Source organism: Ictalurus furcatus, chromosome 28 (assembly GCF_023375685.1).
Source record: "Ictalurus furcatus strain D&B chromosome 28, Billie_1.0, whole genome shotgun sequence".
NCBI classification, from domain to species: domain Eukaryota; kingdom Metazoa; phylum Chordata; class Actinopteri; order Siluriformes; family Ictaluridae; genus Ictalurus; species Ictalurus furcatus.
The window spans coordinates 3,780,944-4,061,362 of record NC_071282.1 but is presented as its reverse complement, the minus strand read 5'-3'; the positions used below and the strand labels follow the sequence as shown (position 1 = coordinate 4,061,362).

General features: G+C 40.3%; 15 protein-coding genes and 1 non-coding gene across 25 annotated transcripts; 5 read left to right on the top strand and 11 right to left on the bottom strand.

The window, feature by feature from the left end:
• Nucleotides 1-15,079: 15,079 nt before the first annotated feature.
• Nucleotides 15,080-18,130, bottom strand: derl2 (derlin 2). The gene is made up of 7 exons (XM_053618349.1): nucleotides 17,994-18,130; nucleotides 17,062-17,127; nucleotides 16,903-16,976; nucleotides 16,698-16,791; nucleotides 16,261-16,456; nucleotides 16,002-16,092; nucleotides 15,080-15,597 (listed from the first exon to the last, which is right to left on the bottom strand). The coding sequence occupies exons 1-7, from the start codon at nucleotides 18,084-18,086 to the stop codon at nucleotides 15,492-15,494; spliced, it is 720 nt and encodes a 239-aa protein (XP_053474324.1). The 5' UTR covers nucleotides 18,087-18,130; the 3' UTR covers nucleotides 15,080-15,491.
• On the top strand, nucleotides 18,113-24,835 carry mis12 (MIS12 kinetochore complex component). Its single transcript, XM_053618350.1, has 3 exons — nucleotides 18,113-18,714; nucleotides 20,285-20,908; nucleotides 21,976-24,835. Exons 1-3 carry the CDS (start codon nucleotides 18,690-18,692, stop codon nucleotides 22,029-22,031), a joined length of 705 nt encoding a protein of 234 aa, XP_053474325.1. The 5' UTR covers nucleotides 18,113-18,689; the 3' UTR covers nucleotides 22,032-24,835.
• A 1,233-nt stretch (nucleotides 24,836-26,068) lies between these two features.
• Nucleotides 26,069-26,141, top strand: trnak-uuu (transfer RNA lysine (anticodon UUU)). The gene has a single exon. It is a non-coding gene; the product is annotated as a tRNA-Lys (tRNA).
• An 11,672-nt stretch (nucleotides 26,142-37,813) lies between these two features.
• Nucleotides 37,814-84,166, top strand: mcama (melanoma cell adhesion molecule a). 3 transcript variants are annotated; one of them, XM_053618027.1, is made up of 16 exons: nucleotides 37,815-37,998; nucleotides 71,341-71,465; nucleotides 71,573-71,798; nucleotides 72,086-72,156; nucleotides 72,238-72,325; nucleotides 72,948-73,127; nucleotides 73,708-73,835; nucleotides 74,892-75,042; nucleotides 75,469-75,584; nucleotides 75,863-76,004; nucleotides 77,186-77,316; nucleotides 77,441-77,582; nucleotides 79,031-79,066; nucleotides 81,134-81,263; nucleotides 81,415-81,538; nucleotides 82,191-84,166. In XM_053618027.1, exons 1-16 carry the CDS (start codon nucleotides 37,938-37,940, stop codon nucleotides 82,209-82,211), a joined length of 1,872 nt encoding a protein of 623 aa, XP_053474002.1. In that variant the 5' UTR covers nucleotides 37,815-37,937; the 3' UTR covers nucleotides 82,212-84,166. The 3 variants fall into 3 exon arrangements, with proteins under 3 accessions (XP_053474001.1, XP_053474002.1, XP_053474003.1); XM_053618028.1 differs by having other exon boundaries at nucleotides 82,186-84,166; XM_053618026.1 differs by lacking the exon at nucleotides 82,191-84,166 and having other exon boundaries at nucleotides 37,814-37,998; nucleotides 81,415-82,121.
• Nucleotides 84,167-87,408: 3,242 nt separating this feature from the next.
• On the top strand, nucleotides 87,409-89,500 carry tlcd5b (TLC domain containing 5b). The gene is made up of 2 exons (XM_053618510.1): nucleotides 87,409-87,907; nucleotides 88,896-89,500. The coding sequence occupies exons 1-2, from the start codon at nucleotides 87,712-87,714 to the stop codon at nucleotides 89,426-89,428; spliced, it is 729 nt and encodes a 242-aa protein (XP_053474485.1). The 5' UTR covers nucleotides 87,409-87,711; the 3' UTR covers nucleotides 89,429-89,500.
• A 1,551-nt stretch (nucleotides 89,501-91,051) lies between these two features.
• arhgef12b (Rho guanine nucleotide exchange factor (GEF) 12b) lies at nucleotides 91,052-148,279 on the top strand. 3 transcript variants are annotated; one of them, XM_053617664.1, is made up of 41 exons: nucleotides 91,052-92,897; nucleotides 123,513-123,533; nucleotides 125,900-125,994; nucleotides 127,599-127,640; nucleotides 129,782-129,880; nucleotides 130,866-130,915; nucleotides 131,263-131,320; nucleotides 131,439-131,635; nucleotides 132,147-132,224; nucleotides 132,578-132,697; nucleotides 132,794-132,919; nucleotides 133,226-133,351; nucleotides 133,428-133,526; nucleotides 133,676-133,786; nucleotides 134,771-134,869; nucleotides 134,971-135,013; nucleotides 135,583-135,688; nucleotides 136,044-136,181; nucleotides 137,614-137,646; nucleotides 138,297-138,411; nucleotides 138,515-138,623; nucleotides 138,847-139,065; nucleotides 139,174-139,318; nucleotides 140,121-140,156; nucleotides 140,268-140,425; nucleotides 140,582-140,728; nucleotides 140,823-140,908; nucleotides 141,006-141,131; nucleotides 141,536-141,650; nucleotides 141,744-141,844; nucleotides 141,936-142,013; nucleotides 142,137-142,212; nucleotides 142,699-142,866; nucleotides 142,950-143,037; nucleotides 143,639-143,695; nucleotides 143,796-143,890; nucleotides 144,624-144,923; nucleotides 145,234-145,485; nucleotides 145,661-145,878; nucleotides 146,828-146,903; nucleotides 147,022-148,279. In XM_053617664.1, exons 1-41 carry the CDS (start codon nucleotides 92,866-92,868, stop codon nucleotides 147,030-147,032), a joined length of 4,449 nt encoding a protein of 1,482 aa, XP_053473639.1. In that variant the 5' UTR covers nucleotides 91,052-92,865; the 3' UTR covers nucleotides 147,033-148,279. The 3 variants fall into 3 exon arrangements, with proteins under 3 accessions (XP_053473639.1, XP_053473640.1, XP_053473641.1); XM_053617665.1 differs by lacking the exon at nucleotides 127,599-127,640; XM_053617666.1 differs by lacking the exons at nucleotides 91,052-92,897; nucleotides 123,513-123,533 and adding an exon at nucleotides 123,734-123,772.
• Nucleotides 148,280-149,016: 737 nt separating this feature from the next.
• Nucleotides 149,017-154,249, bottom strand: cenatac (centrosomal AT-AC splicing factor). Its single transcript, XM_053617667.1, has 11 exons — nucleotides 154,002-154,249; nucleotides 152,788-152,954; nucleotides 152,581-152,679; nucleotides 152,432-152,498; nucleotides 152,276-152,338; nucleotides 151,580-151,641; nucleotides 150,473-150,602; nucleotides 150,351-150,381; nucleotides 150,180-150,275; nucleotides 149,884-150,016; nucleotides 149,017-149,795 (listed from the first exon to the last, which is right to left on the bottom strand). Exons 1-11 carry the CDS (start codon nucleotides 154,116-154,118, stop codon nucleotides 149,690-149,692), a joined length of 1,071 nt encoding a protein of 356 aa, XP_053473642.1. The 5' UTR covers nucleotides 154,119-154,249; the 3' UTR covers nucleotides 149,017-149,689.
• Nucleotides 154,250-154,574: 325 nt separating this feature from the next.
• On the bottom strand, nucleotides 154,575-159,474 carry foxr1 (forkhead box R1). Of its 2 annotated transcripts, XM_053618197.1 has the most exons (6): nucleotides 158,208-159,474; nucleotides 157,991-158,095; nucleotides 156,991-157,220; nucleotides 156,284-156,549; nucleotides 155,237-155,469; nucleotides 154,575-155,146 (listed from the first exon to the last, which is right to left on the bottom strand). In XM_053618197.1, the coding sequence occupies exons 1-6, from the start codon at nucleotides 158,410-158,412 to the stop codon at nucleotides 155,118-155,120; spliced, it is 1,068 nt and encodes a 355-aa protein (XP_053474172.1). In that variant the 5' UTR covers nucleotides 158,413-159,474; the 3' UTR covers nucleotides 154,575-155,117. The 2 variants fall into 2 exon arrangements, with proteins under 2 accessions (XP_053474172.1, XP_053474171.1); XM_053618196.1 differs by having other exon boundaries at nucleotides 154,575-155,469.
• Nucleotides 159,475-159,945: 471 nt separating this feature from the next.
• zgc:194948 (uncharacterized protein LOC796981 homolog) lies at nucleotides 159,946-162,531 on the bottom strand. Its single transcript, XM_053618199.1, has 5 exons — nucleotides 161,684-162,531; nucleotides 161,363-161,506; nucleotides 160,804-160,927; nucleotides 160,650-160,708; nucleotides 159,946-160,558 (listed from the first exon to the last, which is right to left on the bottom strand). The coding sequence occupies exons 1-5, from the start codon at nucleotides 161,736-161,738 to the stop codon at nucleotides 160,416-160,418; spliced, it is 525 nt and encodes a 174-aa protein (XP_053474174.1). The 5' UTR covers nucleotides 161,739-162,531; the 3' UTR covers nucleotides 159,946-160,415.
• Nucleotides 162,532-164,339: 1,808 nt separating this feature from the next.
• Nucleotides 164,340-174,877, bottom strand: pou2f3 (POU class 2 homeobox 3). Of its 2 annotated transcripts, XM_053618194.1 has the most exons (13): nucleotides 174,441-174,877; nucleotides 174,012-174,068; nucleotides 170,168-170,202; nucleotides 169,436-169,537; nucleotides 169,213-169,318; nucleotides 167,936-168,024; nucleotides 167,452-167,628; nucleotides 167,126-167,267; nucleotides 166,853-166,986; nucleotides 166,540-166,704; nucleotides 166,296-166,338; nucleotides 166,083-166,197; nucleotides 164,340-165,401 (listed from the first exon to the last, which is right to left on the bottom strand). In XM_053618194.1, exons 2-13 carry the CDS (start codon nucleotides 174,058-174,060, stop codon nucleotides 165,362-165,364), a joined length of 1,197 nt encoding a protein of 398 aa, XP_053474169.1. In that variant the 5' UTR covers nucleotides 174,061-174,068; nucleotides 174,441-174,877; the 3' UTR covers nucleotides 164,340-165,361. The 2 variants fall into 2 exon arrangements, with proteins under 2 accessions (XP_053474169.1, XP_053474170.1); XM_053618195.1 differs by lacking the exon at nucleotides 174,441-174,877 and having other exon boundaries at nucleotides 174,012-174,344.
• Nucleotides 174,878-181,806: 6,929 nt separating this feature from the next.
• On the bottom strand, nucleotides 181,807-187,708 carry oafb (OAF homolog b (Drosophila)). The gene is made up of 4 exons (XM_053618198.1): nucleotides 187,107-187,708; nucleotides 183,167-183,301; nucleotides 182,780-182,960; nucleotides 181,807-182,205 (listed from the first exon to the last, which is right to left on the bottom strand). Exons 1-4 carry the CDS (start codon nucleotides 187,329-187,331, stop codon nucleotides 181,943-181,945), a joined length of 804 nt encoding a protein of 267 aa, XP_053474173.1. The 5' UTR covers nucleotides 187,332-187,708; the 3' UTR covers nucleotides 181,807-181,942.
• Nucleotides 187,709-195,249: 7,541 nt separating this feature from the next.
• Nucleotides 195,250-206,060, bottom strand: pde9ab (phosphodiesterase 9ab). The gene is made up of 20 exons (XM_053618157.1): nucleotides 205,735-206,060; nucleotides 205,399-205,526; nucleotides 204,382-204,452; nucleotides 204,205-204,282; nucleotides 204,084-204,124; nucleotides 203,453-203,507; nucleotides 202,895-202,965; nucleotides 202,722-202,809; nucleotides 202,215-202,296; nucleotides 202,018-202,092; nucleotides 201,757-201,843; nucleotides 201,557-201,661; nucleotides 201,372-201,454; nucleotides 200,390-200,546; nucleotides 200,175-200,288; nucleotides 199,883-199,987; nucleotides 199,436-199,564; nucleotides 198,645-198,740; nucleotides 198,417-198,492; nucleotides 195,250-197,840 (listed from the first exon to the last, which is right to left on the bottom strand). Exons 2-19 carry the CDS (start codon nucleotides 205,465-205,467, stop codon nucleotides 198,442-198,444), a joined length of 1,557 nt encoding a protein of 518 aa, XP_053474132.1. The 5' UTR covers nucleotides 205,468-205,526; nucleotides 205,735-206,060; the 3' UTR covers nucleotides 195,250-197,840; nucleotides 198,417-198,441.
• A 1,756-nt stretch (nucleotides 206,061-207,816) lies between these two features.
• slc37a2 (solute carrier family 37 member 2) lies at nucleotides 207,817-221,519 on the bottom strand. Its single transcript, XM_053618158.1, has 18 exons — nucleotides 220,684-221,519; nucleotides 218,201-218,282; nucleotides 217,960-218,050; nucleotides 216,910-216,988; nucleotides 216,683-216,818; nucleotides 215,959-216,035; nucleotides 215,123-215,289; nucleotides 214,933-214,970; nucleotides 214,709-214,846; nucleotides 213,525-213,615; nucleotides 213,360-213,422; nucleotides 213,132-213,217; nucleotides 211,282-211,330; nucleotides 211,036-211,109; nucleotides 210,450-210,528; nucleotides 210,107-210,204; nucleotides 209,906-209,970; nucleotides 207,817-208,239 (listed from the first exon to the last, which is right to left on the bottom strand). The coding sequence occupies exons 1-18, from the start codon at nucleotides 220,740-220,742 to the stop codon at nucleotides 208,224-208,226; spliced, it is 1,488 nt and encodes a 495-aa protein (XP_053474133.1). The 5' UTR covers nucleotides 220,743-221,519; the 3' UTR covers nucleotides 207,817-208,223.
• A 2,601-nt stretch (nucleotides 221,520-224,120) lies between these two features.
• Nucleotides 224,121-232,280, bottom strand: ccdc15 (coiled-coil domain containing 15). Of its 4 annotated transcripts, none has more exons than XM_053618608.1 (10): nucleotides 231,935-232,280; nucleotides 230,580-230,729; nucleotides 230,210-230,395; nucleotides 229,900-230,013; nucleotides 229,668-229,811; nucleotides 228,178-228,279; nucleotides 226,447-226,550; nucleotides 225,595-225,786; nucleotides 224,912-225,060; nucleotides 224,121-224,426 (listed from the first exon to the last, which is right to left on the bottom strand). In XM_053618608.1, the coding sequence occupies exons 1-10, from the start codon at nucleotides 232,127-232,129 to the stop codon at nucleotides 224,314-224,316; spliced, it is 1,449 nt and encodes a 482-aa protein (XP_053474583.1). In that variant the 5' UTR covers nucleotides 232,130-232,280; the 3' UTR covers nucleotides 224,121-224,313. The 4 variants fall into 4 exon arrangements, with proteins under 4 accessions (XP_053474583.1, XP_053474584.1, XP_053474585.1 ...); XM_053618609.1 differs by having other exon boundaries at nucleotides 229,689-229,811; XM_053618610.1 differs by lacking the exon at nucleotides 229,668-229,811.
• A 2,700-nt stretch (nucleotides 232,281-234,980) lies between these two features.
• hepacamb (hepatic and glial cell adhesion molecule b) lies at nucleotides 234,981-243,035 on the bottom strand. The gene is made up of 7 exons (XM_053618579.1): nucleotides 242,482-243,035; nucleotides 240,285-240,626; nucleotides 237,737-238,018; nucleotides 237,551-237,644; nucleotides 237,388-237,470; nucleotides 236,810-236,880; nucleotides 234,981-235,588 (listed from the first exon to the last, which is right to left on the bottom strand). Exons 1-7 carry the CDS (start codon nucleotides 242,549-242,551, stop codon nucleotides 235,229-235,231), a joined length of 1,302 nt encoding a protein of 433 aa, XP_053474554.1. The 5' UTR covers nucleotides 242,552-243,035; the 3' UTR covers nucleotides 234,981-235,228.
• A 7,307-nt stretch (nucleotides 243,036-250,342) lies between these two features.
• On the bottom strand, nucleotides 250,343-258,226 carry nrgna (neurogranin (protein kinase C substrate, RC3) a). The gene is made up of 3 exons (XM_053618580.1): nucleotides 258,101-258,226; nucleotides 255,241-255,387; nucleotides 250,343-250,964 (listed from the first exon to the last, which is right to left on the bottom strand). Exons 1-3 carry the CDS (start codon nucleotides 258,113-258,115, stop codon nucleotides 250,944-250,946), a joined length of 183 nt encoding a protein of 60 aa, XP_053474555.1. The 5' UTR covers nucleotides 258,116-258,226; the 3' UTR covers nucleotides 250,343-250,943.
• Between the last annotated feature and the right edge of the window lie 22,193 nt (nucleotides 258,227-280,419).

Here is a 280,419-nt window from a genome sequence, read left to right as displayed (position 1 = left end):
GAAGAAGGTGATTGGAATACATCAGTCTGGGAAGGGTTACAATGCTATTTCAAAGGCTCTGGGACTCCGAAGAACCACAGCGAGAGCCGTGATCTCCAAATGGAAAAACTCGGCACAGTAGTGAACCTTCCCAGAAGTGGCCGATCTTCCAAAATTCCTCCAAGAGCACAGCAATGATTCATCCAGCAAGTCACAAAAGACCCAAGGACAACATCGAAGGACCTACAGGACTTTCTTACATCAACAAAGGTCACTGTTCATGACTCCACTATCAGAAAGACACTGGGCAAAAATGGCATCCGTGGAAGAGTGGAGAGGTGAAAACCACTGCTTACACAGAAGAACATTAAGGCTTGTCTGTATTTTTCCAAAAAACACCTTGATGATCCTCAAACCTTTTGGGAGAATGTCCTGTGGATTGATGAGTCAAAAGTGGAACTGTTTGGAAGACGGGGGTCCCGTTACATCTGGCGCAAACCGAACACTGAATTCCACAAAAAGAACATCATACTTACAGTCAAGCATGGTGGTGGAAGTGTGATGCTGTGGGGATGCTTTGCTGCTTTAGGACCTGGGCAACTTGCAATAATTGAGGGAAACGTGAATTCTGCTCTCTACCAGAAAATCCTAAAGGAGAATGTCCGGTCTTCGGTCCGTAAACTCAAGTGCAATTGGATTATGCAACAAGACAATGATCCAATAAGTCCTAGTCCTAGAAGTAAGTTAAAGACTGATCTCCAGTTATCAGAAGTGTTTGGTTACAGTTAGGATAATGCTTCTAAAGCTGGCACATTAGTTTTCCAAATTGGTGATAGGCGTTGGATAATTATTTTTTCTGCTTAAAAAAAAGAATAAATAAAAACTGTATTGTGTGTTTACTCAGGTTGCCTTTGTTTTATATCGTATTTCGTTTGAAGATATAAAACTATTCAGCATGAGATATACACAAAAAAAAAACAGAAGGCAAATACAAGGGCAAATACTTTTTCACAGCACTGAAGTTACATTCAATGTTGTTTAATACTTGCAAAGGCAAGTTAGTTCCTGTTATCACTTATAACATTACCAGCCTCCTTTTTTTCCTCTCTCTCTCTCTCGAAGTTACCAAGACAAAGAAAAACAAACAAACAAAAAAAGTGCAAACTCCTTCCTCCTTTATCAAGACTGAAAATTACAGACCATTACAAAGAGCTGACACTGGAGACTCCTTCCATAAATGTTAAATAAACATCTCCAGAAAAAGTCGCCATATTTACAAAAACTAACTACATAAATAAATAAATAAATAAATAATTAAAGGTTGTTTTTTTTTTTTTTTATTACACAACATATTTTTAATCTGTTTATTATTAGTTTTAGGTAATGGATTGTTCTCTATACAAGTCCCGTGTGTAAGTTCTTAGAAACAAGAATGTATCACAACGAGTACATTAAATATAAACTTGTGATTTCGATTTCTATTCTCAAACCCGGTTAGAGAAGGCTAATTAAATCTGACCAATCAGACTTCAACAATGCTGTGGTATATATAAAAAAAAAAGATCTGGCTAACAGCAAGCCTGAGGTCAGACACAGACATAAGCTACAGACACATACTGTGCATCATAAAGATAATAGTCCACACTACTGTACGTGAAATAGTCAGCGTGTATATACTGCACCATTTTCAATTTTCCTGATTATAAAAATCAAAAATCAGTTGCAGGTAGGCATCTAATCAGTTTTAGTAGTAAGGGATTTTATATATTATTGTATATTAAGTACTAATATTACGCCTTGCAATAGAACATCTAATGACTCTTTCATTCTCATTATTATTATCATTATTTATTTATTTATTTATTTATTTATTTGATTTCATAGACACACACTTCACTTTGCAATCCTACTACTGAAATATCTTCCAAGTAACACACCAGTCAGCTCTTGTGGGAGGGATGATGGGTGTTCGGGAAGATCAACAGGAAGCTTCTTTTTTTTTTTTTTTTGAGAACTTAAGTCACTGTTGTCACACACTCTTCAATCAGCCGCTCTATCTCAGTCGTTTAAATGGTCATGGAGATTTATGATCCAAGAAGATAAAGGTAACTGATGTAAAATATATTCCTTAAAATAGTACTTTTGCTAAACACACAGGCCTAGTTTTTTATTGTTGTTGTTTTGTTGTTTTTTTTCTTTTTTCTGGTGTAGTTTTATACACTCATGACACACTTAGTAAAAAGAAGAAGGGCTTGTGCGTTAGTTAACGGTTCTTAGCTTCCCAAAAGTGTTCTACTGGGAAGGTAAAGGGTTAAACCTTGCAAATATTCTTCAGAGGGACAGCTGAAGAACCCTTAAAGTTTGTTTGTAATAGTGTAGCCATGTACAATGCAGTAGATTGCAGTGAACTGTATTCTAATGTCGCAATTAAAATGGAAACCTGAACGAGTTATAGATTTATATTCAATACTAGGTCTTTAAAAAGAGCATAAAACGTTCTAATCAAAAGTTACCATCTTCTTTTTTTTTTTTTTTGTTTAAATCGTCTTAAATGTAATCTTGAAACCGCGCAATGACGTGAAATAAGAGCATGTGCATTTCTTTGTGAACGTGGATTTGTTTTTATTATTTACTTCATCCACTCTCAGGTTCTGCAGAGCAACCTTTTTTAGTTCAATCTATTTCTGTTAAGAAGGACTGTTTCAAATAAGTTCATTCAAATAATCATACGATGAAAATAACTTCTTTTCCCTGCTGTGTCGGACAGGATGTTGTGTGTTATGGATAAAGTATGACACGGCGTTTTTGGGGGGCTTAGAAGCAAAGATCAAGTGGCGAGATTTAAGCCTCTCCACGTCTACTGGAGCTGTATGAAACGCTTCAACTTTAAAGACAGAGAAGCTATTTAGAAAAGACGAGTGTGATGGTTTTCCTCTCAGGAAACATCAGCTCGGTTGAGCCTCAGCAAAGCATGTGCTTTTGTGGTCAGCCGCAGAAAGAGGAACTAATACAAACTGATATGACAGCATTAACAGGCATACGTACTATATATACACACCACATAATAGCTGACTGCATTTGAAAGATTGCAGTAATGATAGTCATTGTGTGTTGCACTGTTTGAGCCTAAACACCATCGAAGATACATTATCGATTTTTGTGTGTGTGTGTCTGTGTGTGTTTTTTTTTTTATCACCAGGATGGAATTTCAGAAATTTCTCTTGCTAATAATAGGAGGTGTCTTTGCATCAAGCTTGGTGATAGTCATTCTATTCATCATCATCAACATGTGCATAGGAAGGAAAGGTAAATGCGAGAGTGTTGTTATTTAACAAAAAAAAGCAAAGTATAATCTGTGATATAGAGATGTAAATAGAGATATGTTTTAACATTTATGGAAGGAGTTTCCTCGGGCATGGTGGCTTAGTTGTTAGCACGTTTTCCGCCACCCCCATGTCTACACAGAGTTCGCATGTTCTCATCGTGCTTTGGGGGTTTCCTCCGAGTACTCTGGTTTTTCCCCCCAGTCCAAAGACATGCACTTTAGGCTGACTGGCATTTCCAAATTGTCTGAATGGGCATGTGTATATGTGTACGATTATGCCCTGCGATGGGTTGGCACCCTGTCCAGGGTGTCCCCCAACTGGGATGGGCTACAGGTTGCCCCGCAACCCTGTGTAGGATACGCGGTAGAGAAAATGGATCAGTAAGTTTGGGTTGTTTTTCAAATGAATAAAATAAATGAATAATTGTCCATTTGCCGCGGTGTAAGAGGAAAATGCTTGCTGTTATAGGAAAATAATCACACCTCAACATCATTTATTTTTCTAATGTTTTTCTATAACAGCATTTAGAATTGCTTTGTACAATCTCTAAATTAATGAAAATTGTATGTTCTGCTTAAAAGATAAAACACATTTCAGTCTGGAGAATTAATTGATCAAATGTGACTTATTAAATTAATAATAATTCTTTTCATGGATATTAAACAATTGCAAACAAAACACAGGTTTATCAAATTTTTTTAGCTTTGTTAAATATAGGTGTGCAACAATTATTGGCACCCTTTTAGTGAATACTTTGTGCTGCCTCCCTTTGCCAAGATAACAGCTCTGAGTCTTCTCCTATAACGCCTGATGAGGTTGGAGAATACATGGTGAGGGATCTGAGACCGTTCCTCCATACAGAATCTCTCCAGATCCTTCACATTTCAAGGTCCACGCTGGTGGACTCTCCTGTTCAGTTGACTCCACAGGTTTTCTATGGGGTTCAGGTCAGGAGACTGGGATGGTCATGGCAGAACCTTGATTTTGTGGTCAGTAAACCATTTTTGTGTTGATTTTGATGTATGTTTCGGATCATCATCCTGCTGGAAGATCCAACCACGGCCCATTTTAACCTTTCTGACAGAGGCAGTCAGGTTTTCATTTAATATCTGTTGATATTTGATAGAGTCCATGATGCCATGTATCCTAACAAAATGTCCAGGTCCTTCACAGTGTGTTGAGACGATATAGTCACACGTCCAATTCCAGGTTGATTCGTAACATTTCCAGTTGACTGGAACTTTTTAATTATTGCCCTGATGGTGGAAATGCTAATTTTCAACGCTTGTGCTATTTCCTTATATCCACTTCCCATTTTGTGAAGCTCAACAACCTTTTGCTGCACATCACAGCTACATTCCTTGGTCTTACCCATTGTTATGAATGACTAAAGGAATTTGGGAAGGTAGTGTTACCTCATATTTATACGCTTATGAAACAGGAAGTCATGGTTAAACAATTCTCTGTTCCTAGTCACCCAGGTGTGCTTAAAAAATAAATAAATAAATAAAAGTAAGATATCAATGGGGAATATACTTCAAATATATATTTTTCTCATATGAATTAATAGGGGTGCCAATAAAGTTGCACACCTAAATGTAACTTTTTTTTTTTTTAATAAACCTGTGTTGTGTTTGCAATGCTTTGATATCCATGAGAGCAGAGTATTTCTGTGAATTTTTTTTTTATAACGAAAGATCAAAAGGTTAAACAATAAAGACAATTTTTCACAGCCTTCCTTGCTCATATTTACCAAGGTTGTGTCACATTCTGTCACAACGGAGGCGGATGCAACTGTAGTTTAAGCCGTTTTAATATACGAAGTTCAGCAAACAAATCCAGTACGTAAGGCAAGTTCAGAGTCAAGGCAGGCCAAAGAGTCAGGCGGTCAGCAGACAGGATATCATAGAGAAACCACAATACAAAAACTAGAATAGAAAAACTTTGCAGGGATGCAGTGACAGAATGAGGCTATATATAGGTGCATAGTAATGAGCGTGAACTTGAGAACAGGTGCAGACAGTCATGTGACAGGGTCAGGTGAGATGCGGTGGCTAATATAGTGTGTAGATAAATATCTTTATAATCTACAAACCCCTGTTAAAATAAGATAAATCAGATCAGATCATTTCACACCTTTAATGTGAAATTGCAACATGTACAAATCAACTGAAAAACAATCAGAAATTTGTATAGGGAGAAAAAAAAAAGAAGAAAAAACGTACAATAACCGAGTTGCATAAGTGTGCACACCCCTAAACTAATACTTTGTTGGCGCACCTTTTGATTTTATTACACCACTCATCTTTATATCAGCGTGGCACGTCTTGACTTTTCCCATTCTTTCATCCAAAAACATTCTAGAGGCGTCAGATAGTGAAGGCATCTCCTGTGCACAGCCCGCTTCAGGTCACGCCACAGATTTGTAGTTGGATTCAGGTCTGGGTTCTGGCTAGGTCATTCAAAAAAAAAAGATCATCTTTTGGTTAAGCCGTTCCTTTGTTAATTTGGATGTATGCTTTGGGTCAAGTGGTCAGGGGATATTTCTTTTCATGTTCAGTTTTTTTTTTTTTTTGCACTAGGTTCTGCACTAAAATTGACTGGTATTTGTAGCTATTCATGATTCCCTCCACTTCGATAAAAGCTCCAGTTCTGGCTGAAGTAAAGCAGCCCTAAAGCATGATGCTGCCACCACCATGCTTCACCATGGGCATGGTGTTCTTTTGGTGATGTGCTTTTTTTTTTTTTCTTGCACCAAACATACCTTTTGGATTATTATGCCTGTTGGAATTGTTCTAATCAGACCATAACATATTTTGCCACATAGTTTGGGGTGATTTAGTTGGGCTTGGATGTTTTCTGTGAGAAATGGCTTCCACCCTACCCTATAGCCCAGACATGTGATGAATACAAGAGATTGTTGTCACATACAGAGAGTAATCAGTATTTTTTTTTTATCTTGTCCTTTTGTAAATTTTGGATGGACGTCCTGTTCCTGGTAATGTCCCTTAGTGTCACGTAGTGCTTCATTTTCTCCACTTGTTGATGATGGCCTTCACGGTGTTCCATGGTACATCTAATGTTTTGGAATTTCTTTTATACACCTCTCCTGATTGATTCCTTTAGACAGTGAGACCCTGTACAGGTTTTATCAGTTCTTTACACACCATGGCTGTGTGTCAAATGAAACCAAGAAGTTGTCAAGAAAATCCTACAGAAACAGCTGATCTTTATTTGGGGTTAATCAGAATAACTTCATCGATGAGAGCTGCGTGACAATTACTTTGGAACATGAGATTGAATGGGATCGGTTTATTCTGAACACAGCCACATCTCCAGTTATAAACGTGTTTGCACACATATACAACCAGGGTATTGTGACTTTTTTTTTTTCTTCTTTTTTCCTATTTGCACCTAAATAGTTTTTACCTGATTGTTCTTCACTTCATTTTTATACGTTGTAATTTCCACCTGATTTATCTTTTTCATCACAAAAAACAAAACAAAAACAAAACATTTTAACAGGGGTATGTAGACTTTTTATATCCACTTTATGTATCAGAGACCTGACACAACTTGATTGTTGTTTTCTTCTTTCAGTTGCAAAATATGCTGCAACATCTAAAAATGACGCTCAGTCAAGTTTTCAAATGTAAGTACAAATCTTTATGTTGTCAAGTATGCTGTAAACCTTACGAACTACCTCGATACTCTTAAAAAGTGATGAAGATACGTAAGATCTACGACATATTTCCATTGCAGGGCCAGCACTTTTAAGCATAATGGTCAGGAAGATGTGAGACCTCCACTGCCTCCAAGAAGCCAATTTGACACAGAGTCCAGTAAGGATTAGCATCTTGTTTATTTATTTATTTATTTATTTATTTTTGTTTATTTTATTTTGTTCAGTTAAGTTGCATTGAGGGCAAGAAATCTTTTACAGTAACAAAATACACAACATAGAAGACTGTGACTAAGAGACTAACGCTGCTTAGGGACTAACACATGCTTTAGCTAACCTTTAAACATGAAAAGTTATCATTTTATTATTATTAATTATTATGCAGTTCTTTTTTTTTTTTGCGAGAGAAAATGTCAAGTTGCCGAAGGAACTTCTGAGTTCCACAGTGGGCACAGGCTCACCGGAACTAGGCAGCTGAAGGGAAAACATCACCTGGTCTTTTTCCAATCTTCAGCTGTCCATTTTCTTTGAATCTGTGATAGCCTCACATTCCTGTTTTACCTGACAGAAGTGGAACCCGATGTGGTCTTCTGCTGTTGTAGCCCATCCTCCTCAATGTTCGACATGTGCATTCTGAGATGCTTTTCTGCTCACCGAGATTGTGAAGAGTGATTATTTGAGGATCCTGTTAACTCGAACCGGTGTAAACTCTAGCAACTGTTGTGTGTGAAAATCCCAGGTCGTCAGCAGTTTCTGAACTACTCAAAGCAGCCCATTTGGTACCAACATCCAAGTCACAGAGCTCACAATTTTTCTTCATTCTGATGTTTGATGTGACCATGGGAAGCTCTGGACCTGTATCTGCATGGTTGTATGCAATGGGCTGCTACCACGTACTAATTGGATAATTGCATGAATGATCATGGGTACTGGTATTCCTATTAAAGTGGTCAGCCTACCAAGACCAAGGTCCTACTCACCCTAAAAAAGGGAGGAGAAGGGGAAGAAAAACATAAGTAATAAATAAATATATATATGATGAGCAAATTTCACTTCATTATTTTTGCACTGGATCTCCAAAGCTTACACGTAATGGTAAGGTTTATGAGGAGGTTTATGACCGACATGTGAAGGATCTCGTTTTTTGGTTTAAAAAAAAAATCTAAAGGATTTTGTTGACTTAAAAGTTGATCAGTCACATGTAAAAAAAATACTAAAAAGATACTTCTGTATATTTGCATTTGAGTAAATCGAACATATGTTTCCGTCATTCCTGTCGCTAACAGATAGAGCTTTCTTTACTACCCTGTTTTAGTATCACTTCTTTTTTTTAATGTTCCTTTTTGTTCATTCTCTCATTCCTGTGTTCCTCATGCATGGTTCTTAGACTGCATTTGAAAACAAAACCAATCTATAAAGTAGAGATGAAATAATATTCGTTAGTATTCCGTATTCAGAAATAATAATGATGAAAAATTGTCCAATGCTGTGTTATTTGCCAGTGACCAACAGTTATGAGGAGGTGGCTGAAAACCCTATGGTAGAAGATGAAACTTCCTCTTTACAGAAACCTGTTATCAGCAATCCTCCTGAGACCCACATCAACTTTCAGGACAACAACAGTGTCTCAGAGAGTTACGATGATGTGGACAGACCTCAGAGTGGTGAGATTGAATGACATTTGCAAAATGATCTTTGGGTTGTTGTTGTTGTTTTTTTTTAATCCAACAAGTATCTTATGCTTAAATGGTGTTTTTCAAATGCAACCAGAAGTGTGCATCAATTATATCATGCCTGGCCACTTGCAGTACACGGGAAGGAGGGTCGCTGTGACGCTCTTGTCTTTGGTAGCAAGCGTAAAGGAATGCCCCAGTCTCTACCAATGCAGCATATCTGTGATTACTACAGCCAAGGATTTTGATATTTTTCCCTGTACTGAGAAAACCTAAACAGAAAACCTGTTTCCTCGAAACTCACTTTTAACATAATTCCAAGGGCAGTTGTTGAGCACTGCAATAAACATTTAAACAAATTCAACACCACAACCAATGCAATCTAACCACAGAGGACCTAGGATGAGACAGACCATATGAGAATCATTACCAAACATGGAGTTGTACAGTGTAATGTAGTTCCAGTTACTTAGACATTCCCAAAGGTTGTGTGGTATCCATGTGTGATCAGGCCCCACTGTTAATGCACAAGCACAAACTTTTGTGAATCTTCTAATAAATAATACAGATGTTGAGCTTCATTTATATCTTTGGCTGAAGAATTAATAAAAACCCCTGCTGAACAAAAAAAAACAAACAAATTCTAATGGTTTCCACTACAAATACCAGCACAGAAATTCTAATGGTTTCCACGACAAATACCATTACAAACCATCAGCTGTTAACCATTAAAATCATTACCATTACTGGTCCTTAATGGTGTCCACTAAACAAAACATGCCACCAATAGAAGGTAACAGATTACCAGTATAGACCCACAGGCACCATTACAGTTTCCATTAAAACCAATATAATTCCCATTATAACCATTAAAACTTCTATACAGGTTTCTATTGGAGGGTTTTTCAGCAGGGACTTTCTACAATAGCATGTGTTTTAAAAATGTGTTCAACCCCTGCCCTTCGACTTCGACTATTCTGAAGTTTTAAGCGGACAGGTTTTGTGTCAAAATTATTTTCTGTGATAAACCCACATATGCTAAAGTTTGGAGAGAAATTAGGCTTTAAAAAGCTGGAGTATTCCTTCAATATTCTTGTCTTTATATAATTAAAGAAACAAACTATAAAAGAACATGATTTTGCTGACCCCCAGTCCACTGATTGGATATTCAGGGAGTCCTTTACCTCCCCGAAGGAAATTTAAAAAGTCTGCAGCTTAGCTTGGTGAATCTGAGTTCCGCACTTTTTTTGGCCACACACACACACACACACACACCCACACACACACAAGGTTAAAACTTTCATTTTATGACATTTCCTCATACACTCAGTTCCCTTCCTGAAATTAATGATGGATTATTGATGGTTGAGGTTTTAGGTCTATACTGCCCCCTTCTGTCGATTTTAAAGTGTTCATTTTTAGAGTCGATCCACACTCAAGTAACAAGTAACTCAAGTAAAACCCTTCAAAAGAGTTATTTTTTGAAGAAAACAATCAGACAGATTATGCTGAAGGACAAAATGGCGGCGTCAAGTAAACGCACAAAACATTCTATTTAGTAATCGCAACTTGCAGCATAAAATTGCAGAATAAAACAGTCCCGAATCAAATAATCTTTAATATAGGATGTATGTTTTGATCTCGACTTCTTTTAACAACGCTTGGCTCGTTTATTCCGATTTTGTTTATGTGTGTAACTTTGCAAAATCATGCTAAGTAAGATACAGCAGCTAAATCAAAATGGCGGAAGTGCAGTGACCTTCCTTTATTGTATTTATTTATTTATTTATTTATTTATTTTTGAGCTTGGGCTACTTCGTTTGTTCATCATTAACTTGTTATATACTGGGTTCAGCTTTCCATTTTCCATTTTCAGTGTGAAAGGTATAGCATTCAGAAGGAGTAGAGAATTGTCATGATTACAAAGCTCAGCTCTACACTAAGCGACTCAGGTTTTCAGTTTATATCACCATAGGTAGCAGCATTCAGTGTTTTCTCCTGCTCAGAGCGCTCAAGGTGGACGCAGCATACCTCCTTAATACACTACATGGCCAAAAGCTTGTGGACACCTGACCATCACATCCATATGCAACCCTTCCCTTGCAAAGTTGCTACAAAGTTGGGAGCACACAATTGTATAGGATGTCTTGTTGCATTACACTTTGCCTTCGCCGCGACTAAGAGGCCCAACCCTTTTCCGGCATGAAGTCCTCGAGTGTCCTGCACAGAGCCCTGACCTCAACCCCACTGAACACCTCCGGGATGAATTGGAACTTCTCATCCAACGTCGCCTGACCTCAGTAATGCTCTTGTTGCTAATGAGCACAACTCCACACAGCCATGCTCCAAAATCAAGTAGAAAGCCTTCCCAGAAGAGTGGAAGTTATTATAACAGTGAAGGTGGACTAAATCTCGAACGGGATGTTCAAAAACACATACTGGTGTGATGGCCAGATATCCACAAACTTTTGCCTATATAGTGTACGTACGTAGAGTAGATGTTCTTTAGCATGACAAATGGAGGTTGAAAATTATGGAGAAGATTCAGTGCCATAGTGAAAAGCAAGCACAACGGTGAGAACATTTGTAATGCGATACACAAATGGCTATCCCTCCCGGAAAATACCACTTTCAGGCCCTTCTCCCGGAGTACGGTTTAGCTTGGGCAGTGATTGCATTTCAGTATGGCACGAATGCAACAGACTGATAAAAGTGAAACACAATGCAACACCTCTGACACAGATTCATTGTTTAATTATTAAAATGCAATCCCTTGCTGATTGTTTTTCATTAAAGAGATCAGACGACTTAAGAGAAATGGAATAAAGGTTTTGCTTTTCAGTATAGTATGTTTTTTTTCAGCATGTCACTAATGGAAAAGCAGTAGAGTTTTTCATTGGTGTGATTGCATTTTGTTCATACGTGGACTCTTCACCGTAGAAAATAGACTTCATCTGATAACGGGTGATCTGATCTGAGTTCGTGTTTATTCACACGCTTTTCTTTTTTTCGCAGAGCGATACAGCTACGAAGACATCCCATCGTTGCCAGATTACCTGGACCTGGATCCGCCTCCGCTCCGGGACGTGTCAGACACTGGGTCAGAAAACTACGACGATGTGGGTCAGCTCCACTCCGACAATGAGGACTATGATGATGTGGCATAAAAGACGAATCTTTCCACACGTTCATAAGGAAAAGACAACAGAGAATTCCAAGAAGTACAAAACTTCTTCCAGAGGTTCTGCACAGAACTTTGGACCTCCTTCGAACTTAGCACTTTGTTTCATGAGGATGTTGATGTCTCTTTTGCAAAGAGATATGTAGTGTAATTTTATATATTCTTTTTTTTTTTCTTCTTTTTTTTCTAGAACCTATTAGACTTTTGTAATTTTCCAAGTATTTCCCAGGGATGTGCTCAGGTTAATTATTTAAATATATATATTTTTTAAAAATCACTATTTTATGTTTTAAATACCACACACAGCACAGTAGCTGCTGTCTAGATAATGTGAATATAAACTAAACCAGTGCATTGGATAATATGAAGGAGCATCATGTGAATATCTCAGACTTTTTTTCTTTTGGAGAAATCCCTGATCAAAGATTCCGAATCATTTAACAATACTACTATTTCCTTCATGCAAACTGCAAATCCTAGCTGACAAAACTGTAATTGTTTAGAATTTTTTTTTTTTTTTAGGATAATTATATATAGAAGGTTGTAAACATCTAATCAGCTGCTTGTCACAGATGTCATATACAAATATCAGCCATAACATTAAAACCACTGACAGGTGAAGTGAACAACATCGATTATCTCGTTACAGTGGCTCTTGTGAACGGGTGGGGTATATTAGGCAGCTAGTGAACAGTCAGTTCTCAAAGTTGTTGTGTTGGAAGCAGGGAAAATGGGCAAGCGTAAGGATCTGAGTGACTTTGACAAGGGCCAGATTGTGATGGTTAGATGACTGGATCAGAGCATCTCCAAAATGGCAGGTCTTGTCGGGTGTTCCCAGTATGCAGTGGTTAGTACCTACCAAAAGTGGTCCAAGGAAGGATAACCGGTGAACCGATGACGGGGTCATGGGTGCCCTAAGCTCACTGATGCACGTGGGGTGTGAAGGCTAGACCGTCTGGTCGGATTCCAGTTTGACAGATTGCTGGTCAAGTTAATGCTGGCTATGATAGAACGGTGTCAGAACACACAGTGCATTGCAGCTTGCTACGTATGGGGCTGCGTAGCCATAGACCGGTCAGAGTGCCCATGCTGACGCCTGTCCACCGCTGAAAGCACCTACAATGGGCAGGTGGGCATCAGAACTGGACCATGGAGCAATAGAAGAAGGTGGCCTGGTCTGATGAATCACGTATGGTGCTCTGGGAAATGTTCTGCAGGGATACCTTGGGTCCTAGCATTCATGTGGATGTTGGAGACATCGTTGGAGCGTTGTTGGAGACCATGTACACCCCTTCATGGCAAAATTCCCTTCATATTCCCTAATGGCAGTGGCCTCTTTCAGCAAGATAACACAAGGGGGGCCTACACAATATTAGGCAGGTGGCTCTAATGTTATAGCTGATCAGTGCAATCTACTTCTTTTCTACACAGCTTGCATTTACTTTCCTGCACAACTCCCCCAGTGGCAACCAAGTCCAACACTCACTATCTGCCTGTAAGTTAATGCTGCGTTTGTTTCAATCATGTAACATGGAAACGTATTTAAAAGGCTTTTTTTTTTTTTAAAGAAAAATTTCTGAATTTTCTGGACTCACACGTCACATGGCTTTGGTGAGAATAAATTTAACCTGGCGTTCTCGTGTTCTTTGCTGTGTGAACAAGTTTGCGTCATGAAAAAATACACTCGTCATTGCAGTCAGTTCATAATTTTGTTTATTTGCTCCAAATACCATATGTTCATGTGCTGTTTAATTACAAGTGACCTAAAATGTTTTTGTACACCTAGTTAGCAGTATGTTGCCTAATGAACAGGACATTCAATGACGAGACAACATAATGAAACAAAGGCTCACATGAACCGCTTGCTATAATTAGTAACTTTTTGTTGTTGGTAAGTTAACCTATTCAAGTTATTTTTATGAATAAGAAAAGTTACGACAATAGCTAACTGTAAAGTTCTAGGAAATGTTAATCCGTTTTATAATATATATAATATTTAACTTGAGCATAGCCTGTAGCTTTCATGTTTAAGTGGAATAATGACATGATGTTAGCAAGCAGGTACAGTGCCTTACATACCACTATTAAATCCAAGATTTGAAAAATGTAGGACAAGTGAGGCCCCAAAAGTGGAGTAAGGAGGGCGTTAGTCAGAGAACCGGGCAAAAGGCCAAAGGGTGACTCTGAAGGAACTTGGGAGATCGACAGCTCAGATGGGAGAAGCTGTTCACAGGACTACCATAGGCTGGAGACTCCACAAATCTTGGACATTATAGTAGCGTGATGAGACTTATTAAATCCTGGTTGGAGTTTGCCAAAAGGCTTTTTTGGAGACTCAGCAAACATGTGGGAAAAGGTTCTCCGGTCTGATCAGACCAAACCAGAACCAAAATAAATAAAAAAATACATTGGCCTTAGCATAGAGAGTTAGGTTTGGTGGAAACCCAATACTGCTCATCACCCTGAGAAATACTATCTGCACAGTGGTGGTAGAATCACGTTGATCCTTCAACCTGTTCTTTGAATGAAAACTAGTTCTGAAATTCTGAAACTATAAAAACTTTTTTTTTTTTTTTTAATACCAGATATTATTAGCTCTACTTACAATGAGAAAATTAAGAGAGAAAAAAAAACCCAACATGCTCTAGTCCTCTATTTAAAATGATACAAAAATTAAGTCTTTCAAGTATGTATGAAAACCCTGTAAACGTATCAGTGACTCACACATGGAAAAAAAAACCCACTTTGAACCTTTCAACCATCATGATTCCATTTAAATTATTACAACCCTTCAATATTTTGTTAATATAAAAAATGTACAGCTGGATGCAAATACAGATGTTCACCCGTAGCACCGCTGAATTTGTTTTCTCAAGGTTATTTATGAAAAACGTGATTCTGTTGATAGTTTCAGCCGCATAATGTGATCTCTCGCTGCAGGCAGCCAATCAGAGCGAGCCAGCGTGATGATTACTCTGGTCTAGAAAAGAACTGAAACTGTAGTTTCACTGTATAATGAACCACCTGCTGCTATTTAAACAACCTTTTATTGATTTTATTCATATGTATGAGGCCAAATACATAACAATATGAATCTTGTTTGTAAACTAATCTTTCCTAATTATTATTATTATTATTAATTTTAATTATTTGCTTGCAGTATTGTTCACCCCTATTTTTTTTAAACAAAGATCAGAAGATTCTTGACATCCAGACAGAAAGAACATTCAGCCAACAGTTAAAGATAACTGCATGTGTCATATACATTTATTTTTGTAAAAAAAAAAAAAAAAGAAAGAAGTAAAATTACAATTGCTCTGGCTTCAGTCAATCCAGCGTTATTTTGTTTGCAGTAGCTCCACATTAGTGATCACTGTTGCACGACACGACGGGAAAAAAAAAAACAAAAGAAAACAAACAAACTGCAAGAGCAACAGCGCTGAAACTTCCAGTTCGGTCTCAAACCCACACACGCAGTCCGAGTGTCAGTCTGGGTCTTACAAGCAGCTTGGAGGGGGAACAAAAAGTACCCGCACGCACACTGCAGGCCTCGCTCAGGACGAGCGGACCGAGTCCCAGTCTTTTCTTACAGCACAAGAGAATATGAGAAGGAGTCCATGGATGTGTGCTCGGAGCGGTGGCGCTGAAGTTTAACCCCCTAGACGTTGGCCCTCGCCCCAGGGAAACCCTCCTGGGCGATCCTCTGGGAGGGGGTTGTAGTTGGGATCTTCCTCTGGTGTGTCAAACAGCATTTTACTGCGGAAAGAATAAGAGTCAGAGATGCATAACCCATATCCCATTATACGACAGAACTGATGCATTCTCGATTCTGATTGGTCAGAGGGTGTTTATTTCTTTATTTATTTTAATACTAGCAATGCTGACAGGAGTTCCAGCTGCAAGTCAGATCACAGGATTACATTAATGCACTGGTTCTAACGTGTTATCGTTTCTATGGCGACAACTTACATGGGGACTCCGCATAAACAGAATTCACATACATGCGCAATCGTTTATATTTTTGCGTAGAGCTGTACGCGAATGGAAGGAGTCTCCAGCGTCAGCATTTTTGTAACATTTTTTTTAAGAGGTATGACGCATCGTTCGTTCATATTTAAAAAACATGTCATATAAGAGGAATAAAACGCTCGTGAACCCACAGAAAAGAAGGGGTTCTTAGCCATCTGCTTCCACCGGGTTGGTTGGGAAATACATCCTCCAGGAAGAAATACACATGCCCGACCGCAATGCCTGCACAGAAGAAGAATAAAAAAAGGCATATCGGAAACAATCGCCAATTCCTACTCCTCATATCGAGGCATAACCAGAGGTGGATATTATTTGAGCGCTACCAGTACAAACAAGTCTACATTAACAACACTAATAAGCCTGAAGTAGTGGCCTAATCTGAATATGTACCTAAAAGGTCTACGATGATGGAGTTGCCCAGGAGCAGGGAGAATCCCATGAGGACCCACGGCAGGAAAGGGGCTTGGAAGTTGAGCAGGCCGAAGAAGTTCATTCGCACGTTGGGGTTCCGTCTGCTCCACACGTACACGAGCATGATAGTGAACGCCTGGCCCAGGAACACAAGACTCACAAACATGCCAAATATCTACATGCGTAATTAAGGGTGGGAAAAACGAATCCGGGGCAACCTAGAGCTTCGGAAATAATTCCGGCTTCGCTCTTTCATGGCACAGAAAAATACTTTTTCAGAATAAAACACTCCACGACATGCTGTTATAGGAAAAATTATCAATGATCAATCCAAAGCGGAGTTAATCTGAAGCTTTTCCTTTCTCTATAACAGCACGTCCCAAAGTGGAATTTGCCAAAACTAACGTTAAGGATACGGTCATGAGTAGACCGCCAAACAGGAACATGAAGACAAAGTCAGCAGTTCTGCCCCGGAACGAGCCCTCCTCCAGCATTCGACAGTAGCGGTATCTGTAGCGATCAGGTTAAGGCCTTTTTTTTTTTTTTGCGAATGAGAAACTGACAGCGTTCCTCCGGCGTACACGTTCCCAGTCGCAAACGTGATCGCGCCATGAAGGATACAAAAAGATCATGTTGAACAAGAAGTTGAAGCCGACGGGGCCGAAGAACAGAAAGTTGGTCACGAGCCGCCATACCTGCAAAGGACGGCGTGTCTCACGTTATTTAACGGTGACTTCTGAAAGCGTGAAACGGAGTACTGACGAAGCGCGACGCACTCACCTGGTATTGCTTTAATATCAAATCAGGGTTGAAGTACAGCTGGAAAGGTGTAATGAGCTCTAATTGCTGTGGGGAGGAAATGTGAGAGAGAGAGAGATGCATGTTAAACATAACCAACATACTGATTTAGATAACTAAACAGCAACGTGAGGAAATTCCGGCTCTTTGTATTCGGCAACTCAACATAACAACTAACTTGTGTCGTGATGTTCTACAATGTTTTATGTATCTGTAAATGGATAAAAAAAAAAAAAAAGTATTTTCTCCCTTGTGGATTAAAGAAAAGTCGTTCTTTAATTTATTAAAACGTTTGCTGGGGTACAAGAGCAATAAAACACTTCAGGGTGGAAACAGTAACACTATATCGCATCACACCACCCTGTCATTGATTATTTTTCTAGATCAGCGTGTCCTGAAGTGGGTTATTCCTTATTCATCACCTTGTGTGAAAGTGAAAGACAAGAGATTCTATATGCAGTCATCTGGAATAGATAAACCCTGCTGTCGTTAGTGAACTATTCATGTTAAGCAATTTTTCTTTTAAACATTAAAGAAACACCAGGATGATGCAGTAACATCTGTTCTGACATCTGTACTTTAACAGGAGTTACAGTGGATGATCGAGCTGACTTGTACTGAGAGGCAGGTGAACTTTTTCACTCTCGACCCTAATGTCATCAGGGCATCACGGCTCATAACGCGCTGGAAATCAATCGCTTTGTTACAAACTCACTTCCTTTCCATGGGTCTACAGCTGTCATATAACCAGCTCACACACGGCGCCATGTCTGTGATCAAGTTAAAACTCCCAGCTGTTAGCAAACCGCTAACTAGCTAGCTAGCAAACTAGCCAACTCTTCGAAAACGTCACTCACTACTGCCTAACCGTCCCTGAATCTTAAAATATGACATGATTTATGAATTTTACTTACAACAGCCGCTGTAGTGAGCACACAGGCCGTTGTGTACGTCCTTGTAACCACTGGAATCTGTAAATATTCCTGCTGGAATGTCTGGTAAGCCATTTTTATTATTTTTTTTTTTTGGCTTGACGACTGTTACACTTCCGGTATCTCTTGACACGTCGTTACATAGAGAAACAAATAAAGAGGGCGGAGTTTGAGATATACATCTCTTATTGGCTACTGAGAGATACCTCAGGGGCACGCGCAGCAATGTGATTGGTCGCTCAGCGGAGCTTCCGATTGCTCGGAAACGTTTTCGGCTATATCTCAAATAGCTCGCTAGTTTCTATATATGTTGCCTACAAAAAAAGGGGTGGAATAAGTCGTGATACACCCTATGTAGTGCCCTAAACAATCAAATTGGATGCATTTGGGATTCAATCAGTCTCCCGCTGCCTCGTGTTTAAACGTTTAAGTGTCACTTTCTGATTCGTCCTGGTTACTGAAGTGTGACATTTTCGTGGTGTTGGTGTTCTGATCTAGTGGAAATCGTTGGGGTTTTTTTTGTATTGTCATGGCGCATACATATATTTATAAATTGTTTCGAAACTAGTCGAGAAACAGGAAATGAATACATCCTGACCACTAGAGGGCAGAGCACTGACGTCATTGCGTCATCTTCAAAGCCGCGAAGAAAAACCGTTTGGCGCGCGGGCTTTGGAAATGGCGGAGGACCGTGAAACAAACAGTGAGAGACTTTAATATGTTTTTAATTTTTTCTCTTTTTTCCCCCCTTTCTTTCTTTCTTAATGTGTTTGTCCATTAGGAAGTTCTCAATCTTCTGTATAGTCACGTTTTAAAGCGCTTTTTGTGTGAATATATAGCGCGCGCGTGCTTGTTTGTGGTGTGATAGAAGTATTAAACAAACAAAACGGTATACAATGTGTTTTATATATATAATATATTTCAAATTTAATAACTTTTCAACTTTTCATTATTTCACCTTAAAGCCAAGCACCACAAAATAGGATGCTTATAATTTTCCTTTACACATTTCAAAATGCGATTTTTTTTAATCCATATAACAGTAATTTCCTGTAATCTAATTCAATATGCAAATAAAATATTAGAATATTAAATGCAATGATTTGCATATCACAAACCAATCTTTGAGTAAATGTGTTTCTAACGTTTTAGTTATATTGTGATAACACTCAGTGGTCAGATTTTCACAACGTATTTAAGAAATTTGTCTTGTACTATATTCATATGGTGTGTGTGTTTTTATTTATTTATTTTTATTTTTTTAAACACTAGAATGACGTGTGTATTTTTGTATAGTTTGATAGATTAAAAGTCATTTAAATGGAAATGGGTCATTGAGAGAAAAGACTGTTGCGTAAACAATTTGTCTTCTGGCTCGAAACATCGTCTAACAAGATGTCAGAATATGAACTATAATATAACGTTATGTGTCAGGAAATAGGTTTTCCAATAATTTGGTTTTGTGTTGAGAGATTTAAAAAATTCTGTTGGTCACCTTCCTGAAAAATAAAATAATGACTTTTATGCTAGCTGTAGCTAAAGGCAAAAACGTAAAAGTATATACCAATAAGTAACAGATTTCCAAAGAAAAATCAATGCCCTGAATTTGTTAAATCCCATATGATACGTTGACCAATTAAGCTGCAAGATTTGTGAAAACTAGCGTGTTTAAAAATCCTTGATGAGGATAGTTAAGTGAAACTAAGAAGTTTTATTTTCCTGTCCAGTTTCCAAACATATTTGTAACATTCGCAAAACAAGTTAGTTCTTGTTATCACTTAGATCGTAGCAGTCTTATGATTATGACAGTAGTTCCCCCACCAGCCAGTCTTATTTTTCCCTGTCTCTTGAAGTTAATTGGGTGTTTTTAAAAATGCAGTTCATCATGTTAGTGAGAGATTGGAAAGTCCTCCATCAGACATGTTGAATAAATGTTTCTTACAGAACATTTCACCGTATTATCCATTAGATGTTTTTCCTTTGTTAAACCGGTTTATTATAGCTTAAGGCATAGATTATGGAGCGTGTCCTCCGTATACTTCCTTTTGAATCAGCTGAATTAGCAATAAAATGTTGGTACAACCCAAACCTGTGATTGAGTTACAGTGTGCACTTAGGACTGATCAATTCCTGTCTCTTTCATGTCATGTGAAATTGCTAGAAATGTTCGTTTCTGTGTCTGTTGATTTTAAAAAAATATATATTTAAAAAAAAAAACAAATCATTGTTTACTGATGTAGATGTGATCTAACGAGTCGGCATATGTTTCGCAGTGGGATCCGTGTCCTCGGATTCCCTCAAGCTGTACGAGGCGCAGTTCTTCGGCTTCACCCCTCAGACCTGCATGATGAGGATGAACAGCGCCTTCCAGGACTGTCTGTACGAGATGCTCGTAGTCGTCGAGTCAGTGTTTGTCCGAAAACTGTCCCAGGGCAAAGATCCGCCCGAAGAGCTTCGCGTAAAGACTCGAGAGTGCACGCAGAAACTGCTGCAGTTCCTGCAGGAACGCTTCAGGAAGCTGTCGGCTCGCATGGAGGCTCTGCTGGTGAGCAGTGTCCTTTCGGTGCCCGAAAACGTCCTTCTGCCTGAAGACGAGTCTCACCGGAAAAACCCGGAGAGCAACGAAGAGCTTTTAAAGCTGGAGGCTTCGACCGCAGAGCTGCAAAAGTCTTACGAGGCAGAGATGTGTGCGAAACGAGCTCTCCTGGCCGAGCTCGCGGAGCAGAAGGAAACGCAGGAGCAGCTGGACGAGGTGCTGCAGTGGATCGACGAGCTGCGTTTATCCTGGAGGAAGGAGGGAATGGGAAATATCCGAGACAGCTTCCAGAATATGATTGAGACTGTGAACCAACTGCAGGGTGAGATGGAGACGATCCGGAAGAAGAGCAAATCCTTAGGTGAAGTGTGATACCTCTTTTTTCCTGTGCCTTCTTCAATGACTTTCAGTTGCATACTAGTGGTAATTGGCTGTGCAAAACGGTCCATCCACAAGGGGGCAGCAGCGCGCAGTCCGATTATGCCATCTTGTCGAAACGTCCAATGTGTTCTTCTCAGCGAAGGCGTCAGGCTTGTATGTCTGGCCTTCCTTCTTTGACAAATGAAATGCAGTCACCCAAAATCCCCACCTTTTTCAACCAAATCCACTGTCTATACTACTCTAAGGCCAGATTCATGTGGATTCTCTCCTTTTATCTTCAGTGCAATGAGATCAAACTGAATTTCCTATAATCCCAAACCTCTGTGCTTTCCTCCTTCTTCACAGCAGGAGGCCTGTAGACCCAAACAAGGGGCAGTTCCATGATGGTAGACACTGTTATTCAGTGATTTTTTTTTATTTTTTGTTTGTTAATAACTGGCACTTTAGCTCTGAGCAAAATCTAAATTTAATAAATAAATTCCCATGTTTGTCATGTTGTAAACACAATAAAAGTTCATGTTCATTTTTACTAGTGTGTTTGAATTGAAAAAATAAGCGATTTTATTCATTTATTTTAATTTGGCGTGATTCGTATATAAAACTCCTGACCAATTATGACATTGGAATTGGCTCAGCAAGATACAGATAAAGAGTCTCCTTATACGAAATTTATACAAACTCCGGCGTTCTCGTATAATATGAATGTTTTTCTGAAATAAATGTATTCTCTCGAATGCCACACTTCTTTTGTACATGTTCATACCAGCGATCTACAAGTAAATTTGCTCACACACCGTTTGATTAAATGAAGCTCGGGAAGTATAGATAAATACAAGAAGAAATTTAAAGCCAGTATGTTTTTACATCAAGGCCAGGAAAAAATCGAAATAAATAATACTCCTGACTGAAAGAGTACGACGGCTTTGTTGTAGGCAGAGCCGAGGGAAAGACGGGATGGGCGCAGTAAGGGGTCGTGTGGAGCGAACCACACAACCCCGAGTTAGCAGCCTGGATGAATTTTTTTCCTCTTTCATCTCTCTCATTAAGACCTAAGCCGGAACAGCAGGAGTCTGCTCGCTACCAGTTTAGCAGGATGGAGGTGAATCAGATCAGGAAGGCTGCCAAACCCACACACACTTATGGAGCGTGTCGCAAATGCTAACGTTTGCTATGGGTTCTTAAAAGGTAATTAATTGATGTTGGGGAAAAACTAAGAAATAAGAAAAGCGTTCTTGAGAATGACTTGGATGCCTTGTGTTCGTGCACGCGTACTTTTCAGTGCTTTATCGTGATCAGGGCCAAGGTTGGATTTGGAGCCTATCCTGGGAATACCGGTTGTGAGGTGAGAATACACCCTGGATGTGATGGCAGTCCATCGCAAGGCAGCATGCATGTACAAATTCACACGCTCATTCACACCTAGGGGCAATTGCTCATAGCCAGTCCAATGCTTTAGAAAATGGTAGTGCCAAAGCACCCCGTTTCAGTGGTGGCTCAATGGTTCAGGAATCGGGTTACTGATCAGAAGGGGTGGGGGTTAAAGCCCTCAGGCGTCCACCATTGGGGTCCTTAACCCCACCTGCTACCCACCAGCACCATATCATTCTGACCCTATGCTCTGACTCCAGCTTCCTAACAAGCTGGGAAATGTGAACAGGATAATTTCACTGTACTGCATTGTATTTGTGATGAACCAAGGCTGCTAATGGCATGTTTTTAGGAGGTGGAAGGAAACCTGAGGTATCCCAAGCAGATAAGTGGGGAAAATGCAAAACTTCATACAGATAGTAACCCGAGCTCAGGATCAGACCGGAGACCCTGGAGCTGTAAGATGCCAATGCAACCCACTGCATTCAGGATGATTCTTAAAAATGCCTAAAAAGCCATAATATAAAATACTAACTAGACATGAACTGTGGCCTTTACTGCAAAACTGTGAACTGGAAACACCTCACCTGAACACATTATTGGGTATGCTAATAAAGAGTCCTTATCTTCTACATCAACTACTAAATCTCACTAGCGGCTATGATGAAAGGGTTGCGTTGAGCTTAAAATGTGAGTTTAATTGGCGTCAGACGCATTACTGCGGTCTTGCGAGCATATGAAATTTCCCCTAGGCCGGAATGACCTTGGACAGCAAGCCATGAATGCAATATTAAAATAAAAAAGCACTAACATTATGCTGAGGTCATGTATTGAAGTGGTCTACATCTTGGAGGTTATGGCTACATGCCACTATTATGCATGAAATTCAGAGTATCGTAGAGGCGCCCAAGAGAAATAGATTCGTAGTGATGCTTCTGGAAATCATTTGCGTTAAGTATTTTCCCAAACCAAACGCTGGGGTTGATAAATAAAATATGATGTGACTTGAAATCCACACGCTCTGTCTGCGAAAGACCATCTGAGAGTGTAAGACATTAGTTCAAAGCCTTCAGGCATTTTTTATTCTCTGTGCTGGAGCCATAGCATTAGAGATTGGTATTCCACTCGTTTATCACTGAAAGTTGCAGTTTCCTTCTGTGAATCAAATATGGGAAGTTCAGAATGTCACACGGCATTCATAAATAGGACACGTATAATCAATACATCATTTTTAAAGCGTCGTGCTGCTAATCTATAGCAGCACCTTGTAGCCAGACTTGTCAATTATGCGTATTGATTTTTATTTATTTATTTTATTTGAAGTCAGGTCGGGATTAACTTGTTGATCGTAATGCAGATTTGTCCTGCTAAAACGTTCTGTTCAAATTACAAGTCTTCCAACTGAATTCCCTTTCCCTCCACTTTTTTATTTTTTTTCTTTCTCACAGACTTTACCTATTGGTGAACAGCTGTGCAGCCTTGAGAGCACAGAACAAGGATGCAAGTATATTTGTTTTATCTTTGTTTTTTTTGTTTTTTACGTTATCGATTTTGAGTAAGATGTCAACCTGTTCAATTGCCTGAGCTAAATTCACGTTTCCTTTTCACTAATCAGACCCCACATGGTGACTTGCTGGAGATCCTTTTTTTTTTTTTTTGGGTTTGCCAAGTCAGAGGCCTTTGTTCAATAGCACTTGTTCAAGCTGTGAGTTTTGATTGACCTGCAGGACCCCTTTTCTATCACATGCTGCAAGCTGTAACTGGGAAAGAAAGCAAGGTGGAGGAGCAAGAGCAAGGTGGATCTGAAAGAACCTTAAGGAACCATATGAGTCAGTGCTTACTTTATGATTTGATATGAATTACCATCTGAACCAAGTTATGTGTCAAAAGGTGTACCCATGCTACTCTAGGGTCCCCTGCCTGAGAAAAACAGAGTTTTGTATATTCTCCCTGTATCTGTTTGAGTTTCCTTTGGGTTCCCCGGTTTCCTTCCATGCTGGTATTGGAAACATGGATTGGCTATGCTAAACTGCCTCTAGGTGTGAACGAGTGTGGGACTGTGCATGGGTGGTAGCCTGCCATGGACTGGCATCCCATCAAGGATATATTCCTCTTGTGTCCTGTATTAAAGGGATAGGCTGTGGATGGACTGACGTCCCATCCAGGGTGTATTCCCGCCTTACATCCAGTGTTCCTTGGATAGGCTCTGGATACTCTTGACTAGGATGAAGTGTGTACTGAGGTTGAACGAATGAATGTTTGACCAATAGCTTTCCTTCAAGGCATTAATAATAATAATAATAATAATAATAATAATAAAGGGAAAGACAGCAATGTGAGACTGTTGGTTTGTCCATTAGTTTGGTAACATTTTAATTGCAGTTTTTTAAAAATCCATTTACTGTATAATTCACTTGTACATACCACACACACCGACAAATTCCTTGGGAAATTCCTTGAGTCCTTGAAATGTACTTTCCCCTTAAACAGCCTGACCATTTCCATCACCAAGTTGACAATTGTTATTCGGAAACATTCCAGGCACTCAAAGCAGTTTTATTAATGTAAATCACGGAATGCAGATGAGACGATATGAACATTCGTGCTATGTGCCCATCCCCTGGTCCTTTAAACCTAGGCAAGAAGAAATCTTTGGGGGAGGGGACATAAAGCTTGGCATGGCGTTGGTGGACAGCTGGTGACAGACTGTTTGTTCTTCTTTGGGAAAGAAGCCCAGCACAACCAGGAGGAGGTCACCTTCTCTTTAGCCAAAGCTTTTGGAGAACCTCTGATTTCTTTGTGTGCCGACGGCAGTGGGTTAGAAATAGAAGCCGCTTGGCATTGACATTTTACCATTTTTGGAAAAGCGTTATATTCATTTAGATCTAGGTTTGATTATATGTGTATACCATCAGAGTGTAGATCAAATAGCACTAGCATGCATGGGGAACAGCAGATAAAGAGGATATCTGATAAATATAATTACTATGAAAATATAATATTGCTGCTACTTGTCATCAGCATATTAATCTGATCTTAATTCAACGGAAATGCAAAAACATAGAAAACACCAAAGAATATCATCTCTAGTAAAAGCTAATAGAACTCATACCAGTTACAGTCATTTTTGCCAGAACAAAAGGCATAATTGGAGGTCACAAAATGGTGACCCTGCTATAACTCTGATATAATGATAGTTATGATGATGATACAGTAGAGATATGTGGTATATCTACTGTGAACTTTAGTAGTGTTTCAAAGAGTTGTATTGTCTGAAAATGAACCAAATAAAAAAATCCCAGACTGTGGAATCTATTCTTAAATGACTGAATCATTTAACGAATGAATCATGTTATGAATGCTTTTCAGCTGCCCATGGGCCTCTGTGCCATGTTGCCTGGTCAGGGAATTTTATACAATGGATGTCTGGGTTTTGGCCCAGTTTATAGGTTTGGGTGTCAGTTCATTTACTGCAAACTGATTTGATGTACTGTATGAAAAGCTGTTATCATCATAGGCAAGGTAAGCTCCATAGAAAGATCTTGTAAAAGGATACACAAAACAGTTGGCAGGTAATGTTGCCAAAGTGAGGCAGTATACAACCTAAGATGAACATTTAAGGAATTATAATGTTAAGGATTAAGGGTGTTCATCAAGTATTCACAGCACTGAGATTATACCTCATGACCTTTTTGATATATTCTTAAAGGAAAATAAGCTGTACTGTAGCACATGATGTAGTATGTTTATATTGAGATACATATATCGGGGTGCCTGGCTAGCTCAGTTGGTAGAGCATGAGAGCTTTAATCTCAGGATTGTGGGTTTGAGCCCCACGCTGGGCACCAAAACCCAGCCACTGGGATTACACAAACTAGTGCTCTCTCAGCGCCAGTCCCGAGCCTGGATAAAACGGAGGGTTGTGTCAGGAAGGGCATCCGGTGTAACAACTGTGCCAAATCAAATATGCAGGCTCATAAACCGGATTTCCATAATGGAGATGGATGATCCACTGATGACCCCTAACAGGAGCAGCCAAAAGAAGATGATCTTGAGGTATGTATATTGAGGTTTCTCTGTAATGTGACAAGCATTTTTTTTGTCTTATTATCTTCAAGAAAGAGATAGAAAAAACAGATAGACTGTTTATGTTTGCTATAGCATAAGTGATAGAAACTAACTTGTTTAGTAGATGTTCCACAACATTAAATGTAACTATAAATGGATAAAAGGTACAGTGCCATTCTTTAACCAATCAAAATTGTTATATGTAATTGCTGTGGTATATGAGGAATAAAATATGTCAGAATACAATGTTAAAGGAAAAGAATCAACTTTGGGGAGTCTGATCTTCACAACACATGTTTGTGGAAGTGTATCATGGCACGAGCAAAGGAGATTTCTGAGGACCTGTGAAAAAGAGTTGTTGGTGCTCATCAGGCTGGAAAAGGTTACAAAACCATCTCTAAAGAGTTTGGACTCCGCCAATCCACAAGCAGACAGATTGTTTACAAATGAAGGAAATTCAAGACCTTTGTTACCGTCCCCGGGAGTTTTTGACCAACAGAGATCACTCGCAAGAACAAGACGTGTAATAGTCTGTGAGGTCACAATGAAACACAGGGGAAATTCTAAGCAACTAAAGGCCTCTCTCACCTTGGTTAATGTTCATGAATCCACCACCAGGAGAACCCTGAACAACAATGGTGTGCATGGTAGGGTTGCAAGGAGAAAGTTACTGCTTTGCAAAAAGAACATTCTGCAGTTTGCTAACGATCACATGGATGAGTCAGAAGGTCAATGGAAAATGTTTTGTGGATGGATGAGAAGAAAATAGAACTTTTTAGTTTAAATGAGAAGGGTTATGTTTGGAGAAAGGAAAGCATTCCAGCATAAGAACCTTATCCCATCTTTGAAACATGCTGGTGGTAGTATCATGGTTTGGGCCTGTTTTGCTGCATCTGGGCCAGGACTGCCATCATTGATGGAACAATGAATTCTGAATGATACCAGCGAACTCTAAAGGAAAACGTCAGGACATCTGTCTGTGAACTGAATCTCAACAGAAAGTTTTAGAATGGCCGAGTCAAAGTCCTGACCTTAATCCAATAGAAATGTTGTGGAAGGACCTGACGCAAGCAGTTCATGTGAGGAAACCCACCAACATCCCAGAGTTGAAGCTGTTCTGTACCGATGAACGGGATAAAATTCCTCCAAGCCGATGTGCAGGACTGATAAACGGTTACCGGGAAACATTTGGTTGCACTTATTGCTGCACAAGGGGGTCACACCAGATACTGAAAGCAATACTTTTGCCACTCACAGATATGTAATATTGGATAATTTTCCTCAACAAATAAAATGACCAAGTACAATATTTTTATCTCATTTGATTATTTGGGTTCTCTTTATCTACTTTGAGAACGTGTGTGAAAATCTGATGACGTTTTAGGTCATATTTATGCAGAAATATAGACAATTCTAAAGAGTTCACAAACTTTCAAGCACCACTGTACATAATGGCCATAAATGTACATTGCTTTGAAAATCATTTCTAGAAAATATATATTTTTTAAAATCTTTTGGCTTCCACTTCTGTCGTTTTCATCCTCTATAAGCACACCTCTACCCTTCCTCAACAATAAAGCAGCTGTCACTAGCAGCAACCTCTTTCTCCACTCATCATTCACCGTGGATAGTCCAGACCCACGTCCCACTGCCCAAGTAGACCCCTACTTGTGAGGTAACAAAGGCCCTTTAGTGGCAGCACTGTTGGTGCTGTTCTGAATAAAAGGCTACATTAAACTACAAGGAGGAAGACAGGGCCCTTCACAAAATGTCTGCTCTAAAAGGTTTCTTACCTTTGTGTAAGCACTTAACTAGAATGAAAGAAATTAGTAATGAATGGTGGAAAGCAAGGGAGATTTTTAATGTCCAGGGGCTGTTTCTGATTTGAAATGGTCTCCTAACTATTACTGTTTAATTCTAGGTTAGTTTGTTTAAAAAAAAAAATTCAAACAAAATTTTGGTTATGCTACTCAGCTAAGGTAATTGTAAGTTAATTGAAATGCACACTAAGGAAAAATCCAAGAAGGCCTCAGGTGACACACTTTTTGTATAATTAACTTTTTTTTTTTTTAGATTTACTTTGCACTTTGGCAATTCCGGGTTTTCAACACTTCAAGGGATATGGTATTACATTTAATCACAGAGATCTGCTGACTTTAAAATGGAAAACTACATTAATTTATTCCAGAGACTTTTTTTTTTTTTTAATGTTTGGGTCTGGCTTATGACAAAGAAACCCATCTGAATTGTATAGATTGATGATCTTAATTAATTTGACATGGTACGCGTGGAAGAAGTATCCAAACACGACACTGTGTGAATACAAAATAAAATCTAATTATATATATATATATATATATATATATATATATATATATATATATATATATATATATATATATATATATATATTCCAGTCAGATACAAGAAGACAAGATTATAGAAATGACATAATTATCCTCATCAGTACCAGGAGGACATGTTGACAAATGAAACATAGATTCAATAGAGTGAATACGTACATAATAAATCGCCCCTGTCGTTTTTTCACCACAGTGGTTGTTAGAACCGATATTGCATAAATGTAATGGTCATGGTTCAAAACATACCCGTCATTTTGATTTATGCTAGTGAATCAAATCGAAAAAAAAGGGAGAACTGTCAGTGCTGCAATGCCTCAGGGGACGACGCCATCTGTGGTGCTGAACCGCTGAATTTTGGGTCTAATGATCCTATCCATTTCAAGAAATGTGCTACCAAGATGTGCTTCAGGCTTGTGGTAATTGTTGGATCTGCATCACACATAGACATGCACCCGAGTCGGACATATTTGATAAACAGCTGGTTAACTAATAGTTAATGGCGTAACATGACAGATATGATAACGTTTATATTCGTGCTAATGTTCGATGCATCATATAGCATTTATTGTCATTATTGTTTACATCCTTTTAAAGGGAAATTCCACCCTGGAACCAAGTAAATATGTTCCTACTGAAATGTTTCTGATGATTTTGGTGCTGGTTGATTGCCAGGAGGACATTTTTCATGCCAGCACTGATCCAATGGCATTTAATTGGAGAAAGAATTGCAACCATCGCAGACATCAAGGGTAATGGTCCGATTTCCTTGTTCGCTCCTAAAACAGCAAGAGCTTCTTTTCTCACTCACCGTTTTCCAGGCATAGTGCTACAGCAGGATTTAGCCGTCGCTTCATTCAGTGATACAGCAACACTTTAGACCTTTAGTCTGTCCAGCTCTCTCACCTCCTCGTCTGTAGACTAAATATATATATAGTCTATATCACTGATTGTTAATATAGCTGAGCCAGTTATTACTCGCTTCCTATATTTCCCCATAATTAAGAACCCACTTTTTGTCCAAAAATGGCACTAAAAGATACTTTCCTCTAGGAGCCAAATTTTTTTTGGCAGGTGAAAAACAGGGTAGTTGAATAACGATCGATACACGAATGCTCCAAGCTTGTTGACGGCATTCAAATGCAAATTGTTTCCCATTAGGAATACACCTAGAGGGGCCCAAAAAGAAATTGCCTTCCAGGAGGCCTGTTAATGCCCTTATTTCATCACCTGCCCAATTTAAATTCTCAAAATCGACTAGAAAGAAAAGTCAAGTCAAGTCAAAAGCTATGTGTATGCTATGTAAATATCAAAGAATCCTTATCTTTATATGTGTGAGGACCACAGCATGCTTTTTGCTAATGCATGTCTCGTATCGTGTTAATAATCTAAAAACCCTTCGACCGTAACACTGTTCATTTGTGATTTATCTCACTGCCGAGCTTTGCCGAAGGCACATCTAATGCCCGAAGCTACCTTTTATGTGATTATGTCCCCCCCTCTCACAAAATGTCATTTCTGACTTAGCCAAAGCGCTTATCAAATCAGCGCACAGGCCAAATGTGTAGTTGCCTGGCTGCGCCTTGATCACGTGATGTGCTTATATCCGTCTCCTGGTGGTAAGAATCATTGTGTCACCGTTACCCGTGGGTCACGTCTCTCTAAAGGCAAAGCCAAATTGTACTCGCTAGTTCTCAATTATACAAAATTGGTTATGCGTGTTATTGTTGAACGTTTTCATCTGATTGGTCAGAATACATTAGCGTTTCTATAGCAACAAATTACACAGGGACTTGAATGGTGGTCGGGCCACATAATCTAATCTAACACCAATAATAACCAGAATATATAAATATATATATATGTGTGTGTGTGTGTGTTATTTAAGAAAGAAGAAAGTATAATCATTGCTATGATGAAGTTCTCTGTAAGGAGACGTTTATGGAAGGAATCTGAAGATAGTCTTCAGGACTGAGGACTTACATTTTACAGCTGCTACAATGTAAGTGATAACAGAAACTAACTTGTTTCGCAAATGTTCCACAACATAAAACGGATAAAAGTGTGACCTTTCTTTCATTAATCGTTTAAAAACTGTAATCATTGGCAAATTGCTGTGGTATAAGACGAATAAAACACATTGGGAAGTGCTGTTATAGGAAAATAATTAATGTTGTGGTGGTAACAGTAACTCCGCTTCACAGCACCACATTAACAATAATGACTATTTATTACCTTTATTATAATAGTATATAATAATAATAATAATAATAATAATAATGATGATGATGATGATTATGAGATGAGATGATTGTCCTCTTCCACACACAATTAGCTTTTTAGATTTTGCCTGATTTATGGAAACCATTATTCTTCTTTCTCTCCTGGATCAGTCCTCTATTGACAGCTGCTCTCGCCCACTCTTTCTTTCTTTTGCTTCCCTGCTCTGTCCCATCCCCACCCTGGAGCAGCTGCTCCCCCTGCGCTCTGTCCGCCATGTGAAACTGGCATCAACTGTCTGCGAAGTCGGCCTGCTGTTTTCTGACAAAACAACGCCTGCCCGCTGCACACACTCGTCTCGGCACTTAATGTTCCACATGCCGCCCTTAACCCTCCCAGCAATGCCATTCTGTATCGCACTGTATGTTTAGCATTAAAACAAAAGCTTGGAAATAAAAATGGCGCTCGAATTGAAATCGGTGTTCAACCTGCATTGCATCGTTTTGTAACAGTGTAACATTCATTGTGAAAATTATATCACTTATGTTTGATTTTTTTTTTAACTAGTCATATAAAATATATAAGGAAATACATATAAAGACAACACAGATCTTTTTTTTCTTTCTTTCCATTTTTGTACTCTTTAAAGTCAGAGTAGGAATTTATTATGAATACCATTTTTGTGCCGAACAACTAGGCTATTTGATTGACTTTCATAACCAACTTCTGAATCTCCCACCAAGTCATCCATCTGCACTCTGCAGTCTTACTTTGGCCTACTAAAGACCTACTGTGCAGAATCGAATTGCCTTAGGGTCCATGTACAGCTTACTGTGAGCACAGCTGTAGCTCGCCATCTTAAATATCACCCTTTTTCGCTGGCTGATTTCGGGGTCTTGCACACAATTCATTCAATTTGAGCAAGGCACTGGGAGGTGGATGCAATTCTCCAGCATCCTGCAGCGTTTCTTTGACACGCCCTGTCCCCAAAACAGCTGAGCTATAATTGCTTTCTTCGCTCACTGCTCAGAAGGCACTCCAGGGATAATTCTGCTGAGTTGGACACTCTTGACTCATGAGAATGTTGGAAGCCACATGTCTGGGGCCATGAAGAAGCCCACAGTCTGACCCAGGAGTACTGGGCGATTTGTTTTATTCCCTAATGTGTTAAGGCAAGAGCACTACAGGGCACTGGAGAATAAGTATACGCAGTTGTGGATCTTTAACTACAATCTATGAATTGTTATAACCAACTATAACATATAAGTTGTTAAAGATGTTAAAGAAGATTTCCTTTCATTTCCTCTACAATTTTTGAAAAAAGGTTCAATCTAGACCACGTAAATCCAGGCTTACACTGTCACTGCGGACAAAAATTGGTCATCGTAAAAGAATTCATTGATTGTGAGTGGAGATCGAGTGGATCTTCGTCGTATAATCTGAAACGGAGGACATACGTCATCACACATTCTGCTATAGATTTTATTGGGCTCATCTTGTACAGTGTGACAAATAATAATCATAAAAAAAAACTGATTAAATCACCTGGTATAAAATTTGTTTGTCCCTCTGGGGGAACCGTTAAAGGTTCTATGTAGAAGCCTACCGCAAGTAAAACCCCTTTAGGAAGTCAAGAACTCCTAACTATCCATGTAGAATTAAAGAAGAGCAGTGTATGATAATAATTATGATGATTATGATTATTTATTTGTCTTCTTAACCTTTGAAAACGGTGTGCAAACGTTTAAACTCAATTGCATGGCTACTATAAGAATTTATCCAGGCACGTTTTTTTTTTGTCATTTACAATATACACCTCCTTTTGTTGTACAGCTGAACATAAAGACGTGGCATGGATCCCACCCAGATAGTTGTTTAACCATTTTCCACCTTAACATGTGACTATTATGAGATGTCAAGACCTCATTAAATGGTGAGTCTCATTTTATGGACGTGAATCTGCCCCTTGTTTGAATAATGATTAAAAACGTGCCATGATCTTGCCTGAATGCTTCATATTGCTGCCCAAGTGGCCACCTGGGTCCCTCAAAAAAACCCTTCAGCATTGCTAACAAATCCCTTCCTTCATCCAATCCATCCATCCAAACATCAGCACCAGTGGGATCTTTGCACCCATCCAATCAGATGTCAGTTTGGTGTTCTCAAGTGATTCATTAGCTAATTATTGGCACCCCAATGACTGAAGGTCACTTGAAATGTCTGAGTGCCCTAAGGGAAAGATGTCCACACCTCCTCAGAGACCACCCTTCTCCTAGCGCAAACAATTCCCATTCAGCCATTGTGGTGTCCCTGGCCAATCACTGTAGATAATGGCCCTTACGTTGTCAATGAGGAATCCAGAGGACAATGGACTGGAAAATGACACCCAAGAGAGAGCGAATTTCAGCCTTCGTGCTGGTCGTGGATGGAGAGAAGACATAACGATGTAACCAGCAGCAAAAAAACAAAAAAGAAAAGAAAAGAAAAGAAAAAAACAGATTCTGCTGTGATCGATGAAGTTTTATGAGGGTTTTTTGTGAGTGCTGGCGAACCAGCTACCATTTGTGTTTGGATGATGCCTTTGGTGAGGTTTTCTTTTGTGGAGAATTAGTTCACACACGTCAAGGCTGTTGTCCTGTCTTGTAGACGTTTACAAAGTAATTAAGTCATCATCCTGTGTTAGTAGGGGAAGCAAAATATGTAAGGCGTTCCTTGAATGACTGAGTGGATAAAGCTGTTTTTTTGTGTGAAAATGAACCTGACAATAAGTCAGATTTTCCCCCCACATGTTGTCTGTGTCCAAAGCATGTTGTGACAAGAGCCCTGAGAAATCAGTCTATTCATAAAACATCAAATTAATCATTACATCCGTACCAAAACCCTTTCAGCGTTGTTCTTTTTTTTTTGGTTGAACTCTCACATTTCAGCTTAACATTCGCTTTGGTAAGTCTGGTGAGTCTGACACCCCTGTTGTGACACACATTGCTCCTTGGTCTGTGAAACAAGAGCAGGCTGAAGGACTTTCTGACTTGCTGTGGGCTACAAGGAAGAAAATAACCGAAGTAATCACGTTACAGCTTCACAGTGGATTATAGAACATGTACTATCATTAGATAATCAAAGTAAATGTGCACTGCGCTAATAATATTATGGCCCTACCTTACCCTTTTTGATGATCGCAGGGTCGAAGCAAAATCTGGGTCTAATTTGTTCTACAGTAGTGATTTGGGGGATTTGTTTTTCTATGCTCAAGCTGGAGGGTGAGAATGTTCTCCTGAGTTGCTTTTTTTGTTCGAGGGTTCAGGTAGTGTTGCGTTTTTGGCAAGATGGATAACAGAGACAAGAACCAGCTAGAAACATGGGAACAACTGAGAGGGGAAAAAAAGAGCATATTTTTGACTTTGAGTCATGAGTGTAAGAATAGAAGTGAATATGGCTAGCCTACAGCAACGGTATAAGGTGACCAGACGCAGGTGGGATCTAAGGTGGCTTTGGGCAAGAAGACTGGCTTTGTGAGGAAAAAGAACACACACACACACACACACAAACACACATATACGCACTTACCGTACCAAAACCATGAGATCATATCATCGGGGGTCTTAGTCAACAACCATTGATGCTTTTCCAGCTGAGCCTGGCTGGGTTTAGATGTAAATGCTGATAACCAGATAGATCTGGCACAGAAAAGAAAGCAGTGTAGCTCAGATGCACCTTAGTTCACTCCTTTAGGATTTGTCTTTGTGTGTTTACCTTTTTTCGATGCGAGACATGCTCACAACTGGGAGATGGTAAAAGAGAAATAGATAACTGACAATGTGTAGAAATGAAATTAAATGCCCTATTTAATAAGTGTATATGATTTGTTTTAAATAGAAAATGCTGTAAAGCCCTAAGACTTTATTTAGCTTAGCTTGATGTTAGCAATTTTGAAACTTATGCTACCGTGATTATGCTAATGATGATCAGAACACATTTCACTGAGGTAACAGAACTCCTCTTCATGTTGGGCCATGTCACACCACAGTGTTAATAATTACTTTCCCCTATACCACAGGACTGTTGAGTTTTCAATTAATTTTCTATGACTGCATGGCTCAGAGAGTAGTTTAGGCTGTAATCCAAATGTAAGGAACTTGTTTTAATACATTCTCATTTGTACAGTCACACTCCATTCCCTTGTCTGGGGGAACACTCCATATAAACAGAGTTGGAATTGTTGATATAGTGTCGTTTTCTGTGAGAAGATTTTTAGCATCAGTTTTGGCACTAAACAGTCCGAATAAAGGTGTTCCTCTGTGGGAAAGGCTTCACGACAGAGGAAGTTTATGGAATTTTATGGTTTCTCACTGACATGAATTGTTTTGGCTTATTAACTTCAAGAGAGAAACATAGAAAGACTGGTGACTGAATGACTGTATAGCTGCTGTAATGTAAGTGATAACACGAACTAGTGGATGCTTGGATGTTCCACATTAATAAATGTAATTGTAGATAGATCAAAAGTACTTTCAGTAATACAAACATATAATTGCTGTCAAATTTCTATAAAGTGAATGGAATAAAATAAAATGGGATGTGCAGTTATTGGAAAATAATCAACCATGTAGTTGTTTATTATTTTTTTATAACATGCCATGTCATGTTCTGTCCTGGATATTAAATAATAAATACATGCTGTAATGTAAAATAAAGTGCTACCTGTGTGTATTTGGAATTGCCTCAGGTAAAGCCAGTTTACAAAACTCTTGTGTGTATGGACTATCGGCACCCTGACCTCTAGGGGGGCTATTGTTAGTTGTTAATAGTGTTTACTTTGTAAATCCTTATTGTTTTCACCTCCTATCAACCCTGTCTCCTGTGCTTGCCCTGACCAAACACCACAATGAGACACGCAGATGACCAAATAAGATACAGGAAGAGACAGAGGACAAGTATAAGTGGGTTTGCATAATGAGAAGACAGAGAGATGGGAAGACAGACACAGTGAAGATGTGAAAATGTAACAGGATTTAAAAAAATTGGAGTGGAAACAAGCAGGTTACTACAGAGGGTTTTGCTTCTCTTTTCATCAGAGCAGATGTACTCGGGGGTCTGAAGTCAACTTCAAAGCCTGGCTCCTTTTATATTCTCTCTGGAGATATACAGTTTCCCTCATCTGCCTCCCTATGCTTACCAACCTTAAGGGTTCACAAGAGGAGCCTTTCTCATTGTGACCTGACTTCAGAAGCGCTGTCAGTACCTTGCTCTAATTTCCTCATTGGTGTGTTAGTTAAGGGGCTGCGTTAACTGCAGGTGGACAAACGCAGCGGAAGTGCTGACAGATGGAGGGAACATCTTGGGTGCCTAATGCACTGTGTTCATCTGGTGCATTTTATGGTTGGCAAAGCGACTCAAAGGCTTAAAATATGCTTCAGAGTGAAATTGATTAAAAACACATTGCAAGTGTATAGTAGCAAGACGGCGGCGAAATTGAACGCTGTACTTTACCACCAAAAAAGTGGTTATTGGTTAGTCGTACTCTTAGGAATGCTGTGAAATGTATTGAAGCACACATTGTAAGTGAAAATAAACAAACAAACAAATATGTAATGAAGTAAACCAAGCTGTGAGTTTCCCTCCTTTTTGGCTGTAGGACAATGTGTCTCAGTGTTGGTTTAGGAACAGGGGAGTGATGTATGGTGTGAGGGCTGGCCGGACAGCTGGAGTGACCCCCCTCAACTCAACTCTCTCTCTCTCTCTTTCTCTCTCTCTCTCTCTCTCTTTCTCTCTCACAAACACACACACACACACACACATATCCACAGCCCCGCAGCTGTTTGCAAAGGTGACAGTGGAGTGGGGAAAAAACAGCAGGGGTTGCAAACAACCTGCGAGCTGAGGCAGTTGTTTGGACAATCTCCAGTTCTGTTTCATACTCAAGAACAACACGTTCTATGAAAACACACAACTTTCCAGTGTCTGCGCTCTCACTAATTTCCTATCAGCTGTGAGAAAATAATAAACACTTCAAGAGGTCTTGTAGTCATGTTATACAAGTGTAAATACATCAGTCTCTCCAAGACTGAGGACATTTAATAAGCCCCTCCACATAACTTAAATTGTAATGCATATTGGAAAATTTCACAATTTTTACGCAACAACTATTTGCAACAACAACCAAAAAACGTTGAATGTAAATGCATGATTTTCTCCATGTCTGTATAGGTTTCCTCCAGGTTCTCTGGTTTCCACCCACCTCCCAGAAACGTGCTGGTAGGTGAATGTGTGTGCATGGTGCTATCCCACCCAGATGGAGAAATTAGGGTCCACATACAGCAAACGGTTTCGGATCTACCGCCACCCTGACGAAGATAAAGCACTTACTTAAGTTGAACGAATTACTAAATAATATTCGTTTGCTGATTAGAAGCTGGAGACATATTGTTAGATGATAGAGTAAGATTTCCTTGAACAATTTTACAGAAAGACGAACGATCATAATACCGTAATATAATACACGCTTGAGAAAGAAAAGAGAGAGAAAGAAAGAGCTGGCTCATATAGTATTGGTGAGCAATTTATCTGATTGACTGGAAAGAATTAGTACTGGGGTGGCCATCAGGGTGGCAAGGTTTACCTCACCCTGTACCACCCTTATAACCACGCCCATGTTTTTTTGTTTTTTTTTTGGTCTGGAAATATTTTGAGCTGGAAAGACAAAAAAAAGAAAATACTCATTTTTCTTCTTACTTTTCACGCAAGTGGTGTATAATAAGCACAAAATTATAGCCAAGAGAGCATTTTTGTGCAACTGGAGCCCTCCCTCTCTCGGCTCTCTCTCTCTCTCTCTCTCTCTCTCTCTCTCTCTCTCTCACACACACACACACACACACACACTGCCTCACACACTCACAGCCCAGAGTACACTGCACAGTCGCGTGCTCAGATTGGAAAGCGTGCACACTTTGTTTTTTTCTTCTCTCCAAAGTGCTGGTTAACTGAAGGGAGAAAATGGTGCCAAAGAGCTCGGTTTTACTCCTCACCCTGTTTATATGTTACTTCACTCAGGAAGGTAAGTGTGGTTGTTTTGTTTTTGTGCTGTTTTTTCCCCCCTCTGTGTGTGTATGCGTGTTTATTTATTGTGAGGAAAACTTTGCCAGAACAGACCGCGCGCGTTTCAACAGGGATGCGCGAGAGCCTCCTGAGGGGAGTGACACTGCATCTCGTCGCGCGCGTGTGTTTTTTTTTTTTTCTTAATTTAGATTTTACCTGAGGTAAAAACAAAATGCTTAAACTTTTTAAAAACTCGTCGTTCTTAACCGCTCATTAAGTTTATCGGGGGTTATTTTTGTTGGTCTTTTTCGCTTCTGACTCTTAACTGGAACAAAACACGTTTCCAAGTTAATGTCATGATGTTGTCTTGCTTTTTAAACACAAAACAAAAACAACAACAAAAATAAGACAACATTAAAGCTGAATTTTGACAGAGATTGACTGGAGGGTTATCCAAACGAGACTAAAACGCTGTTTTTTATTAGCCCAGCATGTTACTGAGTTATTGGGTGCATTGATGTGGCAAATGTGTTGGCACAGTTTTTATTGTTTTTCAGCCTGGGCTGAAATTATATTGCAGTTTTGTGGTCTCAGATACCTCAGACTGCTTATACTTGAAAGATTTGGTCAAAATCTTCGTTATACATTTTAAATTAACTAATTATGTGTAGTATGCTATATTAGTACTGTACTGTAACTCATGGCAAAGCATTTTGTATTGGTATTAAAGCTCTATTCAGATGGGATTGGTTCTACATGGGGGAGTGGTATATCTCTGGGATTTTTGTCCTGTCCTGTGATTTATTTATTTATTTATTTATTTATTTATTTATTTAAAAAAAGGAAAAGATTTTTACAGAATGTGCATTCATACATACACCTGGGAAGATTCAAATATCCCATATGAATGCTGTTGGTTAGGAGAAGAGGTTTTGCACTTTTTCTCTAGAATAAAGAGTCTCCAGGAAGTGAAGCGGTCTCTTCTCTCGTCTCCTGCCCAACCCAAAATGAAACCAAGTTTCGTCTGAGTTTCAAATGTAGAACAATAAAACAAAAAGGACATTCCTCAGATAAGGAATGCGACGTCTCCAGACACTCTATTGTGTAGACGCTTCCATCTCTCTGATTAACACAGTCATCACTTATCAATATCATAATTACGGCAGACATCCGCTGACAACGTTATTTAACAGACATGTGCCTGGAAGGTTTGTATTTAATCCAACCTCAAATATAATTCACACTTTTAGGGCTGAGCAATATAACAGTGTATTAGTATCGTGATATATAAAAACCATGATACTGTATCATCAGGTGTCAGTCTTAGTAATATCTATCTATCTATCTATTCTACTTATATTTTTTCCATGACTTGGCCAGCCTTTGTTTTATTGTGTTAACTAAAAGTACAGTTGTGTATAGATTGTTTGGCATGTTTATATTGTACAGATTTACTCAGATACAGGGTTTCCACTGAAGTCATGGCTAATATGGGACTGTTTTACATAATTACTGTACATTGGACGAAGGATAAGTGCACATTACACTTTACGGTGCTCATCTATTCATTTGGCTGTTGGTTTTATCAAAAGCCACTTAGAATTGTTTATTAAAATTAAATTAGAATTAAAATTATTTCTGACTGTTAATTTTGCAACTCAACCAACACTGTCCTGAGGGCACAAGATTAGAGTACAGAGACAAAACAGGACTCCTAATCCAAGTTCCACTTCTCTTCACCCTCTATCTCACCATTTTACCCAGCGGACCCCTCCCAGAGTCTTGCCCTACCCACTTCTCTTTCTTTCTCTCTCTCTCTTTCTCTCTCTCACTCTCTCTCCCCCTTCTTACCCCTCTCACACCCCTCCTTTCCATACTGGATGTTCCCTAACACTGATCTCTCCGTAGGCATTTAACAAGTTCCTGTTATTCCCTTCTGGTCATCTTGGATTAATTAGACCCCCCCCCCCCTTCCCCTCCCTCCTTCAAGCTCAAACCCCTCATATACAGGACAGTCGTCTGTTTTGTGATTATTGAGTGGACCGTCATGAAGTCCAGCCCCCTAGGTAGGGGGTCTTTATGATGAAGAGGGTCACCTTGCACACTTTGCCAGCGAGGGCTGTTTTTCATTCACAAGTTGACAGAGACACTGTCATCCTTGTAAATGATATCAGACAGTGCATCATAACAGGGTTTCTTAATTGGGTTGAGACTGGAGACTGAATTATGTCTCTGGCAAGGGTTTTCATGAGGGACGGGGAAAAAAATGTGCAGAACCCAACGGTTGAATTAGTCTTCTTCTTCTTCTTTTTTTTTTAAATCAAAACCTGACACCTGTCCAATATAAATGTATCTGAGTTCAGTTCCATTTTAATTGTTGTAAGGGGTTGCAGTGAAAGCAGCAGGATGGAGTTAAATACTGACTGCCTTAACTGAGGACAGTGTGGGCAAAAGGGTCTCTCGGTCCATATCAGGGAGCAGCCATGGATGAAATTGGATAATTAATAGGTGTACATTAAAACGAATGGGGAAAAATACAGTCTTCAGCTAAAATAAGACTTTTTTTTTATTATCCCTGGTTTCTGACTCCACTCTTCTTGATAGTGCAATCCAGTATTTTATTTGACTTTGAGAATAAATCTGAAAATAAAAACGCACGGTTATTGCAAAAACGTGTACGCTTGACTGAAGTGAATGAATTTGCTGTCCCACACATGATCTGCATGCGTCTTTAGCAACAAAAGACATCATATTTGCCAGGCAGTCACTTATATTTGAAGCAGCAACACAAGTCTTCATCTCAAACATGGTGAAAAATTGCCAGACACAGAGCTTTTGCTGGTTTCACAGCTATTACTGGCAGTGGATGAGAAACATGTGGGTGCGGGAGAGGAGCCAGGAGTGCAATGTAAAATTGAAATGTGAATTCAGATCCGAGGACTCATTACAGTCATACATGGTGATATATCAGAAGTCTATCAGCACACTATGCCTTGAATAGGAGCATGGCCAGAGGATGATAGAGACTTATTCTTTGAATAAATGATGATGATAGAGAGGGTGTGTTCTAGGGTATTTTCACAATGCCTTTTTTTTTTCCCCATCTGGGAAATGTGCTTAAAAGTTGTGAAACCTTTGGTTGGCAACATATCAGTTCAGACTCCTGTTTCCTGTGCATGGAGATGCTCCACATTCAGACCTCCTGCTTTCTCATTTATACAGTATGTTTACATGGACAACAATGTTCCGATATTAACCCGATTAAGACGATACACTGATTAAGAAACTAGCACGTAAACAGCGATTATTGATTACCTTAATCCGACTAAAGTCATAATCCTAAATCGAATTAAGACATGTGGTGTATTCCTGTTTTAGTCGCATTATCGACGTGTATTACAGACATGTACACACCTTAATCACACTATTAACGTCACCTGGGAGTTTTCACCGCATTTTGCGACAGGACACGTACACACACAGCAGTGCTCAACCATTTGACGGCAAACAAGAGAGCACGGCTGCGTCCGAAACCACGTACTTACCTACTATATAGTAGGTGAAATACATGTATTTCGGTAAATATGCGGTTTGGGACGCAGCCCACGGCTTCAAGCAGTCATCTGTTTGCACGTATAGCACGACGAATAATTAACTGCACTTAAAGCTTTCGTAAAATGAAACACCCAAAACTATACATGGTACCATAACGAAGACGAACTGTATGTCGATACGTGAAATTCTGGAAGGAACATCGGACAGCGTGGCGTGCGGACGTAATGACGTGTGCCGTTAGTCCATCTACGTTCTATAACACGTAAAACGGGAGCATGAAAGGAATATTCTAAAAGCAACTCATGTAAACACCTTAATCAGAATATTGTCTTATTCTGATTAAGGTCAATAATTAGATTATGTCTGTCCATGTAAACGTAGTCATAGAGACACCAACCATGTGGCTGTATCCACAACCTTCTGTTCAGTTCCCGATGTGGTCCCGCAGTCTTGGTAAGGTTAAAAGGTCTTCTGTTCTTTATTGTATTATTGTTGGAGCACGTTTGAGAATTTTTGCCCGAACAGATAACGGAGCTAGAGGTGTCTGCAGAAGGAATGCCATTTTCAGACACTCTTGTTTACTCCCTATACTTTTGCCTTATAATTTGTTTATGTCATTTGTCAACTTCAGAATCGCATAACATAAGTATTAAAAAATTCCAGACCGATTACTGCATTAGCCACTTTTGCATCCAACATTGAAAAGAGACTTCTATAAGCATGTGTGTTTAGAGAGCTCTGGAATTCAGAGGATGACATAGAGCTGGATCAGATGACTCACTTATCTACAGTGATGTTGATCACAGTGTAGAGGAGAAGAATATGTTGCCATATGCCATCTGATTGGAGTCAGGACGACGCTGTAAAGACACAACACAAAGGTTTGTTGATGTTTTTTTCTCTCACATGGCATTTAGAAGTAGACAGGTTACATCCTCGGGTGTGTCCTGTTAAGTTATGAGTTCATTGGTGATTCAACTGGTACAGTATTCTAACTAAATATCATGTAAAGTGAGGGTCCACACTCTCTAAAAATGTTCCAAACTGTCCTTTTCATAGTTGTTCCGGTGGTATCATCAAGGGAATCAATCTTTTGTTCCTTTATTGTGTGTGCCTTTATTGTTAAGGTGCATGTGGTATACCTTTAAGGTCTAATTTTGCACCTTTAAAATGATTTTAAAAAGTAACAGATGTAAACTTGGTGGAACCACCCCAACAACAAAGACAAGTACAGTTTGGTACCTTTATTTTTGGGAGTATGTTCAGTATTATGTAAAGTATTGGTTTTATTATTGGTTTATCTGTGAATTCTATGATTTTTGTATAGTAAAAGTTACAGCTCCACTAAGTGTTACTTGTACAACTCAATTACAACTTAATTACAACTATTGACCAAATGGTTCATGAATGTGGGTCACAGTGGTTTAGTGGTTGGCACGTTTGCCTCACACCTCTGGGCTTGGGGGTTCGAATACCACCTCTGCCCTGTGTGCGTGGAACTTGCATGTTCTCCCTGTGCTTCAGGAGTTTCCTCCAGGTACTCCAATTTCCTCCCCCAGTCCAAAGACATGTGTTGTAGGCTGATTGGCATTAACAAATTGTCCATAGTGTGTGAATGGTGTTGCGATTATGCCCTGTGATGGCCCGTCCAGGGTGTCCCCAACCTTGGGCATCGAGTTCCCTGGGATAGGCTCCAGGCTCCCCCATGACCCTGTGTAGGATATGCGGTACAGAAAATGAATGAGTTCATAGATAAAAGCTGTAATAATTATGACAGTGTAAATATTCTGTGTAAAGAGTGGCCTCTTTATTGGATTCAGCAATGTTTTTATACTGCATTAAATGTTAACCTTGAAGTTAAATTGATGTTGTAGTCTTGAGTTTCAGTTCTTGGCTCCAGGTCCTGGACAGGCAGCTGTGCGGGGGGGGTTTCCTTGTGCCAGTGCAGACTTTGCAGCTGTGTCGCTTCGTCCACATCATATTTCTGCATTAAACTAAATGACAGCCATATTTAAGTAAAACCAGGTCTAATGGAGGCCATGTCTGTCATACACAAGACCTTTTGTTCACTTGAATCTGAGTTGTGTGCATTTCCATTATGGCATAACTTCAGAATTTCTCTGTTATATAGTATGACCAATTGACTTGTGCCAACTGGGCAGTACCTGACTTTCAAAATTTCAGAATCGCAGTTCTGTTTAGACTACTATTATGATCTGTTATAATCACTTGGGAGCTTTGTGGACAAACTACACGATCTTTCTGTTTCTGCACTAGCCTATTTTGTATGGAAAAAAGAGAAATAAAAGAAAATGTGGAGGAAAGATTGACAGGGAAGACATGGGCAGCAAGGATTGTATGTTCTGCAAAGAGCGCTGGAGGAATAATGCGAAGAAAGGTATGTATATATATATATATATATATATATATATATATATATATATATATATAAGAAAAGCATATATATATATATATACTGTGCACCACCAGGAATCACGTTCTGCATTTGGGTATGACATGCTAAATAATTTATTATAGAAGCAATACTATTGTGCTTCCATTTTGTCTGTTCCCACACAAATCAATGGATGATCGACTGGATTCAGAGATCTGCTGCGCATGACAGCAGATTTGATTTCATTTGAGTTGACAGATATTTGATTTCCTCTCGGAGTCTCATTGGCTCTTTCTCACCACTGCTCTTGATACTAGTTACAGAGGGACTCACACTACACAGACAATCAAACATGATTGGAGCCTTGGCAGCCACAGTGCACAACAAAAAACTGCACAACATTGGCCCATAATGTGCGGCCAGGTGTGAAAAGACCTACTATTGAATGAAATGTGAAGTACATATATTCAAATGTTACTGAATAATATGTTTATAATGACACTTTGTTGTTATTATTATTATTATTAGCCATTATTATATCCTTTGATCATAAATACCATTCAGAAGACAGTATGTGCTCTACTCAGGCCCAGTCAGCCATGCCAGCCCTCATTCAGCAGGCTGTTTGATCACGTCCCGAGCCCGAGGCTTGCTGTGCCCAGCCCTCTAAGCCTTGATGAGGCGAGACAGCGACTAGACGGCAGCCATGCTTCCCGTTCCTTCAAATCAACCGCTTCAGAGCGCAGCCAAGACAAAAGGACTGGGATTCCTGAGCCGAGCGCCACCATGGCTCTTTTGAAAGAGCATAATGAAGGGACGATGATGCTAGGAGCTCCTTTCTGAGGGACTGGTTTGGAAGGTTTGGAAGAGGGTTGAGATCTTTATCTGCACAAGCTCGGTCTTATCAGGCCTGCTTAATCGAACACTAAGGAAAAAAGTTCCTCGCTGTTGAGATCATTCCAGAGGCACAACAATCAGTTAGGATTTTCTCAGGAAGACAGGAAAGTACGATGTGAGTCAATCCTTGTCGGGACAGGATCTAGCTTAGCTTAGTAGAAAAGCTTGGATGCATTTCCTTTGGCTGTGGATTTGGTAGACAGGGTAATTTTCTGATTCAAATTATGGACTGGGATGCGTGTTGGAATTAGCGTTGGCTACGGATATGCAACGTGGGTTTCGTCTCTTTGAAAAGTCCTTGGATATGACCATTGTTGAGCAAAAACTCACCACAACAGTTGACGGAACCACAATTCCAGCTCATTTCGGGTTAAAGAGGACAACAGAGAGGTTTCAGCCAAATGTTGGATCAAGGTTCAGCGATTGCTTGTTTATTAAAGTCAGCCGTGGAGACTAACCGCGGTAATTGGGCATTAGAGCACAAGGGGGTGAAGAATTCGCCGTGGACGCACGCCAGTTCGCTCTTTCACTGTATAATTGAAACAGAACAGAGAAAACATGAGCTACATTCTCTCATAGCCTCCCCTTTGAACCTCTGAAAGGTGTGAAAGGGAAATGAAATTGGATTTATAACACCGGAACATCCTGTGTTTATTATTGCCTCGCTGGACGTCTCGGACTAATCCAATATTGGAAATTAGAATTCATAGTTGAGTAGTTATATTGCTATTCAAGGTGCAGTATGGACGACTTTATTTCCGCCATACAAAGATGTTAGGCGGCGAATTTGAATGAAAAGGAAAAGCCAAACATAGCGATAAAAGGCTTTAATTAGCAGGTTATGTCCCTAGTGATGCTTTTAGGTATATCTCGTTATTATTTGCCACGGTTCTAATCAGCTTAACTCTTTTTTTTTTTTGTTTTTGTTTTTTTAATATGCAGTATTAAATGGCCAATCAGTTTTTGAAGGCTCCATCTGGACCATGTTGTCATGTCTGTCTCTGGCAGGAGGCTGATCTGGGATCTGGCAGAAATCCCAGAGTTGTCTGGGGATTTTTTTTTTTTTTTTTTAATCACCCCCAGTGTAGTCTACTCCAGTACCCCCATCCCCCTATAAATCTTCAATACCATCTTTGCTGTTGCCCGTACTTTCTTTCTTCCTTCTTAACAGCTGCACACACCTGGTGTCTGAGCTGCTCCAGTCACATGTAGGTGGTTTTGATTCTGTGCAAGTGCGAGTGGGTGTAGGAGAACATCCCTCAGGTTACAGAAATCATACACGCCTACGTTTTCATCACCCGAGTCCCCATCCTCCAGAGTTTCACAGTTCTGGCTCACTCGCTTGTGCCCGAACCCCCCCCCACAGATTTCCACTCAGCACATGGCAGGGAGCTCGTCCTGCCACTCTGAGGGGGCACGAAGCTTTGAGCCCTTTGTGTAAATAAAAATGTAAAAATATATATATATATATATTATATATTTCTACTTCTCTTTATTGTAACCAGAGTATAGTGACTGCTGCTCAATAATTCATACAACTTTTATGCTAATCTTTGAGATTTGAGCAACTATTCCAGTTACACTAACCACAGAGCCCTCTGAAGTGTGTCGATGTGCACACATGCGACCGCGCACACGTCTCATTATGCCTTTGAAACGCATGGGATGGATTTCAGTGGTTTTTGAAATTCAATGCACAATGCATGACATACTCATGGAACCCTGTCTCCATTTTAAGTGGCCTTTTGCAACAAAGAATCTGTCAACATGTGACTTTTAGGTCCCTCTCTAGTCACCTCAGGCAACAATAGTGCAGAACATGACCTCTCATATGGTCCCTCTCCCTTTGTCCTCTCAGATGGTCTAATCCTGTGACCTGCTCCTTTCACCCTGTCTCGACTTACTTACCGCAGCTATGATTTCTTCCCCTGTGAAGACGTGTTCCAAAAACAGAACGTAAATATGCCTCTCAGTGGTGGACAAATCATAAATCTATTATCTAACTCTCAGGCCAAGTAAAAGCTCGAGTGGAAGTGCGTTACATTTGAACGTGCACACCAAATGAAAACATTGGTTTTGTGAACGTCAATATGAAGTAGGTTTTTTGTTTTTTTGTCTTGTTGAACCTACTTGTCCCACAGGCAACTACAAATAAAAAACGAATCCCTTGGACTTGAAATTTGCTTCTCCAGGGCACCCGGTCTACTGATTTGTCCAACCCTGCTTCTAAATCGATCTTTCTAAATCTTCAAAAACGCACAATCCATTTTCTCCAACACTTTGATTCTTTTACTCCAGAGACTTGAGAGAGAGTTTATACAGTCGAGTTAATATTGGACAGGCACTTGTTGCCTCTCTGCAAAACCAGCCTCTCAAATAAACACAGCATTTGCTTTCTCTAAAATGTCAAATTACTAAATGTCATCCCCAACCACATAAACAGGCTGCCCTTCTCTCTTTGGTGCTTATCATGTTTGAGGTTGGCCTTTAGAAGAGTGCGGCCTGAAAGCCAGAGCAAGCCTTCACAAGTTCAAAGTGTGTGGCTACTTAGTATGCATGTTGCCGCTCATCCTAAAAGAAAAAAAGAAAAAAAACATGGCATGGTTTCCTACCAACAGGGAAAGTCCTAATCTGATGTTGGACCAGAGTCCACTGCCATCATCATGGCAATCAATCATCTAAACATTTAAATGTGATTAGCTTCCATTGAATACAAGGTATGAACATTTGTAGCTGGACACGTTTGTCTGAAGTAACATACCGGTCATGCTGATCTCGTGAGATGAATTTGAATGTTCGGTTTCAGTCGATTGAGGACATACCCGGATAGACAAATTATAAAGTGATTAGCTAGCCCACTGGGCAATGGAAAATAAGCAAGTACTTGAATCCCTGCGTGTGACAACTTTATGCAGTCTTTATCCTCTCCTAGAAATGTCTCTGGTGATGAAGCACCTTGATCAAGAAGACTTTGGCTGATGTTTTCAATGAATGAACTTGAGAGATAGCAACGTAAGGTTCCCGAAATGTTCGGTTAACTTAAAACTATTAGCTGGGAAGGTTCTATGTTGAAGCCTATAACTGAGCGTTCCCCTTTCAGAGAGAGTTGTGAAGCAAAGAACCTTTGCGAGAACCTTTTTTTCTTGGAGTGTAACGTACATTTAAAGTGTTTTGGATATTCACAGCTAAAACCGTGATTTTATTCGTTATAAGTAACATTAGCATTTGGTCTTGGCATGGTGGGCGTTTTAGTTTTCCTTGTAAGAGAACCCACAACAAACCTCTAGCAGCCCTCATCGGCACTTCGGCACGGTGCCAACATCCTGCCACCACCATCCGTCTCTCCACTCCCTCACAGGCTCCCTGTAGATCTCATAATCAAGCACAATGAGCTTGTAATGGCGCATCCAGAACGTAAAGATGAGGTTACATATGCCCATGCATATTCATGTGTGTTCCCCCACACAGACCACCGACTGCTGTTGCAGGAATTCGCTTCCTTTGTTCTTTAGTTCAACCACTGACAACTGAATAATTACGTCTGGAACGATGGTTTGTTTAGCACAGCTTTCCAAGTCAACAACAAAAAAAAAATAAAGCATATTTGTTTTGCTAGGACTTTTTCTGCTATCATTATTTTTTTTTTTTAATTGTCATTTCAACCTTATACAGTTGGTACAGTACACAGTGAAATGTTCCTCTAGGACCATAAAACAGCACACTAACCACATGAGACGACACCGAACTAAATAAGATCTACGAACATTCTACACAAAGTGCACGTGCAGACGTGTGCTAAAAACACAGGACAGTACGGTAACTACTAAAACAGGACAATAGGAATGTGGACGTGTCTGATATAACAGGTAGTGCAGAAGATAGGTGCCAAGGAGTAATATCATTTAAAAATGGTATCAATCTACGTAGATACTACTAATGTGTAATGTCTGTAGGGATACCCAAACTAGCCAGTCTAAACCTTTGTGTAGGGACACGTACAGCCAGAGGAAAAACCCAGCTTTTCTTGCAGTCTTGGGTGTGTACAATCAGTAGCCAAGCCACGAATAGAAAAAAAAAAACAACAAGCCCAAACTGTGCTGCCTGGTGGCTAGTGCAGATATAAACATATACTTGTGTGTTACAAAGCATTCAATAATTATGGGAAAAAATTTCCAATCGTCAGCTGTCCAATTTTAGTTTGAGTCACAACTTGTGCTTGCTGTAGCCTCAGATTCCTGTTCTTGGCTGATAGGAGTGCAACCCAGTTATGGTCTTCTGCTGTTGTAGCCCATCCACCTCAAGGTTCGACATGTTCTGAGATACTTTTCTGCTCACCACGGTTGTACAGAGTAGTTAATTGAATTACCGTTGTATTTCCTGTGAGCTCGAACCAATCGCCTCTGGCCTCTCTTATCAACAAGGCGTTTCTACCTTGCTGCAGACTTGTCACTCACTGGTTGTTTTTGGTTTTTCACAGCGTCCTGTATTATAGAGACTGCCGTGCGTGACAATCCAGTCGTATTTTAGTCATTTTTACGGACAGTGCGTTCCCATGCCTGAAAGGTTATGCAATCTTTTGCGTATCACAAAATGAAAAGCAGATATAACAATAATCCAGATTATATATATATATATATATATATATATATATATATATATATATCTATATATATATATATATCTATCCTATCCAACACTTTTTTTATCAACACTACAGGATGCACTAGCTCTTTTCTTTCATCTCCCACCGAAACCAAACCGTGCAATTTACTGGTCGAAACTCAGGACGAATAAAACACAGCCAATGTTTAAAAGAGCTTGTTGGGGGTTTTAGGTAAGCTGTTATGCTCCTGGTTCAGTTACAGCCTACACACATGTTATGTCATGTTCCCTTTTATTGATCAAGTCCATCTTGCACAGCTACAAGCCCTATAACAAAAGCTTATAGCTTTTTTTAAAGCATCCTTTTATAGTACGTAAGTATTTAGTACACATGGGACTTTATGGTGCGGTGACCATGTGAAGACAGTCAGCTCATCATATCCTAGTTACTAGAGACGTTCTCCAGAAAACGCATCTTGTCTGAATAGTGCTGAACAAATTTGCATAATAATGATAATGAGTCTTTATTGATCACGTATACATGACAGCACAGTGAAATTATTTTCTTCGCATACCCCAGCATGTTAAAAAGCTGGGGTCAGAGCGCAGGGTCAGCCATGATACAGCGCCTCTGGAGCAGAGAGGGTTATGGGCCTTGCTCAAGGGCCCAACAGTGGCAGCTTGACCCCTGACCTGCCGATCAGTAACCCAGAGCCTTAACCGCCAAGCCACGACTGCCCCCATGATAAAACCCGAGACCAAAATGGGCCAAACCACACAACAGCTGCTACAAGTTTTGTTCACACCATTGGCAACATCAAGACCTTCACCATCAGTGCGACTGGTCACTTCTCAACATTTCTCAATAGAGTGTCTTCGTATGATTTCTATTTGGACCGTAAAATATTCATAGACTCTGTGTCCTATCACTGCCTTCTAAGCCAAGTAACCAAATACATTATAATCAGGACATTTTCCATTGCGTCGTACTGAAAATCATACCTCTACCAAAAACAATGCGATTGGGTTACTAGTCTTTTTATCGATCTGTTTTATTTAATATGTAATGGCTTATGCGATGTTTAACCCACGCTGTTGGATGCTGCCGGGTCGATAGATCTGCAGGGCATCGAAACGAAACGAACGCTAATGTGAGTTGGTGGTCCTGAATAATGATGCAGTAGCACCGTAGCAAAGTGCCTTTAGGCGTGATCGTTAACCCTCGATTGCTGTTTCTGATTCAGAGAGAATCCACAGAGAGCCAGTCCTCTAGGGACGTCTTACAAAAGCAACGTTGTTTGAAACAAATCTTCTTGTAAATCACAAGGCTGTTGAAATGAGCGATAAATGCAGCTCTATTTGTTTTAATAAAGGGAATGACTGACAAGTAGATATCGCACCTGCCCATGAAGGAGAGCGTTGTGGTATTTTCATTTCTAGGGCTGGAGAAGTGATGGAATTACTTCAGCTGTCTTTTCTAGAAGGAGTAGTTTGGTACTAATAAAGCTATTTAAAATGTTACAGACCTCACCCACTTTGGAAACACTACACATTTTGTATATTTTATTATATTTATGAAATGGAAAGCGTTCCATCCATTAAGTCTTTGTTTGAAAGTTAACAGTTCATTGTGCTCTTAAAAACACATAAATCTGCAATTCTTCTTTTATATGGTGTGCTTTCTTTACCCTTACATTTTCCGCACTGTAAAAACCAAGTAAAATCTAACGACCACGGCTCTCATTGGCTGGCACAAAGTGGGCGGGATTTATATTTGATTATATAGAGCGCAGCTCTTTTCGAAACCGTTCTGAGGAACACAGCTTAGAGGCAAATCTGGCTTGGTTTCAGTGATTAAAATAAAAAATTGTAGCCGTGTAGTTTTTATTTATTCGAAAGCTATTTTTGAAAACTGTTCGGACCTTTGTTAGTGTTCTAAGTGAAAGGGTGCACGTCTGAGAACAGTCAATCACTGGGAAGTTAAGAGCTCTTCACAGCGTGTGAAAATTCCAGGCTTTAGGCTGAAGAGAGATTTTAATGGGCCAGAAAGTTAGTTCAATCTCACTTTAGGGTGAATAAAAGAACCGTTTTAGCATATCCTGTGGCTCGCAAATTACACAGATACACAGACCCTCTTGTTTTATGGGACTGAGACTTTCTCGGTGGTTGTTTTATTTATACCTTTTATCTTCAGCGGTTAACCCCTGGCCCCGAAGGTGTTAACTTACCGAGACACCCTCACAGGGCTTCCAGCTGTCCCCGGCGGCCGAAATTTACAGCACGGTGCTTGAAAGTTGCCATAAGAGGATGGAATTTTGCTTGTCTCAGACAAACATGGGTTCATGGGTGTTAGGTCTGGGACTGGATGAATCCGACTCTCAAAATGTTATTGTTATGTAGTTTTATTTGGTTTTAGGGAGGAAAGGGTGTGTGAGGATGACAGCAAAATGTAAGCACAATAATATTTAAGAAATTATCGGCCATGTCATACCCCCCCCCCCCACCTTGCCAGGGCATGGTATAAAAGTAACTAGCCTACTTTTTTTACACTATACCTCCAGTTCTCTTTGCAGAACAGACAATATTTCCTCCAGCTTGTTGTTTTCATACAAAATAGCAGCAAAGTCACCTGATGGACAGCTCTCACTTTTACGAGCGGGCATCTAATTTTCTTGACGTGGAGATCAGGCTGACTTTATGGGGATCTGAACAGGTGAAAGATTGCGTAGTGTGTAGCCTCGTCTATGAGCGATTGTGCAGCATGCACACTGAAAGCCCGAGTAGAGTGCATTCTGTTTTAATCACCTAGCATTCGACTACAACCAACATTGCTAAACACCAATCTTCTTTAGCAGGCGTCCAGACACCAGTATCCATTATGGCTACCTTTTTTTTTTTTTTTTTTTGTTATGAGGACAGCTACAGCCTCATGGTCATTTCCGTGTGAATCGGCCCATTTGCATCTCCTATTCTTCCTCAGTCTATGAAGGCCCATCATTTTTCACAACACAATCTAAGAGGGTCATAACCTCTGTGGATGTCAGGCTGGATCTTCCCATTAAGCATGGCCATAAACTTCATTTATATGCAAATGTTCATTAAAATAAGGACTGGAGCGACAGAAAGTCTGAGTTCTACAGCGGTTACTAGATTTCACATGCTTGAATTCACTTCAGATATTTAAATGCTAATCATTGGTCATTGCTCATTCGTAAGAAGTTCTCATCGAGATGTTGTTGATTTTTTTTTTCTTTCCTGGATATATATCTGTGACTTTAACACGTGAGCCGTACTTCCTCTAAGTCAGTTACGGGAGCTGACTGCGTCTATATTTCTTCTTTCGCGGCTCCTTTGATGGTTTCCCAGAGCAACTTTACGCGTCCCGCAGAGCGCATAAACCGACCCATTCATGATAAAAATGTCAACACAGATGGCACGGACTTACAGACGGCGTACTGTGATAAAGTCCTCCCAGCTGCGTTTCTTGAGATTTAGCATTAAGTCATGCACATCCTGCTCAATCATTCATCAAAGCTACATTTGAGGCTTGGCGATAGAAGGCAATCGTTGTCCGAATCATCTTTTCTAGACCGAATGCTGTCTAGTCATTGTTTTATTAAAAAGGGTGCAGATTGAATCCTGGGTTTTTCCCCCCAAATGAATTAGATTGCGTCCTACATGACCTTTTTCGGATCTCCTTTTAATAACTTTAAAAGGGAATCATTCCCTCTGACTAACCTGTATTCACCAAAACCTGTGAGGTAAATCCTTTAGTCTGATATAAGGCTATCGCAGTCTTAGTCTTGCCTGAGAGCCATGGCATTCTCATAAAAAAGGTTTAACCTGATAATGCAGATGGAGTGCCTGAAAACCTTTATAAATAAATAACTCTAACAAGCTGTGAAAACTCCAGCTAATATCGGATTATGCCACATTATTGACATTATTGATCACTCTCCATGACAGACCAGATTATGAGCTGTGAATTATGTATGTTTCCAAAAGTGCCACAGTTAGATACCACTAATTCCTCTTCCTTCGGGGGGTCATCTGCAAGTACACACCCCATTCCGTTCATTTAGCTGAGGTACTAGCGTGCTAGTATATGTTGTCTTCTGTTCAGCCTATAAAGTCCATTTAGCATGTACCTTAACGTGCCATCTAGCACCCGAAAGTGTAGTGCTACTAAAGAGTTTCTTTTCCACAAAAGGTTCCTCAAAGAACCCATTTGGAAAGCTAGAATCATTAGGCATCCAAAGTTCTCGAGGAAACCCTTTTTTCATAGTTTACTTCACTTTAGATTCCAACAGTTCAGTAAGTTGTTTTCTGGAAGTTCAAAAGTTAAAACACACCACCGGGATCTGTTTTTATCCATCATTGTATCAAAAACAATGAATTTTTTACTGAATTGAAACTGGCATATAAAGTATACATGCTGTAAAACCGGGACGAATCCCTGATTTGTCATATCGACGCTGGAATTGCGGTCCAATTAAACTACTCATGACACCACGCGGGCTACAAACATGGCCACCAAGGACTCCGAATCCCATCACGCATGTTGCGACGCACCTGATTGCTAATCACAGACGCCTGGACTCACTCACACTCAGCAGTATTTAAGGACTCTCAGGCTGCGTCCGAATATCCCTACTACCCTACTATTCAGTAGGCGAAAAGCAGTACGCCAAAGGAGAAGTATGTCCTAATTCTCAGTATTCATCAAACAGTAGGCGAGAAATACCCGGATGACCTACGGCTTCCTCCGAGATTCTGCAGTATGGAAGCAATGGACATTGCACTGTCCCATAGAATCAAAAATGCCGTCGGTCACATGACGATGCCAACATTGTCCAAGTCCAAAACTCAAAAACTCTTCCATCAGGAACTGTGTTGTTTTGTGAAATATACTTTATTCCAATGCTAACACATATGCAGATTTCCTCAGGGTTCTTAACTTTCAAAAGATTCCTACTTTTGAGTCCTTTCTGGAAAGGCGACCCTTTGAGTGAACCTTTACGGGTTTCCCCAGAGGGACAATCTGAAAAATCCTTCTTCTTTTTTTTTTTTTTGTAAACGTGTACTGTAACTTGTTGCCATCTGTTAACATTGGATATTGAGTGAAGGAATGAAATATTATTGTAGTTTGTCACAATCATGTTCATTTTTGATGAATGATGAAATAAAACTGATTCTGGGACCTGCCGTAGCTGCTTCCTGTTAAAAAAAAAAGTCAACAGGCCCAGTGGGCGGGTGACTCAGCTACAGCACAGCGGGTCAGCTCCACCCCCAACTGACCAGCATCTGCTCATGCAGCTGACGGCGGGAACTGTGATTTCGACAGGAGATAATGCAACAAACCGCGTACATTAAAGATATCAGGTGGTTAATTAGGAAGAAAAGCAAGCACGAGGTCTTACGGTGAAGTCCGATCACTGCCGTAAGATGTCTACTAATGAGTCAAGATGACTGGACTTGTGATGTGGTCGCCATCGATGTAAGTGGCTTTATCAAGTCCCGTTGCTGTGATTTCCTCGAATAAAAGGGTTTAGCTGGACCTGAAGGGTCTGATTAGGAGTTCTGTCCAAATTAGAGAGGGTTCCATGTAGAACCCTTTTAGATAGGTAAGAATACTTAACTATCTAAAAAAAAAAAAAAACAATTCTTGAGGAGAAAATGCTGAAATGTAGTTTAAAACAAAATTCTTTAAAAAATTTTAACTTTTAAAAATATTTTGTCACGACATTGTGAAATAGGATTTTCTCCACTTTAGAGCAAAGGAGTTTGGGAAAGTTTGTGGGCCGATTTTCCAAAAAGATCTGGATAGAGATTTGAGAATTGGTTCCCAGTAGGAACTGTTCATTCATTTCATGTCAATTTTAATAGTCTTGTTTCATTCTTCTTCTTCTTCTTCTTCTTCTTTTTTTTTTACTATTATTTACTTCCTTAGCAATGAATCATTAAGTAGATCCACTGTAAGTTTTTTTCAAATATCCAGAGGCAACACATGTCAAGAGGAAGCGGAAATTCGCTTTAATTGCAGGCTTGATCAAAGAGCACGTATCTCCCTCTTTTTAATGCAGCATTGACATTAATGGTGTTGACAATAAATCAAACCTCATTGAACCAGAAGTAGGAGTATCTAATGACATTCAGATTGCTGAAGTTTTGCCCGAGGAGAGGAAACAAACAAAAAAAAGTTTTCAGTGGATCCCCAAACAAACAGAATTCTGGATTGGGGCCAGAATTCCCACAGCGGGGTGGTGGGAGCAGTGCATGGTGGGATTGATGGAGGATAAACAAACTGGCAAGACTTCACAGGGAGACTGTTTCAAGCGCCTACTAGATTTGACCTACCAGCCAAGAAAGACTGATGATCAGATCTGTCCATGGTGTCTTCCTACTGGCGTCTCTGTAAAACAGACATCACTTGACAGTAAAATTCACTGGAATCCAAAGCAGGAAAGGTAATTATGCGATCTAAACTACATGAACTGGATCTTAATTAGAGCTTAATCAAAAATCTGGACCCTAGGCCAGATGTCAACGAGATGATTAACCAAGAGGAACGAAACGTGGTGGAATGTAAACCATTGGCGTCCCACACGTCGATAATAACCGCTGATACCGATAGTGTACAAATTCTATTGTATGGCTTTCAGACTTACCCAAAGGGATTTGCTGTCAGTCCTCGATGAAGACTAATGAAATGTTTTCCTTTAGGGTTGCCTTGGCTGAAAGATCAAGGAGATCCTTGGTCTTTATCTTTGAACTCCATGTTTCAAAGAGATACTTAAAGATTAAGGGCCTCTCCTCACTCGCCGCATTATTAGACGCTGCTAAAAGATCACTTGTGCGTCAGAGCGTGTAGAGCAGAGCGTCCAGAATGACGGTAAATTGTAGTTATTGAGGGGAAAATTGATTTCAGTTTCATCAGTCGACGCAAAGAGAGACACTACACGTGATAACGTGATTAAAAAAAGAAATGTACATTAAGTCTTGCCGTCATTTCTCCTTTGCTGTTCTCGCTCTGTTTTTATTCCAGATTTATTCTCCGTAATGAAAACTTATTGTCTCAGAGTTTTACATCAAGCATTTTTCATACACTTAGCACCTTTTAAGTAATGTACACATGGTAAAAACATCAAATTAAGGAGGAAGTATGACCAGAATAACCATTCTGGGTATATCCAGAAACCGAAGTCAAACAAACCATGCTGCCTTGCAGTTTACGTAGCTTTAAACGCCTGCTGGAGCTTTCCCAGCATGCACCTCGTTCAGTCCTCATTCGGTTTCTCTCATACCAGTGCTGTGACAGAGGTCATAGAAAGGAAAGGAAACCTCAGATTTTGGTTTGAGCGAGATCAAACTACCAGGCAAGGGGTGAGGCTTGCGCTTGTCACTCATAGCGTGTGAGGTCCCCCCCAATAAACAAGGGCTTCCCATGACCTGTTGCTTTCTCAGCAGCCCAGGCTAACCTCACAAATCATTAGAGAAATTTCTCTAGGAACAGGTGTGAATGCGGGGGGGCGGGTAAGTCAGCTTCTCCATCTGCGTCTGTCCTTTATGCGGCAATCTGAGAGGCAGATAAGACTAGACCTTTAGTTCCTGACTTGTCAAGCTCTATCATCTTCAGCACATGGTGATCCATGAGAGATCTGTTGCAGTTTCCGCTGGGAAGAGTACGATCAGATCAGACCAGAAAAGTAGCTTCTGTCATTTTCTTAGCTTCTGCTTGGTGTCTTACAAGTCGAGTACCATTGCCGTCCAAGGGATATCCCATTGCCCAAGAAAGTAAACAGGACTTGATGGATAATCACAAGGTCCGTCGTCCATTGTAAAAGTGTGTTGTAATGAGGAACGCAGCTCGGATCACTCGGACATATAGGGAGCTTAAAGTGAGCAAAAGTTCACGTCAGGAGAGCTCGGTGCTTGGGAAGAATAGCACTGCCTTCTTTTTGTAGCACATGGAGTTCATTTGAACAGAAACCCCCCAAGAACCATGTGGTTTTTAGACTAACCAAGGATGGGGTGATAAAGGACAACAGTTGGATTCCAACTTGGTCCAGTTTCTTATATAGCAGCACTATGAAGCAAGAGCTAACGTCTTTCCTCAGTGTCCAAACTTCTACTCTCGGAGTCAGTAGAAGCCACTACGTCTCCCCCTGAGCTGCGGTTTACTCGCCTTGTGCTCCACCATGATCAAAACCACTTGACATGAAACGGCAAACACTCTAGAGTCACTCGCACTACTACCCAGGCTAACCTCATCCCATTAAAGTCTAATGGAAATAAAAGATTAGAGCTGAAAGCACTGGAGATCATCTCATTAGCCAAGTCAGAGGTTAGCAAAAGGGAGGAACGGAGCACATAGTACTACTATCCTCATTAGTGACCGCATGCACCTGTGATCACTTGGCTATGCTCTTTGAGGGTATTCAGGCCAACCCTGCAGGAGGGCAACCTCCTGCTGGAGCAGCAGCGTCTCCACCCTCATGACTCCCACACCCCTCTGATGAATGTGATAAAAGGCGTGATAGGACATGGAATCATGCCTTTGTTGCTCGCTCATTACAGCCTGTCAGACTGGTGTGCCAAGGAGTTGAGCAGAGTCCTCTACACACGCTTGGCATCATGGGATCTTCTGGGACATCCACTGAGGGTGATTTGCCAGACTTGGAATTGAAACTGAGCGTGGTGATTGGCTAGGATATTGCACGCTGTAAAGAAAAAGAAACCCCACCAGGCCCGGAGTGCTATGAATTTTCTTTTCATTATCCGTCGCGCGCTTCCTTAATTCGGCTCCAACGTGAAAGATCAGAGAGACGAAACTCGATGAAATATAGAGTAAAGCGTAAGCCGAACACTTTGTAACTCGCTGCGAGAACAGGGAGAACTCCATTATTTTCTGAGCCGCTGCCGCTGCCAGTGGAACGTTCCTCACACCCTCTTCCTCCCTCCCTCCAGCTAATCCATCATCCTCTAGCCACACTCCCTTCGAACAAGAGGCTCTTTTGTTTAAGCTAGGCTATCACGAGAGCTGACGTCGCTATACACACGAGATGTTATTCCTAGACCTGTAATAACAGAAAAGCAGAGAAGGGCTCATCTAGGTTTCATGTTAGATCTGGGTTGAAAGCTGACCTTTTCTGCTTAATGTCATAGCTCGGCTTATCCGTCTCGGTGTGATGCTGAAAGCGAGATAACACGCCCTCAGGTGAAGTGCCGCTATTGTGTAACTCTGGCTGACCCTCGGGTCAGGGATGCCTTTTTGAGAAGAGTGCGGTGCTGAAACTCAGACAGACTGAGACATTTAAAAACATTCAGCGACAGCTGGACGGACTGGTTCAGCGACAGGTGTTTTTTTTTTTTTTTTGCTGATTCAGCTCTTTACTTCATTATGTAAAGAACTGACTGAGCGTACAGTTTTAGGAAAATAATCAACAACGAAGTGAAACCGAGGGCCTGTTTCCAGCGTGAAGTTGATTATTTTCTTCAAAGAGCACATCCTGGAGACTTTTATTCCTGGAATACCGTAACAATTTCGAAATATCCATAGAAATTGATCAACACCTTCTGACCAATCAGATTTGAGAATGAAAGCACTTTAAGACACTCCCATAATTCATGTACAGAATGCGCTGTATAAATGTGCTCACGAATAACGTCTATCAGTGTTTCTAGATCATTCATTCGACCTGCCTCTTCTTGCGTAGTATATATATATATGTATATATATATATATATATATATATATATATATAATTTTATTTATTTATTTTTTTAATAAAACAGCCAGACCACTTCACATTTTCTAAGAGGATGCAAATGTAACAAGCTGAAACTCTCACTTGTGGTATTTCACCCCCATTGCCCCATTAGGCAAATAGCTTTTCCCGCCTTGGCTAATCAGAAGGCTGTTACGGACCTGTTATTATTTCATTTACTCATGGGCATTCTTGATTGCCTCACTTTGTAATGCTAATTTGGGGCTGATTAGCCTCTCGGGCTCCAGCTCCTGTTTGGCCTATAGTGGTGAAGTTCTGCTGATGTCCCAGTGGAGCCAGATGGTACTTCATGATACATACCGATAAACTCAACGCACACAGCGTGTATTCTACAGATTCCCCAACATCTACGGTTACATACTGAATTATAGATTAAAGGCACCTTCTGTGAGCGTAGTCCGCTGTTCCATATGGACAAGATTGGGCACGTTTTCATCGTAGCGCATTCTGTAAATAAATAAAACATTTGCTGGTTCCTCAAAGGAGAAGCGGCTAGCAAGGAAAAGCGCTGAAATATTAATGGAGAGGGGTTAGAGCATAATGAAGGAAATACCAGACTTGGCGCTATTTGACGGGGCTGGGCATGACAAAAAAGCAAATTAGCAAAACAAGCAAAGCCTGGCATGTAATGAGGCGAGTTTACAAAGTGGTTCTGATTTACCTGAAGATCCGAATGATCTTAAAGGAGAACTCGCATCTCAAATCTAGTGAAATAAGTCAAGACTTAGCTACCGGGCTAATGTAGCTAATAAGTATGGGATGTTTATAGCCACCAGGTTAGCGTTTAACCTCAACCTCCTTGCTTCAATTACTCTACAGCATATATTCTGCATTCAAATAGCAGAGAAAAAAAACAACCTGTTTAAAATAAAATTAGAGCTACAGTGCCCCCCCTTGAACTCCACATTTTGTAGTGTTACAGCCTGGAACTAAAATGGAGTTAACTGAGATTTTACCATATGTATCATGACAAAGACCTTTGTTGGTTATATAAGTATTCACGCCCCAGGTCAGTACTTCGTAGAACCACCTTTGGCTGCAATTACAGCTGCAAGTCTTCTTGGATATGTCACTGTCAGCTTTGCACATCTGGATCCTCGTAGCTTTTCCCAATCTTCACATCTGGATTCTCATAGATTTTCCCAATCTTCACATCTGGATCCTCATAGATTTTCCCAATCTTCTTGGCAAAATTGCTCAAGATTGGATGGAGACTGGATGGAGGATGGTGTAGTCCACAGATTCTCATTCGGATTGAGGCCTGGGTTTTGACTGGGCCATTCTGGCACGTTCAGGTTCTTGGTTTTGTACCAACACAGTGTAGCTTTGTCGGTACTCTTTCTCCCCCACCCCGAATTGTCCTGTATTTGGCCCCATCAACCCTAATCACTTTCCCAGTTAGCTGTTAAACTGTTAGTTACAAGTGTCCATTAGTTGTTGCTAATTAGCCATGTCGCTCTAGTGTTCAATTGAAGAAACAAAAATTTGAAATATTAATATTAACATCGTGTTCACTCATAAAAAAGGCTTTTATTTACTCATAAAAAAAGGCTTCGATACCAACGTCTGATCCCACACGATACTGAAGCGACGTAAGCCTAGTTCACGCCGTGCGCTCGTGAACAGACGACACAAAACAACAGCTATCTAGACGTAATTCACAATTAATGATGGTCATCAAAGTCAGAATCAAAGAAAAAAAAATATCAACAATATGGACTTCAGACTCTTCCTAGAATACAAGTCACCGTAAGCATTTAACCCACACACAGCAGCAAACACCGGCTAGGCGAGGAAAAAAACAACACGTCTACAGACAATACTACAGTAGGTGAGTGAAAATAACAGCTCTTACCCGGTATGTTACCGCTACCGGTCCTTGACACAATGAAAATAAATGGAATTGGAATTTATTTACAACTAATGTGCTTACATACAACAATTACAGCTTACTATACACTAGCTAAAGTTGTAAAGAACAAGGTTAAGTACTGTATGTGAACATGTATATGTGTGCTTTTTCATGGCCACTACGTTCAAACATGTGCTCAGTCTTAAACAAAAATGTATCGACGCATCCCCGGCTTTGTAACGCTCTGTAAACCGTGTGCTTATTATATACCGCTTTTGTCCTGGATGAATGCTCGAGTGTGTTATTGTGTGTGAGTGCTGTGAAGTATTCTCTCATCCTCCAGGTCTGCTACTGGGCACAGCGCGGGATTTACATGTTTGATGTTGACCCTCCGTGCTGGGGGTGCGTGTTTGGGAGGGGAATAAACGCAGCATGTGCTGCTGAATGACTGTCAGACTCAGGAAGCCCACATGTCCACATGAGGATTCGTGCCAGAATCCAGGATCAGACAAAGACGCTGGATGATGGAAGCCTCTTTAAAGCAGTAGTCTGGCGCTTTTAAAACCTAAACCTAAGCACCGTGTCCTGTTCGTTTTCAGAGACGCTTCCACTAGTCCCTTGTGTGTTGCACCTGTAACATACGTGTCATTTAAACGCTGAGAAAAGAGCAGAAAAAGTCCTGGCGAGACAGACACGATCGAACGTCTCACGGAATGATTATTTATGTCGTTTTGATCCAATGTGATTCAACGTTGGATTGACAGTAGTTCCAGAAGATGCTCCTGCTTCTGGTTGCTTATGCTTTCACTGAGGTTTAGTGGCATGCATGCGCCAAGATACTACACTGAACCCCAGATCAGTCCGTACAGGTCTGTTTGGGGTTTTTTTTTGTGGCAAAAATGTCTAAATTTGCGGCGTTTTTTTTTTTTGCGGAAAACGACTTGAATTGGTGAAATCGCAAATTGCACGAAATTGTCTTTGGCATGTGATGTCGGTTGGTAAGCGAGACCTTTTAGCCGTACTCATGTTCGACGTACGTGAATCGAAGGCCTGCCGGAAATGTCGAAAAAATTCCAAGCGCCTTCAAATACCTTCGAATACCGCGCCGTCTGAAATCCAGGCGGGAAGGACAAATTCCTCTCTTTGAAAAAGACGTCCCATCTCTGAAAGGACGAACTATACGTTTAGCTAGGGGTTAAGGATCGGACGACTTTGAATTAGCGCGCGGGTTTAAAAGGCAACGATTGGCATCATAAATCCTGGATTTATCGACCGCATTCGATTACGAATTGATTATGATCGATCATAATTGATCGTACGTTTTATCGCATCGCATCGTAGCACGTTCAGTGCAAGCACCAAATACTGAATTGTTGCCTTACGATAATGCCTCAGCGATGTTGTCCGTTATTTTATTCGTCGCTTTATGAATCAAAACGTTCGATTCAAACCGTGATATCGTATCGTAGCAGATCCAGCGGCGTGGTCGGGTACTGAATTGTTTTCTCATGAATTGAAATCATGTCATACCACATGAGGAAGCCTGAGGTTTCGAAAATCACACATATTCGACAGATATAATGGATAGAAATGAGGTTTTTATATATATATATATATATATATATATATATATATATATATATATATATGTATATATATATACATGCTCTTTTGAAATGTGTTGACCGTTTTAAATGTAAGCCTTGGGTACGTTTATGTTGTTTTCATGATGTTTTTGATTATGGTGTAAAGAGGGATAGAGAATAAAAGGCAGTGCTGTGACGGCGTGTGTGTGTGTGTTTTACTGGTTGGCTCTCTGCCCCCTTTGATCTCAGGTGTTCAATGCATGCCAGGTAAATCCCTCTCTGTCAGGAACTGTTACGCACTTTGCACACACACACACATTCTCAGCTTTCTCTCGAGCAGCTCACAGACATAAGGTCTAAAAAAAAAAAAAAAAAAAAAAAGGCTTCTGTAATAGCCGAATGTACAGATTAACCCGCATTCTCCTGCATCGACATACGATCAAAGCTATCAGGATTCAGGATCGGCGGACGTTTTATGGGGCAGGTGATCTACAGGAAAGCTTCACACTTACCACTCACTGGTCCGGGGTTTGAGGGCTACTTCAGGACGGATCAGTCTTCTTGGGAGGTCTGATTTAGCACATTAGAGCCAGAAAAGACTGAGGGAGGGCACCATATTGAGAAACTGCAGTGTTCCCTAACAAACCCCCCCCACCACCACCACCCCGGGGTGTACAAGTCTCATTAGTGTGTGTGTTTTGGAAGGTGTGTAATATTCACAGTGCCTCATGCTCAGAGATAGCTCACAGGTGTGTAAAAAAATGGCACTCGGCGAACGTATGCGTGTGCGCACTTTCCAAATTTTGAACCGCTGATGTTTAAAGCGTTTGGTATTCAAATGCGTGCAAGGCCATTATTTTGTACACCCCCTGACAGAAACGTTAGCAGGAGTGCTACTTGATACTTTTGCACTATCTACCTTGATTTCAGCATTAAACACATTACGCTTTCAATATTCCTATAAAAATCTTTGAAATTCATATTTCATTAGTTTTTTTTCTCTCTCTCTCTCTCTCTCTGCTGGTTTGTTGACGCTGTTAGAAAATCTGTATCATGATCGACTCATTATCTCCACTCGCAGGTGCTCGCTTAATGGAAAACATCTGTACTCGTTATCCCAATCAGCCAATTATATGGAAGCGTCATTGGAACAAAAACAAAAACATCGTCTGGTCTCTATGCAATCTTCAACCGTCTGGTTTCGGTGAGACTGTAGACACCACTGCAGCCTCAGATCCATGTTCTCGCCTGACGAGAATGGAACCCAGTGTGGTCTTCTGCTGTGGTCTTCTTGCGCTGGAGCCCATCCACATCAAGGTTCGATGTGTTCTGGGGTGCTTTTCTGCTCACCATGGTTGTAAAGAGTTCTTATTTGAACTCTGAAGTCTGAAGTCTGATTTTTACGCATTACGCTCCTGCTACGTGATTGGATATTTCCATCACCAGCAGATCATACTAACATTATGCAGTATGATCTGCCTACTGTATGAGGATCCCAGTGAGACAGTATAAATTATTAGCATTTTTTGTATTTCAGCGGCTGCCGAACGTCATGGCGGTTGAATGTGTTTGGATCTGAGAGTCACAGTGTGAACCGTCCTTTTATCAGTACCCAGAACGAGACGCAAACATGCCGAAGTTTCAGGCATCCACACTCGTTATTTCATCTTCTGTCAGCAGGTGCAAATATAAGACAGCCTCGGCCAGCTTCCCTCACCGTTTAACGACTCGGCTTAGCAGTGTGACGTGTGCAGGCCTCAGGTATGCTGTCGTTCCCGTCTGTGTGTGTCTCTCTCTCTCTATCTCTCTCTCGCTCGCTCTCTCTCTCTGTCTCGGATAAGAGAACGCGAGCATGCCACGACCTCAAATCCTCGCTTGACACGATATACCGTAACTCCACTAAGCCGATTAGCCAAGCGCTATCAAAACAAAACTTCAAAACATCCCCGCTAGGACCGTCACAAAAACATTTCAGAGGCAGGGATTAGAACGTCAACAACAAAGTTTCTCGGGCGCTTGGGGAACTTCTTATAAACGTTTTACCTTGCCTCAGATTAGGAAGAGAATCTCAAAACTCGACTTGATCATTTTAGCGAGAAATGAATATGCAGTATAGTACTTAAAACGGTGATAAATTCACGAATTAGCTGCTCATATAAATGAATAAAAGGATGATGCTAACTAATGGGCGTGGTTTATGCTTCATCAAAAAGTGCTTTCGAGAGCTCTGAATGTCAAAACACGTGACGTGTTAGGTTTCCAGGCAACCAAAGCAGGAGACTAGCTAGTTATCCATCCATCCATCTTCTATACCGCTTAATCCTTTTCAGGGTCACGGGGAAACCTGGACCTATCCCAGGGAGCATCGGGCACAAGGCGGGGTACACCCTGGACAGAGTGCCAATCCATTGCAGGGCACACAATCACATACACAACGGACACTTTGGACTCGCCAATCAGCCTACCATGCATGTCTTTGGACTGGGGGAGGAAACCAGAGTTCCCCCGGAGGAAACCCCCGCAGGACGACTCCACACACACAGGGCCATGGTGGGAATCAAACCCCCAACCCTGGAGGTATGAGGCGAACGTGCTAACCACTAAGCCACCGTGTGCCCAACTAGCTAGTTAGGTAAAACAAAATGCTATGATTTGTCCACCCCTGACAGAAGGAAATTTAAGTAATGCATAACTTCATATGCAATAAATATTTGCATACGTTCATAAAGCAATGTATGTTTATCTACGACGCTCTGCTATTTAATCGATGAAGTAGCGAAAGTTGCTGGATTTAAAACATTTTGTCCTTAATACTAGGAAAAGTGGTTAATAATAACGTTCTTGGACCAGTTTGTGATTTTTCCAAACCGTGCCACCGCCTTTAACCGTGGTCACCATTGAATATAATTGAAATTCTGGTGTAAACCGTATGCACTACGCGTTCCCAACTCAGGTTCTTCCAAACGTTTCTAATTTATATAAGTAAAGATGATGATAATGATGCACCCGCATTGTAATTCGAATATAAAACCGATGGCTCAGGTGCTTAAAGCTCTCAGCTCTACAGTAGAGAGAGAACTGTGAGAGTGTGTGGGCTCTCCAGGTGTCCAGACAATAGCTGAGGATCTGAGGTTATGGCCGGATGGACACAGCCTGAGGCCCCCAGCTCCTCCACCGTGGAGCTTTTTCGGGAACGAGTGAATATGGCCGGGGTCTCGGAGTGGAATGAGCCAGGCGTTTACTCAATGTAAGAGAAGAGGGAGGGAGTCGGAGACAGGGAACGGACACGACAATGGCAAGCGAATGATGAATGGGACCAGTGGGACGTGACAGTGTCTGACTGTGACTGAGTTTAATAAGGCTGTGGGTGTACGTGTGTGGCGAGGGCACGGACAGATTTTCCGAGGGATTGAGTAACACGTGTTTTTAAATGTCTTCGGTGGCACATTGTTTTACGGGTGCGTTTTTAATCAACTGAAAATAAAAAAGCCCCCAAAATTCCCATACATAGCGTGAAATGAACAGTTTAGCAAAAACGCCTTCTGAAATTTCTTCACACGTAGTTTATATTGTATATATATTTTTTCAGAAAGCTTTAGCAGAACGTATTGAAATCATTCTCAGTGGCGAGGTTGCGATGGGACTTTCACATGTGACAACATGGCAACTTTTGGGTCACCCTGTAGTTTGTTGTACGAACCGCGAATGAATTATGTTGATGAAAGAGCTGATAATGAACCACACATACGTTTTTATTTTAGATTCTAATGCTAATTCGTTTAATAATCAAAGCATGTGTCCTAAAAGTCATACGTTCCAATAGGTGCTTATCGAAGTGGCACTTTTCCTGTGAGCGAATCCCAAAATTTGTTTGATTGCGCACATGGCGAAGTAGGACACTATTATGTAGTGAGCACGTGCAGAGAGAAGGTCACAGGTCAGTAACCAGACCGGATCGAGCTGGCAGGAAATCTACAGTGACTCAAAACACCACTCTTTACAACCGCGTTGAACAGAAAAGCATCTCAGAACGCACAGCATGTCAAAAAACTACTACAGGAGGAAACAATATTGCCAGTCTTGACAGTAATGTAAAGCCAGTAGTAAACACAGCAGAAGTCAGTCTTACCAGTAATGTATTTTTAAACACTGTCCTCCTCTTATGAGGTACAATAACATGTCCGTCTCCATGGAAACAGTTCAGGAATTATCCACTTCAGGAACAGGTTCGAAACTGTACTTTTTTTTTTGTGGTCATCTCTATTCTTTTTCAGCACCAGTATCAAGAGTGTATGATCAGATTAAGAGGAGTGAGGAAGAGACAGACCACTGAACAGATAAAAAAATTCAAAAAACGAATGGAATGCAAAACACGATGTTCAGAGATATGATCGTTCTTGCAGAGAAATCTGTGTCCTATTTTTTTTTTTTTACTGTTTTATTAATAAAGTTATTATAATTCTGTAACTGCCTTCCGAGCACTGTATGTAAAACAATCCTGCTAGTGAACATACAAAAAAAAAAAATTCCAAAAAATTCAGTGTTCTATTATTTACACCGAAGCCCAGATGGTCGCCATTCACTATATATGCTCGGCACATACCAGGACCTACACTGAGGTTAAACAATAAAGACAATTTTTTTCCCAGCCACTTACCATTTACCAAGGGTGCCAATATTACTTGGCTGTGAAAAATTGTCTTCATTGTTTAACCTTTTGATCTTTTGTTACTCTGCACTCATGGAATTCAAAGAATTGCAAACACTAGATAAATAATAATATATAATAAACTAAAATATATTTGTTAAATGTGGGTGTGCAACGATTATCGGCACCCCTATGAATTCATATCAGAAAAATAGATTTGAAGTATATTCCCATTGATATTTGAAATTTTTTACTACACCTGGGTGACTAGGAAGAGGAAATTGTTCAACTATGACTTCCTGTTTCACAGGGGTATAAATATGAGGTAACACATAGGCCAAAGTCCCTTAGTCATTCATAACGATGGGTAAGACCGAGGAATATAGCTGTGATGTGCGGCAAAAGGTTGTTGAGCTTCACAAAATGGGAAGTGGCTATAAGAAAATAGCACAAGTATTGAAAACGCCCATTTCCTCCATCAGGGCGATAATTAAGAAGTTCCAGTCAACTGGAAATGTTATGAATCAACCTGGAATTGGACGTGTGTCTATATCTCAACGCACTGTGAAGAGGTTGGTCATGGCAGGGCACTGTAATTAAGAATACGGGTCTGTGTTACAATTAGGAGCAACAAGAGATACCAACATTTTGAGCTAAACACTTTGCCAATAGCATTCTTTTCTTTTTTTTCTTCAGTTAAACTGAATTCAAGAGGGTTCCTATTCACTGCATTAATACATGAATGCTCACTCAAAGGCTTTCGAAATGTATTACTAAGTAATCCAAATTTGTGTGCAGTTTCTGAACGCACTAATATACACACAGGACGGGTGGTGAAGACAAGCTGTTTGTTATGTTGTGCGGTAAGAGCGCTGCCGGATTTCCTCCCCCCGTTCAGCAGGAGGTCGCTACTGACCTTCACACCAAAGAGGAAGCGGTGACAAGGTCGTCGTGTAGCATCTTCACCCCTGAACCCTGGCCTACAGTGTCTCTCCAACTCCCATCCCTCACCAAGGATATGGAAATCCCATAATACCCCCGGCACCCCACTACCGCGGCGCCCCCGTTTCCCAGATGTTTCCAATTAAAAAGCGGGCCTTTCAGCGTGAGCCCATTCTCTCCATGCTGAGCGAGAGAGAGAAAGAGAGACAAGGGGCAGACAGAGTGAGAAAGGGGGAGAGACAAAGCTGTTAGACTGACTGATAGACGGGTGGGGGGTTGGGGGGGGGGGGATTGGCGTGGGTGGAAAAAAAACATGTTTTTTTTTTTTAGCACTGAAAGAGGGGCTTGGAGAAACAGGACGACCAAGGCACAAGTGGGTGGCTTTCAAAAAGTCGCTGCAGTTCAGCAGTCAAGAGTTGTTTTGGTTGTAGGCTAGTCATGAATGGGATTAGGAGTGTAATCAGTCAAGTCTCAGCCACAGAGCCATGGATTAAGATCAGAGCAGTAAGCATGCACGCAGCAAACAGGCATTGATTCCCTGTAACATGTGCAACGATAACATATGAAAGACCCGAATAATAAGTTTGTGCGCTGTATCAGATGGACTGCTTGTTCTCCATCTTTCGGAAACGTATTTCTTGGAATATGTTCATACCCAAAGAGAGATAGAGGGTTTTATAGCTCTTCTTTGCCCAGCCTACATCTTCTGTAATTCACTGGAAATATCATTAAGGCATTTTATCAATGCAGGACTGAGATATTGCCTCATTTTTAAGCCAATTGTTGAGGGCTAGTATCCGTCCAGAACCCATGGAGCCTCCGATATCCTGTGTACACCAGATAAAGTACATTTGAAAGGAGAACGAAACATTAGCAGACAACCCCACTGAAAATTGTGGTAGGAATATGGTTCTGGCTAACATGCGTGACGTCTCGTGACGGTTTTATTCCAACTGTTTTCAACCAATCGGTAAGTTGCACTATTTCCAGCTCCACCCATATGCCAGGTCAGTACTCTCGGTACTTGGTCAAGAAGGGTATCCAGGATAGTCGTAGTATGGTTCCCAGTCAGTATCACCGGACTGATGAAAGGATTCCTTCTACATCAGTGGTGAACAAACAGGGTTGGGGTTTTTTTGTGATCGCCATCATATGAACACTTCTTGTGAAGGCTACTGTGTTTTTTTTTTTTTGGTTTGTGGCCCCGTTTACCGACGAACATCTCACTTGAGAAACTAGGCAGTAACCAACATATTCTTTAGCCACCGCTCCACATATTTTTCGAACTGCTGCTGTTGCAACATCGTAGCACGGCCGAGTGTGCGTTTAAGAGCGCCAAACGCTTAAGAATATCCACATACGATTGTCTAACGGCGCTGTGGTTGACAGGAGAGAGGACGGCCCTTCCTCGCATTCAGAAAGGGTTGTATAAAAGTGTCAATTATGCTCTCTTGGGTTCCAGCCTCCGGATGGATATTGACTAGCTTGACAGCAGTTTTCCAAGATGCTAACCAGCAGATATTTAGGGTTGTCATCTAGCAGACCGCAATCCTTGGATTTCAGTGGATCAAACCGAGCACACGAAAAAATACTGTAGTGGAGCCAGTTAGCATATAGGGGAAAAAAAACTGGCTATAGTTCAGGGACTCCAATTTTTTTAAACAAAACAAAACAAAACAACTAATGTGTAGCTGTGAAATGTGAGGTTCATTCCCCATTAATATTCTACTATCATACGTTATTAATTGCCGTTCTCGATGAACGGCTTTGAAACGTTGTAATGTTTAATGGCGCATGAGCTTAGCACTAATTTACACATTTACTCGCTGTAATGTGTACCGAGTGGTTTCGTTTTTTGCCCCGTACGTCATGACATGTAGAAGAGAGATCCAAGCCAAACATCAAATAAAGGAAAGAAGTTGCTGACGAGTTCGAACTGAGAAGAAACCCAGCGACTGTCGAACTAATCAGAGTCAGTAACGGCTGTAAAAACACCACACTGGCGCAGACATTTTATTTTTCTTGGACTAGTCTTAAATGCACTAGTAAGAGTTCAAAAACTAAAGGATATGATGTAACCTTGTTTTTTTTTTTTTTAAATCAGCCTTTAATTCATGCTCGTAATTATCAGTACAGTGGTTAATCTTGAATGAATTGTACACTGAAAATGAGCGATCTCAAATGAATTCTATGCATGTTTGATTTGCTTTCATTATGGCTCTCTCAGTTTTCAGATTTCCCTAAGGTTCTCAAAAAGATAAGAGTTTGTGGTATTTGGATACCGCAAAAAAAGAAATACTTTATGCCCAAGCTTCACGTTTGCTTCAGTGGATAATCTTGCTTGGACAGTGTAGATTTGTTCCATAAAACTGCTGCTGTAATTCTAAAGATGAACATCCTTTTGTCACACTTACAGTTGTGGAAGAGTAACGAATGCTTACGTGATCATCCGGTGTAACCCAGCATCTTCTAGTTCTAGTTCATCCACTAGTTCTTCCTCATGTCATCTCAGGGAGTCTTTCTTTCTCGATGCTACCACTGGATAGATCTAAATCGACATCCAGGTTTCTTTGCTTTGTAGCGGTGGCTGTTGTTAAACGTGCTAGTTTCAAGATGAACATTTTGGCTTGATTAATATAGCTGCGCCTTTCGGCTTCCAAGTCAGCACTAACGTGGGATTTTGGTGCTGGAACATTCCTTGGATGAGATCTTCGACCCTGTGATGTTGTGCCAGGGCCCTCGAGCAGTCTACTGCTGCACTGTTAGGCCGCTTGCTAACGTGGGTCAGCAGGTCCAGGCTCTGGCCGACCCCGGATCAGTTCAGCAGGGGGAAAGTTTCAACCTCTGACAGTAGATGGCCATTCATGATTACATTGTGAATCAGAAATGCTGGGAATGTAGTGGCAAGAGAGTTCCAGTATTTCAGTCGTTGTCTGTGTCACATCTTGGGTTTTGGGAAACATTGAAATTCATTGTGTCTGTGAAAGGGGGCTTGTGGTTATTCAAGAAATATAAGTCTGGATGCCTTTATTCATTACTCGAAAGGGATAAATATGCCACATTCTTTGTTGAATGAAAGTATATTTTTGTTGGCAGCTGGCGCCCAAGTGTCCCTGGCTATGGAGGACGTTGTTGAAGTGTATACCGGTGATTCGGCCGTCATCCGCTGCCAGTACAGTTTTGCTCAAGATCCGAACATGGTCATGGTGCAATGGTTTGTGGTATGTACCCTCCCACAACATTTCCACTTTGCTTGCCAACTAATTGGTAGTCCTCTAGCCAAAACTACTGTTGCTTCAATTCTAAAGTATGTTTCCCTGAACCTCAGCGTGGTCCTGGAGGTAGAAGAGTGAGGATCTCTTACAGTGACCTCACCATGCAGAAGGTCGACGAGAACACGACCTACACGGACCGCATCAGCATCGCAGGGGACACCAGCGGCGAGAACCTGACCATCGTGGACGTCAGACTCTCGGACGAAAGGGAGTTTTTCTGCCAGGTCAACGGCCTTGCAGCGGGCAACGGAGAAGGCAGGACCCACTTAAAGGTTTTCAGTAAGTCCTCTTCCTTTCCACCACAGGTTTGGTTGCATAATTGTAAATCCCTCTAGAGCAGTAGTCACCAACCCTGTTCCTGGAGACTCTACCTTCCTGAAGACTTTAGTTCCAACCATAATCGTGGCCCACCTGACCGTCTAATCATTGCCTTAAGAAGTTCTCGATCAATTAAAACAGGTGTGTTAGAGTTTGGTTGGAGATGAAACCTGCAGGAAGGTAGATCTCAAGGAAGAGGTTTGGTGACCACTGGTCTAGAGTATTCATTTTGCTTCCTGTTTATTTAGACCCCCCAGAGCCTCCTATGATAGAAGCAGTTTACTCTGGAGTTTCAGTGACCAGTTCATTACCATCAAAGGTTGGTACCAGACTCAGACCATTCACGCAGGTCCGGTTGGTTCTGTTAATTTATTCCTAATCTGTTTCCGATTTCTATTAGATTGCATCTTGTGAAACCCAAGAAGGCTTCCCCAAGCCAAACATCACCTGGTATCGCAATCAGGAGCCACTGTATCCCAAAAATGGCCGTAAGTGAATGAGTTTTTGGCAATATTTTTTTTTATTGGTCAGAAGGTGTTGATTCATTTTCTGTCGCTGCAGCTATAGAAAAGGTTTATATTACTGCACTTGTTCTAGTAGGTGATTTACACTGGGACTTGTACGGAAGAAGCACCACATCATCTAAGGTTAATAAGAAACAAATGAAAAATGTGTTGTTTTTTTTTACACAAAGTAAAACGTATAATCGTTGATTTGGTGAAGTGTTCTGTAAGGAGACGTTTGTTTAATATTTATAGAATGAGTCTTCAGTGTCAGCACAGTGTAGCGAGCTGCTGGCTTCAAGAGGAATAAAAAAAAAACGCTTTGGGATGGTAACAATAGCGCTTCGTCGATTGTCAGGAGAGCTCGCGTTTTGTTTTTTCCCTCTTCCTTACGTAATGCACATAATAACCCTTCACCATTTATCAGTTCTTCCGTCCATCCAGGACTAATCAGGCCAATTGGTATGAATTGGTTTACAATGATAAGACTATTTAAAGCCTTTTAGATCTAATTTCTAATTAATCTTTACAAAGAGAGCTCATCCTTCTCTCTCCATCGGTCAATTAAAATGAATGTGTGTGTGTGTGTGTGTTTGTGTCTGCACAGAAGTGAACGTGGTTACCCTGGTGACCAGGAGGCCCAGCGGACTGTACACCGTTTTGAGCGAGCTCCAGTATAAAGTTGCGAGGGAAGACGTCGACTCTGTGTTCTCGTGCGAGGTCAGCTATTTCGTTCCCGGTGCCATCCGAACGGCCGAATCCAGAGGCGTCAACGTCACGGTGCACTGTGAGCCTCAGCGCCATCTTACCTTCTTTCTTTTTTTTTTTTAACCGCTGCAGAGTGTGTGCTGATGACTTCATGAGAAGCATGCACAAAAGAACTGGACATAATAATCGTAGCTCGATTTTTAACCTAATGTTACCTCGCTTGCTGCTGGTTTTATTTACACAGCAGATCATTTTAGCTAGTTTGGTACTGGTGTGCTTCTTGAGGTACCATTAACAGTGGGTAGCTACGTGCAAGCTGATACAGGTCTACATAGAAGATAGTTAAAAGTATAATGGACACAGTGGTTTAAAAATAAAATAATGGTATACATTAAGATGAAATAACAAACAAAATGACGAAAATGGCCCCAAGACCACTTGAAAGTTCAAAATTCTCTCATAACTTGAATTTTCCATTATCAAATACGAGTCCCCGACCATGACGTGACTTCAGAATGTTCCCTCTTTGTTGCTTTTGAATGATTCGTGTCGACGCCACACTGCCTTGGTAACGTGTTTCTGAATGGGCCGCCATTTCTGGTCTCGTTTTGTGTGTGTGTGTGTGTGTGTGTGTGTGTGTGTGTGTGTCTGTGTCTCAGACCCAACACTGAACGTGGAGATGTGGATGGAGTCGCCCAAGGGCCTGGTCAAAGAGGGGGACACGGTGGAGATCCGTTGCCAGGGTGATGGCAATCCCCCGCCGACCATCACTTTCAGCCGAGAACAAGTAATAATGACCCCCCCGCCCCCAACCCCACCCACTCCCATACTCCCTGTTCCTTAATCCCCCCCCCCCCCCCCGATTCTTCCAGCAGAGAGGGTGAGTTATCAGTGAGAAAAAGCTGGGAGCATGGCAGACAAATAGATACATATATCTCACTCAGCATGCTTCACACACAAGCTTAACATTGACTCCAAGAGTAATGTTTGCAGTAGCAGCTGTTTGGCTCCGTAATTTTGAATTTGTGCATAAAAAAAAAAAAAGGGAAAAATATCGTCTAATTGTGACCAGAAGTTTACAGTTTGTCTGAGATGGAAAAGTTCACACATCAATCCAGATTTTTAAAAAATGCTGTTATTTAAATAATTAATGAGTGTGTGCTTCCTGTCTCTCCGTGTCTGTAAGTGTTCGGTAGATGTCATGTGATAGTGGTGGGTCGGAATTGCCAAGTGATCCAGTTGGGGGAGAAAAGTGGGATGGGGAGCGGGGGGGTCGGGGGCGATGGGGATGATTATAAGTCAATAAACCGAACAAGTCATTAAAATCCAAAATTCTGATTTTTAGCACAAAATGACAGTTTTCTTCTTTTTTCACATGCCGAATTGTTTGAGAATTAATGTCATAAATTCTCCCCAAAGACCTGAAAAAAAAAAAAGAGGTTATAGCCTGATTCTTCACGTGCGGGATGCATGTACCCGTTAAACAGCATTAATCCGTAACGTCATGGTGTTTTGCATATTTTCTCACATTCCTTTTTTTTAATCAGTTTTAGTCTAAGTCCTAATTAAACGGTTCATTTGTGTCGCCAACCATGAAGAAGTGATTCACGAGCTGACACAGAAAGAGCCGTTACGGCTGCATTCGACTCTTAATAAAGCTTTTGGTCGTCGAACCTCGGCCTTTTATTGTCCGTTCTTCTTCTTGTACTCATACACGATAAATGAAATCCATACTGTGTTCTAGGTGTAAATGACGTAATCCGTCACGAGAAGGATCTTTATTTGTGAGAGTTATACCGAATTATAGAGCAGCGAGTGAGTCGTTCCTCTCGTCCATCTGTAGGAGCTAGATGTGGGTCTGGAGGCCGAAGGCAACCTGCTGGTCCTGAAGGATGTGATGCGTAGGGACAGTGGCGTGTACCGATGCCAGTCTCTGGACCTGGACTCGGAAGTAGACTCTGATGTAGGAGCGAACCTGCAGCTTAACGTGAACTGTAAGTAAACGGAGCTGCTCTCTCACACTGTAGCATAACATGTAACCTTTGTTCTAACTCTTCACCACAAAACCAGCACTTCCTGTTCTACGGAAGTGAGATTGAAGGTGATAACAGACAGCGTGGGATAAATGTATACTGTACACTGGTTTCGTTTTTGCAGTCTTGTGTTTTGTTTTTGGTTTGTTTCTATGACAGATTATTATCAACATTGGGCACAAATGGTGAGTATGAAATGAATCGTAGCCAGTAGGGAAGGTTTTTGTTTAGACTTTTTTGTCGAACATGAAGAGACGCAGCTGTATAGGACATGGCCTGTTTTGTGTTAACGCACACGTGCTAAATTCACTCAGAAAGGCAGACAGTAATAACTCAAGTCGGACAACGTTCTAAGCACAGGATGTGTGTGTGTGTGTGTGTGTGTAGATCTTGACCCAGCTGTGGTGGTTCCCAAAGACTCGGAGATCATGCTGAAAGGAGAAAGTCTGACAGCCACATGTAACGCTTTGTCCTCTCTAGAGACCTCCACTGTGTGGCTTAAGGTACTTAAGACTGTATATCACTCCCTCAGAAGTTATAGTGTTCATATATCTTATGCAACGTAGAGGTCATTTATTGGTTAATGGAATGGAATTATTATTACTGTATTACAATGGATAATGTACACTGTAAAACCAGATAAGTTCATTTAAATCAAAAAATGAGGAAACTAATTACCTCAAAATTTTTACGTTGATAAATCAATTTCTTTAAGCTAATAGTTTTTGAAGATTATATTACGATTATATATATGTGTGTGTGTGGGTGTGTGTGTGTTCAGGAGGGCGTAGAGATAAGACGAGGACATGTGCTGCAGCTGCAGGATGCTACGTTCGACACAGCCGGACACTACGAATGCGAGGTGACCGTTCCCGCCATACCAGGCCTGCATACCAGTGGATCAGTCCATATAATAGTGCAGGGTAAGCAGGCATCGTGAGCCGTCCCGTTGTCTCACTTCCGGCGTGTTCAGTGTGCACGGCAATCTCCTAACCCAGTGGTTTTCAGAGTGGGGGCCGCGGCCCCGTTAGGGTCCGCCAGGGGGCGCCCGGGGGGCCTCAACAATTTGGTGTGAAAAATAAAGTCTCACTCTCAGACAACCACACACACACACACACACACAATCAATTCCTAATGTAAAGATGTAAGATGTAATTATTAATAAAAGAGGGGGATATATTCAGAAGTCTGTATTTTTAATGTGTTTTAAAGACGTCTTGCAAAAGGGGGGCCTCGGTCAAATGTTAATGCCATTTGGGGGGCCTTGCCCCGGAAAAGTTTGTGAACCCCTGTCCTAACCTGTCGAAACATCAACACAGGGATCGAGTTAGCAAACCATATGCTAAAATATGCACTACCAGTGAATAGACATTTCGTTTATACTGTTATCCACTGCAGGATAAATGGTACTCAAATGAATATATAAATGAAATAACATTACAGTGAGACAAAACTTTGAGCTTCAACATATGAGGATGCTGTATAGATTTATTTTTTGTTCATCGAATGATGAATATTAGACGAGAGTTTAACATCGTTGAGACTCAGTGACATCCGCAAATTGTTGGTTTCTTCTTTTGTGATGTTTTTCCAGGTTTTTACCGCGGCTTCTTTTCAGTTGTTGTTTGTTTCGGGGGGTTTCTCCCTTCAGTCTCCTCTTCAGGAGGTGAAATTATGCTTAATTGGGTTAAGGTCTGGTGATTGACTTGTCCAGACAAAAACCTTCCACTTTCTCCCCCCCGATAAAGTCCTTTGTTGAGTTGGCAGTGTGTTTTGGATCATTGTCTTGATTAATTTGGATGCATTTCTCTGTAAATCTGCAGACAAAACGTTCTTGTAAATGTCTCGATTCATTCTGTTGCTACCATCATGAGTTACACCGTCAATAAAGATTAGTGAGAATGTTCTAGAAGCATCCATGCAAGCCCTAAGCCATGACACTACCGCCACCATGTTTCACAGATGAGCTCGTATGTTTTGGATCATGAGCAGATCCTTTCTTTCTGCACACTTTGGCCTTGTCATTCCAATAGTTTCGGAGGGGACTGTGTTTTTATAAAACTATGAACTCGGATTGAAGCTGGGATGCGATCTCGTCCGCCAGGCGCTCCTGAGTTGAGAGATGTGGAGAGGGAGGTGGCCATGATCGAGAGGGTGGGCAAGTGGCTGAACCTGACCTGCGAAGCGAGAGGTTTCCCCCGACCCGTTATTACTTGGAACGTAACCGGCAGCCCTGTAAGAAACCCGCGCACACACACACACACACACACACGTACACACCTCTTCAACACACTCATCTATAACTAGGTATATACTAGTCGATGATCTTTGGTGTGTTTCTGTATATGTGTGTTGTCAGAATTCACGTGAGGTTCTGAAGAGAGAGCTCGAGGATGTTGTTCAAAGCATCTTGACCCTGAAGGTGACCACGGACACGGTTGCTACGTGCAGCGCAACCAACACGATGGGTGCAGAGACCAGGAACTATACCATCATAAGCAGTACGAGTTTAATCGTCCTCTGAATACAGCATTACATTTTTATGGCGACTTTGTAAATGGACACTTGAGGGTTCATCATAGTTTGAGAAAAACGGCAACGACGATGTTGATCCATGTGTATTTGACCAAACCTTAAACGTATTAATGTGTAGCTGTGTCTTTACAGACTCGTACTATTTGTAGGCTATAGTGGACATGTCGGAAGTGAAATTTCTACATTCTCCTTGTGGTTGTCTGATGGAATCTCTTCAAGTTAGCGAATTAAATGATCTGATCTTAATGAAGGTAATAGTGGTGGATAAACATCTTCATGCCTAAGTTTTCCCTAGTGTGACGACTTTTTTGAAGTATGGAAAGGGGGTCCATTTGTCCATTGAATGGTCCTAAATTGTACTGTTCCTTGTCACTGGGGTCGGTCGTACAATCTTTTGAACCATTCAGTACGTTTACATGCAATTTTTAATGACCTTAATCCGATTAAAGTCATACTCGAAGTAAACACAAATGGAATTAAGACGTGTGGAGTATTCCTGTTTTAGTCGCATTATCGACGTGTATTACAGACATGTACACACCTTAATCACACTATTAACGTCGTGTGAGAGTTTTCACCGAATTGTGCGACAGGACACGATCACACACGGCAGCGCTCAACCGTTTGACGGCAAACAAGAGAGCACGGCTGCGTCCCAAACCGCGTACTTACCTCCTATATAGTAGGAGAAATACATGTGTTTCAGCTACTATATAGTAGGTAAGTACGCGGTTTGGGACGCAGCCCACGGCTTCAAACAGTCGTCTATTTGCACATACAGCACGACAAATAATTAACCGCACTTGAAGCTTTCGTAAAATTAAAAATAAAAACACCCAAAAAATTTTATACGGTCCCATAACGGAGACGAACAGTAGGTCGATACGTGAAATTCTGGAGGGACGTCGGACGGCGTGGCGCGGGGACGTAATGACGTGTGACGTTAATCGATCTATGTTCTATAACATGTAAAACGGGAACATGAACGGAATCTTCTAAAAGTAACTCATGTAAACACCTTAATCAGAATATTGTCTTATTCAGAATAAGGTCAATAATTAGATTATTGCTGTCCATGTACACGTAGTCATTGTTATGGATTTTCCTGCGAGTACATGCGTTGAACGTTTAGAGCTTTGCTCTAAAAGCTAAATAAAGGTGGTTCTTAGCCTTGCAACGTCAATAATCGAAAAATAAGGCCCATTATATTTACCTTTACAGGTGAAAGATACGTAGTAAGGACGCCAGCTCCATGACAAGGAAATATATATATTTTTTGTGACAGTATGCTGTAAAAGTTGGTTGTTCAACTCCCAGGGCTTCGCTGTGAAACGTCATAATTAATCAAGTTACACCGAGAGATATTAGATATTCCGTGAACTCCTAACTATATTCCCTGTGCGTCTCTTCACAGTTCCTATCGTAACCCCGACAGCGAGGAACACTGCAGGTAATCACTTCTCACAGCTTCCTCAGTCTGGACTTTCATTTCTGTCTTCCCAAATCCATCCGAAAATCAGCTGATGATTATGAATAATACATGGATTTTTTAAAAAAATTTTTATGGTAGAGGAAGCACTGCAAAAGTTAGATTGGCTCTCTTTAACAGCCCCTGGGCGTATTTAAAATTCTGTATGAAGAGGAAAAAAAAAAAAATCATACAGGAAAAAAGCGAGCGAAAATCAAGGCAGACGTTGGTTAGGAAAACACATCCCCACATCCGTGTGTTTTTCTCCAGATGAGTGTATAATTAGCTTTTTTTTTTTTTTCCAAAGCGAATGCCGAATAAAAAGCGCCACGCCAGGGTAGCGAAGCGTTTAATTATTGCGGTAAACGGTTGAGTCGGCGACACACTGTTTCATTGAGAAGATTTAGCTTATAAAATTCATTCCCAGACAATTGTTTGTCGTCTAACAGCGGGCTTATATTTAGTGTTTGCCTTGCAAAAAAAAAAAAGGGGCGACCTAAAGGCTTTTAACAGTCTCACAGGAGGAGTAAGAGTGCATAGGCATTCATCTTTTAGAGCTGTTGTGCATTAGCAAGTCAATTATCTAGTAGTCTTTCTTCAGGAATGAATACGAAGCGTCTCCGAAGGACAGATTCATGGTTTTTTTTTTTTTTTTGCAGAATTTGCATATGTTTATAAACTCGGAGACTAATCACGGGCTGAGAGGAACATTTTCTGTGATGACTTTGAGGCTAATATTATAGACATGGATTAGGCCTGGATGTGATCTAAACCACAAGTAATGCAGAATCTAAATGGGGGCAGTTTTCACGCAGGTGACTTTAAGGAACTCTTGGGGTTTTTTTTTTTTTTTTTCACTCTTCTAGACCATTTGCTTTTTTTTGTGGTCAGAAAGGCGTGGCACGAGAGAAGTTTCATACCAACTCAAAACACTTTCTACCATTATGCTGTTGTTGTTGTTTTTTTTGCCAAATCACACCATTAACACTTTTATCACACCATTAACACAATTCAACACAATTATTAATACTATATACTACTAATAATAAAAATAATAACGATATACTGCTTCTCTTTTTTTGGCCCCACCCTCTTCCTTGTCCTCTTCACTTTTCATGACACTCATGGTAGATTATCAAAACATTTTGACATAATTTATTTAATTCTAAAAATTTTAAAAAGTGGGGAAAATTTTATTTAATTTATTCATGATTAATCATTTATTATCATGTAATTGTATATATGAACGTATACATTTACAAATGACACTTTATAACGGTTATATTATTATTACAGTATTATTAAATAATGATTTCTTGTCCCAAAACCTGAGTACGACGTAAATATTTTTAAATGGAGAAACTGATAGTTGTACATTTTAATAAATTAGTTACTGGGTGTAACTTCGAGGTAGCAACCCTGTTGTAAATGGTTTTATTGATGCAGTAGGTGAGTAGTATTGTAAACTACTTTGTAAACATGGAGCGAGACTGACGTATATCCGATAGACAACAATATTTAAGTCCTGGTCCAACTAAAACAGAAGCATCCTGTTGGCGTTTAACATCCGGATCAACGTACACTCCTAAACTTAAAAGGGTTTCGGTGACGATGTGGAATTGTCCCCAGAAAGTACGCCAGAAACTCGCATCTCATAACCAGGTGGTCATTTCTCTCACAAACCAGCCCGGACACTGCCCAAGTTCCCATGAAATCCGCAGTCATTTTAATCCGCACCAGCGCTGAGAGAGCTGGAGATAAAATGAGGCGTAAATTTACAAAAACATCAAGAGCAATGCTGTTAATGAGGCTGCACTAAGTGATATTTCAGATGTTTCCTTTAACTGCTTCCGGAACAGTCCTGCCTTATTTCATATTTCCTGCGTTGAAAATTGTGATAGTGCGTTGTACTTCTACAACACAGTCAGTTGGTCATACTTTTCCATCTCTAAACAAAAAATCAGTGGCCTGAAGTTATTGTGACGTGTTGACATGGACGTACAATATTGGCAGCGTGTGCAGTCACGCTGTTGTTCTCTCTTCCTCTAGTCGATAACAGCGGGGTGATGATCGTGATCATAATCATCAGCCTTCTCCTCTTGGCCATCTTGGGCAGCGTGCTGTACTTCCTGTACAAGAAGGGCAAGCTGCCCTGTGGACGTTCTGGCAAACAGGAGATGTAAGTTGCTGTTCACGCAGCCTTGCACTTACTTTAAGAACATCACTGCCTGTACGTGTCTATTCAGAATTTCCCTGCAGATCTCGTTTTTTGCGTTTATTAAGGCGCTGTCCTTTGTCTAGTGCTTGTAAGTGTACGTTAATGTGTGCAGCACCAAAGAGACGACCAATAAGGATAACATCGTGGTGGAGATGAAGGCGGAGAAGACGGAGAAGACAGAGAAGTCGGTACTACTGAAGGGCGTCAATGGCAACAACAAACCTCCAAGTGACCAGGTAACTATAGAAACTGTTGACACAATGAATTTGATTTCATTTGATTACCACACTTTATCAGTCGTCCTCTCTATGGACCGGTGCTGGCTGGATATTTTTTTCTTGGCGGACTGTTTCCCAAAATCTCAACAATGCTGTTGTGCACCACAGACACACATACACACACACACACTACCCCTGAAATTTATAAAAGTCCAGCTACAGAAGATTCCTTGCTTATGACGGTTCTGATAAGCAGCTATCTTGGCTGAATGGAGACAACCTTTAAATGCTCATGAGAGATTCATCTATGTAGGTATGATGAGCCGGTTCATGCTTAGAAAACTAGAGTCGATAAACTGCGGCCAGTTTTTCTTCTTCTTCATACATTTATCTTCTCAGCTTGGAGTCATTTTTTAACTAGTTAGATCGGTCTGCTGAGATACAGTTCTGGGTCTGCAACTGGACCTCGATCTACCAGTTGATTCACCACCCAAATAGTCTGCACTCTGGGAAATGGTGCAAAGCAAGAAATGAGCTACAGTCAGTAATTGCACATCTACAAAGTTTGACCTGTATGGTAGGTTTACTTGATATAGGGGCAATTCTATGGGAACTATTAATATCTCACTTGCTTTTCTTTCTTTCTCATTGGGTTTCTCCTGGAGTAAAGTACACTGACCTGCACAAATGATGCGAAACCCAGGAGAGAAGATGCCAACTGAAGCCCATTCACTGTCCCTTTACCAACCCAACAATCGAGTTATACGGATACGAAATAACGTCTGCCGGAACAGCTGTCTTTCCTAAATAAAGAGGATATTCTTTGTTCATTTACAAGCTCTGGTACTCCCGATTGGCCATATTGAACCAGCGTGAGCTCGTTCAGCCATGCCGATTTTTTTTTTTATACTTCTTTTCTTCTTTTTTTTTCTTTCTTTTTTTTTTTTTGGCCAAACCAACCCCCCCCCCCCCCCCCCCCCAATGTTTTATTCTGTAATTCTCAACCACCTGAGGAATTCAATGTCACATTGTTTCAATGTATGACCTTTATAACGTGTGTGTATATAGTATATATAATATTGAGTGAGGTAAAGTTGAACCATATGGCAAATTGAAATCAAACCATACATTTTCTTCCCTGAACTACAGAATCTCGTAAGTGTTTACGTCAGTCAGCGAAAAAAAAAAAAAAACACTATCGGTAAATAGTGGAAAATGGTGGGATTTTCATATTAAAACAAAAATAAGCTATGTCGAACAGTATTTCTACTAACTGTACACCAGCACAATGGAGTAATTTGGACCAGTACAACACATGTACAAAAATAATCACATTCCTCAATGATTTTCTTTCCAGTAGGATGACATAGTTCTCATTTCAAGCTTGTTGCCAGATAGTAACTCAAAAACATCTGCTCGCGTACAGTCAAATTATGTTCGGTCCTTTTAGCTAACGAGCGGAGAAGCCGACCGTCGTACTCGGAGTACACCGAACTCCGAGTTTAGAGCCAGTCATCACGTTTGAGGTTTGTTTTCGTCGAAGAGACTACTGCTTTTTGTAAATATCGTCAGCAGACTAAACTGTAGCTAAACTGCGCCGAGGGGATTCACGGCTCCCTCTTTTTCTCTGCCTCACGTTCATCAGCTGCAGCGTCTGACTGTCCATGTTTGTTACACTGAGACTTCTTTGAAGGTCTGTTTTATGTTTTGGTGTGCTTGTTCATGTTTGCTCAAAAGGAAGGGTGATTTTGCAAGTTTGTTTTGTCTCCTCAAACCAATGTGGATGAGTCGTCGCGGGGTTTTAAAGCGGGGGTGTTTATTACGCATAGGTTTATTCGCTTCAAGCCAGGGTTTTTGTCCTCTTACAGTGGCCCAAAGTCTGAGGCTGAATTGAACAAGAAGCGATTCGTATTTGATTTTTGTGTTTGTTTAAATCCGAGATATGTCCTGCTGTTTTGCTAATCTGGTAGCTGGGAGCTTCTTTTACTTGTTAGCTACATTAGACAACAAAAAATATTTGAATCTGATTAAATACATTTTGGGTAAATGGAAAATTGTACATTCAATTTTCTTTGGCAAAAAGTAATAATTTAACTGCTGTATATTTGGAAGTCTTGTGGAAGTTTCTATGACTTCTTATGGACACCAGTGCAGACGTCCGATATAAAGTTAGTGCTTTGATCTTTTATAAAGATCGACATTATACATCCACAATCGTCGAGAAAGAAAAAAAAAAAGCACCTCTAGCCGTCTTATCATCCGTCCACCGTTGGATGATTTGCTCTTGTGATGGATCACATGCTTTATTTTGGCCTCACATCCTGATTGTCTAATATTATAGATCGGCTTGAATGAAAGCATATTTTATATTCTCCGGATTCTTTCAACCAATCGGACATCCTCGTAGACTACTAAATAACGTGACGCGACATCTCGCGTCTCATCCGCTTGGCTCGACAAGACAAACTGGATATAACGTGTGTATATAAACCTGTTCACCTGTGCGGTTCCTCGTTTTGTTTTTTGTAGCAATGTTACAGTTCTGCTTGTGTGTAAATTAAAGACATGTGATTTGATGCTTGTGTTTTTTATACACTGTAATTTTCTTTCTTTTTTTTTTTGCAAAAACAATGCCAAATAAAGATATGTTACACTCTAAATCAGTATGGTTCGTTTGATGAATAAGAGTCTTAAGTGAGTTGAGGCCAGGTCAAGATGGAAGTGAGACTGAGATCAAATCTATGCCTTAATTCGACTAATCTGCTTCATTTGTGCATTGCACTAATAACAGCTGTTTTCTAGATGAAGGAATTACTTCTTGTCAAACTTTGCACATGAGAAAAGAGAAAAACAGCTTGAGGATTATCCTTATAAACTCTCAGTTGAGACCAAAACCATATTTAATGAGCCCAGTGTCTGAGACAAGTCCACTTGAGTACAGAAAACGTCTTAAAGACCCTAGTCCTCTGTCCTGATGGAAAACCTGCAGCTATGCAGCACTGACACTGGGGCAAGTTTTTAGAAAGACGTTCTATTTATTATTAGTCTTAGATTATATCGTGCATGCCCCTGTGTAAGTTGTCACTATAGAAACGATAACCTATTAGAAAGAGCACATGAAAAGAAACCTGTGATTTGCCTTGCAGATGGAACTACTAAAGAGGTTCAGAATGCCTAAAGATACAGGATATAAGACAGGTTAGGAATATTAACATTCCCAACAAGGGATTTTTGTATTTATATCTGTTTAGTCAGGGTAGTTTACTTAAACATGGCAAACAGACTCCACTGTCCATATGGTCTGCCCCTATGAGGTCTGTAAGACAGTTCAGGCTTTATTTAAGCTCTGTTTTTCATGGGTGGAGTACAAAGTGTAATGTGTGTATTTTGTGAGTGATTCAGGTCATAACTGCAGTGTAATCATCCACCGCTTCCTCTGGGAAGAAGATGACGATTAGGAATAAAATCCGAATAAAACAAGCGTTTCTTTTATAAATGTCTGCTTAGTAGGCTGTGATGAAATTGATCATTTTCATAAGATAAGGAGTTTTGAATCAGTCATAATCACAATTCTCTTTATTTATGGATGTACTTCTTTTTATATGACAAAAAAAAGCCAAAATCGTCAAGATCAGAAACATCACTACAGTCTGTACAATTTTGTTGCCTTTTTTTTTTTTTAAGGATGTTACGTTAGTTTTATTCTAAAGGGTATGAGTGATGAAACATCTTACAAATATCATCATCATCATCATCAATATATCCTTAGTAAAGATCATATTCTTATTGTAAGACTTGTATCACTCACTCAGTCCAGTCTGTGGCAGAAGAGGAGAACGAGTGCCCCCTACAGGTTGGAAAAGACATTTTTCCCATTGGTGGGAAAATTATTTGCCAAGTGTCTACACAAAACCTGGACTCTACTGAACCTTTTTTCAATTTTTAAAAAAATGATTTAAACCAATGCGATGAGCGTATGTAGCCTTCACAGTCCTGCTGCACAATGACAAAATAATGAGTCATGAATTCGTTTTTAGGAAATTTAGGAACGTACTTTTTAGTTCACTTTCTAATTTGAGTTTATCATGTATAATTAACTGAGGAAGTAAAAATTATGTATTGAGCATTAATAATAATATGATTATAAGTTGTTATTGATGACATTTTTTCTTCCTTTTTAACCTTTTTGCCATTTTTATTTTTTTCCTTTTGTTTATTTTTACCGTTTGCCCACAATACTATAATGATGCACCGTACAACTCTAAATACAATTAGTTATTTCTGTTTCATTTTTCCACTTTGTATACCATTTACCAATAATATACAACTACCTATAGTAGTAAATACGTATATATATATATATATATATATATATATAGAAAAAATATATATACTGGTACGACTACCAGTACCATTTGGCCACCAATAATGTCCATCCATGCATTTTCCATACCGCTTATCCTACACAGGGTCGTTGGGAGCCTGCAGCCTATCCCGGGGGACTCTGGGCACAGGGCGTGGGATAAGATATATATTTTTTAAATCACTTTTGATGTCTTACTGACATAAAACAAAAGCTGAGAAACATGATTAAGGAATAAATTAATTACCCAAGCAAACAATCAAATAACTAAATAAATGAGTGAGACAGTACATGAATGAATGAATGATTTGCATGTACCTCTGGATCTACTGCGACAGGGGGCGCTGTTGCTCTTGAATGTGTACACCCTGCCCCTGTCCTTAACTTCTGCATGTACAGGTACATCTAAAAAAAAGATTCATATCGTGGAACTTTCATAAATTCTAGCTTCATTACACATAAAGTGAAATATTTCAAGCCTTTTTTGTTTTAATCTCGATGATTACGGCCTACAGCTCATGGAAATCAAAAATCCAGTATCTCAAAATATTAGAATAAATTTAGAAATGTTTTTTGAGATGCACCTGTATTGTTAAAAAAACAACAACAACAACAACAACACTAAAGCTCACTGCAGGTGGACGGACCAACAGGTGACGCCTATATAGGTACACTATATAGAGTATTAAATATGTTTGTTACACCCTCTGTAGTGCACTACATTAATAACAATAATAAATAGGCTAAACACTATCTTCTAATTAATCCATATAATGTAACGTAGGCTACAATGTTCTTGTAAGATTTTGACCAAAACAAACAAAACCAGCCTTTATTTAGGCTCCCAGTAGTCCAGTCCTTACTATATCCAGGGTCATAACCCTTCTGTGGATAAGATAGACATGAGTTAATTCTGCAGCTCAGAAACCTTCCCCCATCTAAGGATCACACACATTACAATAGTGTTTTTTTAATGGGAAAATCTAAACAATTTGTTTTCTGGAATATCTTCAAGAACTGATGATCTACCATATTAAAAATGAAAAAAATAATTGTAGATCACATTTTCATTTAAACTTCACCAACCAACTCTGGGTTCATCCATGAAGTCTTGTCTTACGATGGGATGTTTCGAACCGATCTCATACCAAACGTGTGGAAATTTTAAACAATCTGTTGGAAATGCAGTTACAAGCCCGAACTCTGTTCTTTACCCTAACCATAACCATTTCACACATCTTTGCTTGTGGGAATTCTTACAAATGCTGTATGCTTTCGCGTCACTTCAGACTCCATTCACTCTTCTCGCTCAGCGACATGGGGTGATCATATGTTGGAGGATATAAGACATCACGCTGGTTTCCTCCTCCGACCTCTGAGGCCATTGGGACGGTGGTTGAGTGGCTCCATCTTGTTTGGCGCTCGACTACTGTGATGCTAATCTTTTAAGAGGCTCAGGATACTTGTGCGCTTGGGGAGAAGCAACTGAGGAAATGAGGTTGTAGTTTGGAGCTGTCATGGAAAATATTAAGATGTAATAATAGTACTCTTGTCTGACGAGACAGGCCTCCAGCATAGAGCCAGTGAAGGTTATTGAGGACAGGAAGTGTCTGTTTGGAGGAGAGAGGCAATGCCTAAATGTCTGATGCAGCAGAAGGTGGGATTTTGTGAAGGCTGAGGTAAAACCTGTGGATTATGAGCTTTGAGGAGACGTCTTCAAACAAGTGTATAAGCTAATTGAAAAGAATAGACTTGCTTGTGGAACAGACAAGCTAATGGTATCGCATAAAAGTACGTTTTTTGTGTTTTTCATCTCTTTAGCTCAGCCATGATGTTATTTCTAGTCGAGACAAGCTGCAGCCTTATTGGCTGGCTTTTTCTGTATATTCTGCTGTGTCACGTGAACAGAAAGCGAAATGCCGAGTGGAACTGCAGACTCATCACCCTGATCCACGGGGTCCTCATAGTTTTGCTAACTGCTTACATCGGGTTTGTTGATGGGCCATGGCCATTCACGGATGTCGGTGAGTCATCAATAGAATAATTGAACTGGAATTCAGTGATCCTTATCTTTACACTGCTGCCAAATTGATGTGGTACGCATTTAGAAAAGAAGGTTGTTTGGTTGGTAAACAATTCTCGCTTTCTAAAGATGATTTACCCAAAACCATTTCTGAAACCCTTTAGCGTAATATTCTATATGGAATATTTAAGGGTTCACCCAGAGCAAACCACAGTTTCAACTGGACAACATGGTGGTGCAGTAGGTAGCACTGCCACCTCACAACTCCAGGGTACTTGGTTCCTGAGCTTGGGTTACTATCCATTTGATGTTTCTGACGTTCTCCCCATATCCCTATAGGTTTAGTCCAGGTTCTCCAGTGTCTTCCCACTTTCTGGGGGGTGGATTGGTTATGCTAAATTGTTCTCTACATCTGAATGGATGTGTGTGTGTGTGTGTGTGTGGTCCCTTGCAATGTTCTGGCATTCCATCCAAGGTACATTCTTGCCTAGTGACCAGTGTTCCCGGGATAGGTCCAGGATCTACCATGACACTAAACAAGATGAAAGAATGAATTAGTTTAAAACGTTTCAACTGTAGAACTGAATTCTTGATTTCTTTGAATCCCAGAATCAAACCTAGTTTCTTTTCTATTCGTCAGACCATGATACAATTTATTTTGTTTACTGTATGCCTTTCTACCACATGGGCTGTCACCTCCAACACTATTCCTTCTCCCCAAAAACCTGTCCAAGCTCATGAGCTAATTATGAATCCATAAGCTGAATCAGGTGTGTTGTTTGTGTTCCCAGGTAGGGTGTTGAGAAACATTGATCTAGTATGTAGAAATCTTGATCCATTCACATCGAATTCAGAAACCAATAGGGATTAGATTTTCATGGCAAACGTCCAACAATGTTTAGCACGGCAACTTCAAACTGTCTCCACTCAAGCGATCAAACTTCAGGATGTATCCTCAGGCTGTATTTTTTCCTTCCTCTCATCTCCAGGCTCAGAAAACACCCCACTTCAGATCCTAGCCCTGCTCCTCAGTCTGGGCTACTTCCTCTTTGACATGGCCTGGTGTGTGTACTTCCGTACAGAGGGTCCTATAATGCTGGCCCATCATACCCTAAGCATCCTGGGCATTGTGTGCGCTCTGGGAATGGGTGAATCAGGCATCGAGGCATGCGCGGTGCTCTTTGGCAGTGAAATCACCAATCCACTCCTGCAGGCCCGCTGGTTCCTCAAGCAGATGGGCCGCTATGACAGCCTGAGCGGTGACATCGTCGACTTCCTCTTCATCACACTCTTCGCCTGTGTGCGGATCGGCGTCGGTGGCCGCATGCTCTACTGTGAGCTGGCGTCTCCAAAACCCAAACTGGTCATGAAGGTGGGCGGGGTAGCCATCTACGCCCTCTCTTGCGTCTTCATGGTGGACATTGCCTGCTTTGCTTGTCGGAAAACCTGCAACAAGTACAGACGATGGCAGGAACAGAAGAAGCTTAATAATGCTAATGGTCATACTCGAGTACTGAAATAACAAGCTAAAGCAAGTGGACAATGGAGGGAACATTTGTATTTTGTTTATGACTTGAAATAAAGGCTGTTTATAGCAAAGTGCAACAACCTTCACTGTAGCATCACAGAACCTGAGTACTTCCTCCAAAATGCTTATGAAGATGTATAACTACAGATACTTATTAAGAACATAAGGTTGATAGCTGTCTAGAAGTAAACTATTACATATGCATTTTTCAACAAACAAATTTAGCCTACAGTTGTTGTGAAGCTGTTGGTGTTTTTGCATGTTGTGAAATAAACCAAGTTTTGCAAAACAAACAAACAACCAACTAAAAAAAAACGCTGTTCCCATTAGCCACGAGCGGATAGCCAAATACTGCGTCACTTCCGTTTTGGGTCTCTCTCTCTCTCTCTGTCTCTCTCACACACACACACACACACACACACACACGCACGCACACACACTATACAGGAACATGGTCGTTATGATGTGTATGCTACATAATGATGAATAAATATCATAAGTAAATATATGAGGAGAACATTGAACATAAATATCAATAGCAAACATGTATATTAAAAATATAGAGGACCACGAGCAGACTACATGTAACTTTATGTACTAGCTGACAATTCCATCAAACGTTTTTGCCAACTGACTTGAGTTAAAACCTCGAATGGAAACATTACACACACACACACACAGCTATACATGCTGATAATCATTTAATTTGTGAACGCCCCTATTTATGTTATAAGTGTAACACTACATTAAGGAAACCAGCAGGTGGCAGTAATCTCATGAAAATAAACTCTAGAAAAATATAATGAAATAAATAAAATAGTAAAATAAAATAAAAATAAAGCACAAATGTGATATCTTTGTCCAGTAATAATGTATTTCAGAAAAAAGAGTGTTGGTGTTATAGTTTATTTACTCTTAGATATAAAAAAAAAAGAAAAGAAAGAAAAAGGCCAGACAAGTTTCTTTGGTTGTGCTTCTTGGGGAGTTTTTATAAGTCCTGTGTAGAACCCTATAACATTGTCTTTATTTGAAAAACAACAAGAAAATGCAGTGTTATGGCTTGTATACTGGAAAACCAGATAATATCTAGAGCTCTTAATACTGCTTTAGTTAACCTTTTGGAGGAACCCTTGAAAGTTCTCTGTTAGAGATCTCTGGGTATTTGGATATTATATACACTTAGTATTGTATTGAAAAACAAATAAACTATAACCCTTAATAATGCTTTGATTGGCCCTCTTGATGAACCTTAGTGTTCTCCTATCAGGGGATAGGGGTTGCATGCTTTGCATGTATGAGGTCCAGGATTCAAACCCCGGCATCTTCAATGGATTCCTTCATATTTTGGGCAGTTGTGGTTCAATGGTTTAAGGCTTTTGATCACTGATCAGAAGGTTGGGGGTGCCATGCTTGTCACTGTTGGGTCCTTGAGCAAGGCCCTTAACCCTCCCTGCTCCAGATTGTCCTGTATCATGGCTGACCCCAGCTTCCTAACAACTTGGGATGTGTGAAGAAAAGAATTTCACAATGCTCTAATGCATGTGTGATGAATAACATCATCATCATCTTCTTCTTCTTCTTCTTCTCTCAGGCAAGGTTCCAACTAGGTATGACCATTTTAGGATGTTTAGGAACCCTTAAAAACTCTTTAGAGAGTTTTCTAAGAGCGTTACTGTGTTTCAGAAATCTTTCAGTCTATTTCTATTTGCTCATGCAAATACAGCTGTTATAAAAATGTAAATAACAATAAATATATATAAAGTCAACAAGGGGATTGACAAGAATGAGTAAAATAAAAACGATAGCTTCAACTCAATAAAATAGAATTACAAACAAACAGCCGAAAAGAGAAGCTGGAGCACATGAGAGTAAAGTTTTTGAATCTTGAATGAGCAGGGACTAACAGCACACATGTGCAGCTGCGGAAGGATTTCCACTCCAATACAACCCCCCCAAAAAAGAGAAAAAAAAAAGAAGAAGAAGAAGAAGCAAGAAAAAAGAGGGAGTGGTTCGTTTCTGTGACTGTATGGACTTTACAGATTAATTTGCGGGATTTTAATCGGACTATTTTTTTTTTTCTATGGAAATTTGATTTGCGTGACATCATATGCGGGAGCGCCTTCTTTGCGTTTCAAGTCGCTAGAATTCCCAAACAGTGCATTTTCGGCGAAAGAAAAGGAAGACGGGAAAAAAAAAACTACTGAATTTCCGAAAAAAACATGGAGACAAGGGGGAGAAGGAGCGGACTAAAATGACTAAAACCCAAGTTTAGAGCTTCGGAATACGGCGGAAACCCCCCCCAACCCCCCCCCCACTGAATTGTTTAGTGTGTTATTCGGTGGGAGATGTTTCGGTGTTTAAGTAACATTTTGTAACCGTGTCTCTTTTTTTTTCTTCCATCCCCCCACAAAGTCGTATTTTTAGGTGAATTTCTGAATTCTCGCGTCTCCAAAGTCGCCGCGTTTGACATTAAAGCCTTCAAAAGTTCATGGGAGAAAGAAAGGGGAAAAAAGGAAAGTGAAATGTCTGAATTTGTAGCTTCTTTAGACCGAGTTACAATGGAACCTTTGGCACGGCGGATGTTTTGAATCCGCAAATGATCCTCCAGAGCGACAAGGAATACAAACCAGACAGCGGAGAAAAAGTGCCATGCTGTTCAACTAAACCAAGCCGAGGCCTGAACCAGACCGAGGAAACAACTTTTATACAGGGGTTTATTTGATTTTTATTTATTTCCTAAAAGATAGTCCCCCCCCCCCCCCCCACCCCTGTGTTCATGCTGATGACACGACACTTTGTTTTCTTTTCCCACAACGTGAAGTGAGCCTGGAGGACGACATTACCGGGGGAAACAACACGCTGTCGGGGGCTACAGGGTAAACATATCAGACGGTTATTTGGACACTTTAAAAAAGAAAACAACAACACGGTTTAATGGATGAAAACAAACCAAATAGTAGCTTTTCCAAGCTTGGACTCGACCTTAAACAGGGACTCGTGTAATACTGAGGCTTTTGCTTGAAGGAGGAATCAGATTATGCTCCATTTGTTAAAAACATTCACAATTTTGTACTGTTTCCAACCAGTTAAAGCTTCTAGAGGACTTCTGGAGGTTTTCCGGCTGTTATTTTCTCACAAGTTTGCGATTTAAGTGCAAATGACACACTCCACGAGTCTACCACAGATCCTTGGTGGAGTCGCCTCATGTACATTTAAGTTAGCTTAGCATAATTTTTCCATTCGCCGTTCGTCACAGACTTTTTTTTTGCGCCCCCTCACACCCCCCCCCCCTTCTTTTTTTTTTTTGGATAATAAATACCCTTCAAAGTTCATCTTTTGGATCACACACGAGTGTTTTACCTTGGTAAAATGCTAGTTGGATAAAAGCTGAAGAGAGAGGAAAGGAAAAAAAAGCAAGAAACGGAAGCCCAATGAGTGGCTCACAGTCCACGATAGCTGACAGGTAAATGACATATCACCTGATGTATTTATATATATACTCACTCACTAATGGGGCTTGGTGTGTGTGTGTGTGTGTGTGTGTGTGTGTGTGTAGTATTGCAAGCACTGCACGTCCACTGATGGTGGAATCACGTTCACATTCAAACCAGTGCAACTTTTTTTTTTCTGGGCTATACATCAACACACACACACACACACACACACACTCAATGCATAAGGATAACTTATAACACCGGATTTAACTGAAATAAAAAACCCCACCTCTCTTTCTTTCTCTCTCTCTATGTATGTGTATATATCTCCATATATGATCGGTATTGCAAACTGTGGACGCAGTCGAATAGTGGAACAACTGTTTGTATCCGTGGTCATATAAAATGGCCATTAATGAATGTGAAGGCGTCTTCATCTGGATTTAGCGTTCACACTTCACTGTATGGATTCGGATTTCTGGATGTTTGAATGGTCAGACAGGATTACATTGACCCTATGTCAGTCAGTGGTCAGCAGTCATCTACCTTGAGATCTACCTTCCAACAGGTTTCGCCTGTTTTAGCTGATCAAGAACTGCTTAAGGTGCTGATTAGATGATCACGATTATGGTTGGTGCTAAAGATAGATCTCCAGGAACAGGGCTGGTGACCACTGCCTCACGTTCATGCTAGCAAGCAGCAAAGCAGCAGCTGGTCGTTAGTTTTCTACATACGCACACAACACGGGAAGATATCCGTGACATCGGCGAGTGACATTTTAATCGAGATATTCTCAATTCTACGTGAATTAGGCATACCTAATGGGCACGGGAAAACCCGCAGATTAGACGAGGTGCTATGGCGCTTGTGGTCTGACGTTTTTTTTATTTTTTATTTTATTTTTTTTTCAGTTCCCCTGCAGTTAGTTCCTAAATTTAAAACATATTTAAAACTTATAATCATGGTTTCATCATATCATGTCTTGTATGATCTCTCATTAAGTGTGTTTAGAGATATTATGTGGAAAAAATGAAGCTTGGAAAGGAAGAAGATCTCGTTGAAGCCTTTAGAGAGTGTCCATAGCTAGTGCAGTTAGCTTGTTTTGCTGATCCGCCATTGAAGCTCGTACGAAGTCTAGTATGCAAATTAACCAGGAGTGGTTACTATTTCTGTTCTTGTGGGTTTTTTGTTTGCCGCGCATGTTTTTTGGAACATACACGGATGAAAACCTGCATTAATTGGTCAGTTTTTTTTTGTGTGTGTGTCTGTTTCCTGTGTTCAGAACCATTAGTGGATGTTGACATAAAACATGGTGTTGGTAGCACTCTAATTGTCTAACTTCCACCTGAATAAAAGACTTCGGGGTATGATGTTATCTGCAGGTAACCACTTCGGGGTGGTAACCGTAACTCCTTTACTGTCAGGCTACATCGCACCAAGCTGTCATTGATTGATTTATTTATTTTTTTCCTATAACAGCATGCCCTGGAGTGTTTTACGCCTTATGTATTACACAGCTGACTTGATGCCGTCTTAAACTCTTGTTAGGTGACACCTAAAAACAGTGAGACGTCACGTGGAGGATGTATGATTGCGTGAAGGGCACTGTGCTGTAAAGGTGTGTCTCAGATTAAAGACAGGTTTAGTGCTGTGATGCACCGGTCTGATGCTGAAGCTCGCAGCACCTGTATTGGCCTGAGACGCTGGATTACTATCAGGTTGAATTTTCTGTTCTGATCTTTGTTTTCTAACATGTTGACGATATTCCCCATTGTCTTTATGGGACTTTGTAAGGGCTTTGTTTTTATATGTGGATTTTCCTTTTGGATAGGAATTCAGGCTTGTCTTATTTCCGTGAAAAGCAGATAGCTTTAAATCTGTGTAGCTAGCTTAAAAGGCGATAAGCACAGAGATTTGTTTTCGACTGTAAAGAATTTTCACGTAGACATTACGACTTCACATATGGATCATATTCAGACGGTAGAAATCCAGTAGAATTTATGTTTGAGAGCAGGACCCGAGAGCGTACGATGTTACTGCACGGAGTGATTCATCTCGCCGTTTCCCATGGAATGACCCACAACGGAGCAAAATGGCTTTTATTTCTATGTATGTATATTGTAACGTAGGTGTCCGTAATACCAGTAGACACGTGAAGGAAAATAATCAAACTGGGCATCTACACAGCACCACCTTTAAACCGTCAATTTCAATTTTTAAAATGATCAGTATCAGTTATTAGTTCCAGGTCGATGGAGCGGGTGTGACACGGCCGAGTGGTTTCCCCCACAGAGCCGCATTGCACTCCAGTGAGTCACCTGTTGATATGAAGGAGCAGAACCGGTGTCGCGTAGTGTTTTCGGTCGACCACATTGTGTGTCTGCGACTTGTTGAGCCACTATTACGTCGTCTCCTCTTTGGAAATGACGAGTACGTTATAGGTTACAAAGAAACAGTAGCTGCACCTTCAGGTTTGGTATGAAGTGTTCTTACGCCCTTGAGTTTGTCACCACAGCGTGCAAAGAACATGCTCTGCTCCGCTGCTCAGATCTATCGACAAAAGCGGTTACCCAGTGCGTCAACGTAAACATGCAGTAAAGCGTAAACCAGGACGTAAAATGTTGCAACTTAAGGCGGTGAAGGTTATGGCAGCCTTTTTTATTCATCTCCTCAAACAGTCAGTCCTGCCAGGGTTCGGCGAGTTCGCAGTCCGCGTCATGTGACGTCATCCCAACACGCCTTCAGCCAGGACCCCGTGCATCGAACGCGAATATAGCTAGAAGGTCTCATTTACCAACAGACGTCAATGTGAAAGTGTAAAACAGGTTCACGCAAGCACAATTCCGTCATTTCAAAACGAGTAGTTTCCCCATGGAAAACGGCGCGAATCAAAGCACCGCAAAATCAAGCATTTTTGGCGAAGCTCTGTATGGCCTGCACAGTCCTAGTCATGCCGGGACACTTGATGGATGCAGCAGACACCTCCTCATGTAGTTACTACACTGTAATAGTTAAATCACAGCGCTTATAGATATGCCGTTTCGTTCCGTGTACGCGGGTGTCTGGTGTTTTATCTCCCTAACCTCCGGACATGGATGACTCAGGGCTTTTTTTTTTTGCCAGCGAATAGGACTTGCCTGTCCTCACACACAGAAGCATGCGGTGTAAACCAGACAGTGTTGTCATCTTATCTGTTTGTAGACGTGCGTAATCTACATCGAGATAAGAACTGTGTCACAAACGCGTGCAGGCGTGTTTGACCTCTGTGTCTTCGTTCCTGCACCGAACACCAGCAGTTAAGCACACTGGTTATGATGATGATCCCTGAAGGTCTAATTCCATTAACTTCACGCCATGCATAATTTATATGAATCCAGTGCCTCAGGACTGAACCCTCTTCCTTAACACTACGTACAGCAGTGTGTGTCTCAGCCAGCCGAGCTAAAGGGAGTGCATCGGTTCATGCTGCTGAAAGCGCGTCCTTCTCCACAGAATCGGAGTGCCGGCGATTCCGCCCGTGACGTGATCCTACGTGACGGCTTGTCTGACTGCGAGAGCTCTTTCTATTACCACGTTTCCCTCTCAGGAAAAACCGCCGACTATCCACGATCACTCACTCACTCACTAGCTCGTATCAGTACCGCAAAAGCAAATACACAGCGTGACTGATGCGCGTGTTTACCTGCATTTGAAAAGGAAACGCGACCAACATCGCATTCAGGATTCCCTCCTCTGTCATCGTACCTCATACTTACGGTGCACATGATGTTTGCTCACCTGCAGTCGCTCACTTGTATTTCGAGTTGAGAAAGCCCTACATTTGTGTAGTCTTTTGTCTCCGCGGCTCATGAAGCACCGGTTATGTGTTTGCACACTTTTCTGGTTACAGGCTTTTGGATCGGCCCTAACTCGATGACGGATTTTTCGCGGGAAGAAACGTAACAGATCAGAAAACGTAGCTGTTGGTACGTGAGTAAAAATGAAGGTCGCCTCAAAATTCCTCAGAAAGGGGATCTTCTGAACTGTATTATCGTCCACAACTTCCAGATTTTTGGTATTCGTACTCGGTAAAGTTTCTGGAGGCGGAGCCTAGGGGTTGTGATGTCACAAGTGTAAACATGTGGAAAAAGTGCAACAGAAAAGCGTTCACCACTTTCGTCGAGAGATCGCGAGTTACAATTCCGACGTTGCTGCGGTCTTCCGTGGGCGGAGCAAAGGAGAAAAACTGGCTGGTTGTCTGCTGGCTCTCCGCTGTCAATCACAGAGACACTAGGCAATCATGGGCTTCTGTGAGCTCATGTATGGGGAAGAGGGTCGATAGTGTGTTTCCTCCATTATTTGTGAGCTCGTAGCTCCTGTGTAGAGTTTTTTCACCGTGCACATTTCTTTAAAGGGGACCTATTATTCCCTTTTAAAAAGATGTAATATAAGTCTCCGGTGTCCCCAGGATGTGTCTGTGAAGTTTCAGCTCAAAATACCCCACGGATCATTTATTATACCATGCTGTAAATGCCGCTTTTTGGGTGGAAGCATAAACACGCTGTTTTCACGTGTGTCTCTTTAAATGCAAACGAGCTGCTGCTCCCCGCCCCCTTCCCGGAAGACGGCTGTGCCTTCACAGCTCGTGCTTCTCATACTACGGCAACAGCAAATCAGGAGAACCGGTATGTCTGACACCGTAAATACCGGTGTTCAGCCCTACATGTATGAATTATACAGACAGTAAGCATCTGTGAATACAATAAGAGACGATGGAATTTTTAGCCGCATTAGCCGTGGAATTTGCTAACAACGCATTCGGTAAGGCGATTTGCAAACATTCACAAAATATAGAGTGCGATACTTGCGTCTTCTGGATATGAAGCCGGATCACGAACAGTTGGTAGAGATCCGTGCTTGAGAATAAACTTTTCAGCAAATCCTGCTTTGTATTGACCCTCGTTCACAGAGTCTGGTGTAAAATGATTCGAACAAACATACACGAATTTAGCTATTTTTTGGGGCACACTTCCTTCAGAAATAAAACTTCTCCACTGCGTCCTCAGTGGCTCTGATGCCGGGAGTGCATGAAGGCTCTTACGTTCATTCTTACAGCCAACAACAAAACTCTTACGAAGCTGAGACTGCTCCAGCGCGGAGAACATGGCGGACTGTGTGCAGCTCACTCAGGGGAGGAGCTATGCTAATGGGGCAGAGTCTGTCACCAGTCATGGGCGGGGCCTGTTCCAATGTGACGTCACGTTGGATAGAAAATGCGAACGACTCATTTTGAGACACACTTTAGGATTTATGGGGAGTATAAAAAAAAATAAAAGGAGTGGGTGGACCATTTTTACCATTGTAGAGTGCTCGTGTACACACACTACTGACACACATTTATGTTCAAACAGCATGTAAAAGTACATTTTGTATAACAGGTCCCCTTTAAAGAACAGTCTAATGTTTAACAGAAGCACTGTTAAGGTTATACAGCTGGAGTTGGTTCACATATTTATTAGCATTTTTGTCACTAGTCAAAAAAACCCAACAAAACTCGACCTTCTTTTTTGGAATTGTTTCCTTTCTACTAAATCTGGGCATGTCTTGACCTTCCTGTCTGCCCACATCGCTGAATAAATGCTGTGGTTTGCCCTTGTTTCTGCTGTTTGCGAACACCCCTATGCCTGAGGTTTCGCTCAGAACCTCAGTAGTGAATCTATCGCTGCTGCTAATTTGGTCCATTTGATGTCTTAATGGTGCGGGTTCTTCCGTTAAACCATCTGTGGCACAGCACTTTGTATAGTTTGGAGCTCGGAGGAATGTTGACGTGCTTGGAGAAGAATTCCTTCTTCTGCTTTAAAGCAGGAAAAGATGTTCTAGGTGCACTGACTTCCTGAAAACCCACTGAGCGTACACATTATTATGATTTTTTTTTTTCTCTCTTCTTCTAAATAACCATGGATTTGATTCTAGCGAGTAGCTGATGTGATTTATGTGTTTTTTTTCTTCTTTTCTTTCTGGAGCTCTTCTGTTCTTGATTGTTTTTTTAAGTCTCCCAAAGAGCTCTCAGGCCTGTAAAAACTAGCGCTGTGGAGTAATCTCCAGCGAGCAGGCCGCTCATGTCGGCCAAACACGAACCAAATGGCTCTTATTTATCTCAGGTTTTTCCAGCATATGTTCACTCATCAACAGACTTTTAACAGACTACTGTTTGATAGAGCAGTGGATGATGGAGGGAATCCAATCTGCCTGCCAAGCCGGTCAGATCTGTAAGAGGTTTTTTTTTTTTCCCCTCGTTGTTTTTTTGCAACTCATATGGAGAATAAATCCTGACAGCTTGGGAAATGATGATATTTAATACTCTGTTGTGTAATACTGAGATTGTAGTGCTGCGGCTGTTTGTCTTGGTTTTTGACCGTCTGACGTGTGTTCGATCACATTTACAAACGTTATAACCTTGCAATACGAAAAATCCATCCTTAAACAAGTATTTACCAGTGGCCGAATCAAGAGGTATATCCTTAACTGTAATTTCGTTCTAACGAAACGCAAGATTGACAGCAGCAGTCTAACCTGGCAACGCGAACGACTCCTCGACAGTGCCAATGCGAGGAAAGGCGTGCAGGAATGACGTAGATCTCGCACAGCACTTGAGTCAATGAGTCATGGACGTGACTCAAGTCAGTGAGTCATGAACGTCGTGAGGTGTGTCGGTGTATTTCGTACATCGGTCTAGCAGCATGGTCCTCGCAGAAAGCTGAGAAACGTGGTAAGGTTGCGGTTTACGTCACCCTTCCGGCTGGTTTAAAAAGCTACCCTGATCCACCGAGCATGGCGCTATAAAATTTAAAAGAAGCATTTGGTTTAATAATTATAGATTAAAAGGCACTTTCTTCCATTGTCCTCTTATTTGACTGACTACTGTCATGCACCAATGATCAGCTTTTAGCCGTTTAGGGTTGTACGTTGTTGCTGGTGAAGCCTGGCAAGATCAGATTAACGTTTGTTTTTGTACACAAATGCAAGTGTCTGTTTATATATATATATATATATATATATATATATATATATATATATATATATATATATATATATATATGTGTATGACTGTATTTCACTGAAAAAATAGTTCTACGTACAGCCCAGCTTTTCTAGAGGGATCTGAGAAACCGGACAGCACTGGGACGCCCCACGGAGTTGTTCTGCATCTCAGTGTTTCGTTCATCTGTTTAACTGCCCCCACCCCCCTGGCCTCTCGGGAGCTGATAAACAATGTCCGTCAGCCAGGCCAAGCCAACAGCCCGTCCCGTCCGAGCAAAGCATGGTGGGAAGAGGGGGAGCGTTTTCCTGCCCCTGATTTGCATTATGGCTCTGACGTTAGTAATGAAAGAGTGAAGCATGCAGCGCACAGCAGTATTATAAAGCGCGTACACGTTATCATTATTAGCACCGCACAGTGTGATTTAAATATAGCCCAGACTCTCCAGAGGATAACCGAAGATTTGTCATTTCCAAGTACAGTCATTAAGTAACGCTAGGGCGTCTTTCCATGTCTCAGAGCTGTAGGGGAAGAGATGGGCATGGAGACTCGCACAGTAATAACAGGCCCTTTATTGTGACATTCAAGTCTGAAATAAGCTTGCCTGGCAGGTCCGACGTGGTCTCGCATCACTCCAGCACTCTGAGGACGCGGAAGCAGGGTTGCCGAGTCTGCATGACGGAACCCAGCCCATTTCCAAAGCGAGTAATGTGTTTAAGGTTAACAGTTGGTTAACACCCTGCCACAGACACTATTAAACACGAAATCATGACTAGTGTTGACGGATATTTTAAGAAAGTAGCAGTAAATGATTAACGAAGCCGTATTGCAACCCCAGACAAGTAATTCTCTTTGTTTATCATTTAAATGGGCTTAATTTTTTTAAACTGGATACATTGTTGTAAATCGTTGGCAATGAAATGGCATGAAAATTCAGTTAGTTCGACCAGACGTTTACGTCTAAAGAGACTCGGTGATTTTAAACCTTGATTGATTGGTTTCAAATTGTATAACTAACAATGAGTCAGTGTGATTTTTTGTTAAAAAAAAAAAAAAAGATAATGTTTACTGTTGAGTTTAAATAGCTTTTTTTTTTTGAGTTTGTTTTTTTTTTTTTTTACAAATTTTGTGAAATTTGATATTAACGCCCGTGAAAGAAAGCAGTCCGGAACAAATATATTAATTGAAGACAATAAGACTAGTAACTCAGTTCGGACAAAAGAAGCAAAGCGAGCCGAAGTTAGTGTGTGTCTACGGTAGCTGATGCGCTGCGGTGCCCGAGCTGCATTATTGGAAGCTTCCATGCACTCTGCACTGAAGAGGCGGTCTTTCACCGCGTAGTCATCATCTGGTCGTTTTCGGCTCACCGTGAGCGTTTTTGCTGCGTCGCGATCTGGTGCATATTTTTGAATTCGTTTTGGCTGCTGAAAACATTTACAACTTTTACTGAAACAGACTCCTTGTCATGAATATGACTTCTGATGAGAATAAAGCATAAAAAAAGCACATTCGGATTCAGTCCGTCGTTTAATTTCATACGCATCCGCAACGTGCTACGATGTTATTTGTACAGATACACCATTTCACCTCCATTTTAATCGTGTATAATCATGTATAATAGACCGTCAAGTCCAAAATACAGCATCATGGGAAAGGACTGGGCGGATAAATGTCCTAATCTGACCCACCGAAGACGCCTCGAATCGGCGTTGTCGATTATAAACGTCGGACTGTAACCGAGGGCTGGTTTCCGTTGTTCCTCTAGGGATAGAAAATTTGAAGCTGTAACCCGGTCTCTTTTCGAAAAGAACTACTTTAGGGGTTTCACACCAATCTGGGTGAACACTTTATCACAACTTTGTACATTTTGTATTTTGTAAATAAATTTCGCAAACTATTTTGACCCCCACTCTTACTAAACTGAAACTCCAGCTCACTTGTCATTGACAGTGCATCGCTGACGACCACCTTAGTCAGCGTTTACTCACTGTTTCAGTGGCTGAAACTGAAGGGAGGGTATGAGGAGGGTTGTGTGTATGAGTGTGTGTGAAAGAGAGAGAGAGAGATTGAGAAAAGATGAGCGCGTGCCAAGTAGATTAAGATCACAGAACAACATTGAGATCATCTGATGCGCTGACATCACCTTATTTGTAATGATCGTAAATGTGCTAAATATAATAATAAATTGCTTTTGGCAGATTTGGCCACCGACAAAATGCGACCCCGAAGACGAGTTGATTCACGGCTGAGTTAATACACCGATCGTAATACCAAACCAGAGCCGTCGCAGTCTCGACGGCACAAAAGGGTTTTTTTTTTTCCTGTTTGTCAGAACTCGGACTGCTTAATAAAACTGGAGCGCGCTGTGCTTTTGGACATGCCTCGGCCTGTCGGGCTGACAGAAGCCTGTCCTAGTAGTGGACCACACCTCGGTGCGCAGGGCGATGGAAGAAGTGAGCTCATAAATACCTGCAAAACCTGACTGTTTAGCCCGGAACAGTTAGACCCAGGAGGTTTTTTTTCAAGGGACCATTTGGTTCCTCCAGACCTTTTGATGATGTCATACGCACGCTAGCATTAGCAGATACCCAGAGTCACCGATAATGACTTTCTTCAGTTTACTTTGTCAGCGTTACCTTTGATTCCCAACATGACCTCAGTCACCATCAGACAGAGGAAAAATCGTCACGTGCACTTGCAGCCCTAATTAGCGCTAATAGTTGCAGCCCTAATTGACGCAAAGTAATCTGATTTTAATGATGTAGAATGTTTGCTCGGCTCATTAAACACGTAGCAGGCTCTGATTGGAACACAAACCTTTGAACAGTAATAAAATCCCAAGCTGGCTGTGTAGTGGTTAGGATTCGGCGTGCTCACTGCCGCATAAAGGTTCGTGTCTTCTGAAATCTGATCGCGACACTGCAACAACAACAAGCATGGAGGAGATTCAAACTGTGCCGCTGTTGATTGTGATGTATCGCTTTGCTAAAGAGGTCATCGAGAACACGCTGGAAAAGAGTCGAGCAGCGGTAGTAAAGCGAATTCAGAATGCTCGTAATGCTAGACTTGAAGTAAGCAAACGGATTCTATCAGCTGTCGCGGAGACGAACGAGCGCGTACACGAGCTTCTCTCTGCGCTGTCGTGCTGTGTGAACACTTCATATTTTTAAGTATACTTTTTCATCGCGGGTCGCTGTTTCCAGTTCCCGCTCGATCTATTTATTCTATTATAATAAACAACTGTCAGCGTACGCACCGCAACAGACTCGGTGAAATGGTGGTTGAAATAAATAAATCAATCCTTCGTGCACTCAACGAATCAGCATGGTCAACGCCCAAGTCCCACCCCGCAAAGTTCCTGAACTTTGGGGGAAAAAGTACCACCTCGCAAGTACAGATTTTCTGAGGGGGAAATATTTTACCCGGAACTTTATTTATACCCTGGTCCCTGCGGTGGAAACACGCCGAATATCTCCAAAAGTCCCTAGTTCCTGGGGAAAGTTCCTGCGGTGGAAATGTGGCTTTTGTCACAGAATGGGGTTTTCCACTGATTATTTTTATTAAAAAAAAAAAAAAAAGAAAGAAAAGCATGAAAATTTTTTTAGGTTGGGAGACGAGACGAGATGGAAAAGTTCTATCAAGAGAGATGCGCCAAAGACCGCTGCCTATAACAACTTCCTGTTTAGTGCCAGCTTCGCCAGACAACCCTTTGGCACTAAACAGGAAGTTGTTGCAGGCAGCAGTAATTAAGGCGAGGTTACTCGGTTATTATTTGAGGGATAGACGGTGTGTGTTTTTGTTCTGAATTCTGAAAGCTGTTCGTGTGTTTTTATTCTTGAGATTAAAAAAAAAAAAAAATGAAACAACCCCCAGCTGATTTTGAACTTGTAGTTTAATTGTACTTGTTGTGATTTTTAAAGTTCCAATGAAATGTGATCTGATTCCACGTGTTGATGTATTTCCTTCCGAGACAGGTAGTCCGAGTGAAGTACTTAACACGCTTGCGCAACATCCAAATAGCGTCACACCACCAGCAAATCTAAACAAGGTTGTTATTTCCTGATTAAAGAGAATCCTCAATGGTTTCTAACGTCAAAATCGCTTTGTTACGGTCACGTAACTGTGACCGTGTGCAAATTCCACCCTCTTCCATGGAAGCTACAGCTACCAGTATGACACTTATGAAAATATCTTGATTGTTGGTTGTGTTTTCAGTTTTGTGCCGTTTTAATAAATGAAGTGCATTCACACGTGGTTGCCATGTTGCCGCAAATTCTCCTTTTCGATCTATTGCTGTTTTTATTTATTTATTTATTTATAATTACAAAATGAGCGGTGGTGTTAATTCATCAGTCCTGGTTTGATTGGCGTAAAGAAGTAGATGCTTGTTGCGTAATTAACTCCGCAGGACACTTGGGATTAAATCAGCACAGCAGTTATGTTCCTGATTTAATTCTTTTAGTCGAGCTGGAACGAGCAGATGTGCAAGCGCGGTACATCCTCACGCACATAAATGACCGTGAATGTGATGAGGTATTATTACAGTAGCCTTTATAATAAAATTGAAATCCATCGCTGTCCCAAACTACATGCATTCAGTCCTACGAGTCACACATCACTCACTGTTGTCCCTCTCAGCTAGTTTAGAGCTCTGCATGCTAGCAGACAGACTCGTTTTGAGGTGAGACCGAGCTTAGAGTTGAATATGGCAGAAAAACCTCCTAGACTCTGCTTTAGACCGAGCATCCTCCATCCAAAAAAAAAAAAGGCTGGTCATTGAGCTTTAAGTGCGGACATGAGTAGAGTTCACGGGAAGAATATGCACGACTGTTCTCAATTACAGCCTGAAACCACAAGTCCAGACGTTTTAATTGCGAATCAGTAGTTATTCATGCAGAGTTGATCAAGCTCGCAGTTCAAAGGGATTAGTCATCCACAGACTTTTAGACACTGCATCAGCGTTAACGTCTGTCTGAGTGTTAACGTCCGCTTAATAAGTAACCCCACGCTGTAACCCAGGGTTAATATCCTGGCTGTTAGACATACAGCTGTGCTCCGCTGCTTACACTTCCAACAGCAAGTGGTTGAACAGGATGGCACGACAGTCCCCTTTCAGAAGAAGGAGGAAATGGCTTTTGGAGGGAGCGGGTTGGCTTTTTGGATTTGGAGTTGGCGCTCAGCCCACTGACTCGTCCAGCTGCGTCACTATGGAAACTGCCAGTAAATCTGCAGAAGTATTCCCATTCTTGTCTTGGCAGCAAACCTTAGCTTGGCATGGCTTCTTGGTCTGACTGCGTCATGCCCGGACTAGCGGAAGGAGCTGATGAGCGCGCCACGGACCAGATGAAGTGCTGACCTCAGTTCAGATTTGTGGTGTTCGCGGTTGTCATTGTGTTTAGAAGTTGAATTGGCAGTGCTGTTTCTGGATCAGCACGAAAAGTTGACGAATTAAAGGGGGGGGAACAATGCAGGTCGCCAAAACAGCTTGGCAGATTCGACAAGTCTGTGGAATTGTACTGGAGAGATGAACTCCATTCTTCCACAAGTTGGTGATGGGGGTGGTGGTGGAGACGCCTCCTAAAATCTCCCATAACTGTTCACCTGGACTGAGATCTGGTGATTGTAAAGACATATATTTGACATGATTGATTGTCATCCTCATCAAGCCATTCAGTGAGTCTTGTGCCCTGTAGAAGGGGGAGGGGTCATCTTGGAACAGACCACGCCCATCAGGATAGTCTATGGCTTGTAAAATGTGTCAGCCCTTGCTTGTTCAATCGTGTGTATTTGAATAAGCGATTTCGGCTGCACCACGGGACAACGTTCACATTTAAAGGAAAGCGCTATCTGCGGCGTACATGAGCTCACAGACGCCTACGATTGGCTAGTGCGGCTGTGATTGGCAGGGGAGAGAGTTCCCCTGTTGGTTCCGTATAAATCCTACAAATTTTCAAGCTATAGCGCGAACAAGAATCTTGGACGGATGGATGGCTGGATGGACAACCTGATGATATTATTTTATCATTATGTCATTATATTATGTTATATTAACATTTTAACCAGCAGATGAACTGGTTTTAAGATTTTAAAATTGATCCGAACAGAGTTTTCCTTCAATAGCTTCCTTCACATTTGAAGTAGACTTTAAGGGCCGTTTCGGCACACAAATTAGTAACAAGAAGCACTAGACTTGTTGTTGGCGGAGGCATCCCCGTCAACGGCGTTGGCTTCGTGTTCGACTCGTTCACACAAGTAATGACAGAGCTAGCGTGTTTTCCGGTATCCCTATAGCGGGATTATTTGCATGGGGACATCTATTTGCTTTACTTGGTATTTTCCTCAGCCTGGAAATTTGCTTAAATTTTGCAAAACGTTTGGCGGGAAACACTACCAGAGAGAAATCTCTATTCCTTTTCAAAAAATTATTATTATTATTTTTTTTTTTTACCACAGCGATTCTCAATCCCAACTAGCCGGAAGGTGTTGATTTAATTTTCTATAACAGATGCCCTCACGATAGTTCTGGCCTTTTGGATGCTCCACATGATCTAACCTAAAGGAAAACGTTATAATCGTCGGCATGGAGACGTTTTCAGGAAGTGTTTTATTTTGTTTGTTAGCGAATCTATACATCATGACGCGTATCGGTGTATCTTTTAGAATTGCAAAAATGAAGGATGGCTTTTGTCCCACTACACAGTGACGTGACCACGGTGATATGTTATGTTCTCAGAGAAATTGGAACTACAACTCTTTAAACGAAATGAAAAGCTGATGTATTGGTAAACGAATCGTGTTGTGCTTGGTGGAAATGAGGCTTTTTTTTTTTTAAAAGCGTCCTGTTGTATAACGATCTGAGGATCTTCCTTGTCTTTACTGTCTTCAGATGCATTTCATAGAAACTATATTTGTACAAGGCTACAGTGACTCACAGTCTCCAGCATGCAAATGTCTATTAATCTGTGGGAATATGGCGAAAGTGGAAAATGTATTCCGGAAAATCGGTTTCAACTCGCTGCCGTTTGCATTGACCAGATGGCTTTTAGACCAGAGGTATTCTAAACATGGCAAGAAGAGGCGATCAGCGTATAGCCAACACATATTTAACTGATTTAATGACTAAGTTCATGCAGTGTGAGTACTCGATGTGAAAACCTCAGGTTTATTGGAAAGTGTTGGTAAAGCAGTTAGCCAAGCCTTTTTGAGCTCAGACGGTCTTTCTGTGGAAAACTTTGGGCGAACCCGATTGGTTCAGGTCGTCTTCGATAGCACGAGAGTAAGATGAGATCTGATTGATTGGGGATGATTAATCCGGTTTCCATGGATACAAAGCACTTTTTTTTTTTTTTGGTTTTTATTGTATTGTAGTATTAGATCAGTGAACTCATAGCTGCTGATCTGTTTCATAGCTGTCTCATGTATTTTTATTTATTTATGTATTTATTTATTTTTGCGTAGAAGCGCCCCAATTTAACATCAGCGTACGAGTTCTCACCTTGTTGAAAGTAGCAGTCTTTTTCGCTGCAATAAAATGGGAGATGAGTCAGTGGATATATTAATATGGAATGATTTGTGCGGGTGTATTTTTTGATCTCTCCGATATGAACCGACACCTTCCGGAAGCCCCATCCGTTTCCCCCTCGGTCAAGCTAAATTGAGACTATTCAATTGAGAGTTAAATTGGTAGTCTATCTAATAAAGATGGGATTCGTCCAACCCTGTCTATTTTGCCAGTTTTTTTCACATCCAAAAAACAAAAATAATTACGGTAGGTGGTGTTGGCTAACAAAAGCACATGAGCAAAAGTGGGAGGAGTCTAGTTTCCCAACCATCCCCCTGCCCCCCTGATAGGATTCGTCCACCCCTGTCTGTTTTGCCAGTTTTCTCACATCCAAAAACCAAAAATAATCACGGTAGGTGTTGTTGGCTAAAAAAAGCACATGAGCAAAAGTGGGAGGAGCCTAGTCATAACCCCCACCCCCCCCCCCCCCCAGATTTTCTTCATCCATCATCCCTGTCCAACTTGTTTGCTGGCTTGTATTTAGCGTATAGCTGTATATTTAGCCATCAACAATACATGCCATGCGTGTTAAACGTTTATGGTGTCTAGACTCGCATCTCGAGAGATGTTGAATATGCACCACAGTTCGCGTTTAGGCATAGGTGTGCCCCGAAACATGTCCTAGTATTGAGTATTTCCCTATAAACAGCATTGATTGGGGTGGTGGTGGAGCTTCTGGAATCAGATAGATCAGATAATACACATGGCTCTTGGGTGAAGTCACGATTTTCAGGTCCATTCCGCCAAAATGAGTAGATTCTGGGAACGGTGGCCAAAACCGTGTTGTAATTAGCTAAGAAATAGGACGCCTGATCAGACTTGTCCGTTCTCAGGTGGCGTGGTAAACCTGGTGTGTCTCGGCACTGCTGCTGTTGAGATTTGGTCCAAATATCTTTGGCTCTTCTCAACACAAATGTGTTAAACCCTGTATTAACTCGGTACCAAGTAAACTCTACATGTAATATTTTACTATTTTAAATATTGCACTTGAATAATTTAAACGTGTAAATATATAGCAAATGGTTCCATTGAGTTTAGTCTTTAAAAGGGAAATTACAGACTTTTTTGTTTTTTTTGTGCCGCCACAAACACACTTTTGCGTTCTGTATTGAATTTTTGGAAATTGCTAAATGTTAGAAGGTTTTCTGGATTCGGAGCGGTGCATCCAAAAACATTCATTCTATCATCGTGAGATTGCTAGTTAGAATCCTGAAAATGATACACCCATCTGTGGCCAGGAGACTAGGGAGCAAAATTAGTCATGCTCTCATTGTTAATCCCAGGGACACTAGCCAATCGTGCGTGTCTGTGAGGTGATGTATGCGGAAGAGGGCGGATAGCGCTGTCGTTAAGGTTTTGAAAAAGATTCGGCTGGCTGGCTTCACGAGTCTCAGACGAAGCACGTATTAGCCTCTTCGGTTCGATAGCTCTCATATGATGGAGGAGAGCTGGCTGGCTGGTGGGTAGCTTTTAGAAGCTTTAAATACTTCAGACATCTTGTAAAGAATTAAGAATGAATTTTTTTTATCGGAACAATCTAAATGACTTCTCCGTAAGCTAACTATGGGGAGAATACTATTCAGAAAAACAAAACATAACACAAATAGTAAAGTAAGTAAGCTTGCTTGTCGTAGGCAGTGGATAATTAATCAGTTTAAGTGACTTATTAGGTCAGTTTATGCAGCGGAGTACTTTTCTACACGTGTGTGTCGCCGGAGGAAATGCACCCGGACCCGAACCGCATGATTCCGGCATCCCATATCCTCTATTTTCTCCTTCGCTTTTTCCTTCCCTCCTCTTTCTATCCCTCTGAGTGTTTCTTCCCTCAGTTTCCATCTCTGTCCAGACCAGTGGAGCGAGTCTCAACATGAGGCGTGCCCCTGATGGCTATCGCCGCTGGGCACAGCTGGCTGCGTGTGCCCTGGCGAGGAAGATAAGACGCTCGCAGTCAGCCCCACCCTGCTCCACCTTCCGCACGACATCCTGCTGCGTTAGATCATTCGACCCGGCGCTTAGGCATGGTAGAGCGCCAGCGTCTAGCGTTTTTATAGACATAAGCATCACTGTATGCCAAATGCTGCAGTTACTGGGTGACCAATCACATTGCTGGATGCTCGAGATGATGATTAGAGATGTGTGGATAGTCAGTTCTATTTCATTCAGGAAGTTCCCTAGACAGGAACCAGTGTTACTTAGTCACTTGCTTGCTAGCTACTTCTATAACACCCGGGCCACACTCCAGCATGGGCTGCTCCCATCGTATGAAATAAAAATGGTTTGTAAACTGTTAATTTGCACACAGCGCTTGCTTGTTTTGATGCACCAGATACGTTTAACATTTCCATACAAGGAGACCTTGTAAACTAGCACACAATTCCTAAAGATCCACATTTCGTACCTGTCTTCTTGTAAAGACTAATGTATACGATGAAATCTGTTCCGCGTCTCCTATTTCTGATCGTATTAACATCGAGCATGCATAAAATGTGCATACTTCTTCCACCCGTTGTGGTTGACCGTGATCATCCGGTGCATAGCCGTACTCTGTAATGCCCTGTAATTAGTTCTGTAATTATGTGAATAATCTCGAGCATGCTGCTTGCTTCAGCTCAGAGAAAACGCCTGGGGCAGGAAAAAAAAAAAAGTATACCGTATAGTACATCAAGGTTGTGATCTTTTGGCGGGGGAAAAAAAAAAGTTGGTGAATGCGTACTGTCCTCGCTTTGCACTTAATATTTTTGGTTAGTGAGCCTGGGCAACTATGAATAAAAAAAAATCTGCAATGCGTAGTCTGCAGGCTCTGGGTGCTGGGGCAGCTGACATCAAAGATTACTTTGCTAGGGCTCCCGAGCGGTGCAACACAAACATGTTTGTCCCAAATCCCGACAATGGCACAGCCATCTTTGGGCAATCACAGTGACACTAGCCGTCGCTCGTCGGCGTCCGGCGAGCTCATGTATGCGGAACGGTTCGGATAGGTGCGAGTGCGCCTCCGAGGTTCCCACACGGTGACGCGCCATTGAGCAGCAGTCTGAAAAGATGCGGCAGGCTGGCTGGCTTCGCCCTTATAGCCTTCACCCTCCTGCGCCGGTGTGTAGGAATCGGCTAAGACTAAATTAGGGAGTAAATTGGGGATAAAACATTACTTGACAGTTAAAGATAGTGTACTGTACGTGTACACGATTCCAGTGCAGTGAAAGGAGCAAGAGACAGTTACAGCGTTTGTAGATCAAAGCTGTTAATTATTCAGGAGCCGTTATTATAATATGTTGGTGCAGCGATTATATATCAAGAGATGAAAAATATCCAGGTGTTACATGACCATTGAAGTTTGATGTATAAATATTAAACATGGCTGCCCAGGTTAGTTATAAAAACAAACAAAACCTGTTGTTCTTGCTGTCCAAAATGTAAATTTGTATGCTGACACTGATTTTCTAAACTACTTCTGTTATCATCCTGTGGATTTTCCCACACGGTGGATTCCCCCCCCCCCCCCCCCCCCACCCTTTTGCTTTATAGTTTTACCACAAACCCTGGCACTAAGAGCACAAGCAGTCCGTTCCCACACCTGAAAAAGCTTCGGCTGCACGAGGCCATTGAAACCGCACTGCGCTCTCTAAGTAACGGGCAACAAAAGCAACTGCTGAGCCCGGGCTTTTGTTTTTGTTTCCCCGAACAAAGTGCACAAGCCGACCTCCAGCGGAGAGGGAGGGCAACGTGGCCACTAATGGGATTGATGAACTCGAGCAGACAGGCAGGAGAGGAACCTGCGGCTCACTCCGAGACGGCCCGATAGCCGAGTCGTGCGCTAAGAGATCTAAAGCTCGTCTTCAGTTTCTGTGGCTAGTTTCTAGAGGAGTCTTCAAATGATTTCACTGTCCGTTTAGAAGCCGTTGAGGTAAACAAGCGAAATTTTACAGTGGAAGCACGTTATTTTGTCGACCGTAGGGTTTCCATTCAAAATATTTTTTATAAAATGGATTAAAGTAGAGGAAACAAAACATGCTTAGTCAGATTTCAGTATTTGACTCATTATTTCACTCCTACTCTGCTTCCGACTCTGACCTGACCCCGCTTCCGACTCTGACCTGATTCCGACTCTGACCTGACCCCGCTTCCGACTCTGACCTGATTCCGACTCTGACCTGACCCAGCCTCCGACTCTGACCTGATTCCGACTCTGACCTGACCCAGCCTCCGACTATGACCTGATTCCGACTCTGACCCGATTCCGACTCTGACCTGATTCCGACTCTGACCTGACCCCGCTTCCGACTCTGACCAGATTCCGACTCTGACCTGATTCCGACTCTGACCTGACCCCGCTTCCGACTCTGACCAGATTCCGACTCTGACCAGATTCCGACTCTGACCTGACCCCGCTTCCGACTCTGACCTGACCCCGCTTCCGACTCTGACCAGATTCCGACTCTGACCTGACCCCGTTTCCGACTCTGACCAGATTCCGACTCTGACCTGACCCCGTTTCCGACTCTGACCAGATTCCGACTCTGACCTGACCCCACTTCCGACTCTGACCAGATTCCGACTCTGACCTGACCCCGCTTCCGACTCTGACCTGATTCAGACTCTGACCTGACCCCGCTTCCGACTCTGACCTGATTCCGACGCTGACCTGACCCCGCTTCCGACTCTGACCTGATTCAGACTCTGACCTGACCCCGCTTCCGACTCTGACCTGATTCCGACGCTGACCTGACCCCGCTTCCGACTCTGACCCCGCTTCCGACTCTGACCTGATTCCGACTCTGACCTGATTCCGACTCTGACCTGACCCCGCTTCCGACCCTGACCTGATTCCGACTCTGACCTGACCCCGCTTCCGACACTGACCTGATTCCGACTCTGACCTGACCCCGCTTCCGACTCTGACCTGATTCCGACTCTGACCTGACCCCGCTTCCGACTCTGACCTGACTCTGATTCCGACTCTGACCTGACCCCGCTTCCGACTCTGACCTGATTCCGACTCTGACCTGACCCCGCTTCCGACTCTGACCTGACTCTGATTCCGACTCTGACCTGACCCCGATTCCGACTCTGACCTGACTCTGCTTCCGACACTGCTTCTGATTTACTCTGTTCTTGACTCTGCTTCTGACTTCAATTCTGACTCTACTTTCGACTTCACTTCTAACGTTGCCTCCGACTCCGTTCCTGCCTCCACTTCTGACTTCACCTCTGGATCTGCTTCCAACTCTGCTTCTGACTCTGTTCCTGCCTTCACTTCTGACTCTGCTTCCTGCTCTGCTTCTGACTTTGATTATGACTCTCCTTCTGACTCTCCTTCTGACTCTGCTTCCGACTCTGCTTCCGACTCAGCTCTTGACTTTGCTTCTGATTTTGCTTCCAACTCTGCTTCTGACTTCACTTCTGACTCTGCTTCCCGACTTCGTTCCTGCCTCCACTTCCGACTCTGCTTCCCGACTCCGTTCCTTCCTCCACTTCTGACTCTGCTTTCAATTTCGTTCCTTTCTTTGATTTCGGCTCTGCCCTCGCCTGCACTCCCGACTCTGCTCCATCCTCTACTTCTGACTCCGTTTCCCGCTCCGCTTCTGACTCCCTCCTTCAAATTAATGCACCACACATCTAGCCGTCCTACCTGATTGTATACACCATGGTTCACACAGACAATTTAGCCAAATTATATAGCGTATGATTTATTCATTAATTTATTTTCAGGAATTCATGTCTGGGGAAAACACAACCATCACACTACTTCTTATTTATTTTATTTAATAAAATATTCTGTAATTTGCTTTAAAAAAAGAAGTCCTATGTGGCATGTAAAATGATATTAAATCAATACATTTTAACTAAGGTCCTGTGATATTGGGAATCAGAATAAACATCTAGGCAGCTTGTCACGATCTGAAAATTTTATATTGCCACATGCCCTACTAAGCATAACTAAAGCGCTTCGTCAGTTAATAATTTATTTAACCCCTTAAACGTCCAAGACTCGCATTCCTCACTCTCACAAATGCCTTTCCTAGTAGTCATACGGAAGTTGCTGAATAGTAACCCTCAAGTTTAGGGGTTAACTAGAATCAGTGTAATCAGAAAACCCCCGTGAGGTGTTTTATATTTCACCCAGAATATTGTCTGATCGCTTTCATCAGCCTAGTAATGAGTTGTCTACCTTTTTTTAGTTTGTATCTTCCAGGTCATATCAATGCCTTATTTCTCCTCCTGGATCGGTGTGCACGCTCAGATAAATCTATCTCTTCAGTCCTCTGGAGCCTGGCTGTGAAAAAGCCTGCGCTCTGAACATCCCTCAGGAATTGGTCTGGTATTTTCGGCATCTGAGACATGAGAGCTTTGTTGTTGCGCCCATTTCTTTTTTTCCCCCTCTTTTTGTAATCAAACCGCTAAAAATAGTGCCGAGCTCTGGTCACTCCCTGAGATATCATTGTTTTTCTGGGGCTTTCTTGAGACCCTCAACCCCGCCATGCAGAACACATCACCGCAGCGCCGTTGAGTACTTGATTCTGATTGGTCAGAAGGCATTAATTAAATTTTCTCAAACGACACCTCTGACCGCTTGCATCTTATCAGCGCTGATGATTTAAGGCAGCCGTGGCATTCTAAAATGGAGAAAATTGCACTAGTGTTAAAACCGATTTATTATTGGCACGTCGGTCCATATACAACCTCTGGTGTGAAACACACTTCCTAGGAAACCGCGGACCGAAACATTATACTATAATGTAGGCTTTATTGTTCATAGCGTGTTTGTTTCCTTTCCACAAGTGCGTGCCGCTCAGGTTTCGGACAAGTCGCTTCCCGAGAAAACACGCCATGTTCATTTTCACTCCTCCAGACCACAGCCATCTGATGTTTTCATCTCCGGCTGCTGCCCTGAGCAGAGCGGATTATGTCCTTGCTGTGTTTACCATAAATCTGTAATGAGCTGACTTTAAGTGCTCTCCTCTGCAGGCCCTTGCTGAAAGAGTTTGCCAAAGCGCGGGGCTCAGATCCTCAAATCCTGTCAACGTCCTCCACGTCGCACCAGCTGCTTCCTAAAGCCACTGCGGCTCGAGGCTGCTCTATTCTTAATGAGAAGGGATTCAGTCAAAAAAATTAAGTCTATAAACATGTAAATCGAGTTATGTTTGAAAATATAGATTAAGAAAAAAAACTGCCTTTCCATACGTTTTCATGTTTATATATCAACATATTAGATATAAAAAAAAAAAGAAAAGATACTTTGTAATACTTTATAATACTTTGCAGTGGATCTCACAGTTGGAAGAACTTTGGTGATCAGTGCGTATTTAATACGTTAGTAGTTTTGCGAGATTTTTATGTTTTATACCGACATCTCGTTCTGGACGCATTTGGAAGTACTATATATTGCTACCGAGAAAGTTTGTGTGTGTGTGTGTATATAAATTTTTTGCTTTTCTTCTTTCTTTGGAACAAGTTTGTCTAATTTTTAATGCTTGATTGGATTTCTGATTGGATCATCATTTGATACTCGTTTGACCTTTTGGTCCTTCGCTGTTTAGTAATAAACTCTCTTTGTGGTCAGATGATAATTGGAGCAAAGCTATTGATCTACTCATTCAACTGCCAAAAACGAGTGACACTGACACCACCGACAAAAGGTCAATGTACACGAACACACACACACACACACACACTCTTGTGTATGGTGTGGTCATTAAGTTTCTCATCACATCCAAGCTGAGAGCAATGAACAGTTTAAACACCAGCAAATTGAACGAATGTATCTACAGGTCACGTTTACCTAGCTAGATAGACTGGCCGATAGATGGAAGGATAGATAGACGGACGGGTACGTGGATTCTAGGAGTGTTACGCAATGCCAGTATCTGTATTTGCTTAGCGCTTCAAATATTCGTATTTAAATCGTAACAACAGTTAGCAATTCGCAGAGGATAACTTTATTCAACTCCAGAACCAGACAACCTGTGGAACGTTCCGGCAAGTCTTCTGTCTCATGACTGAGCAAGCAAGCTAACTATGTTTCCAAACAACAAAGTTCTTTCCCAAATCAGCAAACTGTTGTTTATAGTAGACAACAGTAGCAGCCCGATAATATTTGATCAGATTTGCTTTAGTTTTTGGGTTTGTTACAATGCAGAAAAAAGAGATAAGAATAATGAAAAAACAATGAACAAGTTGATATTTAAAAATTGTTTTGATTGATTGATTGATTTTTTTTTTTGGAGACCCCAGCTAAGATCTGTTTCCCTTTACAAGCCATGTGCTCTGCATGGGATATAAAAGTCCAGTCGGCAAACCTTCTGTGCAACTTTCGAGTCTTTTTGTGTGGGTTTTTTGTTGTAGTCGGGGTCGGGGAATTTGGTCGCAACCTGGCAACCGACTGAGCTTTAGAGCATCGTTGATGCTCCTCAATAAAGTAAAAACCACGTGCCTGCTCAACTTAATGGTTTAGATCTGGCTACGTATGTATTAGTTGCCTAATTTAACCCACTACGACCCTGACCATGCAGTTAGTAAGGACCACCGCAGGGTTACGCTACAAATGTGATTTTTGTGTGTCCCGGGAAAGTTCATGCTCGATCATGCTTAAACCTGCACCAGATGAAAATAAAACCCTCCCACTCCACTTGTGAAATTTTGTTTTGTTGGATCTACTCTCAAATAGTCGCACCTCCTATTTATATTTGTATTCGTTTAGGACCGTGGTTCTCAAAGTGGGATCTGGGGACACCCAGGGTTCTGTGAAGCATAGCCAAGCGATCCATTATTATTATTATTATTATTATTATTATTTTGTTACAGTGATGGGAATCACAACTCATGTAATCAAAGTTATCACATTTAGGGGTCCAAGCACCAAAGTGAACCGAAATGGTGGAAAGTTCAGAAATACTAAGTCCCCCCCCCCCCCCCCCTCCAAAAAAAAATAATATTTGAAAAATTGTAATATGTAATAATGTTCATGAATAAATAAAACTGAAGGAGTCTGTCGAATTGCTTCTACAGTTAAAGCGGTCCTTTAACATTTTTTATTTATTTATTTTTTAAGGAGTTCAAGCACAAAACCCCCTAAACTATGAGGGATGGTAGTACTCCACCGGCCTACAACGGCGCAAAGTTGAATAAAACTGTAATAATGTTCATGAATAAATCAATTCCGAAGGAATTTATCCTACAGTTAAAGCGGTCCATTGGTTTAGGACATGTTATCAGTTCAATCTGAATAGTGAATTTCTACTCGGTTGCATCCTAAATCAATAATTTGATTGGATGTTTAGTCGCTTGGTTGAATTTTCTTCCCCGTCAACAGTTAAGTTTCTTATCAGGCTTTTAACACAAAGTATCACACAGTTATTACAGCGAGGACCATTTCAGGGATTAGATTGAATTTTTCAAGCTATTTTTTTTTCAAAGAATTGCCACGAATAACTGATAATTGAATTCATTTATTTACATGTTTGAAGGGTTCCTAAAATTTGAGGGATGGAAGTACTCCACCGGTCTACAATGGCGTTTATTCTACAGTTGAAGCGCTCCTTGGCTACAATAAATTTTGATAGCCACTAATTTAGGACATGTTGTCTGAATAATGGATTTGTATACGGTTACATCTCAAATAAATCATTTGATTGGTTGATTTTTTTTTTTCTCTGCTGATCGACTACTTATTCTCTCTACCTAGGATATACCTTGTACACCTAATAAGTGCGCTACACCTGGTGCTCACCATTTGAGATTCAGCCATTGGGGGGAAAAAAAACGGAGCCGACCGTCACAGTAAAACTACATGGGTCTCTTTACAGATACGAGTTCAATTTACAAGCGAACACTACGCTTACTATTTCATCACGTTTAAAATGTTTTAGACAGAACAGGACTGAGTGCTGGTAGAGATGTGGCTTGCTTTTCAGTATTAATTCTCCTCGTTGTCTTTTTGCTCCTCGCCATCCCGGATCCACAGTATAATGGCTACCTATAGCAATGTTTTTGCCTGTTGAAATGCTTTGATATTTAATATATTAAAGCATTGTAGCATGTTCTAGCCTCAGGTTAGTGTGTGTACCAGATTATTATTAGACTGAGGAATAATGTACCTCTGTATAGAGCCTGTGTTCGATTTAGACCAAGGAAAAAATGGCCGCATTTCTCAGTTTAGTGTTAAGTAGAGAAAGAGTGTGTGTGTGTGTGTGTGTGTGTGTGTGTGTGTGTGTGTGTGTGTGTGTGTGTGTTGCTTTGTCCTTGTCCGTTTAGTTTCTCTAGTTTTCTTTCAAGGTGTTTGTGGTTCTAGATCAGGGTTCAACTTTAAGGGAAATGTCTTTCAGGTACATCTGCTCAAAATACTTGCAAGATAAGATCTGAAATCCAAATTAAACCCAAAGAATAGTTCAAACTGAAATGTTTCTTTGAGCGTGTCGACGCTCTCGTTAGCCCACAGTGCTAGCTGCTAGACCGAGTTCAACCAACCATTTCAGCCATTTGCTCTGACTGCAGGCTTGGGCTCGCTTTCTTCGAAGCCCTTTCGAAGACCTTTGCTTGTCAGAGAAACTGAAAAATCGTATTTTGCAGTAAATTCCGACGTTCAGCCTTTAAGCAAGTTATCTCGTCGAAAAACTTTGAAATCCTCTTTTTGGACAAGCTTGAACGCAAGTTTCAGGTTCACTCACTTTTCTTTTTGTAAGGAAGTTGCCATGTCGTTTCCTCTCGCGGATTTTTTTTTGGAGCACAGAGGATGTGGAAAAGCCGAGGTGGTGTCGTCTGGGTTCATGGCCATGCATTCAGGCCTTTGTAACAACCGAATGAGAGCGAGGGAGTAAGAGTGAGCGAGAGAGAGGAGAGAGAGAGAGAAAGAGAGAGATTTTCTAGCCATCCATACACTTCTACAAATGTATAACCTAAAATTTCCCACAGCATGCAAGATTCTCACGGAGAGATGGAAAGATTGCACGGTGTTGCATCTCCTGGGCGGATTAACCACGGCAGCTGAAACGGATGTTCATTTTCCGTCTCTCTCTTTGTCTGTCTCTCTCTCTCTCTCTCTCTCTCTCTCTCTCTCTCTCTCTCTCTCTCTCTCTCTCTCTCTCTCTCTGACTAATGCTGAAACATAAGATGAGGCTGTTGTGGTGAAATTGAATCAGTACTGTTCTGTGGTTTAGGGTTATAGAGCTTGCTGTGTTAATGCAGCAGGCCGTATTTGTCCCACTAAAACGTAATAATGTATAGACAGCTATTTTAAACAAGAAAAAATATTGCCATCGTTAGTTTAAAATTTCTATTTATTTATTTTTAATCTGCTTTGTTGTTGTTTAGATCGTGTAGGGGAATAACCGTGAGTAACTTTGCACTATTTGGCAACCGCTAATATTGTTGATTTTTTTTTTTTTTATTACCGTGGAATCTTCCCATAATCCGACTAAAAAAGCGGCAGCCATTTTCGATCTGCAACCCCTCCCCCGCTCGCTATAATAATAATAAAACGTGAGCAGACAGCGTAGCGTGAAGAAATGTACGTCCTCTAGCCCCCGCGCTGCCTCGCCGGGTTTATTGGAGCAGAAGGAGCCACGGCTCTCCTCCCTTCAGGGCCTGGAGATGAAAGCTTAGCCTAAAGAGAGAGGGATAGAGCGAGCAAGCGACTGAAAGATGATGTGCTTGCCGTATAATGTATAAGACATGACCCTTTGAGGTCGGTCTTCCACAGTGCTGGGGTTTTATGGCCGTTTAGGAGCTGCTCGGTCGTTAGCGTATCGATATTGAACAAGGCCGCCAATATGCAAATGAGCCACCTTGCTAAATCAAAGCTTTAGCACTGATTTGTGTTTAGGTAGATTATAAATGGCAGCTTTACCCAGCACTGGGTTTGCACTGTACTACAGTTTCATGAAATGTTTTCAAAGAACAGCCACAAAGTAACTGATAATTATATTTATTTATTAAAATTTTTAGGCGTTCAAGCGTAAAGCCTCTAAACTCTGAGGGTTGGTACTACTCCACCGGTCTACAGCAGCTCAAGGTCTCGCCCCGACCGGCCACACGGTGGCGCAAGAGTGATGAAAACGGCCATAATCTTATTTCCGTCACGAAAATTTTTTCCGGCATTGTGAATTTCTTTTAAAAACCTACTTTTGCGAACTCCTGCTAGACCGTTTCTCGGAACGACACCCAATTTTTCTCAGATCGTCTTCGGATAACGAAGACCAAAACGTATTCAAAGATTTTTGACGGACCGAACCATTCGTGTCTAAACCCGGCAAGGAATATAGCGATGAGCACAGCCAGAATGAACGCGAGATTATATCTCCGCAGCACTTCGGCCATGACCTGATGGTAGCTGAGCAGTCTCGGAACAGCGCCACGATTGGTCACAAGATATAAAAAATTGTAATTTTTGATTATAGCTTCTGTATAAATCGTCCTAAAATCACGGAAGGTGGATGGTTTTTTTTTCTTTTTCTTTTTTAGATTCAGCGAGACATACCGAGATGAACAATACCCAGTTTTATTATGTAGGCCATTTTGGGCGTCGGCCATTTTTTAATTGCGTATCTTAATTAAAGGAGGCGCCATCACGTTCTGCATGTGTATAAATGATTGTATATCGTGTATTTTAAATAGTGATTTTTTTTACTGTATTGAAATTATTGCTTAAAAATCTTTTTTCAGTTGCGTTTTATTTGCCCAATCACTGACGAGTCCTTCAGTACTGACTTCAGGAACGCTGTTTATATAGACGTGGCCGCCCCAGCTCGTGCGTTTTCACTATTCTAATCAGCGCTAGTGCTCGTGTTTCAGTCGCTCTGCTCCAACACGCAGGCCATTTGCATTTGGTTGCCGTCCAGCGTAACGCTAACGAGCTTAAGTGATTAGAAAGGCAAAGGATTACGAATCAATCCAAATAACACCAAAAGCCGAAGCGCAGAGTCTGTAAACCATCGGCCGTGATTTACACACCACGATCGCGAAGTGTGCGCGTGTACGGCAGCTCGACGGTCCTTCGTTTTCGCCGGTCTGCTGATAGGAGATCGGTCCAGGGCCCGCCGAGACGAAATTCCCCATTTGTCGCTTTGGATAAAAGCGTCTGCTAAAATGAATAAATGAAAACGAAAGACCGTACCAGTATTCCGAAATCCTTCCCGTAACAGTCTCGTAGGTTGTGGTGAGAATTTATAAACCCCGTCGATCAGTAATAATCAGATTTGATTGGCAACCAAACACCTGGGTGGTGGCTAGCGTTGGCCGACATGGCGAAAACGCGTCACGTCGTACACATTTTAAAAGACGCTTCGCAGGTTTGCTGAGGAACTGTGTCCGTAGCGACGGAGGCGAGGTAACTGTGTGAACGAGGACGCGTCACGGTAGCGGAACGCACTCGGAGGAAAGCGCTGTCCGCACTCTTCTGCGTACACGAGCTCTCAGACTGGCTAGTGACCGACAGACGAGAAGGTGAAAGATATGCTATCGCTCGCACCCAGAGAGCACCGCCGATTTTTGCTCTCTCGACACTAATCCGAGCTCACCGTCGTGGAACGATAGGCTGAACGCTTTTCTTTAAAGTCCCCGTTAAATCCGAATCAGAGTTTTCTGGCTGTTTGCGTGAATATTTTAGCCTTAAGGTGAATGTATATTTTCAATGCAGACATCTTCTAAATGCGAAGATGTCTGCATTCAAAATATACAGTCTCTCTCTCTCTCTCTCTTTTTACCACCGATACGGATCAGCAATTTCGACAGCATCGCTCTGCACTTCGGCGTCTCATCAGATTTTCCGTCCAATCAAACGCTCTCTAGAATCTGAAGTGTCCCGCCCTCAACATTATTGAAAAAGATCGCCTTGCCGAAGTTGGCGTTGTTGAGCGGTTGGCTGTTTAAAAAGGGGGAGGAGCGACTCGATGTGTCCCGCCCTGACTTCCTGTTTGAGTGGAAATGACATCAGGATGTCGAATAACACCCGAGGCACTACACGGGGACTTTAATTATACTGTGATACTTGGGTAACGGATCGAACGATTTATTAACGAGCGTGATGCTCGTGTTTGCAGCGTCCCGCGGGAGTGACTGGGTTCGTTTAAGTAACGAGCGCGATTAACGACGGCGTCGCCTTGTTTCCACAGAGCAGGATTCTCCTCTCCTCTCCTCTCCTCTAGCAGGCTCCTTTGCGCTATAATCCTCTCTGCATCGCAGTATTAAGCTCTTCCTGTTTCCATAGCGCCCTCGGGGTGATTACCCAGTTTTCCCCTCGTATGTTGACTACAAAAGCATTGGAGTGGATCTACGCTTAGCCACTTCCCTCCTGTCTTTTTTTTTTTTTTTCCCCCTCCTCCTTCACCGAGTTTAAAATGCACCAAAACAAAACACTAGGACTATTTTAAGGTTTGCACTTAGGATATGTTTTATTGATGAGCGGTTATTTGTCAGGATTCTGGGGTGTTATTATTTTTTTTTCTGTGAAATCTGAAAGTGTGGGATTCACTAAAGAGAAAAAGGCCTGAGTTTTATTTTGGCCAAATCCTGCCCCCTGCCTTCACCCTTCACTGCAGCCCGTCCAACACACACACACACACACACACACACACACACACACACACCCCCCTCCTCATTCACACACATTCAGGAAGCCGGCGTCGCTGCCAGAAGCGCTCTCTGTTTCCGGGAATCGGACCCGCGGGCCCGCTGTGGAGTGGGCCGGCACTGACGCGAGAACCATTGTTCCCCATGTCGCGGAGGGGAAGGAAAAGCAACAAAAACAAAAACCACCCATGGAAGGAGCGGAGAGAGAGGGAGAGAGACGGAGAGAGAGAGAGAGAGGACAAGATGTCCGAGCTATTTCTGTTAGAAAGGCTCCTCCAGTCGTGTACACACACACACACACACACACACACACACACACACACACACACACACACACACACACACAGCATTCCTGCACTCTTGTGATTAGATAGCTGACCACTTTGACCTGCCTGATATATTGTCGCTAATTGCTGCATTAGCATCGGTGATGTGATATATCAGCAAAAAAAATGCAGTATAATGAATTCCGCTTAACGACTCGGTTGTAAAAGCGTCGACTTTTTCACGCCAAAAACGCTGAAATTATACGACAGCCCTGTTGAATTCAACGTTCTACATAGTCAGGAGGTGTTGATTCATTTATTTATTTATTTAATTATTATTATTATTTTTTAAAAATTATAATCGCAGCTCTGGATGTAGCAGGTTTATATTAATGCCCTTCTTCTAATACCTAATCTATAATTCTACAGCAGCGATCGACACCAACGCTTGACACGTCGACACGCGAGTTTGTAGCGAGTCACTTTGTGCTCCAGCTTTAAGTTGTGTTCTTTATCGTGTCTTCCCGCCTGAAATGCTCGTCCAGGGTATTTACTCATTAATGGTTGCAATACCGGTGTTCAATCACACAGGCCTACTGGATTAACTGCGCTGTCGTTCAGTACAGATGTGCTTCCCAGGTGTTTTGTCGATTTTTATGCAAATTTCTGCCAAGGAATGTATTAATAATTGCGCTTCCGCTGAGTTTTGAAGAAGCAGCCAAAAGATTACATAAACACTGCTAGCAAAACACACACACACACACACACACACACGTATCTAATGCGGACTCTAATACCGAATCACGGTTGTAATTCCCCGTCATATTTTATTCATAAGCTTGAGATCCTCATGTTGTAGTCATGGCAACGACGTGACGCCAACCTACACAACCTACGGTCAATTTGATTGACGTTTTCTGAGCTTTGCACAATTGATTACTATTTTGTCTTTTGTATTTTGTTAAGGTTTTTTTGTTTTTTTAAAGGTTACTATGTTTGTAGAATTATCTATCTGTAGATTTTCCAATCACTTTTTATTTAGTCTCCTCATGCCGTCTCGTTTTCCCCGCACATGCCCTGCGTAGGCTTTTTTTCTCTTTTCTTTTCTTTCAGGAATAGCGATGAAGCATGATGTTCTGTGTTGTGCATGAAGGTTCTGTACATTTAAAAAAAAAAAAAAAAAAAAAAAAAAAAAAAAAAACACACTACTACTTTTTTTTTTTTTTTTTTTGTCTTGCAGGTTTCCCAAAAAACCAACCAGGTGAGTCAAGAGCAGCTTCCTTCTGCAGTTCCTCCGGTGAACACTAGACACTATTTGAGGAGAAGAATATAGCGCATGCGCGCTGAACGGCTAATGCCTGTCGTGTCTGATGATGATGATGATGATAAGAACTGTCTGAGTCACAGGGTTGTGGGGCTTTAAGCACGTAGACACAACACCGATGTTGGAGATACCGCAGGCACAGGAACACTGCACAACAAAGCCTCGCTCGTGTGCAGGTGCATTGCCGGGGGCATTTATTGTTTACCGTAACGTGCTGGGAGTAACATTTAAGGAAAACGTGTTGGAAATCACGAGCCGCCAGAACAGCTTGGCAGAGATTCTGCTCTTCTCTGGAACTGTACTAACGAGATTCTTCCAAAAGATATTCCCACAGGCTACATTCACATTACAAGCTCCTTTGCATAAATTGGGGGTGTTTTATTTGCCCAGACTTGGATACACAAGTGCCCCACACGCGCACGTCGACTTCTGGGGCAATTGTGTCACTACAGTATTCGCTTTCAGCGGATTCCTCCCAGTTTTGATTGAATCCATTCCCAAAATATGACGGAGACAACAGCGATATGCTTGTTGGTGGTGGGAAAGCCACATAAATTCCGACCTGATCGTTGTCGTTCAGGTCACATGACCACATATCGGATACACATCCCAACAAGGACTGCATGCAAATGTGGCTTAGGATTGATTTCAAAAGATTTTCTTTGTCCACATAGGCTGGGGGGGGGGGGGGAAGAACCGCACCAGACTGAGGCACAAAATCCACATGTATACGGATATTTTTAAAAACTGCGTTTTTTTTTTTTGTTTTTTTTTTTTTTTTAAAACCTTTTTTAAAAAAATTCCTGTCCATCCAAACAGCGTTTTGGAAATATTGCTGTGTCCTGGCACGTTTTTAACATGGGTGGCACTGTGGCTTCAATGCACTCATGCACCAAGCATCTGGTAGAAAGTTGTGAAATTTGGCACACTGATTGGGGAGGGTCTAAGGAACATTTTGACCAAATTTGGGCCAAGTGCTGCCAACACTCTAGCGCCACCATCGGGTCGAGTTGGGGCCTAACTTTGAAGTATGTTTATGGCCATAACTTTTGACCCATGTGTCTAAAATTTAGACAGCCAGACGTCCCTGGATTCCCTTGGTCGAGACGAGTTCAATGCATCCTATGGCGTCAATTTCTGATTCATTCAATTTTCCACCATCTTGGATTTTGCCTTTGAACGTTTTTTTTCTCGCTGCTGCTCCTACAAATGTTGTAGAATCATCACCAAATTTGGCGCACTCCAAATGTATACTCCAAGCAGTTTGTCTGTAATGCGCCAGCGAAACTGCCAGACAGGAAGTTAGGCCGTATCTCAGCAACCTCTTTGTGCATTGACACAAAACTTGGTAGGCAGCTTCAGGACCATAAACTGAGACTATGCAAGAAATCTCGTCAATGCCACTTACTGGTCAATAGTCGCAATAACATGCTTAAAAAAAAAAAAAAGCTTATATCTATCTGCCATGTTTGCTAGTCCTCCTCCAAATCATCTTGATATTCCAAACAGTTGTCCTGTAAAGCACTGGTAAATGCAAAAAATAGCAGGATATGAGGGTGTATCTCAGCAGTTCATCTATGTATCATCACGAAACCACACCCTGAACGTACCCAAGAAGTTTCATGTCTGTGCCACCTTATGCTCAAGAACTGTAACTTCCAACCATTATCCTTATATCATTTGACGAATCTGTGCTAAATTCAGCTCTTTTTTCCTATAATTCAATGGAGTTTGCTGAAGTTAACGCACACCAAAATCGGAAATTTGATTGTACGTCCTGTCAACCATCTTGGATTTTGTCAAAAACTGTTTATTTGCTACTCCTCCTTCAAATTATGTCCAATCAAGACCAGATTTGGCCTATAACATTTACACCCGCCTCCCCCCCCCCCCCCCCCCGCCATTCCACATGGAAATGGTCAAAATGGACTTTTCTTGTGGGGTGGTTTCAAAAATTTCATTCTCAGTGGCCAAAAACAGCATGGAGGTATCCGTGTACATGTGGACAGGGCCTCGGTTGTTGTTGTTTTGATTTCAGAATGAGGTCAAAAGTTTTAGTCCAATATGGATTCAGACACAAGTCAGGATTAGACCAGGTACTTTTCAAATTGGAGGAAAAACAAAATGACAAGAACCAGTACTTTATGCACCTTTGGTTTAAAACTTAATATACAATTGCTTCACTTTTATTGTAGAAATTTTCTCTGAACTATTATAACTGAACTGATTATTATTATTATTATAATAATAATAATAATAATAATAATAATAATAATGACGGTGGTGATGATGTGTGTGCGCAGACCAGGAAGCATTCTCAACAAGGACCACCCCCCAGACAAGAAGCCCAAGAGTGAGAAGGTGTCAGTGCCTCCTACACATGACTTTGACCCCACAGGTAAGAGTCTGTTCTTGAACACATCAGACCGAGGGGAAATATTTAGTCCTGGTTTTACTGCAGAATGAGCTAAATTATCCAGTTAAGAGCCACACCGATCGTGATGGCAGTAGCGTTCGTTCATGTCACACAACTGCGTTGTTCTCTATGGCTTCCAGTTCAAATCTTGATTAGTTAAACCAAAAGGAAGGATGAGTCATAGATATGCGGTTTGCCAGAAACCATCGCACAGTGACACGCGATACGATGGCACAATATTTAGGAAGCTGGTTACTGGATTATACAAAAATCCTCTCTGTGCATCGTGCAGGATTTATCACTAGGTAATCCCACCCGGTTTCACATGTGCAGACAGAGTCGCTGAGTCACACATGAGCGTGAGCGTATCACCCGGGGGGGGGCGTTGGGGTTGGGGAGTAGAGAGAGGGGGCGACATGATTAGATTGAATAACTCCTTGAATTTCTAAAATCCGAGACTTTCAGTGTTTCCGTACAGTAACTAGTTCATTAAGCGTTAAGTTCAGATAACGACGTCACTAAACAGGCGCTCCAGCTATGAACCAATCACAGGCAACGTGCAAATTAGTCGACGCTGATGCTGATACCTGCTGTGCATCCATATTCACGGTTCCTTAAAAGGCCTGGGCAATAGGGCGATATTTTGTGACCGGAGCACAAGGGTTGTACACTGCGTATCACAGTGAATAGGTATCATTTCAGACACAGCGTCATATCATGTACTTGTAGCCAAGAATGCAGGAAGTGACACATTCTGGACAGGAATTTCAGCCTATTATGAACATGTTTAGGCCTAGGTGGTACATTCTTGAAATCAATTATGCGTTTTTTTGGGGGTTTTTATTTTTTATTTTTTAAACAACGTTTTCACTCTAAAAGGATTTTGTTTGTGTTTTCAGTTACATTCAGAGGAAATTTGTTTTGTTTTCCCTTTAACATTTTTTCTTTGCATGTTAAAAAAAAAGTTATTAATATATTTTTTTAAACCAGGGTAAAGGCATTTAGCTACTCCTAGGCCTTTTGTAATTATTTTATCGCTATTAAAAACCACAAATGTTTTCATTCGTTCGTTAATTTGATTAGTTTTAAAATTGGAATTGTACTGTTCTGCATAACACATGAAATATTACAGTCCATCCAGGATTTTGCGATCGCAGAAATGAACCAAAAATCTAGCAATTAAAAAAAAAAAAAAAAAAAAAAATTTGAAGCAGATTTGGGCACTTCGATTCACGTGCGTCGAAAGCGATTACGGCTAAAGGGTAACAAACGTCACTGCGAAAGACGAGTTCAAGGCAAGGCGATTTGGGCCGCGACCATTTTCATTGATTTTCACTTTGTTCATTTATTTAGCTTTTGTTCGTTCATGTTGTTCTTGCCTGTAACATGTTGAACGTCACATCACTTTAACCGGAACCGCTTCCTGCTGCTTCTCTGCTTCTCTACTTCCTAAAAATCATGCCATGTTTTCGCCCCCCCCCCAAAATTCATTTTGCTTCCATCGCCATCATCCTCATCTTCTCCACGTTTTGTTTTTGTTTGCGTGTGTGTCCGTGTGTGTGTCCTGCATGTATCCCTGCTGTCAGAGCTGCCCGTGCACAGTGTAGAGCGACGGCCCGAGTCGTGTGGTAAGACGTTCACTGAAGACCGCTGCCGTGGGTGTGCGAGTGTTGTGTCATTGCCGTGGTGTTCCTCTGTTCTCCATCTCCAGCCCTCTATTACTCACTCCCTCTCTCTCTCACTCAGTCTCTCACTCACTCGGTCATTGGTGCATTTTCCTGTTCCTCCGTACTCTGGGTTTGGAGCTTGGTCGTCTTTTGGAGCTGGAATTAGTCCTGGATCCGGGACTCGTATGTGACAGAAGTGTGTGTCTGATCCAAGTTCCAGCTCCTGTATATTTCACCCTGAAATGCTAACAAGAAATGAAAGCTAGCGGGACTGAGTAGCATAACGCGAGTCTTTGCGTCATGCTTAACGGAGCCGTGCTGGTTTTCATTCTTCTGCATTAGCATTTTAGGGAGAAGTGAACACCCCCCCCCTATAATTATGCTGACTGGTGGATTTAAAAGCACAAACTGGTTCTGGATCAGTGGTTTTTGCACCGAGTGGTAACTCAGAAACACATACGTCTCTGAGGTTTGTGGTTCTTTATGCATGAGTGGAGTGGCACCTCAGATACTTACTAACCCGCCTGGCTGTTCACGGTGTTGGATAAGGGAGAGGATAACTCTGGGGATGTACGTACAAACCCTATGTATTTAGACTGGGATTAAAGTATTGGCATCCTCATCTGTCTTTGGTTGACTTTGGTCGTTCATGTAATTATCCAGTCAGCCAATCATGTGGCAGCAGCGCAATGCAGAAAGTCGTGCAGAATACAGATCAAGAGCTTCAGTTAATGTATACATCACGGGGGAAAAACAATCGATCATCTTGTCTGTGGAACGGTTTTCGGTGCCAAACGGGCCGGTTTGAGCATTTCCGAAATTTTCTGGGATGTCTCTCAAGTTGAAAGAGAACGGTGCAAAAAAAAAAAAAAAAAAAAACCATCCTGCGAGCGGCGGTTCTTTGGGGAATCAACGCATTGTTGATGACGGGAAGGCTACGGCGACACGACTAACCGTTCATTACAACCGCGGTGAGCAGAAAAGCATCTCTGAGCTCACGATAGCCAGAGCATCGAGACGGATGAGCTCCATCAGCTAAGAACAGGAATCCGAGGTGACGAGTGGGCAGGAGCCTGGGATAGTTGAAGATTGGAAAAAGACCTGACGACGTTTTACTGTTTTGTGGACAGAAGTGAAGGCCGTCCTATAAAAGAAGGAATAGTGTGTGTGTGTGTGTGTGTGTGTGCGTGCCTGATGTGATTGGCGTTTATAAACGCGTAACGTAAGTATGAGGAAAATCGGTGTTACCCAAACTTGGTGTCCAATCTTATCCGGAAAGGGCCGGTGTGGGTGCAGGTTTTCATTTCAACCAATCAGGAGCCACACCTGATTCCACCCGATTAATCAGCTGATCTTTGCTTTCAATAGACTCAGGCGAGGCTTCTGATTGGATGGAATGAAAACCTGCGCCCACACCGGCCCTTTCCGGATAAGATTGGACACCCCTGCACTAGAGCAAAGCACCGTTTGGTTCAGAAGATAACTGATTTTTGTGAAACGGCTGTGATGTTCGAGTGAACTGTCCAGTTTGGGTGTTGGCCTTGACCCAGCTTTATTCTGTGCACTCAGTGCAACATGGGAGTGTGATTTAGGTCAAGTGAAGTGTTTGGGAGCACACACCCACCCCACACACACACACACACACACACACACACACACACACTAATGCTCAGTCTGTTGGGTCGTACAGTGGAAAGGGTGTGTGCTCCCAGTGGGGGAAGAAAAGATTCAGCCACTGCACACGAATGCTTTATGAGCAAGTGAACGCAGTCTTGTACACACACTGCAGCTGCATAAAGAAAGTGATTATTATTGTGTGTGTGTGTGTGTGTGTGTGTGCTTCATAGGTTATACAGTGTGAATGTGGATGTACGAAACAATGAAATGCAATCCCATGTAGATTTTAAGTGATGCAGTGTGATTCACTAAAAACAGTTTGCTTTTGGGAGTGTCAGGCCACGCCCACTTCACACGGCCTGACAGACATAAAGCTGGGGGGGGGGTGTTCATCGAGGTTTGGGTACAAGCTGTTATACTCATTTTTGATGAATGATCATAAGGGATACTTTTTAATATTTCTTTTCTCTCTCTCTCTCGCTCAGGGCTTGTTCAGCGGTGCGTGATCATCCAGAAAGACGAGAATGGCTTCGGGTTGACCGTGAGCGGAGATAACCCAGTATTTGTCCAGCTGGTTAAAGAAGGTGAGCCGCGGTGTTTGAGTAAGCGCTGAGGCGAGCCTGCAGAACATTCGCGCCTCTGTTTGTTCGGTTATTGACTTCGGGCTGCGTGAGAGCGCCTAAAGTAATTATCACGGATAATTAGCTCGACACTCTCTTCGTGAGGATTTATTAATAATTCAGCCAGTTTGGAAACAAGAGTTTTAATGCACTTTTTATTAGATCAGCTTTAATCTACAACAAACAGCCTTTTCTTTTCACCGTTTACATTATGAACTCGTATTCCTTTTACTGCAGCTTAGTACGGCTCGCCTCTGTCTGTCTGTCCTCTTTCTGTCTCTGTCCTCTTCTCTTTCCGTCTGTCTGTCCTCTTTCTGTCTCTGTCCTCTTTCTGACTGCCTCTGCTTTTTCTCGGTCTCTCCAATTTCCATTGATCTCTGCTCTATCTCTGTCCATGTCCCCTCTATATGTCTGTCTCTTCCCTTTCTGTCGATGGCCCCTCTGTCTGTCTGTTGGTCCTCTTTTTCTCCATGTCCCCTCTGTCTGTCCCTCCTATCTGTCTATCTCTACTTTACATTTTTCTCTCCTCCCTCTGTCTCTCTCCCCTGTGCTGTCTCTTCTTTGTGTCTCCCCTCTGCCTGTCTCTCCTATATGTCTCCCCTCTATCTGCCTCTCTTCTGATGTCTCCTCGGTGTGTCTCTCCCATCTGCCTGTCTCACATCTCTCTCTCTCTCTCTCTCATCTGACTGTCCCTCCTCCATCTCTCTCTCGCTCTCTCTCTCTCTTGTCTGACTGTCCCTCCTCCATCTCTCTCTCTCTCTCTTTTGTCTGACTGTCCCTCCTCCATCTCTCTCTCTCTCTCTTTTGTCTGACTGTCCCTCCTCCATCTCTCTCTCTCTCTTGTCTGACTGTCCCGCCTCCATCTCTCTCTCTCTCTCTCTCTCTCTCTCTCTTGTCTGACTGTCCCTCCTCCATCTCTCTCTCTCTCTCTCTCTGTCTCTTATGTTAGATGGAGCTGCTATGCGAGCTGGCGTTCAGACGGGTGATAGAATAATCAAGGTAAGCCTTTTCTCTATATATTTGATTAAATTATCGAATCGAATTCATCAAGAGACATCGTCTTCGTCGTTCTCCATTTGCAGACAGATTTAAGACATTCCTCAAGCTGTGTAATCCAATCGGATCGCATCAGCAGTTGTTTTTTTTTTTTTTTTGCGGTCTCCCCCCACCCCACCACCCCACATTAAACGTGTACATCCCGGCATACAGGCTCAGCTCATTACGCCCCCTTCTGGCAGGCTGCAGTATTACAAAAAAACATGATGTACAGTATGCTGACTGAGTGCGATGATGATTATAGGATCAGCTCCTCGGTATTAGTAAAATGATTCATCATTTTTGTGCAGGTCAACGGGACGTTAGTAACGCATTCCAATCATGTAGAAGTGGTGGAGTTAATAAAATGTAAGTATATCATGTATGCATTACCTAAGAACATGTCCCTGAAAATCTGAAGCTATATTTGTTATACGTGTGGTTTTTCTTTCTCACAATGTGTGTGTGTGTCTGTGTGTATTTACAGCGGGCTCATACGTGGCTCTGACGGTGTTGGGGAGACCCCCGGGTCTGCCGCAGATCCCCTTATCCGAGGGAGAGGGAGATGGAGACCCTCTCTCCTCCCTCAGCTCCCCTCACTCCCCCGGCCCCACTGTAGCCGAGCGCTCATCCTCTTCCTCCACCTCTCCCTCCGACCGCATCACCTCCCCACTGCCTGCATGGGTAAGAACGTGCGCACACACACACTCTCACACTCTCCCTCTCTCTCTCTCTCGCTCTCTCTCTCTCTCTCGCTCTCTCTCTCGCTTTCACTGTTACTCCTCTCTTATCTTGCGCTTCGTTTCTTAATCATTCTCTCTCTTCATTTTTCTTAGTAATGATATTACATTCTTTTCTGCAATTTCTTCAATTCTAAATTCTAGATTCTAGATTCTGACCGTAGTCAGAATCTTCAGTCTGTGTGTGTGTGTGTGTGTTTGTGTAAAAGTTCTCTCTCTGTTCTCCATACTATCAAATTATGACCTCATTTCCTCAAACCCGTACTGTCTCCAGCTCTCATTTCCTCTTTCGCACATTCGCCACTCAAATCAGTTTCTTTTATCATGTGCCGTAAGTAAGTGCGACGCCTGTACGCCTGTGCCGTCTCCTGCCTGTGGTCCGACCGTCACCCGTGTAGCCGCCGTCACTAAAGCCGAGTTCGGTTTGCGTCACTGTGTGTGTGTGTGTGTCGCAGGAGGACAGCGGCGCGGTGTTTAATCAGAAAGTCGACATCCTGCAGAAGATGCTGATGAAGGAGCAGCAAGACCTGCAGGTCAGTGTCGCACCGGAAGGCGCTACACCGCGTCCCGGGTCCTGTTTGTTGTTAACACGCGTAAAAATAGCGTACGTCTTTCCAAAAAAGGCACATGTTCATGGTAGCGGGTAATCTGGGGGCGTGGTGTTCTAGGAAAACAATCAGCGACAGGGTAGCATGATTCCTTTTCTGGTTCAGTCGAGAGTGTCACTTTAAGGAACACGATACATGCAGATGGTGTGATTTTCTTGCGCATTTTCACATCCTCTTCTGGGGGAACGGCGTAAAGACAGTCGACCACTCGCGGGTGTGTCGTCACAGACCGACGGAGCCCTCTTCACGCCGTCTGTTCCTCTGTATTTGAACCGTAGGCTATGAAGGAGGAGTACGGCAGAAACCCTACAGCGAGACTACTGAAGGACATCCAGGAAGCTCAGAAGCACATTCCTCTGCTTCAGGGCCAACTCAGTAAAGCCACCACGGCTGGACAGGTACATCTCCGTCTTCACACGCTCAGTCCTTTCTCGGTTACCATTTTGTCTAGCATTTTTAATATATTTACATTGTGTGTGTGTGTGCGTTTGAAGGATGGCCTGCTTTCTCGAAGACCGGGAGAAGGAGACTCCGAGGAAGGAGGAGGGTTAGGAGACGTGGACGCCTCTCCGTCCTGGCACTTTGACTCCGAGTCACCCATGAACAGCAACTCGACGCCGGTTAGCACCGCACGACACACTTGTTACTCCTTTATTTTCTGCTAACGTGACCTGAAGGTTGCGAAAAGTGCTCTGTTTATATTAGAGCTGTACTACGTAGCGGTACGACGTACTCTCTGGTAGTTAATTAGGGCCCGAGGGATGGATGGATGGATGGACGGAGGTTCTTAGTTAATAACAAAAAAATGATGGGAAAACGAATAAAACGCTTCCCCAAAATCAGTGTGCGACGTGATGATGTATGAAACTGTCGCGTTTTTATTAATGTTTACTATTACCATGTCCTCTGCAATCACACACCCACAGGTCACGCCCAGTATGATCCCAGAAAGCCCGTACCAAAGAGACACACCATGCCACAGCCCAAAGCCGACGCCGCGCTTCAGCCTCAACTCGTGCCCGTCTCCCGATGGCGAGGACGCGGTCGACCTGGTGAGCGCACACTTAACTGCCTCTCGAGTCTGAATTTGTCCTAACCTCGCTAACGTGTGGCTTATCACGTCAACAGGACTCGAGCTATCAGTGCAGCGCGGGGAGCCCGTTGTCCCGTCTGCCGCCTCCCATCATCGGAGCGGAGGACGATGACTTCGACACCGAGCAGGAGCAGGTCAGGACTCTCTTGTCTCTAGTTTCCTTCTGTGTTCTCAGGTAGAAGTTTTGATGAAGTAATTCAATGTGGATTTCTTTCTCTTTTTTTTTTTTTTTTTTTAATTATTTATTTACTTTTAATAAATCTTATCTGTTCATCTGTCGCAGGTGAACGGTCAGTGTAGCTGTTTTCAGACCATAGAGCTGTTGAAGTCTCGGCCTGCTCACCTCGCAGCCTTCCTGCATCACGTGGTCTCTCAGTTTGACCCTGCACCTCTGGTATGAACCAAAAACCTCAACATTTCTCTTCATACCTTCTAACGGAGATTCCTTAAAACAGCCGACAGCATTTTTGACAAATCTGTGCTTGAGCGCAAAAGGGACATGTGTGGGACATGTTTAAATGAACCTTTTACTTGATGGTGTTGCCATATAGCAACAATTAATTGGTCTCCAATTTTTTGATAGGCAATAATACAATACTACTCTTGTCCTATTTTTTTTAAAATGCCAATCACATGACATGCTGAAGGTCATCCTCAGAGCTCCCTCAAAATCTGCGTAATTATTCAATATTTAGACGAAACTACTTAAAGGTAAAAATAGAAACACTATCTGAGATACAGTTAACATTTATTTTTTCATCATTTAAATAAGTTTACAATTTTTGAGTATTCTGTTAGATGGTAAAATGTCATTGTTGTCACGGCAACGACACGCCATAATGGAACTGTGGTATGTGCGTTCATGAATTGAAACAGGCCTACAGAGCGAAAGAAGACACTAGGGCTTCTCTAATAGTATGTTTACATTTTTTTTTAACATTCAAGCCAAAAAAAACGGTTGCCATTTCAGACATTTTTCAACCTTATTTTCGAAATGTTTTCTTTCAAGTGAGAGAGTTAAGAATTCAAAAGATACTTCGCCCGAAACGTGTTTGTATCTCATTTTTATTGTTTTTTTACCACTGTAATTCCTTATACATGTATAGGGAGAAAAAAAAAAAAAGCTCTGCAGTTTATAGTCTGGAAAATGCATTAATATGGAATTACCATATGGCAACAATTTACCAACTACGCTCCCCCCACTGAACTAATGCAAGTAATGAAAAAAAATCCATGAAAACGTTTCTTTTTTTTTGTTGTTGTAAATGTAATCATTCATGCATTAGAGGGTTAAAAAGAAATTGTTTCTAAGTTCCGCTTGGTTTTCAAAGTGCCTGGAAAGGTATTTGTAAACGAAACTCGTCTTTTCCTGCCCTAGCTGTGCTACCTCTACGCCGAGCTGTACAAGCAGAGCAACCCCAAAGAGACGCGGCGGATATACGGGGAACTCCACTCCACGTTCATGGACCGATCGGCGGTGAGCCCTTACAAACGTATTCACTTTAGCACGCCTATACAGACGAAACAGAGGTGTAGGTGCCCATCGTGGTTAACGTTTTGTCTTTCGTTTCCACCCAGCAACTGAAAGTAGCGGTGCCGGACTCCATCTCGGCCGACATGGGTAAGCGCACGTCGTTATTTTTGCCTGACCCCAGTGGTTTGTTCTTGTTTTTGTTTAGATTAGACTACGTGACATCAGTCGCGTTGTGTTTGTCCGCCAGTATGAGTCACTAGTTGTTGTTATATCACGGGGCTTGTAGGGAGTTCTCGATTCTGGTTGGTCAGAAGGTGTTTACGGATTACGTCGCTATAACAGCAGCTCTGACAGTAGCTCCAGCTGTAAGACAAATCACAGGTTTCGTGATAACTGTTGATCTTCCGTAGATAAAACTTGTAATCGTTGGCAGATCGGAGTAGTAAAAGAGGAGTAACGCTTGAGAACAGGACATGCCGCTCTAGCAAAAAAAAACAAAGTGGTAGTGGTAACTCCCCCGGATCATCGTGCTGTTTCTCACGTGTTACATTTTGGTGATTCAGTCTCTGAACGGAAAACTGGTGGGATAAGTTTAGGCTTCTATTTAGTCTGTACATTTTGAATTCTCAGTGTACAGAAATTCTTATGTATTCTAAAACATCATAACAGGGTGTGTGTGTGTGTGTGTGTGTGTGTGTGTGTGTGTGTGTGTGTAGAACGATGGAAGCCAGACTTAATTCCAGAGGACGTCCAAAGACAGCATGTGCAGCATCTACAGGACACCCTCCTACCTGACATCCAGAAACATCTGGAAGACTTCAGGTAACAGCAACACCGAAACTCTTTATGAAACATCTGTATTTTCCTCTTATCTAATCTGTAAGATTAAAGTACTGGGACACTTGACCGTTTGGGTACAGGTGCTGACATTTTAACGAGAGTAAAATGAGAACTCGGGCTATACACATCATAATGTTTGGGGTTTTTTTTATTGTTGTTATTATTATTTTAAGATTTTAGTTTGAGTAGAATGTTGCTATTCAAAGCCCGCCATAGAACTAATCCGGTGCAGAGAAACTCCTCCTATTCTCACGACCGGGTTACAGGTGCGGAAACACGTATCGGTATGTTAGGGAGTGTGTTCATGTGCGTTTTGTGTTTTTCCTTCCTCCCTCAGACAGAAGCGCAGTATGGGCCTGACTCTGGCCGAAGCCGAGCTCAGCCGGCTCGACTCGGAGCGCGTGCGAGACCGCGTGGCCCTGGAGAGAGAGCGCTCGTGCTCGGAGCATATCATCTCCAAGATCAACGAAGTCTTGTAAGCGAACATGCTCACGCATATAATCTTCCTAAAAGGCTACGAACGCACAAGGCGTCATCTCCGATGCCGATTTAGAACATCGTGGAAAAGTTCATGTAATTTAATTCAAAAAGTGGAACTTTCATCTATTCATTCTAATCTATTTACACATATATGGGGCAGTCTGTAAAAATCCCATTAGATGTCAGTGTGGTTGAATTCTGTAGAAAAAGAAAATTGAGCCAAAATAGTTTTTTTTTTTTTTTTTTTCCTGCCAAGAACATACTTTCCAAGAAACCATAAATATATTTCACCATAATATAGAATTGAAATGTTTTTACTTACTTACTTTTTTAAAGTAAGTAAGTAAAAGGATTCCTGCAGAGGTCATGTTGTGTAAGGGAGCCAGTTTAGCAACAGTAGGTCTGCGCAAGGATGTCTCAAACCTCGCCGATTTCCTCACGCAGGCTCTGTCACGCTTTGATCAAGTCGTCGGATGGCTTTGCGCCGTAGTCAGACACCTACTCGATTCAGTTTGTAATCAGATACCTGCTCAGAATGTCTGACACTTTTTACGCTGCGTTTTTTTTTTTGTTTTGTTTTTTAAACCAAATCTTTAAACGCGGTTTTAACATGGGATTGAAATGCATGCAAACGAGAACCACACAGTTCTCAGAACTACACGAATTTAAAATAAATAATAATTATTTTAATATTTCCTCACGTGAAGTGTTTTTTCTCAGGGTTTTCTTTTGGAGGAGAGGTTTATTTATATGTATATATTTTTTTTTGTCGTTTTAAGTGCAGGAACTCTTGGCACGCTTGCTAATATAAAAACCGCAGGTGGTGCATTCAGAGATAAACCTTCCAACAATATCTCTCTTCACAACTCTCCATTCTTTTGAGGTTTTTTTTTTTTCTTTCCTTTTTCTTATTATAGTAAACGATAAATGCACACGCTCTTTCAGCAGACATACCGCCTCGGGGCCTACCCGGGGTCACGGTGCTCTTGCGTGCCGAGTGTTTAGGGAGCAAAACGTGTCGAACAGGAAAGCTTAAAGCGCGGATTAAGACGGGTCCGACGACTCCTCCTGAATTTACGTTTCTTTCATTGTCCTCTTGAGCGTGCGCGGACGAAACCGCTCAACACGAAGCACGTTTATAGTCTGTTACAAAACGACGGGGTTTGTTTTGACGAGTCACACTCGCCAGCTCCTGTCAGTCCGGTCCTGGAGTCGATCAAGATCGAGAAATAAAGGACACGTGAATAAAACAGTTACGTGCATTAAAAACGGAAAACTTTGAGGTACGCAGAGCGATGTAGGGGGCCCAGCGACCGGCAGACGTTCCGGAAACCCTTTTGATGTACGTCATGCTGAAACCATCCTTATTTTAGTGCAGAATCGAGAAGTAATACTTGGCATGTTTGTGTGTTTGCGCTCTCTCGCAGGTTGACGCCATCAGCCACAGAGGAGGAGAAGTGGTAAGGGGGAAATTTCTTGCTGCTTTTCACTTGACATCAGCCCCATGCGCTCAGCACTCGCACCGCATGACGTTTTACCGCACGAGTTTAGACGATTTTAGTGCCAGTGTAATATTTAACAAAGCACATAATCGATTATGAAGAATTTCTTTTTTCCTCTTCACGAGAGTAAGGACTAGTGTGCGGCGTTATGTGTAGTATGATCCGTCTTGTCCATGTGGTGAGCATGCTGGAGGTGTGTGTGTGTGTGTGTGTGGACAGATGGTAGAGAAGCGAGGAGGCTCGTGTTGCTCAGAGCAGAAGGTTGTGGGGAATGTTTGTGCTGTTACCCAGTGTGTGGCCGGGTGTTGCGTAATCGCCACCGCCTCCTTTGCCCCACGTGACTACATGAGAGAGCAGCTTTTAAAAATAAAAAAATCATTATTTTTAAAATGTATTTATTTTTTTTATAAACTTCCCCAGCAACCGTTGCCATCACTTTAGTTTTAACTTTCAACATTAGCTACCCCTGCTGGATAGAAATGTAATAGAAATGATGCAGGAAAGTGACATTGCGCACACACACACACATGCATTCCAGGGTTATTTTTTTTTTGTTTCCTATAAACCCCCCTACAGTTCTGATGATGAACAAGTTGTGTTTATTTCAGTACCGCCATGCAGTTCGTCATCCAGGCCTATATGAAGCACCTCGGGGTGAAGGTGAAGGAATCTCGAGGGTTTGAGCCCAAACCCAAGCTAATAAACCTTCTCCCTAAAATCAAGGTAAGACCCAACCCCCCCCACCCCCCTAAACATTTATTATTCCTTCCTTAAACAGCTCATTGTTTTTATTTTTTCTTCTATTTACTGTTTTCACCTTGAGCAGAAGACGATAAAACCAGAGAAGGATGGAGGTATGGAGGTGCTGAAAAAGTCCCGCTTCCAGATCATGCGCAGCCACAACAAGAGGCCCAGCCGAACCGACGTCTCCTCGAGTAAGCCATTTCAGACCGAGTACAGTATGTACGGTACGGTGTGTGTATATTGAATAACATTCGCAGGCCATGGTTACGCAACAAAAACTTTATTAGCTGATAGTAAAGGTGTACAGTCAGAAGAAGAGTGCTGGGTCTTAAAGGACTGATAGACTGGTTGAAGTAGCACTTGAGTATGGTTAACACCAAACTGTTTCTTTCTCTGTCTTGTGTGTATGCACAGTTACCAAGGCTCTGGAGCAGAATAAGCAGCGTACACAAAAGCAGCTGTCGCAGAACGCTCTAGCGCCGACCGAACAGCCTGAAGCACCTTCAGCCAGCCGAATACGGAGCAGTCAGTCCAGTGACGGGCCAGACGGCAGCCCAGGATCCATCAACTCGCCTACTTTCAGCGCTTCCCCTGTACAGAGCTCTGACAGCACAGCTAGAGAGTTAGAGCCAGGTGAGATGTTTAATCACTGTAACTGGTTTCCTCTCTTTCTCTCTCTCTCTTTGGCACAACCTTGGAATTCAACATGATGTTTTTTTCCCCCCACACATTGTTCATCAGGCACTACTCCCTTGTCAGCATTACCCAGACTCGGAGAAGTCGGTCCTCAGGCTGAAGGACAGGACTCGTCTTCCTCAGGCACGCACTTTGACTTCACCACCTATCCTCCGGACCATCTTCAAGAGGAGGAGCCAGAAACAGACAGGTGGGGCTGTACAATCTGCATCCAATGACTCTTTCAGTGCAGTACATAGAGCAGGAACAAAAGGCAGGTAGTGTTGTGCTTATTTTTGGTTTTCAGCATGGCAACCTTCCTAAACGAAAGGTTTATAGTTGAAACCTTGCTCTGCGGCCCCTGCGCTCTCTCTCTCTCTCTCTCTCTCTCTCTCTCTCTCTCTGCACACGCTGTATACATAGAGCAAAGTCAGTATACACCAGAGATGGAAACTCGAGTTGCAAAAAACAACAACAAAAAAAACCGACAACTGACTCGAGACATGACTTGGACTTGAAGACATTGGCTTATTTTGGTTTAGCATTCCCGATTACATTCTCTGTTCACCTCAGGGACTTATCCACTCTTTCTCCAAGACTCTGTCCTCCATTCCCAAACGGTGCTTGACCAAGCTCCAACTACTAGTGTTTGCAAAGTAGTCTTAAAGTCAACAAAAAAATGGCAGTAATGGTTGTAATGTATTACCACTGTTATTTATTTAGTGCTGGAACATATACAGTCCTGTAAACATCCTTCAGGTTGACTGTTGTTGAAAACACACTGCTGTAGACAGCAGACAGTCAGAGAATCCTTTCCTGTGCCACGATGGACAGCTTCGCAGCTATTTCTGTTCGCTCTCAGACTCCACACAACAAAGTGCCTTAAATGAGGACTTTGTTCTTCAGCTCTGACTGGGACAGTAAGACATGTTGAGAGAGCTGGAGAGGATGTACACGTGGAGGATTCGAATGTCATTGTGGTGATCTCATTCCGCTTGTCTTTATGTACGCAGGAATCCTGACGGAGGGACGCCGCGGCCAATCAGGAGGTGGGCACTGTTAGCTGCTGCTTATTATTATTATTATTATTACTACCATTAGTATTAGTAGCAGAAAATGATGATATTGGTTGTGATATTATTGGTTGTGCATCATTGCAGGATGGAGCCGTTGTGCGCAGGAGAGGTGCAGAGTGAGGACGATCAGGCGTTTGAGGTGGAGCCAGAGCAGGACCCTCCTCACTGGCAGACGCTGGTGAGCACAGAAGTCCTCGCACTGCTGTCGCCGCACGAGATCAAGAGACAGGAAGTGATCAATGGTGAGGAATCACACGAGGGTCCTCGGGAGACCCTGGGGGGGGCGGGCTACCAAGTACAAGTTCACGTAATCACTCGTCATACTCTTGTGTACGTTTCCTCTCTCTCTCTCTCTCTCTATGTTTCTCTGACTGCGTCACTCTTGCCTGGCTGTGCAGAGTTGTTCTACACGGAGCGCGCTCACCTGCGCATGCTGAAGGTGCTGGATAACGTGTTCTACCAGAGGATGACCCGCGAGACCATTCTGCCCCCCGCGGACATCAAAAACATCTTCACCAACCTGGAGGAGATCGTCCAGCTACACGGTACGTAATCAGAGCTGAGCCTTATGCTAATGTAGCTAGTTATGACGACGACATCGCGTTCGGTTTGGTCATTTAGAATATTTTTCTTCTTCAGTGTCTATAACCGAGCAAATGACGGCCATTCGGAAGAAGTACGAGACGGCGGTCGTGGACCTCATAGGAGACGATTTGCTGTCCTGGGTAAGAAAATGCACATTCCTCTTGAATTCTTCTACCTAAACCAACAAAGTTGATTTAAAAAGTAAATCTAGCTGAACTCGGTCGTGTTTGCTTGCAGTTCAGCGGAACAGAAGAGGAGAAGATCAAGCGGGCAGTGGGAACCTTCTGCAGTAACCAGCCTTTCGCTCTGGAGCTTATAAAGAGCAGGCAGAAGAAGGATCAGCGATTTGCTGCCTTTGTCCAGGTCAGACACAGACTCGGGCCTCGTACCGAATGTTAAAGAAATTCTGAAGAATTTAACCAGTTTATATATATATATATATATATTACACATAGACGTAGGTGGGTCAAATTTGTTAGATTGTTTTGAAACAAATTCTCTCTGCAAGTTTGCATAGAAATAATTTGGTTTGTGAGCTCAACAGTCTTTGGTCCTATACAAATTGTTAAAGGTTGTTTAAAGGATATGCAAATTATTAAAGGTTGTTTAAAGGATATACAAATTATTAAAGGTTGTTTAAAGGATATGCAAATTATCAAAGGTTGTTTTTAAAGGACTCCATATTCAACCATCGCCGAGTTTACAAGTACAAAGTTGAGATCATCTTGCAGTTTAAAATGGTAAAATTGTGTACCCGCGCGTCACAGGAGGCGGAGAGTAATCGTCAGTGTCGAAGGCTCCAGCTGAAGGACATGATTCCTGTGGAGATGCAGCGACTCACTAAATACCCACTCCTGCTCGAAAACATTGCGAAATACACTGGTATCAAAGCCTTTTCTTTTTTTTTTCCCCGTTATCCCTGACTTTTAACCCCTCGCCACACGCCCTAAATAATATGTGTCCGTTTCCTGTCAGACGACACCGAGGAGAAAAGCAAAGTGAAGCGAGCCTGCGAATGCTGCCGTCAGATCCTCAACCACGTCAACCAGGAAGTAAAAGAGGCTGAAAACAAACAGGTGAGCAGATCACGGCACTTTTAAGAAGCGCGCTTTTATATATGAAAAGCTGAGCTCCTACTCGACTATGTTGTTGTTGTTGTTGTTTTAGAGGTTAGAGGACTACCAAAGAAGACTGGATCTCTCGTCACTGAAGCAGAGCGAGTACCCCATGATTGCAGAGTTTAAGGTAAGATCACACGCTTCACTACTCTTACGCGCCGTCCTTACTTTCACATCGTCACTGGAAGTAATACGTAATACGATCTCATCTGATTGTATTTTTATTTTATATTTTTTGTGCCCTCTGTAGAACCTCAACTTGACCAAACGGAAAATGGTGCATGAGGGACCCCTGTCTTGGAAAGTGAATAAAGACAAGACTATTGGTAAGAGTTGGAGAAACCATTAAAGGTGCAATTTGAAAAATTTGAAAGTGTTTATAGAACTGTAGCAATAATACCATTTCAAAGATACTTTGGATAAACTCAGATTTGCGATAGTACCATGCAGTGGATGTTGGAAAAAAAATTTTTTTTGTCAGTTTACTGTTTATATTTTTCTGACCCGGAAATTGGGGTGGGGCTGGCAAAGACAAAAGTATCTATAATGACAAGCTGCCCCTTTAACATTTGGCATTTTTAAAGCTCAACTTAAGACTTACTTTTTAAACTTCCATTTGACTGCTGAAGTCTACTATTATTATTATTATTATTATTATTATTACTATTATTATTAACTTTCATAATTTTTTTCTGTGCACTGCTTATTTTATGTACAGTGCTTTGAGAAGCTGCTTTTAAAGGCACTCTATAAAATGAAGATTATTATTATTAACATACATTATGTATAAACTTTGTGTGTGTGTTGTTCAGAGCTCTACACACTCCTGCTAGAAGACATCTTGGTGCTGCTGCAGAGGCAGGATGAGAAGCTTATCCTGAAGTGCCACAGTAAGAATCTGGCAGGCACGGCCGAGACCAAACACATCTTCAGTCCAATCATCAAGCTCAGCACCGTGCTGGTGCGCTCTGTAGCAACAGGTGCGTCAGGCCAGGAAGTAGAATTGAATGTGTGAATGAAGGAAGAATCCGTACTAACTCGGTGTTCAACGTGCTGTTCACAGACAACAAATCGTTCTTCGTGGTGTCCATGTCCGATTACGGCGCGCAGATCTACGAGCTGATGGCGCAGACCGTGTCTGAGCAGAAAACGTAAGTATGCTCCTTCTGAGATGACCTGCAGTAGTTCGAGACCAAGAATCAAACTGCTGATCCCTCCTCCAGTAATGTACCGCTATTCATTTTTGGGAGGTTTGCAGCTTCCCTAAACCTGCAATAAGAACCACCCCGTGATTACACCAGTTTAGGAGCTGGAATTTCCTACAGCATTACATCATAACCAAGTGGGATTTTTACGAAGGGATACCTTTTGGCTCGAATCCAAAATTCCATGTCGCATGAGAGATGTTTGTTTTGAACGCATTTAACAGTTTGGAATACTTACAAGATGCTTCACTTTCAGATCATTTCATGTCTTTTGTACACTTTTCTGGCCACGAGATTCAGGATCACCGGTGTGTAGGTTTCTTATTGAAAAAGTTTTGAACACAACACCATTAATGAGTTTTACACAGATAGATCTAGTCACCGGGACAAAAATTCAGAGTCCTGCGTTTTATTTGAGTTTTATTTGAAGCAGTTCGTGGCGTTTGCAGACACAAGTAACATGGATCTGAAATTTTAAAACTCACATAGCTCCTTTAACTTGTTGTTGTTGTTGTTGTTGTTGTTGATTACCGTTTCTGTTGTCCAGGTGGCACGATCTCATCGGGCAAAGAGCAGACAGTATGAAGAGCCTGCCTCAGAACGAGTGAGTTCAGTTACCGTGACCAATATTTTTGTTGCCGCCTTTAATTTGGTTACGCAATGACCACCGTGAATCAGTTTGATAAAGTCTGTCCGCTTCGCAGTGGGGAGCGGGAAGCTGACGACGAGATGAACTCTGGCATGCCGAAAATGAGCAAAGATCCAGATCGCATCTCTACTGGAAGCGTCCAGTCTCCAGGTATCCGATTCATGGGTCTGTAATTAAGAGAGGCAGGGACCAGTCATTACTCCTGCCCTCCGTTGTGATTCGATGAATCTTGAGTAGGGCTGTACAATATACCATTTGTTAATTATTATAGCATTATATATTATAGTACAGCTTGAAGTATGCAAATGGGCGTTCAAATTTTTTTTTTTTTTAATTTAGGGGGCCAAGCACAAAGTGCTTTGAACACTCCTTCTTCTTCTCTAAATCTAGTCAAACTATAGGTAGTACAAGCGTGAACCTTGGTCCATAGGTAGTACTCACTTCGTCTACTTGGAATAGAGATCTGCTTGACGGTGGTGGTGTAGTGCAGTGGTTTACATTTTGGCCCATATCTTGAGATACAAAATCCTTCATTTTCCTCGGATTCCTTGGCTTTTTGGACCGTTTAGCACCACCCGCTCGTATTTAAGACCGTTTGCATAATATTCCAAGCCTACTTTTGCAAACTAGTCTTAGAATGTGTGCGTCAGTATTTATACCAAGTACTTGCCGAGGTCTGTAAACGGTATCGCCACAACACGCAAATCAGGCCAATCAGCTTTCAGAAACTTTTTAAGAAGCGGTCTCTTTAATGTTTTTGCGAAACTTGATTTGCCGAAGGCTGCTTGGATCCCGCAAATTGCTGTTTGTGGCTATTGTATTCTAAATGCTTTTTTGTATACAGGGTGGTGGTGATGAATTATTTTTTTTTCTTTTCCCTTAGAAAAAGATGCTACTTCCTCATCTGAGATCATGCAGATTCCTCCAGCAGGAAGCAACCCATTTGACACCAAGTCAGAGGATGAGGAGGAGGCAGAAGGTGAGCATTTGCCGCAAGTTCAGGATGAAGTTCAGGATGAAGCGGAGGAGGACGAGGAAGAGGAAGAGGCCTTCCTAGACCCCGAGCTCGCAGACAGACTTCCGTTCTTGAAGCAGCGCTCGAGGCACGCCATCGCTGTAGAGGAGAAGGACTTGGATACCTTTGACCTGCCTCCACTGATGGCAGACGAGGCGCTTCGAACCCGTGAGTGTTTTTTCTCAGCAGCTCGGACCTGGCTTAGGTTTGTTTCTCAATAGAAATCATTCGACTCGCGTTGTAACAAGCAGGAATGAAGAGGAATCGAGTAAAGCCTGGTTTCTACTGCTGCGTTGATGCACATGAACATATTTAAACATCGTTGTTCATCCTGTCCAGTACTTTACTTCTACTACACATTGTGCATTGCATTTAACCAATCGAGTGTGGACACTACTTCTAGTTCCACCCACACGACCCTGTTCCCTGGCGAACTCAGCGTGGCTCATGTTGTTATCGCCAATTGTGTCTCTTTCAGTGGCTGCTCTGAGGCAGCTCCTGATCAATCACATGGACGGTCAGGAGGATGTGGACAGGGACAGAGAGAGGGGGGAGGCTCGGCTGCGTGAGCTGAGGGCAGGGTCTCTGCAGGGCTCGGAGGAAAACGCTGCCCCTGGTGGAGCAGTGGAGAACGGTGCCGAGAGGACGGAGACCGCACACGTCAAGACAGAGAACCGTCTCGAGTTGCCCTCAGGAGATACAGGCTTCTTTGAAACCTCCGAGGACTTTGGTGAGGAGATTAGATAAGTGGGGCTTATATTCTTACCTTGCCAAATAACGATGATGTTCTTGGCTTGTTTATTGTGCTATAGTGATGTGAAGTTAAAGCCCAGTATAACATTTTAGTATGTATATATGTATATATATATATATATATATAATTTGTTCCCCCTATGTGGAAGCAGGCAGTTACATGGTGCTGGAGGGTTACGGCGGTTCGGGTGAGAGCAGCACTGATGACGACGGGCAGGTCTGCAGCACCGAGCCTGCAGCAGCAGGGGACTCGGGCATCGACCTGAAGAAGCTCCTGTCCTCCGTTTCCTCTCAGAGCAGAGGACCCAACTTCAGCAGACAGGTCATGACCCACTTGCGCCTGCTTCAGGCCAACCTGCAGCATCTGAAGGTAACACTAACCCGAGGCACACCTGAGTTTACCGTCCACTACAGCTCTGACTTTACACACTTGGATAGAAATTGTTTGACATAAATACCTAAACCTGCCTGTATAGTAAATTCAAGTCCATCAGCCAAGACATGTTTGTGATTTGTTTGGTTTTGCACTAGAGCTAATGACTAATAGAAATCCATCTCTATTTAAAATAACTTCATATTAATGCCCTAGATAAATATAATCGTGAATTTAGGCTCGTATTTCCTCTTACTGTGAACATCCACCCTGCAACGGGCATGCAATGTTCCGAGTTATTGTTTTTCTGTGGTGTTTTCTAATTTGCTGTTTTTTTTATATATATAAATATAAGTTTTTAACGCACTTGTGGGCGACCATAACCGTCACAGAGAGATGCCGTTTAACTGACACGGCAGATGATAGAGCAAAGACTTTTTCCTCTAGCACATCAACAATCGGGCAAACCTACCTCATTTACTCAGCACTAACTGATTTAAATGAAACTGTAATAACTTTTAAAGACGGGATTCTAGTCAATTTTTTGCTCGAAGTTCTTTGCATCGTGACATTCACAAAGCCATCACGCTGACCTGGCGCATGTGACCAGAAAAGTGCAGTAAAAACTTAGATATTCACGGGTGTCTCCCAGGAGGCAGAATTTTTAGGTAAAATCCAGACATTATGCACATTACAATGTAGTTTTGCTTGAACTTGGGACACATCTGTGCTGTTTTACAAAAAAATATAATGATTTATACATGATTATGGAGATTTTCATGACTTGTCGGTTACATTAGTGTAGTAGCCATAGTGCAAAGGATACCAAACCTCTCGGGGCTTTTTTTTTTCTTTCTTTGCAAGACTATTCTTGACTGAAAATATTGACTTCATCCTTCTAAGATTCATACTGAAGTTTGCTCACCATTTTTTTTTTTTTTAAAAGGATGTAGAATCAAAATATAACCAACTATGCCAAAGGCACTCAGAGCAAGCAGCTACTGAATCAGAAGAAAACAAAGGTACTGTTTCAGTCTTTAACTTGTTCACTCATTATATACACACACAGCTTAAAATATAAATCACTGACGCGTGTCTTCTTCCTTCTGCGTTTTTTCCCCCCCCTTTTCTTCTTCCCAGATAAAAGCTAGTGTTCCTGGAGCTGTGGTTTCCTGCTGGAAGTAGAAGAGATACGGCGTCGTCAGGAAGGTGTGCTGCGGTCCTGCTGCTCCCTGCTCAACTCTTGCGCATCTTCACTGCCTCTCGTTGGCGGCAACGAATGTCCGAGACCCCAAACCTCACATGCGCAGTACAGGAAAAAAACAAAACAAACAAACCCCAAGTTCTCTTGCTGACTTTCTGAGAAAAGGGCAGGGGCAATTTTTTTGATAAAGACATTTCATCATCCCTAGTTTGCTTCAACTATTTATTTGGAGTTAGGAAGATTTGGATTGAAGCAGCTCTCTACAAAATTCACAAAGGGGGGAAGAAAGAGGATGATGGCAGCATGGCAGCGAGGATAAACTAAATCCCGGACGGGAACTTCATCTCTTCTAGTTTTCACGCTGACATACAACTTGTATGTAAAATCGACAGTTACGTTTTTTTTTTTAAATGCTCTGCTCAGACTGGATGAAATTGGGTTTGATATCGTAACCGATGTGTAAAATGATGCCAGATGTAGTTTTACAGGCCTTAGACCTGGACTGCGATCGACTTACGAAATGTCCTTCATAAGGACTAATGCTACATGAAGCCTGACGGATCATTCCTATTGTGTTTGGATATGAATGTTGTTACTGCCGCGCACATCTGCATGAGGGCCTCGTGTGGCCTTTAACTACACATCTGACCACTAAACTACAGGAAGAATATTTAGTTACTCGTACTGAAGCTTTAACAAAACCCAGTCAGGTGCATCATCAGGATGTTGATTTTCATAAAACCCTGTTGTTCAGGTTTCTTTCAGAAATAGCTCAAATCTGAGCTTGTTTGGTTTTAAGGGTAGAATGCTGAATCCTTTTAATCGAACGTTGATGCGAAGAGGAACGCCGGAAGAGAAATCGCTCTTACTGCTGTTAATGCGCGAAGGGCGAAAGCGAGTCGCCTGAAAAGACCCGTATCCCATATCCTCACAACCAACCTGAAGCCTCTGTCTCATAACGATAAGCTCCTCCCCCCTTTCTGTCTGACGCTACTGAAGCTCTCTACGGTCCTGTCAAGAAGTGACCAAGAGAAAGCAGAACTTTATCACCACGAGGCACTATATTCTTCTATATACAAGCCAAACTCGATCAGAAGTCTTACTGAATGGTTTATAGCATGGATTTTTCCTTTTATCCGGGATGTGGGAATGAAGTTAAATGAAGATTTAAAAAAAAAAAAAATTATGATGAAAGTTAATGCAAGGACTTGTTATTAAAAAAAAAAAAACAGACCGCTAAAGGTCTATAAGTGTAAAATTGTACAAATATGACCAACACTGCATCTCTTACAGAGACCTAATTCCTTTTTTTTTTTCTCTTCTGCTTTCTACATTATATATGAGTCGTGTATTATTTTAACAGAACCTACTAAAAAAAAAAAAGGAAAAAAAAATTTAATAAATGACTGCAAGGTATCCTTAAATATTAATGTAATCTGTACTTTTTATTTTGGCTAATGTTTGAGGTATTATATTTTATTATATTATTATTATTGAGCACTATTACTGATCTTTTAGCCTTCTGTGGAAAAAGATACGAGTAGCTCGAATAGATTTTTATTGCGTAAAAATAAGACTGAACTGTTCAAAATGGAAAGAATTCTTGCACACTTGTCTCCATTTTTTTTTTTTTTTTTTTCCTTCTCCGCCAACCACTGTGGAAGAAAGCGGTGAGAGTTTCTGGGTTTATTACCGATATGACCGTATCAGAACCACTTCACTATGCTGCAGCTTTATTCAATAAACTGGAAACACGAATGGTGAATTTGATTTTTTATCCCAGTAGCTGCTTTAAAATTACAACAACAAAAAAAAATTAATAAAAACAGCAGCATTTAACCTACAATAAGTAAGAAATAAAACAGGATATGCTGTTATAAGAAAATACTCAATGACAAAGTAGTGTTTTTTTTTTTTCTTTAATTAATAAAAATTCTAATTTACAAATAATTAGAATTTTTATTGAATAAAGAATGTCGATTTATTTATCTGGTTATAGTTATACATTTAATATTGTGAAACATCCACCATCATTTACATTATAGCAGCTATAAACAGTAGTTCCCTCACCAGCCTTTCTTTTTCTTATGTTACGGAGAAAGCGGAAAAAGTAAAGCCTTCCCATCCTGAAGACGTTACCGTGGTGAAAACCTGAACGAGCAACTTTTAATTCTTGTTACGACGTGCTGACACTGGAGACTCCTTCCAGAAACGTAAAAGAAAACGCCACCAAATCAACGACGGTGCATTTTTTCTATTGTTGAATAACACGGCGTGAATCTGTTTGTGGAGCGTCCGTGCTGTTACTATAGAAGCGATAACGTAATCGGATTCGAGAACTCGACGGCGTTGTGGTATAATTACAATCCTATCACAAAGTCATTTAGAGCGATGTTTCTCAATGTGAGAACGGCAGTGGCAGTTACAAACTGTGTTAATGCGTTGCAGGAATATTTCTATGTGGAAAAAAAAAATAAAAAATTCAAACATGCATTGTTAACAGTCTGAAGTCCTGCAGACTTGCGATGGATTTAAAAGCCACCTGAATTTAGTTTCGTGCTGCTCCTGACCAGGCTGCAGTGTTCATATGAATACTTGGTGTAATCAGACGTCTCCGTTAGTGAGATGTTTCTGCTTCTTGGCTGCCTTTCCTCCACGCTCCCTCCTTCTCTTCTGCCCACTTTGAGCCTCCTCCTGCCTGAACTGATGCCTGAAAAAGAAACACCAAAGTGGTTTGGGATTGAACCACTATCGAGATCATACGACGATACGCGCGGTGTCTAATCCTCGGATCTCACCTGGACTGCCAGCGTCTGCCGCTGTTCCACACCCGGCCGAAAGACGGAAGCCAGTTGGCGTCGGTGTGTGAGCCGTGGTCGAAGTTGGCGCCCACGCGGTTGGCTGGGAGCTTCTTGAGCTTCTGCTGCTCTTCTGTGACAGAGATTGAGACGGGAGGTTAAAAACTGGCGTAATAGAAAAGGCCAACAGGAGCTTCATTGTTCAGTCGCCATGTAGCCAATTTTTGGGTCAGGTTATCCCTTTAAACACCTAGTGTAGAAATCCGAATCTTTCCAACCGAAAAAGAACTGCTTACTGTGCTTAAGAAAATCCTGCAGAGATGGACCGATGTCCTGCGAGTTACCCGCACTCTCGTCTTCGGGATCCTCCAGCAGCCATGGAGGCACCGCCCCTACGACACGACACAACATTCATATGCGCAATCGTTCAACGATCTCAATCGACACGGTTTTCGAGTTTAACTCACCCGTGTGAACGTTTCCACCGTCATAGCAGTCCTTCGAACGGAAACATCAAAGGTTAGACTTTCTCAAACGAGTGTGATGAAGAATCAAAAGCCAAGGACACGATGAATTCTCCGAAATTTACCTGATCGCCAATGAACGTGAGGCCTTGTCCCGACTCGTCCCACTGACTCTGCATGAAGGGATCGTTACGGCTTGGGCCCGCCTGCTCGTTCAGTTCACTGTGAGAACGTCCCGTCTGCTCTGAACCCGTGCTAGCGAGATACGAGAGTCGAATCCAGTGCGACTGAACTGTTACTATCATCCTACACCTTCTACAATATCAATATGATAACTTCTCAAACTACCAGTTCTTATATGGTCATGTATGGTGTAACTGATTACTAAAACTAAAAGGAATAGTTTGCCAAAACAACAACAAAAACCCCCACACAATTCCCACTTTCCTCAAATCAGCCATGACGTGTTCGGTGTCTTAAGTTAGCGTCTTCAGTTTTGCACTGGAACTAGCAGACTGATGTCACAAACAAGTAAAGCAACACTTGAATATTTGTCTATAAAGTCTTCAGATATTTGCTTCAAATGACACTGAACATATAAACTCATTAATAAAAAACGTATAACATTTTTACAAGTGGAATTATACGGCATCATCTGCCTCACATCCAGATCTCGAACAACTTCAAACTTTGTCGGGTGTGGCTTAACAAGATCGGTTGTAATATGTCACTAGTGGAAACTGTATCTGTTGTGAATTCGTACGCCGCCGCTCGTCGTCTTGCGTGGAATAATACCGAGATGACACCAAGATGGCCGCCCCATAAGGTTATTAAAGTGTTTAGGTACACAGTGAGGTTTTGTTCATAAGGAGGTGTGGTTATGGGAAAATAATCTGCGACGAGGTGGTGTGATGAGGCCGGACACAAAGCAGGCCAAACAAAGGTTTACGGGCAACTAACCGTCACACTCGTATGTGCTTTTTGAACGTCCCATTCCAGATTTATCCCCCTCACTTTGCTGTTATAATGAGCTCCACTCTTCTGGGAAGGCTTTCGATTAGATTTTGGAGCGTGGCTGTGGGGATTCGTTCTCAATTCGGCTGCAAGAGCATTAGAGTGGTCTGGCACTGATGTCTCCAGAGCAGGGATTTGTCAAGTACAGCTACTCTAGTCCCAGCACAAAAATGTCAGACACCAAACTTCTTGGCCGAACGTAGTTGTGGATCTCTTACCAGGTCATCTGCTGGATGTTCTGCTGCTCCGGTTCAGTGGACTGCTGCAGCTCGGGATCAGGCTGGGTTTGATTCAGGAAATGTCAACAGTAACAACCCACACTCATCATACATAACGCATCACATTTAAAAAATAAAAACATTTTAAACTAGAAAAGACACTTTTATTCAGTGTTTCCTTTTTTTTTTTTTTTTTTTTTAAAAAAAGGGCAAAGACCAGGAGGAGAAAATAAATATGAATATAAAATAAAAGGATAAAGGCAGCCAATCATCAGCTGCTAAGCCTCGTGTTATGAAACATGCAGCCAGTGATCATCATATACCCAACATCCTGTGCATTTCTGAACACATTTCATAATTTGTCTTATTAACTAGAAGAGGATGCATCTGATTCCAATCAAGCCCCGCCCCCAATGACATATCTCGCCCGCCTGCTCCTGTACACGTTTTCGTTTTTACCAGCGATACTTTCTGATCAACTTATTCGCGTCTTTTTCTCAAACCAAAACTGGGTTTCTGCAAAGCTGCTTTGTTGCGACGTCTAGTATTATCTGAAAGCTCTGTGAGCTGAATTAAACAGACGCGCTGACGGCGTCCACGAGCACGTTTCGTGGAAATCTTTCAAACACGTACGACACGACTGCCGGCTCGTCCACCGAGATATGGATACTGTTGCTTCACTGCTGGAACACAAACCTCTATTAGAGCCTGAAGAACCTCCAGCCTGTGTTGCTCCTGCGACCGGATTAAAGCAGCTTGCTGGCCGTAACAGAAGAAACCTCGACGTTAGAACTCGTAATCTGTAACAGTAAACGACAACGTGCGAGGAGATGTTTGGCGTGGAAAACGTACTTCTTTAATAAGCGTGTCCTCTTTCTCTTCGTACTGTCCGAGTGCTTTGACAACTTCCTCCTTGAATCTGAAGAAGAAAAAAAAATCTTCACACTTAATAACAATAATAATATTAATAATAAGACCAGGTAAATATTTATCTGCTCTACCTGTCAGTCTCCTGCTCGGTGATGATGAACTTCTCTTTGTGTTTAGGGTCTGCTTTGTTTCTCCACCAGAAGGCGTTCGTGTTTTTGCGGTGCTCTTGACTGAAACAGAACAGCAGTACACACACACACACACACACACACACAGAGTGAACCATTTTAACTTACTGTAATCATCCACTAGGCGGTTCGGTGTGTGTGAAGTCTTACGTGCTCATGTGCTCCAGCAGTCCTCCGTGAAGCACAGCGACTCTGCCGTCAGTCACGTGTTTCTGCACCTCCACTTCGCAGCAGTAACACCAAAACTTAGCTTCATGCTGCGAAGCGTCGAATTTCTCCACCTGTGGACATTTCAGGGTTCGCCGCGCTTCTCTAACCTGCGGCAGGTGAAATATAGAGGTCATACCACACGATGCAAACCACTCATCAGCAGTAAGAAACCCAGACTGGAATTCACAAAGAAATACAGAGATGAGCCACAAAAGTGCCGGAAAGGCCAAAGTATGGAGAAAGAAAGGATCTGCTCATGATCCAAAACATACGAGCTCATCTGTGAAACATGGTGGAGGTAGCGTTATGGCTTGGGCTTGAACGACTGATTCTGGAACAGTAATCTCACTAATCTTTATTGACCAATCTTCTTTCACCTGCGTCCAGTGATGGTGAAATACATGAAACGGGACATGTTTAGTTTTTCCCTCTGATAGGACTACATCGGTGTTGGGTTGTTTCAGCTGGAAACCGTATCAGATCGGATTTTCACACATCATCTGATCTGGTCGGTGTAGATCAGATACTGATGTTCACACAGTACAAAACTCATGTCAGGTTACAGGAGTCTCCCACTAGAGCCGGCCAATATCACGCGATAACACCACGATAAATTATTTGCAATTTCAGTGAGACATTGCGAATATGATATATTTTTAGTTATTATTTTAATAATTTACAAACAGATTTGAAGCAGTTTTGAATATATAAATATATGTATAAAACAAGATTCAGTACAAAATTAACAGCAAGTCAAAACTTGCTAAATTTAAATAATTTAAATGTATTTATATATAAATTTATTGTAGATTTTTTCAATAATTTAACAATCATTTTACACAAATCCAAAGCACCTGAATTTACCAGGAATTTTAATATATATATTCATTTATTTAATTAAAAAATATATTTAAACAGCCAATGATTAAGGAAGTTGTTTATTATTCACGTCCGAAAGTAACACTCAACGCAGCAATCCCAAATATCTCATTACTCCCTACACAAGTGCACTACATAAGTGCACTACATACTACATGTACATTAATGATACCACCCCCCTATCTAGTGCACTTATCCGTGCTATTTATAACGCAGCAGTTAGCCGAATAACTAGCGCATTAGCTTCTGCGTATTCTCTGCTAACCCAAGCTTACCTTATCCAGGAATTTCACCAGAACCACTTTCAGTCTACTCTGGTGGCTTTTCCCGTAGATGTGACCTTTTCCTGAAAAATCCGTTTGTCTGCATACGGCACAATAAAACGCCCCCATTTTAAGACCTCAGTGGTTTCTCGTGTTAGCAAACACGATCATTAGCGTCTGAGAAAAATATATATTCTGAGGAAGGTGCGTAACGGGAACATTACCGCCCTCTAGTGGCCCGGATGAGCGGGAAAACTTTAATCGCAGTTCATTACTGCCACCTGCTGGATTGTCACTGAACTGCACGATAATCTCTACTACTATAAAACCCCGAATTTTACACTACACCAATTGTGGAAGTTATAACGTGAGATTATTATATTATTCTTAAGTGTTTTATATCGTTTGTGTTTACATAAAAAAAGGTTGAATTCCTTTACAGTGTAATAGTTGTATATAATATCCACATGTTTATTGATTATTTTCCAATAACAGCTCGTCTGAATTGTTTTATTCCTTTTATACCACAGCAAATTTCTAACACTGATTTTTTTTTATTAGAAGAAGGTCAGGTTGTACTTTATTTATTATTAATCTGTTTAAGAGCTACATTTAATGTTGGAATGTCTGCTAAACAAGTTAGCTCCTGTTCCTCACTCTATAAAACAACTGCTCCCTCAACAGCCTCTCTTACCATATTGATACTCGACGAGAAGTGACGCATCCACTATACAATTTTCTCTGTGGGTACAGGTGTCACTTCTTAGCAACGTGTGCAGGGATCCAGCATAATAAATCTTCACCATTATTTGCCATAAGTTTATATCATTTTAAATCTCCATCATTAAATCTTCTGACCCTGCAGGCAGGTGGTGAGTAATAAACAATAACGTTCCGCTAAATGAATGCAGATAATAGTATATTTATTTCCAAAACGAAAAGAAAAAAACAAAAACCAAGAGACTTTATATAAAGCATAAATGTGACACAGCAAATCAGAAAAATTCACTCACACACACGCACACACTACGTAAATGTTCAAGAAAAGCTCTAGTGCATACAATGACCACAAGCAAAAATGTGCACAAGTTCATTCTTCTTTTCAACCCTCCAGGCTCCTGAGCCAGATTACAACTCAAACAGCGCTTGAATCATATCTGTAAAGTAGGAGAAAAACAAAACAAAGACACACCCAGAATGAAAGATTCAAAGCACTTGCCACCTCAATGCCAGTATGAGTATCTGACCTGGGTAGTTCATGCTCCTCTTCAGCATCCGGAACGAGTCTGCTGTGAGCGTGTGGATTTCGTTCCTCAGTCTTCTCCGACCATCCAGCGTCAGGTGCCACAGGCAGGACTTCCTCTTCCCGTCGCCGGTCACCTGCTGCGGTGTCTTTCTGAAGCTGGTGCTGAAACACAGGTTGTGGCGGATGGTGTTTTTCCAGCCTTCGGGTGCCGTTAGGAAGAAAGGGAAGTGCTCCCTGGAAAGAGGATTAACAGGATGTCCAAAAGATTCAGGGTTGAACAATGCCGGAAATAAGTTTTTTTTTTTTTTTTTTTTTAAATGTAAAAGTGCTACTGTACACAAAGATGCACTGATACTATAAACAATACCTGGATCATGAAATGTCCATGTTAAAATGTTTACTATGTGTACAGTGAGGCTGGTCTAGTTGGTTGGTTAATTTCAGTGAGAAGTTAGCAGTTGTATTACAAGACCATTTAACAGGAGGGAAAAAAATAAATAATTAAATGACCTCAAACAAAAGTGACAATTGTCAGGTTTTGCTGTTAGCCAGTTTAAAAAAAAAACCAAAACAAAACAAAACAAAAAAACCCAAGAGCACCATTAATAAGAAATCCAACATAGAAGTAGTGGAGAAGTTAAAGCAAGAGCTGGACTCAAAGTTCCACAACACCCTGCTGCTACACAATGCAGTAGATTTCAGTCAATTGGTTAGCATCAGGCATCAGTCTGATAATAGTATTATTTCAAAAATGAATACAGAAATGGGATTGCTTAGAACTCAATTATTTAGGCCACCAGCCCAAACGTTTCCTAAATTAATAGGAACGCCATTGAATAGCAGTTGTGTTGGATTTGATCATGATCGCCTCGAATTGATCAGAATGGACTTTTCTGATTAACAGTTTGCTTACAAGCTTCCAGACGTTACATGGCTCAGCTGTACGAGCGTGTCAAATAAGGAAGGAAGAAGAAAAACAAACAAAACAGATATAACCCACTTGCTAAAACGGTTTCTCAAGACACCCAATCTCAAATCCTTTGCTCACCTGGCAAAGTTGTAGATTTGCTGTACGTTCAGACTGCCAGAGCGACTGCTGCTCAGCGCCATGGCTATGAGGATGCAGTAGTTGACTGGCGGGCGAGGCCAGGCACCGCTCTTCAAGTTGTGGCTGTCCTGCAGGACTCTCTGCAGCCTCCTGCTTTGAGCCAGGCCTAGCCTGCGTGAAGACGGCCCCTTTGGGGCTCGACCCCTCCGGGTACCTTTCACCTTACGGCAGATTGCCACGTCCTCCGAGGATGCGTCATCTGTGAGCTTGAATGATAGAGGAGTGCTGCTTCTATAAAGCGCCATTTGGGAAGAAATGTCAAGGATGCAGAGCTCTTGTAACAGAGCCTACATTGTGGTTAAGAACAACATCGAGATGGTAAGATCTGTGATTATCCAGTTTCTTACTGAGGAAGAAAAAACTGGGATGTTTTCATTGTTTTTGTTACAACACACTAGCCTTTGACTGGTCACTTAAATTTAATTAGTTTCATCCAAACCTGAATAACTCATGTTGGCCTATAATAATAATAATAATAATAATAATAATAATAATAATAATAATAAACAGCTTGGACCTAATGTGTTTCATTAATAAAATAAATTTATTTTAAATCAAAGAAACTTTTGACAAAAGTTTGTGAACCACTGGTCTAAGGAAATGGAAAAACCTGCCAAGTGCACACTTTGATGCTGTTAAGGTCTCACCTGATATTCACTTGAGAGAGAAGTGTCACGCAGCGATTCATCCAGACAGGTTTCATCAGACAACGACAGCAGGTGCAGGTTTTGTCCAGGCACATCCAGGGCAGGACCTGACGCAGATCTGTCTATTGTTAGTTTTGGAAGCGATGGCATTTTGTCTCTAACAGGGTATTTGATGGGACAGGCCAAACAAGGGTTCACCATCAACCACAGATTTGGCTGCGTTACAGATTCTAGAAGACAAAAGGCATAAAAATGTAAAAAAAAAAAAAAAGTGGGTGTGTCTTCAGGGCACAACAGTATTATGGGGTTATTTCATCTTTATATTGCTGTCCAAGTGGACTGCAGAATAATCTGATGAGTCACATCCCTGTACACATCATTAGACGGAGGATATTTCTGCAGTCCTGTATGCCAGGAATTATCAGTACCATTGGAGAAGATAGATTTAAAAAAAAAAAAAAAAAAAGTGAGGGTTACATTCAGTTCTACTCTTCATACCTCGTTTATATCTCACTGAATACAGGAAGTCGTGGCGACTCCTTAAGAGTTTCTAAACACTCCGGTGAGGTTTATGTCCCATTTATGGAAGGAGTCTCCAGTGTGAGCACTTTCTTACAGTAAATCTTCTGCCACAGGGAAGTCTTCATGACAAAGCATGTTGAGCTTTTTCACTTTATTATTGCTGTCTAACCCTAACGTTTGTAAAAAAAAAAAAAAGAAATAATAATAAAAAAAAAAACACCAAACCAGAAAATAAAAGCAGAGGCTATGAGAGAACCCTGTTTATAAAGGCGATAATTTAAGTGATAACAGGAACTACCTTGTTATGATTATTTTCCTATAACAGCACACCCCGAACCTATTTGGAAAACATACTAAAATACCATTAACCAGTAAAATCCACAATAGTTTCCAAAGGATGTTCTCTAAGCGTGTTCGTGTGACCTAAGCAGCGCTGCTAATTAGAAACATTATGCTAATTTTGCTCATTTAACCACACCTTTGCAGTCAGTAGTGTTTGGTTGATGAAGCTCTTCTGGTAAAGTTCTTCTTGAGATTCTGGCGTAATGCCACTGCGCCAAATACTGCTCATTCCTCATCTCATCTGTGGAGAACGTTCATCAATTAAAAACAACAACAAAAAAACACACTCGAAGCATTTTTTTTTTTTAATTTTGACGTTAAATAAATAAATAAAAATATGGCGTATTTTATACCCTGATAAAACTGGTCTGTTGTCGTGGTCAAGTTAATCTCCTCGTTCATGTCCCAGTCGTGAAGACCGGTTCTCAAATGCAGGTCTAGAAACTTCTCGCTAGTTTGTAGCTGGAGAAACATCTTTCTTCCTTTCTTTTCTTTCTTGACTGCGTTAGCTTCGTCGGAGTTAAGAAACATCCTCCGTCGTAAATGAAAGCAGGACATGTTCTATGTGTTCACACCAGGTGTCTGCAATTAACCGCCATTTAATGAGAAACGAGGTGTTTCCACTGGGCTTGTGCTCGCGTGAGGAGAAAATGCTAGAATTCTTATCTATAATGTTATGGAGGTGTCAGGAACAGTGTCAGTCCGAATCACAATTTGTTTATTCATGAATGAAAAGGAATTTTCAGCTTGATAGAAGTTCACAAACCCTAAGCTTAATCCAGTGTTCCAAATTGCCCTGCTGAAAAACAAAACAAAACAAACAAAAACAACAACAACAATAGAAATCCTCATAGGATTTGTAATGGTTAATAATGGGAATTGCATTGGTTTTAGTGGAAACTGTAATGGTCCTTGTGGGCCTCTACTGGTAATTTGTTGTCTTCTGTTGGTGGAATGTTATTTCTAGTGTATACCATTAAGGACCGATAATGGTAATGGTTTTAATGGTTAGCTGATGGTTTGTAATGGTATTCGTAGTGAAAACCATTCGAATTTCTGCCATGGTTTCTATTGTTTTTTTTTTGTTGTTGTTGTTCAGAATGGCGGCTTTCCTAAAAGCGTTCAAGCTCTCAATTCATTCATTCAGTTTCCAGTTTTATTAGTTCCATCATTTTTGTAAAAACAAACAAACAAACCAAAAAAAAAACAACCTTTATCCTGGTTCCAAACTGGGCATGAGACAGGGATACACCACAGATAAGACACCAGTCCATTACAGGACACCATGCACATAGACATTCACAACGAGGTGAGAGTTAGAATAGTTATGTGACCCACTGTCCGAGTTCTGACAGAAAAACGTATTTCTGAGCCAATTATCCAATCACATGATTTGTTGAGGTAAAGACCTTTTGCGTATCGAGGAATTTATTTGGTGAATGTGTTGAAATCGTAGTTTATGACTTCTTATCGAATAAAAATTTTTAAACATTATTCTGCCTCAGTTGAGCGCATACGTTTTTTTTTATGTGCATTTAGGAAATTTTATTCGCATCTGGTGTTTTCATCCAGCATTTTTTTATGCTATATTACAAAATCCCCCCCCCCCCCCCCCCCAAAAAAAAAAAAAATTGATGTGGATGGTAACACAGCTATAGACACATGTAGAACATGTGAAATGCCAGGCAATCTGTAACCCAAGCTCAGGATTGAACCACTGACCTTGGAGCTGTGAGGCACCAACACTACCTGTTGCACCATCATGCAGTTCTCCAGCTGCAATTCATCTTAGAAAATGATTGGTAGAATACGCATTTTATCAAATTTGTGCACAGGTTTGATAACCTCCAAGATACAAATCTATTAAATATTCAAATTAGCTTTAAAAGTCAGCCTGGTATTTATTGTTGTGACCACTGTGTGTATGGTGCCCTGTGAGGTCCCATCACGTCCAGTGTTTTGGATCTACCGTTACCTTGACCAGGATAAAGCACTTACTGAATATGGATGAATGGATGAATGAATGAATGAACTGCGGCTGGATTTTTGAAAGCAGGCCTCGGTATCTAATAAGATTTAAGCACACATGGATATTTGAATCATATTAATATTTATTATTAAATCTGAATGCAGTTAGTCTACCAGTTATAACAGTATATTACAAGAAAACAACACATTACTGAGAAAGAATTGTTTGTATTGAAATGATCAACAAAACAATTGTCAGTGCGTTTGTCATGTTGTGATTAAAGTAGACGATAAATATGTTACAGCAAAAGAAAAAAGATCTTGTGAAATTACTTATTTGAAAAAAAAAGAGACAAATCACCTTTCTACAGCAGAATGATTGTGAAAGGCATAGACCTTATGAAAAGATTTAATCTACAAAATTCTTAGCTTGATAGCTAGTTTAAGTATTTATTTTATTATGTCTTAAGAAAGAAATGGAATAAAATAACCTATTCACTGTCAGTCAAAAGCCTTTGAACACCCCATGTGGCAGTGTATATTTGTGAAGTGTATAATGTGATAGACTTGATTTCTGAACCTGAAGCGTTGTTTTACTCATCACTAGGGGACACCAACGTACTGATGCTGATCCCAATTAGCAGGATAAACGCAGCCACAGACAGGATGACTGTGATCACCACCATTGCTGCGCTGCGTCCTGGAAAGCCAACTTCGATTTCTGTGTAGCTAGATACTGCAAAAAGCCATGTTCGAATGTCAACTATGAGTCACTTTATGTCATCCATGTTTCAGCTCACTTCACAGTTGACCACTTGCAGTGTTACCTGTTCTTGTAGTTGCCATCAGAGGGGTGCTTCTGTACATTCCAATTTTATAGCTAATCCTAAATATACACATAAAGTAAAATGAGTCCCACTTTTTTTATGTGAGGTTCATCAATTAATACAGAAGGTTTTCACACAGAAATTTCACACTCACCTGTACTGTGTGCCATTGGTGAGGTTCATCAGCTGGTATCCGATGTTTCTGCTGAATGCGGTTGGTCCTGTCAGGTCGCCGCTGCTGTTACAGTTTCGAACCGTGAAAATGTTGTACAGGGTGTCTGTTAAGACCAAAGTTCTCCAATGAAACTCACAATTACAACATGATAAAATCTTGATTAAGATCTAATTGTCGTTAGTAAGTAGTGTTCATATTAAACCAATTACAGTTAAATCATACAATGGAGACGCCTTTCATAAATGTTAAATACATGTTTGTTTACAGAAAACATATCAATGATGATAGGCTTCTTTGTCAAATAGCACAGCACAGTTTATTATTAGCCTTAGATTGTGCCATACAGTACCAGTGACTATAGTTACTACAGTACAGAAACAATAACATATTAGAACAAGAGCAGTAATATATACCTATGATTTTCCTTGCAACGGTCAGAGCTGCTGTTGTAGACGATAAACTGATCCGAATCAAAAATTCAACAGAGCTGTGGTGTGTTTTTCGTTTGTTTTGTTTTTTTACACTAAGTAATACATACAGCTTTTATTGGTGTAGCAATTCAGGTACTCCAGGTCCACACTCTGGCCAGCGTAGGTACAGGGAGGCAAACTCAGCAGGAGGGAGTTGATGAATCGGCCCGTGATTACTCTGTCTTCGAATGATAACATGCTGAGTGGAAAATCTGCACCGTACAGATTAACCAGTTAACAAAACACATTTTTGATCAGTTATAAGGAGCAACACAATGGTACTGACTATATCTTTGGAACCATAGTGTTATTCTATGTTATGCTACATCCATAGAATATATCTGTCCTCTACACCTTTCAGTGAATAACACCAGCTTGTCTTGTCTTACCATCAGCGTGGATTAGGGGAAGTAATCCCCCCATGATGAGGAGTACAACCAGCATCTTTGCCCTTGGGTGTAGTTTTGTGACTCCTTGATAAAACGGAATGTTGACAATTGACGACAGATGAGCCAGATCGAGCCGGTGGAAGGGCCAGACGTAATGGAGAGGAAAACAGGTTTCACAAGGTATATATGAAACTACAGCTCTTACAGGATACACACCCTGACGATGGACACTGCATGACAAAATCTACCTTAACTGACATGGTGGCACTGTTTACACTCAACTCTTAAAGGTCTTAAAGGTTTCATTTGCTGCTGACATCAAATCATTGCCTGGAGGAAGAAATTCTCTCGATGACTCATTTTGCACTGTCTATTTGTCTATCTAATAAATATATACACATTTATATATATAAAGTGAAATAGAAAGGTAGTAAAAATGCAGTGTACACCAAGCTCAAACATTTTGGCCCCTTGCAAAGTAACCTTTCAGTAGTATTGATGGCAATTTCTATTTGACTCAGCTCACCAATAAGAGTCGGCTCCAAATCTTTTAACTGGGGATTGTTCTTCTTGGCTTAACTATATTTGAAATTGTCTAATCTAACATCTAATAAACTAAAAAAAAAAAAAATACTACATTGCATTGCATTTCATAAAATGTCATTAAGAATTGTTTCGCCTAAATAAAGCACCTCAAATCTATATTGACAAAAGCAGGAAGCATCCCTGCATTAACGTTACTGAGCCCTACTTTGTCTGTGCTTTGTTACGAAGATTTATTTCCATTTAAACTCTCGTGTCTTACACGCCGCTGAGAATCAAGAGCACACCTCACCATTCATGCAGGCAAACAGCTCAGATGTTGAAAAGAGTTTTCCATGAAAGCATTTAAGTGGTTAGTGAAAATGAACGAATGAATAGATCGTGCTACAAAAAGAACACGAAAGAACGAAAGGATTCAACAGTGCTAGGGTATAATCATTTTTATACTATCATACTCCAGCACTGTTGAATTTTTGAATATGATTAGTTAGAAAGTGTTGATTAATTTCCCATAACAGCAGCTCTGACAGTAGGTTTATATTAATGCGCTCACTCTAATACATGATTATTTCCGTACTAGCTGCTCATTTACAATGAAAATAAAAGGATTCAAATTATTTGTTGTTATTTTACAACAACAACAAAAAAGTGTGTAATCATTGATTTGGTGAAGTTTTCTGTAAGGAGGTGTTTATTTAATGTGTGGAAGGAGTCTCCAGCGTCAGAGCTTTGTAACAGTCACTAAGTTTTCTGACACGGACAAGTCTTCAGGACAGAGAAGTTTGCCCTTTCCGGTTTCTTGGTAACATAACACGCTGCCTTTTGTTGTCTTGTTAACTTTAAAAGACAGAAAAAAGAGAGACTGGTGAAGGAACTGTATATTGCTGGTTGAACATAAGTAATAGCAGGAACTGACTTTATATTTAAACTGTTCAAACATATATATGACATATGATAATGCAGTATGTCCTTCAATAATAAATCAGAAAACTGTAATCACTGACCGATTACTGTGGTAAAAGAGGAATAAAACCCTTCAGGACATTTTGTTATAAGAAAACAAACAATTTCTAGGTGGTAACAGTCAGTAACAATTGTTTTACAGCAGGCTGCATCACATCAGCATGTCCTTGATTATTTTCCTATAAGAGCATGTTTTCCGCTGTTTTATTCCTCGCTAAATTTTTAAGCACATGAAATTCGAACGCAATTTTAAAACATATTTGACAGCAATAATATATATATATATATTTTTTTTTTTAAAAACGTAGACTTCCATCTTTCCTTGCATTATACCTGAATGCTCTCTAGTGGATGAGGATGTTAACACATTAGAATCCAAAAGAAAATCCAGTCAGTTTGCAACGTGTGATATCATCTGACTGTAGGAGGTAGTATCTGCTATGAAGTAAATCCCATCTGATCCCATTATTTCAGTGCTAAACAGGTTTGTACATACTTAACATTTTCTGAATGTTGCAAAATGCACACACTAGTCCCCATGTCAGTAGCTTTTTTTTTTTTTTTTTTGCAAAACTACAAGAGTATAAAAAATAATATATAAAAACTTTAGTTCTATAAATACACACTTTGACGTTTCAGAAGTTTCTTCTTTATGTCCTTTTAGTGGCATAAATATTCCCACCACATTTTAATACAACAAATTCACCTAAAAAAAACAAAATATATATAAAATAAATCTTCTTCTTTTTTTTTTTTTTTGGTCGGTCATCCTAAAAACTATCATGTTATGCAGGTTAACATTAATAACCTAATCAGAATTGTAATTATATTCCTATCTTTATATGGCATAGTATCGAATACTATCCGATACTCTATACTCTAGATACTCTAATATTAACTGCCTTAAAACTTTTTCCATCTCAAAACAACATAGAGTATAAATATCAATCGGGGTCAAGCTTAAAATAATGCTCAAAATAAAACGCAGAACGAGAATGAATACTTTTCTTTCTGTCTAATTCTTCACTTATTGAACTCGAAAGAGTTTCATAAGATTATTAATAAAACATTTTTAAAAAATTATTTGCCACAGTTGTAAATAATATACTCTTTAATAATAAGTGAGTAAAATGTGAAGCAAGGATCAGTGTAAAGTGATTAATCTGTTTAATAAGTGTTAAACAGTTACACATAGAGTCATGTCCAGCATTCAAATGTACACAACATTTCCATTACAAAAAAAATATATATTACGCATCACAGAAAAAACAACAACAAACAAAACAAAACAAAACACAAGCAAAAATAAACAACAGTGATACGTAACCACGTCAAAGGCAAAGTGTGAAAATTACAGCACTTCAAATGCTTCGGACCACTTCATAAGGAAAAGGCGGGGGGGGGGGGGGGGGGAACAATCAAACACCCTTTTCCACTACATATTACTTCCACTTCCAAATGCATGTTCATAACAGTTTAACTTACAAAAGCAGACATTTATAAAATAGGAAACTGAGTAAGATTTAATGAGCCTTCGAGTACCGACTGCAGTGATAAATGCTACCTAGTGAAGTCATTGAAGACCGCACACTTATAACTGAAAACAATCTGATGCTTGAAATATTTGCGTAATTTAAACTCTCAAGTCATCTAGTGTGATCTAAATATATTACGTTGAAATATGGGCTGAAGAGGAGAATAGATATGTAAACATCCATCCATCCATCTTCTATACCGCTTATCCTTCTCAGGGTCACGGGAAACCTGGAGCCCATCCCAGGGAGCATGGGCAGGAGGTGGGGTACACCCTGGACAGGGTGATATGTAAACATTGTCTTTGAAAAGTAATATCTCATTACGCTTTTCAGAACTGTGGCTTTACCACCACTATATATAAACTTGAAATGTTTTATAGACCTACTGTTTGATCTTGAAATGAACAGATGAGTGAAATTTCGTCATTATTGCTGAAAGGAACTAACGAGACAGGGATTGTTTTGGGGTTTATTTTCCAGTAACTGGAACCGTGAAACTTCAGTACTCAAGCAGTACGGAAATGTATAAATCAGAGCATTGTTTCCTTTCCTGTCCAAACAAACTGTAAACATTTGATGTTTTTGTGTGGGGGGAGGGGTGGGAGGTGGGGGGGTGATGGAGGGTTCTAGACACTTCTCAGTGGTGATACGCAGTACTGTTCCAACGATACCAGGATCTGGAAGAAAAGAGAGAGTAGTTCAAATCACATTCACTGTGACTGCTGTCTGCTGTAGTATATGAAGAACTTGTATTATAAGCATGCATACGCTCATATACACTCACTGTACACCTGCTCGTTCATGCAATTATTCAGTCGGAAACAGGCCAAGAGCTTCAGTTCATTTTCAAACATCAGAGTGCTGAGATGTTTTTCTGCACACTACGGTCATAAAGAGTGGTTATTTGAGTTGCCTTAGCCTTCCTGTCAGCATGAGCCGTTCTCTTCTGGCTGCTCTCATTAACAAGGCGTTTCTACCTGCAGAACTGTAGATGTTTTTTTGTTTTTTGCTCAATTCTGTGTAGACTGTAAAGACTGTTGTGCATGAAAATCCCAGGAGATCAGAAGTTTCTGAAATACTCCAACCAAACCAGCCTGACTGGCACCAACAACCATGCTACAGTCAGTGTCACTGAGAACTCATTTCCCCTCATGCTGATGTTTGATGTGAACATTACCTAAAGCTCTTGACTTGTATCTGCATGAGTTTATGCATATCGCTGCTGCCACATGATTGGCTGATTGGATAATTGCATGCATAAGCAGATTTTTTCTGAACAATCAAGAAATTGAGGTACAGATACATGCTGCATTAATATATCCGGTGGCATCATTGTGCTGTAAATCGATGAGGTTTACCCTGTGGGATTGAAGGATTGATTGACCCCTTGTGATGTCAGAGGACTGGAGGACGAAGACAGAGTGTTGGGAGAAGAGCCGCGAGTCGGGCTGTTAGGAGACGAGCTGCTCGACACTGTAGATGAAAAAGTACCACTTATTACTACACTGATCAACTAATATGAACTTTTAGATTTCTTCCTATAAATATGTACGTGCAAAAAAACATCTTACCGCCTCCTGAAGCAAGAGGACTGAATGGTCTGCCAGATGCAGGCTGAAATAAGAAGCAACTTGTGTTACAGTTTGTATAGATTGAACAACAACGTCCTTTTTTCAGGTACAATAACTCTTAATTATAAGTGGCTGTAATCATCTTTTGGTAATCCAGATACTGGATTTCATGGATGATGGAACTGATGAAGGTTGATGGAAAGAATAACATCAGATCTCTTGAAAAAAACAAACAACAACTCACCAGTCTGGGATTGTAGTTGTGCGATTTTATAGGCGAGGTGGCGACTGGACAATAGATCCTCTTCTCCTTCTGTCGTCGGTTGCAAAACCACACCCGCACCACTTCCTTTTCCATCGACAGCTGCTCCGAGATCATAGTGATCTCCTCAGAGTTCGGTTTGGGATTCTGAAAAAAGAAGGCGCGCTACTTATGTCGCAACTAAAATCAGTTACGACTTGCCACAGCCTGAGCCCACGTGTAGAAATCCTGACAATACCACTTAACTACAGGTTGGCATCTAAGCATTTTGGCTTGAGTCAATCAAAAAACTCACATCTATGAAGCGTTTCTCCAATGTGAGCTTGATGTTGGTCTCAATACTCGTCCTCTTTTTCCTCTTCCTCCCATATCCTTCCATAAGAGGTGGTAAAGTTGCAGGATTAGCCATCGAGTCAGAGGGTGAGTTTTCTGAGAATGGTCAAAGTATGGTAGATGGTTAAAACACTCAAAAACAAACAAACAAACAAACAAACAAAAAACTGGTAGCAAACATAAATCTTTGTTACTTCTGATATTATATTGGGTCACTCTATATGTATTTGTTTACCTGCATCACTGAGCCACTTCTCCAGCAATGGTTTGAGCTTGCACATGTTCTTGAAACTGAGATTGAGAGCCTCAAAGCGGGAAATTGTGGTTTGACTGAAATCATTTCCATAGAGCTTCCCCATAGCCAAACCCACATCTCCCTGAAAGTAGAACCATCAGATTAACATTTCATTTGATGTCTTTAAACCTTTGGTCCTCTGCCTACTTTTTCATCAAAAATTATTGAGGCTGCGAATAAAATAAAATGCACTCTGAAGCCAGTTCCCCTTCAAGGTAGTTATTGATATCTGTCTGAAAAGTTCTTTTGAATATATAGGTCATTGCCTGTGTGAAGCCCAGCTTGATGCGCCGTTGTTTGAAAGACTTGGCAAACTGCTCCAGTTCCTCCAGGTCACTTGGCTCGTCTTGCTGCGAAGCACCCACGTGCTTAGGCACTTGTAAGTGAGGCATGTCCAAGTGTGCATCCATGGAGGACCCAGCCAAGCCTGTTCGTCCCATTGCCTGTGCAGATAAAAACTATAGATCAGTTAAATAGATTTTAAGTTCTCAATTTAGTCCATGGGGATGCCCAGCCAGGCGGCATTGTTCTTGTGTTCCGGTTTCTGACACACCTAAGCCAGTTGATTATAAATCTAGGAAGCAAGAGCCTGGAGCTACTCTATTATCCTATTTTTGCCTTTTGTCTTAAAAGTAAGCATTTAATTCAGTTGACTTGTGATATTAGAACAGGCTGGAGATGGGGTTCCTGAGGACTGGATTGAGAAACTATAATAATTATAGCAGGGATGTGATGAACTGTTTCGTTTACCTGAGGCGTGAGGGCCAGTCCAGGCTGGTGCTGCAGGAGACTAGGCTGGGTCTGAGAGGGCAAGGACAGGAGATTTGGCTGCAGTAGTGCTACAAGACAAAATAAGGCACAATCAACATAATAAGGCAACCTGCCTTTATCATACTTTACAACAGGATCACTATTAGATGATCGATTCTGATTGATTCTATAACAGAACCTTCCGGCTGCAAGGTTTATATCAATGCACTAATTTGAATACGTTATCATTTCTATACTAATAGCTTACGCAAGGACTTCCATGGCAGACAATCCTCATAAACAAATTTTTAAAACGTGTGTAATTGTTGATATAGTGATGTTTTCTGTGGGGAGATATTGATATATTTTTTGCATTTTTAGGAGCTGTTAATGCTTTGTAACAGTCAGAGGTAAGTTTCTTTACGTTTTCTGACATGAGAAAATCTAGACCATCTCCAATCTTTGTCTTAGAAATAGAAAAATATTTCGATATAGAAAAAAAAGGAGAAGCTGGTGAGGAAATTAATGTGTATAGCGGCTGCACTGTAAGCGATAATAGGAACTAACTTGTATCAAGGATGTTCCACAACATTACAATACAAGGTTACAAATGGATAAAACGTATGACGTGCCATTTATTAATAAATACAATATTTTAATCAATGGAAAATTGCTATGGGGACTTTGAGGAATGCTATTATCACAAAATAATTAACTTTGGGGTGGTATCATTAACTAAGGGATGACTGGTTTAACCTTATAGGGAATTCTTATTATCTTTATCTTTATTATCTTTATTACTTATCTTTATCTTATTGGTCAGAAGGTGTTGATTGCAAGGCAAATCGGTTTTGTATTAACACGCTCGTTCTAATATGTTATCGTGTCTATAGTAACGAATCAATCACTAGGATTTGTATGCCGGACATAATCTAAGCCTAATTAACAAATGAATATAAAATGTATAATTGTTGATATGGTGAAGTGTTATGTGAGGAGACATTTATTTGACGTTTATGGAAGTAGTCTCCAGTATCAGCACTCTGTTTGTTTGTTTGTTTTATTAACTCCAAGAAGGAGAAAAAAAGAGAAAAGAACGAGAGGCTGGTGTGGGAACTGGCACGTTTTCACCTTGTGTTTGTTTGTTTTTTTGCATCCAGTGACATAGGACCAATGTGTGTTTATAGAAGTTGCTCATTTAAATTGATATAATAATGCGTATTGTTCAGGAAGTATAATGCTATAAATATCTCTAGCTATTGCTATAAATGACTGACCTTGGTGTCCAGTCTGAGCCTGGGAGAGGAGGAAAGGCGAAGATGAGGAAAGGTGTGAGCCAGACATGAGGACCAGCTGGGGAAGTGGGTGCAGCGATGGCAACTCCTGAAAACACAATACACAAAAGTGTTCATGATACACCTATCTGTCACCCATAAGCCTATCATAAGAAATAACATGTGATTCAGTGTATAATCCGTGGTAGGAATGTTCATGGCGTACCCCAGGCAGCTGCCCTGTTGGAGCTGGCGAACCCTGCGTGAGGTGACATGTCTTATGCGACGAGGCCGAGTGAGGGGAATCGTTCAGGTCCTCTGTCTTTATCTAGAAACCAGGAAATACCAAGTTACATTGTGCATCAAAACTGCATCCCAGTTATCCCTACACAAGTAGCAGTGCACTTGTAATTCTGACAGAAGAAACTAATAATTTAATTGGTCACATCCACTTGGTCTTGGGAGAATTTGATTAAACTATGTATTACTACTGTGTATTATGTTTGCGTGTAATAGATTGGATGAAAGTCACATGTACGCTGGTGTCCGTTTGTGTGCGCGTGCGTGTGTGTGTGTGTGTGTGTGTGTGTGTGTGTGTGTGTGTGTGTGTGTGTGTGTGTGTTCACACCAAGGCTGTTTGACTTGTTCAACAGGAGAGAGCTTTTGAAAAACATTCCTTCCCTGCCCTCAGGCTAGAGCATATGCAAATGGGAACCTGAGGCTAGTTCCTGTACATGGGATACAGTACAGTCCTCTGCATAGCATGACATGAGAAAAAGGGCCAACGTGACTTATACTAATTCAAAGTTAATTATGACTGACATGCATTACATTGCAGTAAAAAAAAAAAAAGATAATCAAAACATTTACAGAGTTGCCGTTAACATACGTAGGTAGTTTCTTTGACATCCAAACTGACTGATTTACTCTTTAATAAATTATTAACATGTGCATTTACCTGTCTTGTGAAATCAATGCCATTTTGTTCGATTTCTGCAGAAAGAAGGGAACATAATTATACTGAATGTATATAAATATATTTATATATGTATTCTCTCTATAAAACTAGCAATTAACTAGCTTCTCAATTATTGCTGTCTCAGTGGGTCTTTTGGGGCCTTTTGTGCTACGTTAACCATTATGGATGTAGAGTTTTGTCAAGGCCTCCACTGAGTTCAAAGGTTGTTTGGTCCAGGTAATCTGCCCTGATTTGAAATTCAAATAGGGCCGTGTGAGGCTGTGGTTAGCGCATCAGTGCTCGCTCGTCCTCCATTATGGAAATCGGCGCTCCTCCCCGAGCCAAACTTCCAGTATGGAAATGAAGCACCCATGCAAATGGGAATGTATCCATGGCAACCTTTCGCAAGCCCTCATATTTGAATGTTTACAAACCCCCAGGTGCATCGCTGGCTCGTTCTTTCTCTGTTAAAGTCTTTCTCTCTTTCTCTCACATAAACATCGCAGATACCATAGGGCTCAAATAGGGTTTTCTTTTAAAACCTACAATTTTGTACAATTTTGATTAATTAGACCTTCTCAAGAAGTCCAAAATTACTTACTGAATCCGTTATGAAACAAATTGCACTTAACAATAATTAAGTATAAGGGGTTCGTCCTTACTTATTATTATTTGAGATTACACTATTTAACAGCAGGACAAAACTTGTTTTAAGCCTGTTTGGGAAACTTTTGGAATGAATATGACTATCCTAAGACGGAATATCCTGTTTATGTATAAGTAGCATTTCCCCCCCCCTCAAAGTAGTTATTTTGTGTTATGTTGTATATTTTGTCATGTACTTTATATATTTGAACATGTTCTACTCTTGTAGGTAACAATAAAATTGCTCACCATTCAGGTACACGTAACTGCTCTATGTATTCGTTTACGGTGGCTTTTGCAGATCTCAATAGTTGACACATTGTAGACTGTTTTCCTGCATTAAATTAGCTCTCTGATGAAATACAGGTTTAGTCTCCTTCAAGGAGCAACAAAGAAATAATAGTGTATATGTTATGTTAGAATTGCAAGCTGGCTGTTCATTCTATTTTTGTGCTATATATCTGAGATATTTGCTAAGACTAGCCCAGGAGGTACTGCTGTAGCAACAACAACAGCCTGTTTAACCAAGTCTGATTCTGCATGTAATAGTTCTTACATATAAACATGTTTTCTGAATATTTAAAATGTGGAATAAGGCCTGTTCTCAGCTTATTCAGCTTATGATGGAACATACACGTCGGGTTAGGTTTCATTGAACCTTTGAAGTCCTTGATCGTTTGGTAAGAAACTTGAACCAAATATGTAATAATTTGTTCATTTTAGTAGGATTTTAAAAAAGCCTAAAACTATCTATGCTTATAACTATAGCTTTAGTTATAATCATAATTATGATTACAGTATTGCTTATTATCATCATAGTTATTGTTATTTTTTTTTTAAATATAAGTATTATCTTAATTTTATTTCCCATTGTATTTCCCATCATAGTTATAATTATAGTTATACCTTTAGTACAATTATTGTCATAGTCAAAGGTGTAGTTCTCATCATAGCTTTTGTTATATTAAATATAGCATAGTTATAGTTACTGTTATAAACACAGATATAGTTATAACTATAGTTCTTGTAACACATACCACATATCATTATGATTATGAATTGGTTATTATGATTATATAATTATATAAGTCTTGATGATGTAATTATATAATTATAGTTTAATGATAGTTGAATGTTTAATTATAGTTTTGTTATGGTTATAGGCCTATTTAAAGCCATATTTATTGTCAAAGTTATAGTAATACCTTTGTAGTTATTTTAGTCATTAGAATTCTAGTTATAGAATAGATCTAATTATAGTTATTGTTGTAACTATAATGTATTATAAAGTAGTACTTACCAAGATAATAATAATTATAGTTAAATTCTAGTTATAACTTTAGCGTGGTTAGTTATAAGATTATTTATAAGCATAGTTATTTTCATAGGTAGAATTATTGTTATGTAATTGGGAAAGTTATTGTCATAGCCAAAGTTATATTTATAGTAAAAGATATTTTCATAGTTATAATTTTGTAGTTATTTTCATAGTTATTTTCATATATTTTCATAGTAGTAGTTGGAATTATATTTCCACAGGTAATATTAACTATTATAGTTACAAGATAGTTCTACAAATATTCTTGTTACATAGTTATAATTGTATATTATCGCCTATAACATAGTTAACGTTTGACTACTAAAATTCCACTATAAACAATCTTATGGAGGAAACAGTATATAAAATGTCATAATAACTCTTTATTACCCTACAAAACAGTGTTATCCTGTTGCTAATGATACGAATATGTTTGCACCTGTGTACAGGTAAAGCCTGAAACTGATATTTAGTATTACAGGAAACGATGCTACACAAAACAGTCATTTACAATATTGTGCTCTCTCTGAATCCAAGTTCCTCATTTCATACCGTTGTGTTCCGTATGGAGGCAACTATCTCTGTGTCGGTATGGCCTAAGGGTATGACCGCTTCACTGCAAACAGTCTACCACCCCCATGCACATGCACACGCACATGCACACACACACACACACATATCCTGGTACACTGCTATGTCCTTGATGAACATCACGCCCCAGAGCTCTACGCATCTCTTTTTATCTCCTCACAGTTTAGGCACTACAAACCTGACTCCACACACCATAAACAGGTTCAGGTAGTCTTAACTTTACACATCTGCACAAATGAACGACTCAGCAGTTTTACTATAGAGGTGGTAGGACATATCTGATGCAGTAGTCACACTACACAACTACTCTTGATTTATTGGTGGTAAACTGATGAGCTGGTTGTTATACATCGTGGAAAACACATAACGTAAGTTTATGCAATGAACGACTGTGTTAATCTCACAACAGAAAGTGTGGTATCGATCATCGAATTAGTGACAGTATTAGGAATAAGAAGGGGGTGGGGGGGGGAGGGCACAAACAAACAAACACTTGGATTAATGTACGTCAGTCGAGAACGTCATTAAGGGTTTTGCACAGACCTGCCTGAGAAAAAGACCATGACAGCCTAGACAAAGAGCAGAACTCACTGGTCAAAACCACAAACGGCTCTGATGAGAGACACAAGGAAGCTCGTGCCTTTCTTGTGAAAACACCTCGACCGATGGGAGAGGCACATCAACAAATAAAGTTGAAACGGATTACAAATAAAGCACTAAAAACTCATTAATAAAGCATTAAAGCACTAAGTAAGCATTGATACGATAACAAACAAACAAACAATCTCATTTACATTTACTTTACATTCACTCCTGTCCATTTAATGATAATGAAATTCAGTAACTTTAGGGTTTCTTCAATTTCAAAAAGCACTTTGACCCAAAATAAGAAATTAACAATCACTATATAGCACCTGGAACATTCAGTGCTTTGATGCCAAACATGGAAACAGTTAGTTTAAGTTGCAATTGTGCTTCCTAAGCTAATCAAATGCATTGCGTTGTATGAAAATGTTATGTTTTGATATACTGACATCAACTCTGCAGCGCTTTATAATCCTATAAAAACTTAAACATGTAGCCCATTATAATATAAAACAAGTGAACAATTTCCTTCTGACTATTTTACTTTCTTCTATTGAACAGTTTCCCCGTTGTCAAGAGTGCAACATGTTGTAAAAGTGTGTCGACGGATTATATTTTTCCCCTCGCAAAATTTCACGGTGAAATTCCATCAAACTCAAAATAAAGGTCTAGCTCATTCCTCGTAACTGATGAATAGCTTCTTACCTGTGTGATCATGCTGAGGATTCCTCTGTTCGACAGCCTCTGTGCTCATCTTAATATCTGTAATGATAAATATAGCTGATTTTCCTACTTTATGCGCACACTGGGCCAATTCATGGCCCGGTCAGGAAAATGAACTTGAGGTTTTATTCTAATGGGTCCGACTTTGAAAAGGTCTCCTTTATGTAAAGGGCTTGTTGTAATATTCATAAGGGCTGAGGGGATCCCTGCTCAGCCTCCAACCTCCAGCCGCCAGTCGCTCAGGCCCTCCTCCATAATCTCTTCTAGTCAAAACCATTTAAGTGGGTCAATATGCTGTGCAAGCAAGAGACCACGCAAAGAGATATGATTCTGCAAAACGGTTACAGACGTGAACTACAGAGAAGAGACGCGAGAGTCTGTCTGCAAGGAATTTCAATTTAAAGTACTCACCTTCAAAAAAAAGAGGAGATTCTGACTTCTTCTACAATCCTGAGTCGGTCATGAATGAAAGAAGGAGCAAGATGCACACAGGAGGTTACGGAGAAACTTCAACATTTGGCACAAGTGGGTTCGGGGAGAAGTATTCACCTTTTTCACGATCCCACACAAGCTGATAGACAGGCGATTTGCATAAGGCCCACAGTGCGTCCTATCCAGACGCACTCTTTTTGCATAAAACAACACAGAGGGAGACGACAAACTGCAAAAGCTCAGGTGAGTGAGTGAGTCTGTGTGTGTGTGTGTGTGTGTGCGTGCGCGCGCACACGTGTGTCACTTCTCAAACCTGAAATGTGTCTGTTTCTTGCCTGCAGTGTTTATATTGACACAAAAGCATGCTTGTAAAGGTTTAAAGGGGTGATAAGGTAGCGATCTTGCGAATGACTGAAGTCCACTATGGCGTTCAGTATAAAATAGGAAAAAGTTCTCATCTTATTTAATGATTTGAACATGTTGTTGTGTTTTATTAAATTCCTAATAATGATTTAAAAAAAAAAAAACCACACACACACCCTAATAAACTGCTTTATCTGCTTAAATTGCTAGTTTTTCTTCCACCTCCTACTTTCACTCACTACACTTCAAAAGAAAGATCTTCATTTCTCTCTAATCATATATTTACAAAGTAATCATGTGACTTTTGAACCTTTTTAACAACTTTACTTGATGTGACACTAAGAATACGACCCAATACAATTCGTATTTACCACAGCAGTTTGTATCGTGGCAGCTAGCTATTAGCATTCAACTAATTTAACACAAATACCACAAAGCTAGCATGATGATAAAGAAATTCATCGAATCCTAATCGCCAGCTCTCACAATGCAAACTGCCTTGATAAATCCAAAGTGTAACTAGCAATAGCCTTATTCCTAATCTTAAACAAGTTAGCTAGCTGACTTTTAGCTAGCTCGATAGTATTAGCAGAAGTTATTATCTTGCTAGCTAACATTTGAGAGATGAGGAGTAAAGCTGTTCTTAATGTAGTAAAACTGTTTTTTCTCCAACCCACTAACGTAACACAAAACGTGCATTTTGATTGATTTGACAGGTTTGAAAAGGTGAAGACCTTTTAGCCACAAATGTATCATGTAACCAGCTAGCTTTCAAACTGGAACTTGCACTAATCTGTTAACAATGTTTGTCACATGACAGTTTATATGTGCCACAAATGATGAAAACTACAATTTTGACCAAACTTTGACCAGGTTTTTCTGCTTATAACATACTTTGACACCACTGCTTTAAGAAAAAAATGTATATATTATCTTATACACTGATCAGTCATAACATTAAAACCACCTGCCTATTTTGTGTAGGTCCTCCTTGTGCCGCCAAAACAGCTCTGATCCGTCGAGGCATGGACTCCACAAGACCTCTGAAGGTGTGCCGTGGTATCTGGAACCAAGACGTTAGAAGAAGATCCTTTAAGTCCTGTAAGTTGCGAGGTGGGGCCTCCATGGATCGGACTTGTTTGTCCGGCACTTCCCACAGACGCTCGATCGGATTGAGATCTGGGGAATTTGAAGCCGGGTCAAGACCTTGAACTCTTTGTAAAGTTCCTCAAATCGTTCCTGAACCATTTTTGCAGTGGTACAGTGCACATTATCCTGCTGAAAGAGGTCAATGTCATCAGGGAATAATGTTGCCATGAAGGGGTGTTCTTGATCTGCAACAATGTTCAGTTGACTCTGTCACTGGCTCACTGGTTGTCCTTACTTGGACCAATTTTGCTAGGTACAAACCACTGTATAGAAGACCTACCGTTTTGGAGATGCTCTGACCCAGTTGTCCAGCCATCACAATTTGGCCCTTGTCAAAGTCGCTCAGATCCCTACTCTTCTACATTTTAGTTCTCAACTTTGAGAACTGACTGTTCACTTGCTTGCCTAATATATCCCACCCTTTGACAGGTGCCGTTGTAACTACAGGAAATCAGTGTTATTCACTTCACCTGCCAGTGGTTTTAATGTAATGGCTGATCTGTGTATATTGAATTTCACAATTTGCCTAGGGTTTTTGAAAAGATTAGGTTTTAGCGCTTCACCCAGACAGAAAACCATTTTGTAGTCAATTTAAGACTGGCATTGTAATGGGCTCAACAGTACATTTCTAGAATTTCTGAGTTTTGAACACATGTCACTAGAACATAACCTTAACCACTGTATCATGCTTTGTTATAGAAGGATATTAGTGCATAAGAACTGTTGCTGTAATCATAAAGGCTGTCCTGTACTTATCACACTCAAACTGAATTTCCTTTCAACACACTTAGTACTGTTTGTTTTACTCTTCTACATCTTAATATTGTAATAATTTATACAACCCCAATTCCAAAAAAGTTGGGACAGTATGTAAAACGCTAATAAAAACAAAGAGGGGTGATTTGTAAACGTACTTTGACTTGTATTTAAGCAAAAAAACATATTTGATGTTTCACCCAATCAACTGCATAGTTTTTTGAAGATGCAAGTTGAAATAAGAAGGTGATGTGAAACAGGTGAAGTAATCATCTAATCATAGTATATAAGGAGTCTCGAAAAAAGGTCCTAGTCCTTCAAGAGCAAGCATGGGTCGAGACTTGCCAATCTGTCAACAGATGCATCAGTGAATAATCCAACACTTTGAGAACAACATTCCAACAAATCGGTAGGATTTTGGGCGTTTCACCTTCTACAGTGCACAATATAATTAAAAGATTCAAGGAATCCGGTCAAATCTCGGTGCGTAAAGGGCGAGGCCGAAAACCACTTCTGAATGCATGTGATCTCAGATCCTTCAGAGGTCAATCTCTTAAAAGCATGAGTTTGTAACGGATATCCTGACATGGGCTCGGGAATACTTTCGTAAAGCTTTGTTAGTCAACGCAATTCGCTGCTACATCCACAGATGCAAGTTAAGGCTTTACTAAGCAAAGCAGAAGCCATACATCAACACTGTGCAGAAGCACCGCCGACTCTGGTCTCTCTGGACTCGGTCTTATCTGAGATGGACAGTAGCACAGTGGAATCGTGTTTCAAATAGTTTTTGGATAAAACAGCCATCGTGTTCTCCGGGCCAAAGAGGGAAGGGACCATCCAAGCTTTTATCAGCGTCAGGTCCAAAAGCCAGCGTCTGTCATGGTATGTGGGTGTGTCAGTGCCCATGGCATCGGGGTAACTCACACATCTGTGAGGGCATCATTAATGCAGAAAGATATGTACACATTCTGAAGCAACATACGCTGCCATCCGGAGCAGGACAACACCAAATACCACATTCTGCCCGGATTACAAGCGCATGGTTGTGGAAGCAGAGAGTGCGGGTGCTAGCGTGACCTGCCTGCAGTCCTGACCTGTCTCTGTCTCCAACTGAGAACATGTGGTGCATTATGAAGCGCAAAATAAGGCAACAATGGCCCCATACAGTTGCGCAGCCAAAGAAATGCTTTCCACTTGCTAAAGTTAACCAAATGGTGTCTTCAGCGCCCAAACGCCTAATAAGTGTTGTTAAAAGAAAAGCTGATGTTGCACAGTGGTAAACAATCGACTGTCCCAACTTTTTTGGAGAGTGTTGCAGTCATCAGATTTGAAATGAGTGTATATTTTCAAAATTCAATTCAGTTCACAAAGTAAAACATCAAATAATGTTAATAATGTGTTTTCATTATAGTACAGGGTGAATTGAATTTTCAAACGACTCTTTTTGTTTGGTTTTTTTTTGCATTTTCCATACTGTCCCAACTTTTTCAGAATTGGAGTTGTATATCTACTATCGAGTCAGAAGATTACTGGTTACACGTTTGAGTTTGGCTCCTCTCAAGGTTTCCTCCTTGTGTCTTTCCTTGCCATTGTTACGTCTGGATTGATTCTGCCTACATCCAGATTTCTGCATCGTGTGTTGTTTTCTGTATTGTTAAAAGCGCTATACTTACACATTTGAATAAAAGAATTGAACAAAATAATGTAATCATTTCTTCATTTTTCCCCTCCTCTCAAATATATGGAACTGTACAAAGAAAAAAAAGATTGAGTTTTCTTTTTTTTTTTTTTTAAATTATTATTATTATTTTTATTTGTTTTAAATGCTCAGACAAGCAAGTATTTAAATAGCACTGAATAGATGTAAAGAGCAGGTGCAAAGCTCATAGGACACTTATCAAGTCACACAATGAACATCAGCTTCCATTGTAGCTTCTTTGTGACTTTTGTCCTGGTTATGATACTTTGTTTGAACAGGACATCCTGATAAGTGAGCTCACGCCTGAGGCTTACTCCCCCAATCTCTGTGTGCACTGTGTTACACAACTAACACTAGAGGGCAGAGTTCTAATGTAAAACATAACGGAGGAAAACAAACCTAATATGAAGGGAAATGTAGGCAAGAATTCAAGCATCCTGTCACACTGTATGATGTGGAATTTATTTAATCACTTAATCACTCAAAACTTAAAGTATGAAAGAATGAAAAAAACAAACAAACAAACAAACAAACAAACAAAAAAACCCCACAACAGAAGACATCTGAATCAAATCACACAGATTTGGGTTACTTATGGTAAATTAACACTCTCAACCAAGGAACCAAAGTGGGAAAACATTAGCTGCTGTAATGCTAACTCTCAAAACTTAGATATAATAATAATAATAATAATAATAATAATAATAATAATAATAATAATAACACATCTGAAGCTGTTGCTACATACTGTACAGTTTGTGTTTATTGAGGCAGTTTGTATTTCAACTCCTAGCTAATAGCAGCTAGTTATCATCCACAGCTTCATTTCTGCTAATCTAGCTGAATGTTAATAGCTAGCAAACTGCTGAGATAACTAGAAAGTGTAGGTAGCAGACAGAAAACAGGAAGGCATGTCAGATCTCGTTCTTGCTTTCAAGGAACTCTTTGAAATGAAATGCTTAAAAAAATAATAATAATAAAAAGGCACCTTATGATTAAAGAGAGCTGTTGTGACATTGGGAAATGTAGTGAGCAGAACTTAGTAGAATGTAGAACGGCACTTCCTTCGTTTGAAATGTAGCGAGTACAGCAATCAGCCATAACATTAAAACCACTGTCAGGGGAAGTGAATAACATTGATTCATTTGTTAGGAGGGATATATTAGGCAGCAACTTAGTTCTCAAAGTTGATGTGTTGGAAGCGGGAAAAATGGGCAAGTGTAAGTATCATGACAAAGAGTTCAAGGTGTTGACTCGGCCTCCAAACTCCTCAGATCTCAATCCGTTCGAGCGTCTGTTGGATGTGCCGGACAAACAAGTCCGATCCACAGTGGTGCCACCTCGCAACTTACAGGACTTAAAGGATCTACTGCTAACGTCTTGGTTCCAGATACCACAGCACACCTTCAGAGGTCTCGTGGAGTCCATGCCTCGAGCTGTTTTGGTGGCACACTTTACCTAGCAGTCAGAGCTACTGTTCCAACCAATCAGAATCAAGAATTAAACAGCACTGTGATAAGAACTATAATAACTATATGAAAGTTTGATAGTGGTTGATTGTAACATCATTAAAATATATATTTATTAAATAATTGTGTAATCCAGACCATGTTTTACAGAACAAAACCACAGACACAGATGATGTTAACATACTGAAATATAAAGTTTATTTTTTTTTATCTTTATTTACACTGGCATACGTAATTAGTTATACATGTTTAAATCATCCTCACATCTGGCTTGTTGTAAAAGAAAAGCCAAACCGGATGGAACATGCTTTAAAAGTCATATCCACAACACTGTAAGACTGTAAGTGTAAGTCATCATATCCAGCAAGGAAGAGAAACCTGAGCATATGCATTTTCAGATCACAAGCAACCAATCATTTTGTGCATAAAAACAAACAAACATGTAAACACATACCTTTCTATATATGAAAATATTGAACACAGTTCAAATTCTGGAACAGTGCCATACTGTGGTGCAATCTGTTAGGATAGATTCCTAAATAAAAAAAAAAAATAAAAAAGTCCCAAACATGATAACAATACTGCATTGTGTAAAAGTTTCATCTGCCCACCATAGCGTACGCGTTCATAGTAATGAGGTTATTGAAATGGAAATGAGATAATTAGTCAGGGTTATGGTGAGTGTGAGCAACACATTTGGCATCACTTGAATATAATTAGCAATAAATACACAACACACAAAAACGTGCCTTAGCTGCCAGCATGGCTCTTGTTTTGTTCGTAAGACTGAACATGTTTCACGGCTAAACCTTTGAACAGGGCTGCGAGTTTCTAGCAGTCACAGTTTAGCTTAGAGTTTGTGTGTAAATTACGACAAGAAATAGTTGTCAAAATGACAAAATGAGAACTCTTGTACCTTTAAAATGTAACAATGCTTCTGATCTACATGTAGATAAAGCAAAAAAAAAAATAAAATAAAAATATGGCACAACGTGTAACATAATGCAGATACAGGTCAAGAGCTTTTTTTTATTTTTTATTGCTGAGTCTGTACCAACTTTAGCCTCGGATTCCTGTTCTTGGCTGACAGGAGGGGAACCTGATGAGGTTTTCTGCTGTTGTAGCCCATCTGCCTCAAGGTTTGATGTGGTGTGTGGTCAGAGACGCTTTTCTGCTAACCTTGATTGTAAAGAATGGTTATTTGAGTTACTGTAGCCTGTAACCTTTGCGTCAGCTCGAACCAGTTTGGGCAATCTCCTCTGATCTCTCGCTCTCATCAACAAAGCCACCATTTTGTTGAAAGTGTAGAGGCTGTTGTGCTTGAAAGTCCCAGGAGTTTCTGAAACACTCAGACCAGCAGTCTCCTACCGGCAACCATGCCATAATCAATGTCACAGAGATCTCATTTCCCTTCATTCTGAACACGAACAGAAGCTCTTGACCTGGATCTGCACGAGAGTATGTATCGCGTAACCGTAAAAAATGTATGTTCCTAATACAGTGAGCCATGAGTGTTTAACACTAGTAATATACACAAAATAAAAAAGACTACCGTAGACCAATAATAAATTCTACTATACATGTTCTTCCCATTACAGACAAAGAAAGTTACTAATAAATGTTAACACAAAATAATGTGATGTTTACAATGTCAACAATGAATTCCTGCAGAATCCAAGCAAACGCCTCTTTCCCAGGCGAGAATGTAACCTACACGCCTAACCTATCGGTCATGTGACTTTCTGCCTCGAGGCTACTCTGTAGTGAGAGCGGAAATAAACGTAACGACCTGGCTTGATTGCTCAAGTCAAAATTTCCTCCTTTAAGGCAAACCTGAAGATACTGGAGTCTGGAGTTGTGATGATAATACGAATCCTCCTGAATAAAGAAAAGTTAAAGTAACACTTCAGAACCATTGTACTATTAAGTCCTATCTGAAGGCACCTCATTGCTACCCAGCTTAATTTTTTTCCAGACAAAGGTTGAACCTTTAGTGTAACACTCATATTCGGTACATTATTAGTGATCCGTATACAGTGGCACCGTTAGCTCTCTTCGTCCCACATGCACAGCTGCTTGCGTGACGTGTAGAAGTCGAAGCGGTAAGCCTTGCTGCAGCTCCTGATCCCGCACTTGTATGGGCTCGGGCCATGGCCACGGCAGTATTTCAGCATGCACGGGTACCACTCCAGCCTCAGGGTGTAGCTACACGAACACGGCTGCCACAGATCCGTGGTAGCGCTGCAACTCGGCAGGCCTGCACTCTCGACGTCCTGGGGGAAGACTTTGAATATGGAGGCGTCCACACCTGCACAGAGATTTTATAATATTCTCAAAAAAATGACAGCGAGTGAACTGTAGACGCGTTTTTGGAAGGAATCTCCAGTGCCAGTGGTAAAGCTGTAACTTTGTTTATGTTTTCCAACACAGGAAGTCCTTCAGGACAGAAGGTTTTGTGTTTCCCAACATGTAACAACCAATGGATTACGAAGTATGATGTGTTCGCTATGCTATAAGAGAGAAAAAATTGTGTTTATATCGAAAATATGATTTTAAAATGAGGTTACCCATTCAAGTATAAATCGTAGTAGTACACCAACTACCCAGTGGAACATCATTTGAGATTCAGCCGGTCAGAAATCACATACTGGCACCTTGAAGTGAAATCCAATCAAATCATGAGGCCCCTAGAGATCCACCTCAGTAAAACATTTCAGCATTTTCTTTCACGTTTTCCATTAGTTTTCATTCAGTGATAGCCACTGGTGTATGAAAAAGCATTATGCATTATTCATTATGGCACCATTATCAACACAATACACAATCCATTTATTAGTACAGGTTTTTAATAAGGGAGTGCCTTCCATATAGCAAACACAAACCCTTTTCTAGCCAGTATTTGACGTCCTGCTCCCGTGTGTAGATGAAGTCTTGGGCGTCGCGGCACATGCTGCGGATATGGGAGCTGAGGGGCCAGGATAGAGTCAGATTCACTGCCATGTTCATGCTCATCCGCTCAAGAGCACGCTTCTCCTCGGCAGTCCGCACCACATGAGGGTTTTTCTACAAGGTTCAATCAGTAACATAGCATTTTAGGGCATTTGTTTGGCCCTACCAAAATAGAATAGACTAACCAAAAATTAAAGTTAACATAAGAAAAAAAAAACACCTAATACCCACCAATTTGTTGTTAAGCTAATGGCTAATTATCCTTAATCATAATAGGTGGGATTGACTCTTTTAGTGTATCAGTTCGATCCATGTCTGACCTGTCTCAGTCTGACCATGGCCTCACTTGGGATGATCTCTCCATGTTCTAGCCTGCTGATGAAACACAGGCCCTGGTACTGTGTCTGGCCCCGCTCCGGTTCCCCCAGCACCAGCGCCCGCAGGATCTTCACATGCTGAGAAAATACACAATAACTGTCAAGAATCAACAAAGCAACATGGACTGATAGTTCAAATGTCCTCACGCTGGTCCATAAAAATGTCAATCAAGTCATGGCAATCTATAGCTGTAGGCCGTCGTTTACATGGTGTTGGGAGACTGAAAGCTGTTTGTAGACATTTGTGAAAAATTAACAGCAATAGATCTGACTGACATATTCCGCCTAGTGGGCTGTTCGTGGAGGAATCATTAGCTTGCCAAGAGTCCATCACAGCACTGTCATCTCAGTCGGATTTTAATTTAGGGAATGCAAATACAGTGGTTCAACTAATGATGTTTAAACTGGCACACGAACAATTCAAATAATGTGCAAAGAAGAGGGGCAGAAATCCTAAGCAGAATATAAAGCAGAAACTTTTCTCAGTCCACACTTGTCTCAGTGCTGGTTAGAGCGGTATCACACCTGTCGCCACGTCTAAAGCAGATGATACTTTTAGTCGAACAAGTAGTCTCCGACCGCTTATTTTGGTCGATTGCTATGCTCTCGCCTGTCCAAACGAACCACACTGAGGAGGCAACTACACCAGGTTTTTGATTCAAACAGATTTATCGGTGCATATGTGAAAGTTTTCCTGTCAGAAACTAGTGTACAGAAAATGCATACACGTAAGCCAATCAGATTACAGCCACCAAGATCCTGAAGCCTGTGGCTAGCTAAGTGTACAGTAAGTATCAGATTCTCTCTTGTATGTGGGCGGAGCTTTTGAGTCTAAAACTAACATGAACATGAAGTTGCAGACAATCGAGGGCTCAAAGATGAACAGCTGACTAGGAAACATGAAACTCAAACCTAACCTCCTTCTCTGACCCCAGGGCTCCAGCTGCCCTACAGACCCCACATTTTGTGGGGTGCAGACTAGCAAGCTCATTTATGTGGAATACCGAGTGCACTTTGAAGCTTTAAAAGTCTGCGCAAGTTGCTTTTTCATTAGTGACCAAAAGTGCTACCTTCTTCCTAAATCCAGCAAGCAGCCAGCTTTCAAGGCAAAGTAGCAGGAGCCAATAGGAGCAAGTGTAATTAAGAGAGGTGACATTCTTGAGAGCCTTAAGAAATAATATTGGACCTTTTAGCTTTTAGGAAAGGGGGCAGAGGTACTAAAAAGGGTAATGTTCAAGCTCAACCAATGTTGGAGGAGTTTAGTGTGAAGTCATGGTGTTGAAGCTCTCGCTAAGGAAACAGTCACGGAGAAGAATTTGACCCCTGGTGCCAGACTACTGGCTGCTGGGGTGAAGGATAGTAACTAATATTGCCTATTCAGAGCGTCACTGGTACACACTCAAATGGCAGCTCTGGTAGGAGCAGAAGCATTTAATAGTTAAGAGAAAGAACAAGAAGTAGAAAAACACTGTATGGTTAAAGAATACCACTAGGCACAATAAACAAGATAGGATAAAGCCAACAAGCGCAAAAGCAGGGAAATCAATCTGTTTTTGTTTCTGCGATTGTGTAAAAACAAAAGACTGTGATTAGATGAGCGGGTCTGGCACAAAATATGAGATAACAGCATGAGTAAAGCTTTTACCGACTGATCTGAGCACCCAACAGTTTTACTTTGAAAATGACACTAAACACTTCGAACTTTTGTTTGCTATTGGTTAGCAGTTTTTACGCATGGTTTTAAAGTGACACCAGGTTGCTTTTGTCAGATTTGGCAACCCTGCTACTGATGAAATGTGATCACAATGGTCAGTGGGTACACATTCAAAACAAATGAAAATACCAGGTGTGAACAGATATTGGTCTCAGATTGCCAGACATGGAAATTAATGCCAAGTCTTAAAAGGGCCTGAGGTGCATACTCCAAATTCTCGACTAATAAATAGTACACATATAAAGCACTGAAATGGCTGAAGAGTTTTTCCTATACCACAAGGCAAGGACCGTATGGCAGGCAATGAACTGTGCATATATAGAACTTCCATAAATGGCATGGATTACGTTTGATTAAATGATCGTTCCATGGATATTCAGAGTCCTTAATTATGTGGCATGAGCTCATCTCTGTATCTTATTGCAAATGGATGGCATGACGTTTTATCTCAACACAACCTCAAGTGGTAGAAAATGCCACTATTGTATCAGCCACCTGCTCGCACATGTGCCACACCAGCTTGAGTCACAAGTTCAACCTGACACCTGACCTAGGAAAAAACGTCAAATTTGAATTAGTGTGTGCAAAAAGCCTAAAGTAACACCTAGATGAGTAATGCATGTGGTAAATGGGTTTTTTTTACTAATTGACCCAACTAATTTGACTAAGCTTGACTGACACTTCACTACATACAGGCAGTTTAGCTAGTGGCATAGAACCTTGTGGATGTTTTCTGTTCTCTCAAGAATACAGGTATACCTTCACCACCATTTCTTGTTCTGAAATGACTTGGCTGCGGTGCTCTGCCATACCATAACTATTACGATTACTATTAATAATATAACTATTTTCCTGCAGTCGCTGAATGAACCAGATGAGAAGCACATGCATGGAGGTATTGGAGGCCAACTGAGTTGTTCGGCAGAGAAGAAAAGACACTCTGTTCCAGAACAGCTTGGGGATATATGATATCAGCTCCAGCTGATGTGCCAAAAAATGTACCAAAATGTACTGGCAGTATCAAAGACGCTCTGTAAGGTGGACGGTGGAGATGTGTCATCCTGGAGAGAAGTACCAGTGGACTCTGATTTGCAGATGGGGGGGGGGGGGGGGGGGACGACTCAACTGGTTGAAAATCACCAAATACAATGATTTGTTAGACATATCAGATGAAATGGGATTGTCGTAGTAAGTGTGAACGATCCTGAGCTTGAATTTTACTGCCAAAGGTATGCCGATAATGTCCCAGGTTTTGAGTGTCAAAGGTTAATATACATTACCAACCTCACTGTCCAAAAAAGGTATTGTACATGTACGGTGTAATAAAAAAATACTACTTTAACATAAATATATATCAGAGTATTATATATAATAATATATTAATACTATGTGATCATATACTTTTATGGTCACTTTATTGTTATTTTCAGTATCTCTACATTTTTATTTTCTACTTTCTTTTTTTGTTTGCAAGCTTTTCTGAGATGCATTTAATGTATGAACGGTGCTTTATAATACATACTAATATTGTATTATTATTATTAGTAGTAGTAGTAGAAGTAGTAGTAGTAGTACCCTGCTGAATAAAACAACAGAAACTCTCATAGAATTTGTACTGGTTTTAATGGAAACTGTAATGGTCCCTGTGGGTCTCTACTGGTATTTTATTGCCTTCCATTGGCGACATGTTATGTCTAGTGGATACCATTAAAGACCAATAATGGTAATGGTTTTAATGGTTATCTGATGGTTTGTAACAAAAACCATTAGAATTTCTGTGATGTTTCTATTTCGTTTTTTTTCCCAGCAGGGTAGTCTATTATTATTATTATTATTATTATTATTATTATCAATGTTGTAGATGATATAAATGATATAATGTGTGTTGTCTTGCTTTTTCTGCCTTCTACGCTTTATTTTGGACAGCATTTTTTGCACAATATCTATCCTGCGTTTATATGTCACAGGCTCAGAGGATCATCAGAGGTTAAAGCCCTCAGGTCCCTGGTGTAAAGAGTTACATGTAGCTACTCACAGCTGGTACACTGTGTCACTGGAGTATCACTAGGCGTGATTAATGTTTGTCTCCATGTGATTATTTACTCTCTTACCTGAAGTCTTATGTGTAGTGTTATTGATTTTTTTTTTGTTCTCAGTGTGTCCACTCACCCGCTTGAAATCTGCCAGGAAGGTGATGAGAGTGCCGTCTGTGTGCCTGAACTCTACACTGATGATGTCCCGCTCGCTGTCCGACTCTAAAGTCTCTGCAGTGACCTGACCATCGGGTAACCGCACCAGCACTTTCAGCTCTGAACACACACTCACCGACAACAACAGAGCCAAAACAACCAGACTGATCCGGAGTGAGGTCGGGGAAATACTACACGGGTACATTAGTACAAAGAGAGACACTGGGGAAAGTCGCTCCCAGGTCGTTTAACACAACAATAGTTCATCATGTCGCCTGAATAACTGAAACAGTCCCAGTGAAATGTAAACAATGATTTACACGCGCGTGCACAAAACCCTCCCACAAAAAAAAAAAAAGGTTTCTTCTTTCCCACACTTCAGTGTTTCATGATCTCTCCACCGCCGACACTGATTTTCTTTACACTCGACTGATTAGTAGTTTTTCTGCCCCTCACTCTGTTGGTCGTAGACTTGTAACTTTTCCCCAAACCCCCTTCCCCCCAAACCCCATAAACCCCCTTCCCCCTAAACCCCCTTCCCCCTAGTTCAGTTCTCACACTTTTGTTCGCCGTCACTTCCTCCGAACTTCAGTGGGCGCTCTTAAAGACACACACACACACACGCACACACACACACACACACACGCACACACACACACACACACGCACACACACACACACACACACACACACGCACGCACACAGTCACGCACACACACGCACGCACGCGCGCACACACACACGCACGCACGCACACACACACACACACACGCACGCACGCACACAAGCACGCACGCACACACACACACACAAAATTGTTTGATTCTATCTTCAGCTGATAAAATGCATAAAAAATAAATGCTGTTTATAATAAATGCTATCTATCTATCTGTCTGTCTGTCTATCTATCTATCTACCTGTCTGTCTATCTATCTACCTGTCTGTCTGTCTGTCTATCTATCTGTCTGTCTATCTATCTATCTATCTATCTGTCTATCTACCTGTCTGTCTATCTATCTATCTATCTATCTATCTATCTATCTATCTGTCTATCTACCTGTCTGTCTATCTATCTCTCTTTCTATCTATCTATCTATCTATCTATCTATCTATCTATCTGTCTGTCTATCTACCTGTCTGTCTATCTATCTATCTATCTATCTATCTATCTACCTGTCTGTCTATCTATCTACCGGTCTGTCTATCTATCCATCTATCTATCTACCTGTCTGTCTGTCTATCTATCTATCTATCTATCTATCCATCTATCTGTCTGTCTGTTTATCTACCTGTCTGTCTGTCTATCTATCTATCTATCTATCTACCTGTCTGTCTATCTATCTATCTACCTGTCTGTCTGTCTATCTATCTATCCATCTATCTATCCATCTATCTATCTATCTATCTATCTATCTATCTATCTATCTATCTGTCTGTCTGTCCATCTATCTATCTATCTATCTACCTGTCTGTCTGTCTGTCTGTTTGTCTATCTATCTATCTATCTATCTACCTGATTAGCGGTAATCTGTTTTTAAATTTATGGCATTTGGCAGATGTTCTTATCCAGAGCAACTTACACTGCTACAGCTGAGCAGCTGAGGGTTAAAGGCCTTACTCAAGGGAAGCTTGGCACTGCTGGGATTTGAAATCATGACTTTCTGATCAGTAGTCCAACATCTTATCCACTATATTCATTATAGATTCCCCCATATTAACTGTACATCTCGTACTGCAGAACTAACAGCTAATATTGGACCTTATAGCTTTTAGGAAAGGGGGCAGAGGTACTAAAAAGATTAAATGTTCAAGCTCAACCCATGTTGGAGGAGTTTAGTGTGAAGTCATGGTGTTGAAGCTCTCGCTAAGGAAACAGTCCTGGAGAAGAATTTGACCCCTGGTGCCAGACTACTCTCTGCTGGGGTGAAGTCTTGAAGGATAGTGCCTAATTCTGCCTATTCAGTGTCACTGGTACACACTCAACTGGCATTTCAATTTTTAATAATCTATCGACTTAAAAATCAGTGATCTAATCAAATGTATAAACAATAAACAAATGTATAAATGAATCTTTCAAATGACATAATGCTGGGTCGATTATCACGTAATCAGTATCTGATATAATTGATAAATTATGCATTCATTATTAAACTATTATAAAAGGAAACACTATTAAATAATTCATATTAAAATGTTGATCTTTTTCTCTTTTTTTAATCATGAACCATAGATTTAAGTGCATTAAGTTTGCTCATTCTGGCATACCAGCTTTGGCTCTGAGAAAATCCGGGCCTCTCTGCAAGTCTTTGTGCTAATAATTTACAGTGTTTAGGGTCAACAGGGGAACGAATGTGTAGTGAATGGAGTGTTGAGTCTGCAGTCTGGCCTGGTTCACAGTTCTCCTGCTGGAAAAAACGCAATGAGATATCAATAATGAACAAAATTAAGGTAATAATAATAATAATAATAATAATAATAATAATAAAGACAAATGTTTTCCAGCATACAACATATTTCTGCTTTCATGTTTAGGATTGAATCCTTTCAGCCATGGCTTTACCATAAGTACCAGCTTTGTCGTCCTTGCCACATATGTGATGTCCCGTCAAAGACAAGGAATGACTCGAGCACATAAATTTCGGTGGCATGTGAAGTTCTTTGGGATCCTTTTTCCTCTGGAGTGAGCTCGTGTAGTGTTTCAGACCATCTGGACACCTTTGAGGGGTCTTGAGCTGCTTAATGGGGGTGGGGGTGGGGTAGTTCGGGGGGTAATGTAATGAACTTTTACTGTAATAAATGTGCTTTGCCTCTGTTCTGTGTTGTTTGATGTACAAAGCAATGTAACACCAAATGGAGCCTCAAATTAAATGAAGATTAAAAAAAAAAAGTGACTTTAAAGCTTGCTTTGTTCAGACAGGGGAGTGTTGAACCAGCTATAAAGGCAAAACATGTGCATACAATATTATTAGAGAAGATTTCTCACACATTTAGAAAGGTACATGCAATCATTTATCATTATCAATACCAAGACTTATTGTTGTCTTATTGCTACAGCCCCCTCCAAAACTATTGGAATGGCAAGGCCAATTCATTTGTTTGTGCTCTACACCAAAGACATTTGGATTTGAGATCAGATTTTCAGCTTTTATTTCCTGGTACTTACATCTTACATGTGTTAAACAACATAAAACATAGAACCTTTTGTATCAGCCCACCCAATTTTTAGGCAAGCAAAAGTATAGGAACAGATAAGTCTTGAAGTAAATTAAAGTAGATAACACTTTGGTTACATATCTCTTGCTTGCAATAACTGCATCAAGCCTGAGACTCAGTGACATCAGCAAATTTTTGATTTCTTCTTTTGTGATGTTTTTCGAGGTTTTTACCGCAGATTCTTTCAGTCATTGTTTGTTTCGGGGGGTTTCTCCCTTCAGTCTCCTCCTCAGGAGGTGAAATGCTGCTTAATTGGGTTAAGGTCTGGTGACTTGGCCAGTCTAAAACCTTCCACTTTTTCTCCCCGGTAAAATCCTTTGTTGAGTTGGGTATTTGTTTTTGTCATCGTCTTGCTGCATGATTAATTTGGATGATTTTTGTCTGTCCATTGTGAGACACAATGTGACTGTAAACTTCTCAATTCATTCTGCTGCTATCATCATGAGTTCCATCATCAATAAAGATTAGTGAGAACATTCCAGAAGCAGACTTGCAAGCCCAAGCCATGACACTACCTCCACCATGTTTCACAGATGAGCTTGTATGTTTTAGATCATGAGCAGATCTTTTCTTTCTCCACACTTTGACCTTTCCATCACTTTGGTAGAGGTTCATCTTGGTTCCAGAACTTTTGAGTTCTGAACTCATCTCTGTATTACTTTGTGAATTTCAACCGGGCTTTCTGATTCTTACTGCTGCTGAGTGGTTTGCATCTTGTGATATGGCCCCTATAGTTCTGCTCTCAAAGTCTTCTTCGAATGGTGGATTGTGATACCTTCAGCTCTGCCCTGTGGAGGTTGTTGGTGATGACACTGACTGTTGTTATTGGGTTTTTCTTCACAATCACAATGTTTCTGTCATCAACTGTTGTTGTTTTCCTTGTCTGACCCGTTCCATATCTGGTTGTTAGTACACCAGCGGCTTCTTTCTTTTTCAGGACATTCCAAATTGTTGTATTGGCTATGCCCACTGTTTGTGCAATGGCACTTCTTTTCTCAGCTTGCTTTTCTCCCAGAGACAGCTCTCTTCAAGTTGGCTTATCCTTTTTAAACAACAAATGCATTCTTCACAGGTGAAGGCTAAAACAAAGAGTAGATGTTCAGAGCTATTTAATGTTTAAACAATCAATCTAACATGACACACCTGGGAAACAAGCAACACCTGTTCCAATATTTTTGCTCGGCTACAAATCGGGTGTGCTATGTTCCATGTCATTTAACACATCTACATATAAATACCAGGAAATAAACGCTGAACTTTTATACTCTCTTCTCATTAATCTTTTGATCTCAAACACAAATGTCTTCAGTCTACAGGGAAAACAATTGAATTGGAATTGCCGTTCCAATAGTTTGGAGGAGACTGTATAAATGACATTTCTTTGTCTCCTTTGTTGTGTCCTGAGGATATGCAAACTTTTGCACACAAAGGATTTGTATACAAAGGATTAAGGAGGTAGTACTTTACATAACATCAAGATTGGGGCTTAACATTAGTGCGTAGTACTGGTTTAATAAAAAAAATTTAGGATACTGAGTTTTCATACTGTGCAAATGCTTTGGCGGTTATCATTCATTTCAGAAAAATTATGTGGATGCAAATGGTAGATTTGTGTTATTTTGCAAATTGAGAGGAAAAGAATTTGGCTGAGATGCATTTGTGTAAATCAGCAGCGTCTGTAACAGGAGCAGGACGGAGTGACGGAGGATTTGGTTCTCCCTCACGTTGATTTGGCTTACTTGTCTGCACAACTTTGATTTTTTTTTTTTTATCTCTGCTATTGCTAATGGTATTATTTCATATTAATTTGCTTTTCTGATTTGTGGAACTACAACTCCGATTCCGAAAAAGTTTGGGACAGTATGGAAAATGCTAATAAAAACAAAGAGCAGTGATTTGCGAATGTACTTTGACTGGTATTTAAACAAAAAAACGTATAACAACAAGGTATTTGATGTTTTACCTAATCAACTGCATAGTTCTTTGAAGATAAACGTTTATTTTGAAAGTGATGCATGCAACACGTTCCAAAAAAGTCGGGACGGGGCAATTTAGGACTAGTAGCGATGTGACAAGTTGAAATAAGAAGGTGATGTGAAACAGGTGAGGTAATCATCTAATCATAGTATATAAGGAGCCTCTAAAAAAGGCCTAATCCTTCAAGAGCATGAATGGGTCGAGGCTCGCCAATCTGCCAACAGATGCGTCAGTGAATAATCCAATACTTTAAGAACAACATTCTCCAAAGGTAAATTGGTAGGATTTTGGGCATTTCACCTTCTACAGTGCACAATATAATTAAAAGATTCAAGGAATCCGGTCAAATCTCGGTGCGTAAAGGGCGAGGCCGAAAACCACTTCTGAATGCACGTGATCTCCGATCCCTCAGACATCAATGTCTTAAAAACCGTCATTAGTCGGTAATGCATGTACTGACATGGGCTCGGGAATACTTTGGTGAACCTTTGTCAGTCAACACCATTTGCTGCTACATCCACAGATGCAAGTTAAGGCTTTACTATGAAAAGCAGAAGCCGTACATCAACACTGTCCAGAAGCACGGTGACTTCTCTGGTCTTGGTCTCATCTGAGATGGACAGTAGCACAGTGTAATCGTGTTTTGTGGTCCGAAGAGTCAACATTTCAAATAGTTTTTGGACAAAAGAGACGTCGTGTTCTCTGAAAAGGACTGGCCAAGCTGTTATCAGCGTCAGGTCCAAATACCACATTCTGCCCGGATTACAAGCGCATGGTTGTGGAAGCAGAAAGTGTGGGTGTTAGCATGACCTGTCTGCAGTCCTGACCTGTCTCTGTCTCCAATTGAGAATATGTGGTGCATTATGAAGTGCAAAATAAGGCAACGAAAACCCCGTACAGTTGCGCAGCTCAAGAAATGCATAATGGATGAATGAGGGAAAATTCCACTTGCTAAACTTAACCAACTGGTGTCTTTCCTCCGCGTCCAAACGTTTAATAAGTATTATTAAACACTTAATAAGTGTTATTAAGCTGATGTTACACAACGTTTAACCGTCAACTGTCCCAACTTTTCTGGAGTGTGTTCCAGTCATCATATTTGAAAAGAGTGTATGTTTTCAAAAATAAATTAAACTCACCAAGTAAAACATCAAATAATGTGTTTTCAATACAGTACAGGGTGAGTTGAATTTTCAAATGACTCTTTTTGTTTGTTTGCTTGCATGTTCCATACTGTCCCAACTTTTTCGGAATTGGTGTTTTAAATGCACCACTCAGGTCTGAGGCTAGTGTGCTAAATCTTAATATAATACATTTTAAATACAATACGAGTCTAAGAGAGCTATTAGAGAGATCTTCAGGATTTTATACCATGCAGGTTAATGAGGAGGAGGAAAAAAAGACACGCACATATGCACACAATCAGGAAGTTGCCATAAATGGTTAGTTCGTTTCACACCAGTGGACAAGAACGTCCTGCCTGGAAACAAAAGGCCTTTGGTTTAACATGTCCAACATACTAGTGGAAAAAGTAAATCCTCTAAGTCTAATAACAAGACATTAATAAGAAGAAATATTGCCAACAGAACAGAAGTGACAGAATGAATAATTGTTGGGTGAAGCGATGATGACCAGGCTAGTGTTTAAACACTGTGGCTGACTTTTAACTCCGGTCAAAGTCAGACAGAGACTGATATGGATGATGCTGATTATCAAAGTGAGAACTCATGCGCTATTGTACACCTATAATTAGTTTCCATCAGTAGATAAGGTTATAAATGTAGAGGATGGCGAGCATCTTTCAGTGAAGTTGCAACAAAACCTTTAACCAGAATATGAAGTGTAAAAAAAACAATATACGTATAAAATAATTGACTTGTCCTTAAGGTACATACATTTTAATTCAGGAAAGCCAGTATTTTCAAAACTATGTGCAGTAGAAAATGTCACAGAAGGGTTTTCCCAAACCACCACACAAATGTTCCACATGTCTCAAAGTTTACTTGAGCTAGGATTTTTATTATTTTTTTTAAGTCACTTGAGTTAGAATCCAAACAAATGAAATGGCAGGGCAAGTTAATGAGCAGGTGTTAAAACTGTATTGAAATTCAGTTGGTGTCGCAAAAGATATGGGGGGGGGGGGGGGGCTCTTGTCATTAGGGATGCTCAGTGGAAAATGTCTCCCTCTGCTGGCCATAAAGAGAAATCTCTCTCTCTCTCTCTCTCTCTCTCTCTCACACACACACACACACACACGCACAGAAAGAGAGTCAAAAACAGGCTTTTTTCAGTCTATGTTTAAACGCCATTGGTTTTGAATGACTTCTTTTAAAAAGCACTGTAGACAATAATGGACATGTCAAACCCACCTGGGAGATAAGAGCCCACATAACAACAGGTTTAAAGTTTAAACATACGCTTCTGACACACTGCCATCTCTTTGTTTTGGACACAGAACCTGGCCCTCCTCTCTTCTTTGCTTATTACAGTCTTTGATATGTCAATGATTAACAACAACATTCATTTTGATGCATTCATATTTTTTATGCAGTGTCAGATTAAAATTTTTTTTTAAAACCGTACCACTCAGGTCCATAAAGAATAAAAATGTCCATGTCAAAAAACTGTGATAGAAATATTATATATTCATATTTTTTTTTTCCACTTTCACTGACTTCACTGACTATGTTCAGTTCTGATCCTAATTACCAAACATTCGATCATTTTCAGAATTTTAACCCTTTAAATGCCGGTTTCTTTACATAATGCAAAAATCTTCAAAGCTCAGGAACCTTCTTTGACTCGTACACATGTGGTGGGATTTGTGATTTCCAGGACGATATCATTTCTTTCTTTCAAACTGTTCACACACCTAAAATTTTCAGTACAAACATACAAACCACAACTCTGATATCCATACAAAAACCCACACACTCACCCACCCACACACACACACACACAATAATAGCTGCATCATTTATTCAGTTGGTCTGCGGCGCTCTATAATACAGCAGAATCAGACAAAAGGAAAAGGATGTATTTTCCCCAGAGGCTAAACCTGAGAAAATACTACACATTTCAGAAATGTTTAAAAAAAATTCAATGTTTTGAAACCTTGTCAACAAAATAAAAGCCTATTAACAGAGAATACATGATTTTATGCTTAAATGTCACAGGGATTAAATATTGCCGTTTGAACGGGTTACGATGGGGACATTTTTGTCCTTAAGATCCTGAGTGTAACTATTTTGTGTACCTTGTTTAAAATAAATTTACGAAAGCAAATGAGGGTGAAATATTAAAATTCCAATAAAAATACACACCTCTTGCAAAATTTATGTTGTTTGCATGAACACCGACAAAATGATTAAAAAACAAAACAAAAAAAAAAAAAACAAAATGAAAAAGACAAAATTGTCCATAAGGGCTGACAAGGGTTCATTCTAATTCTTGAAGTGTCTTATGGTCTAATCCTAGTCACGTTAAAATCTAATATAAACAGCGCAGCACGTTGTTGAAATGTGATCATTGCCCTGATTTTGTGAGTGTAGTTGAGGTTACAGTTTTACAGAAGACCAGATCTAAGAAGTCAAAGCTCTTCACATAGGTTAGTTGGCCTGGTTCACACCTGGTATTAACATCCACCTCAACTGACAGATCTGATGACAAGCAGACGTCACTAAGTGCAGGCATTAAGTGTGCCAAATGTGTCAGTCAGTATTAACAGGACCCGTAGGGTTTGTTCATTTCTAAACCGTCCTAACCGTACCACAACAAAAATTCAAATACAAAATAGTAATTAAAATCCAGTTCATATTGCTTCTACGCATGATCGTTTTGATAATATTAGGTTGTGATTCAGTAATAAATACTCAATATGAAAACACAAGATTTTTTTTTTTTTTATTGCTTAACTTGGCCAACATTTCAACTCAAACTTGCAGCACGTTTAATCAACACACGTTTACAGTAATACACGTGCTACGGTAAAATAATCGATCACTCTGATTTCCCACGTAAAACCCACAGACATTAGAAAATGCTGCTGATTACAACACAAAACATCAGGTAAGTTTTCAGTGTGTTGCCAAATAATGCCACATACCTGAGAACCAATTCAGATGATGAGCTTTCAGCTCCAACATATCTCAATTTGTGTCAAATAAATAAATAAATAAATAAATAAATAAATAAATAATAAATTCATTAATTAAAAACAATTTTGCAAGTGGTTTTATACTCTGCTGGGAAAAATATGTAAATATCATACAGCTTGCAATGCATTCACTGCATAATTAACCAGATCTGTATAACATGGTGTGAGCTTTGACATGTTGAGCTTTAAGTTAAGACTTATAACACGATTCAAATGAAAAATACTGGAAACATAAACATAATAGCAAAAAAAACAACAACAGCAAAGTAATATAGTACCTTGAGGATTCGACATTCTGGTTAAGTAAATAAATAAGTTTAAAAGCTTTTAAAAGCCCAACTCACGTAAATCAATTTGCTTCGGTCGTCATATTTAAAAAGAGATTAGTTCTTAAAACAGGTTGTATGTACGTACAAAACGAGGCACATCCGTAGAATTGTGTTTTCCAAGGTATCTTTGAACTAAATGTTAAATTTCCAACAAAAGGATCATTTCTTTGGCAGATCTTGTTATTAAGAAAGTAAACCTGGGTGTGAAACTCGAGCCACAATTTGCAGTTAAACTCTCATGCTCATTTTCCATATTGTCAATAATATTAGTTGTAGTAACACTACAAATGTATATGATGTAAATTACTGAGTTGTGTGCTCCACTGATTTGGAAACGCCTAAATACGCTCAGACACTGAAACGCCACGTTCAGCTTTCGTTCTCTCAAATCATGGGTGTTTGTAGATGTCTGAATGCACCGTGGCTTTACAAATCACATCCTACTTTTCTTGTTTTTTCTCACACAACAACTTTATCTTGAGGGTCAAAAACGTATATAAATATCTATAAAGGAATGTAAACCATTTGATTGTTTCCCTTTAATACCTTTCAAATGTATCAAACAACACTCCAAAAAAGGTGAACTTTTCCCTTTATAAATATCAGACAAATAAATATAAATGCCAGCTGGCTAATACTTCAACATTTGCTTTTTTTCTTCTTAATTTTTTATTTTACAAACTACTTAAAATTCTTCCTTTATCACAACACCACGAAATCACCGTTTCAGCTGTTACATCCTCAAACAAGTGAATGAATTTTTGCTCCCGCTATATGTTCTCTCAACCTTACCTTATAAAATGCGCTGTAAAATCTTGAAACGCTAACGATTCATTGTCCTCTTAAGGCTCCTCTCACATATGGTGTCTTACTATATCTATCTGATATGGAGAAATCTGTCCTCTCAGAACGGGCGTTCAAGGCTTGCAAGGCTTGGGCAGGAGAAGCCCACTCCATCTCAGAAAAAGGACACAAGGGGCACCAGAACAAATCCATGCTACGTCATCCGGCCATGAGACTCCGGTTTACGCTGAACTTCCTGTAAAACAGTGTAAGCGGTTATTGTTATTTCTATTAGTTTGGAAATCTGGGTATGGTTGAAAAGTCGTTCTTCATAATATTGGGAGATCATGAGATCGCGTTGGTCAGGAGAGAGGGCGCTATGCTCTCTCGATCACAGTGACAATAGACAATCATGGCCGCCTGTAAGCTTATGTATGTGGAAGAGGGTAGACAGCGCTTTCCTCCGAGTGTCCGGCTGCCCTGTGATACAGCAGCTCGAAAAGACGTGATGGAATCAATCATATATTCATAACGTTTTCCTTGTTGATTTCCTTTCTCAACTTAAACGAGTTGAAGCACATCCCTTACTTCCTGTAGAGACCTGATTAATAAAAAAAATTAATGAATAGAAAGGAAGCATGAACGCACATTCCTTTCCATTGCATGTAAATGAACAGGGCTTGTGACTTTCCAGCAGCATGCTATTTCCAACAAAGCTCTTTCTCAGCAAACACCACATCAAACACACATCGGTCGTTTTCCCTGGTGGTCATAACCATTCCCAGGTCATGCCCTCATTTCACAAAGATCTTCACTGAACACTGAAACTTACTCTTTTTGTGACAAAGAAGCAGGGTCTATTTCTTCTTTCCTCCTAATGACATGCTCTCCGTTTTCTTCTTCTGGGCCTGGAGATAAAGCGTATCATTTAGACTGACACTAGCTCGGGTCTCCCGAGCCGATTTAACAGCCCTGAACTTACAGCATATAGTACTATACATCTCAATATCTACTGTGATGTTGTGCAAGTGTTGAGATGTGTGCTATGCTTGGGATATACTTGTGACATGGCATCATCAATCTGTTTTAGTTCTTCGTAGTGGTCACGGGAGTCTCGCAACGGCTGCACCATGATCTCCTCGATCTGAGGGAAAAGCTGCAAACACAATAATAGAAAATCGTTTGAACATTAATCATTCAAAATAACATTTTTTGGGACATTAGTAAGCTTAGCCAATGCATGTCCGGAAGTGCTTTATTCCTTTTATACCAGAGGAATTTGCCAGAGATGACTACTTTTTATTTATTAAAGAATCACATTTTTTTATCCGTTTATAGTTACGTTTTAGTTCCTGTTATGTCTGACGTTATAGCAGTTCCTTCACCGGGGTTTTTATTTTAAGGTAGTAAAAGAAAAAAATGCAGCTTGTCATGTTACCAATAAACTGCAAATGTTTTACCCCTAAGTGTTACAAAGCACTAACACTGGAGACTCCTTCCATACTGCTCAATAAACATCTCCTCACAGGAAACTTCACCATCAATTAGTTTTTGTTTTTTTAAATCTGTTCACATGGGATGTTCGCCTTACAGGTCCCTGTGTATACTGTTACTGAAGCAATGATAATGTATTAGAATGAGTGCATTAATATAAACCTGTGGCTTTATATGCCTTTTTTATGCCTTGCTTCCAGAACTACTGTCGGAGCTGCTGTTATAGAAAATGAATCAACACCTTCTAACCAATCAGATTCAAGAATCCAACAGCGCTGTGGTATAAGCTATAACGTTAAATGTCTTTGTTACAAAATATTGACTGTTTAATGTAGTATTCAAGCGGCACGTGGATACCTTCATGACTGTCTCAAACATTGGGATGAGAACAAATTTGATGAAGCCAATTTGTGCCGTTGGCTTGGTCACTTTGTCCCGGTCCATAAAAGGAGCGACAGGAAGACCTTCCGACTTTTCTCTGTCACTCTGAAATCAATACAAAATAGCAAGACGAGATTAAATGACACATCAATTTCATGGGGAAAAAAATACTACATTCAAAAAATGCAGCGTGCTAATAATTCATGCAAACTAATCTCCACACGCTTTCATTTCTTCTTACATACTTAAACTATACAATAATTGGAGTCTTTCTCTTCGTTTTTGACCGGCGAACCGGATCAACAACGGCGCAACTCAAGCTAAGGTTTTATTCAAATTTCAAAGCGCTTTTAATACAAGTCAGCTCATTTAAAATTTTTTTTAAAGAACTGCAGTCCTGATTGCACAAAATGGCTGAGTTACCTGCATGAAGTACTCCTCCAGCAGGCAGTCCACCCATGGCTCGGCCACCTCGGTTGGTCTCACCTCGTTGGAGATGTCGCAACACTTGATCAAGACCATCTTCAGCTGCTCGGCCATTTGGAAAAAGATGTGTTGAGCACATACATTATAAAGAGACCGTTTAACCACAAATGTTAATACCATTAATAGCGCCATGCTAAGAGAACTGCGCAAATTTAATATAAACAGGCGGCTTGGGTTGCTGTCGAGCTTTTTAAGGGCACAGATTGAAATAAATGTGGAGAATACGCACACATTTGACATGCTCCTCGTTGGTGAAGTCAAAGTTGTCCACTTTCTGTCTGAAGGAATCTAGTATCTCGCCATGTCTGGCCATGTCAGTGGCTAGAATAAGAGTAATAATGGCCTGTAGCAGACATAAGCATCATACGTTATAAAAATGCCATACAACCGAATCAATCAAACTCCATCATAGGCAGATGTATAGCTATAGTAGGGTTGCAGTACCTGTCTTATCTGTTTGAAGGACTCGAGTTCGATGTTGGCGAAGATATTGCACTCGGGCATGGCGAGGATCTGGAAGGCCACTGCACAGTGGTGGTTCTCCAGGGGCGAGATATCGTTATAGCGCACAGCCAGCTCTGTCCGAGCGTTAATCTGATACCTGGTCACAGAGAAAAATATAAACAAAGTAAAAAAAAAAAAAAAAAAGACATCTAACGAGGATTACGACTGCTGTGGCACTGAATAATATAGGTGTGTATCAATCCATCCAAGATGACACCATGTGCATCTTGACGTGATGAAAAAAAAATCTACCGTGTAGAATCAGTAAGTAAACAACTCGAAACAAGTATTCACTTCTGAAAATGATAGGCCATGCCTTCTTCACCGTGTCTGACAGGCACAGATAGCATAAAGGGGAAAAGAAAAAAAGATAAAAGTATCAAACATGATAAAATATTAAGGAATAGACCACTTATAGGGAAAACAAATGAACATGTACCACAGTTACACTTCACAGTTGATTATTTTCTAATAAGACAACACGCTGTAGTGTTTTATTCCTCTTATACCAACGATTACATTTTTTAAATTGAATGACGAACAAAATGTCATACATTTTATCCATTTATGGTTACATTTAATGTCGCTGAATGTGTGCAAGTTAGTTCTTGTTATCACTTACGATATAGCAGCTACAAACATTCGTGTTCTCATCAGCCTTTCTCTATTCTTATATATGTATAAGTGTGTGTATGTATGTGTATACACACACACACACCTGATTTTTCCTAGAAACTGCAACCAACACTTTCTGACCAGGCAGACTGGAGAATTCATCAGAGCTGTGGTATAACAGTAATAATAGTAATCTAAAAAATTGTTTAAGTGTTATTGGACAAAGAGATCCCTGCTATGATTGCGATGTTGTTTTGAAGTTGTGCTAATTATACTGTGTTCGTGAGCATGACAGTTGGAGATGTACGTGTTATTGTATCCTGGATGGTCGAGATCATGGCACACTGCTGCCGTCATCAGAATGCACATGTCAGTCATAGTCAGCTTCTCCTGAGAACAACAATGGCGTGAGTATATTATAAAAGGTATACACATCCTAGATAAGCATCATAAGAAGAATTGTATTATTATGGGTCACAGAGATGTCCACACCTGGAGGTTGCACAAGTGGATCATTCCGTACATCATCTGGCTGACGCAGAAGCAGTGACGGAAGTTATGGAACGGGTTGTCACGGTAATTTTCCTGGATCGCCAGCTGTAATTGATCAGCATTTCTTCACGTCACTGTGCTACAGATCTTATTGGTCACAAGGTGCATGTTTAGTGCAAAAGAATGGACTTGAATCTTACCAGCCATCTCTTAAGGGTGATGGGGTTCATGTTAAACTCCTTCACGAGTCCGAGATCATGATACATGTACTCCAGACAGCTTAACATCTAAAGTCAATACCACGTCAAACAGAAAGTAAGGTTCAGAATGGAAGTTTGTAAATATAGAAACATGAGATTTCATCGCTCAACACCAATGGAAACCGATAATAAAACATAAACAAACACCCAAACAAATGCACTCTGTATATCTAATATACATCCATCCATATGCTGGCAAACCTCATTATGCTCCCAGTGCCATACATCAAAGGTGGGCTTCTTGAGAGTCTCTATAGTCTCCTGGGAAAGCGTGTACTGTGTAGACGAGAGGACGACATCAAGACCATTTACATCAAGTACATACGCCGTTTGTGTTTCAAGGATGAAAAATTTTAAAATGCCGACCCATCATGTTTAATTTTTTATTTTTTTTTTACCTTTGGATAACTTGGAACATCACGTCTGGGAGAAAGTTTCTTCCCGTCGTCTGTGAAATTGTACTTGCAGTTGCAGTTCACCCTGTTTAGGAAGCAAATAAATGTAAATAAAATAAATGTAAATACAACATTTTATATTGAGTGGAAATGAATAGTGCACGATTATCGATGGACCAGCTAAATGAGATTTATATTATACATATAAAAATGAGATACATATTATTACTAAAGTCAAACTTATTAAAAACCTTTTATTACTGCTTATATAGATGACTGCTGCAAACAGTGTTATACTACAGTATGAGTAAAAATATTTAGTAAAAAATATAGTAAATGTTAAGCAAAGTCCAGAAAGTTCCACGTTATTAGTGCTTCTGAGGCTGTAGGAGGTGAAATACTGATTATAGCAAATGTCAACTTGAACTTCATCTGGTTTTGAAACTGATATCTGAATATAGGACCGTTTTTAATTTGCTGGTGCAGAGTTGTTTTTTTTTAGAATTGTACCTTGCTCCGCCTCTAGAGGTCACCTCATCCCTTAGTTTCTTCAGATCGTTCTTACACTTCTCGATCTCTACCACTTTGAGGCCCTCTACTGCAAAAGGCAAGCTCACAATTTCATTTCTAAATTGATCTTATTTGATTTTTGAATTTCAAAGCCAAACAGGATCGAGGCTCACGTTCGACTCTCTTCTCCAGCATGGCCAGCCTGTTGGTCATCTCCGTCTTCAGCTCGTTTATTCTGAAAGCCCTAATGCAGAGAGATCCTACATTACCAAAGTGTCTCAGAATAAAATACGAAATTAAAATAATGCAGAAATAAGTTGTTTTTTTGGGGGGGGGGTGGGGCTTGGTGCCTTAGTGGATAGCACGCCTGCCTCACACCTCCAGGTTTGGGGGTTCGAATCCCGTCTCCGCTCCGCGGAGCCTGCGTGCTCTCCCCGTGCTCTGGGGGTTTCCTTCGGGTACTTCGGTTTCCTCCCCAGTCCAAATGGTGTGCATCTTAGGCTGATTGACATTTTCAAATTATCCATAGTGTGTGAATGGGTGTGTGAGTGTGTGCGTGTGTGTGCGATTGTGCCCTGCGACGGGCTGGCACTCCGTCCAGGGTGTCCCCTGCCTTGTGCCCCGAGTCCCCTGGGATAGGCTCCAGGTTTTCCGTAACCCTGCATAGGACAAGCGGTACAGAAAATGGATGGATGGACGTTTTTGGTGCTGCTTGTGCTAGAATGTATTACCGACTGAACTGCTCCGCCACTTGGGAGAGAACATTCTGGAACATGTCTTCTTTCTCTTTAGAAGAGAAAATTAGATGGTTAATGTTTCTTAGTACTTGGTAAAATCACTGATGTAGTGAAAAGAGTTTTTATATTAAGTAAAAATGTATATATAAATATATTAAGATACAATTGTATTATTTTTTAAATTAGTCATAGAGTCAAAAAGTTGTTTTAAATTGGATCAGCTGAAATTAGGCCTATTCAAATTTCAGTGTAACTGTTCATTTAGAAATACTGATCATTTTGATAGCGTAAAGACATCATTGGAAAAAAAAATGTTTTTTTAAATTTATTTTAACATTAAATACTTATTGACCTTTTTTTTTTTAAAAAAAAAAAAAAAATTGAATACACATTTTTTCAGACAATTAAAAGCAATATGTAAAAAAAACCCCTTCTATTTTGTACAATGTATTTGTACATTGTCCCTACACCGTCCTGTTACACCAAAATGTCAGTAAGTTCAGAACATTTTTTACGCTGATAGTTTAACAATTGATTTATCATCGCAATACAAACTATTTAAATACTAAAGATGTCTAGCATAATCATATCTCTACCACATTTAGTCGTAAAGAGTTGTGTTCACCTCCTCCTTGACTGGAATGGGGCATTACTTTATACAAGTTGCTGTAAAGAGAAAAAGAAATATGTGTGTAATTATATCAAATAATTTATAGTCGCTGTAATTAGATTAATAAAAGGATTACTTAGGCGAGTTTGTAGGCATGGTGGGGTCGATAGATATCAGTGCTCCCTCTGCGTCTACTAAAAGAATAGGCGTGTTTCTGCACAGGAAAAAATATATATACAGTATTACATAAGTTTTATCAGAACATTATGGGATAGATGAACCGAATAGGTGATGGCTGATAGAAAATACTGACCTGGTGATGTTGGACGACGTACAAAGCAACTCTCTGATGTCACACGGACTGCAGTGTCGACTGAAAATGACCTGAAGATGACCGGAAAGCAAATTCAGAATCATCACATCACATACTTTTATTATTTCTCATGCTCGCTTCTTTTAATTATAAACGCTTTATAATTACAAACGCACTGCATTCTTTCATGTTAATTTTTACATGAACTCTTCCATTTAAACCAAAACAATTGCCAAGAAAAATCTCCACTGGAGGTCTACGTGATCTTGTGAATAAACACTCATCAAGCTGCTCTCTGCAGATGGTACTGTATGGCAACTTGTGAATGCCACAGACACCTGTGACTCAGAACGAGTCTTTTTGTTAACGCCAGACAACATAAGTGCCCTACTGGGGGGGGGGGGGATATGTTGTACTAATCATCGCATTATTGAGGTCTGTAACTAATAACCGGATGAGTTTCTCTGGGAAATTTGGCTTGATTTCCCAAACGCAAACGATCCTGACGCACTGATTTTAAGTTTGTTGAGTTGGTTATTTGGTATATAACCAAACGTTTGGCTGTTTTATTGATTCATTTTTCCACCGGACACAAATTCTGATTCGAGGTGCTTGGATACTACCAACTAACAACAACAACATCAACAAACCCAAACAAACAAAAATGGATTGAGAGTTTTGGAATCAGCTCTTTAAATATTAAAATATTAAAGAACATTAGACAAAAATGTCTATTTATTGACCTTTTTTTTTTTTTTAACCCATAGAACATCGTAAAATTATCCAACAAGCTGCCATATAAACAGCACTTCTATTGTGCGGTTAGAGATATGGTGATATTACTGTATTTTTTCTTTTCCATCACGTACTACCACCTGATATACAATGGATATATACAATTATTTTCACATTTGAGGAGTTCCTCAGTCAGAGAACTGAACTCTGCAGATAAACATGTATTGGCAGATGGTCATAACACCAGAAGGTTCATCACGGAAAGCTCTTAAATGTTCTTACCCTCTGAACTTTTCCATCTACGTCCAGGTACACGGTTTTAGGAGCGTAGGACGAAGAGCTGGATCCCATTATGACACTTTATTGAGATTTTTTTTAATTTTTTTTTTTAGATATTGCTACCTTTCCTTCTGGAAAACCAAAAAAAAAAAAAAAAGCAATTGTTGAAAATTCATATATTGCCTATTAAATACCTTATGCAAAAAGAGAAGAAAAAAAAACATGAAGCAGTGAAGAAATACAACATGAGGTAACAGAAAACATCTGCTGTACTCTAAAGAAACTCGAAAATAATATTGAAAAATGAAAGTAAACAATACTGTTATGGTATCTACTAACCTCAAGAACTGTTAAAGCACAGGGAGAAGCTAGTGTAAGGGCCAGGTGACCCACCTGTGTGTGTGCCATCCACCTTCCCTCAGGCTTTAAACTCACAGATGCTGAGGAAGCTGAGAGGAAAGCGCGGGATTATTCATGGCGCGCGAGATGTGGGCGGGGCCGAAATACCCCGCCCACTTGCACGCGCGCTGCCCTGGAAACGCTCCAGCTGGAGGCTGGTCTTAAAATACGATTCTGTTCGATTGCAGAGTTTGGAGTCGACTCCTAATCCTGTGCACTTCAGGTGTTGAGGAATCGATTCCGCAGATTTTTGGAGTCGACTCCGATTCCGCAAATGAAATTTCTTTGTTCTCTGTGCAGTAAAAAGGTATTACATGACAACGTTTGATCGTATGGAATTAGGGCTTTGGAGTCGACTCTTCAAACATTCAAATATTAATCACATTAGACAAATGTGTACTATCATAATTACTGACTTTTTTATTTATTTCTTCTTCTTGCCCACAGAACCCAGAGGTTACAAAACAAACTGTTTCATATCAATTAAATTCATGCTGACATTATTTGTTTGTATTTGAGTTATTTAGCTTTAGATGATAGGTAAAAAAAAAAAAAATCTGATTATGCATTAGAGTTGCAATCAAAATTATTCAACCATTGCACATCAGGTTTATTGTGAAAATTGACAAGACTTTCAGCTGTTTGCAATGAACAAATCAAACAAAAGCAATCGGAATTGTTCAACACAAGGCATGCTTCAAGTGGTTTCCCCAAATTCAACTGAAAATACCGGAGAACCCAGAGGAAACCCACACGGACACGGGGGGACCACGTGAAACTCCATATATACAGTAACCCGAGCCTAGGTTCGAACTGCGGACCATGGAGCAGTGAGGCGGCAACGCTACCCACTGCATACCCACACTGCCCTCCCTGTTATATGCTCCTGCAAAACAAATCATGATCTAATTTATTACAGCAACAGTATAACGCCCTGAATATCACCATGTTAATACTTTAGTATAGTTCCAGGGTTTAATGGTTTCTCCTGTTGTTTGTGTTATACAATCATTTTAATGAAGGGTGCCAATACTTTTGAAGGGCACTCTACTTTTCAAGTGACAAGCAGATAATGTGCCAAAATGAAGTGAACTCTAGTGCACACAACATGAGAACATGTCACTAAAGAATGAAATACTTTAAACGTGTTACAATTCAATGTGTCTTAAAATGCAATGTGGCTCCTAAAAAAAAATCACTCCAGACAACAAACAGCACAACACTCTGTTTACTTCCAAGTGTTTCATTTTTGTCTTTGAAAGATATTTCAATTTGTTGCCATTGTAGCTGATTTCACTGTACTGTCACACAATGTGTACTAATAAATAATAAAGTCATGCCTAATATATATATATATATATATATATATATATATATATATATATATATATATATATATATATATATACACACACACACATTGCTATTAATCATGAGCTTTTAAATAAAGCATTGACGCTTACAAAGATTCTCATTAATACATGATCGACTTTGCAGTATATTCGAAGGGAATGTTAGTTTCATTTTAACTTCCACAGTGAAGTCGAAAAGTGCTTGTTGCAACCGAACGAAGTTATGAATACAGGGTCTGTGAAGATAATTCGGTTATATAAGGTTTGGGATTTAATAGTGTAATTATGTCGTAAAGCTTATCCAAACTCATTTCAGCATGTTTGCACAGCAAAATCGGGCTCATCTCAGCAGCCAACATGTCCCACAGGCTAAAGCACCAAAACAATACTGTAGCCCAATCTCTGAGAGAGAATGTCAGAGTAACACGAAAAATAGTGTTTTTTTTTTTTTTGCGTGTGTGTGTGTGTGTGTGTGTGTGTATAGCAAGCTGTAAATGTCATATAGTGCTGCTGCACGTGGGTGGCAGCCACTTTAGAGAGCATACTCATGTGCTTAAGAACCTGCACCTGAATTAATAAGGAACAGAGTAAACGTGTGTTTGTGTGTGTGAGACAGAAAGAGACAGTCGAGTCTGGTCCTGATTTTTAGAGTAACCATGGAGACATGGGATAAAAGCAAATATGCACTGCTGGCATATTTTAATGATTAAAATAATTTTTAAAAAATCAGGCACAGTTCTGTTAAAATCACCCAGGGTTCAAATCGAGGAGCTCTGATTCTCTCTTTCATTGTTTCTTATTCTTTTTTCGTTTCCCCTGTACATCAAAATGGGTCTCGCCCCCCCCCACCCCCAATCATTTCATTTCATCACACCACTGGGCTTATTGTTTCTTTTCTCTGTGTAAAAGGATAAAAGTGTCCTGTATTCAAATTAAAAATATATATTTAAAAAAAACAACAAAAAAAAACCAACAGCTTTGTGTGATGGATCAGGAAATTGGGTCTTGATTTCGTTGTTTTGTCGCCGCCGCCGCCTCCCCGCTGCAGGTGTGATATTCAGTCGTCCGGCAGGCACCTCAGATCTCTTTGAACCTGAAATGAAACAGGCAGATCAAGCCAGGGTACAAAAACTCAACGCTTCCCAATTATTCATTAGATTCTTCTGATTTAATAGGAACCATAAAACGACCGGAAATTATCAATATTACTAATTAGACATGCGGCTTGGTTGCGGGTCAGACGGTAGCACTGACTGAAAAGTACTAAAAAAAAAAATTTATTATTCTAATACAAAAGTGTAATTTTAAATGACCCTGATAATTACAATGACGTCACAACAGAAACCGGTTTTATTTTTTCCCCCGTACACATTCGCCTCTTTCATATTCTTACAGGAATAAACTTCGGTTTGCCTGAGGACATGGATTACATAAAAACACCCTGTGTGAGAATACGCAAGAACACAAAGAACCTGACTGAAGAGGTTGTTCCTTAAGGATAGCATGGTTATTATATAGATATAAAAAAAAATGTTTTCTGAAAACTTCTTTTCATTTATTCTGAATTGGGTTAATAGCTTTGTTTAAACCCTACAATTTCCGTTGTCGTCATTATCTATGCCAATGTGATTTCCTATACCGTGTTGTGTACCTGTTAGCACCCTCTAGTAGGTGTTCAGTGAAGTACAATTACACTACAAATGATTAAAAAAAACAACAACTGATAAAACAGTTTTTTTTTATGTCAGGCTTTAAAGAGTTGATGATTTTTTTGATGACAACTTTTTTTTTCATTAAAAAACTCCATCTACAACATGCAACTTTTTCTACACTGCATTAATAAAAAGCAATAAAAAAGGCAATAAAGAGGGAAGTCCAGACTTTGACACTGACTACGTTTACATGGACAGAAATAATCTAATTATTGACCTTATTCTGAGTAAGACAATATTGTGATTAAGGTGTTTATATGAGTTGCTTTTAGAAGATTCCTTTCATGTTCCTGTGTTACATGTTATAGAACATAGATCGATTAACGGCACGTCATTATGATGTTCCCTCCAGAATTTCACGTATCAACATACAGTTCGTCTTCGTTATGGTACCGTATACAGTTTTGGGTGTTTCATTTTTAATTTTACGAAAGCTTCAAGTGCGGTTAATTATTTGTCATGCTATACGTGCAAATAGACGACTGCTTGAAGCCGTGGGCTGCGTCTGAAAAAACATACTTACCTACTATATCGTATATAGAAATACATGTATTTCACCTACTATATAGTAGGTACGTACGCGGTTTGGGACGCAGCCGTGCTCTCTTATTTGCCGTCAAACGGTTGAGCGCTGCCGTGTGTGTACGTGTCCTGTCGCAAAATGCGGGTAAAACTCCCACACGACGTTAATAGTGTGATTAAGGTGTGTACATGTCTGTAATACACGTCAATAATGCGACTAAAACAGGAATACTCCACACGTCTTAATTCCATTTGTGTTTACTTCGAGTATGACTTTAGTCGGATTAAGGTCATCAAGAATCGCTGTTTACATGCTAGTTTCTTAATCAGAGTATCGTCTTAATATCAGATTATTGTTGTCCATGTAAACGTACTGACTGTGAATCTTTAAAAGCGGCCTATTCCGAAGGCTCTCGTGCTTCATTATTGCTGTTATATTAAAATACTTCTAATATATTTTAATCAGGATGATATAATTTTACGACCTTAACCTCAACTACATAAGTATTAGTCCATAATTCTCACCCTCTCGGTCTTGTAGAGTAGCCACACCATCCTCGGATCTCTTTAAACACCAGCCTGGACAGCAGCTACAGAAACAAGAAGGAAAAAACAAAACAAAACAGAAGAAGAATGCAAATGGGAGAATGTGAGATGTACTAAGCAGAATAATTTCTGTAAACCGTTATGGGTTTATACACTGTTTTTAGACTTTATAACGCTTACCAGACAGGCCAGTACATCAGCAGTGATGAGCATGTAGAAAACATTATTCCAGCCAGTGGGAGAGATCAAACCGGCCAGAAGAGGCCCAACAGCAGCACCTGGTGGACAGAAATCACAGCTGAGAAAATACACGTGGCTCGACCTGCCATGCATAACAAATCAGTTTACAGTAAACTGTGGAAGAATACAACTAGTCAACTTTCTGTTGCTGGCAACAAAATGTAACGATCAACAGGTGAAACAACAACAAAAAATGCTTATTTTTAAAAAACAAAACAAAAAAAAATCCCAAAACAACCCCAAGATACACAATCTTATTTAAAAGAAGACATTTGGTCCATACCTATTGATCCTGTGCCATCAATAATAGCTGTTACAGTGGACAGAGCCCTGGCATTTCCTCTGAGACACTCGTGGGTTCCCTGTGCAGAGAAGGGCAAAATCAGAGTATGAGGTTGAAGCTTAAGCCTATAACACTGCTGATATCCAACCGTGGCAACACTAACAAACGACAGACAATTCATTTTCTATGTACAAGTGTTGTATTCCTCTTGTACCACAACAATTTGCTATATTTTTTTTGCAATGAAAGAAAAACACGTCATAGTTTTTACTCATTTATAGTTACGTTAACGTTGTGGAATGTTAGTTCCCGTCACTTACGTTAATACAGCAATAAACAACGCTCAAATAACGTTACGAATAACATTACAGTCGTTCCCTCCCCTGCCTCCTGACGTTGTCATGTTACCGAGAAATCAGAAAAACGCATGACTGTCCATCATGAAAACTTTCCAATGGTGGAAAGTCACAGCTTTATTTCTGACTGTTACAAAGTGCTGACACTGGAGACTCCTTCCAAAAATGCTAAATAAACAGATAAGTACGAGGGGAACAAAAAAAAGTAAGAGAAAGAGGCTGAACGGTACCAGGTCAGCTGACACGGCCGTGGTGATGAGGGCGTAGGGTCCGTTCACAAGAGCACCACAAAGCAGCAGCATACCTGGAAGAAAAAAAGATTAGAGAGAGAGTGAGAGAGAAAAATAAAGAGGATTACGCTTTACTAAGGATTAAGTTTTACTGTGTCTTTTTAGTCTTTGGTACACTTTCTACAAATAAATAAATGATCACAGCATCTGCAGGAAACAGATGAGGCCGTGGGTGTGTCTGCTCACCGACTGTGGTTGGCACGCCGCGCTGTCCGATGAGGTTGTACAGAAACAGCTAGCGACAGAAAGAGGAAAGTAAAAAAAAAAAAGAAAGAAAGAATTAGGGAAAAGAAGTGAAAAGAAATCTGCTCAGTTGTTTTCACAGGTTTCACGGGTAAACTCACACACACCCTGCTGCGGTGTGGGCGTGAGATTTTGCCTGGGTGCTAAAATCTGTGAGCAAACTGCGGGGTGTGGGATGTGTGTGTTTTCATGTGGATGTGTGAAAAGAACAGCACTCGTACGAGTAGTCCATCTCATGCAGTACCAAGGAAGTGGTGTGTTCCTTCATGTACTTTCAGTCGTTTCCAGGGTCACTCAGACCTTCAGAGTGTACAGAAAATACAGCTCTGTTTTTTTTTGTTTTTTTAAACATTGTTAGAAAATATCAGTGTCCTAAAATAATCTAAATATTGCCGTTTCAAAAATACAGTACAAAAATTGTTCCTTTTACTTTTTCCACCCACAGAGAAATTAGACTTTAGCCTCTCTCAAGCAGCTTTGTATATGTACACCTCTATACTAGCTCTGTATTTTGTACAACTATATACTAGCTTTGTATTTTGTACAGCTCATGCTAGCTTTCTGTTTAGCATAGCTCCATGACAGCTTTGTATTCTGTACAGCTGTGTGCTAGCTTTGTGTTTAGTATAGCTCCATGCTAGCTTTGTATTTTGTGGAGCTCCATGCTAGCTTTGTGTTTAGTATAGCTCCATGCTAGCTTTGTATTCTGTGCAATATACTAGCTTTGTATTTTGTATAGCTCCACGCTAGCTTTGTGTTTTGTGGAGCGCCACGCTAGCTTTGTGTTTAGTATAGCTCCACGCTAGCTTTGTGTTTAGTATAGCTCCATGCTAGCTTTGTATTTTGTGGAGCTCCACGCTAGCTTTGTGTTTAGTATAACTCCACACTAGCTTTGTGTTTAGTATAACTCCATGCTAGCTTTGTGTTTAGTATAGCTCCATGCTAGCTTTGTGTTTAGTATAACTCCACGCTAGCTTTGTGTTTAGTATAACTCCATGCTAGCTTTGTGTTTAGTATAGCTCCATGCTAGCTTTGTGTTTAGTATAACTCCACGCTAGCTTTGTGTTTAGTATAACTCCATGCTAGCTTTGTGTTTAGTATAGCTCCACGCTAGCTTTGTATTTTGTGGAGCTCCATGCTAGCTTTGTGTTTAGTATAACACCATGCTAGCTTTGTGTTTAGTATAGCTCCATGCTAGCTTTGTGTTTAGTATAGCTCCATGCTAGCTTTGTGTTTGGTATAGCTCCATGCCAGCTTTGTGTTCTGTGCAGATATATACTAGCTTTGCATTTTGCAGGTTCCAGCGCTAGGGTAGCTTTGTATTGTCTAAATTCCAGCTCTATGCTATTCTCAGTGCTATTTGCTATTTTAGCATTTTGTAATTTACAGCTCATATGGACATTGTAGGGCAGAGTGCCATTTATTTAGGAATTAGTGTGCTCTTCCCCCTTTTTTATTAGGGTACATCTAAGAACAGAGGTTTAATGACTGACAGTTTGAAATCCCAGTGATATTTGATGTATTTTTTTGGCTTTACTCATCCCAAAGCCATTTCCCAGCACCAGTCCTTCCATCTAAATATCTTAATGTAAGAGCAAAAATCAGTTTTTTGTTTGTTTTGCATTTTTTTTTTTTTTTTACAACTCTTGGTTCACACTGATTTAGAAAGCCAGGCTTTGACTTATAGAAAGGGCTAAAGTTAGAGAACGCAAATGCAATCAATAAGAGAATCAATGATGAGCACATTGTGTAATTTCAGTAATTCTCACCCATGCTATCACTGACACACTCACCATAGGAGCAGCAACGATTAGCATGACACAGCAGGTGGACGCCCTCCCACCGGTGTAGTCTGAAACAAGCCCAGCTAGGATGCCACCTGGAATGAAGAACATTAACACACACACATTAAACACCTTCTGTATTTGGGGGAATGCATGCACGTTTATACATGCATCATTATAAATTTCCCAAAGCCTTGAGGCAACGTTACAACTAAGCAATACTACAACTCTGCTTACCCAGAATTCCCCCAACGTCAAAGAGTGTAGACATGTCCCCTGCTGCTTTAGGATCAAAATGGGCTGGAGAAAGGATTCATAACAAAAGGTGATGCAACGTACAACTAGATATAAAACGTGTTGTAGTGGTGCATGAGGAACGTTATTGAAAAGAGAGTCTCTTACCGACATTAGCAATGTATAGTGGTAACCAGTAGAGGAATGTGTAGCTAACCAGCTTAGCGAAAAGCAAACAGAGGGAGAACTCCACCACGCCCTGGAGAACAAGACAAACGAGTCTCTTGTTAAAACTGTAAGTCATCTGTAACTCTAGCTTTAGAAAAGACCTGAACACAGAATCAAAACAATATACCAACGCAGACAACTTGGACCATTCTGCAAATTGATGGCAAAAATCTACACCACAATTACTTATTCATTTGACAGATGCTTGTATCCAAGCTGCCTCGCAAATGAGGCAGAATTAAGCTCAAGGTTACTGCCCTAAAAGGCTTAAAAGTGCGGTATGTAACATTTAGAATTGTTTCTAGTGCTTCACCAATCTTAATTTCAAAACATACCTTAGGAAAAACTGTGACTGGTAATAATGCAATGCAATGGCTTTTGCCATTTTCTTCGTTATAACCCTTGGTTTACATTTTTCTGTCCCAGAAATAACCCCTGCTCACATTCCTACACTGAAACAGAGCTGCTTAGCTTCTTCTTCTTATAAAGTAAAAACTTATTAGCAGCAGTGGCAACCTTGTTAACAAGACAATCCTAGTGTACAGTAGGTTGACAGAGGAGATCACAGGGTAATTTTTTTTTCCAGCAATATGTAGCCGCTACGCAATATTAAGCAGCTCCTCCATGACCAGAGATAAAAGTCCTGCCCACTTGTTTTCTATTAGATCACAAAATGAAAAAGTTTAAAGTTCACTAAAGTTGGCATGAAAGCATGCACTACCAGATGCAAACGCATGTCTTTTATGTCTGGAGTCCTTTCCCCTTCAGTGAATCAGCTTTTTTGCCAGGTTCATATTCGCATTAGATTTGATGATTGCTTTAGCTGAGAAAGCATGAAAGCATAGTTTTCAGGCCATTCCCTTATGGCCATAGCAAGATTCTATGGTAAATCCATAGATGTTTAAAACCTCTCTATATATTTTCAGCAGAGAGGATGGAATCACTTAGGCATAGGGGAAAGGCTTTAAATTTTTTTTACCCTTGCAATCACTATTCTCGTCAGAGGAAGCAGAGAGCTATGAAAATTACTGACGGCTCCTTTAACGCTTCAACTGTGGGATTTGAGCATGCTAACACTGCTATACACGTCACTGACAGATATTATAGGGAAAAAGTATGCTCACCGGTATCCTGAGAGCTCCAACGAAACTGATGGCCTCTGCTTCCTCTTCACCAGCCTCCACCACTGCAGTCGTGTGATTATTGAAGATCTCCTCACTATTCAATGAGGTCCTTAGCAAAGGCTCTCGCTCTGAACTCTCCTACGCACACATATATACAGTTTAAACACGTAATGCTTACCATATATACAGAATATATCCTACACCGTGTGCGTGGCTGGCCTTACATGGTGCTGAGGTGGGCTGCAGCTCACGTCTTCTGGATCTGTACAGAGCAGGATGCACCAAATCATAGGTTATATATGTGTATATAACACACACACCATGCATACAGCCAAATGTGACCTTTCTTTATGCCTTATGTATTTCAGCTGAAACCGCTCAGTTTTCCTCATTACACAACAATGCTAAACGTACGCTCAACCAAGAAGAAGAAGCAGATGACCCCCGTAGTGGCGATGATGATGCCAGGCACGATGAAGGACATGCCCCAGGCGGTTGAGACGAACGCCCCAGCGATGAGCGAGCCCAGGATGTTCCCCACAGAGGTGTGCGAGTTCCACACTCCCATGATGAACCCTCGTCTACAGCAACAGACAATAAAAAGACGTTTACAAATCATTTGTATATGTAAATGAACTATAGCGCACAGTGAAATTGTTGTTTTTTTCTTAAATTTCTTATTTGGATGCACTAGAAAACCCATGATAGAGCCTGTCTGAAACTTGCAGAAACAACAGCAAGTAAGAGCCAATGTCTACAGAAGAAATGTGAGTTTCTTCAAAAAAAAAAAAATATCTAAAAAACAAAAACAAAAAAAACCTACCAGCCAATTTTCTTTAGAAATCTGCACCAGAGTGGGAAGTGAATTGATGCTATTTACCAGGCAAAGAGTGGTCACACCACCAAATATTTATTTGATTTAGTACTTTAAAAGTAAAATGTTAATGATATAGAATTTCTTCCGTAACTTTTACACAGCAACAGATATTTCATATTTAGCTAGCAGCGGTCAGTGGTTAACACAAAGTTTCTGAGCAACTGAGAGTTACGGAAGTGTTTTTGCAAAATAGGAATTATGAAGATTTGCGAGAAAGATCAATCTAACACTGAAAGAACTTGTACTGTTAGAGCGTTATCTCAACCGCTTGATTAGCTGTGAAAGAGCCAGGCAGATTTTCCAATACTCTAAGTTAGCTAATATAGCACATGCTGGTGCTGAGTCAGCGGCAAAGAACATGATCGGCACTCACTTCCCCTTTCCAAACCAGTTGCCGACACAAGCCACCACCGCCGGCCATCCCGTCGTCTGTACCAGCCCATTTAATACCTGAGAGAGAGAGAGATTTTATAGCGAAAGAGAAAGTAAATATGGTCACACAGCCTTAAAGGAAGAACGAGCTGTACTATAAACTATTTGATTCCAGTCACTTGGCATGTGACACACTTTTGTTAGATTAGCGCACTGTATGCTATTATTCCGCCGAACCTTAACACCATCTTTTGTTTAACAAACAGAGAGCTGATGCAAATGAGTTTCTGATTGAAAGTAAGAAACGTGCTCTTGCTCAGTTTTCAACAGTTAGAAAAAGGAAATACAATGGGTGACAAGTATCACTTCCATAATTTTTAAAATTGTCAGTCATATAAAGCTCTTGAGCAGCTGTGAAGTTGTTTACCGAAACAGCCTTGTAATTAAAGGTTCAATATGTAATGTTTAAGAAAAATGTGTTTCTAGGTTGAAAATAATCCTATAATTTTTTAAAGTCTTGTTGGAAAAACTATGATTGCATTATTCCCATGCAATGGGCTTGTTATTATTCCCTTACAAAGGCTTACTGCTTCATTTGAGGCTTCCGTTGAAATTTTCTCACCCAGATATTAGCTCTTTATTTCCATTAACAATAACTCACAAGACTTGCATAGTTCTGAGAAGAAGAGAAGAGATGGGAAAAACAATGCAGAGATTGGTTTCACCTGCACTAAACAGTAGTACCACAACGAGTGAATGTTCCAGTAGAAGCCCAAGCCAAAGAGTGCTGTGAAAAGGCCGCTGAGTAGCATGCCAGTGGTGAGGTAATAACGCAGGGGCAGCCGCTCGCCAAAAATGCCACTGTCGATGTGAACGTAAGATTAAGGTTTCTACATCGCTAAACAGAAGTTAAACAGAAGAAGCAGCACACTAGACTGGTCAGTTGTTATACCTGAAGAACATGCCGATGGCGTAGGCCACGAGAAAACAGTTGTCCAGCCATCCAAACAGGTTCTGGTAATTGTCTCGGTCTAGCGAGTGGGAAAGAAGACAGAGAGGGAACTGAATATTTTAAGCATTATTTCGAGAGATCTGCACGTTTTTGCTTCCGCAAAAAACTCCTTTCACTAATGAATGAAGGTTCTTCCCCTAGTCTCAAGCATATACACTTGCCATCCATGTTATTAGGAACACCTGTACACACATGATGCCAATCACGTGGCAGCAGCGTAATTAAAAAAACAAATCACGGAGATACGGGTCAAGAGCTACAGTTAATGTTCTCTTCATTTATCAGAATGAAGAAAAAGTGTGACCTCTGTGACTTGTGATATGGATGTTGGTGCCAGATGGGCTCGTTTGAGTATTTCAGAATCTCCTGGGATTTTCACACACAGCAGTCTCTAGAGTTTACACAGAATGGTGCGAAAACCAAAACAACATCCTGAAACACCTTGTTGATGAGAGAGGTCAGAGGAGAATGACCAGACTGGTTTGAGCTGACGGGAAGTCTATAGTAACTCAAAAATGCACTATATTTCAACCGTGGTGAGCAGAAAAGCATCTCAGAGCGCACAACACATCAAATTGAGATGGATGTGCTACAAGCAGTCCATTTGGAACCAAAATCCATGCCACAATCAAAGTCAAGAGATTTTTCTTTATTCTGATACATGATGAGAACATTAATTGAAGCTCTTGATGTACAGGCGTTCTTAATAAAGTGGCCGGTGAGTGTACATGTTAATAACTACGAAAGGGTTCATTCAAAACCGTGAACGATGCAACTAGAATCCCGTGCTTCATCATTTTTCACCAGTGTAAATTAAAAATGCTGACATTTTCACATTTCTTTCTTTCCATTTTATAATTGCTATTCATATCCCGTTATTAACATCTTATTACTATTAGTACTATTATTAAATGTTCTGAGAAATTTTTTTTTTATGCAAAGGAGCCTTTGATAATCTCTTTATGAAAATGTATATAGGTTAATACACACCAAAAGGAGCCCAGTCACACCAGGTGGAATTGTCCGTGACATTCAGGTCAGTAGGATGAATGACATAGGAGCAGTTTCTATGAAGCTGACTCTAAGAAAGTATTGCAAAAACAATTAAAAAAAATAAATAAAAGAGACATTAATATGACAAAGAATGCTGAATTCATGTCTGAAATGAGAGAAACACAACCGCACACACTCTTTATAATGCAAAAGAAACCTCTATCTAATCGCTCTGTACCTTGACAATACTGATAGGTTTGCGTGAGAGATGGTACGCTGTGTAGAACAGGAATGTGAGGAAGAGAATGAAGCCTCTGTACCTGAAGAGAAAACCACAAAACACATGCTTAGGGAGAAGCGTGGTGAAGAGAACCCTCTACAAACGGCAAAGTAAACTGTTTTGGTGTGAAGTTGAGGGGAAAGGAAATGAGTAACAGCAGTTGAATAAATGATATAACATTAGCAAACTTAGCAGCACGCTGGTATGCGGTTTCGAAAGTAGCTTTCAGTTGGATGGTAACCAACACAAGCTTTTTTTTTTTTTTTTTAAAGCATCTGTACTTTAGTTGAGGTTTTTCCTCAGAACTTCTACTTTTGACTTTCACTCAGTAAATTTCAAAAGAAAAACCTCTACTTTCTACTCAGTACATCTTCAAACGCTACACTTCTCTACATCATATTCGGAAAAAGCCACAAGGTGACATTTAAACATTTTTGCTTCAAGGAGTTGATTTTAATTCCTAACAAATCTCAAACGTCAGAAATATGAGAGCAAGAATGAGACCCAATACCCTTCACTGCAATCTATACTACACTTTGTATTCATCGAGTGACAGAAAGCTATTAGCATTCAGTAGAAAACAGAAATACAGCTCTTGTTAGCTAGCATGATAACTCTGATCATACAAACTACAGTAGTTGAATGCTAAAAGCTAGCTGCTACAATACAAACTGCCTTGATCAATACAAAATGTACACAACAACTCCTTGTTTCTGTTCTAGCATTCAGTTAGCTTGTATCCACAGAATGATCATCTTGCTAGACAACGTTTGAGAGATTAGGAATAAGGCTGTGGATTGTTAGCCTTTCCTAATGTTTTCCCTCACAGTTATTCCTTGGTGAAAGGGCACTAATTTACCATCAGTAACTAAAATCAGTGTGATGTGAGGGAGACGTCATTCTTTTCTGAATGTTCTGTTAGGGTTTTCAAGGGTTCCTTTGTATATTTAGGGGTTCTTAGCTTCTTAATAATGCTCTAGCTCGGAACTCCAGACAACTTTGTTTTTCTTTTAAAACAGTGTCATCTATGTGCCATTTTGTGACGGACATGTCAGAGGACGTTTAAGGTCTGAGTGAAGAATTTACCAGAACCTTTCCCAGAGGATTTAATTAGATGCGTAATTGCACTTTTACTCAAGCAAAAGAATTCGGGTGCTTTTACCACCTCTGCTTGTGTTTACATCGCTTGGGCATTTTTATCATGTACATTTACAATACAAGTAAGAGGAGGCGTAGAGTTACTGACTGTAGCTCTGTTTCTATGTACAGTTCGTCAGTGGAAATGTGTGCCTTTTGACTATTTAGTCATGGTAGATGTGAAAATAGCCTTCGTAAATGCTGTACTATTTCAACACACTATTTTTCGGCATTAGTATGCAGTTCTGAATGTTGGCTTCGGTACAGGAAACCAGCTAACCACTAACACGCTTCAGAATCTGTGCATGCTTATTCACGTTTCCTGACAGGGACCAACCCAGAGCTTCTCACACAGTATGTAGTCTGTGTGTCTTGTAAAAGCAGCCTTTTCCACACCACATACCTGTAGCTCACATTAACTTTCCTCTGCGCGTTATAAAGCCGTTTCTTATCATTAAATCATAAGGGTTTATTATTTTTTAATGTACGATTTCTCAGACAGAAGACAATAATTTTGGTATTATTATTAAACAAATTTGGCATTATTATTATTAATTTATGTATTATTATCCATCCATCCATTTTCCATAGCGTGTATCCTACACAGGGTCACAAGGAAGATTGAAGCCTATCCCAGGGAACTCGAGGCACAGGGCGGGGGGACACTCTGGATGGGGTGCAGACCCATCACTGAGCACAATTGCACCCATTCACACACCCATTCACACACTATGGACAATTTAGAGATGCCAATCAGCCCACCACACCTGTCTTTGGACTGGGGGAGGAAACCGGAGTGCCTGGATGAAAACCCCAAAGCACAAGGAGAACATGCAAACTCACTAATCACTAATAATAAAGACGTCACAGAGGAGTCGTCCAAAAAAGGTGGATCACTGTTAGATTTACGTTCGAGTTTCTGACAGGACAGTCACTGTCCTCAGTCCCTGCTGAAAAAAAAAAAACAATAGAAAAAACCATCACAGAAATTCTAATGGTTTCCACTACAACTAGGCTACCATTACATACAATCAGCTAACCATTAAAACCATTACAGCTCCTTAATGGTATCCACTAGTCATAACACGCAAACAATAGAAGACAACAAATGACCAACAGAGACCCACAGGGACTCATTATGACCATTATACTGTAATGGTATTTGTCGTGGAAACCATTAGAATGTCTATTTCTAGGGTTTTTTTTTCCAGTGTAGAAGGCTGAACAAAAGAAAAGAAGAGAAGAAAGCAAAAATAAATAAAATAAATAAATAAATAAACCCCCCAGAAGATGTTGTCACTCACCAGCTGTCTCTGGAGAAAGATGTGATCACTCTGATACCAGGAGCTAGAGAAGATTTCATGTTTGCAACTCTTTTGTTTTGATTCACTGATTAAAAACAACAACAACAACTAGTGCTATACGGACATCTCTCGAGTAAAAACGCAGAAATAAATAAAAACGCAGCGTTTATAGGCTATAAATATGCACGGAGGATAAAAGATCTAAAAAAATATATATCTATATGTAAAAAAATAAACGCGTTAAAAAAACAAACAAACAAACAAACAAACAAAAAAACCTAAATCCTGATTAGAAAGTCAATGCGACGGGGTCAGATTGGAGAAAAAAAAACCCCGGTCTTCACTAACCTGCACTAACTAAAACCTCTTTTTAAATCCATCTAAAGAAGCCGGGATATGTTTTCTTGGCCTATTTCCCGACGCGGATGTTTCAGTAAACACTCGGAATGTGGGAAGATTTCCATGTTTACGGTCTGCGCTCGGTATAAAACCGCCGACTATTAATACCCGCTCGGTCACTCCGTCTATCACGCGTCACATGAGTGTTAAATCTGACCCGTGTTCACAGGAGAGACTAAAATAAAATCGATATAAATGTGTGGAAAAAAACAACAACCCCAAAATCACCCTGCTCTACGTCCCGACATTTCCCGAGTCGAGCCGAGCCGAGCCGAGTCGAGCCGAGTCGCACCGGGTGACGCGCGCGCACGTGCGATCGGCTGCCGTGACGTCACCGACCGCCGGTTAACCCTTTAGAGGGTGCAATATATCAGCCAAGGCTGTAGTACAGGGGTTCCCAAACTTTTCCAAGGTCAAGGCCCCCCAAATGGCATTAACATTTGACCGAGGCCCCCCTTTTGCAAGATGTCTTTAAAACACATTAAAAATACAGACTTCTGAATATATATCCCTTTTTTATTATTATTTTTAAAATTTTTATTAATAATTACACCTTACACCTTTACATTAGGAATTGATTGTGTGTGTGTGTGTGTGGTGGGGGGGGGGGGTCTGAGAGTGAGAATTTATTTTTCACACCAAATTGTTGAGGCCCCCCAGGCGCCCCCTGGCGGACCCCAAGGGGGCCGCGGCCCCCACTTTGAAAACCACTGCTTTAGTAAACAGTCAAAGAAAGTTCAGTACATATCCAAGTGATTTTGAGAATGTAATGTTGAGTTTATTACTAATAGCTTAACAGCAAAAAAGAAACCCATAAAAATTAAAATAATCAACATTCTCCCCACAAATGTCCGTGTGCAAAATGATTCAATTATTCAAACCCATTAGTATTTTGCAGAGCTTCCTTTACACTTCATAACCTTCAGTAAATGTTTCCAGTTGCTTCGGACATCTCGTCTACTGGACTCTGTTTTGTCAGTGCGCCTTGGTTTCCATGCCGCTACAAGATTTCTTTAAATCCCACCATAGATTTTCAGTAGTATTTAAATATGGGGACTGAGATGGCCATGAAAGGACATTCCAGGACCGATCCTAGAAGAAAGCTTTAGTTGACTTGGACGTATGTTTGCCATCATTGTCCTGCTTTAGAGTCCAATGATCACAAAGCTTTGGTTTGCTCACTAAAGGAATATCATTGCTCTCCTAAATAGCCTGGTATTTCAATGAAACCAATGAGGCTAGTCGTACGGTCAAGTCTGGCAGTTCTTACAGCAACAAAACACTAAATCTGCACAACACTACTGACCCACGTCCGTGCTTGACCATGGGGATGGTGTTCTTTTTGTCATAAAGCCTTGCCTTTCTTACGCCAGACGTACTGCTGATCCATGGGTTCAAACTGTTCCCGTTTAGTTTCATCACTCCGTAAAACTTTCTTCCAGTGCTCTATAGGCCTGTGCAAAGATGACTTTTTATATGCTTCTTGATCAAGAGTGGAGCGCGGAATGAAGTCCTTGCTTGTGTAGTGTTCTTCTTACAGTGTTCACCAATACGCCCTTCATCAAGGTCATACTGCAAGTCTTTGGCACTAATATCAGCTGTTCTGTTCAAATGTCAAATTCCTCTTGGTGAAATTGTGCTCTTTCTTCCATGCCCAGGTAGGTTTGCTGCTGTACAATGAGCTTTTAATGAGCTTATGATACGATACTGCCAACTGTGTCTCTAGGAACTTTAAGTGCCTGGGATATCTTCTTGCCTTTTTGATGTAATAAAAATAATTCCTTCTCTTTTTGAGAATCACATGCATCACAGCTTAAGAAAATTGAGTGCCATTATAGAGTTCCCAATGGCCTAATGGTGTTTTAGCACAATTGTGTAGCCTTGCAGACTAGCAAGAGATTGAAGAAAAAACAAACAAACAAACAAACAAACAAAAAAAGCCCCAATATTAACCCAAATAGAAATTTTAATGGTTTCCACAACAAATACCATTAATTTGTTGCCTTCTGGTGGCATGTTATGTCTAGTGGATACCAGTAAAGACAAGTAAAGGTTTTAATGGTTAGCTGATGGTATGTAATGGTATTTGAAGTGGATGGTTTCTATAGATTTTTTTTCCCAGCACGGATTTAACCTAAAATGGATCATAAATTTGACGCTTAAAAATGAGAGGACGTACAGTCATGAAGGTCCTGGGATGGCTATGGCACTACAGGGTGCACTAACTTATTGCAGTGCTCTGTGGGATTTCAGAACAAGCCAGTGGAAAACTTCTCCCCAAAAAATAATGCACTTTATAATCTCACGTAAAAGTACTATATAATAAATTAGTTTATTATTATTTCTGTTTTTTCTCTGTCTTTTAAAAGGAGCTACATTTTTTTTTTTTTTTTACCTTTAATTAGGTTTCTATTTGTATAGATTGCCAAAGCTTCCCTAAAATACTCTGTAAATATGATACCTTTTAACATTACTCTTGTTTTTTTTTTGCATTCATTCCTAATTTATAATGTTTGTCATTTTATCAACTCTGTGGAACCTTTTGCGAAAGCTAGGCCTTCATGACACGGTTCTACACACAACCTTTATGAGAAGATAAAACACAGAAATGACCACCCTTTAATCGTTTCCATTATGCTAAATGAGGACGTAAGATCTGACCATTCATGATCATACTTTCTGCCTAAACCATGTGTATGTGTGTGTGTGTATGACTGGAAAAAAGTCTAGGTGAAAGGGCAACTTCCTGATTGCCAGCCAGTCTGGACACTGGATCTAATAGAGTATTTCCACGTAGACTTTAGTCTGACGCTGTATTGACCCAGGCAGCAATTCGGCAGGTGGCTATCACGGAGACGTCGGAGGGTTGAGCATGCACTTGTAGGCTGCTCGCACAGGTGACCAAAGGTTATTTGGGCATTCTGATATGTAGTCGAAGACAGGGAACGATCATAATGAGTGCAGAGATAAGGACAGCGTCTGTGTGTGGACGACGGTCAATACCAAACGTGATCAATAAAGCAGTACAGAAGCTGAGGTGAAGTAAATCACACTTTTATTTGATTCCGCACAAACCTTCATACAAGGTCATTCTTCACGACAACGAATTCACTAATATAAAAATCACCTTTCCAAACGAACACCAAACTGTTTCTTCAGTAGTCCACTATGTTGAGGTATTTGTAAACGACAAACCATCATCCTCGCATTAACAGAAATAAAAAACGAAGGCTAGCTGTGGTGCGTCAGTGTGCGCACGATTTTCCGCGTGAAGCCCCCGAATCCCGCGCCGCCTTCGTTCAGCTCGCAGCTCAGCAGCACCGAGTGCAGAGCCTGAGCATAACCTGCAGGGAACGTCACATGAGTTACTTCACAAATCTTTGTTAGGGTCAGATTTTCGATAATCAGAGTAGTTTTAACCACTTCAACCTCACAGGACATTGTGAAATACTCGTGGTGTTAGGTTATGTTTAGTTGACGTTTAACAGAGGTCTCAAACGGGCCAGCTCTCAAGGGTGTGCCCGTGGCGTGAATTACAAACACAACAGCGACCTCGAATAACTGGACCTTTCTCACTTGCAAGCGCAGCAGCTGAATTAGCAGTAGATAAGTCTTACACTGGTGTAACATCCAATGGAATCCAATTTAAAATGTTGTATTCTTGAATCTGATTGGCCAGAAGGTGTTTAATAATTTTCTAATGATTGATTCCAATTAGAACTCTAATTCGAATCACCGGCTTTAATATAGGATTGTTTTCAAGACTAAGAACCTCCACGACGAGTGATGAACGAGCCGTCGTGGTCGCATGGTCGTGCCTGCTGCTTACCTTTAGGATTGTTGTAGAAGACACAGTTGTTGGCGCAGGTGTCAGGGTGAGAATCCCAAAAACTCTCGCCACAGCAGCAGAGTGGAGGAAGCTCGACTTTCACCTGCTCCAGCTTCTCCTTTATCTGTGCTCGCAAGGCTTCGACGTACCTACAGCCAAAACGGGGGGGGGGAAAGAAAAGATGGTAACACACAGGGGTGCAACACAATGGCTCCTGTTTAGTGCTCCAAATTGCTGTATATGAAATGGGCGTGGCCTAAACCAGAAGGTTGTTTTAAGTTAAATATGAACGTTACCACTATGTCCTCAGAAAATTTGGCAGACATGGAAGGTGTGTGTGAATTCTGGCACTGACAGTTCCTCAACATCAGCTACATCACTTGGGGATGTTTGTAAAACTTGTAAACAAATTCGTAGCCTAATTTAAACCCCAGCAACCAAGTACGCAGTTACCAAGTATGAATGGAGGAGCAGTCCACCTCCTTTTTATCCTCCTTCCTTCAGAGAAATATATTCGCTTACATCGCTAGTAAGAATTCCCATTGAATGCTTTTGTATACTGTTATTGGATAGCGCACAGATCCAACTGCAGGTGTGTTTTCCCTGAACGCACTCATCAGTTAATGCTTAATCTCTTTTATTTTATTTTATTTTATTTTTTTTAAATGTCTTAGCAACTCAACCTTGTGGTCTCTTTGGATTTCTTCACTCGCGCTCTTCTCTTCTCCTCCTCCTGCTCCTCTTCCTCCAGCCTTAGCCGCTCCAGAATGAGGCGCTCCCTCTCGGCCAGCTCCCTCCTGCTCTCCTCCCGCTGCCGAGCACGCTCCATCCTCCTCTCCTCCTCCTCCCGCTGCTGCTCCTTCTCGGCCTTGATTCTAAAGATCAGGCAACATCTGCACCATGAGCGCTCCTTCGAATAATTCTTCCGGTTAATACTCACTTGATCGTTCAAATTCTGAGCAGTATAGAAGGATGGATTTGATGTGGAAAAGACTAATTGGCGCTGTGGCTTTACATACAATCCTGTGCACGTAATAAATAAACAAACAAATAAATAAATAAATACAACTGTGAAAGCATCTAAGTGTAACATTGGTTACTTTATTTGGTTCTTTCTGTCATGTTCGCACAAATTATTGCCGTTATGGAAAGAGTCTGTCAAACACAGCGCATAGGAAACGTATGAATCAGATCTTCCTCTCACACTTAACACCTAAGGGAGGAAAATAAAAAGAGAAGAGAGATAAATGATTAACTGTATGACGAACGCTCATCCTTACTAACGTGACAAGCTGACAGACACACACTTCTACCACAGTTTCTGAACGTTGGTGTCTGAACGTGGCACTGCGGAACGGACGACTGAGAAGCTTCTGAGGAGAATTATGAAGCGCGAATAAACTCGCAGTTATAGTTCTGGAGCCTTTTCCGCCAAGTTGCGAACTGCAAATGGTCACCACGGCAACAGTAAATAGCCTGCAACAAAACCATTTTGTGTGTGTGTGAGAGAAAGAGCGAGAGTGTTGAGCACACACCTGGCGATTCTCGTCAGATGTTTCTTGCGTCTCTGGTGCTCCTTCACCTGCTCCCGCTCGGAGTCCATGACAAGACGGCGATACATCAGGAACTGAGAGCGTCTCTGTATGAATAAACAATGGCGTCGAGTGGTAGTTTGTCTCTGCTACCCAAGAGACAAACATGAACAGCATTCACAAGCGTTCTTCTCTTTGCAGAATTCATGAAGGATCAGAACCCACCAGCTCTGAGGAAGTGTTCATTACCAGTCCAGAAAAAAATGTAAACAGAAGCCTGAACGAGTAAAACTAGCCAAATCCACCGCATGGCTTTTCTTAGGTACTTTGAAATGATAAGATTACAGTGTATTAGGGATAGGAAACACTCAAATAACCACAGTCCACTTTGTAACGTATAAATGTCATAAGGACGTGAAGAAAGTGTCATTTCTTGGGCCACTTATAAATAAACGAAATCCCACAGAGGGTCCAGGATGATGTTAGCACTTGGGAGAATGCGTTCTGGAGCTGTGTCTAAAGAACTATTTCAAGTTGTAAAGATCAAACGTCAAAGTTTTTTCATGCGAATTTCATGAAAAATGTGAAACAAAAGTAATGTTACTATTGAATCTTACAATAACGTGGAGGAGGGCCTTAGACTCGAGTGTTGCACCGTGATGTCTACACATGCTGGAGGGTGGGGCTAATTTTATCTTTCATGCCGTCGAAACACATGCAGTAGTCAGAAATATCCGAAAATCAGTCAGAAATGTATATCTTTAGTGGTGGGAGGTTCACCGCGAGGCTGTAAATGAGAAATGTCACAATTTTCAAGTCGTGTTTCTAATGCATCTGTCAGTACGTTTACATGGACAACAATAATCCGATATTAATCCGATTAAGACGATACTCTGATTAAGAAACTACCATGTAAACAGCGATTATTGATTACCTTAATCCGACTAAAATCATACTCGAAGTAATGACGTGTGCCGTTAATCGCTCTATGTTCTATGACATGTAAAACGGGAACATGAAAGGAATATTCTAAAAGCGACTCATGTAAACACCTTAATCAGAATAGTGTCTTATTCAGAATAAGGTCAATAATTAGATTACTGCCGTCCATGTAAACGCAGTCTGTATTTGTTTTAATGTGTAACTCTTTTCAAAACTCCTGCATGTGGCCTCCATGTGGTTTCCTTTTGCTTCTATCATTTTGTACAACTCAGTTTTCCCAAACCCCGAGGATTGCGTCAGCATTGAGCGTCGAGTGAAAGTCCTTTGAATACATTTAACTGCAACCGAAGCCCAGCGGCAAACAATGAAAATCCGGCCAGAAATTGTGCACTCCGGGCTTTTCAGTTCACACTGAAGACTCTCAATCATCATTCGCTCGCATCAGTGGCGCTTCATTTCTGTACTTCTTCACTTTGAGCATGTAAATATATCACGCAAACGATCTGTACTGTATTTGCAGATTATTATATACATACGTTCTAGCTGTATCACCATGCATTGGGAGTACAAGCTTTTAACCTCTTTGAACTTTACTACAGCACGGACAAAATCCTTTGCTTCTGTTAAGGTTATCCGAGGGCACAAACACTTGAGTGCTTATCAGTTAAACCCAGCTGGTGTTTGAACGACGAGGACAAAGGCTCATTAAAAATGAAACCATTCCAGAGAGGAATCACCCAGTTAAATACAAAGTGGCGTTTTAAACGATGGACGCTGTGTATATGTTTTAACCTGTCTCATCTGCTCCTCTGGGTCCTCTCTCGGCCACAGCACCCGGGTGGATCTGTAGTCCGGGCTCGTGGGATGTGGTTCTCTCGACACCCTTTCACACACCTAACCAAACAGATTAAGCACAGTGTTCAGGAAATCCATCAAATACTCCTCAAACACTCAGGGGCTTAGAGGTGGGCAAAACATCAACTTAGTACAACATGTCTTTCCGATGTCAATGTCGATATATCGCTATTTAACGCATATATATTTTTTTCCGTCCATGCGCAAATTTCCAAAAAGTCTGCAGAGAAATGCCTACTCAGCAGGACGTCGAGTCAACGCGCTGAAGAGCAAGAAGGAGAAGTAATTGAAAAGCGTCAGCCAGACACATGCGGTCACATACTTCCTGGAAAACTTGCTAGGTCATCGTTTATTTCGAAAAATCTGGTTCCATCAGCTTTTCTCACGTCTCCTTTTATGTATGAAGATTAACAACTTAATTTTTTAAAAAGTTTTTTTATTTGTGGCCTGGGTGATATAATGATATTGCGAAAAATTATGTCACAAGGTACTTTTTTTTTGGAGCTTTTGCTGGGATGAGCAGGATTTTATACCAATAACCAATTCTATAAATCAAAAAAGTATAATTGAATTATTTTGCAGGTGGGTTCTTAGCAAACTTACAGTATATACTGTAATATATGGATCACAGCATGATATTTCATGTAAAGCAAGGTTTATTTAAAAAAAATTTTTGAATGAGAAAAGAGCAAAAAAAAAAAAACCACAACTGGTGGGGGAGCAGATGTTTCTAGCTGTTATAGCGATGATAGTGATAACAGTATAAATGTAACTAGAAGCGCATAAAAAGTTCTGTAAATAATGAAAAATGGGAACTGTGGTTAAATCGCTGTGGTGTAAGAGGAATACGACACTTCGGAACATGCTGTTCAGGGTGGTAACAGTAACTTTATTTCGTGTCAGGATGCATCACAGCACGCTGTTGTTGATTACTTGTCTATAACTGTATACCTAGTCGTCTTTTATTCCTAAAAAACAATCAGTTCTCGAAGTTGATGTGTTGAAAGCAGGAAAAATAGGAAAGTGTAAGGATCTGAGCGACTTTGACAAGGACCAAATTGTGATGTCTAGACGACTCAGCAGGTCTTGTGGGGTGTTCCCAGTATGCCGTGGTTAGTACCGACCAAAAGTGGTCCAAGGAAGGACGATGATCATGATAACCCAGTCGTCTAGCCATCACAATTTGGCCCTTGTTGAAGTCGCTCAGATCCTTCCGCTTGCCCATTATTCCTGCTTCCAACACGTTAAATTCGAGAACTGACTATTCACTTGCTGCCTAATAAATATGTCCCCCACCCCTTGACAGGTGCCACTTTAACGAAATAATCAACGCCATTCACTTCACCTGTCTCTGGTTTTAATGTTATGGCTGATTGGTGTATATAATCCTATTACATATAATGCAAAGAAATTCCAAACATTCCTACCACATCATTCTGAAAAGTCACCGTTTTGCTATTCTGTGAACAAAGCGGTCGATCGTGTTGCCCCGCCAACAAAACCTCTTCTTCCTCCCCAAGCCCATCTTCATTTTCCTCCTCCTCATCTTCCATTATTCTCCCGACAGTCTTCTGCCATGAAACATCACAACCGGTCTTAACACTGCATGGCGGAAAAATGTCACACAGACATGTCAGTGATTAAGGGAGTGAGACTTACATCTCTATTTGGAGACACTTTCCATATTCCTCCTGGAAGCTCCAAGTCCTCGCCCTCTTGGACGGTTTGGCACGCAGCCAGTCTGTGTCTCACCTGCTTCATGACTTTGCTAAGCTGGAAAACCAAAGATAGACATCACAAATGGAAAGCAAGTAGAATTAGAAAATAATAATAACGCTGTTAGAGTTTGGCACTAAAAAAAAAAAAAAAAAAAAAGATGATTACTGTTACACGCCAGTCTTATGAGGAGCAGAGCTAACGAATTAACATAAAAGAAACTCATTCGTTTTCATCCCGTTCCAGATGTTACCTGATGTCTGTACTGGTTAGCATCATCACTGCTGGCCACCTTGAGCTCTTGAGCCGTGACCCAGCGTGCACTCGGGCTGCAGATAGCGAGCTCCCCTTGTGGCCAGGATGGAAACGGACTCTTCGGAGGTGTGAGGCGATGGGCGGAGACACTGCTCTGCTGGAATACTCGACACTCCCTTTCAACCTAGAGGAAAAAACAAACAAACAAACCAACCAACAAACAAACAAACAAACAAACAAACATAAATGACATACTGTGTGTGTCTGTTATCAATCTTAAATTTATTCTTTTTTTTTTTAAATCACTGCTTTTATCACTTAGTTCATAAACAACTTCATGTTTTTTTTGTGTCTGTCTCTTGGCTTACGGTTTTATAAGACTTCTGTAGCTGCCGCTGTTTATGTATTCGGGCCTGCTCGGATACCCGTCTGCGCACCGCTTCCTGGAACTGGCGCAGACTCTCCTCCTTCAGTCTCCGGGTTTCTTCAAGCAGCTCCTCAGTGAGCAACGCGCGGACCTGGCAAAAAGACGGAATCGTGAAGGCGCGATGGTGAAAACGATCTCGAAGCATTTTGTTCTAATAACGTTCGGTTATGTACGATTCCTAGGTATCAACTTCGAATTGCATCAATTTGAACACCTCCTCACTAGTATAAAGGCATGGATCTCAAAGTGCGGTCCAAACACAGGGGTCTGTGAAGCATAGACCGACGGAACCTTAGGTATTGATAGTGATACTTCCTGTTACCCAGAAATAAAACACATGGGGTCATGCCGTTATGGGAAAATAATCCATGATGGGTGATGATGGTGTGATGTGAGGTGGAGTTACTCCTACTGTGATTTATTTCCCTTACACCACAGCAATTTCCCAAAAGATGACCATTTTTGATGGACGACATGCAGTACCTTTTAATTTGTTTATAGATACGTGTAATATTGTCAGAACTACTTCTTATCGCTTACGTTACAGCAGCTATAAACAGTCATTCCCTTACCAGTCTATCCGAAAACACAGCTTTTCACGCTACCAAGAAACCAGAACATACATAGCCTTATTCTTGACTGTGAAAAAGCTCGGACACCGGAGACTCCTTCCAACTATGTCGAATAAATGAACGTCTCCCCACAGAAAAGGTCACCGTATTAACAATAACAACAACAACATAAGGTTTTATAGCAACACGCCTAACTGACTGGCACTTTAATTGATATATATATATATATATATTTAATTACAACTACTTGTTTATTGCTGCCATTGGAGTTGACAGATGTAATGGCTTCAGTGAACTAATAATTATGATGATACATATATGCTAAATGTGCTTTATACAGTGATACCTACCTAATGATTCCCGCCCATGTTCACGAAGCTCCGCCCCCAGGATCTTCGGTGGCCCATAAAATTTCTACAAAATGACTGACACAAACAAGCCTTCCGGATCGGAAGTCATTTCCCCAAAAGACTTAATAAATTTTTGCTGGGGCCACGACTTCTTAACTAACCCACTGTTTACTTAAATGACGTTCTACGTATTTGTCAGGTTAGTTGTAGAACTAAGGAATAAAAATATCGCCTACTGCGTCTTTAAAGGAAACAGGCTGAATCCCAAACCCTATATTCCCTCTTAAGGAGCACTACCTGGGATATGAAACAAAGGCTTCTGTGCCCTAAGTAGTGCACTGTGTGGAAAGCAAGATGTGTTTTTAGTTACTTACCGCTGGATGCTCCTGTTCCTCATGTCCAGTCTCGACCCATGCGCCGACCGGAACCACCGCCGGGTTCCTCTCGGCTAAAACCCGCATTTCTCTCTTCTGCTTTCTCCATCTTCTTGGGCTTAACACCTGTCCTCCATCTTTTATTCGACCTGTCTGGCTTGTTTCGCTCTTCCTGACATTTCTCGGTTGACTCATGTATACGTTACTAGTTTAACGCCTAATAAATAACTTGTTTAACATCAACTATTTTTTTTTGTTGAATATCTTTGTATTAGTATGAACATTACTAGCAGCACTAGCTGCTTCCAACGATTCAAATCTTGTTGACAAGTGACGCCAGCACCTTCGCAACCGCTTTCCACGCCTTTCTCTAAATCCTATTGGGTGAAGCTAAAGAATCGTACATCTGATTGGTCGTCGTGGATGTCATGCAAACAGACCGTTCGTTTGCGCTACGCCTATTTTGCTCAACATATTTGGTCCCTGGTGTAAACATTAGCCGCGACACATTAGTTCCTATGTATTATTTATGCAGGGAGTGGATTATTTTCAGTACATTATATATACAGTACTGTGCAAAAGGCACATGCATAGAAAGGCTGTAAAGCAAAGATGTCTTCAAAAATAATAACATTATATCATAAATATATATATATATATAAACAGTAATAAACAAAGTAAATTCCTTGTCTTAGGTACAATTTGTGCAGTTTTATAAGGAAATTAGCTGGTAATTTTTTTTTTTTTTTCATTTTTATTTTTTTACTGAGCATCTTGGAGAAGTTCTTCTGAAGACTTTGTCGCATTCCATGTATTTTTGTGACGAAACCCAACAGCCTTCATTATTATTATTATTTTTTTGTCTGAAAGTGGTCTATTACATAAATGTTGATTTCTTTACTGACATACAATTTTTTTTTTCAACATTAAATTTTGTGCTGGTTGGATAAGTGAGTTTTTTTTTTTGTACTGACTCAATAATATCATTAAATTTAATTTGGTACAAAACAAGTCAGTTCTTGTTGTCAGCTGTAAACAGTCGTTCCCTCACGAGCCTCTGTTTTCCCTCTCTTTTGAAGTACATTTAAAAACAAAACAACGCTGCAGTTTGTCATGTTTCCAGGAGACTCCGACACTGGAGACTCCTTCCATAAATGCGAAATAAACTCCACCACATCGACGATTATACGCTTTTCTTTGTTAAATAACAACACATTGTTTCAAAATCTGTCTATTATTAGCCCTATATTCAAGTAACAAGAAAGTCTTCAGGATGGATGGATGTTTGAGCATTGAGGTCTAACTGCGTTTTTGACTTATTAACGTCTGGAGAGAGAAGAAAAAACAGAGGCTGGTGATGGAACGACTGCTGTAGAGCTGTTGTAACATACGTGATCACAGGAATTAACTTCGATATTAAAAGGAAGTACAAATGGACAGAAAGTACAAAGACATGCTGTTTTAGGAGGATAATCAACTTTGGGGTGGCAACAGCATCACAACACCCTGTTGTTGATTCCTATAACAGTATCACTGAAGCAGCATGTAGTTCCCTGCTTCATGCTTTTTTTTTAAGTACCAAAAATTTTCTTTAGACACATTCTTTAGACAAGTCTGATCCTTTTTTTATGGTAAAAAGACACAGAAGGTGATAATGTGTATATATAACACCATACCATAACAATTTTTTCATTATTTGCATAATTGCACGAAATTGACATCAGCTTTAAATATATATATATATATATATATATATATATATATATATATATATATATATATATATATATGTATATATATATATTTAGATAATTGTTACAATGTTTTGCCTACACTATGAACTTTTCTTTCTGTTTTATAATTCCAAAACAAAATAATAATTCATCATTCTGTCCACCAGCCATTTGTCTTGCTGTCTCCGGCGTATACGTCGATGCCTGGACATGAACCAACACAAGAATCCTCAGACAATGCTCGCTCTCAGCTGCTGGGTCCGCTCACAACAAGGAGCCCACTGTCCCTTTTGTATGATTCAGCAAGCACATTCTCTCTCAGAGAGAGAGAGAGAGAGAGAGAGAGAGAGTGAGAGAGAGAGAGAGAGAGACACCAACATGAACTGTATTTACCCTGCAAAGTTACATAACGCTCAGTATGGTGTCACCTAGATCAAAATGGAAAAGACCATCATATACAGTCCATTTGTGTTTTATTTCTCCATTGTAATGCCCTTATAATTTATGCAAACTCTCCACTAAGCAGTCATGAAATGTGACAAAAATCAAAAAACATGTTCTAAGTTCAGAAAAAAAAGAACAGAAATGAAACAACATTGTGCTACTCACAGTCATGTTCAAGCAAAAGGAAAGAAGTGCACATGGTATTTAAAAGTTTTGTACAGATGTTTGATTCATATACTTACAGCCATTTCATTATTTTATAGTTATTGAAAAGCCATGTGACCCATGTCATTTCTGCAGCTCGAAATGGATTCCTAAATGATTATTAATCCTGAACTCAGCCTAAAAATGATGTTCATCTAACATCGTTCCTGTACAGTCATAAAGAGCGCTAATAGAATCAGCTATTATCTTGAACATGTTGATTTAATGGTCTGGAGCTACAGCTGAATGCAAAATCGTGCATACTCCGTTATTTCCTGGTGAAAAAACGAGTACATGGATGCATCATGTATTCGGCAGCGAAATGAGAATTTGAAGTATATTTATATATATTGCACAATCAAACAAAAGACCTAAGAGAACATGTTGCTTTCATTCTCTCGGTCTATAGTTCTGATTGATGAGTGCTTCCATGATTTGTAAATCAAAATTACATTTACTTTACATACTGTACATATTTGTAAATGTAATTGAAGAAGGGTGTACTTTCTTTTTCCCATGACTGTAATTGGTTTGTAACATTGTTTATAGAGTAAAGCTTAAAATGCACACTTTGAACACATGTCTAGGCACCCCCCCCCACCCCCCCCCCCCCCCAAAAAAAAAACAAAAAAAACAAATAAACTAAAGGTACGAAAGATGTACACTTGAGAGTACCACCCTAGAGACAAGGTACAGTTAAGTAGGTTTATTTTGTTCTATATAATAATATTCTTTCTACAGTGCAAGCAAGAGAATTTCTTCATAAACCTTGGTGAATATAGGTGAAGGTGAATAGGTGAAGATCCTGATTTTGAAAATAAAGGCACTGGCAAAAAAAAAAAAAAAAAAAAAAAGAAGATATTTACATATTTTCACATTCATCTCTGTTCCATGTACATGCCCTGATCTCAACTTAGTTGACAGGAAGTCCTTCTTCTATCTCTCGGAGTAGCGTTACAGGCTGGATGCTACTTTTAGCTGGTTCGGTGAGAGGTGAATCCGCAGGCCGCCGGTTTGGAGGGGAGGAGCTACTGGAGGTGCGGGTGCGTGGTGGAGTCGGCACATGAGTGGGCGGGTTCTGGCTGTGGCTCCTCCTCTGGCCGTGGCGCACAGGAGGGGAGTTGGTGGGTGTGCGTGGGTAACGGCGGGACGCACGTGCTGGAGGTTCAGGTGAGTGTGTATGAGGTGGGGCGGAGCTCCTGGTGCTGGAGGGGCTGCCTCCGTTGCTCGTGCACGTTTTGCACACTGAGGCAGGTTCTTCGCTTGGAGTGTCCTGCAGGGCCAAATATACATATTCTGGTTTACTCAACCCAATCCACTGCAACATTCATACGAATTCTAAGAATTCAAAGAGTTATATATAATTGTTTGACTTGATAGAATCTGCAAAACCTTTCCACTGCCCTAACATTAGGCCTGGTTTATACTCTGCATTTTTGCATACTATATGTGTGCAATGTAAGAACAACAACAACAACAACAACAACAAACTAATTGAAAGCCTCAATGCTATTTACAACTGGGTTCTGATTCACCACAATATTAGGTATAAAAGGTAGGGAATGATTTATGATTTTCCCATTTTTCATTGGGAAGCCTGGAGCCTATCCCAGGGAACTCGGGGCACAAGGCGGGGGACACCCTGGACGGGGTGCCAACCCATCACAGGGCATAATTCTACACTACAGACAATTTGGAAATGACAATCAGCCTACAATGTAAGTCTTTGGACCAGGGGAGGAAACCAAAGTACCCGGAGGAAACCTCTGAAGCCCATGGAAAACCTGCAAACTCCGTACACACAGGGCAGAGGCGGGATTCAAACCCCCAACCCCGGAGTTCTGCGGCCAAAGTGCTAACCACTAAACCAACATGCCCCTAAATAAAGCAATATTACTCTGAAATCCTTGATAAAACCCACAGAGGAAGGGCCTCAGTGACACACAGCACAGGTGATACGCATAGTTAGGGATTTGAAGGTGTGCACGTCAGCCAGTACATGCAGCTCTGCGAGTCACGCTGCAAAATCCACTTCAGAAGTAGCAGAAATATAAACCGCTCTATACAGCAGCTAACCCTTTAAAACCACCCTTAGTATGCCTCATTAAAATGCGACATAAAAAATGCTCCGTAAACTTTAATGGCCATATTGTGGAATATTGTGGAATGTTCGCACAAAAGCAGGTGACTAAGACCTCATTGAAATGCAGCAATAAGCATTATTTTTTCCACCATTCCTGTGTGAATGGTGGAAACTCAGACTTCTGAAAGCTTCTGTAAATATCCACACAGTGACTCCTCCACATTTGAGCCTTTTAGCCGAATTTGAGTCTAATCTAATCTGTGAATTATTTTGTACAGCGGTATGGACTGAAGCTGAATGAATCACATCAAAGTAATGTGCCACTTATCCACTTGAATGGTTATTTCCGGACACGAGTGTGCTAAGCCGAGAGGCGTCGATCGAATTATTTTGATGGTGACGTGGTTGTACCTTCTCCTTCAGGATGTAAAGTGAGACCGGATTCCTGCGCTCATGATCTGTCACTAGCGGGACGACATGATCTAAAAACATAAACACACGCCAGTGTATAAATTAGTCTGACACTTGTACAGCCTAAAGTGGTAGCAATGAATGCACTGAAAATGACTGCATTCTGTATGGTTGAAATCCTTTTTCATAACAGTTCTTGGGCGACACTTGAGAATTAATAGTAGCAAAAGATAAAGTTAATAATAAATGGAGATTGGTAGCATTTGCAAATGTAATCCATTTATCTATATCTTCTACTCAGGTAGCAAACTGATGTTGGCGCAGTGTCTATTTTGGGTGGTTACGTTGGTCCTTCCTATGCAACATTGTGCAGTGTTTGGAAAGACGCACTTTTCATAACAACCCTGCTAACATTGGACCAACAACATTGGCAAGGTGGTTTTAAATCATTTTCAAAATGTCAAAATGGGGTTCTCAAGATAACTATGGGGAAAACCTCGATTTTAAGGTTCTACAGAGCACCTTCAACGGTTAAGCAATCCTACTATCAACATTTTTCCAAGTGTGTACTTGTTTACCTTCTGGTTTGTCCTCGTGTATGATATGGTGACTTTCAGGGCTGGATCTTGGTGTATTTGTCTTCACTTTCTGTCTTTTCCTTCTGCAATATAGGATACGCTAAAATGTTAGAAATGACTGGCTGAGCGGAGTGAAAAAGTGAGCAATACTATGATTTCTCGCCTTTTTGACGGCTTCCAACAGGCACACACTGATACCAGAGTGATCAGGACAAAGATGCCTCCTGTGGAAAGGATGATGTAAAGGGAGCTTCTTTCTGTAAACACAGAACGAGCAACTTAGCATTTTCTACCCTGATCATCTCAAACGTTATAAAATAAAGGTTGTACAGATTGAACAACTACTTACTATAAACGGTGAGTTTCAGGGGCAAGCTCTTCACACTGCCAATAGGGTTCTCCACGAGACAGCTGTAGACATCATCATCCACCAGCAGCACTCGTGTGAGGGTCAGAACCTTCTGGTCAGGAGACAGCAGCAGGCGAGTGTGGTTAACCAGCGGCTTTCCGCCTTTCGTCCAGCTGTACGTGGTTTTGGTTCCCGTGTCGTGAGAACAGTTCAGAGTGAAATGTTCAGTCAGTTCCACAACAGTGGAGGTGGTTACATCCACATAGGGTGTGGATATTGGTTCTGTGAAAAATACTCAGTTGAGTGATGCACAGGGACTTGGAAGGTGGATCTGCCACATAATCTAAGACTAATAATAAACAAATTGAAAATATTATGGTTATTTAACAGATAAAAATGTATAATTTCATGTCAAGGTGATGCTGTCTATACAGCGCTGTTTATTTGGCATTTATAGAAGGAGCCTCCAGTGTCAATAGGTTTTCTGCCATGAAAAGTCTTTTTTATGCTTTCTAGTTTCTAGAAAACAAGCTGTGCTTTTTTTGTCTTACTGATTTCAAGAGAGAAAAAAATAATAGAAAAGTGAAGGAATGACTGTTGATAACATAAGCAATAAAAGGAGCTAACTTGTTTTGTGGATGTTCCATTATAAGTATATACATACTCATGATATATATATATCAGCCATAACATTAAAACCACCTGTCTAAAATTGTGTAGGTCTCCCTTGTGCCACGTACAGCTCTGTCCTGTTGAGGCATGGACTCCACAAGACCTCTGAAGGTGTGCTGTAGTATCTGGCACCAAGACGTGCCAGATCCTTTAATTTGTGAGGTGGGGCCTCCATGGATCGGACTTGTTTGACGAGCACATCCCACAGATGCTCGATCGAATTGAGCTCTGGGAATTGTAGGCCAAGTCAACACCTCTTTCTCATGTTCCTCAAAGCATTCTTGAACAATTTTTGCAGTGGGTGAAGGTGTATTATCCTGCTGAAAGAGGCCAATGCCATTAGGGAATACCATTGCCATGAAGGGGTGTACTTGGTCTGCAACAAGGTTTAGGTAGGTGGTATGTGTCAAAGTAACATCTACATGAATGTCAGGATTCAAAGTTTCCCAGAAGAACATTGACCAGAGCATCACACTGCCTCTGCTAGCTTGCCTTCTTCCCATAGTGCATCCTGGTGCCATCTTCTCCCCAGGTAAGCCACGCACATGCACCCGGAAGTCCAAATGACATCAAAGAAAACATGATTCATCAGACCAGGCCACCTTCTTCCATTGCTCCATGGTCCAGTTCTGATGCTCATGTGCCCATTGTTGGCACTTTCGGCAGTGGACAGGGGTCAGCATGGGCACTCTGACCGGTCTGCGGCTACGCAGCAGGTACTGTGTGTTCTAACACCTTTCTATCATTAGTATGAACCTTTCCAGCATGAACCTTTTCAGCAATTTGTGATACACTAGCTGTTCTAGGGGATCAGACCAGACGGGCTAGCCTTCACTCCCCACGTGCATCAGTGAGCCCTGGGCGCCCATGACCCTGTCACTGGTTCACTGGATGTCCTTCCTTGTTTGGTAGTTACCAAACACTGCATACTAGGAACACCCTACAAGACCTGCTGTTTTGGAAATTTTCTGACCCAGTCGTCTAGACATCGCAATGTGGCCCTTGTCAAAATTGCTCAGATCCTTATACTTGCCCATTTTTCCTGCACATCAACTTCGAGAACTGAGGCTGCGTCCAAATATTCCTACTACACAATAGGCAAAAAGCAGTATGCTAAAGGAGTAGTTCTCAGAATTCTCAGTCTTCATAAAACAGTAGGCGAGAAATACCTGGATACTGATTCTGCCTCGATTCTGTAGTATGGAACGACTGGACACTGTGGATACTGCACTATCCCATAATGCAACGGGACTGGTGCGGAGGAACTGTCTGGATTGTATTCATGCTTTCCATTTATACTGATCAGTACGTAATGTATGAATAGCCGAGCAGAAGGTACTGAATCGAATGCAGTAGGTACTGTTAAAGTATGTGATTTCGGATGCAGCCTGATATATATATGTATATATATATATATATATATATATATATATATATATATATATATATGTATATCTATATCTATATCTATATATATATATATATATATATATATATATATATATATATATATATATATATCCCACCCTTTGACAGGTGCCTTTGTAACAAGATAATCAATGTTATTCACTTCACCTCTCAGTGGTGTTATGGCATTGATTTAATGTCAAAGGAACTAATAGAAAGCAGAAATTCATGTCTGCCCTTATAAATTGCCACATCAATTCTTTGATGTGCAGAGCTGGTGTTCATTTTCCCAAGAAAACACAGAAAGAAAGCAAAATGTTGGGAAGGTGGGGGTGGTTTAACTTTACATTAAGTTTACTTTGGCAGACATATTTCTGACTTTTATTTGAACATACCATGCTATCCATGTTAACATTTGAGCCCAACTTGTCTTCTGCAACCACTTTTTTAGATTAGCATAAAAGCATACCATCCACGGTGAGCTCGATGCTCTCTTCCCCTGTGAAGGTGTCATCAGTGATGGAGATCTCCACCTCATACACTCCCTCGTCAGAGAGCTTTAAGTTATGCAGTAGGAGAGTGCCATTCTCAAACACCAGGATACGGTCTCGGTATTCCAGCCGCAGGTTTCCGATGATCTCGGTGCCAATCGACTGGACCACCGTGATTGGTTTCTCCCTCTTGAGCTGCCATTTGATAACAGGTGGATCCAGACTGGTGCTGGAGTACCGGACAGAGAGCAGGGCTTCCCCACCTACTGTGCCTCGGATCAGATTTCCAAAACTGGTGATGTTTACACCTTCGACACCTCCTGTGCAAAAGATGGTCAATTTCAATGTGGCCTCATTTGCTGATTTGACCAACCCTGACCTCATCAACAATAAGAAATAAGGTAAAGAGTCGTTGCTATTGAGTGCACCAAGGTATTTCTCCCGTCACGCCTTTCTCATTTACTCTTCTCAGCTACCTCCTACACTGTGAGAAGATAGTACTTTAATGTAATAAGCATGCTGCTGATTCTGTCAAAGCTTCTTCTCGCCTCTGCATGTGCCCAGCTGCTCCCTCCTTACACTGCATCCCGAAACACTTATTAAGCCATAGTAAAACACATTAGGATGAATTCCACAAAACCCTTTAATAAGCAAAACTCAAATCAACAAAATAACAACTAAATGGTCTGACGTGCACTAAATCTTCCAATAATGCAGTTCAACCACTGCAGCATGTCAGCTTTCCTTTATGCCATTAATATGGAATAAAAAACAAAACAAGTTACACAACATTTTCATTAAATTTGTGTGAAAAATCTAAGAATAAAATCTGTTCATATCCAGCTTGATAAATGGGGCCTAACGTGTACACTCCAACTCACACTCACACATTTGAAATGCAGCATCCTTATGCCTGTGGTGAAACCTCTCAAAGGTGAGAGTGTTCCACTATCAGAAAGAGCTCCAAATAGAAACGCTTTCGGAAAGTAAGACCTTCTTCATCCAAAGAACTATTGAGAAAACAATTATTCTAAGAGTGTTTGTAAGTCACCTGATAATTAAATGAAATCGAAGCAGACCGAAATCTCACAGTTGGTAGAAACTGATTCACATGAATAGGTCCCAATGGCACTGATTAGTCAAGAAATCTGTTTGTATGACATTATTCATACAACAAAATCACCTAGCTTGGAAGAATTCCTATCATTATCTGTCAAATTGGGCAAGTAATGAAAGACCTATGAGAAAGACCAAATGTGGAATCCTCTTATTCATTAATAAATTAATAAGATTGTGGAATCAGAGGTTTAGTGCAGCAGAAATACATAAAAACATCAAATATGCTAAATCTATCGAGTCAGGATGTCGACTGAAAATGTTCCTGGCAAGCAGACTCAGTGCGAGAGAGGACGATCTGGATTGAGGAGACAAAAGCTGGGATTGTTTGGCCTAGCTTCCTCCATGAAAAGCAGCCTCAGAGAGAATGCACAATCGGCCGGTTGGAGGAACAGAAGCGCACAGGGGCTCCACTGATTCTGCCGATGACAACATTGGACAGCAATCCAACACAAACAGCTTTGGGAAGCATGGCGTCCAACAACGCTTTCATGCCAGTATCGCCGGAAATATGAAGTGACCATTTGTGCTAGGTCTCTCTTTATCTCAATGCTTTACTGTCCTGTAGTTAAGTCTTGTATACACCAACCATAGACGGCATTAAATACGCGACACTACTTCCTTTGGGAAGGGCTAATTGACCATAACCACATACTTTTATAGACTAAACTGCTTGGGACTGAGTCTATTTAAAGACATTTTACGAATAAAACAATAAAAGCCTATTTATGAGTATCACATTTGCTTTGTTATGTTTGCATTTACTTTATTAATATGAACATAAACATCTCGTATATTCGTTCTCTCTGTAGCTAGACAGGAATAAGTTCAGCCATCATACGGATACCAAGAAACATCTGTTTGTATAGAATTTATATCAAAGCACCCTTAAGCAAACTTTGTCCACCTAAAACTGGAGATTTCCACGAGTACTGTCACTAAAATCACGTAACAGACATGGAAACCCAAACGTCTCAGCAGTACCTGCTCCAAACCACTCAATAATTGGTAATAAGTAGTGTAGGAATGGGGAAAAAAAATGAGTTTTGCTTCTCTTACCTGTTTGAAAGAGGGAGAGGATGCAACAGAGGGCAAATGTTCTGCAGTGATTCATCCTCCCTTCCTTCATCGTGGGTCTAACGCGCGTTCTCTTCCCAAAACCATTCGCATGATTTGTCCACTCCAAGCACGTCCTCCTAAATGAGCACCGCTATTCTTACTGAGGCTGGACTATGCCAAGGCTTCACACACACACACACACACACACACACACACACACACACATGCAGTAATGGACTGTGTGAAGCATTGTATGTTTTTGTGTGTACATGTGTAGTCTGGATTTATGCACCCCAGTGTGCGACGATGTATTTGAGTGAACTATTGTACTGTATGTTTGTGTGCTGTTTCTGTATGTAGGGGGCGTTAACCAGGACTTAAAGTACTGAATGATCAGTACACTAGAAAATAAGAGCCCAGCATTTCTTTAATGACATTGCATGGACATTGTGCATTGGACGTGCTATAAGAATGATTAGAGTAAATAATAATGCACCATAATGCACCATTTTTCCTCTTTATTAACACACTGAAATTGCACACTTCGGTCAAGATACACTGTCAGTACCAAAGTAGTAGTACTTTTCCTTGTCACTGGAATGGAATCGTTAATGGTACATGTTTTGTACCTTTAGTACGTATCTTTTACCTGGGAAGGGTACATGTTGTGTACATGCTTAACTTTAAATGTACATTAGGTACATAAAATAATTTTGAAAGGTAAATGATACTATACTGAAGGTACAAAAGATGTACCCTTGATGCGTCCAGCCCAGCCAGAAGGAAAAGTACAGTTTAGTGGCTTTATTTCTGAGAATGAGGTCTTACAAAAACAAATCAGGAATTTCACTACCATAAGCGAAAGTGTCCCCTTTTCAGGCTGTAGCTTTTTTTTTTTTCCTTCCTTCCTGTCCATGGACCATATTTAAACAGTCTTGAACCCAGGACATTGTTGAGTAATCTAACCCCCCGCTATCCCATCATTCATAGGTCCAGCAGGAGGGAGAGGCAGTCTAGGCCAAATAGAGCATGAGGAACAATTTTGATTATGGATAAATTGCGTCTTCTCTTAACCGGAGCAATTAAAAAAAAACAACATCCAAACTCCACAGGAAAAAAAAAGTTTATTTCACTGTTTTTGTCAACACACAACCTCCTAAACGGTGTTCTCTCTAAATAATTTTTTCCCCCTACTTTCATAATCAGAAATTTCTAGATGATCTGCATTCGTGAAATTGTACATGTCCATTTCTATCCCGGATTTCAGAAAATGTGAATTATTGTTGTATTTATGTACCAAAGCAACAAAGAAATTCATTTCCGTAAAAATTCTCTTCCGTAAAAAAAAAAAAAGCATCTTCATAGTTAAATGAACTTTTTAATGAACAACTTAAAAAAGTGCTTTTTTGTTTTAATACGTATGCACTTTTATACGTATTTAATTAGTTACAGCCTCATTTTGAATCTGTTACCATATTCACCTATAGTGTCATGCCATAACCAAACTGGATGTGAAACAGTGTTAAAAAAAACGATTTTATGACAGCGTCTACACTCATTTGTTGTTGTGAGACGCACTGAATGGACTGATAAAATTTGGGCTAAGAGAATTCATTCAGGATGACAAGCTAGTCATGCGAAAGAGGACGAAGGGAATGAACTTTCAACGTAACCCAAATAGTCTCGGACTAGAATTTTATACAAGGTTTTGTTTGTAATGTGTGTAAATAATGGGTTACTTGTGAAGGATAATTTCATTAACAGAGCTAAATGAAATGCTTGTTTTTTTTTTGTGGGGTCGCGTTTTGGATTGTGTTCAAGTCCACATTACTACTTACACAATATTTCCTCTGATGTTCTTCAAACAGCTCCTCCTGTGTCAATCCTTGCAGAACTTCGTCCCCCGTCCATTGAACACTCTCCAGGGAGAAGTCAGAGATGGTGCTATGCTGATGTCATTGTTAGCGCAGTTACAATAATGTTTAATAGGAGGAAAAAAAAAACACCCAGAGATCTCAAAATGTATGTGATGACAGTCAGTTTTGCTCAATTAACATCTAAAAACATGGTCGAGACCCGGCTTGGCTAGTTTCATGATCTACCAGATGATGAGCACAATGGTGTTCTTAGCATGAAAGTTACTATGAAAGCAGATTGTACAGATTAGGAGGTAAGAAAGCTGGACAGACTAAAGGACTAAAGCGCCGCTGCATCAGTCTCTTTAGGAAAAGATGACGTAGGATGATGTAGGTGGTAATTTGCAGGTTGTAATAATGTTATAACGTACTAAGTGAAAAAACCCCACCATGGATGCCTTCACGAAAGCGTGTCTTTTGTTTGTTCTGTCAGAGAACGTAACGCTCATAGAAATCTACTTTAAGTGCACTTTTACAGTTAGAGGCCTGAGTGGCTATTGCTTGTGCTCTGCTATAGTGAACTTTAAACACTCAACATTTAGTGATAGTTAGTGATAACTCAGACGTTGATGATTACCTTCTCAAACCACCGATTAGTCTGGTCAATGTTATGGATTTAACCAAGTACTGTGTCTGTATATTATTCGACCCAAAGCCTATGCTGCTATAAGCTAATTTAAAACTAGAGAAGGGGAACTTTACACTGTTCACAGTGTGAGTGGCCATATTGATTTGATGTCACTCAGTAAATGGCGAAGGAACTGGTATTTGAGAAGAGGTAGTTGAATAGCATTGTGGGTAACATTAGAAGCAAATTAACATCGCGAAGTTAATATCGCATATTAATTATAAAGATTTGTTTACAGCAGCACTGTTTGCTCAGGGTGGATTTTTCCCTTAAGGCTTATTAGGCTTGCTCAAGGGCGCAGTCATGGCAGTCCTGGGAATTTAACTTACCACCTTTTGGTTACTAGCACAAAAACCTTAACATCTCATTATACAATATCGTCATGCAAAGGCTCTACTTAATCAGAATTCTTCTTCTTCTTCTATTATAACACTGGAGCATTCCAGAGGCAGGGTGATAGAAGTGCTACACATAGCTCGTAGTACCATTTTTAGTGCCTTTTTCTTGTTCTTGGAGCACCACCACCAGGCCAAAAATCGCCTTTTAAATAAATAAATAAATACAAAATGCTTGCGTTGGCAAATTGGTGTGGTATAAGAGGAACAAAACAGTTCATATTCTGTTGTAGGGAAATAATCAACTTAACAGTGGTACCAGTAACCCCACTTTATGCTGGGACTCAACACACCACCCTGTTGTTGATTATTTTCCCATAACAGCACAAAGTGTTTTGTTCCTTGCATAGTATTTGATGAGTGAGTTTGGAGTTTGGTGTATGAATGTGATTTGAAAATTCTACATTCAAACCTTCTTTTATACATATTTAAGCCTCAACATTCACTTACACACATACAACAACCTGCGGTCTACGAGCTTCTTTTCAGCTTGTGTAGAATAGTGCATGCTCTAAGGCAATTTGCATTCAGTGTTCACATGCGAAACCGGCCACGTCCACGTCCACGTCGGTCACCCTCACATGTTCACGGCATGTATGCAACATTTAGCATTTCAGGCCAGAGTAATATATTTTCCCAGGTTTCTCAGAGCAGTTCAGATCCATAACTATGCCTGATCAGAGTATTTTGACTGTGAGGGAAAGAGAAAAAGAGAGACAGAGACAGAGACAGAGAGGAGAGTGAATTGTGGAGGTTGTCACTGTATACAGTAATTTCATCACTCCATCACAGGAAAGTGAGTGTAGGAGTTGCAGCATGCTTGTGGTGACCCTTCATATACAGCGCTGCCAGTTTGGAAGATTTACATCCCCGTAATCAAGCCTTTAATAGAACTTTGCTGTAGAAATTCTAGATATATTATACACTAATCAGTAAACGTATTAAATCCACCGCCTCCACTGTGATATTAACAAGGTCAAATTGGAAGGAAAAGTGTTGAATCTGGCAACATTCATTTATGTCTCATTTCCATAAGTAAACCATGCACACCCTAGCCTCGTTCACCCACGAGAAGCATGGCAGATGTAACTCGAACAGCCGAAGCAGAGAGAGATGGTGAAGCCGTGGAGAAGTAGCGCTGCCGTTCGTGTTGCTATTGGAAACCGAGTGAAAATTCATATTTCATAACTCCCCCGCCCCCGGCCGTGTTGCTGACTGTGTGGGAGCCGGGCTGCGTGGGCACTGAGTGGGTACAGGCCCTCGTTCCATAGTCTTGCTCAGCTTAATGCACACAGCACATGCAGAACTACAACTAGAACTTGGCAAAAAAAAATCAATTAAATGGATAAAATGTCATATTTTGACTGTGGTGATAAATACTGTAATAGCTGTAGGCACTGTAGTAAACCCCTTGATATAACGTGGTTACAGATCGTGATTCATTAAAACTCATAAAATTTGGAATCGTTCAAAATAACCATAGCATACATGAAAACATGTAGTGATTGGTGATAAGTACAGCAAGAGTGAATGAAACACATGGGTGCATGCTGTTAAAAATATTCAATGACAGGGTGGTGCGATGAAGCGGAGTTACAGTTACCGTTCGATGATTTTCCAGCTAACATCAAGTCCCAAAGTCTTTTATTTCTCTTATACCATGGCATTTTCCCATAGAGTGCAACTTTGTATTTAATAAACAACATGGTGTACTCTTTATTCATTTATAGTTACATTTTTTTGTGGGCAGCTGTGGTTCAGGTGGTAGAGCGGGTTGTCCATTAATTGTAGGGTTGGCGGTTCGATTCCCGGCCCACGTGACTCCACATGCCGAAGTGTCCTTGGGCAAGACACTGAACCCCAAGTTTCTCCCGATGGAAAGTTAGTGCCTTGCATGGCAGCTCTGCTACCATTCGTGTGTGTGTGTGAATGGGTGAGTGAGACACAGTGTAAAGTGCTTTGGAACCACTAAGGTTAAAAAAGTACAGGCCATTTCATTTCATGGAATGTCTGTGAAAAAAGTTAGTTCCTGTTATCGCTTACGTTATAGCAGCAACAGCCTCTCTTTTTTTTCCCCCTCTCTTGAACTTGCAGCTTGTCACGTTACCGCTTCCTGTGACGGAAAACGTAAAGCTGCAGCCTTACCTCTGACTGTCACAAATCGCTGATACTGGAGACTCCTTCCAAAAATGATAAACGAATTTCTCCTGACAGACAACGGCACCGTATCGACAGTTACACAAGTGAATCTGTTTATGTTAAGCGTCCAGCCTACAAAGTCCCTCTGTACGTGGTTGCTTTGGAAATGATAATGTAATAGAACGAGCGCATTCATATAAAACTCCGGGAAGCATTGGTTCACAAATGACACGGAATGAATGACCTGTACTGCTGATTCTGACAAGATCCTGGCCAGGATTTTACTCAAATAAACATCCGTGGCCCATGCAGAGATAAGGGAAAATGGAAATGAGTGAAAGTAATATCACGTGAGTCAGGGGTTCTCAACCTCTAGGCCTGAGCAGCCACGGCCCTTCGCAATTTCATGTTCTCTCTGTCCTAACGCACCTGATCCAGATCATGAAGGGCTTGGTAATGAGCTGTGGAGATGGATCAGGTGCGGTGGAGGAGAAAAACTTGAAACGGCAAGGTGTAGAAGGTCAAGCAGGACTGGAACTGAGAACCTGCGCTCAACACACATTTTCCTTCACTGCTTGGAAATATGTCTTACTTATGTAGAACAAAGGTTTTAAGGGCCATGGATTTATAATTCAGTAAATACCAGCCGGAAAATGTCCTTCATATTGAAACGGGTCGTATGCTATTGTTAATGCAGAGAGGAAGATATGGGTCTATTCTGTTCAAAATGGCTTTTAAGCAAGAAAATAAAAAAAATTGATGATGTCAAAGTAATTGTCCATGTTTTGTCATCATTTTGATTGATCCTAATTTAAGGAAACAAACTGCTCGATACCAGGGGATACTATGTGATGTAAGCCTAGTCACATAGATATCCATCCATATCCATCCATCATACTTCTTATCCTACACTGGGCACTTAAGGCACAAGGTGGGGAACAATCCGGATGAGGTGCCAAGCCATCGCAGGGCAAAACTGCACACACACTCACACGCTACAGACAATTTAGAAATGCCAATCAGCCTACAGAGCATGTCTTTGGACTGGGGGAGGAAACCTGGAGAAAACCCCCAAAGCACGGGGAGAAGGTGCAAACTCCATGCACGCAGGGCGGAGGCAGGATTCGAATCCCCAATCCTGGAGGTGTGAGGCAAACATGCTAACCACTAGGTGAGAAAAAACCTCTACAGACAACACTAGGTGAGTGAAAATAACAGCTCTTACCCAGTATGTTGTTCTTGACGCTCAGCCTCTATCGATCATTGACAACCATGAAAGTAACGAAGGGTACTTGTTTAATTGACCCTTAATGTGTGTGTGTGTGTATGAGAGAGAGAGAGAGAGAGAGAGCGTGAGAGAGGTTTTTTAATCAGGCTGCAGGAGTGCCAGAGCTCATGTTTTTAATTACAGTACACAAATCACAATGGACAGAAGAAAGTAGAACATGTGGTGATTATCGCTTCCTGCTTTTCCCCTGGAAAGACATAACTGTTTGTTTTTTTCCACCCCACAGTCACGCCGTACAAAGCAAAGATGCTGTCTAACCTGACTAAGGTCACGGTTTCTTCAAGGTATTAAAAAATAAAAAATAAAAAAATAAACCCAGACTATGTTCTACAAGGTGCGATTTAGCCTCGAAAATACTGACTTTGCCTCGTCGAATCCCAGTGGCCATGTTAAGAACCAATACTTATAATACTTTTTCAGCTTAAGTGTTTTAAATGAAGTCAGAAAAGACACAAACAGTACTCCTAACCCTGACTTTAACTTTAGATATGGAGTTATATGGAATCATTCTGAATTTACAAGATCATGTTGCGGGGAAATGGAGGACAAAGCCGTTTCATTGATATATTCGTTTATTTTCAGCAAGCAGGTGAATGTGGTCAGGGTCATGGTGGATCTGGAATCTATCCCGGGAACTTTCTGAGCATGGTATGCATCGATACAATTTTCTCTGACCGAATACGAGTACATGTTTTTGGGTGTTCACTGATACCGCTACCGATGCACGATCAGTGCAACCATGGAACATTTTATTTTGTTGATGTTCATGTTTCTTTGGTTTACATGCACAGTGGCCATGAAAAGCATGCATAAATGTGTGTGAGTGCGCTTAAGCTTCTAGACTGTTCTTTCTAACATTAGCTAGTTGATTTTAAATGATGTTATGTTGGATTGGGTAGGGTTCCAGTGGAGATTGGGTAGGGTTGCAGTGGAGATTGTGTAGGGTTCCAGTGGAGATTGGGTAGGGTTGCAGAGGAGAATGGGTAGGGTTGCAGTGGAGATTGGGTAGGGTTGCAGTGGAGATTGGGTAGGATTGCAGTGGAGAATGGGTAGGGTTGCAGTGGAGATTGGGTAGGATTGCAGTGGAGAATGGGTAGGGTTGCAGTGGAGATTGGGTAGGGTTCCAGTGGAGGTTGGGTAGGGTTGCAGTGGAGATTGGGTAGGGTTCCAGTGGAGATTGGGTAGGGTTGCAATGGAGATTGTGTAGGGTTCCAGTGGAGATTGGGTAGGGTTGCAGTGGAGATTGGGTAGGGTTCCAGTACATTTGTACGGGAAAACCAGTTACAAAGACAGACGTTCATTTGATGTAGGATATTAATGCAGTTCTTCAAAATTCAGATAGGAGGAAGAGGCAGGCAGGTTTACTTACATAAAAAAACATACGAGCAGCATAAATGCCGTTTGTAGTACCAAGGCTGACAGGAAAGCAAAATACTACATTTTTAATGCATTTATTAATGCAATTTTTTCCCCTTGATTAATAATAATAAAAAAAACAACTTGTGTTTTGGTTTTGATTGAAGTTTTCAAAAGTGTGAAAAACATTAATGTGGAACAAATAAAAAATACATTTCATAATGGTTTAAGGGAATTTTGTACAATGAACACCTTGACAGCACTGAATCTGAGCCATTTTTTAAATTTTTTTTTTTTTTGCTTTATTAAACAGGCAAAAACAAAACCACACTAGAAAAGGCGATGTAATAAATGCATACTTCTACTGAAAGAGTACAGGCGGGTGTGAGCAATAAATAAATAAATAAATAAATAAATAAAATCAGTATACGTTTTTGCTTGTATTATTAGAAGCGACAGAGTATTTAAACCAAAAACGTTAATCACTGAAAGCGATATGAACAAAAAAATTCAATTGAAACTTTCCACAGAAGCTATATAACATGCTGAGGGGCTATCGTGCGCCACAGACTACTGTCCAAACTCTATCAGGAGCGGAGGAGGAGTGAAAGGTCACTGATCCAGGCTTAGTTTCTAAGTTTACACTTGTATATATTATACACTGAAAGTTTCTCTTCAACCTCTGGTTATTGCAGTGATGTGTGGAAAACTGTCAGGGCGGCAGTGGATGTCGTCTCACGCTACTTCTTATCCCTTTGTTTCTGGAACAGAGACGAGACTGTCAGCTTGTGGCTGCCGGTCCAAAATCACGCAGCACAGAACAAGACAAACAACTCCGAATGAATAAATACTCACACTATAGAGTGGTAGAGTTTCATTTAAGCATCGGTGATGTGTGAAAGATAAACAGACTACTTAAGAGACCGCCATTTTTGTTATGAGAGTTGAAACTACCAATTACCTTTTAATGTGTAACCTCTGACTAGCGATTGGTCTGCGTTACTACTGAGGAGATACATCGCTTTGAAAATTCGGCTAAATAATTGACATCTATACGTTAGATCGAATCCATCGCAGCGTCGTCTGAACTGACTCGAGGGAAATCTGACCTTCAACATACAGGAGTTGGTCAATATGACAAATTTGCTTAGAAACAGTGCGGCATCTTGAATATTCAAGATATTGAACATATCTTTTTTTTTTTTTTTTCAAAATTCTGGAACTTTCCGATTTCCGATTCCAGATGTCAGAGGCTCATTTATCATTTATTAACACCCCCCCACCATCTCTTCTATATGTATCTTTTATACTCTCTTAGAATCAGCCTTGCCACTCGAACCTGTAATATATAGACATAAATACACGGATTTGCCAGTTTGTTAGTTACACCATATAAAGTACTTAATAAACCACCGACTGAGCATTTTGAAAACTACAATACACACTTAGTGGCCAGTTTATTCAGTGCTACAAAGGTGTGTGCAAAAAAACTCACTGCTTTAAAGCACATTAAAAGCACTTCCTGTGCATAAATAAAACAACCAAGAGCGCTGATACTCCTGTGATCTATACTCCCATGCCATCTGTATTATTGCCTAGCAACAAGTAATTAAGGCGGCATTGCTAGGAAACCGTTTCAGCCACAAGGAGGTCTATGGGGAGAAAATAAATCCCAGACACAACATGCTTTGTGGAGTTGGGTTTGAAATGCTGCCCTATTAGACACCAGATAGAAATTGGTGACATGAACTTGTGGGTGGTTTCGTTACAGGACCGAAGCAGTGAGAGGAGACTGCAGTGTGTGTTAGACATGAAACACCTTATTATACAAAGGAAAGTGCAAATCTGAGATTTTTTTTTTCTGAAAACCAGACATTTTCTTTCATTTCTCACAGACAGTTGTTAACGTTTTTAACGAATTTAGCAAATCAGGAAATGCCTACAATTAGAAATAATAAATCCAAAGACAGCATCAAAAACAATCACTGAGTAATTGCAAATATGTATACACATTTCTTTTTTTACACACATATTATTATTATTATTGTTTCTGGGTTTATTGTATTGTTTATCTGTCTTTAATTGTACTGCTGAGTCTACATTTTTGTTTTATTGTACTTGTAAATTGCCTGCATTTGCACTTTGGTACTGAGTTATTTATACGACTTCTATTATTTTAAATACGGAGCTTGATGCTCTGCACAGAATATAACGTTATACTTTGCACTTCTTGCTATTTTATTTATTTTTTGCTAGAAATCAGAGGCATCGAAATGCTATTATAAAAGGGTCTATGCTCCGATTTAATATGCGTGCCTGAAGCTCTCATCGGGTATTGGTTGTGACAAGAGTACCTGTAAAGTTCAGTGGTTTGAACTTTGTTTTCAAAAATATTTCAAAAATAGATCATATATACTGTATAGACACTGACGAATGACAAAATAAAGGTTAAACTAGTAAATTATGCACTGGGGGGCATTTATTTATTTAGCTGATGTTACGAATCTCCGGAAGGAACTAGGGACTTCCCAGCAGCCACTGCACCTCTGCATCATGGTCACATGACCACTCGTACCTGACTCTCATCCCGGTTAATGAGCACCTGTGTGTATTTACTGTACACCTGGTTTGTACAGCACTCGGTGTCCGGCTTCATTTGTCTGATGTTATGTTCTCTGGTCTCCCAGGTCTTGGTTTATGTTTGTTTCCCTGTTCACATATGCTTAGTGTCTCTTTTGTGTTTTGTTTAATCTTTATTAAACTGCATCTGCACGTGCGTCCGTCTCTGCCGTCTCCGTTCCTGACAGAAAGCCAGACCACAAATGGATGCAGCAGACTTTTTCGTGACCCAAGAGGCAATCCTGAAGTCCCTGAGGACGAATCCAGAAGGGAAGGAGGATTTCATCAGGGCCAGAGGAATGGCTGGAGGTCAGGCATAAGATCTTTGGCCACCCTCCTTCCCCTACTGTGGATCTCGCTCAGCCTCTAGAATCAACGGAGAACGTCGCTCAGCCTCCTGAACCAACGGAGAACGTCGCTCAGCCTGCCTACTTGACTGAGGACGCCGCTCAGCCACCAAGTTCAGCTGAGGACGCTGTTCCTTCTCCCGGTTCAGCCGAGAGCTCCGCTTAGCCTCCCTGCTCCGCCTCGGATGTCACTACGCCAGGCTTATCTTCAGACAGCGTTCCGCTTTCCTACTCCACTGAGGATGTCGCTCCACCATCCTGCTAGGATGAGGATGTCGCTCACCTTCCTGCTCCACTGAGGACGTCACTTGGCCTCCATGCGCTGCTGAAGATGTCACTCCTTTGCTCTGCTCCCCTGTCCTTCTCCACAGAGTACATCCCCCCTCCCCCCATGCTTCACGGAGAGCATCACTCCCTCCCTCTGACCTCGCGGAGAACTTCGCACCCTCCTCTGACCTCGTGGAGTGTGTCGCTACCAGCTCTAGCTCCGTGGTTAACGTCGCTTCTACCTCGGGCTCCACCTTGAGCTTCATTTCCCCCTGCATCACGGTCACATGACCAGCCGCACCTGACTTTCATCCCGGTTAATGAGTTGTTTTTTCCTTTAATTTGTTACCTATCAGTATGTATGTAAGTAACTTTGGTACGAAATGTTCTGTTTTTCTGGAAAGTACTATTTATTGTATTACTAGCTATACATTTATTGTGAACTGTTTTGTTCTTCATATATTGTATAGCGATATTGTATAGCAATTATTGACATTACACTGATTAGTGATGTTACACTGATTAGTAATGTTACACTGATTAGTGATGTTACATTGATTAGTGATGTTACACTGATTATAAATGTTACACTGATTACAAATGTTACACTGAGTAGTGACATTACACTGATTAGTGATGTTACACTGATTAGTGATGTTACACTGATTACAAATGTTACACTGATTAGTGATGTTACACTGATTACAAATGTTACACTGATTAGTGATGTTACACTGATTATAAATGTTACACTGATTAGTGATGTTACACTGATTATAAATGTTACACTGATTAGTAATGTTACACTGATTATAAATGTTACACTGATTATAAATGTTACACTGATTAGTGATGTTACACTGATTATAAATGTTACACTGATTAGTAATGTTACACTGATTATAAATGTTACACTGATTAGTAAAGTAATATTACATTGATTAGAACTGTTACACTTATTAGCGATGTTATACTATTAGTAATGTTATACTGATTAGCAGTAGTACCCTGATTAGTAATCAGTACTAATTAGTGTAACCTTACTAATCAGTGTAATGCCACTAATCAGTGTAACATTAATAATCAGTATAACAGCAATTACTTTTATTATTATTTTTATTACTATTAATATTATACAAATTAGTAACGTTACACTGGTTAGTAATGTTAGAGTGATCTGTAATGTTATAATGCTTATACTGATACTGTTTATTTTTGAGCAATTTTAAAACAAAATCTGGCAGAATGAAAAAAGATGTTTGGAGGTGTGAGTCAGCTGTTTTGTGCTGTTTGGTGAAAATGTTTCCAGAAGCATGGTTATGCAAATCCCCTTCAAGCTGCTACTAATAATTTACTACACTTCACTGTTGTGAAAAAAACACCATTATATAATATTATGTGGCCATTTCTTATTTCACTTACTTAATGTAAATCTTATCCTGTCCTAATCAGTAAATCAATAGCATAAGCTTTGAGGACATGTGAGGTGTTTGTGAGTCAATAAACAATAGACACCTGATTCCCACTAGAACATAACTAGATGTTTTTGAACAATAACATACAGCTGTTCTGTGTAGGACAACCCTTTGCGGAAGTTAGCTCAATGGTAACAGATAAACCTCCAATTAACCATGAAAAGTTTAGAAAAAGGCAGAGGTGTGATAAATCCCTACGTGATTAACCTCTGAGGAAAAGAACATTCAGGTTCCTGTTTGTGAGGTCGAAAAGTGTGAATGCAATCTTGTTTTGGAGGGAACGTTGTTTTCCAGCCATCCAGAACTTCATTATGTGTGTTTTTGCTCACCTCTTCTCGTGGTTTGTCATCCTTCATCTTCTTCCTAGTCATGTGACCCCGGAAGCCAGCCTGGATCTTAGTGGCAGCCTTGTTAGCGGCAGGGTCGTCCAGTGGGATATCCATGATGTCCTCGTCTTGTGGCTGAGCGCAGCCCTCCTAGAGGGCAGAAAACAGTGTGAGGGCGGCCATGTTGGTTATGAGGAAATGAAATGAATGACATGCAGATATTTGTAAGCGCTGATGTAATAAAAAAGGCTATAGGCTATAAACCAAATGGAATAAATAAATACATAAACCTAGTACTATTTAGAAAGCAGCACTTCTTACAGTATTAATAATATTTCCTCTATTGATAAAGTCTAAATTGTAAAGTATAAACAATTGCTCTGTTATTTAGCCTTTCTCCGCCCCAAAATTTGTAATTCCATTCAGTTTTTTTTAGACAAAAATTCAACAGGTGGGATGATAACCTCAAGTGCATTTGCCAGGAGACTCTAATGATCTGTTATACCCGAAAACCCATACCAATTATTATGCAACACCCTTCATAGACTCATTACAGCAAGTTATATCCAGTTGATATAACTTAATGTCATTAAACCACAACCAAATAATCAGTGTGGCATTTCCTCAGGCCATGAAATTCCACCAATTCCCTGTAGATTTATCACTAAAGAATCAGGTTGTAGTTGAAGACACGCTTTCTTCCCTGTGGGTTTCTGTGAGCGCTTTTTTTCATCATTCCCACACGACTAGTGATTGTCATCACTGCCTATTGAGGCCTGAGTTTCCGACATCGCATCTAATTTAGCTTGTCTGCTGGGGGTATATTGCTCTGCAGAGACCGATGCCTTGCAAATCCCGAGCTTCACCATGGAACTTTGCAAGGAACCATGTTGAGCGAAAAGGAAGCATGACGTTCCTTAGGGGCTGCTCTGCTATTACAGAGGGATAAACATGCGATCTATTGTACGACAAACGAGGCCTCGCGGGCCTGCCTTGCCTTTCTGCTCAAAGGCCTTTCAAAGAAGCCAAAGCTGAGACACTGCACAAGATTTTATGCACTTGTTTTGGCTTGCATAGACCTTTGAATATTAATGGTGCTCATTCATAATCGAATTGGATAAAAAATGTGCATAGTAACCAATTTAGGCACAGTTACAGAGCCCAATCGACGCCGAAACATCTTGTGTGAAAGTGCACTTGCAAGTGCGTATTGCTGGAACAGCGGCCCATCAGTCCGGAACATGCAAATTGCCATCTGTCTCATTCACAAGCCTGATCTTTGGATTCTGATCAGATAATGCAGTTAGTGTTAGTGATTCCAGAAAGTATTTCAGCCCTCAAGTCAGAACCCACGCTTATGCAACGTCCTTCATCGCTTGTGTTGCTGATTCTTTGTGTTGGCGGGCTTTGACTACAGAAATTGGTATCAGAAATGTCAAAAATGTTGACCATTGTTTCCAGCAAACATTATGACAGATAATGAGACAACAGCATTTCAGCAAAGGCGCTTCAGCTGAAAAGTGCAATTTCCACCGTGCTTCGGCAACCCGTGCGACCGTTTAATTGCTACTTACATAGCAGACGCACTCATCCTTCTATGCAACACACACACACACACACACACACACACACACACAAAATGCCTCCTACAAATCACAGACACTGGAGACTCCTACTCCTCACATAAATATTTTAAATAATGTCTCTTTAAAAAAAACGTCATAATATCAGTGATAAACAGTATAGGTTTTTTGTTGTTGTTAAATAACAATAAAAAAAAAAATCTGTTTATTATCAGATTATTATGTGGAGCATAAGTTATTACGATATTAGATGCATTATACTATATTGTATTATATATGATATTATATATTGTATGCATTAATAGAAACCGGTGATTTGAATTGTCCACTGTCCGTGCTGCTGTTGTAGAAAATTAATCAAAGCCTTCTGACCAATCAGAATCTAGAATTCAACAGCGCCGTGCTACAAACACGTTTAGTTATTAGAAATGATATGAGTAACAGTTAACATATTAACAGTTTATTTTACTCAATTGCTGGGAGTTTGTTAGCAGATCCGGGCTATATATATATATATATATATATCATGATACATATCATGTACGGTAGGAAATACCTTTGAGATTTTATCATGATATGATATTTTTTGTCATATCGTCCAGCCCTAAACACACTGATCACAAACGCACCCATGATGTGACGTGTAAAATCTTATACAGACCAAAATGCAGTATGTATTGAAGCCAGGGCTCTTTAAAACACCCACATAAACTGTGAACTGTGATCTGAACTCAACTGGGATGGAAAAAAAAAAAAAGAAAAAGATTCTGATCTGTTACATTGCTCATTGCAGGATTGCATGCAGAGTTGAGTTTCATTAGCATCACAAAGCCAATCATTTTTTTTTTTTTTTGCATAGCAAATTTCTGCACACCCAAGCCTACATATGCTGCCACGTTTCCTTATAGGTCTACTGTCACACTATAGTCTATGAGAAAGGATGTAAAAGAAGAGAATAAAGTCTCTGAGGTGTGGATCTCTGATGTGTTCAAAGCTCATCAAAGTCACAGTCAAGCCAATAATCCTCCACATCCTACACACACTCAGCAGCTGATACTTATGTAACCACTCAGCAGGTGCAGGCGTCAATTATGATTCAGTTACATTAATACTGTCATTAATATTCTATGGGCGACATTTTGGAAACCTTCTTTGAGCTCTGTCACACACACACACACACACCTGCAAATAAAAAAGAGAGAAACTGACTGAAAATAGTTTATTCAAACTCAGAACTAGAAATAATCCCAACATGCTTGACAGAAAAGAGCTCTACTTACTTTCCGACAGTCCATGGCGATGTAAAGAAAGGTTTTTAATGAATAATTGTGAGCGTTAATTATAAACCGCACTCAGGTAAGTGTATCTCGCTGAAACCCTCCTTCTCAGCGCGCGGCTTCTTCTCGGATCTATAGCGGCTCGCGCTCCATCCCACCTCCGCGCGGTAATCTCACCGACCAATCAGATTGCGCGCGTGGACGAAATCAGCCAATCGGCTTCCACGACAGCTCAGGTAGCAACCAATCAGCATCTCGAAAGATCACAGCCTGAAAACATCTTTCACACTGCTTACCTTTACGGTAGACTGTTTAAAAATGTTTTTTTTTGTTGTTGTTTTTTTTTGTAAATACAAACGTGACAAATTGAAGTCAACAGCCACAACAACAACAACATAAAGCGTGTTAATGATGTGTTTGGACGTAAAGAGCCGCCAAAACAACTGCTATGTTGCTATGTAGACTCTGGAAGTTTCTGGAACTGAAGTGGAGAGATGGAAAACCATTCTTTCAAAAGATTTAACCTCAGTTTAGTGTTTTGGTGACTAAATCACGGCTGATATACCAGTAGCTATAGGTGTTGACGCAAATTGGACATCAATATTCGTGTCTACTATAGTGAAAGTACTTCATTCGTCATACAAACATTTGGGGTTTGCTGTTATAGATAAATAATCAATGACAGGATGGTGTGATCAAGTAGCCGACCATCAGTTACCATCCATATTTGTAGTAATAGCACAATAGGTTTAATTTGCCAAAACTAATAGGCTATAGTAATTGTATTATATATTACTATTATGTATTATATAGTAGGCCTAATTATAGTACAATGTAACTATACATTTATAGTTACAGTTTTATTGTTGTGGAACATCCATAATCACTTAAAGAAGCTATAAAGAGCTTCTCTTTTTTATTCTCTGTTCAAGTTAACAAGACAAGATAGTTTCCTGTGTCAGAAATATGCTACAACATGTTTATTTATAATTGAGATGTTTTTCCAAAATAGATGTCTTCTCACAAAATAGCCTATTCTATCAGTTAGGTAGAGAGAGAGAAAAAAGAAAGGTTGTTTTAGACATGCCAATGACTATAAAAACTGACTAAAAACTTGGTTGGCAAATATTTAAAAAAAAAAATCCCATTTAGTTGGCTTAAACAGCAACAATTCATTTCAATTTTAGCATATGATTTTTTTTTATGTTTTGAAAAATATAGTTATGAGGTCGAGGAATATATGTCTGGACTGTTGGTCCGGAGAGTTCAGAAGGAGAACTGTGGAGGAAGCTAAAATTTTCCTTGGTCATCTCATTCAGCGGGGGTGTGATGACAGATACTTGAGTGCATCCTTTGTAGAAGAGAACTGTATCCTTGGGTGACTCCCACACACATCTTTACAAGTGTTTCACTTTAAAAGAAGGCGTTTATATATATATTGTTTTAAAATGCTGAAATGTGCAGAATTTTTTCTTTACTGAGAAAATGATCTTTAAGCCATGTGAACAAATAAGAATTCAAACACTTCACACAGTCTACAGATGATTATACACCACACATAATTTAAATTAATGTTAAATATTTCTACAGTATAATTTCAGTCAAGTTTCTGATTTATTTGATTCAGATTCAGACCATAAACTTTTATTTAACGTTAATACGTTTAATTAAAACTAAATATACTCCCTGCAACATCTTTATTTTATCCAAACAAAAAAATGTCCAATACTTTATTACATCCCACAGAGAACATAAACATTACGAGCGCTTCCTCGCTCAGTGATGTCTTTACCACAGTAGCTTTAAATGACGCTCACACCTTTGCTTATTACCTCCTTTTTTCTTCTCCTACCTTCTTTCCTGTCCTCATCTGGATCAGCATTTACACAAGGTAATTAGTGGAGAATGTGAGATAATTAGTGGAACAAATGACAGAAATCTAGGATACACTATTGTTTCCATAGCTTTTCTCTTCCCGAGGCTTCACCTGCTTTGTTTATAGGTCAGTAATCCCTAAGGCCTGCATGTGGGTTGAGGTGGAACAGGATGAAACATTTACACTATGACAACCTTACAACTCATATCATGGTTTGCAGTATATGCATGGTGTAGTACAGTTTTTTTCTTTCCTTTAGGGCAACTTCCAGAATAGTTTTTAAGTGGTATACTATTTATTAAAAATTTAAATGGTGTAGAAAAATATTTTCTAAATGATTTATTATTATTATTATTATTATTATTATTATTATTATTATTATTACGGTATACCATTATACCACACACACATCTTTAGCATTTGTTTCACTTGTGAATTAATGTCATTAAATAATTCAATACTGTACATACACGTGACTGTAACCCTAAGTGTAACCTTAACATTAGGTTGCATTTTAACAAAAATGTTTCTTTCCAATGTAGTGTCCAGTGATCTTCAGTGTAGTAAAATGTTAAAAAGATTCATAATACTAAATTATTTACTTTTTCATCAGCTTAGAAAGTGTATCAAAACCAAGTCTAATTAAACATTTCTCTCAGCCAGAAACATTGAATAGCAATCAAAAAATTTTCAGGCTGCCAAAGAGAAACAAAAACAGACTGGAAGATGCTTATATTTTACAGTGAGCAGTCAAAGATCACTGAGGACATTTGGTCACTACAAAGACCGAATAATACACATGTTTGTCTTACTATCCTTGTGAGGACCTTCCACTGACATAATAATTAATGCAGTTAATTAATGCTAAGCGTACACCTAAATCTAACTTTTAACCACTGTAAGCAAAAGTAAACCTTTTAGCTCTTTAGTTTTTGTATTTAAAAAAGGTAACTTCTTTGTCAAAACTGTCATTGTGGGGACATCGGGTCCTCACCAAGACATAAAAACAGTTCATGGATTTGCTACCATCTAGTGTTCAGTGTTCATCAGTACAGTGATATGAAAATGATTTATACTGCTTAGATTCATAACAAAATAAACAATTTAGTGTTTCAGTAGGTCACAATGTGCATCTAAACCAAATTTGAAGACCTCTATAAGAAATATTGCACGAGGGTCAAACTGTTCAAACTGTTCACCACTCTCATTAAGCTTTATTTATGGTGTCGAGTGTTTTGTCCTCTCAGCAGCCAAATAGAGACACAAAGAGACTGCATCCAAGAAGGAGAAGATGTTCTTGAGCATAGCCTCAGGAAAAATAAAACAAAAATTAAAATCACTATCAAAATTCCCTTTGAACGTCATGTATCTCATTGTTTAAGTTACATATGGTAGAGAAATTAGTTTATTATAACAATAGAAAATGACACCATGAAGATGTCCATTTTGGTTTTACTATATGATTAAAATCAGGGCCAGAGCTTAGGATGGTTGTAGTTTAATGGACCTCCAGACCATAACGTTGACATCAGTCCTAAAGTTTACAGTTTACAGTGTACAGTATGCTCATTGTTATCCTCTTTGCTGGACTGGCTCACTACATTGGTGGAGTATTACTCATGATCAAGGATCTGCTGATGCGTCATTCTATAAACTAAATGTACAATTGTTCTTTCTTTCCATACAGCATGGCCAGTTACAAACACAAAGGGAAATTCTGCTTCCTCAGTGACATTTTGGGGAATTCTATCTAGTCATCACCAAGGCTCTAAAGCTGTTCACTGTCTGTAAAGCTCATTAGGAGATGACACACTGTTTTGTGTCCAAATTATATGAGAATTAGAAAAATGGATAGTCTCTCAACATAGAAACATACCTGAGTGCTCTTCTTTGTCCGTTGGTGGAGGTGTGGAAGACTCTGAACAGAATATAAGTATGATTTATTAACTATAGCTCAGGTATTCTCATAAGAAGATGATAAATAGAATTTCAGATTACAGAAATATGTCATTGTCCTGCAAGAAAATTCTGGAAAAATATAAACTGGGATGTCTGAATACACTACAGAATACTACAGAATTCTATAGTATACTACAGAATACTATCCCCCACCACCACCAATAGTTTTTAAAATTGGAAGAATTGTTCAATTTATCTACAAAAAAAGAATTCACCAATGTTCAGTATGAAGTGTGGATCTAGTCTGAAACAAGATGGCAATCCCCAAACCTAAGGCACAGCTTAAAATGATGTTCTGACATGACTCTCTTGGGGAGCATCTGACGGGGATATACAGTATGTCTAGATATGTCTAGAAGAATGGGGGCAAATATTACACTGAGAGGATCCAAAAGTTGTTTAGAGGATATGATAAAGGTGAACCTGAGATGGAAACTTTTGAGCTGATATCTGGATTTATTCCCACTCGTAACATCCTAACATAATATTACGATCAAGAAGCGTCTGTAAAAACCCATCTGTAAAGCTGCGTCACAGGGCAGTCTAACACACTCAGAGGAAAGTGCTATCTGCCCTCTTCTGCATACATGAGCTCACAGACACCCATGAATCGTCAGGATTTTATTGTCAGGATTTGATCTCCAGATGACAGCACAAATGCTCTACTGTTACGCCACTCACGAGCACAAAATCTCTCTCTCTTTTTTAAAAAATTTGGTCTGAAGAGGACAAAAACTTATGCACGCCACTGTATGTATGAATGAATGAATGAATGAATGTATGATTATGTCAACGTTACATACCCGTCACCTGCACAAGCTCAATGATATAATCCACGAAAGCATGACGCTTGCTCACAGAGCACACATGCTTCCCAAAGTCCTCCTCTTTCACCTTGTGGATGATGAGAGTGATGTTTCCTGGTGTGTAAAGTGCTGAGTAGCCCTGCGTGCAGTTCCTGTAGTCCTTGTGCTTGATGAAATGGCAGAGCAACTGGCTTTTGGGGCTCCTCCACTGCAGAGAGAGCTGCTCGATGGCTCCATCTGCCTCGTAGTCATACTCACAGGGCATACTGAGTGTCTGTGTGAGTGGAGAATGAAGCTGCAAGGCTTTCACTGTGACAGTCAGACATGAGCATGAGGGCAGTTAAACAGTGTACCCCAAACACTAAAGCCTGACATCGATTGTTTTTTGTTTTTTTTTTTAGAATGAGTTTGGTAAACAGGTACTTGTTTACATGTTTAAAATCTTGTTTTACATTGTACTCAATCATATTGTGTAAGACTCAGAAGTTAAATAACAACAACAGCATTAACAAAAACATCAACAGCAGCAGCAACAACAACATTAACAACAACATCATTAACAACAGCAACAAAAGCAATAGCCACAACAACAACATCAACATCAATAATATCAACAACAACAGCAACAACATTAACATCAACATCATTAGCAACAGCAACAAAAGCAATAGCAACAACAACAACATCAACATCAATAATATCAACAACAACAGCAACAACAACATTAACATCAACATCACTAACAACAACAACAGCGACAACAACATCATTAACAGCATCAACAACACTAACAACAACAGTAGCAACAATAACAACAATATCAACAACAGCAGCAACATCAATAATAATATCAAACAACATCAACAACAATAACAGCAACAGAATTATTATTAATAATCTAACAACAGCATCAATAATTTAAAATACTGAAATTTACCAGCATTAAGATTTTTTATTTAGTACCGAATAACATTTCATAATTTAAAAAAAAAAAGAAAAAAAATCTGTTTAAAGTAAAATTTTGGAACATCCAAGTTAGTTCCTGATATCACTTGCATTATAAGAGCTATAAATTCACCAGTCTCTCTTATTTAGTTAACAAGATGAAAAAAATTCAGTGTATCATGTTGGCCAGAAGTAAATTATTGAAAAAAAAAAAAAGCAAGGACTTACCTCTGAACACAAAAGTGAGCACCATCATTCTCAGCATCAAGTCTGTCATGTCCCTGTGTTCTGTTGTCAAACTTAAATTTGGCTCAAACACTATTGATTTCCCTATTTATCTAAGTTTTCTCTATGCTAATGAGCTTATTATAAAACTATCACATACAGAAACCTAGTCCAGCTCAAATCCGGCAGTTAGTTTTAGTTTCTGGATCTTGCCCTGACAAGAGGGATGTGTATCATAATTTGATCTGTGGTTATTCTCATTGGATCATGCTCCTTAATGGGCTTGCTATAATATGACTCATAAATTCATTAAGCGTAGGGGAATTTGCTCTGGGGATATAGGGGTGCCCTTGAATGGACAATTATTATAAGGAATATAATGATGAACAAGGGATTTGATAAGGGATATTTATGTCCTTATACCTAAATTAAAATTTCACAGATGAATGTTTCACATGACCAGGGTGCATAAGTACGTCTCCCTCTTTCTCTCTCTCTTTGCTTCTCTCTCTCTCTCTCACGACCCCCTCCCCCCCCGCCCCCCCCCTTGTCCGTCTAACGCCTTTTGTCTGGAAAGACCCTGCTGACACACAGAGATTTCACTTCAGCTTGTGGCTACATATGTATTGCAGTATAACTTTCACTTTGTAGAAAGTGAAAGGGCAAAGAAGTCATAGCACACACACACACACACACACACACACACACACACACACACACACGCACACACATAGAAAATATTACTTGAAAATTAATAGTACTCTAATAATATGAGTAGCTCTTCTATAATAATAGGAGCGCATAAAAATAGCTATACCACAGCGTTGTTCAATTTTCATTTGTGATTGGTCAGATGGTGTTGATTAATTTTCCATAACAGGAACTTAAAAAAAAGTAGTTTATACAGGTTTATATTAATACACTTGTACTAATACATAATTTTTCTATAGTAACAACTTACATAGTGACTTGTATGGCGGACAATCCACATAAATGGATTTTTAAAAAGCACGGAATTATTGATATAATGACGTTTCCTATGAGGAGATGTTTGTTTAAGATTCATAGAAGAAGTGTCCAGTGTCAGCTTAAAGCTGTTCCTTCAAGTTTTCAGAAATGGGAAATTCTTTATTTCTTTGTCTTATTAATATCATATCACAGCAAACCAGTGATTACATTTCCCATCCCGCACTGCGGCCTACAAACATGGCCGCCACGGACCGCAATTCCCAGAACAGTCACCTTCATTCTAATCAAGCACACCTGCATCAAATTGACAGCACAATCACAACCACAGTTTAAAAGGACTTTCAATGCATTCACTCTTTGCGAAATATACGCTCACTTGGCTTCTGTCTCTGGCGTGATCAAGCCTTGATACCGTGTTTGTCTATCCTGGTTTTGACCTTGTTCTCGTTTACGACCTTTTCTCTTTGCCTTGCCTAGTTTGGACTGTTTGCCTGATCGATTGACCTTTGCTTGCCTATGTACCGTGATTTCTGCCTGATCCTTTGAACTTATTGGATTAAACTAATTAACCTGCACTTGCTTCCGTCTCAGCCTCCATTACGTGACAATTAACTTCAAAAGACTGGAAAAAAAAAAAAAAAAACAGGCGGGTGAGGGACCAACTGTTTACTGCTCCTATAACATAAGTGATTGTGGGAATTCCACAACATTACCACAACATAACCACAAATGGATAAAAAGTAGGCTTGGATGTGCTGTTACTGGATAATAGTCCAACTTCTGGATGGTGGCACATCAAACCAACACCTCGTTGATTATTTTCCTATACAACACCAGATCCCATTATGCTTTATTCATTACTTATGAAACAGATTATCACGGCCAATATGTATTATGGTTTTCATTTTGCATTATTTTCCAAGAACCTAATTTCAACCTAAATTGACAATTCAGTGGGAAAAATTCCAACATTCAGGTGTTATCCACAGGATACTGGTGACTAGCAGGTGATATTCCCAAATGAGGTATTGGATGAGTTCTGACTCACTCCAAGCCAGCAGCTCATCTTCATAACGTCATTATAATCTGCATTAATCTTCAAGAACCCTGGGCTGAAACTAAAGCTGTCAAAGTCATTAAAGAACAGCACTATCTTTTGGATTAAGTAAATAATGAACATACGCCAAGACAAATTACGTGAGATTAATTGGATTTGACAGACACTCAACGTCCCTAAATCTTAGTGCCTTAGAGAGCTCAAATTTTGATAGGAGATAAACTTATTAGCAGGAGAAAGACATCATTATTCATTGCATGATCAGTCTTTGTGTCTTGCTCCTGTAGCTGCACTGTAGTTAATTTACAGAGACCGTATCTCTGAGCGCCATCACTCCTGAGGTTGATGGAAAAACAGCCAGCACACAAACAGTCATCATTAGTCACAACGGGCTGAACAGCTCTGAACCGCTACCTCTCACATCATAGCTCAGATAGCTTTCCTGATGTCATCTGTATTGCTTTCTACAACTTCATCTTTATCAGTATCATGCAAAACACCTAATTTTAGCTCCATAATAGAGTGCATACACACAGACCAATAGCTGTACATCCCCTTTCCCACTGGAGGGCAAGATTTTCCCACAAGTAAATTTTCCTGGTTTTGATATAGAGATATTACAGATTTTAAAGTAACTTCTGAGTAATCATTGGCACTGATTATTTTTTGTATTTAATATTGGTGCACTTCCTGAAATATTATCAGATGATATATTTTAAAGCTCCACAATGTCCTGGTATTGACAAATAAAGACAACAAAGCTTCAGAAAGCCGCCTGAGCTCGGTATATTCTTGTACACTTCTTATTCAATTATCTTGAGTGTTGTAATTCAGTTAATGTTTTTTTTTTTCAAATGTATTTACTGATCCCAGTGGTGTTTGCAGTCTGAGATGGAGAAGGACACCACACCAGCGAATGTCTCATTTTTAATTGGTTGTGCAGCATTGCTGGGAGTCCTGTCATGTTTGAAGAAGAAAAAATAAAGGACTTGACATTTGAATGGATGGAGTCTGAGATAACAAAAGAGCACCATCATTCCCAACTCAAGACAATACAGCTACTTCATGCTCTCGAGTATTGCATAAACTCTAGTATTCTTATAACAAATGCCTATTCATTTTTTTTTTTTTTTTTGGGTTCCAGGTTTGTTCATTGTTAATTACATCACAGAGCCACCAGTAATAGGTTGCCAGCCACCTGGCCTGTGGTTGACTTCCTTCCTCAGAAATGATGTCTCGTCATGGCACACTCCACTGAAGCACACATGCCTACAGAATTCCTTCATCCATGCAGGTGAAGCACTGAGCTGCTTTGGATCAAAACTAAAGATGTGCACTTTGTATTTCATTTCTATAAAATATCTTGCCCATCATCCGTTGGAAGTGTTAAAATTCTCCCAAGCATCTCACTTTAAACCTTGCATAATAAAAAGCATAATAATAAATTGTGTAATATGCGTTTTTTTTTTCTTTTTCTTTACAACACAAGGAAAAAAGTGGCCTGGAACATTCTCTAATAATAGGATCTCTTTAGGAAAAGAGCTTGGAATATTATTTAAAAATAACAGGGTGTAAAAGTGCCATATACACATAGCTGTAATGTTTAGCCTAGTAATGTTTAGTAGTGTTGTGCTTACTACTTACTAATGGACATATACTGTAATTGGTCCAAGCCATCTGTCTGATTTTATAGAAAGAAATCCTGTCAACACTTATTTTACAGTGAAAAATGTCTGAACAAAATCTATGGAACAGAAAACTGATTTAAGCCCAGCTCGTATAGGTTGCATTTGGGATAATCAATTTGAAAATTCTCGCACTTTTCTGAATTTAATGGTTTAATAAATAATACACCAATCGTCAACAAGTGAAAATCTGTGGCAATTATCCTCTGTAGTAATAAATGACAGATTAACTGACAAGAGCACAAAATTATGGAGGCTGGAATTTGGAGGCTCTCAGCTTTCAGGAAAGTTATATTTGAGAGTATGCCACTGTGAGCACTGCACTGGAGAACTAGCCAATTCTAGCTGCAGCGTGATTAGCTGCTAGGCAATTGCTCTCGTTTTGGCTCCTTGTAGCTGGTTGTGTTGGAATTCTCCGGTGACTTAACAAGTTCTAGAAGATATATAGCTCTGGCAATAAATGGACATAGAAAGCATAGAAAACTTGTGTGAAAAAGGAAAACCATTCCACTGTACTGATAGTTTCATTCCAGGTTGATTTCCAAATCAGAATGAACTGCACTTAATTAGTTTTAGAAACTAAAAGCTATTTAAGGTCTGCGGTTAAAATCCCAACATGCTATGACTACTGACCTTTTACTCTCATAACAAGACCTGACAGCACATCATTGACTACCAGATGCCGTGATGCTGAATTGATTGTCTAAAAATGAAATGTTAGGTCTCCTTTGGTACCTGGGGGACACCATGCAACAAGCTCTACCAGTTTTTTGCCTTATGAAGAACCCTCGTTCTAAATGTCAGCATGCTTCCATTTGCTGGTTATGCACATACTGTTAACGCTTTTATTTTGAAATAATAATTCTGTTTAATATCTTATATGTGGATGAAACATAGCATGAAACAAGTATGCCATTTTGGACATCAAATAATTTGAAATTATGCCTCTGAGACCTTGTGATGTAATGTACTGCTCAACACTTTCAATGTCGAGCTATTGATAGATATTAGATTTTTAGCCATGTCATGTAATATCAGCTGTCACTGCACATAAGCGCTTCAATCCATATACACACGCATGCATGCATGAATATTTAAATGACTAAATGGAACTTGAATGGAGTCGTCTTTTAAAAATGTCTCTTTATTTTATTTCATTACCCCAGAATTGTAATTTATGCATGACTCTCTCTCTCTCTCTCTCTCTCTCTCTCTCTCTCTCTCTCTCTCTGTCTCTTTCTCTTTCCTGCTGGGAAAAAGAAGTAGGATATTCAGGAGGAACCATGGAGATGATATTACTAGAACAATAGTTTTTGCCTCTAGCACATTATCCATTTCCCCATGTGTTCAGACATAAAGGACATAAAGAGATGCCTGTTGTTCTAAATGCAAGATTAAAGGGGGACAAATAAAGAAAAATGAAGGCCTTAATCCGCTTTCCTGCTGAAATATTGGCAGCGTTCTCTTTTCTCCAATGAGCCCGCATGAAACAGCTAAGCAAGCCATCAAAATATTAAAAAACACACAGGATTTTACATCATAAACTATGCCTGTAACAAGGTTATATAGCATTGTGTGCTCCGAAAACCTCCTACAGAGAACTTGTACTGGAGGGGTTTCAGAAAACCTGCTTAACACTGAATTGGCCATGTGTATTAGTTAAGTCTGAAAAGGTTCAGAAGTGTGAAATGCTTACTTTATTTTCTTTATTTTTCATGTCCGGGTCACTCGTCCATCATTAATTACGCCACCAAGCTGCCAGTAACAGGATGCCAGCCATCTGGACTCTGGGTTGACTTTGTCCCTGTGAAATGGAGTCTTGCCATGTCACGCACCACTGAAACACACCCACACGCCTTCATCCATCCAAGATCAACTACCTTTTATGGCAAGGAGGGTGAACTGGCGCAAAACTAGAACTGTTTCTTTGAGCGATTTGTTATGACCCCCTAAACTGTTTGGTGAAATGACAGAGTGAATTCAATACAGTTAGCTAATGACAAATCCAATAAAAAGCTTGTTAGTGAAGAGGGCAAAGCTCACACTTGGATTTGACAGAGAGATGACATTGGTGCACCTTGGAGGGGTGCTAAAATTGACCGTGAACGTGCCTTGAAGCCGTAATGGAAAAACAACATTGCCTTTGTGCCTCGTTGATGAATAGAGAAGGCTCACGTATGGCTAATTTCCAGTGACTGGTTCTCTGTGGGGGTTGAGGGATTACACTGTGGGATTACATGCCTTTTCATTCATCATGTCTTGTGCATCAACTGATTGGATGGCTGCTACGTCTAGCACCAGAGACGAAAAAACAACAACAAAACATTTACAAAGAAATCCACTGAAAATTTAGCATCATTTATAAATTTGTTAAAAATGATATTTCGGCGCGATGTTTTTAAACGTATTTTTAATATTGTGTTTGATTAACGTTATTCTTGGGGGAAATATAGCTGAAGTTCGCTTCTTAATAAATAATTAATAAATAATGCAAATGAGCATTGCACACTGTTACCATAACAACTTGGTTATCCATTTTTTTGTCCAAAAGTTAGGTTAAAAAATGAACTCAGCATGCTAGTTCAATATCGTAAACCAACCTTGCTAAAACAGCCCACGCTGGGTTAGTCCATACTGGACACAGTGCTGGATTTACAAATTGGGTTATTGAGCAAATGGGGTTCTTTATAATCCAGCTATTTTTAGAGTGTGCTAAAAAAATTAAAAAAGAAGAGAAAACGCCATTCAGTAACATGTCATCATTAGCCACAAAAACAACTGGCATGCAATTACAAAAGAACAACATATTTTAGACAAATGTGTTTAAACCTGTTATGATCAATGCACTTAAACTTACAGACCAATGCAGTCCAGAGAAATGAGCCAACACATAAATAGGCAGGTAAATCATTCAATTAAGCTAATTATCCAATCCAATCAAGTTATTCAAACATTAATGTAAGGTGATTTTAATGGCTCCTGAACTACTCATATCCATCAGCACTGTGGTATACCACCCAATATATATTTTCTCTTCGGTCGATTATGGTCGCATCTCATCTCTCATTTATTTGTGAGCACGTGGCTTCCTTGGCAAGCATATAATGTGACTAATCTAGTTTCGTGCAATTTCTCAGTTCAGTGGCAGCTCACGCCTGGGGCTTCTTCTTGAGATAAGTATGTACGATATACACACATACATTTCATTAGCGTCAACAGATCAGCATGAACTTTCGATGCTCTTGCCGTGGAAGCAGATTTTTGGACTGGTGGTCTACGTCCAGCATGACTTGGCAATAGCTGTCAATGGCAGCTAATAATGTTTACTGCTAATTGCAACTGTAATTGATCAGCCATGGATTATTGCAGCATGTGGTATTAAGGCATGTGTGATCACAGTTTAATGAGCCCCATCACACTTTATGAGTCATGCATATGGAACAGGGCCCAAATGATGGGACCTAATGTAAGAGAACTAAAAGAAAAGAAAAGAAAAAAGACAAACCTTTGTAAAACCTAAAACCATATTTAATGGAGGAGGTCTGTGAAATCATTAGGCACACCATGAATTGATCCTGATACTCTTTATTGGCATCCTTGTTGTTAACCCACTGCATTATCATCTACACTGATTTAAAACCTTGGCTGTGGACTGAGAGCTGAGTGTCCATGCAGATCGGGTTAACTGCTCCAAATTGGACATGTGGTTGGACCTGATAGTGTCTCCAATGACTGCGCTTTCACTCTGCTGGAATGTTTTTCATTAAAGATGCTTAGTTTCTGGTGAGAAAGCTGTGAGTGCTGGATTGTGTTTACCTTTGAAAATAGGATTTTCTATCAAGAAAACATGTAGAGCATGTAGTGGGACAACTCTGATGTTTAACTGCACTGTCCAGAAATGTTTGGCTTTCTAAGCCACCAGCTGAGTCTAATACCTTACTGTACCTTACAGTAGGTTGATTCTAGTGAATTTAGTGAATGTACATGCATTGCTAGCACTCTTTGTTACCTTTTATCCAAAGAAAGAACAGGAGGCATCTAAAATGAGCCTGAGCCTGAGCCACACACAAACACACACGGTTGGAGTTCAGGAAAAAAAGTGCAATTAGCAGTCTTTAAAAAAAGGTTTAACCTCTGTTTGGCCTATGTTAGACCACAGGCAATACATCTTATAGTTCTACTTTGAGGAAATAAAAGCCAACAATTCTAGCAATACATTTTGAATAAGGTATCAATGACTGCCTTAACGATAATGACTGAGATACTTTGCATACAATGTGTTTTTTATCATTAAAACCTCATGTCAGTGAAGTTAGCACTCTTTGTTATGTTTAGCTGATGCTAGTAGTAAGACAGTTCAAATTGAATGACTACAATAAGTAAAAAAATATTTCAAAAAAATTTATATGAATACAATCTTTGACAAAGACATGTGTTTCATGAAAAAGGTGTTTTTTTATGCTGAAGATTAATAGTTTATCACGATTGCAATTTCATACGAAATGACACAAGCCAACTTGTGAAAAGTTAAGATTCCTTTGATACAAAATCCATGCCAATATTGTGAAGGGACGACTAGGCTGACTTGTTTCAAGGATGTTCCACAACTTTAAATGGAACTAATGGAACTATAAATAGAACTATAGATGGATAAAAAGTACAATATGTCATTATTTAACCCTAAGCCACCCCCCATACCACCCCACCGTTGGCTATTCTCCTACAACAGCACAACCCCAAGTGTCTTATTCCATAACGCTCAATAAATATATAGCGTATGAAACCATGCTACTGTGCAAATAAGGAATCAAATATAGCTATAAAAGTACACATCAAAACGTACGAAAAAACATTAATCCTAGTCCTCAAATCTAATCTAAGAACAGTGGGGATTACCTTTTTTGAATTTGCTGCTGTGGAGATGGTGAACACCTGCTCATAAAAGTGAGATAATTCCACTTCTGAGGAAAAAAGGAGTTGCTTACAACTGTGAAGAAAAACCCCAGCAACACTGGGAGGGTGTATAATCCATTCTACTTCACCAACCATGTGTTAACCTTGGGATTCAAGAGGACAAAACTAACACTTTTAAAGCATTGAACATACATACACTATATAATATACAGTATATATTACCGACTACAGTACCGATTACAGACTATATTACCAAAATGGACATTATGCTGAATCTGTGACGATCTCCAAGTTAGTTTATGTGCAAGGTTAATTAATAGGCCAACCCACCAACAGAAAATAGAAACAGCTGACATTTTGAACTGCCATCGTTATGTTTGCTCTAACCATTATTCTTAGCCTTATAATGCTGATCAGAGTGATTATGCATCGTGAGTATAATAAGTTGTACAGCTGTACATTATTTTGTTGACTTTCTCAGTGGAATGGTGACATGTAAAAGTCATGAAAATGTCAGAGTGAGATTTTTTTTTCTCCTAGTAAGAATGGAAATGCAGGCATTTTAGCTCACTGTGGCGTTACAAATAAAATAAAGGGATAACTGCTAAAGACAAGAATATTTAAAAAAAAAAAAAAAAAGAAAGTTGCTTATTCAGAGACCGTTCATTGTGACCGTTACATTTTCCTTAAGGAATATAGTTTCGTCAAAACCTGCCAAATGCTGCTTTTTAAGCTCGGATTCAGTCTTTCTATAGATGCAGGAGGATGACAGACCTAACAGGAATCTAATAGATACGTGGCAGACCTGATAAGATTTTAAATTATCAGTCTTATACTGTATCTCATTAAAACACACACACACACACACACACACACACACACACACACACACACACACACACACAGGAGGAAACATTTACAATTGAATATTCAGGACTTATCAGGAAACATCATCATTTAAAGTCAGGCTTTAAACGACTTCATTTATCACAGCAGCTATATTTAATCTAATTTAGTTTGTGATCTAAATATAACAATTTCAGGGACTTTTAGGCATTCAGCTTCTGCTGAGGTCTCTCTTATTACACACACACACACACACACACACACACACACACACACACACACACACGTGCACATAAAACCCCCACACTGCTTCTTGTGTTATATAATTGTGCGCAGTGAAAGCCTGGGAATATTTGCATGTGTGTTTGCTGCTGTATTTAAATTAATGGAGACACAATTTAAAAATGAAAAAACACTAGATAGTATCCTTCCTCTTTGGTATGAGTTCATTTGGAAGGTATTCATGGAGGTGAGATGAAATGATGGCATTGCCAGAACAGAGGCTATTGGGATTTGGGATGCCAGGGAGAGGTGGAAGGTAGCAAGTAATAATCAGCATTGTTTAATGAGGCTTGTGGAAAGACACACTGCGTGATGTGCCGATGTCAGCCCTGGCAAGGTTCAGCCCCGGGCCATTTTTGGTATTAGATATGTCATTGACTGAGCCAGAGATGGCTTGGCAATTAATAAGTCTATTTTTTAAAGGTAATCCTAGAAGCATCGGGAAAGTCCATATAAGGGGTCAATACAGTGATCAAGAGAAAAATCCATCATTACTCATCCAAAACAGGGGATGAAAACTTGAATGTAGGAGCTTCAAGAATGGAAACTTGAAGGACTCGAGGGCAAGAAACAACCAGAAATTGAACACAGAATTCCAGAAAAAACAAGCAAACCACAAAGACAAACACAAGTGTGTGTGTATATATAATATATATAATATACGCTGGTTCAAAAAACACACTGAGACTAATTATGAGGTACATGAAAATACATTTTTGTGCTGAGACCAGAAGTGCAGCAGAGTAAAAGAAATACAGGAAAAGTTGGAATCAGGTAGGAGAAAAACAGAAAATAAAACAAGTAAGCAGGAGGTCTCTGTAGTGGTTATTTCAATTTTTGCTCAAGTGAAGGCTTTTTAAGTGTAAAAATAAGAAAGCAGAAAAAGTAAGACCTTTATGGTAGATTATAGACCACAACCATGTTCACATGCTATTTGAGATATTTCATGAAGGGGGTTTCATGAGAACAGCAATTGATTTTGTGTTCAAGTGTTGTTGGACAGAGTTAGTTTGACACAATGGTTCATGAGACCTACATCCAATTATGGCCGTGGAGGAGCCGTGGATTTCTGACCAAATTTTCGGAAGTTTTTCTATGTGAGTCACAATTGGACAAGAAAATCAAGTGAAAGTTGGCTTACTGTATACTAATATTGTTTTCTCATAATAGTCCCTGGTTTTACATAATTCGCAACATACATGACATGAAGAGTCGAGTCATCTGAGATGAGTTGCACAGTTTGGCCAAATGTGTAGCGCATTAGATCAATTAGCTTGGGTAACATAATGCCATTGAATTCTTGATTCTGATTGGTCAGAATGTGTAGATTAATTTTCAAACAGTAGTTGTGACTGTAAAGGAAATCACTGCTTTACAGTATATTAATGCACTCATTCTAATGTGTTATCATTTCTATAATAACATAACAGTGTTATAATAGCAGAAGTCTTCTGTGAGGAGATATTTATTCAACATTTATGGAAGGAGTCTCCAGTGTGAAGCAAGTCCAACGATCCAACAATCCTATAAATCTAACATTCCAACAAATCCAACAATCATATAGTCCAAGCTTGGAGCAATGGACGGAACACAGGCAGGCGTATCTCAGAAACCAAAGAACTATGTAGAACCAAAAAACAGAAACCACGAAACACAGGAATGCAGACTTAGTAATGCATGTAGACACTGAACGAGACTTCACCAAGAAACACAAACAGAAGGGTATAAATAGACATGCCAATTAGGAACTAAACTGAAAAGAAATGGATGCAAACGGGAGACACACAAATGAATAGACAAGGGGCAGAGACAAGACCAGGAAAGGAAAACAAACAATGACACAATCAGATCATGGACTATGCATGTAGTGCAGCCAAAAGCACTGTTCTCTGAGGGGATTGGTGAGATTGTATCTACTTTAACGTAAGGGATATCAGGAACTAAGCTGTTTCATGGATGTTCCAGAACAAAGTAAAAGTACCAATAAATGGATTGAAATCACAACTTGTCATTCTTTAATAAAAAAAAAAAATTAATAGTGTTGGCTAATTCTGGTCGGTGAGTTCAATGAGCCTGAAAAGGACTCACTGAGCTCACTGACTCAAGTGATTTGCTACAGTAAATGTAAGAACAGTGACTGTTAGTCATGGCTGAAAGATTCACCAATTGAGTGAATCATGGTCATGACTGGAAGGATTCACCGACTCAGGGGCATAAAAATACATGGCGAGTCAAAAGTATTTTAAACGTGGAGATTACTCAATATTCGCAATTAAATTAGGCCAAACAAATCCATAAATCTTTGTATTTAAGGGTTACTGCATCATCCACTTTCAGATTGTAATGGGACGTATAATGGGTAAGAGCACTTGGTTGAAACAGTTACCGTAAGTCCAGTAACATTACAAGTGCCAAGTTAGAGTACTTCAGTATTTTACAGTAAAATCTAGATGTTTTTTTTTTTCAGATAAAAAAAAATCCTGGGATACTAATACTTGCTCACATTTAAACAAATCTAAGATATAGGCTACATATAATAAATAATAAACTTTTGGGCAAAAAATGGTCAAAAATCCCACTTTTACTATTATTCTCTTATACCATAATGAAATGCAGGCTTTAGTGGTCATTGTAAGATGCCTATTGTTTTTAATTTACTGATATAATCAATCCTCTTTTTCATCTCCTCCGGCTTTCTTTTCTTGCTGCTCTATAATTAACGCTTGTGGATGTGCTTGTGCTGGTGTGCATTTGGTGCAAATTATGTGCAAATGTAGAAAGATGAGCCACTCGCCACTTCTCTATGTCATTTATTCCCATGAACAAGTAATCACACACCTATACAGAGAAGGCAAAGCCAGGACCTATGTCCTGAGACATAAATATCTGTGATTTCCCTTAAGATGCGCTTTGAAACCAAATCTTACAAATGAGATCAATAATGCTTTCAGAAAATTCCAAGCAGATGCAATCCAAAAAATATCATGATCTTTATCCTGTCTAATGATTGCACATGTTTAGGTAACTAAGGATGTGTTCAAGGATATGAGATCACTTGTAATGGAAGCACAAATACAGCCCAGTGGTTTTGCAGCTTAAAATATATCCACCAAAACCCAGAGTCCATTACTAAGAACAAATAAACCTAGCTGATTCTATTTTCTAAAATACAGTATACATACATTTAGTTATTTAAATGACCTTCATATTCGACCACCTTTTTGCTTGTGACCTCTGAAATCTGAGTCCCAGTGCATGCCTCTATATCATAGACAAAGCTACACGCTTGAAAGAAATGAGAGCTCGGAAGAGTAAATTTCTCCACCAATGTTATGCGATATATAACTTATATTCCGATAACTTATACTGTGTTGAGAATACAGAGTAAAAGGCCCCACTTAGCATAGAAGGGGAAACGAAATTATTTGCAGCTAAATGGTTCACAAGAGGGAAGAACTTAACAGACCAAAATGTTGCCTGAACTACTTCCAGAACTTTTAATCGCAAGTATTAACTTGACAGCATAATAAATTAGGGCTGTGAAAAAGGCAGAACTACATGAGAAGGCTTTCAAACTAAAGTGTCTCCACTCATCCAGTACGGTATATACAGATATTGGCGGCCCAGCAATTAATGTAAAGTGATTCTATGCTTTCAAGTCACTTTTACTGCAGGATAGTCTTATGATCATATAGTACCCTGTAATTAAAGAAAATTACATAAATCAACCCACCAAACATGGACGTCTGCAGAAAGAAAACCAAGAGTGAAGTAAAATAAGTAGGAAAAGTTAGGGTGGTAATAACATTAATCTAAATTATTCAAAAGGAAGGCTTATTTGACTCTGATCAGCAAGGGGGCAAAGTTATTCTTTAAGTCTTATGCAAATTTATCTCTCTCCCAGATCGCAATATGAGTAAACTTGTGCCATGTCAGTTTAATGGGGCAAGGTGTTCGAAGGGGTTGCTAAATTTTAATGGGAAATGCTTGCCCCTCTTAAGATTGAATTTGTGACCTGATACGGCATAAAATGATTCAGAGATATTCAGATATTGGAAGGTATAAAAAAAAAAAAAGTTCATGATTGAAATACACTGCCAGTCAAAAGTTTTTGAACACCTGGAGTTTCTTATGTTTTAGTACGGTTTATAGCACAGTGCTGCTGATTTCTTGAGTCTGACTGGTCAGAAAATCTTGATTCATTTTCTAAAGAAGCAGCTCTGAGAATAGTTCTCAAATAGTTCTGCCAAAGGAAATGCATAATTCTTTAGTATATAATGCGTATAATGCATAATTATATGGTGAGGTTTTCTGTATTGAACATTTATAGAAGTATTGTCCAGTGTCAGCATTGTTGGATCAATTTTTTTTATTATTATTATTTACTTCTATCTATCCATCCATCCATCTTCTATACCACTTATCCTTCCTTCAGGGTCGCAGGGAACCTGGAGCCTATCCCAGGGAGCATCGGGCACAAGGCAGGGTACACCTGGACAGGGTGCAAATCCATCGCAGGGCACAACCACACACACACTCACACACCCTACTTACTTCTAACACTTCTCAATTCACTAACATTCAATAATAAACATTTCTCAGTTAGATTTTCAAATGTTTATATATAAATGCAAAAAAAAAAAAATACAGTGTTCAAAAACTTTTAACTGACAATGTACTGTACTGTATATATGAGCAAATCATCTACATAAAGAGAAACTACCACTGCAGCTTGATGAAAGGGTGATGGAAAGGGCACAATGACACTCGCAAACAGTAACAACCTTAAGAGACACCCATGGCCCAGGGCTCAATGCAGAGGAAAGTTTTCAGAATGGATTAGTGGTAACTGCTCCTTGAGAGAGAGAGAAAAAAAGTAGTTTTATCCACTTCATAAAGTTATCACGTAAGTCAAATTTCTCTAGGGCGAAGAAGAGAACTCCACATGGTTGAAAGCTTTCTCAGCATCACTAGAGATGAATACTTTCTTAAGAAACCTGGACTGATGAAAAGCAATGATAAAAGGTCAAAATAACCCTAGGGAGGGCATTAATCATTTTAGCTAATATTTTCATGACTTGGCAGTATGACAAAAAACGTGTGCTGAGATTGTGTAGAAGGTGGTGAGGTACCTTTCGCAGAGATATGTTTATATAAATCCAATCAGGGAGTAGCATACGGGTACTACTTGAACAAGTTCCTCAGTGGTTATTGGGTCCTTCAGCAACAATCCTGGGAATCTTGGAGACTGGGAGTCTCAAAGGAGCTGTCAAGAGCAGAGCAGAGCATTTTACAGTCTGTTAAGATGTATACAGCGAAGCATATAAGTTCCTCAAGTGTTTATTAGTGAAAGGGGCAGAATTCGAGAAATCTGGTGAGAGGTGACGAGGTACCAGTTTGCTTGCTTTGTTGCCATGTTGATATTAAACACCTTCCTCTCATTTTTAAAAGAATTCCCTGAACAGGGCTGGTGGATGTATTATCTTATACCACAATGCCACTGAATTCTCAAAATCTGATTGGTCAGAAGGTATTATTATTTATTTATAATTATTTTTATTAGGTATATATAATTTTTCTGTATCAGCAGCTCTGACAAGCCAAATTGGAGGTTCATTTTATTTCTAATACGTAATTCTTTCTATAGTAAGAACCTGCACAGGTGCTTGTATGACGGATGTCCACATAAGCTAAAAATTAATAATACACATATTAAAAATGTGTTGTTTACAAAGAAAAAACAAATAAAGTTCTCTGTACCGATTTGTTATTTAATGTTTATAGATCGAGTCTCAGGACGGTGCATTTCTGTTTTTCAGTAGCACGACAAGCAGGGGATGACTGTTTATAGCTGCTATAAAGTAAGTGATAAGGATGACCTTGTTTCAATGAATGTTACAAAACATTAAACGTAACTATAAATTAATACAAAGTATAACCTATCTTTCTTTTTAACCATTAAAATTTTTTAGTCTTGGCGAATTGCTATAAGATGAAGAAAACACTTCAGGACTTGCTGATCAACATTGGAGCTGATGTTGCTAAAAGTTGATTATTTTCATATAACGTCATGTCACCAAAGTGTTTCATTCCTGACAAATTATGCTTGTAAGTAAAGGCCATTTCTTGTGGAGAATAAGGAACTATGTGCCCTCTAATATACGCCTTTAAGGACCCTCATAAAAATATGCTGAAACATCAAATGTTTTATTAATATAGCCGAACATATTCTGCAGACATTGTTCGTATGAAAGAACTTCATCGTCTGAGAAGAAACACACTTTTAGACAGCACAGATCACAGGAAAGGTAAAAAAAATAAATCTATTATCTGTGGGGCAAAATCTGATAAAACGGTATTTACATTCAGCCAGCTATAGTAAAGGCCTGTTGTTAATTAGAAAATAATCAGTTCAGATACTGGTGCAGTAGACCTCTTTGCCAGCAATTAAAATCACTGGCTAAGATAAAAACAGTTCAGATTAATCTGATAGAGAGGACAGCAGCTTGTAGGAAAAGTTAGTTTTTTTTTAATCTCATTTGTATGCATACAAATTTGGATTAAAGATTACAGCATTAAAGGGGGATTGTAACTCTCCCCAGTGACCACAGTGTATCTGCTGATTGGCCACAATGATCCATATCTCCCAATTAGAAAAGAGTAACCACAAAGAGAGGAACTACTGCACAAATCTTGCAATAATGATACTTTGCATAAATTAGGCCAGGACAAGATACTGTATATGGTGGAGAGGGAAA

Bases quoted from the DNA above. Each gene is read 5' to 3' on its own strand.
- derl2 (XM_053618349.1), bottom strand. From the start codon at position 18,086: ATGGCTTACCAGACATTCCAGCAGGAATATTTACAGATTCCAGTGGTT. The intron at 16,977-17,061 runs GTGAGTGCGTCG...CGTCCTTTGCAG, and splicing joins TGATATTAAAGCAATACCAG to GTATGGCGGCTCGTGACCAA. The intron at 16,093-16,260 runs GTACATATTCAG...TCTTCTGTGCAG, and splicing joins CATCATCGTAGACCTTTTAG to GCATTGCGGTCGGGCATGTG.
- mis12 (XM_053618350.1), top strand. From the start codon at position 18,690: ATGGCGGAGGACCGTGAAACAAACA. The intron at 18,715-20,284 runs GTGAGAGACTTT...TATGTTTCGCAG, and splicing joins GGAGGACCGTGAAACAAACA to TGGGATCCGTGTCCTCGGAT. The intron at 20,909-21,975 runs GTGAAGTGTGAT...TCTCTCATTAAG, and splicing joins GAAGAAGAGCAAATCCTTAG to ACCTAAGCCGGAACAGCAGG.
- mcama (XM_053618026.1), top strand. From the start codon at position 37,938: ATGGTGCCAAAGAGCTCGGTTTTACTCCTCACCCTGTTTATATGTTAC. The intron at 71,466-71,572 runs GTATGTACCCTC...CCTGAACCTCAG, and splicing joins TCATGGTGCAATGGTTTGTG to CGTGGTCCTGGAGGTAGAAG. The intron at 75,043-75,468 runs GTAAGTAAACGG...GTGTGTGTGTAG, and splicing joins CCTGCAGCTTAACGTGAACT to ATCTTGACCCAGCTGTGGTG.
- tlcd5b (XM_053618510.1), top strand. From the start codon at position 87,712: ATGATGTTATTTCTAGTCGAGACAAGCTGCAGCCTTATTGGCTGGCTT. The intron at 87,908-88,895 runs GTGAGTCATCAA...TCTCATCTCCAG, and splicing joins ATGGCCATTCACGGATGTCG to GCTCAGAAAACACCCCACTT.
- arhgef12b (XM_053617664.1), top strand. From the start codon at position 92,866: ATGAGTGGCTCACAGTCCACGATAGCTGACAG. The intron at 136,182-137,613 runs GTAAGCGAACAT...GCTCTCTCGCAG, and splicing joins TCCAAGATCAACGAAGTCTT to GTTGACGCCATCAGCCACAG. The intron at 138,624-138,846 runs GTAAGCCATTTC...GTGTATGCACAG, and splicing joins CCGAACCGACGTCTCCTCGA to TTACCAAGGCTCTGGAGCAG.
- cenatac (XM_053617667.1), bottom strand. From the start codon at position 154,118: ATGGGGGCGTTTTATTGTGCCGTATGCAGACAAACGGATTTTTCAGGA. The intron at 152,499-152,580 runs GTAGAGCAGATA...TTTCTTCTTCAG, and splicing joins ACCGAGCAGGAGACTGACAG to ATTCAAGGAGGAAGTTGTCA. The intron at 149,796-149,883 runs GTGAGATCCGAG...TTTCTTTTTCAG, and splicing joins GGCAGACGCTGGCAGTCCAG to GCATCAGTTCAGGCAGGAGG.
- foxr1 (XM_053618196.1), bottom strand. From the start codon at position 158,412: ATGTCCTGCTTTCATTTACGACGGAGGATGTTTCTTAACTCCGACGAA. The intron at 158,096-158,207 runs GTATAAAATACG...CGTTCTCCACAG, and splicing joins AACAGACCAGTTTTATCAGG to ATGAGATGAGGAATGAGCAG. The intron at 155,470-156,283 runs GTGAGCAAAGGA...TCCTCTTTCCAG, and splicing joins CAAATCTACAACTTTGCCAG to GGAGCACTTCCCTTTCTTCC.
- zgc:194948 (XM_053618199.1), bottom strand. From the start codon at position 161,738: ATGCTGGTTGTACTCCTCATCATGGGGGGATTACTTCCCCTAATCCAC. The intron at 160,928-161,362 runs GTATGTATTACT...TGGTCTTAACAG, and splicing joins TTGCTACACCAATAAAAGCT to ACACCCTGTACAACATTTTC. The intron at 160,709-160,803 runs GTGAGTGTGAAA...GTGTATATTTAG, and splicing joins ACCAATGGCACACAGTACAG to GATTAGCTATAAAATTGGAA.
- pou2f3 (XM_053618194.1), bottom strand. From the start codon at position 174,060: ATGAGCACAGAGGCTGTCGAACAGAGGAATCCTCAGCATGATCACACA. The intron at 167,268-167,451 runs GCAATGACCTAT...TTCTACTTTCAG, and splicing joins TCAAGCTGGGCTTCACACAG to GGAGATGTGGGTTTGGCTAT. The intron at 166,705-166,852 runs GTGAGTTTTTTG...TTCTTTTTTCAG, and splicing joins TGGAGAAACGCTTCATAGAT to AATCCCAAACCGAACTCTGA.
- oafb (XM_053618198.1), bottom strand. From the start codon at position 187,331: ATGTACCCGTGTAGTATTTCCCCGACCTCACTCCGGATCAGTCTGGTT. The intron at 183,302-187,106 runs GTGAGTGGACAC...GTATTTTCTCAG, and splicing joins TCCTGGCAGATTTCAAGCGG to CATGTGAAGATCCTGCGGGC. The intron at 182,961-183,166 runs GTCAGACATGGA...TGAACCTTGTAG, and splicing joins CCATGGTCAGACTGAGACAG to AAAAACCCTCATGTGGTGCG.
- pde9ab (XM_053618157.1), bottom strand. From the start codon at position 205,467: ATGGGATCCAGCTCTTCGTCCTACGCTCCTAAAACCGTGTACCTGGAC. The intron at 199,988-200,174 runs GTGCGTATTCTC...ATGGCCGAGCAG, and splicing joins ACGAGGAGCATGTCAAATGT to CTGAAGATGGTCTTGATCAA. The intron at 198,741-199,435 runs GTATCCACGTGC...TTGTGTTTGCAG, and splicing joins TGTTTGAGACAGTCATGAAG to CTTTTCCCTCAGATCGAGGA.
- slc37a2 (XM_053618158.1), bottom strand. From the start codon at position 220,742: ATGAAATCTTCTCTAGCTCCTGGTATCAGAGTGATCACATCTTTCTCC. The intron at 216,819-216,909 runs GTATAACAACTG...TCACATCGACAG, and splicing joins GCCATCGGCATGTTCTTCAG to TGGCATTTTTGGCGAGCGGC. The intron at 211,331-213,131 runs GTGAGTGTGTCA...TTCTGTCGCTAG, and splicing joins TAATCGTTGCTGCTCCTATG to CTGTTTCTGTACAACCTCAT.
- ccdc15 (XM_053618608.1), bottom strand. From the start codon at position 232,129: ATGAGTCAACCGAGAAATGTCAGGAAGAGCGAAACAAGCCAGACAGGT. The intron at 226,551-228,177 runs GTTAAAACATAT...TTATTCATACAG, and splicing joins CAGAGGAGCAGATGAGACAG to AGACGCTCTCAGTTCCTGAT. The intron at 225,787-226,446 runs GTGTGTGCTCAA...CCTGATCTTTAG, and splicing joins CATCTGACGAGAATCGCCAG to AATCAAGGCCGAGAAGGAGC.
- hepacamb (XM_053618579.1), bottom strand. From the start codon at position 242,551: ATGAAGGAAGGGAGGATGAATCACTGCAGAACATTTGCCCTCTGTTGC. The intron at 237,645-237,736 runs GTAAGTAGTTGT...CTGTGTTTACAG, and splicing joins CCTGAAACTCACCGTTTATA to AAAGAAGCTCCCTTTACATC. The intron at 235,589-236,809 runs GTACAACCACGT...TTGGCCCTGCAG, and splicing joins TTTACATCCTGAAGGAGAAG to GACACTCCAAGCGAAGAACC.
- nrgna (XM_053618580.1), bottom strand. The intron at 250,965-255,240 runs GTGAGCAAAAAC...TCTCTGTTCCAG, and splicing joins ATGACAAACCACGAGAAGAG to AAACAAAGGGATAAGAAGTA.